The sequence below is a fragment of the Paralichthys olivaceus genome, chromosome 7 (genome assembly GCF_024713975.1).
Source record: "Paralichthys olivaceus isolate ysfri-2021 chromosome 7, ASM2471397v2, whole genome shotgun sequence".
NCBI classification, from domain to species: domain Eukaryota; kingdom Metazoa; phylum Chordata; class Actinopteri; order Pleuronectiformes; family Paralichthyidae; genus Paralichthys; species Paralichthys olivaceus.
In genome coordinates, this window is record NC_091099.1 from 17,617,703 (window position 1) to 17,826,915 (window position 209,213).

General features: G+C 40.8%; 12 protein-coding genes across 51 annotated transcripts; 8 read left to right on the top strand and 4 right to left on the bottom strand.

Annotated features, from left to right (window-relative positions):
- Window positions 1–1,362: 1,362 nt before the first annotated feature.
- Window positions 1,363–11,801, bottom strand: cnot4a (CCR4-NOT transcription complex, subunit 4a). Of its 2 annotated transcripts, none has more exons than XM_020079219.2 (13): window positions 11,536–11,801; window positions 9,108–9,330; window positions 8,594–8,791; window positions 8,221–8,307; window positions 7,837–7,938; window positions 7,542–7,667; window positions 7,328–7,452; window positions 7,035–7,241; window positions 5,861–5,918; window positions 5,500–5,755; window positions 4,034–4,531; window positions 3,563–3,796; window positions 1,363–3,343 (listed from the first exon to the last, which is right to left on the bottom strand). In XM_020079219.2, the coding sequence occupies exons 2-13, from the start codon at window positions 9,279–9,281 to the stop codon at window positions 3,015–3,017; spliced, it is 2,394 nt and encodes a 797-aa protein (XP_019934778.2). In that variant the 5' UTR covers window positions 9,282–9,330; window positions 11,536–11,801; the 3' UTR covers window positions 1,363–3,014. The 2 variants fall into 2 exon arrangements, with proteins under 2 accessions (XP_019934778.2, XP_019934777.2); XM_020079218.2 differs by having other exon boundaries at window positions 3,545–3,796.
- Window positions 11,802–12,662: 861 nt separating this feature from the next.
- On the bottom strand, window positions 12,663–20,417 carry LOC109624433 (uncharacterized). 2 transcript variants are annotated; one of them, XR_011243429.1, is made up of 19 exons: window positions 19,863–20,417; window positions 17,975–18,080; window positions 17,772–17,886; window positions 17,492–17,666; window positions 16,630–16,741; window positions 16,213–16,319; window positions 15,947–16,073; window positions 15,667–15,787; window positions 15,473–15,558; window positions 15,153–15,289; window positions 15,013–15,066; window positions 14,857–14,920; window positions 14,678–14,772; window positions 14,459–14,587; window positions 14,098–14,212; window positions 13,802–13,939; window positions 13,474–13,684; window positions 13,238–13,320; window positions 12,663–13,085 (listed from the first exon to the last, which is right to left on the bottom strand). XR_011243429.1 is itself a non-coding variant. In XM_020079084.2 (19 exons), exons 1-19 carry the CDS (start codon window positions 19,929–19,931, stop codon window positions 12,893–12,895), a joined length of 2,193 nt encoding a protein of 730 aa, XP_019934643.2. In that variant the 5' UTR covers window positions 19,932–20,417; the 3' UTR covers window positions 12,663–12,892. The 2 variants fall into 2 exon arrangements, 1 of the variants encoding a protein (XP_019934643.2); XM_020079084.2 differs by having other exon boundaries at window positions 13,474–13,640.
- A 5,053-nt stretch (window positions 20,418–25,470) lies between these two features.
- Window positions 25,471–28,513, top strand: LOC109624439 (troponin I, slow skeletal muscle-like). Its single transcript, XM_069528560.1, has 6 exons — window positions 25,471–25,596; window positions 27,101–27,142; window positions 27,366–27,497; window positions 27,582–27,671; window positions 27,773–27,943; window positions 28,026–28,513. The coding sequence occupies exons 3-6, from the start codon at window positions 27,393–27,395 to the stop codon at window positions 28,110–28,112; spliced, it is 453 nt and encodes a 150-aa protein (XP_069384661.1). The 5' UTR covers window positions 25,471–25,596; window positions 27,101–27,142; window positions 27,366–27,392; the 3' UTR covers window positions 28,113–28,513.
- Window positions 28,514–29,681: 1,168 nt separating this feature from the next.
- Window positions 29,682–31,305, top strand: LOC109624434 (troponin I, slow skeletal muscle-like). The gene is made up of 5 exons (XM_020079088.2): window positions 29,682–29,796; window positions 29,933–30,064; window positions 30,347–30,436; window positions 30,588–30,761; window positions 30,927–31,305. Exons 2-5 carry the CDS (start codon window positions 29,948–29,950, stop codon window positions 31,011–31,013), a joined length of 468 nt encoding a protein of 155 aa, XP_019934647.2. The 5' UTR covers window positions 29,682–29,796; window positions 29,933–29,947; the 3' UTR covers window positions 31,014–31,305.
- A 3,370-nt stretch (window positions 31,306–34,675) lies between these two features.
- On the top strand, window positions 34,676–37,617 carry LOC109624438 (troponin I, slow skeletal muscle-like). The gene is made up of 5 exons (XM_020079091.2): window positions 34,676–34,831; window positions 35,000–35,131; window positions 35,203–35,292; window positions 36,656–36,829; window positions 36,917–37,617. Exons 2-5 carry the CDS (start codon window positions 35,027–35,029, stop codon window positions 37,004–37,006), a joined length of 459 nt encoding a protein of 152 aa, XP_019934650.1. The 5' UTR covers window positions 34,676–34,831; window positions 35,000–35,026; the 3' UTR covers window positions 37,007–37,617.
- A 1,845-nt stretch (window positions 37,618–39,462) lies between these two features.
- LOC109624435 (troponin I, cardiac muscle-like) lies at window positions 39,463–42,211 on the top strand. The gene is made up of 5 exons (XM_020079089.2): window positions 39,463–39,619; window positions 39,766–39,897; window positions 40,386–40,475; window positions 41,023–41,196; window positions 41,544–42,211. The coding sequence occupies exons 2-5, from the start codon at window positions 39,787–39,789 to the stop codon at window positions 41,628–41,630; spliced, it is 462 nt and encodes a 153-aa protein (XP_019934648.2). The 5' UTR covers window positions 39,463–39,619; window positions 39,766–39,786; the 3' UTR covers window positions 41,631–42,211.
- Window positions 42,212–43,490: 1,279 nt separating this feature from the next.
- On the top strand, window positions 43,491–47,309 carry bpgm (2,3-bisphosphoglycerate mutase). Of its 2 annotated transcripts, none has more exons than XM_020078399.2 (3): window positions 43,491–43,629; window positions 44,317–44,939; window positions 45,433–47,309. In XM_020078399.2, exons 2-3 carry the CDS (start codon window positions 44,339–44,341, stop codon window positions 45,606–45,608), a joined length of 777 nt encoding a protein of 258 aa, XP_019933958.2. In that variant the 5' UTR covers window positions 43,491–43,629; window positions 44,317–44,338; the 3' UTR covers window positions 45,609–47,309. The 2 variants fall into 2 exon arrangements, with proteins under 2 accessions (XP_019933958.2, XP_019933959.2); XM_020078400.2 differs by having other exon boundaries at window positions 43,493–43,629; window positions 44,298–44,939.
- A 771-nt stretch (window positions 47,310–48,080) lies between these two features.
- On the top strand, window positions 48,081–83,366 carry LOC109624136 (troponin T, cardiac muscle isoforms-like). Of its 15 annotated transcripts, XR_011243363.1 has the most exons (19): window positions 61,209–61,345; window positions 61,553–61,656; window positions 64,822–64,947; window positions 66,257–66,593; window positions 66,677–66,718; window positions 66,806–67,468; window positions 67,597–67,632; window positions 67,737–67,795; window positions 68,051–68,297; window positions 68,436–68,561; window positions 70,262–70,305; window positions 70,395–70,473; window positions 71,098–71,229; window positions 71,312–71,446; window positions 72,547–72,593; window positions 73,277–73,348; window positions 73,443–73,466; window positions 74,924–74,960; window positions 76,915–78,662. XR_011243363.1 is itself a non-coding variant. In XM_069527807.1 (17 exons), exons 2-17 carry the CDS (start codon window positions 61,583–61,585, stop codon window positions 76,929–76,931), a joined length of 2,226 nt encoding a protein of 741 aa, XP_069383908.1. In that variant the 5' UTR covers window positions 48,081–48,197; window positions 61,553–61,582; the 3' UTR covers window positions 76,932–78,662. The 15 variants fall into 15 exon arrangements, 9 of the variants coding, with proteins under 9 accessions (XP_069383908.1, XP_069383910.1, XP_069383909.1 ...); XR_011243364.1 differs by lacking the exon at window positions 73,443–73,466; XR_011243365.1 differs by lacking the exon at window positions 73,443–73,466 and having other exon boundaries at window positions 76,918–78,662.
- On the bottom strand, window positions 83,001–93,723 carry dnm1l (dynamin 1-like). 4 transcript variants are annotated; one of them, XM_069527815.1, is made up of 20 exons: window positions 93,494–93,723; window positions 91,390–91,534; window positions 90,837–90,866; window positions 90,163–90,209; window positions 89,576–89,647; window positions 89,370–89,456; window positions 88,896–89,058; window positions 88,659–88,779; window positions 88,402–88,533; window positions 88,091–88,297; window positions 87,869–87,989; window positions 87,628–87,783; window positions 87,041–87,130; window positions 86,849–86,941; window positions 86,560–86,613; window positions 86,304–86,372; window positions 85,533–85,700; window positions 84,911–85,020; window positions 84,624–84,783; window positions 83,001–84,109 (listed from the first exon to the last, which is right to left on the bottom strand). In XM_069527815.1, exons 1-20 carry the CDS (start codon window positions 93,593–93,595, stop codon window positions 84,053–84,055), a joined length of 2,184 nt encoding a protein of 727 aa, XP_069383916.1. In that variant the 5' UTR covers window positions 93,596–93,723; the 3' UTR covers window positions 83,001–84,052. The 4 variants fall into 4 exon arrangements, with proteins under 4 accessions (XP_069383916.1, XP_019934656.1, XP_069383917.1 ...); XM_020079097.2 differs by lacking the exon at window positions 90,837–90,866 and having other exon boundaries at window positions 93,494–93,722; XM_069527816.1 differs by lacking the exon at window positions 86,304–86,372 and having other exon boundaries at window positions 93,494–93,722.
- A 651-nt stretch (window positions 93,724–94,374) lies between these two features.
- dnajb9a (DnaJ heat shock protein family (Hsp40) member B9a) lies at window positions 94,375–98,397 on the bottom strand. 2 transcript variants are annotated; one of them, XM_020078499.2, is made up of 3 exons: window positions 98,248–98,397; window positions 96,577–96,807; window positions 94,375–96,373 (listed from the first exon to the last, which is right to left on the bottom strand). In XM_020078499.2, the coding sequence occupies exons 2-3, from the start codon at window positions 96,791–96,793 to the stop codon at window positions 95,934–95,936; spliced, it is 657 nt and encodes a 218-aa protein (XP_019934058.1). In that variant the 5' UTR covers window positions 96,794–96,807; window positions 98,248–98,397; the 3' UTR covers window positions 94,375–95,933. The 2 variants fall into 2 exon arrangements, with proteins under 2 accessions (XP_019934058.1, XP_069383918.1); XM_069527817.1 differs by having other exon boundaries at window positions 98,196–98,375.
- A 743-nt stretch (window positions 98,398–99,140) lies between these two features.
- On the top strand, window positions 99,141–122,304 carry LOC109623955 (calcium-independent phospholipase A2-gamma-like). Of its 2 annotated transcripts, none has more exons than XM_020078415.2 (10): window positions 99,141–99,314; window positions 100,057–101,378; window positions 101,804–101,953; window positions 103,560–103,711; window positions 104,023–104,117; window positions 105,113–105,284; window positions 105,895–105,952; window positions 106,423–106,617; window positions 117,273–117,468; window positions 120,066–122,304. In XM_020078415.2, exons 2-10 carry the CDS (start codon window positions 100,125–100,127, stop codon window positions 120,341–120,343), a joined length of 2,550 nt encoding a protein of 849 aa, XP_019933974.2. In that variant the 5' UTR covers window positions 99,141–99,314; window positions 100,057–100,124; the 3' UTR covers window positions 120,344–122,304. The 2 variants fall into 2 exon arrangements, with proteins under 2 accessions (XP_019933974.2, XP_019933975.2); XM_020078416.2 differs by having other exon boundaries at window positions 100,244–101,378.
- Window positions 122,305–128,241: 5,937 nt separating this feature from the next.
- Window positions 128,242–206,218, top strand: LOC109624448 (neuronal cell adhesion molecule-like). 18 transcript variants are annotated; one of them, XM_069528297.1, is made up of 33 exons: window positions 128,242–128,496; window positions 158,901–158,984; window positions 179,487–179,694; window positions 181,510–181,615; window positions 182,170–182,363; window positions 182,494–182,526; window positions 182,752–182,874; window positions 183,658–183,828; window positions 184,345–184,401; window positions 186,014–186,125; window positions 186,234–186,418; window positions 186,561–186,695; window positions 187,374–187,517; window positions 187,607–187,718; window positions 187,803–187,969; window positions 188,698–188,845; window positions 189,608–189,732; window positions 189,996–190,025; window positions 190,814–190,915; window positions 191,859–192,056; window positions 192,172–192,242; window positions 192,743–192,968; window positions 193,125–193,240; window positions 193,331–193,535; window positions 194,499–194,621; window positions 195,064–195,240; window positions 196,841–196,876; window positions 197,329–197,388; window positions 197,624–197,743; window positions 199,118–199,279; window positions 199,946–200,077; window positions 201,066–201,144; window positions 204,121–206,218. In XM_069528297.1, exons 3-33 carry the CDS (start codon window positions 179,613–179,615, stop codon window positions 204,365–204,367), a joined length of 3,978 nt encoding a protein of 1,325 aa, XP_069384398.1. In that variant the 5' UTR covers window positions 128,242–128,496; window positions 158,901–158,984; window positions 179,487–179,612; the 3' UTR covers window positions 204,368–206,218. The 18 variants fall into 18 exon arrangements, with proteins under 18 accessions (XP_069384398.1, XP_019934665.1, XP_019934668.1 ...); XM_069528298.1 differs by lacking the exon at window positions 128,242–128,496 and adding an exon at window positions 153,597–153,708; XM_020079106.2 differs by lacking the exon at window positions 182,494–182,526 and having other exon boundaries at window positions 128,243–128,496.
- Window positions 206,219–209,213: the final 2,995 nt, after the last annotated feature.

The following is a 209,213-nucleotide window of genomic DNA, read 5'->3' on the forward strand; positions in this document are numbered from 1 at the left end:
CAGAGTTTTAAATTAAGTGTAACTTACGCTTCCCAATGATGTCGTTGTTTCCAATCTCGTCCCCCAAACACATCCAGGAATCCGTTTTGAAATCACAGAAAAAATCCGCTCCTCATAATCACAGAACTTGGTTGAGAAAAAGTCGATTTTTAACTTTTCTTCTGTATCAAATGAATCTAGTGATGATTTCCCGAACATTCATGGCAACGATGGAAACACAAACTACAAGTCGCTAATTCGGCATCATTTCAGTAGCGCCAGATTGTAAACATTAAAACTAAGAAGAAAATCAACTCAACGTGTAGCCCACATTACACTTCCTGTGTTCATGTTGTAAAAATCCGTATAAACAATTTATTTTAGATTCGTTCCCACCCAGAATACTTTAGCAAAGCCATGATGGTTTTATTGTTGCCAACTCATGTTATTATAGTTTGTATCATGATAATTTTTATCTCCAATTTAAGTGGTATTCATTATGTTATTATGAGTCCATGTTTCCCACTGATTCTAATGACATATATTTATTAATATATAATAAGTAATTTACTGTTTTACTTGCAAAATATGTTTACATATTTATATTTATATTTTATTATTTACCAGCAGAAACTTTTAAACTCAAACTATTAAATATGCCAAAAACAAAGTCATTAAAACTTTGTCTGGTTGTAAAACATCTCAATGTGTGGGAAACTAAAACATTATACTTTCTGTTTACGCTCCCAATATAATGTTCACTTTAAAAAATAAGTGGAAAAAAAAATGCTTCATATCATGTCAGTCTGGAATCTGGGATTTGTTAGCTTGAATAAATCCAGAGGCACCTGATTCAGATACAGTATCTGAGACAGTAAAGTCACTGTATTTATATCAGTTGTGCTCCTCCTTGTGTCTGTCACTAGTCCTACAGGACAAATAAAGACTGCTGCAGGAATCTGCTGCTGCATTAGCTGAAGAGCTGCAGACTGAAGCCCTGCGTTCTGCACGCCTGCTGCTATAAATCAAACATATGATCAAAACCACCTTCTGAACTTTACATTCATATAGAATGCTTAATAAATACAGTGAAATTTAGAAGTGTTAATAAGCAAAAAACCCATGATGCATCAGAGAAAAGTATCCGAGTGACATTCAGTGTAACCTTGTGTGTGCTGACCCAAAGTTTGACTGCAGAGCTTCATCAGTAGCAGAAAGTTATCTGCCCCCTAGTGGAAGACTTTGGAATAGGAAACAGGTGTGATTTACAAGATCTGTCATATGTATATGTAATATGGTGGTGGAAACTTTAGTTAAAATCGTCATGAGTGCACATGTTTGAGTCGTGGTGATGAGAACACAACATCAGACAAACACCAGCTCTGAGTTTTCAGTTTTATTTAAGGTTCATTTTTCCAGACCTGCAGAGGACAGTTGACTTCCTTTAAGCGCCTCGATTTCTTTTTTTTTTTAAACCTCGCAACATCATGTTAAAACCCATTGTATGACTCTGTGGTTGGTTTCTCCTGGATGAGTTTGTTCATTTTGTGAATACTGTTAAATACAGAACAGCAGGAGGGGGTGGGGAGGGGGGTGGTAAGAGAGAGAAAGAGAGAGACAGAGGGAACACGGATGAGAGAATTAAGACTTCCAAAAAAAAAAAAGAAAAAAAAAGGCGGTGGTCAGAGTGGCCGATCGCAAATCCTAAAGGGTGAGAGCTCCTTAAAAAAACCACTACTACAGTACTCATTATTGTCTCGCTGCACCTTCCTGTGTGACACACGCCTACGTACCATTGCTAAAGTCAAATACAATATTGCATATTTTTCAGCAATCGTTAGAGTCCTCCCTCCAATCACTCGAGCTCCTTTCTTTCATCTGTTCATTTTAAGGCCTCGTTTAAGCCCTTGTGGGTCGAACAAGGGGACCTGTTAACCCTTTCCCTATCGTCGGGGGTCATTTCCTCATCCGCCTAATCATTGTCCTGTCTGCTTGGTGGCTGTCCATGTTAGGGCTAGCTACTGCAGGTACCACACAGTGGCACTGTGAGTAAGAGTCTAACCCTAGTGCTCAGGATGTGTGCCACGATCTCCCAAAGCCCTGGCTCCCTGCGGTTAGGCAGTGCTCTATCCTCTGATACAGAGGTTCAGCAAAAATTTCCCTCCAGCAGGACAGGGCCACTGAGAGCCCTCCACTGAAGGGAATGTGGGCTAAGTGGCCTCTCAGGCAGACCATTTGTGTCCCTACCTAACAGGGAGCCCATGCATAGCCTGTGCCCTAAACTCCCATGTGTCATCTGCATTCACTCTCTTCTCACCAAATCTCAGCTTCTTTTTTGGGACATTTTATATAAAAAAAAAACACTCTCAAAAAAAGCTAAGTGCCAACCCCTTTTTTCTCTCTCTCTCTCATCTTGTTTTATCCGCAACTCAGCTGGAAGGGTTAACCGTTTCAGTCTCCTGTAAAAGTGGGGAGGATGAGGGTCTTTGGGGCAAAGCTTCAAAGAGCAGATTCACAGCTTGTTTCATTCCTCAAAAACTAATCGCAACTTTCAACTTTCAAAAAACACAAATGATGTTCATGCTTACTCATTAGTTACGTTTTTTTTTTTTAAAGACCCCACTTCAGCTGATTTGTTTCATTGCCAGTTTGTAGAGTTTGTGAACTCTTGTGTCACCGCTGGGCGCTTTGATGCTCTACTGTTTTCTTGTGCTCTCCGTAAAACGGCAAGCAACACATTGATTACCCATGTTAACGCCCAGAACTAGGTCTAAGGAGTGGTGATGGTAGCAGACAAAGGGTACTGATAACTTTTGAGCCACAAACAAAAACAAAAACAAATAGGCATTCGGAGTAGACAATAAAGGAAGCGGGAAGAGAAAAAGAAGAAAGCATGTTTGTTACTTTGTTAATAATTTCTCATACTCTGCAGATTTGTGTGTATTGCATTGGGGGGAAGGGCGGAGCAGGGTACAGGATGAGTGGGTATTAAGTGGTAGTGAGGGAATGGATGGGGTGTCTGCTGTAGTCTGTGTTCAGTGGCGGTCCACAGCGGCACTCTGTAGCAGCTCTGTGGCGGGCTGTCCTGGGGGTCTGAAGGCGGTCTGGAAGCCTGGTGGTGGGGAGTGGAACTGGCTGGCGGGGTTGGCTGTGGGTGGGGGCATGTAGGGAGCCCAGCCGGCGGCGGCTCTGAGGTGGAGTGGGAGGTGGGCGTCGAGGAGGCCACTGTGGAGGGGCTGGGGCGTGGCCATCACTGAACTTGCCGGGCCGTCCATCTCTGTGAGAGCCTGCAGGGATTTGAGCCAGTGTGGTGGGTTGTCATCCTGGAGACAGTCTAAACTGTTGCCTACCGAGGCCGGGATGCCTGAGGGGGGGGGGTCACAGGACAGATGAGTAATGACAAAAATACAGTAGGGAGACTTCTCGAAGTATTGTGTTTAATCCTTAATATTGATTAATATTTGAGTATTCTAAGCAAAAATGAAAAACAGATTTGTAAAAGCCATGATTAAACCAATTGATCAAATATCAAAATTGTTATGAATTATATTCTGAAGATAATGACCTGAGTTGTAGTTTCTACCTGTGATGATAGCCGGGTCCATCCAACTGGCTGTGCCATCCCAGCTCAGGCTGTGTGAGATGCCTACTGGCCCTGCTGGCCCACCGATGTGATTAACACTGTTGGAGGATGAGGAGGATGAAGACGAAGAGGAGTTTGGGAGACCCCCGAAGTTGATATTGATATTGGGCAGGAGAGCTCTGAGGCCGTCTTGCCACTCTTTTACATTTAAGCCGTCTATAGATCCACTGTTTTCTGCAAAAAAGGAAAAAGCACGTGTCAGTTCCTCAGGTGCTAGAATCACAGACTAGTGGTTGAATGCAGAACTGCAACTGTTTGCTCTGTAAGGTCAATAAAGGTTAATCAAAACAATAGTAAACATTGTTATAATGCTGTGTGGAAGTGGACATACACTGTGAAATTCAACAACATCATCATGTAACGCATCTGCTCAGGGTATTAACATGAACAGATGACCCATGTGTCCTGTACCTGAGATGGGGATCCCTCCCAGCCCTGTGTTGTGTTGAGGGGGCAGATTCAGGTCCAGGAAATTACTGTGTGAGGCAGCACTGGCTGAGTGGTTCAAGTGTGTGAGGTTATTTCGTGTGGGGACGCCCATCCAGGGGTGTCTGGCAGCTGGCTGCTGTTGACTGGCCTGGCTGTTCTGACTGCCGGGGAAGCTGAACGAGCTGTAGATGGCTCTGTGGTGGAGCTGGGGGAGGCGTGGCAGGCCACTGGGGAAGTGGTGGGAGACGGTGTTTGGGTTGAGGGGTGGCAGACTGGGACCATGATTGCTTCCATGGGGGAGGAGCCCCGGGGACAAGGGACTCTGATCCTGTACCGACAGCTCCTTTTCTATCAGGTCGGCCAAAGCCTTGCGAGTGACGTCAAAGGGATCGAAGCCCAAGTCGTCATCCTGTTGTTTGCTGGACGAGCCGAAGCCAAAGGCCGCCTGCCAGTCTGTGGAAGAAGACACTGGTATTGTGTCTGCGAGGAAAGAAGACAGATATAAGTTGACGTGAGAAAATCTTACATGACTGACTGCCATCGGTTTCTTCAACTTCTATTTGACTGAGTTATTTGATTTGCTGGTGCAGTTGGAGCTACATCTGTGACTTCTCATAACATTATAGAAGACACCAATTGTGTTTGACAGCTGTGAGTCTCTGGATTCTAACATCTGTGCATTTGAGGATCCCATATAACGTCAAAGTGTTTTCCACACAAAACTAAGTAAAACTACAGGCTACTATTCCCTTTTAAAAAATAAACTAAAATACCTGGATTTCTGCACTGTTTGTGCCTCTGGTGCTTTGGTTCTGTATGTCTAGTTCTTACTCTGACTTGTTGGTTGTAAAATTTATAGACTGTTCAACCATTTACTGTTCAAAGGAGACCAGAGTTATAACTATAATCAAAGGGTTGAAGAACAGTAAAAAAAAATGTCTTCAGTGCATTACATACTCGTGAACTAAAATGGCGGTGTGTCCTATGACAGGCTAAATCCCTCAAACTGTCTTAGAATGTTTTTCAAAAAACATTTTGAAAAACATGGACTACCAGGAAGCCTGAGACATCATTCAGTAATGACTAATAAATGATAGCTCATTTCCTTTAAAAAAATGATTTATTGAGAAAATGGTGACTATGTCTCTGACTACATATTGACTAATCTGTAGAGGGGACAGCCCTCTAAAGCATTCTGCTCGTTTTATTATCAAGAACAATTTACAAAGCCCGCAACAGCAGACAATGCAAAAGTAATAAGACACCACCATTACAGTCAATATTATGGTGTACAAAGCTAATGGCCACAGTATTATGAAAACAAATAGTCAGAATTAAGCAGCATCAGGTCAATTCATCATTTCAAAACTACTTCTGTGATTTTATGGCATCAGCTTTAAAAGCACAACCAGTCAGGGAGAAACATTTTCATTTAATCTCAATTATACCTGATGTGAAGAGGCTCTGTGGTTCAGGTGTCATGGGCCAGTCAGAGCTGCCGCGGGGGGAGCTGGGGAAGGGGGGCAGGCCGGCAGGGAGTGGGTTAGGGTGTCTGAAGTTGCTGTTGTCTGAGAAGAGCGACTGGGACTCAGCTGCCGCACCCTCGAAGGGGGAACGGGCTGTGAGGTCTGACACACTGATGGGCACCACCAGGCTGGGCTTGGTTAAACCCGGGGGAGGGGAGGGGGAGTCACTGGTGGGTATCTAGGAAAAAAAAGAGAAGAAAAAATGCTTGTGAGGTTGTTTATCTCAGACCTGATTTACCGTCATTTAGATGTAATTGACATAACAAAAGATTAAGTAGTTTACCGGTTGTAAAGTCTCTCCATTCACCATACCGATTGATTCTGAAGGTTTGTCACTGGGACTAAAAACAGAAAAAACATTTATTTAGATACAAATTGTACACATCTCTAGCATTGTATCTAAAGTTTTGATATCCACAAGAAGTATTTGGGGTTTTCAGAACCAAAAACCATCTCTATATAGTTTTACATATCCTCTCTCATGCTTCTCTATCGAGCTCTAGAAAATACAGGGCCTTCTGTGTTGGTCTTTGAGGATCTGCTCTGATTGGCTGAGTGTTTTCTGAGTGATGTACAGCTAACCCACCCAGAGATAACGAAGAGTAGCCTAAAGTAGCTTGGTAAAACTCCTGAGCAATATCAGTGCTTAAATTAAAAACAGACAATCAAATTTGAAATAAAATCAGTTTTGTATGGTGTTTCAGAAAAAAAACTGTATACCTTGTATACCAAGGAATGGAAATGATAAATTGTCTTCCTGAAATGTGATGAACGTGCTGTATTTCCCGATAGTTGTATTCTCGTGGCTTGTTGGCTCCGCAATATTACATTACATATCATTTAGCTGAAGCTTTTATCCAAAGCGACTTCCAATAAGTGCATTCAACCATGAGGGTAAAATCCCAGAACAGCAAGAATCATGTTAGTACATTAGCTTCAAAAAAGTCAAATTACAAAGTGCTACATGTAAGTGCAACTTAATTTTTTTAATTATTATTATTATTAGACCGTCATCTTCTATGCCAAGCTGTAGTCTGAAGAGATGTGTTTTTAGCCTGCGAGGGAAGATGTGTAGACTTTCTGCTTTCCTGATGTCAATGGGGAGCACGTTCCACCATTTGGGAGCCAGGACGGCAAACAGTCATGATTTTGGTGTACGGTTTAACCATGTCCTGGATGTAGACTGGGCCCGATCCATTTGCAGCACGGTACACAAGTACTAGTATCTTGAAGCGGATTTAGGCAAACACTGGTAACCAGTGAAGGGAGCGGAGGAGCGGTGTATCGCTTGGTTTGTGTAAAGTAAATAACAAACTAACAAAAAAATTCCTAATTGGTATTTTCACAGTAATTATACATATCCAGACATTGTTTATAACTAAATACAATACAATGAAAACTGTATCTTCTACAATGTGGAGTATACAGCAGTATTGATGAGGCGTGGTCAGTGTTACCTGTTACTGTCACAGTTTGATGAGAAGGGGGACAGAGAAGTACGCTGACCAGGACCCAGCTCGGCATCTAACCCATCTGAAGTAATAACGTCTTGGTCTAGATAGTCTAGCAGCGGAGGGGACTTGCGGTCCTCTGAAAGCCCATTGGCCAGTTTGTTATGCCCTGACAGCGTGGGCCACCCATCTTTCCCATTGCTATTGTTGGATCTGTTGCAAAGCAGGAGAAACATAAACAAGTTAGCCCAATAGTACAAGCTACTGTGGTGAGGAACAAAGAAGAAATTAAAAACCACCTCTGTGTGGAGTTGGATTTACTCTTCGACTTCTCTGTACCACATGCTGGAGGTTGTAGAAAGCTAGGGTTTATTTTATAGAGGTCTTGGAGGAGTTTTTGCTCATACTCTTGATGTTTTCCCGCCTAAAAACAAGTGACACATCATGAGACGACTGCTTTTTCAATTATTAGCTCATACAGGACCGAGCAAAGTTGTGTTCTCAGACTTTTACCTGCATCTCCTCTTTAGTAAAGCTAGCAGCTTCATCCCCCAGCTCATGTAGATACATACAGTCAGGTTTGGGACACTGCATACTTTTAAGGAAGTAACTGCAGTACTTTGTTGTGCCTAAAGAAGCCTGGAATAAAAAAAATTAAAGATACAAGCTGAGTTAAAATGACACAAGAAAATATGTGAAAAATAATGTGACCTGTGTCTAAGATTCATAGTTTATTCCTTATATACACTGCAAGCTAAATAAGTGAAAATATAAGTTCAACTGATGAGGATTGTGGGTAACCTCTCACCTTGAGTGTTCTGCCATCAACAACCACATTGTTCACACACTGTATTGCTCTTAAAGCGTCTTCAGAGCGGATGTAAGTGACATAAGCGCTAGCACTAGGCCCCTGAAAAAAACAGAAAAGCAAACATACAGGTCAAACAAATTTACTTTGGCTATTTAATAATCCAGTAATATAATCTATGAAATGTTCTATTTATTCATTTTAAAAATAAATATGCCAAGGGAAAGAAAAAAGATAACTCCAACAATACTACAAAAATATTAAGCAAAATTGTCAACAACACAGGTTTTCTGTATTTAAAGAAATGATATTGATTAACCTCTGTTAAAGTTGATAAACCTTTATGCTGCGTGTTCATCCAGTCAATATGATTTGACCTCTCACCTGTGAACCGGCATAAGATGTGCTATTGTTGATGACCACTTTATGGATTTTCCCAAACCTCCCAAAATACTCTGGTCGTTTTAGGACCTGTAGGCACAACATGAAGAAATAACAATTACCAGAGAGCTTTAATGGACTGTGACAATCTTTATGCTTGAGGCTTCTCCTACACTGAGACCTTAATATGTCCATAAAAATCCCTTCTTATCAAGATCTTTTCAATCTTCAGACTGTGGATGATCATCGAGCTCAAGATACTGTTAATCTAACTTCAGTTTGTCACAGCCACTACCTTATTCGTATCAAATTTATCATTTCCAACACAGCAGCGGCACAGGTCTCATTGGCTTGTGAGTGATCACTTTGAACTCACCTCCGGGTCGGCGAGCCGCTGCGAGAGCCCAACCACAAACACCAGATTTCTCTGGACCACTCTGACACTGGCCAGATGCTTGCGGTTTTCTGTCACCTTCTGCTTCTTTTCGTTCTGTTTCTGCTTCTTTTCATTCTTTATCCTTTGGATCTCCTCCTGTGACAGAGGCTTGTACACAGCCGGGTCCTCTGGGTACGGCTGCACAGAGAAAACACAACGATTTTGTTTGTCCATCTCAAGAAAGAAAAAAGCCCTACTCTTCTAAATGATGTGGCTTTGTGAAAGTAGTGTGTGATGGAGGCCTTTAGCTGTCAGTGTGGTTGTTTAACAGGCTTTATTTGCCAAAGTGATAATGCGATAAAATTCACTGGATGATGAACTGATAGGGGGGGTTGAATAGTTAGTTTCCACCTTGTGTTCACGAAACACATCCCCTCTGCTGTCACTACAGACAGCTGAGTCTCCAGTTGGGATTAATTTCTCTGCTTCCATGGTCATTGCAAAGTTTCCTAACCTTTCTGCAGGCAGGGCACAGGCCGTTCTCATCTGTGCGGATGCGATGCCAACAGAAGCGGCAGATCTGGTAGCCACAAGTGCAGGGGAAGAAGTTGACGTCATCAATTTCCAGTGGCTCCATGCACAGAGGGCACTCCATGGGGTCATCCTTCATTTCAGGGCTGTGGGACATCCTATGGCACGGCTAGTGTGAGTGTTGAAGTTGGTCACAGAGCACAGGGCTACGGAAACAGAGACAAGATGGTGAGTGTGAGAGTTCTCTTGTGCAAGTGAATATAATGTCAACTTACTGAGTTCTTTCTACTATTAACCCTCTTGCAAAAAGTGTGTGTTTTCATCTGCGTTTGTTTATTGAAAGTAAGCAGTATTACACAAAAATTATTTGCCCAGTTTCCATGAAACTCAGTAAAAGGATGTGAGTGGGGTCAGGGAAGAAACAGTTGCATTTTGGTGTGAATCCACTGTCTTTGCGCTTACAAAGTTTTCACCAATATGCTTGGGAATTATTCATGGTTGTTTATGGGAAAATAAACATGGCATATGTAGGGGACAGGTTTTTCTGACAGTACAATTTAGATCAGTTTGATTGAATTTGAGGAGATTGTGGGGTCTTGACGGATATATTTGCTTTTCTGAGTGCTATCGTAATTGAACTTGTTAACAAGTTAGCAGGATGGTGCTGCTTCAGCAGGAGAGAAGTGACGAAGCAGACACTGGAATATTACTATATAAATATCATCCATGCAGAGTTTTACCCAGTCAGCAGCAGATGAAACATAACACTCAGTTGCCAGTTTATTAGGTACACCTTGCTAAAAACTACTGCAGTCTAACATTTTACTTAAATGACAAATATAGTGTTGAGTCTATGAATTAACTTTTTAAAGAGGTGTGGTGGCTGTAGTTTGTGGTTGGGCTGAATCGCATTACATTTCTTTCTTATATTCTATTTCCTCATTTATACTGTCAAGGGTAGATTCAATATTTTAAAAGACTATCGTTATATTTTGGAGATTAACTAATCCTCAGAAAAATAATCTGCAGGTGGGGCCGCAACTAATGATTGTGTTCACAATTACCTGATTAATGATTTAAGTTATGAAATAACAAAAAATTGTGGAAGCCAAAGGCAGTATCTTCAAATGTTTTACTTTGTTTGAACACAAGTCACAAAAATGTTTATTTAGGGAAGACATTTGTCAAAGAAAAGGAGAAACCTGTCACATCTGAGAAGCTGAAACCCTAACATATGTGGTATCAGAATCATTTGTGATAGCTTTCTTTCAATTTATGGATTAGTTGACAAATAATTTCAGCTATATATCTGCAGACATTATGAATATTCTCGCAGAAGTGTAGACACAAACATAGTTTACTCAATCCTCTGATAGTAAAATGTATATATTTGAGTTTTCAACTCATCTTATCCACAAAAATGAACACATAGTTAAATCAAATCCCCTCAACCTTGGTGAATGTAAGATCAATAGCTAAGTCAGAAACTGGAAAATGAATGTACATCCTAACACGCAGGCTAATAACAGCACTACTGATAGCTGATGCGGATGTTGTGGTATCTTTGGGAGTATCTGGTTGACAGTAACTAACTCGACCCGGCCGTACTGGGCTTTAAAGGGGGAATTGAAAAGAAATCGGGTTTGTGTACGAATGAAGTCGTAAATTGTTAACCGGTCAGTTTGTGCGTGTGACAACACCGCTGCCATCACTGTGATATAACCACAGTGGATGATGACAGGGAATTGCCAACATTTCATGTACTGTGCCTGGCAGCTGGAGAATCCTCATGTAAACGAGGAGTCACAGCTTCACCTGCAGCCACCAGCTGGAAGCTAGAGTCGTGTGTTCAGCCTCAATACCCAGATAGAGGGGCTGGTAACTTCAGCTGCTCTGTCTTCTGGACCCTACATTATGACAGATGATATTTAACTAACGTGAGGCTAAGCTAACATTGGGCGCAAATTAGGTAAAAGAAGCCGGTCGGGCTAGCAGCGGATATCCAGGAGTGATTGGATGTGTAACCACCAAAAACAAAACACACAGAGGTGAATACCATCTGGTTCTAGGTGTTGAACGCTTGAATAAACGCATGACACACCATTACTCTTTTTCCTACATATGAAATGACAGCTTGATTCCTGCTAACCGCTAGCGTGCTACATTATCATGAAGACGTACGGCGCGGCCTACACAAGCTAGCGCTGGACTGCAGGCAGGTTATTGGCAGAATAAACAACTGACACTGCTCCCACGACTTTAACACAACACGGACGGTGGCCTCACGAGCCTCGGGAAGCTCCAGCGTCAGCGTGGGGAGTCGTGAGAGACACGGCTGTCCTGCGATGGATGAGGGAGAACGGGTGCTGGCTAGTGCGGCTAGCAGCCTGGCTAACGTTAGCGTCACTTACCCTGTCCGTATTTAGCTTAGATTCCACTCCGAGGGAGTCACACCAGATTGGGCGGAGACTGCGACCCAGTGTATGTGAAATGTCCAAATTTCTACGGACGGTCAGTTAAGACAACCGCAGGCGTGTTGGTCTGCTGTGATTCAAAGGCTGGAAAGATGTTTCTGCCCCTTTTCTTCTCTTGGTATTGTAGAGACAATTTACGCTCAAACCACCATCTTAGCTAGCATTAATGTTGGGAGGAGGGAATGGGGCAAGTATGCTGTGCCACTGAGTCTGCGCAGCGGGACCGGGGCATTGTGGGAGACGGAGTTTTCCGGGAAACATTCTCTCCCAACATGTGGAGTGTGATTTATGAGATGGAGGTAAATAAGAAAAGTGCATGAAAAGAACAGTACTTGATAATGGGAGGTTCTTTATTTTAATACTGACATTTTATGAGGAATTTCCCAAATCATTTAAATATCACATGCACTTTTCTCCATTGTGGGACTAATAAAGGACTTCTTAATATACTTCAATTTAATACCAGTTTTATGGTCATGCCGACATAAGTATGAACAGTGTGGCCTGGAATTATTAACCACGTCATTTTTTCAGTATTTTATGCTCAGTAATTGTGTTGTATTTTATCTGGACCCTGAGTCTGAATAATGAATGACATATCATAACATACTCATGTCCCAACGACCACTACTAATGTTCTATCTATCTATCTATCTATCTATCTATCTATCTATCTATCTATCTATCTATCTATCTATCTATCTATCTATCTATCTATCTATCTATCTATCTATCCATCCACCCATCCACCCATCCATCCATCCATCCATCCATCCATCTATCATTAAACTCTGAGCTTATAAATTAGCAGTACAAAATGAATGAACGGATGGAAGTATTAATCAAACCAAATAAAACCTGACTTTCTTATCTAAGATCTACAGATGCATAACATCAGATGCTTTGTATGTGATTCTACTGCTAGAATCACATACAAAGCATTTTATAAGTAAAATTGCCACTAAGAGGCTGGACACAAATGCTTATCTTCTCCATCACTGCTGTTGTATTGTAGTATATGTAGTTTTCTGCAGCATAAAAAATAGAAACACTAGAAAACCTTATAATGTGTAATCTTAGAATTTATTCACAAGGATTTGTAACCATGAGCTCAAGTTAAGGAAAGGAAAACTTTTTTGCAAGATATCAATCAGAACAATCAATAATATCGAATGCAATTTGTGTTATGTGTTATCATACGTTACATTTATTTACTTAGTGTTTCATTTTGCACAATAATCCAAGTTCATCACACTTTTTTCTATATATGTCCCAAACTACAAATATCTTCAATCTATATGCACCTGTAGCTCGGTTTGGGCCAGTTCTGAGTCTGGACTTTGTTTAGATCTACAGATTCAAAGGTGAGCTTAGGGTCGATGGGGTGCGGTGATGCCAGGGACAGCCGTGCAGCCAAGAGCCCCATCCGGACACAGCTGTCCGTGTCTCTCCGCCGGAGGATCCCTGCCATCAGAGCGCCTGCAAGACTGCAGAGAGAGTGAAGATGAGTGACTTTGGTTACTGAAATGATTATGTGAAAGAGAGAATAGAGATCATGGGGAATGAAAAGTGTCTGAAACTGTAGCTGCAGAAGAAAAAAGAATGGAAAAGAAAGAAGTTGAAGAAAAGTTTTTAGCACCTGTCTCCTGCTCCTGATACATTGATTGTGTCCTCTGCCTTCATGGTCAGCGCCGGGTAATGTACAGCACAAAGTTTTCTGCTCTGAAATTTGAAAAATTGAATTGAAGCAGTAATTGCCTCACATTTACTGTTCTGGTAACCCACGTCATCATCATCATCATCATCATCAACAACAACATCATCATCATCATCATCAACATCATCATCATCATCATGTGGTCAGTCAGTCCTCACCCTCCTCTGCTTTCTTGGCTGCAGGTTGACCGAGTCTGCCTCCTGCTCTCCACACACCAACACGCCGTAAGCCCCCAGAGTCACCACCAGACAATGAAGATGCTCCAGAAGGGGGCGTGAGAGATCCACAGCAACACCCAGCACCTCCTCAAGAGAACTTGGCATCACTGCCACCCCACAAGACAAAACCACATCCGCAGCCACTGTCACACTGTTCACATTTTTAACAAGAAACCCAACAATTGTGAGTCAACATGTGTAACATAGACACAGTGTACAGTTGAACCATTCAATACTGTTTTCTGTCTCTCAGTCAACTTCTGTTTACCTTCAGGTGTTTGGATACCCAGTGTTTTGTTCATGGTGCACAGCTCCGCCAGGTTTGGGGATGAATAGGACAGAGACTTCCAGGCGTCAGACAGGAAAGGCTTACAAGCTTTTTCTGAATCAGTTGGCTCATACCAGACTGTGACACACATCAGTGGTATTACATCAAAATTAACGAAACCTTGCGTTGACAATTTTCATTATCATTTAGTCACCTAAATGATAGGTGCATTACCAATGCTTATTTGAATTTCCCTACGGGGATTAATAAAGTACTTCTGAATCTCTGATTCTTACCATTGATGTTGTGCTTTTTGGCAACACCACAAACATAGTCAATGGTGGACACAGGGATATTCCCATCAAGACACACAAGAGTGGCTGATGAAAGCTGCTTCTCAAACTGTGACACCTAGAGGGATTAGTTAGAGAGAATAGATAATTATTTTCATTGCAGATGTATTGTTTATCTATAAATGTTACAAATAAGACAAACTGACATAATCATCTTACTTTGTTCAAAACCCAAGGCTGTTCGGTTTAAATCACCAAATATACACATCAAACACATTACAAATGACATGAATGTTTGTGGTACTGGAACATCAATGCCGGACTAGTTTAACTAAAAGTCAATTCTTTTATTAGTAAAACTTACACACTGCTCTGTGATTTGCTGGTGAATGTCCATGTCACCCAAGCCGAGGCTCAGTTCTCCACTCTCAGTGATGACAGCACAGTAAGTAGCTGTGCTTTGTTCCTCCAGCCTGGCAACACCACTCGTGTTCTTGCAGAAAAAAGAATTTAACATTGACATAATTCAGGAAGAAGAATTGTAATCCTGCTTTGTGACAGTCACCTGTTGATGTGTACATACCATATGTTTACAGTGGTTGAACACTGCATCACCGTTTGAATCAGCTCCAACAGCTGAGATGAACAGAGGCCTGTGCCCTAATCGACTCAGAGAGTCTGGAAGACAAACACCACAGACTCAGATCAGGTTTGAAAGTGTTTATGAAAACGAAAATGAACATAATAGGATAAAGAACTCACTAGCGATGTTATGTCCTACACCACCAAATGACTGACACACACTTCCTGGGTTGGTCTTTCCAAACTGAAAGAGGTAACAAGTGCTCTCAGACGTTTCAGACTACATTGTATGTTCTTATAAGACCTGTGGACAAATGTGTCGTGAATTAAACTTACTTGAATTGCTTTTCCTTTGGCAATGAAATCTATATTTATTCCTCCGATCACAACCTGTAAAATAAAAGCACTGCAGGTTCTGTATTGTGCCAATATATTACTTCTGTGGAAATAAGTCCTACATGTGTGTTTGTACTCACAATATTTGATTCTGATTCTGATGTGTGTTTTCCAGAATGATGAGTTTCATTTCTTAACTTTCTCTCATTCATTAGTTCTGACAGTGCGCAGGCGATCTGACTTCCAACTCGAGCATTGTTATGAATGAGAGCGATGTCTTGAAACATCCCAAGTTAAGGAAGGTGTATTACAGCACAAAGGTAATCAGCAGTAGACATGAAAGGTAATTGTAGTTTAACTCTGTCAGCCTTTCAGGCGTTCAACCTTTTTTTCTCAGAATTTGATATGATCATGTTTCCTGTGTTCTTTGCATGATGTTTTCAGATTTTCTGAAGGATACTGGCCTGCAGGGACTTTCCTTGAGTCAGCTCATTGACCTTCTGGAGAATAAATGGGGTAACATCTCTTCCAGTGATACCTTTAGCACTGAGGGAATCAAAAAGACAAAAAAGTGATGATTTGATGCATAAATCATTTAGTTCCCTTCACCAAATCCAGATCATAAAAACAAATATTACAACAGAGACTCTGTACCTGGCCTCTGTAACTGCAGCCTGTACGGCTTCCTCTATCTGCTGCCCAGCAGCTGCATGCTCCTCTGGGATAGGCACCGCTAACAGGACACCACTTTGAAGACCCAGGGACAAAGTGCTCGCTGAAAGACATCCAAACAAAAAAGAACAAAAAACATGACAAACCATTTGTATGATGGGTATACCAACTTCAACATATTCTGTGTCTAATATGCCTGGAGACAGAATCTGTTAAAACTGAAGGAAATGGACAATCTTCAGGAAATGAAATGTTGATATACCTATGAGTTTTGCTGCCTCAGTAGGGTTGTCAGCCTGGCACGAGGAAGTGAATCCACTTTGAGGAGAGAAGAATGCTGGGAAATTCTTTGACTTGCCATAAGTGGCTACACAGACGCCATGTGTTTCCTGATTAAAGATACACAGCGGAAGAAATATCGTATTTTAGTTGAATTCACTCATCTCAATTAATATAACACAAAGTATTGCTGATACATATTTTTCTGTATAAAAAGTGTACACTCAAATAGTATCTCCATATTCTTACAAGGAATTCCAGGGTGCGACCGATGTCCAGAATAGACTTGACCCCAGCAGAGATCACAGCGATGGGAGTTCTGCCCAGCTCTGTCAGATCTGCACTGATGTCCAGACCTGAAGGAACAATAGTCAGTGGGGACAAATGATGAAACTTTCTGTAACTGTTATGGCACCTTAAATAAACATTTTGTTATTCACATGCCCAAATTTGTTTTAAATCAAAGTCACAATCCTGAGTATTGGTGTTAATACGCATGAAGGTCTTCCTCAGAGTGAACTATCTCGGCCCTCAGCAGGCCACCGAATTCAGGTTGTATACCTGATGATGTCATTGTTTACTCTGAGAAAGACTTCTGTGTGAAAGGAAGCCAAAACCATATAGTCTGTCTATCATCCTGATTTGTTGAGAGAATGAACATCTTACTGTTCTCTCCATCTCTGTGAACTCCTCCGATACCACCCGTGACAAACACAGGGATGCCAGCATGATGGGCAGCTATCATCGTGGCTGACACTGTCGTTCCCCCAGTGAGCCCCTGAGAAAAAAACCCACAAATACACACTGACTGCACCACACCACAATGAATTATAAACTCACTTATTTCAAGTGGATGAAACCCTGTAGGTCAGCCATCGTGCTTATCAGACACAGTCTGGTATGAATTCCCAGTGGCAGCATTATTACTAAACCAGGGGTTCCCAAACCTTTCAGTGATGCTGTTGCTAATCTGTCATAATCATCTTAGGGGTCATGCAAGGACAAAGAAAATCAGTGGGCAGATGACTATTTTAAAATATTTTGACTGAGATATGCTATTTGTTATTTCTTTTCAAATTGTGTTCGATTCGAAGAAATCCTCCACTGGTGTCTCATGACCCCCCAGTGGGTCACAACCCCTGTTTGGGAACCACTGTTATAAACTACTATATTCAGCTTTTATATACTTGTACCTTACTTAATTAACTTTTGCATTTATTATATTTCTGGTATATGGTACAGATATAAAAAAGTGCTAAAGAATCTCACTTAGTAGTAAATACAGTATCTAAAACTGGCTCCATAAAGATTATGTTGCCTGTATTTGTTAGTGATACAAAAAATAAAAAAATAGAAATCTGAAAAGAGCTACTCTTAATAAAGACATTTGATCCGTACTGAATTGGGATTTTGAATTGAGGACATTTACATGAAAGGGAGATATTTTAGTGTTTCTACTGTAATTCAAACAATCAGAATGCTTCTTCCAGCACTGTTCATATCTGAGCTGAATAAGCTGCAGTCTCACTTTGCTGTTGACGTATGGCAGATCACGACGGGACACCTTCAGTGAGCTCCTGCAGTTCGCGAGGTGCTCCAGCTCCTCTGGTGACAGACCGACGTGCACTTTGCCCTCGATCACTCCAACCGTGGCTGGAGTGGCACCTCCCGCTCGTACTATGGCCTCCACCCCCTTTGCTGTGCTGTGTATGATTACACGAAGAAGGATCATTGCCAGTGAATAAAACGACTCAATAGTAGCTGCTGTTATCAGAATGTGTTGACGCTTGAAGGTCATGCAGGTGTACCTCAGGTTGTGTGGATAGGGCATGCCGTGTGTGATAATCGTACTCTCAAGGGCAACCACTGGTTTGTTTTCTGCCAACGCCTGGGATACAGATGGATGAACTCTGAAGAGGCAGTCTGAGGGGAGAGATTCACAAATCATCCTCCTCCTCATCATCGTTACACATCGAGCTGTGTGTGCAGTATATTTTAAGGATACATTTACCATTTTTGCACCATGTGCTCTGATACGTTGAGATTCCTCTTCTCAGGACGAGTGCAGGGACGCTCCTCAGCATTCTCCTCATTCTGCTCAGATTTTGAGGCAAACCCTGAAAACATTTCAGTGTGAAAGAAAGCAGAGTCAGCTGATTCTCACTGATCAATCAAGTTGAGTTGATCAACTATCTTCACTGTTGCAGCCTGATAATGTGAATCATTTAGTGACTCCCCTCTAGTATCACTCCTAATTGCATTTAGAAACCAAAACATGAGAGGCAAATTTCTATGTTTAAGATCTTCTGATGACATTTATAGTAAATAGGTGATTGTGACTAAACAAACATGATTTAACGAGAGTGTCAAGACAAAGAAGACAACATTTACTGTCTAATTCTTTGATTAGAACTAAAAGACAAATCCTGAAAAAACACAAATACTCTAAAGAGACAATATGGTTAATTTAGTGAAACAAATGTGTCCATTCTGTGTACACACATAAAAACTTTAAGTCATGTGTATGTCGAAATCAGAACAATAAACAATATTACCTCAATTTCTTGGAGGAAATATCAAATAGGCTCCCGCAAGCTGTATTACACCCGCAGTGTGTGTGTATGTGTTTGTGTGTGTGTGTGTGTTTGTTTTCTGGCGCTGGAAGGCACAAGTCCAAACCAGCTTTTGTGAGGATTTTCTTTGCTCCAGTTAGTCGGGACAAATTCCCACCACCATCCCCCCTCTTGGGGCCACTCTCAAAAACCTACACCCAAAGTCCAGAGCCAGCATCTGTGACATCATCACCTTTTTCTCCTATTTCACTGCATCTATGCACTAAAGATTGTTCGATGTAAAGTATTACACCATCAATATTGTGTTTGATGCATATAGCAAAAGAAGTTCACAGCGTACTGATCTAATTTGTACCAACACTGTTAATTTAACAGCTTTAAACTTTAATCAATATCTCTTTAATGACACAGTGAAGATCAGAGACATTGATAGACACAAACCCAAATTACATTTAGATCATCTGAACATCCATGTGCTGGGAAGAAGTCATCAACATTAACTGATTGGTTCTGTGCTATGATGGAGAACATTTCCCTGTGGTGGAAATGTTGACTACTTCAAAACAAAACAAAACATCCTTGCTCACAGATATTAAAAAGGTCAAAAACACATTGCATTCAATGAATTCATTGTTAAAAGTCTCCACCATGAGATTTAGTGCTTACCTTCTCCGATGCAACCTAAATACTGTTAACTTTGCTGGAGGGTTGAACTTTGACCTGAACACTGTTTACACAGCCCACAAGCAGCCATTCTGTGCTCTAAACTATAGTCTGGAATTGTCTCCTGGTGAACAGTGACACAAGCAAATATACACGGGCAAACATGTATATGACAAACAAAGCATGTTTGTGTATGAAATATGCACATAGATACTCTTTATAAAGTCTGCAAAGAAATGTTATATGTTCCAGTCTCGTTTTCTGCCTCGATTCGAAATATAGCAGCTAATCCCAGAAATATTACACAAAAACGACTGGACAGATCACCATGAAACTTAATGTAATGATGCGGAAGGGCTTAGTAAGGAACTGATTTTATTTTGGTATGGATCCAGGAATTTTTCCACTGATCTCCCACAATAATACATTTAGATGAAAAAAATCATGCAAATTTAGGGGACCTTTTCTACAAGTGTGTGCAATTTAATGCAGCTTGACTGAATTTGAATGGACTATTGAGCCCTGGTTTAGCCCAAACTAAAGAAGTGAAGTGCAACCCTCTGCAGTCAATCTGGCTGCGTTGCCTCAACAGTAAGATCTGAATTCAGCGGAGGATCACATTAACAGCTGCGGAATCAGTTTCTCAGGTCAGTTAGGTCTCACCAGTCTGTAACTCTGAGCTCTCCAGTAATTCTTCTTCAAACCAGTGTGGATGCTCCAGCTGATATGCATGGAAAACCTCTATGGCATCCAGCAGGGCTCTGCCCGAGGGGCACTGATGGTACACGTCCTCTGAAAGCCCTTCGATGTGGTTCACTCTGCCTGGTTCATGCTTCTCTGTGTCCAGGATCCGGAAAAACAGCTCCTCAAACTGTTTCATCAGCTTGTACCTCACTGTGATGTTGAAAGGTGAAGGAACGTCCTCCTCTGAACAAACGTCATCAAAATAAGCCACCATGTATTTTTCAAAGGATGCAGATCGGATGAAATGTGGGACCAGGAGGCAGAGGGCTGGAGTGAGCATGTCGCCTACAGGTGAGTAAACGTCCTCCCTCAGAATAAGCTGTTTGTCTCCACACATGGCTCTCCATTTGGCCTGTACCCCTGGTGAGCACAGGAGTAGTATCTTATCTGACGAGGTTTCTATTTGCTCTCTGTGCCAGTCCAACCACTGAATCCTTCCCAGTGTTCCCAGTCTGGCAGAGTCCAGCAGATCCAGCACCACTTCTGTGCCGCATTTAGTTGAAAGGAAGCCACACAGCTTGAGAACAATGTTTTTGTACAAGGGGTGGTCGAGGGAGTAAAGGACCAGGACTCGTCTTCTCTTTTGCATTTGAAAACTCTCCGGTTGGTGTTTGGCAGCAGATGAGGATGTGTTCGCAGAATCTGGGAGAAGGATGCAGTTAATCAAGTTTCAATTCATTGATTGATTAATTTAACTTAATTCAAGTTGAGTTTTATTTTCAATACTATTCATTTATAAGAGGACAAACCTCTATGATATGCTCTCCATAGGAAGTAAAAAAGAAAAAGCATAATGACAAACAGGCCCACCACCATCTTTATTATGACAGTCCGTGGTGAATAATCTGAACAAAAAACAAACATACAGATAGAGATTAGCGAAACACCTCTGTGTAAATACAAAAAATTAATTAAAACATAATGAAATCAGTGATTCCCAATCTGAGGTTGGGCACTCCTGCACTGGTATTAAAACTCAGGGGTTGGTAAGATGATTGATGGGTCATTTAAAAAAAATGTTTTGATACATAAATTTGCATCTGTTTTGGGTATTTTGTCAAATCTTTGCTTTTTATTGAGATATATTTGGGCTTAAAATAAATATTCAAATAAGTTCAGAAATGCTGCAACAAGTGAACATTCATATCAATGGGTCACGAGCAAAAAAGGTTTGGAGTCACTGATTCATGCTCAGTAACATCAGGTCAATGAGAATGTGTCAAAAATGTTACTTACAATCACAGTTACTGAACATTTTGGTGTGGCGTTGACAGTCATTTTTGCATCGGATAAAAAAGGGTTGAATCTATGAAACAACAGAGTAAAGTCAGTAAAAAGTTGATGCAATACCTCTAAAAGATTGCATTGTTAACTAGTGTGGGTGGGAGATTAAATAAAAACTGAACTCACCGATAACAACATCTGATCACAGTTTGGGTGCTGCCACAAAGGAAATTCAAATGTCACGTTCAGTGATGTTCTGTTTTCCTGTTTGTTTAATGGAAAAAGAAAATGTATTCTGGTTTAGTTACTCTACAGGATGTCCTGCAGCTTAACCAGCAATAAATCACTTAATGGTCGTAAACACCAGGTCTCACACAGTTATTCTGGTCATCACTGGTGAAATAGGAGACATATTCAGTTTTATTACTTACCTTTGAGACATTGTGTGAGTAATGGAAAGTCTGGCTCTGGATGGAGACTTGGTATCTCTCTGAATACTCTGCTGCCTCAAAACCCACAACAACAATCGACTTTTTATTTTTCTTATCTAAAGAAGTTGCTTGGGTGATGTTAGGCCTCCATAGACTACCTGAAACAAAATATGCAAAAAGTACAATGGATTTCTTGGGGTTTTGCATTTTAAACTTGAGAAGTGTAAAAAAAGTGAAATTTACCATTTTCAATGCACATTTGAGCCATTTGGATTCTGCTGTCACCACATCCTGACGATAGATAAGAAGCTAATTAGAACGTTTTTTAAGTTCCTCTTGTACCGCTTTAAGAAAAATAGCAAATAAATCAGTGAACTTTAGAAATAACATCAAAAGTGTCAATTATGAGAACATAATTTTTTCATTTCTGATACAATTATAACACAGAGTAAGTATAAAGTGTTCTGTTGCTTTAAATAGTTAACAGTGAAACTAGAAATGAGAGCTGCAGTTGTCAATAGATGCCAATTGATTTTTTTTATAACTGTGACAATATGATTTACATCATGTTCCAGCTTCTCAAATGGGACAATCTGCTGCTTTGTCTTACATGACAGCAAGTCTGTGTTTTTTTTAATAGAAAATCAAAATACCTTTGATGACTGAGACATGAAGAAAACTCACCTGGGATAATAATTTTCTTACTGATTCTGTAGTCTCTTCTCACAGGTTCTGGTAAATTAATAACTGACACTGCGTATGTAAGTTCAGGCTCGACCACAATTCCGTCCAAGGAAAATGTCCACTGACAGAGAAATGAGAATCATAAATGAATAATATAATCTGTGTGTATATGTGTATACTGGTTGGCACTGCTACAGCAGAAGTTAAACGTATATGTTTCTTACCCTCGTATAGTTTTGATTCAGCGGTTGTGTGATGATAAAAGAAAACTCCACACACACACTTTGATTACTTTTTTCATCCCGAATATTTATCTTTGACCCATGAAGTTTGAACACACCAGCTGTGAATAGAAGAGAATATTGTAGAGTATAGTACTTTTACACAAAACTGCAGAGTTTAACATTGCTTACCATCTGACTTTAATTTCCATATCACATTCATAATGGGGATGGTCCCATGTTTGTCAGTCCCGACTCCCACATGCTCAGGACCCCAGTCTGGGCCTGTGGGAGCAAGATCTACGTCCTTGTGTTCATCTGAACAGTTATCTAGCATTTAGGGAATAGTTTCAATATTATCATATTATCAACATTTCACTAACTGATATGCTGTGGTGGAAGACTTTCACACAAATATGCATTACATTTTCTTAATCACAACACAGGGTAAAAGGTAAAAATTTGTGAAACTTGTTATTTACTGGAATGTTTCCAATGAATTCTACTTATTTACATGTCATTTCACTCCTACTCTACTTTGCTCCACTGCAAAATCAGATGTGATAGTTACTAACTACTTTGCAAATTCTGATTGATAGAAAGTTGAAATGTGAGTTGAAATGTGTTCAACTGTACCGAGCAGTATGCATTCATTAAAGTAAGTCCCACCCTCACCAGCTCCAACATGATTGGAAACACATTAATGCATCAATTTTCCACCTTACTAAGAACAATTCAAAAAACGGTCATATCCAAAAGTGCTTATACTTGCACAAAATATTTCCATTCTGTTGGTTTAACTATAGGCTACAGTAAATGTTTAAACTCTATTCTTATTACATAACAATTAAGATACTCACGGATTTTGCAATGGGCAAGACCCTGGAAAAAACAGACACAGAGTGAATTTGTGAAGTTTGGACAAAACCCTCTTCAATATGTGTTTAAGTTGCTCATGGACACTTGTAGAACGTATTGAAGACTCACCGGTTGACTGCAGTCCTGATGTTCATTCAGAATCCGAAGACAAGGCGACACTGTTAGTCCAGCAATCAAACAAAAACAGAAAACAGGAAGACGGCTCATTGTGTTACTGCACAATACAGGAGAAAAAGCTTTAAAAACTACAGAGTAAATAAAGAAAACTGTCTCTTTCAGGGGAGATGGTTCAAGAGTCTGTTGAACAAACACTAAGAAGAAGGTGGCACTCTGACTTTAACAACTGCATTAGTGTCAGATTTATCAGGTGCTGACATCTAAATACACAGGAAAGACGTCCTCATCACGTGTGGTTTGTAGTTTCCATTCTTATTAAGAGAACAGCATGGGTTGTGAGAATTGCTCTCTGAATGTGTGATTTTCTATGAGATTTCTTGTTATTACCTCTTAAAAGAATTTAAAAAGACTGATGCCAACTGCAAAGTGATATGTCAATGCACCAAACATTCACTAGGTGGGAGCAGTGACCATGTTTATAGATAGTAGCTGTCCTGTTTAAAGAGTGTACATTGCATTTTGGTATTTTAAACTATATTTTATGTTATTTCTAGTATTTGGAAAGTTTAGCCTTTACATCTCAGAAACAATACTTTAACATCCAACTTTGACATCAGGTTACATCACCTAATTATACAGATAACAGGGACAGACGGCTCAGGATTTTGACCGATGAACCTTTAGTTATTAGCTGTTCAGTTACCAAGGATTATATTTTATAGGACAAAAATGTGGCTGTGGCTCTGTTTGGACTTTGATCTCAGCTGTATCAGTTTACAGACAGAGAGACCGATAGACAGACAGACAGACAGACAGACATAGACAGAACATTGGATGAATGGACAGACAAACAGACAAACAGACAGAAAGGTGAATGGACAAATAGACTGACTTTGAGCTCAGCTGTATCAGTCTACACAACTCACAGACAGACAGACAGACAGAAAGATAGACAGACATAGATATAACGTTGGATGGACAGACAGACAGACAGACAGACCGACAGACAGACCGACAGACAGACAGAAAGATAGACAGACATAGATATAACGCTGGATGGACAGACAGACAGGCAGACAGACAGACATATAACGTTGGATGGACAGACAGACATAGATATAACGTTGGATGGACAGACAGACAGACAGACAGACAGGCAGACATAGATATAATGTTGAATGGACAGACAGACATAGATATAACGTTGGATGGACAGACAGACAGACAGACAGACAGACAGACAGACAGACAGGGGTCTGGGTTGACACACAGTTCTGTGCCTCTGAAGTCTCACCAGAATAGATAGTAGCTGTTGTATTTATCCTCTGTCAGAGTGGTATCACAGCAGTGATTCAGGAGCAATGACGATACCATGATCCAAATATAAATATACACTTATATTCATCCACTCTGTGACATGCTGCGTTCAGGATTTATTTTAATATTTTATTCAACCCACCAATTTTACATATTTATATTTACATACAATTTAGTTGTGAAAATTCTTCCTATGAGGTGTAGATAACAAGTGAACTGTATCTGTGTTTTCATGTAATGGTTTTGAAACTTTTCCTCCTCTGGTTTTTTGTCCTTACATTCAGTCAGAAAGTTTGTTTTATCTTTATTTCAACCTCACAGAGAAGCTGCGGCTGACATAAACAATAACAATACTACTTTATTAAAGGATTTACAATTCGTCTTCATAAACATCCACCGATTCACTTTGGAACCCGACCTGAAAAGGCACCTTCATAACAGTTTGTCTTTGTCGTTGTCTAAGCCAGTACATCCCATGACAGGAATTTAAAAAGCAAACAGACGCTCAGGTATCTGATATCTGCAGAGAGGAGTGTGTGAGGTGTGACTGTGCGCAGAACAATCACATGAGATAAATGGGTCACGGGTTGAGGGCGAATCAAGAAGGGGATTGTGAATTGTGATGTAGCAATTGTCAGGTGTTGGTGGTTGGGGGGGGGGGATTTAGCTAGCCATTCACATGAGACTTTAAATACACGAATCTCTCACTAATAACTATAAGGTCTTCTCCTGAGTCGCTCACCACTGCTGCTGCTGCTCTGATTTCTTCTAATATTCAGGGTAAGTTATACCATAATGAAAATATCATGTGTCACAAGAGTTCCGATTTATTCAAGATCTCCTAGTCTCTATAGCCAAGTGTTAGTCTAGGTCAAATCTAGTGCAGCTTTACAGTAAGTAGTGAACACTGCAGCTGTCGCTGGTATTTCTATGAGGGAATCCCTGCTATGTCGTTACTTCTGACAAGGTCTCAAAGCAAACTTTCGAAAGTGGCTTTCAGGCTTTGACTTCTACGACATCTTGAGCTTTTTGATGGGCGCTTGATGTAACCCGAGGCCTGAACTGGCCACCATAGTATCGGTGAAGCCGCGTGCTTGACCCACGGCTACGGCTGAAAGGCTGGTGTGATAAGTGATGATGGCTCACTCTTATGGACTGGCGTGGAGGGCAAGGTCTGCAGGCTTTGCTTGTTTACCCTGACTTTTCGCTCCCTGTCATGCCAGCTTACTACAAATTGGATGTATTAGTGTGTTGTGTCAGAGGCAGTTACAGGTTTAGTTCTGCTCTAACACCTCCATCTGTTCATTAATGTGAAATGGCATGGTTGAATTGTTAAATGTCGTTGATGCAGCTCAGAGAAAGTGATTGAAAGTGTCAAGGGAGGGGATGTAATGACAAATATAACACAGCTAATTGGCTTTAAATTGTTTTCATTCTCATTTTAGCCAAAACTGTAACTTTATCTGTGGATGCCACAGGAAAACAAACAATAAACTGATTGAATTAATCCTAAAGGGTTAGGGTGGCGCAGTTCTTTTCAGTGTCCACAGGTCCCACAGGTTTTTTTTCCTCACTTGGCTGCAAACCTCTGCAGCTTATCTGTCTCTGGCATCATCATGGCAATATGATGCGAGGACACGCCAAAGCATGAGAGACATGTGTCCAAATATAGCTGCACAACACCCCTCGTCACCCCTTTATAACAATAGTACGGATTAACTGGTCCTGGAAGAATAGTGAGATGTACCTGATAGCCCCTGTGGAAAATTAGTACAACATTAGTTAACTGGGTGGATTCACCATATTCATCATGCCAACTGTAGAAATTGCTACTGGAACTTTGCTGGATACAGATAAATAATATGATAATTTGGATTACGTGAAGTTTGCATAAATTATGGAATAAAACATATGTTAAATATGCATCGAATAAAATTATTCCAAAAATTATATTTTTGCTCAAAAGGTACCAGAAGTTGTAACTATGTCTGAGGGGTGAGTATTAACTTCACCTTACAGATTCCCTCATTTTACTGTGTATTATCACTGACCTATCACTGTTTTACACTGTTTCTTGTGGATTCCTAAATAATTAAAAAAATATTCTTTTGTTCACTTTTCATGTCAAATGATGAGGAAGACCGGTGAGGAAAAAATGTTTTGTTTCATTAATAATCATCAGTATATATTCAGACGTTTTATGAATTTCATCCTTAAAATGACCTTTAAAACCTACATTTATAGTTGTATGTAAATGTATAAAGTGTGAATTTCTTTGTCACAGAGAAAGCCAAAATATACAGCAACTCGCCGACTGCATTTGAAGGTGAGTCTTGTTGCCCTTGAGGCCATATGTGAACAGTATTTAACAGCATGCTGCATGATTACCCCCGCTGAGGACATTGTGTTTTGTCCCCTGTCCATTTGTTTGTTGTTTGTATGTTTATTTGTTAGTTTGTAAACCAGATTACACAAAAACACTGAACAGATTAGGACAAACTTGGTGGATCCGGAAAGGGCTAATTACATTTTGCTTTGTTATCCTCTAGTCCAAACTGCTGAAGAATGCAGCTTCTATGCTGGTGGCTGAAAATGAAGAGAAAAAACACGAGAAAGAAAGAGTTGTGAACGAGCGTTTCCCTCCACTGAAGCTCTCAGGTCTGTCCGTCCAGGAGCTGCAGGTACTGACTCAACGAGTGAAGCTGATTTGATCATGTTACTTTATTTTCTACAGTATATTCTTCATGGTTCTTTTTTCTTTGCAGGATCTTTGTAAAGACCTACATCGTAAGATTGATGTTGTAGATGAAGTACGCTATGATATGGAGGTTAAGGTAGCCAGAAGTGAGACTGAGGTACAGTTGGTAACAAATACAATATAAATACATTTACTGACCTATCTGGATGAGTTAGTTGGATCGTTGGTTCACCAGTGAGCGTGACGTTTGTTGCACAGATCCAGACACTGAATAACAAGATTGTTGAGCTGAAGGGGGTGAAGCGGCCCAACTTGAAGAGGGTGAAGAAAACGACGGACGACATGCTGGGTGCATACACCGAAACCTCCAAACTCATGAAGGCGGATTTCAAGGTCAACCTGAAGACAGTGAAGAAAGAAGATGACAAGGTAAAGGTGTTGGTGGATAAAAAATCAAGTGGCATAATAAACTACAGAATAAAAAACAAACTATTGTATCATTACTTTCCAGAGGGAAGAAGTGACCGACTGGCGTAAGAACGTGGAGGCCATGTCTGGTATGGAGGGCAGGAAGAAGCTGTTCAATGCCGGACAATAAGAAGCTGCTCGTGTTAAACAAGACGATGTTAACAACACATTGATTCTAAAGAAAATTTTGAGTTTTCAGTGTTTAATTGCTTTTATAATTAGAAATGTAAAGTTTTTTTGTCTTTATTTAAGAATTAATGTCCACACAGAAGAAGATTGAAACAGAACTGGTTTGTTGGTGTCAACAGAACAAATATTCAACAAATGCACTTGATTGAATGTAAACCTGTATATAAAGACTGCCACTGTACGCCACTGTAATAATATGAATTTGCATTGAATACTGAAATTGTGTATTTGACTGAAGTAGGTTTGATTTTTTTTTGAAGAGCAGTATTCATATTATACAGATGATGGTGCTGTCCCCCTATCTGTAATACATGTGATGCTGATTAAACCAGCACAACGACATGTCTGTTTGAGTTCTCTGATTTGTTCAGGTTTCATTTCAATGTAGTGATCGACTTTGTTTCAATAATAGCAGAACTGATTGGGGTGTATTAGATTCACAGGCAAACAGATGTTAATTCCCAGAGTCCAGGCTGCTCTGACATCCTGTGATCTTGAGCAGTGGGAGTAAGTTAGTGGTGAACCTGCTGCTGGGGGGGGGGGGTGCAGTGATTTACAGTTCACTGGATCTCAGGACACAGGAGGAAGCATTTAAGTTTGACACTCTTAAGGAAAAAGGAGACAATCAAGACTGTGACTTGAGTTTTCTTCCTTATTTCATTCATCTCTATGTAAAGTGACTGAGAGTCTAACCCCGACAGAATATCTGAGGAGATTGAAAAAGGTATGTTGATTGATATGATGATGACTGTGAAAATGTATTAGACAGTTTTACCTGTCGTCTGGAAGGGAATGGACACACAGAGACAATGGAAAAACATACACATGCACATTTACTGTAAATGTAAGATTTATTTCTGGTCTTTTAGAAAACATTGTGTTTGGCCTTTTGTTGTAACAACGCTCTACATTTTCACTTATTTTAACAAATGCTTGGCAATAACTTATTCTGATTTAGTTTCTGATGTGGCTGCATTGAAAACAATCTGCAACACACCTGTAGTGTTTCTAATTCAAAGTCTTAAAGTTGGTGTTTTCAAAGAAATGTGAATAAAAAGTTAGTGTAGAAATAGAAAAAATGAAAAATGGTTCACAAAATGAATCACACAAAAATTAAAAGATGTTTAAATATCAGTTCATTTATGAAAGGTTGTGCTTTAAAGATATGGTTGTAAAATGCTAAAGCTATCTTGCTTGTATATATCGCTTCTATATAGGGGCTATGCTTCTATAATGCATTTTTTCAGACTTGACTTTAAAACCGTATATCATTTTTTTAGCTGACAAGAGGCATTCAACCATGTCTGAGGGGTAAGTAATAATATTTTTTGATTATTTTAAAATCAATGAATCATTAAAATTGTAAAATTGTTGTGATCCTTAACTTTTCCATGATGTCATTATTCACTCTTGTATCCTTATTTCTTTCTTTTCCATATCTCAATTTCTTCTACAGACCTGTAAGTTATTCTTATTACTCCATATCTGAGGATTTCTTTTATTATTATTTAACGTTCAAACCATGTGGGTCTTTTTATATATCTGTTGGTTCAATACGTTTTCATCTTCTGCCTCTTACGTAGAAAAAATCAAAGATCTCTGCCTCTCGCAGACTGGCTCTAAAGGTACTGTCTCTGTATTACAACATCATCTCTGTGTCCATCTGACCGATGACAATGTAGATGATTTAGCAATAAATCACACAATCCACATGTCAACAAAATGTGCCACTAAAACTGTGTCTGTCTTTCCTAATTCTAGACCAAACTGCTGAAGATGGCGACGGTGATGTTGGAGAAGGAGAAGGAGGAGAAGAAACTGGAGAAAGAAGGTGCTCTGAGTAAGAGAGTCCCTTCTCTCCAGCTGTCTGATTTGTCCCTGCAGGACCTTCAGGTATGTTCAGGTCACTGCACAGGCCGCAAATCGTACGTACCACAATGAAACAACGTGAATGAAATGCAGCCCTCTAGATGCCAGGCATACAGTATGTTCACATGCAGGAGGTGCAGAACAGGGGCTGTGATGTCTGCATTTTAACTACTCAGACAAAAGTTCAAGGAAATAGTAACCCCCACTAACACATCAAATATTACTGAGCATATTAAATATGTAACCTGACACATGCAGCAGTAACAGAAGACTTTCAATACATTTGATCCTCATCTCTGTCCATAGGCTGTGTGCAAAGACCTGCACCATAAGATCGATGTGGTAGATGATGAGCGCTACGACATTGAAGCTAAGGTGGTGAAAAATAACAAGGAGGTACGTTTTCTTTCACATTCGTTCAGTTTTGGATTGGTTTGAAGACTTTCGGAATCTTTTTTTCAGAATACCAATTTTTGAATTTATTTTAAATTGTGATCTTTTCATCCATTCATATGCTTTACCTTGCATTTCTACTTGTTAACCGCAGCTTGAGAATCTGGCTCTGAAGATCTTTGAGCTGAAGGGCAAGATGAAGCGGCCCGCTCTGAAGAGGGTGAAGATCTCAGCCGACGCCATGCTGGGAGCTCTGCTGGGCTCCAAGGTGAAAGAGTCTGTGGACTTCAAGGCCAACCTCAAGACTGTGAAGAAGGAGGAGGAGAAGGTGAGAGCGGCAAATACAGCCGAGTCATTTGCCTTGGATTATTCTGGTTTTTAAAGTTTTCCAGATGATATAAGAAGAGGTTAAAGGGATAGTTTACCCCAAAATGAAAATGTACTCATTATCTACTCCCCACTATCACTTGTAATCTTTTCTTTCTCTTCTCAGAAAGAGGAGGTGACTGACTGGCGTAAGAACGTGGAGGCCATGTCGGGTATGGAGGGCAGGAAGAAGCTGTTTAATGCAGGACAGTAGATCTGTATTTTGGGATATTTGTAATATGAATGCTCTTTTAAAATGGACAGAAATAACACGGCAAATAGTTTTTCTGCACACAATTTGCAAGCAAGTGTGAGTGTGCAATATTCACATTTAAAATTCAATTCAAGATTCAAAGGAAGTAGATTGTGTTTATTTTGCATAAAAAATCCCTCATACCCACCATGGAAATCAGCATTGTGAAATGTGCTGTGTTTGATTATCTGTACATTTGCAGTGAATCCTGGTTTATCTAATAATAATAAATACTTCTGATGAAAACACAAAACTGATGCTGTACTTTTGTCTCTAAATATCTACCTTCTCATCACCTTTGTGGTGCTTAACGCAAGACTGGGATCACAAGTCAGTTGGTAGTAAAAATTCTAGGACATGGCAGTTGACAACAATAGCAGCTGAGAACAAAGTTGTTAAATCATCTTTGCAAATAAAATCAGAACTGCGAACGTCCCAAAATAAGAGAGGTCGACGGTTCAGGGCTGCAATAAACCGCTCAGTTAAAACGTCAAGGAGCCGTCAGAACACACGGTGACAATCAGCACACCAACTCCTAAATAGAAACATTCCAGACACAATTAGAGACACACAAAACATATTGATAATAACATAATAATTATAAAACTCTTTTAAGATTCCAACCTCACTTGCAGCCCTTTTTACCTCCACCAAGGAGGCTATGTGTTCACCCGTCCGTTTTAAAGCAACGTTATACAAAAACTACCAAACGGATTTCCTGGAAATTTTGTGGAAGGAGGTTGTAGGAGTCAGGGAAGAAGCCAGTCAATTTAGGTTTGGATCCACAAATTTGTTTCATTTTATTAAACATGCTCTTTCAGTGCTGGTACAAATGTCTTTGCAATGATGATTATTAGTCAGGTCAGGCAGTCAACTCAAGAGGCTCTGCTCCGTCTCCACAATAATCAACTATATCCACTCTCAAGCTGTAAATATTCACCATCTCTCTCCGGTAATGCCTCTGCTGCTATTAGAACTGCACCTGTCTTTTCAGCCCCAGCATCCACCTGCAGGCTCCAGCAGAGAGGTTCAAATACTTGCTTATAATTTCTATGTAAATATGTTCTGCTGCGGTAATTAACATTTCAAACATGAGTTGTCTTAATAAACTAGACACTAGGTCAGGCAGCAGATGAATGAATGACTGATCTCTGCTTTGTTTTCGAGGTGAGCCTATTTAAAAACTCCAAAAGGACTGTAGTAATACCTGTATGTCTGTGACAGCACACGAACCCCAGCCTTCTGGTTAAAAGTCTGATGTACTACATGTCCACTCCAGCTTCCACACTCTCAGTTGCCACCTTGCTAAGAGACATTACATCCTGCAAATTGATTAATTATCAGGTGAGACGTTATCCAATGTAGACATAATTCTGAGGGAGGGTTTAAGAAAAAAAACTACTGGTGGTTTTATAGGAGGTAGAAGAGCCACTATTTTTGGACGTTGATCAACTGAGAATACGAGACAACTTCTGGATATCTCAGCCTCTTCTGCATCACTTCTGTCCAGTCTTTGTTCTCATCTTCTGAGAGTTCGCCAACTTCATGGAAGGTCAATGCTAAATCCTTGTGGTAGCACTTTAACGCTGTAGGTTTAAAGCAAAGCTGAGAGTCGTCTTAAGATAACATTTGTGTGAACTCCACTATTCTTCATGAGGGCCTGAGTCACAGAGTGACTGAGCATTTGACTCCTTGTTACAACAGAGGCTAGCTCAGTTTACCAACCACCAAGCCTTGACCAGCAGCTGTTCTTGTTCCTCTACTCCCCTAAATAAAAAACCTAAAAATAAAAAATAAAAATCCTTGGCTTTGTTCTTAACTACGAGGTAGTCCTGTAACGTTTTAGCAAACTGCAGGAGTCAGCGATCACACAAATGCAGTAGAATAGTTATGGACAGTCTGATGGATTGAGGATATGCTCCGATCATTATAATCCAAACCGTTTGGATGATCTGGTGATCAAGAAAATAAATCAGTTTGAAATGAGGAAATTAAATTATAGCATCAGAGAGATGTGAGACAACATGTCCCAAAATAAATTACTTGGACCATAGATGTATTTGCAAATCACTACAAATATCAATACCAACCATTTTTCATTTTCAAGCTGATGTGGCCACTTTGAACACAGTTATGTAATTTTGGTGGTGGCAGCACTTTGAGCACGTCTATACACGTCTAGGGCAGGACGTCTCGACATGATCCAGATTCACATTGGGTGCTGCTTTATATGTTCAATAAATGAAGGTGCAGTACGATGAAATGCAGATACTGAAGTTTGATACATTTCTTCAGTTTTAAGATTTGTCTGAAAATCCATCTGTCAAGACGCTGACCCAGCCTGAGTTTGGTCAGCCCTTTAAATACTCCATGCCACCTCCAACAACAGGTGTTGTTGAACCCAGGCAAGATGGCCAAAGGTTTAAGCCCATAAATGCACTTTTATTACCCCCTTTCCTGTCTGAATAATGTGGAGATGCACAACAGTAAATGTCAGAGTTGGTGGACACACAGTAGCAGTAGCACAGATAGCGAGGGGTCTATTTTCAAGAGCCATCCACATTTGGCACAGACACTATAAATCTGATTTTTCTCCTCGCTGCCCCGGCCCTTCAAACACTCTTTCCTTCAGCTCTGAGACTCGAGGAGCTTCACTAAGGTACAGAGATGATCTTCTGATTCTTGTTGATTAGAGTAGATTGAGTGAATATAAGTCATTTGAATTGGATTCTGTGATAAGGAAGTATTCTTTCAGCATGGTCAAATCTACTAGTATCTTAGTATCTGGAAAAGCTCTAACGCAGAGTAATGTCTTGTGGTTACAACTTTAACCGCAAGCTGAAAATTGTCGTCCAACATGCCTGTGGATAATCTGGCCTTTCACCTTTTTTGTCACCTTTGAAGAGAAGCTCGTCTGTCGTGTAAACACCAGACACAGAATGTGTATTTTCAGACTTAGATTTGTCTTGTGAGAATGCATAATGCAAAGTGACACAGCAACATTGTTTTTTTATTTTTTTTATTGTAATTTATCATTACTTAACTTCCATTTTTCAAGAACAAAAAAACTCATTTCAGTTGGGATCTTCTCTTGGTTGCATGTAATGTGGACGACCATGTAAAAAACACGATATATGGAACATCCTGGAGGGAATACATAACTTTGAAGATCCTCTAAGATGCAACAATTAGTGGAGTTAACTATAAATACCTCAAATAACTGTTTGGAGAGCATGAAATACTTTGACCAGGGAAGCTCATCAATCTTCAGTGTCAGTTCTCAGTTCAACTGGTGTCCACTGTGAAGGGAACTTACCCTATTTGTAATATAGATAAAGATAATATATATAAAGATACTTCTTCACATATATATTTTTCTTGATTCAAACAGAGTTGAGGATGTAAATCATGCAACTGTCTTATTTTCTGTATTTCAGTGTGAGAATTTAAGACAATCATGGCGGACGAGTGAGTATTATCTTTTCATTATGTGTGCAGTGACAGCTTCAAATTATACTTCAAACAGCGTGTTGACATTCATTGTGTAAATATGTGTTCATGTATTTTCTCCCTCTTGTTAACGCTTCAACAGATCTGTAAGTATTTGTATTTAAATCCTGTTTTCAGGCCTATGTTTCTCTTTAAAAGTAAATAAATAAATATCATATATACCAATTTAATGTGGTTCACAACATGCTGTGTATTGAGGAAATGAAATCTTCTTGAATCAATTCTAGAAAAAATCCAAGATCTCCTCCTCTCGACGGCTGGGGTTGAAGGTAAGCTTTTCATAAATCGAGATGTTTTTTTAAACTATATTTAATAGTTTCAAAATGAACTCCTGATTAAAACAATGGTTGAGGATTCCTGCATTCATTTGGACATTTAGCAGATCTTCCTGCTCCAGCAGGTCCACAGATCGATGATTGACAGATTTCTTCCTTTAGATCAGACTGTTGGCTGTTGCAGCTCAGATGCTGCAGGAGGAGACGGAGCAGAGGATGAGGGAGAGAGAAGCTGCTCTGGCAGAAAAACTTCCTCCTCTGAATCTGGCTGGTCTGTCTTTGGAAGATCTGCAGGTATTCAACTTCAGTTTAAAATGCTTTGGTCCATTTGAGTCGTTTTCTCACTCCAGTATATTCTTTTATAGGAAGTGTGCAAAGACTTGTACCATAAGATTGATGTTGTGGACGAGGAGCGCTATGACATCGGCCTGAAGGTTTCCAAAAATGGCAAGGAGGTGAGACACGTCAAGGATGAATGGGAGGAGTCAGAGCTCCTTGTGGAAGAGTTTTTAACCTTAGTGCGTACAGCGCCCTCTATGTGAGGACAAGGTCACTGCATGAAGGATCTAAAAACGATCAGACACTGCCCCCCAGTGGCAGCTCTGAGAACCCCAACACATGACAGAATCTTATTCATGAGGCCTGCTCCTCTTCTTCTAAAATAAAAAAAATGAACTAACGTGTTCGTTCCACATTATTAACAGTAAGTTTGTGACTTTACATATACTTCAAGACATTATTCAACCAGCTTATACAACGGGGCAGTAAATTAAATTACATCACTGATATTAATGAAATACAACCCCCCACAGAGTTATATTATATATTAGAGTTAAATCAAGTATACATTGGGCGAAGATTGGCAAATCACAGCTATTAATCAAACACAGAGTTGAAAAACCATTGGGTCCTAACCAGTGGTGAATACATAACGAGTGCTAATTAAATTTTTCCTTGACGTTTTATTTATTCATTTTTGCTAAATGTTATATTATGGAAATATGTTTTTGGAACATCAATGTATTCCAGACAGAGTTTCTATCACTTTAGTTCAATCAGCACTAAAGAGATATAGAGGAAGGCACCAGCATTTACAGTTGTTCCCTTCACCGTAACCTTTTAGAAGAGGTCAGAATATCCAACAGCATCTGAATTTTTTTTTTGATTTAATTAGATTTTAAAATATGTTGGGTAAATTCCATTTAAAGGCACAGTGTGTACAATTGTCATATCTAGTGGTGAAGTTGCATGTTGCAGCTGAACACCCCTCACCTCACCCTCTCCTTCCAAACATGAAAAAGAACCTGTGGTAGCTTCAGTTGTCATAAAAACTCAAAAGGTGTTTAGTTTGTTCAGTCTGGACTAATGTAAAAAACATGGCGGACTCCGTAGAGAGGGTCCCCTCCATGTAAATATAAAGTATTTAAATATAAAGGGCCTTTTCTGGGGTAAAGAAAACTACAGTTCATACAATTTAAATGAAATAATTTAGGTAAAACATCATGAGGATTATTCTACATTAAATTTCTGCCAATAGTTCTCTTTCACCTAAATCTTACACACTTGACCTTTAATGAGGGAAACTGTGTTTTTTTTTTCCAATTAAGTTTCAATGGTCAGCTCTTGATTTAGGATTACAAGCAGATGATAAACATTGATAACACATTGATAAATCTCAGTTTTATAAATCTATATATAGCTGGAGGATGGGTGAATTTATATTCATCGATCCCAGCTAGTGTCATATACAGTATAACCAACTGACTTGGTTAGAAGAGTAACAGCACAAGCCTGTATATCTCACAACCCTGTGCCTAGATTGAAAACATGAACCTGAAGATCACTGAGATCCAGAGTAAGTTTAAGAAGCCGACCCTGAAGAGGGTGAAGATCTCGGCTGAGGCCATGCTGAGCGTCCTGCTGGGCTCCAAACACAAAGAGTCCATCGACTTCAAGGCCAACCTCAAAACAGTCAAGAAAGAGGAGGAAAAGGTGAGTCTGGCTTTTGCTTTTGCTTCTCAAAAACCCAGAGTGGTTCTAATTTGACTGGTCGTCCATGATATGTTGTGTTGTCTACAGAAAGAGGAAGTGACTGACTGGCGTAAGAACGTGGAGGCCATGTCGGGTATGGAGGGCCGGAAGAAGCTGTTTAATGCCTCTGGAAACTAAAGAAACAATTATTTTCCAGTATTCAAATAATTTCCTAAGATTAGTTAAAAACATAAGATCTGATGTATATCATGTAGCTTTTATGAATTGCTGAATGAGATTATAAAACCAGGATTGTTTTGAAAAAAACAACCGACAATGGATCATTTTTAAAGGGACGGTAGAAGCTTCAAGTGGTTTTTAATTTATAAGAATAGATACAAATAATAGATGTTTTTTGACACATGATATCATACTCTTGTTTGGTGATGACTTAACTCTAATATACTTCAGTATTAACTGATGGTAATAGTGATGCAGTGGTTGTTTGCTGCAGTTCTCCACTGTAGCCTTCAGATGGCAGTATAGTTCTTTCATTGTGTTTATTGTGTCAACTAACTACTGAGGATCTGAGGACTGTGTCCCTCATAAATTAACATTATCTGTATTATCTGTTTTGATCAGTTGCCATTTAGTTTGTCGGGCATCCAATTTGGCTATTTATACTCAAATGAATACTAACATTAGAGTTTCTATTAAAGTTATTGCAGTGGGAGTATTCGTCTTCATATTTTGCTTATGTATTTGATACAAAGTTGGACTGATCCCTCAATAAAAACACAACAGCCCTGCCTTGGTTTCCTCCACTGATTCATCTGATAGTCAATATGGATTGTTCAAAGACTTTCTTTTTATTTCATACATGCTACATTGGACTAAAGCTGTGTCTTAACATCACAAGTGAAGAGTCCCAACAAGACCTTTAACACCTCATACATATGAGATGTGAGAGACGCCGCACAAGAATGGTGAGGACAGAGGGTCTATTTTAGTGAGCCACTCACATGAGCGCTGGAATCTATATATCCACCTTCTATCTGTGCTTCTCGGCTCAGAAAAAGACGCCTGTGAGTATTTGTCAACTGCTGTGTAAGGTAAGAATTCTTTTTAAAAGATATTCCTTAAAAACAAATACACTATAGGAACTGCACAACAAAAGGATGATATACGAAATTAAAAGAGCATTTATATTCATACTAGTTATAACTTCTATCAACTGAATGTATTTTAATGAAGTATATATTGAAGTATATATTGTTTCAAAATACAAGTTATTGAGGGGGAGGGTTTTATACAGTTTTAACATCTGCTGCGTCCCCCCCCCCCCCCCCCCCACCCCTCTGAGGTACAAGTTGAAGTTATAAACAACAAATTAGATTGTAAAATTAGATTTTTCTTTTTTACACCAGAGCTATTAACCATTGCTCATATTGTTTTATTTCAATGTAATAATCTGGATTCAATATTATTTTTTAAATTAGTGTACACAGACACTATGTGTACATTTCTGATTGATGACCTGTCAGATGATTCTAACTATTTTTGGCGCTGTTTAAAATAGTATTGTTTAAGTCACCGGTTTGACCTTTATTCAATGTCACAACTTCTTTATATTCACTACAATGATTTAGAAGTTTTCTAATGTAGAACTGATTAAAACTAATTTCACAAAGTAGATGAATATGTGTATTTACCTACTATTAGGTGTATCTCATTTAACTTTTCAAATTTTTTACAAATATTCTCCTATCTTTGAATTTTCGACAGAAAGGGAGCCTCACTGAACTGCAACCATGTCTGAAGCGTAAGTAGAAGAAGCCAGGTCTCATTAACTTTCTTCAATGTGCAATGTGAAATCACAAAAATGTAACTAACTCTACTTTTTCTCTCTCTCTGTGAATTATTTGCATTATCTTCCTAAATGGATAGGGCTGCGGTGAGTTGATTTCTTTTTTGCCAGATTAATTGATTGTGAGACTCAGGTAGTAAACGTGTCTTACCAACTAATAATGCAGAACTTTAAATGTGTTCATATTTTTTAACAACAAACCTAAATTAATTCATACTCCAAATAAAATAATCATCGTTTCAAAGTAAGTGGATTTGAATAATATATCATATAAGAGCACACAGGTCACATTCTTGTCAGGGTTTCAGTCAAAATGAATTGACTTTGAACTTAACAAAAACTTGCTGCTCTTAGTTTTTGTTATCATTACATCACAAACAGAACCATAACAGCTGACTTTACATAGCAATCTTGGAGAAATGTTGCAATTCAACATCACACTTCTTTACTCATCAGGAGCTGTCATTGGTGGAAAGCTATGCCAATGTTAACTCTAACTATTTTTATCACTTTATTGCCTCAGCTGAAGCCAGCATGCTAACCACCTCCCTATGACCGCTGCCGACTCACTCCATCACTTTCCAATAGCAAGTCAATGTAGCGTCCAGTCCACCTTGAAGAAGTAGCGCTGCTCGGTAGATGTGTGACAACCTCTTGGATTGCAAATGGAACAATGGCCGAAGCTCTAGGCATCACACTCTCAACAAGAAACCATATGTGTAAACTTCCATGTAAAACCATTAACTGGTGTCAGAGTAAATGAGATGAACAGAAATAACTGTCATGGAGTTTGTTTTGTCATATGTTTGTTATTTCAGCAGTTTGTCATGCTAACAGATGGAAATGTCTCAGGTTATCCACTAAATTTAAAAAACTGAACCCTACATTTTTTTTCACAGAAACCAAAGCCCAAACTCTCGGCCTCTCGGAGACTGTTCCTGAAGGTATCCTACATGCTTCTGGGTGTTCGTCTTGGATATTAATGCTGTGCAAAGTCTTGTACTAGAATTGACATGCTTTGAATACTGGAATCCATCCATTGTTTGCTTGGCTGAGGTGTAATTTTGTATGCTTGTGTGCTGTGCACCAGACCAAACTGCTGAAGAAGGCCATGACTATGCTGGAGAATGAAAAACAAGTCAGAAAAGATGAACGAGACAGAACCCTTACAGAGAGAGTCCCAGCCCTCCAGCTGTCCGGCCTGTCTCAGCAGGATCTACAGGTACACATATCACTGAAGCGTTTGAATCCACAGAAGGAATTATTTTTTGTTGTCACTCAGATTAAATCACATGATTGTGTTAACATTTTAAATCTGTCACTTCACCCAAATCACTCGTTCCCTCTATTTCAAATGGTATCTAGCCAAAAGCAATTAGGTTTAGTTTTATTGGCCGAGGTTTTTGAAATAACCACTGAGACGTTCCAAAATACAACTGACGTGAATGTAATTTTGTTTATGGGAACAAATATCAATTAAAAAACCTCAACAAGCCATATCTCTTGCCATGAACAATTAGTTGGAATTATCCAAATCAACAATTTTAATTCTGACCACAAAGTTAATCTGTGTATTGTCAAAATTATGGAGAAAAAAGCTGCCATGTGTTACATAGATTATGTTTATAACATATAAGATTTTCTCATGCACATGCCGTAGCGTCACTGTGCAAAATTTAAGTCTAATGGAGTTAAGGTTTCTGTCCACAGAATATTTGCAAAGAACTACACCAGAAAATTGACAAGGTTGATGAAGAGCGGTACGACATTTCTTCAAAAGTGACTAAAAATGACACAGAGGTAAGTAATATCATTATAACTTCATCCTTCTTCACATAATCTTAAACCTGCAGTGAAGGAGGTTTATCTCCCACACCAGCCATAATCTGTGTTTGTCCTCAGCGTAGATCGTTTTCTTTTCAGACTTCCTATGAACACCAGGTGTATTTTATACAGAGTATCACAAACTGTTTTTCTTCCCTGAGCTTTTTTTCTTAATTACTGTAGCTCACGTCATCTCTATTGAGGCTGCTCAACTCTTTGGCACTGGCAAACCAATCGTTGGTTGATATCAAGTGCATCATAAGAGGAGCACCAGTGCAGCAATGTCACAAGACACTGGATTTAAAACTATACAGAGATACTCATATAGACATACCTAGTGCTGAAAGGCTTCATCAGCACTGTCTCCTTTGGCAAGGGCTTGAATCTAACAAACGTAAAGGTCCACAACTAGAGCTTTAATCATACATTTAAGGAATGCATACTTTATGTGACCAACCTTCAATGAGAAATGTGTATTTTAGGGTAATGTTGAAAACGGTTTTGTCATTTGTGTTGGTAAAAGATTCAGGACCTGTCACAGAAGATCTTTGAGCTGAAGGGCAAGATGAAGAGACCAAACCTGAGGAGGGTACGTGTGTCTGCTGACGCCATGCTGGGAGCTCTGCTGGGCTGTAAGGTCAAGGAGTCTGTAGACTTCAAGGCCAACCTCAAGACTGTGAAGAAGGAGGAGGAGAAGGTAAGAGCTGCTGGCTCTGACCAGTTTATTGCCAAATTATAAATTGCAAAACATCATGGGTCTATTCACCTCATCCGCTTACTATCAATTCTGCTTTGGGACTCCTGAGGTTATGTTTAAATACAAGCAATCAAATAAACAATCAAAAATATCTTAAATAATTCACAATCTGCACAGTTCTGATAAGACGATTAAAATGACATAACACAACATACTGACTATACACTGCTGCTGGAGCTCAAGCAATTCATTTCATAACATTTATAAAAAAGTTGGTGGGATAATTGAAATAGATTCAGATTTGAGGATGGTTGCAAATGTTTTTTTATTTCTTTTTTCATACACAGAAAGAGGAAGTGACTGACTGGCGTAAGAACGTGGATGCCATGTCTGGTATGGAGGGCAGGAAGAAGCTGTTTAATGCTGGACAGTAGATTTGAAGTGAATATGTTCTGTAGCAGGTAGAACCAGTGAATCATGTGACTATTGTTCACTTTCTAATGACAGTGGCAGTGAAGACCAATGTTACCGATAGGTTTCATGTTGGTGTTTGAATTGTTTGTAAAAATGATGATAGTGACCATATGAATTTTATGACACTTCTTGAGGCATACATATTGTTTTTTACATAATGATGTGAATTATGAAAAAACATATGTATTTGATGTATTTGAGCAGTTCTGCTTTTATAGTTCTTAGTTCATGAATACAGCACCACTGTTTGCTGTCCTTATCTGTTATACAATAAACAGGCAATTATCAGAGGGCATGGGAATGTGTTGCCTCTCCTGACTCGTGCAAACATAGAACATGGAGAACAACATTTGCATTTATTATTGTGTTTTCCGCAAAGGACACTCTGCATGTCGGATTGGGAGACACATTCCAGAGACAGCTAATTTTGTCAGCTGTCCATGGAGTCACATCAAGGTGAGCATCTGATAGAAATGAATGTGGAGTTAATCTGATGACATTGTAATGACAAGAAGCAAATAATAAAATCCTTATGGCTGTTGCTCTGAGAAGAATGGTCGTCTCTGCCTTAAGATGGAAAACAGTTCTCTATGCAGTATTGTTAAAGTATAATTTTCATAAATAATAATAATAATAATTTTACCATACCTTTTTAGGTCAAAAGTGAGACACACCCTACCTGTTGACTTCATCTGTTAGTTTTATCTCATAATATATCAATACAATGATGTAGAATATTGTAGATTGTGATACACTCATATTTAGTCAAGGTTAGGGTCACATCAAATCTCAAGTAGGGCTGTAAATGATTATTATCAATATGGCGATATTATATCAAGTCAATATCGGAAAAATTATCACAATAAATGTCACATTATTGCTTCTGTTGAGTTGGAAGCCTGATGTTTTTGCTCACTGAAGGTTTAGGTTATAAACTTTTCTTTATGAACAGAGCATGACAAAAACATTTTTATAAATCTGAGGTAGGTTATTATTATTATTTTTATGTGCTATACATCCTCACTTTTTGCACAATGCATTAGGGTTTTATCGATTATTGAACTTCTGATACATTGCTATTGATAACTATGATTGGTTATATTTCACCCCTGGCAAAGTAACGCAAAAGTTACTGTACAGATTATGGTTTAGGGAACAAAACTAGTGAGAAATAACCACCCCAAAGTTCCTAAGCCCAAAATTGATCTGAGTACAAATACAAAGAAACTCCCAAATTGATCGAGATTTCAGAAATGACAGAAATAAAATGTAAACATTCAAATGAAAGATGGAAATAGTTATAATTAGTTGTGGACCGACGAATCAATCACCTAATTTCCCTTTGGGGATGAATAAATAAAGTAATCATTGCAGCTCTCAAATTAAAGGTTGAGGAATTGAAATGAATTTGTTGACAACGGCCTCTGTCTTCAACACATGAGCCCATTCATTCTGAACACACATTAAAAAGCGTACCTATCTTTACTGTGCTGAACAGTGTCAGAGTTCAAGTGACAGCAGTTTCTCAAACTTGAAGTTAAACCATCACGATTGCTTTAATTGAACTTAAATCCCTGTCAGATTCGATTTGATCACATCGACACTGTCACACGTCCGTGTCCAGTCTCCCTCGCACGCACAATCACAGACTGTCTGTTACAGTAAGAGCTGCGGTGTTCACAGACGCCATGAAACCTCCGTGAACTCCACAGTGAACACTGACCTCTTCATCCGTGACTGACGCGGTCCCCGCCCCCCTGCGCTCTAAACACTACTACCACTCCTAATATGGGCATAACATCTGACAAACGTACCGCCCACATGCCCGAGCCGCCACTCTGATTGGACGCCTGGAACGTCGATCACTGGCCTCCGCAGGGTTGCTGTGCATGGCCTGTCGGTGTCAACACTGTACACGGAGCCACAGACACTAAAACCCGGATTTCACTTCATCGGAGGGTAAGACGACGTTTTTGATACGCACTCTGAGGATTCTGGGACGAGGGGGTCACGGGTGTGTTTGTGTTTTACACGCAGGATGGTTTAATGGAGTAAACGCAGTGCTTACGTTTTAGGCGACATCATAGCATCACACCCATCCATTCATTCACACAGGCTGCACACTGTTACAGCATGAAATGAGATATTTGCTGATTGTTCTTTGGTGCAGTAGTTAAGCTGCTGTTGTTTTGTGTCCAGTGTGTAAACAAGTATAAGTATAAGGTGAGTGAATCATAAACACCCGATGCTGTTGTTTCTGCGTTTCCAGACGTGTTTCCCCCACGATGCCAGGATTATTTGAGAATTAAGAATCTGTGTTGAGCTGTTGACATGAAGCTGACATGTTACAGATTATCTGTAATTGTGATAAACTCTTCCTCTGCTTTAAAACCAGAGAAATTCTGGATCATCAACATAACTGTTATTTAATAAACAGATGAGGCTGTAGCTATCTGCCTTCACACCGTCACCTCTAACCTTTTGCTGGCCTTAAGTCCCCACTCCTGAACTCGGATCAGATATGCAGACCAGACACTAACTGAGGCCATCAAATTGTGCACCGCAAGCTTCTGTTTAACTTTGTTTTCACTTCTGCTATTACTGTCTGGGCTATCTTTATGTTTCAGTATTACTGAATGTGTGCAGGGTCCTGCTGCCGGTACTTCGGATGTCCAAGTACAAACTGTTTCTGCTGAGGCATGGAGAGGGGGCCTGGAACAAAGAGAACCGCTTCTGCAGCTGGGTGGACCAGAAGCTGAGCGAGGATGGGGTGAAGGAGGCCCAGGACTGTGGCAGGCTCCTGAAGGAGCAGGGCTACAAGTTCGACTTGGTGTTCACCTCCATACTGAGCCGCTCCATCCACACCGCCTGGCTGGTGCTAGAGGCTATGGGCCAGGAGTGGGTACCTGTCGTCAAGTCCTGGCGACTGAATGAGCGACACTATGGCTCCCTGATTGGCTTGAACCGAGCAGAAATGGCTTTAAAACACGGAGAGGAAAAGGTGAAGTTGTGGAGAAGGGGCTACAACATCACACCGCCTTTGATTGAGGAATCCCATCCTTACTTCCTGGAAATCTACAATGACCGCAGGTACACCACATGTGACGTGCCGAAGGAGAGCCTTCCCCGAGCAGAGAGCCTGAAGGAGGTGTTGGACAGGCTGCTGCCCTACTGGGACAGCACTGTGGTGCCAGAGATAAGGAGAGGCAGGACTGTGCTGGTTTCTGCCCATGGAAACAGCTGCAGAGCCCTGCTGAAACATCTGGAAGGTATGCAACTGAATGGATCTCTTATACACATTGTTCTCTCAGCTTTGGAACTGTGAATGCATGAACCCCTTTTTACAAGCTCTTTACAAGCTGCTGTTTCTAGTCATCAGAGTCAGTGAATTGGGTTGGACATATTTCAGTTCCAGAAATGGCCGGCTGAACTTACAAAAAGGCCAGTGAGTTTATGTTTCATTAGGCTGCAGCTATGAAATCCACGCTGACCTTTCCTCACACTCGTAAGCTGGGGGGGCTACATTTGCCCCAGGCCACTCCGTAACTTAACACATATTGACTCTTACATAATGATATGCAACACAGGATCTACACAGTCTGAAACTGTGCTATTGTGATTTGGCAATAATCTAACTGTCTGGCAGCTTTCCTAAATATAATGTCATCACATTGCACTCATGCATGAATGGAACTGTCAGCAGGCTTGGTTGTACTTACATCGCTCAGCATGATTTCAGTGTCACTGCCCTTGTTTCAACAGGAATATCAGATGCGGACATTGCTAGCGTCACTCTGCCCACAGGGATACCTGTGCTGCTGGAGCTGGATGACAACCTCAGGCCTGTGAAACCACGACAGCTCTTAGGAGACCAGGCAAAGATTCAGGCAGCCATTAAAAAGGTGGAGGACCAGGGAAAAGCCATACCATCAACATGAATGCACTTAACTGGCTGTGAGACTGAGAATCGCTCTGCAGGGTCTCTTTCAAAAAGTAGATGATACCAACAGCATCAATTTATTGTTGGTACGATTAAAAGAACAGAAGTATGTTTTAAACCCCATTAAGAACTGGTATTCATGTCTCAGGTGATTAGGTCACAAGTGGACGCTTTAAGTACAGTAGTGTACGCACCCCAGATGGAATGAGGACACATCTGATGTCCGAGGGGTAATGGCTGTGGCCAGCAGTGTGAACGCAAATGTCCTGGGCCACATTCACGAACAAGTTGAGGTCCTCTGACCTGCTACAGTATCATAATGAATCCAAAGTATTTTAGTATGATTGTTTTCCATATATTGATTGACAATGTTCCATCTGTGTACTCGGATTGGATTTGATAATAATTCGATCTCTGTCAACAGAAATAACAGATGTGAATATTTTAAGCATATGGAGCGGAAAAGTGGTAACTCGTACCTAGAACTATCCACTTGTGATCGGATCTGTTGAGACACGTGAAAATACCAGGTCTGAACAGGGCCATACTGTGAAGTTACTGTATGTGAAATAGTGTCCTGACCTGGAAACGGGATGAGGGTGACGCAGGTCAGGCTGGTTCTTCTGGCGCAGGAAGAAGTCCGGTGATGTACTGTGAATGTTTCAGCACTGTTATGTGTAAGCACTGAGCAAGCGATTGGTTCAAATGTTAGTTTTATGCTAACTGTCCCCATGCGTTACTGTATGGTGACCCTAAAGTTGTTATTTATTTACTCATTGACTTTATAGTAATGTGGTGAAGTTTAAAAATCTTGAAACAGATCATTTTCAGACAGAAGAAAATAACGCTGCGTTGCTAAATGATGCTTTTCTACACTGATAAACGTTGGGGTAATATTACTTTGAATTTTAAACATGTGCCTTTACTATTAACTTACTGCTCAAATTAAGTTATTTTTTAAAAGCTCGAACTGGTGATTTTATTTACTCTTAGCAAACTTTACCTCATAGAAACTGAAAGGCAAACTGGAGATTGGGGTAACTGGGAGCCACAGAATGCTGTGTATTTAAAAATGTCCTACTTAAAATTGTAAGTATGACAGCTGAAGTAGGGAATCTATTAGCTACTTTAAATCTTGAATTTAAAACAGTGGCTGACACATGTGGTTATGTGGAATGATAACTGCTTTGAGCTTTGCACTTCTTGGTCATATTTGAAGGATTTTTTGATTTATCCCATTGTTACATAAAAGCACTATTCTGATTTGAATTTTAAATCCTAAATTATTATCATACATGTGCAATTATATGATGTTGAAATGTGGGTGAAAATGTTACAAACTCCTTTTGAGTCTGCACATGTCTCACAGCAATATTATGTTATTGCGGTTTGTGGTACAGGCTACTGACCTGTATGTTTCATTGTGTCTATTGTTTGTAATTGCACTGTGTATTATTTGTGTCTCCTGTTGTTCGCTGTGTTTCTTTGCCACTGTTAATGTGTACACTGGTTTGTTTGGTCAACAGAGGAAGAGGGAGAAGTTAAGAACATATATGTCTGATAGTAAAGGGTAGAAAAAAACTCATATATTTGTAATTTGATGTAGGATCCATTTAATACCTTCCCCTCTGTCTGCACCATATGTATCATGAAACCATTATGATGGAATAAAGGGAATAAATATTTCCTTAAAATGTTATTTTTCATTTCTCTGTTACAGTCCAGCTTCACTCTGTCAGATAGTTCATCGTTTGGCAACCGCACAGTGTCTCAGATGTCACAGTGATATACGGTTAGCTGTAAATTCAGTGATGGAGCAATAGAAACAAATTAGAAAACAAACAACAGTGTTGTTTTGGAAGCACAGAAATGTGTGCAATTTGGTTTGTGGTTTCCTGGAGCCCACTGGAAACAATAAACAACCGAGACTGTTCAGCTGCCACAGAGGGAACCAGAGGAGTGGTTCTTAGTTTCTTAACAGTTTCTTGTCATTTGTCCAGACCAGAGGGGCTGAGCCAGGGAGAAAACCTCTAATTGGATGAAATTGCTCAAAAATAGACGCAACGATCAGCATGATTTTTGCTCCCATCTACGAGGCGACAACAATACATCTTACTGTATGGAATGTAGCAATCACATGTATGTTGTGTGGTGGATGTGCATCATCCAGTCCTCTCAGGTGTTAGTGTGACTTCATGTCTCACCATGAATGCATTCACTCCAGAGAGGGAATGAGTGGAAAAGGACTTGATCTTGTTCAAGGTTATTTAAAGGTATTTAATGTTTAAATGTCTTCTAAAGACCAAATCAACATAAAATAACCTACATCAGATTTAAATCACTATAGGAGGTAATTCATCTCATATATACTATGTGTATAAACTGGATAAATAAATGGCATAAGTGCCTGCACACACACACACACACACATATATACACGAGTACACACACATGCACATGCTGCCCAGTGTGGACATCACTGAGTTGCAGTTGGAGCAGGCGGGGCTGTTCATGCTGTTTATAAACCTCTGGGGGCACGCGCTCCCCTGACTTCGAGCAGGAACAGTCACTTCGGTCTGCAGGCCTGGTAAGTTTTATGATGCTTTATTTTAATACAGCTGAAATGAGATGTTATCATTGTTATTATTATTGTTATTTAAGAGTGAAGTGGGTGAATTTGAGGAGAATAAGTCTGGCACTGTGACCTGTGTAGTTGCAGATGCTGTCAAGACATAATTTGATGTCACCACAGGGTGTAAGCGTCATTAATAAGACTTCAACTAAACAACTGGATTCGATTGGGAAGAGCTCTATATTCAAAAGACTGTTAATAGCTTGTTGCAATAAATTGGGTTATATATGGTATAGATACCTCACTCCTTGGAAAATATATGCCATTCTATTTAGTCTGATTACACCTATCTCACATCGATGTGTTTTCAAAAGCTGATGTTTCATATCATCAATACAAATCAATTGATATTCAATGAGGAAAACAAGTCAGAAAACAGATAAAAGTCTGCACATTAATGTTACAAAAACAGGAGAGTGTATTAAAATGTCTCGCCTCAATGCACGTTTGTGCTTGAGGAGGCTCCTGAAGTCTTCAGCAACAATTCACAAAATAATATGAAATATGAGACTAAACCTTTGTGTATTTTCTTTAGTTATAAATTAAAACCAATCATTTCCTTACTGGAGATGATTTAAATTTTTATAAAGTTCTTCCACATTAGGAAAACTGGTTGTTAAGTTTGGCTGTGTATATACTTTATATTCCAAATCTTGTCTGCATTATGTAGAATAATAGCAAAATGATTTAGTGCAATGTAGTAAATGACATTTTATTTCAATTGTCACTCATTTGTTTTAAGTTGTTTAAAGTTAGAAAAATAACACTCATAAAGTTTAGAATATTTCTGCAGGGGAATCAGAAGGCTCTGTATCCATGTTGCCTTTGTGACATGATAATAGGAAGGCAGGACCTGCTCATTTCTAACAGGGTCTGACAGAGAAACTGCAAACTTGTCATTCCCCAAGCACAAAGTTATTACATGCTGAAAACATCCATTTCGGTGGTTCTGTCAAACCCCAGAGTGAATACTGTTATTTGACTAAAGAGTTGACAGGCTGTGGAGAAGCTGTTTGCAGCCTGTGGACATGCCAAGTCAGTCTACTATTCCTTAGATGGTATTGGAGATAAAGGCTGCAATCACATGTGAGTTGGATTGTGTGAGTTTACAACCACGGGCTCATCTCGTCTCTCCGGGTTTGCTGAGCATCCTCGGGATAATTTAGCATCGTCAGAGTGAAAACAGCTGTGCAGAGATACAGTAAAAAATGTTTGTGAATAAAATGTCAGTTATTTATGACATAGATTTGACTTCAAAGCTTCTATAAATCTACACAAAGAAGAGTTCACAGATTTAGTCTAATGACATGATTTAAGTTCCTCGTAAAAAGCTGCATTAAATTAGCTTGATCCAAACACCAATGACTTTGACAGGAGAGAGTGGAGCTGTCCTGTGCCTTCCTAAACAGACTTTTAAAGGCAGTCATTAAAAAGAAGACAAATTTGCCAAATGAGAAACCGATACAGGGCTGGATCACACTGCTGATGCTTTAGTCTGAGCACAAGTGGGTCCTTGTTGCTGAGAAGTGGCGTGATTTGACAGAGAGGAAGGCCGGCTGCTGTGTCCATGTACAGATGGGACGCTTTAAACGGGAGAGGAAATGGTTTTCCACATGAGCAAATTGCAGGAGAGGTAAGAGGTGAATGTTACTGGCTCTAACATAAATGAAGGCATTCATCAGTAATCAGTCTGCCATCAAATCTACTTAGTAGATGCAAGGTGGAATAACATTCCTCTGGCTCATACCCCGAACGACCGAGATGCAGGGTTTATTTGTTTAAACGTCCACCTGTTCCTGCACCATCGCTATGACGACGGGGATGATAGTTGGCCTCCCAGCAGCACTGTATGGAAAGTGGACTCATGGCGACTACAATGGAAAGAAGCTATTCTTAGATTTGTATAGCAGCAGGTATTTCCTAGAGTAAACCATGCTCTGTGTCTGTGGCCTTGCACTTTGCCAAGCTGGGACACTACAACTAACACTGGCTGTGTGCTTCCTTAAAAGGAGGCCGAGTACACTGTCTCAGCTGATGGGATGCAAAGCAGGGAGTGCACATAGCTGCATCTATTTGCTTTCAGTCCCCTGGTTGAGGAGGAAACTGTATCTCAGCTTTGGATTCACCAAGGATACTTCAGTTATGTTTCATTGATCACTAAGAGCCTATTTGTCTTGATAAAAGACAGAATGCAGCAAGTAAGCAACACTCTTTCCCTTGTTCAAGCTTCAGCTGTCAGCAGATGATGGATTCCCTGTGTCCTTTGCTTATTAAAGCAAGGCTGAGCTGCACTGAAGAGAAACGAGGAGCCCGACTGAGCACTCCCCCCCTAAAATCTTCACTTGACCACTCGATGGTTATCAGCTGCAGATCAACACGCCCTCCTTTTCGTACCAAACAAACATTTTAATGAGCTGCAGTAAAGGTCAGCACTACAGCGTGCATGTCGTGGCTGGTAGACTGAATGGAATTTGCATCCTGGTCAGGGACTTTTTCTTATGTGACCATGTTTGGTCATGTGGAGTAAGTAGCTGCGGCTTCTTGATTCATTGCAAACGCCTCTCTGGCATCTGTTTATCTCTGAGTGTGTTGAAGCCCTTTCTTTATCTTTTAACAAGTACCTCATCTCATCGGGGCTATAGAATTACATAAGGGCCTATATGTTGTGTATACTTTTTATATTTATCAGTGCAAATTACAGTGAAAGCAACAATGAGATCATTTTCAATTCTTCACAAAACACTAACCAGTATAATAAAACAAGTCAAATACTTACACAGTGAGATGAAATAAACATTCATGTACACACCTCTGCTCTCACTGTGCAGTGAGTTGAGCAAAGAACTTAATAGGTTCTTTCTCTATTCACAACCCACCCCTGCACAAATTTCATGGAAATCTTGAGGGCACATATTACATTGGTGACCCAAATCCATCAAGGACATGATAATTAAAGATTCCAAAATATCCAACCACTGCAATTTATCAATCAACGGCTCAAACTCGTCTCAGATTTCAGATTCTGGAACGTAACAACGAGGAGGCTGGTGTTGTTAGTTTGTCTGGAAGAACTCATCCATGTGAAATACGCAAAGCATCTTTACCTTTATGTTTCAGCTCTTTACCCTATTTTGCAACAGCAGGCTGATACATTATCAACAAGGCAGATGAGATGCTGTTAGAATTTGTTATTAGACTTTAAGCAATGTAGAAGCTGCTAAGAGTTTAAATGTATTGAGTTTCTAGTGGCCCAAAGGATTGTGGGCAAATTTGTGCTGAAACGTTTTGCATCCACAGAGCGACTGACTGCATTTTTGGTTTCCGTATTTGACAGAACATCCAAAGGTTCAGAATTACAAAATAAATCCCCCAATACCACTGTTCTGGACGGAGGACAAGTCAAACATCTCTCACAGGCGGAGCAGCAGGAGTTTAGAGCAGCAGGCAAACAGACTCCAGATGAAATCTCCTCCATCTTCTCATTATAACAGTTTACCTTGATTACGGCGAAACAAAGAAACGCAGTGACATGACAGTTGCATCTATAATGAGGTTCTTATTCACACCATTTTACACTCTGCCAGCTGCCAGCTGCCTTCACACAAGTCGTGTCTGTGCCACACATTTGCTGCATCCCTCACTGCGATAGATCTCAAATGTAGCTGATTGGAGGGATTATATGATGTGTTTTGCGTGTATATTTTTGAAAGTTTGATTCGTTCTTGGGCTGGTTGGGCTTATTAAAAATCAAAGTTTTAAGAAAAAACATCAGTAAATATTCTATACCAACAAATGAGTGTCATTTAAACTGAATTTTAGCATTCTATAAGCGAACAAGCGAACATTTCACTTTCACTACAAGTTGCATGTTCACTGCATTGTTCCTGGGCTTTGAAAACCTTTTTAATACATGATCTATGGCGTTGATTTTAACGGTCTGCTTAGGGCCACAGCAAATTAGTTTTCAGTATGATTGACTTGTCATTTTTATTAATTGTATTTAGCTTTGATTGTAGATTATTTGGAATTTTATTTTATAAAATTATGATGACAATCATAAAGATGACAATATTAGATTTGTTTTTTGCAGTTTGAAGTAAAGTAACTAAATTATTATACAGTAACATCAGCTGTTATAAAGAAAGAAAAATTCACAGACCTGAACATTTTTTGTAAATTATCTAAAAAAGCAAGTTGTGGTTGCTACTATAGCAACAGAATGTGCAAAGGACAATGACTGCTCCGAAGCGGATGGCGTTGTTTATAATCACATGATAGCTGCATGCAAAAAAGAAAAAAAGTTAATTTGTTATTGTCTGGCTTCCTTTTGGTCACACCCACCAGACTTACTTGATTGATTACGAGACAGAGAGACTTGTACAGACAGATATCCAGCTGCCTGCATGTTTCCTGAATGAAGATGTGAGGTCTGCTGTAAGCTGCCAAACCAAATGTAAATCAGCCATTAAAAAAATAATGCTTCCTTTTTCTGCCTTTTCTTCTGATGTGTTATTAATACACTGGAAAACTCTCCAGAAAGACGCCATCATCAGGCCAGTAATTACACAGCCAGACTATATAAAACAGCACATGGCATGTACACAATGCTGGGATGAATAGAAACACAAAGGAGGACCATGCAATTGATGTAATTATGGGTTTTTAGTGGGATTCTCTTAACTTTTGTTTTGCATGCCAAGCACTAATGTCCTAGAAGACTTATTTAACCGTCAGTGGACCACTAGAGGAATTCTCAGGCTAAATCCTCAGCTTCAGAGACAAAGTCAAACGTGGGTTCACTGTGATTCAACTTCTTTTAGTGGCACTGGCACTGGATACAAAGCAAAACAAGTTTTATTAAGAACTGTGCTCATTAATCACTCTCTATAGGTCTCCCAGTTAAATTTTGGATGTATATCAAAAGGATGAATCAAAAGTCTCTGAACTTTCTGTGTCTGCACCAGGTTAGAATAATATAGATCAACATTTAGAAGATATAACGCTCATGTTGACTGCAGGAGGCATGAAGTGATTGGACTATTGGCATAAAGACTGCTATAAAGACAAGTTGTATTTTATTATAGTTATATTATTGGGCAAACAGAGACATAAAATGTCACCTTCAGGCTTTTCCCTTTACTCTGAACCAAATGAACAAGTGTGGAGCCTCAGACCAAGGTTCAGACAAATGGACAAAGTTTGATGTGACCAAAACAGCCTGGGTTATTTGCAGTGTGAACAGGAAGAGACAGCGCTGAAAAGTAGAAGAAGATAAAAAAGCACAGGCCTTGCTGATCCGTCCAGAAACAGAGTTGTAACAAAATGGATAAAAGGAATCTGTTCAGTAATTTTCTCCTTTCAAACAGAAATTGAAATCACGCCCACGTTAGACACACGCCCATCAAACCAATCAATGTCAAGTATATGTGCGGCTCATGTAGGCGATGACAACAGGCCATACCTATGTTACACAAAATGCTTCCTGGAATTACAATGTGAAAACCAATACTAACCAGAATGTTACAAACAACTGAACCTTGGTTTGGACTTTCAGTAGTGAAAACGCCTCTAGAAGTTGCTGGGAGGTTGAGCCCCACTGTTCCCCTGCAGACTGTATGTTAAGTTTGGCTAATTGCTCAGTATGTAATGTATAGACATGACAGTGACAGTCTTTAAAACCCATATTCTCTCAGAATATAGGCCACATGTGTATATCAGCCTGCTCCAGACAGCTGTGAAATGCTTCAATGCAAATGTTGTGGAACTCATACAACCAGTGTTCACCAGTGCATGTCACAGTACATGCTCCCAGCAGAAAAGCTCCATTGTTTCCTTATCAGTGCTGTTTACCTCACGTGACTCTTGATTTGTTGCAAACATCGGTATAAATATTCATGAGAAGCATCTGCTCAGTGTTAGAGACGAGGTAAAAAAGTAAAACAAGATTAACCAGTAAGCGATGTATCATCTTTAAACTGTTGCAGGCATTTTTCTTTTGTTGTGGCAAGTTACAACAAAAAGATAAAATTGTTTAAAGAGGGGGAGCCAGAACATAATGTCCACATAAAAACCGTGGCTTTTTGCATTTTAGTTACTTCATGCAAGCAACACACTTCTAATTTATACAAATCACCTGTCTGATGACTGATGGGGCCACTGTTAGGGGGAACTCTCAACTGATTATTTTTTAAATTATCTGTATGTGTAGAAAGGTAATTCCCTCTTGCTTCCAGAGTGGTGATTTGTTAAACTTTAGAAATGCAGACCTTTGCCAGTCTGGCTGGACCAGGGCCAATAAAAACAGGGCTGGATCACAAATGTGACGTGTGTGTGTTTGTGTGTGTGTGTGTGTGTGTGTGTGTGTGTGTGTGTGTGTGTGTGCCTGCAGGTCAGTCAGTCTGCATTATAGACTCCATTACTTGGTCCCATATATGAACACCTGCAAGGAGAGTGATTGATATCACTTTGTATTATGTGACTGTCAAATGAAATAAGTCAGTAAAGATGTGAGTGTTTCACGTCCATAGAACTTTCGCAGGACTGCTTTTGTAAGAAATTGATATTAATCCTATGTTTATGTCAAAATGGTGCTGTTGATGATGGATCATGATATTATTGACAAAAACAAAATGGTAACTGCTCTTAAACCTGGATGTTCCAGTACCATGTAGTTCATCCTGCACCTACAGGGTGGTGTTAAATACTGAGACCATAATCAGCATTAAAATTAAACTGACTTCTAGTATGTTTGCTGTGGTATAATCAGTTGAAATGGTCTCTTTGTAAGTCTCAGACAGAACAAGCGCAATTTTCTTTTCAATTTATTTTGATACACATATTCTAAATTGATGAATTGTAGTCATTGGCATGAAGTGGGTATTATGATTATCTCTATATAATTACCAGTGACATGAATCTCCAGATGGCTGGATTTTATTATGTTGTTGATTCAAATTATATATGTTTTTCTTTTTGTCAACAAAACCCATGAAAAGGCCATTACCATAAATAAATTGCTCATTAAGAGACTTAGAATTTGTTAAAATGCAATATATTTGTGACCATTTAGTAAACTTTTGTATATAAAAATCTAGGATAAGTAAGGATATAAAATATACAGATATCCGTAGCTATTAACGTGTCAAAGGTTTTCTTTGTGTGTTTTGACAATATTCCATGAAGTGTATTGAATTTAGGGTCTCTTAAATGGTAAATGGACTGTACTCATATAGCACTGTCTTATCGACCACTCAAATCAAACCTGAAAACCTTGTGGTCAGTGGACGACCCTCTGTAAGTCACTCCCCAAGGAATGTGATTGTGGCGTTTGACCACGCCACCGGGTTCCCCCCACGACAGCCAGAGACGAACCAGTCCAACCATTGCGGGTTCGGAAACATCTTTTATTAAGGTCAACTGAAACTTACAACATGTAACTTAACTGTCCAGCACTTTCTGCTGGACCTTCAGCTTCACCCAGTGTTCTCCGTGTTCTTTTTGTGCCTTCTCGAGAGTTCTCTGCGTCTCAGAGCGTTTCTTGTGTTCTCTCAGTGTGTCCCCCGTGTTCCTCTGAGCTGCCTCCTTTTAACGTCTGAGGATCAATCAGCTAACAGCTCTCACCTGTGCTGATTGATCCTCAGTGGTGCAGGTGAAGGTTCTCGCCACCCCTTCACCTCCACATACCCCCACCGTCAAACTCAGGCCCGGGAGCTATCCGGCCTGAACTACTCCCCCCCCTCCCATCCGGCCAGGGGAGGAGCCCAGCCCACCGACTGAGGCGCTCCGGGGGTCGAGCAGGTGGGCGTCGCGGGACGCGGCCTCTCTCCGGCGGCCTGGAAGGTGGGCGCCGCCGCACGGGCACCTTGGACCCCGGAGCAGGTGGGCGCCGCCGCACGGGCACCTTGGACCCCGGAGCAGGTGGGCGCCGCCGCACGGGCACCTTGGACCCCGGAACAGGTGGGCGCCGCCGCACGGGCACCTTGGACCCCGGAACAGGTGGGCGCCGCCGCACGGGCACCTTGGACCCCGGAGCAGGTGGGCGCCGCCGCACGGGCACCTTGGCCCCCGGAGCAGGTGGGCGCCGCCGCACGGGCACCTTGGCCCCCGGAGCAGGTGGGCGCCGCCGCACGGGCACCTTGGCCCCCGGAGCAGGTGGGCGCCGCCGCACGGGCACCTTGGCCCCCGGAGCAGGTGGGCGCCGCCGCACGGGCACCTTGGACCCCGGAACAGGAGTGCGCCGCCCTCCGGGAGACCCCGCCGACCTCGGCACCGGGACCGGAGGCATCAGCTTCTCCGCTGACCGGGGCGCAGGAAGAGGAGCAGGACCCGGAGGTGTCGGCTTCCCCGCCGACCTCGGCACCGGGACCGGAGGCGTCAGCTTCTCCGCTGACCGGGGCGCAGGAAGAGGAGCAGGACCCGGAGGTGTCGGCTTCCCCGCCGACCTCGGCACCGGGACCGGAGGCGTCAGCTTCCCCGCTGACCCGAGAGCAGGAAGAGGAGTCGCCCCGGGAGGTGTCGGCTTCCCCGCCGACCGCGGCACCGGAACCGGAGATCTCGGCTTCCCCGCCGACCTCAGCGCTGGAACCGGAGGCGTCCGCTTCCCCGCTGAACCTGGAGCAAGAAGAGGAGTCGGCCCGGGAGGTGTCGGCTTCACCGCCGACCTAGGCACCGGGACCGGAGGCGTCAGCTTCTCCGCTGACACGGGAGCAGGAAGAGGAGTCGGCCCGGGAGGTGTCGGCTTCACCGCCGACCGAGGCACCGGAACCGGAGGTCTCGGCTTCCCCGCCGACCTCAGCGCTGGAACCGGAGGCGTCAGCTTCCCCGCTAACCCTGGAGCCGGACCCATCGGCTTCACCGCCGATCGGGGACCAGCGCTCCCCGCCCTCTCCAGCTCGGTGCCGCAGGTGAGGCGCTCACGCCTCATCCTCTCCGTCTGCCTCAGGAGCTCCTCCATCTGCCTCTGCGTCCGCCTCAGGATCTCCTCCGTTTCCTTCCCCAGCGATTGTACCCGGTCCATGTCTCTGGCTGTGTGAGGTCCCTGTTCAGGTGCCAGTGTGGCGTTTGACCACGCCACGGGGTTCCCCTCACGACAGCCAGAGACAGACCAGTCCAACCATTGCGTGTTCAACATCCTTTATTGCCTCCCAACTGAAACTTACAACATGTAACTTAACTGTCCAGCACTTTCTGCTGGACCTTCAGCTTCACCCAGTGTTCTCCGTGTTCTTTTTGTGCCTTCTCGAGAGTTCTCTGCGTCTCAGAGCGTTTCTTGTGTTCTCTCAGTGTGTCCCCCGTGTTCCTCTGAGCTGCCTCCTTTTAACGTCTGAGGATCAATCAGCTAACAGCTCTCACCTGTGCTGATTGATCCTCAGTGGTGCAGGTGAAGGTTCTCGCCACCCCTTCACCTCCACAGTGATGATACCTCCTGAGGCTGTGGATCAGGAGGTATCATCACTTTATGAGACTTAAATTACAAAGTTAAATGAGACCTTTCCGTTCCTGAACTCCACAGATCATTATGGTATTTGTGTTATTAACAACCACCTCTGACACTGTTTTGTTGAGCAGATATGTGAGTTGAAATAAATCACTTCTCTTTGTTGTTGAGAGGCACTGTTTAAACGAATGTCGTCCTTTTCTAGGAACACTCTTGTTGGAAATGTAAAGGGGGGGTTAGAGAAAGGCCTCTGTAGGCATGTTCGGTTTCTAAGCTTCTGTGACTGTATATGGTATCAGCCATTGTGAAAACCAAACTGCCTGTGTCGCACCATGATGCACTGCTCACTGTTGGTGGGCTCCTCTTCCACCCTGAACATCCAGATGCCAAAATAAAGGGACGAGACTGAAGTGGTATTTCTAATAAGAGAGTTACATTATCTCATGCAGTTGAGAATAGATTATAATGCTGCGCTACACTTAGTTTAACTGGTGGGGACATAAACACACTGCAGGTGTGTCACATCAGTGTAAGGGGAGGTAAAACACTAAGTGGTGCATGATATAAATGAAATAAAGTGTGATGTCAAGTTGACTCCGTGAGCTCATGTCACATGGACTCCCAGCACAACTTCTAATGTTGACATGAGAAGGTGGTTTTCTCCCCCTCCTTACTATTTCGATTGTTTACACACTCTCTGTGTAATTTAAAAGGAGAGTGTGTTGAATTATGAGCTCAGCTGAAAATTCACTTCATGGATGTCTATGGGTTTAGCAAAATCTGGTTTAATGATTAGTATTAAATAAAGTTCTTCAACAACATTTTTCATACAAAAATATAATTGAATTTGTGGTTCTATAATTCTATAACACATATTATAACCACATTATATTCAAAAACATACATCTGTAAAATGGCAATGTTAACTTTCTGTTTCTGCATCATTTGAGCTTCTAACTAACTTACGATGGATCATTTGCAACTGATTCCATCATAATGACTGTGAGTAAAAGTAAAGAAAGGGCAACTTTGTGTTGTACAGTGAATATTGAAATATATATGAAAAGGGTTGTCTTGTTTATTAATTTTTTAGAAGTTTATTAGTGGATTTTACAACCTTTTGTTCAACAGAACAAAAAATATGAATGCAGAGATATAGGTCTATGTTGATTACAGTAGGTCCTTAGACCACTTGATAAATATTAGACTACAATGAGTGTTCTTTTATTTTATTTAGTTATTGCTCCAATGTTGAGACAATTAGTTTTAATGTTTGATTTATTCAGAATGATTTTCTCTGTCAGACTGTTTGTCGGCTCTGCACTTTGACATGAGAGTGTTTGGCACCTGTTGGGACGGCTGTCAGACTTTCTTTTAGACTTGATGGTTGATGGCAGCTGATTATTGTGCAAATGTTCCAGGAGATGTTTTTATAAAGCTGGGTGTTAGCACATGGTGACTGGAAATGTTGTGAAGGCTGAAGGTGAATGAAGCTGCATATTGTTTGCAAGTCTATGCACTCTTCAAACATTTTATCTTTGAGCACTTGAGATTATGCATTTTAGTCTTTCGGGCAGAGGGAGTCATGCAGTTGGCGTCTTGGCACATAATCACATGGCTTTACTATATTACATAAGTGGATTAACTTTGGGAAATGACCACTAAAAGAGCAGGCCAGAACACAGATGTATTATTGTTTTATTAGAGGCTTTAGGTAGTAGATTGATTGCTGTGGATATACACTGGATTGTAGATTATATACTTTGGAAGCGTCATGCTAGAATTAGAATTCAGCATCTGTAAGGAAATATAAAGGCTCAGTGGTCTGAGGCAGTGGACTGTCAGTGGACCAAGGAGTCAACGATTATTGTGATGAATGAGGGCTGATGTTTTTTTACCACAGCGGATCTGAAAGCCCCTCATTTATATTCAGGAAATACGTTCACAAACAGCCTTATGGAATTCAGATCACCCTCAACAAAATGGTCCCACAAGACTAATTCCAAATCACTGGAGAACTGCATCCATGATTGAAGTTTGAAAAGCTGCAACTGAGAAATAGATGCCGACCAGCTCCTCCAATTCTTCATAACATTATTAGTTTTAGTAAAAGTAAAATGACAAATTCATAAATTGTTTTACTTTCAGTATAAGGAATGAGAGTAGTGTGAGCGGTTTCTCTGTTTCGAGGCTAAGCAGGGGAATACAGCTAGGCTAGGCTACGATAAAATAAGATAAGCTATTATAAACTAAGATGAGCTAAACTGAAATAAACTTAGATAGGATTAACTAAGATAAGCTATGATGAGCTAAGATAAGCTAATATAAACCAAACTGAGCTAAACTGAAATAAAATAACACAAGCTTACAAGTTGCCTGCTGTAGCATCATATTTATCAGACAAACATTAGAGGTTTATCTAACTTAGTAAGAAAGTGATTGAGCCCTGAGGCAGTCGACCATGACGCAGCAGCCAGAGACGAACCATTCGGTCTTTAACATCACTTTACTAATGCAAAACAAAACTCATGAACATTAAACTTAAAGTGCCAGCATTTTCAGCTACAGCTTTAGAGCTCAGGCTTGTCTCTGTGTGTCCTCGTCTCTCCACGTGTCCGTCTCTTTTGTACCAGAGCATCAATCAGCTAACAGCTCTGACCTGCGCTGAATGATCCGGTCCAGGTGAAGGTGCTCTCCCTCCACAAGCCCATTTTATCAAAATGATGGAAACATTGTTTTGAAAAACATAGAGCAAAGATTTTCAAAATCTTGTGCAACTATTTTGGGGGATTTGAGGTCACAAGATATCATGATTATGAACTATGAACAAGAACAAATCACATTTCCAAACCAAGATGCATCGAATCAGTTTTTTCTGTCACAGCTTTGTACTGATTCCTCTGTTAATGTAATTTCTACCAGTGAACCAGATGATGTGTAGACTTGAGTGTTTTAAGATGTACCTTCAATGGTTAGATTCTGACAAAAACTCAAATAAAATCCATTCCACACACAAATATAGACAATGTTTGTTAGAATTAGTGTAAATAGGAAACAGCATTGCTCAAACTGAGGTCAGAGCATCAACATGCTGCAGGTCAGCTTGACAGAAAACAACGTCAGAAAGTCATTAACTCCTTGAAAATAAATCTCAACCCTCTGTATGAAGATAACAACTAATATAAAATGATACATGGTAATGTTGTGAGAAGTACTGATTAATGCCAGGATGCTCGAATGCTTCAGTTTATTAAAGATTGATGAAATTCATATGAAATACCTGGCCTGAGGGAGAACAGGAGGACATCAGGGTTTCAAATAAAAAGGAATAAAGACTAAACCAGATCTACAGCACATCAGATCGAGATAAGATAAACTAAGAGAAATAATTTGAACGAGTCTGAAATCAGAGATCAGGGAGGAGAGAGGGAGACAGAGAAGGAGTCAGGATGAGGAGGAGGAGGAGGAGGAGGTGGGAGGCTGTGAGAGATCGAGAGGGGAGCACAGAGGCAGGCTTTGCCTTTTCTGGTAGTTAAACGCTACTGAAAGAACAAGCAGGAATTCTCTGTGCTGCAGAGCGGCTGGGATATAAACCAGACTGTAGAAGTAGATGTATGAAGGAGCAGAAACACTGCTGTCTATGGACTAAATTTCAGCCACTGTTCAGGTATTGTAAACCAACAGACTCTGTTTGAGTTTTTGTTACACTATTAAGCTGTCTCTAATTTGATTACTGCTTCTTCTGGAGTTTAGCATATTTACTCTGTCACACTGGGATTTTGTTACTTATTGAATATCCCAACAGTGTGTACTGAGACTGGATGGATTTATGATTGATCAGTAATTGTTCTTTAAAGAACTTCTTGTCTTTCAGTGAGAAAGTGAGGAGAATCTTTTGGGCATCATGGACGATGACTTTGACCGCCGCATGGAGCTGAGGAGGCAAAGGAGAGAGCAGATGCGTCTCGATACTGAAAAGTAAGTGAGCGCTCTCAGAACATGTAAACATGTGCAAAAGAAACATGCATAAAGATAAATATACCGTCACTGACTTGACACTTTGCCACACAGACAAACAGTTTGGAGAACGTGAGTGAAAGTCAGACAAAAAAAGCTGAATGCATATGTGAAAATCATGCAAACATTAGAAAAGGACAGGCAACATCCCACACTGCATCATCTTCAATCCAAGCCTCATAGTTTTAGCAGGGTTTGACTCATATATGTTCAGTAGACCACACTGATCATCAGGAACTAGCATTGCCACACATTTATAAACCATATCTGCTGTTGCTCCCAGTTATTAGACAGCAGGAGGAAGTCATCAGTGTTGTGTGGAGCTGTTTATTCCAGAGGAGCCACTTCTAGAGGCGTTAACAATAGTTTTCCTTGCACCTTTAAACTATGCACAGTGTGTGTGAGTGATTTTGTGAGTGCCTGTGTGACTCCACATGGAGCAGCGGATCGGAGCAGACCAGATTTGGATGGAGCTCAGATGATGACAGGTTAATGATCTTGAGTGATTTTTTCATTAGTTACAGAGTCACTCAACTGTGCTGCTGTTTGGTATTGTCCCTCGCTCTCTGTCATCTCCTCTACCTCACTCTCTGTCCTCAGATACATATTATAAAGTCGACTCTAGGAGTGAAATGTGCACTTGTGTGAGTAAAGTTGCATTTTATTTTAATCCTTGGATAATCTACATATAAATTGTGAGGAGATGGGAAGAAATTCATAGAAACTCATTGTCTAAGTTGTGAATACATTTTTATAAATAAGTACAAGCAGTTTAAGAGCCACTGAAAAACAATATGAAGCAAACAAACCATACTCTGCTGTGAAACCCCTGAAATTGTGGATAAAGTCTTGGCTTTCTTAACATGTCTACTGTTTGGTTGAGTTGCCACTCAAGCATTGGACTTCTTGTCGCTTGCTGGTGCCAATACCTGTTTAAAACAACAGTTCATCACTGAAGATCAATGAATCCTGGGATATTTTGGGCTGGGAAGGATCCACCCAATAGAGCATTTGAAGGAGCCGCAGCTCCTGAAAGCTACAGCTACAGTTTAGTTAAGTCAGAAATTATTGATAGACAACCTATAAATGTTTGGTATTTAGTTTTTTTAATGGGATTTGTTCAAAATCTAAAATACCATCATAAAGAAAGAGGTGGCAGGAGCACAACTGGTGTCCCTCAAACCACTGGTGCTCATGGAACGGAATATATGTCAAAAAAATGGTTTGATGTTTGATGTTTTATTTGAAAAATGTAAAAAGACTTTTACATACTGTAACAAATGAGTGTTCATTTGCTTTTCTACCTTTCATTCTGTTCTCCTGTTGCCCTCATCATATTTCCCCCTATTTATCATAGTTTCACATCCCTCATCTGGAAATGCAACAGTAAAACTCTTACAGCAGCCCCACAGCGGTTCTCCAGCTTGAGGTGGAGTAATATCTAATTGAATGACTTCCTCAGTGATTACTTGAGGCGACCCACTCTATTCGGCGGAACCTTTGCCCGGGGATTTGTTAGATTTCCGCCTAATTTGGGTTTTTGTTTCTGTTCTGAAGACAGAGAGGATTCTTGTGGTTCTCTTCCAACTCTTCCTCTCCCAACATCTGTAAATCATTGTGCAGCGGATTCAAGATGAGCAGAGGGAAGTAATACCCATGTACTACCAATGGGCCATTTCAAGCTCTCTCTCTGCCTCATAAAGCCTGGTAATGCTTGGGAAGACACCCAGGCTGGCACGCTCGAGAGTCTCACTGTGAATGTTCTCACAGTAGAATGAAGGTCAATGGATGGATGTGAGAGGATGGAGGGGAAAACAGGAGGGCAACATTTTTGGCAATTGCATCTCATCTATAATCTGCACATAATAGCCTATATTGTTAGTTTTCTAGAAAGATTTTTTTATTCCGTCATCTTTCCCCTTTTTCTAGCCTTTCTCTTGTGCTGCGATTAAATGTTCTTTGCAATGCTCAGTTCCAAGGGGGCAATTCTTCCGTTTCTTCAATGTGACAATTGTATCTCAGACACACAGAGAGTGTGTGTTTCTTATTATTTCATAGCCTGTTCTCATTCCGTTGTGGCTTCCAGTCTTGATTATGTCTTTTGATGTGAGCTGAAATCGTCTGGCTTGTATCAGCGGTTTACCACCTGGGGGTCGAGATACCTCAAAGGGAACAGAGATAATTTTTAAGGGTCGCTGGATACTTCTGTTACACAACATAATGATATGTCTCAATATTTCCCCCTTCCCTCTGGGGACATTTTATATTAGCTGTTCTTCTCTAAAATAGACCAGAATTATTTCTACCAATTTTGCACATTGAGCATCATTGCAGGTCTACAGAGAATTATCTCTCTTTCCTTTCATTTCCACTCTGTTCTCATGTTGGCCAATATGCCTCATCATCTTTTTCTCCATTTGTTTTGTTTCACATCCCTTGGGTTGCTCCTCTGGAAATATAACAATAACATTTAAGTAAAAAAAATTTGTAGCTCCTGAGGGAGCTGTGTTAACATGAAATCTGATTAATTGTCTCATGTAACATCTGGCAGCATCAAATAAAGCTTGTAAAAAAGGCCAAAGACTGCATTATCCATTGCTAACATAACAATTCTCTGACTGTATGGTGGTCAAGTTGCATTATAAGTATTGTGCATAACAGGTTTTGACAGGGAAGAAAAATGTGAAGAAGAAAGAAGACAATATTTACACTGTCCATTATGAGTCTCACAATGGGATAGGTGTGAAATGCACAACCAGTAGAGAACTGTTTTAAGGCCTGACATAGTCTGAAGTGATGGGCTTTAGAGGCGAATGTTATTTTATTTCAAGGGACCATAAAAAAGTTTGGAAACTGGTTTATACACATGGATGAGAATAGTGGCATGGGACTCTTTCCATGCAGGTCAACACAGGGTCAAGTGCTCTGAGAACAAAGTAAATTCCCACTGTCTTCATGTTCACTCTGGTTTACAAATGTTGTTGATGACTTGATTTCAGTAAGTTACAGGTTAATGACTGTACATGCTTTTCCCCAGTGTGTGCCTCATTATGGAGTAAAAATACAGGAATGTCTTTCATCCTTTGACCAACACATTGATGTGTTTCTGCATGTGTGATGGTTCAGGGGGGGTTGCACCAACGATGATGATGAGGAGGAAGCGCGGGAGCAAAGGAGACGTGCGAGAGAGGAGAGGAAGAAGATGAGGGACTCTGAGGAGTCTGGTACTACTGATGCTGTCAACAGTAACAGGTACAGTGAGGATGAGGGGACAAGAACTACGAAGGGTACTGTTGTGGGACAAAACAGAGGAACTTGGGTATGATAGTCACGATACAGAAAAATAGAAACCTCTAAGTTTAGCTTCTAAATCAAAGCAGAGAAAAGGACTTGAGCCTTTTTTAGTTTAGAGGTGACTGGTTTCACCTTGTTGGATATCGTCCACACCAAACAATTCATAGAGCAACATTTTACCTGGAAAACTGTTGACAGGGTCATTTTGTAAAACTCCCACAGTGAGAGCAGTTTAGTGAGTGAGTGCACAGAATCACTCAAACTGAAGCACAGGAGAGTGGACAAACAAATATGAGCAGGAGCAGATTTCCATGTAAGGAGGGGCAGTTTGAGAGAGCGCGCTGAGAGGGATGGAAATCTTTACGAAATCTGTGCACAATTTGAAGATGTAATGCTCCAACAGCACTGTAACTTTATAGAGTGAGTCAGGTACCAACAAAAAACTGAGCTGATACTTGAGTTTACATGCATTGAAAGAAAAATTGGAGTAAGAATTTGGTATTTTAGAGAAAACAACAGATAAATTTAACTCCAAATACTTTTGCAAGTACTTGGGACCAACATGGTACAGTACTGGGTAACAAAAGTTTGATAAAAATGGTAGGCCACGAATAAACCTGTCCATACTGTGATTAATCAGGAAAACTTAAAGACCAGCAAACATTATATTACATATTATTGTTTAATATCAAATATTAGCTATGTTTGAACCACCAACAGTTGGCCCAATATGTTTTATTATCTGATCACTTTATTCTCAGATAAATAATAGACACCTTTTTTTGCACTTCACGAAGATATGTTTGTTTTTTGTGTTGTTTTTTTTATCTGAAGTAGACATGATAATCAATACCTGTAGTGTAACTGAACTCTGCTCCTTCATATCGAGTTTTCTCCTTTCAACAATGTTTGTTTATGAGTGAAACAACCCAGTGCATTTTATATTACACAGTTATGATACACAGACTAATATCAAGTGTTTTTTTTTAAATTATACTGTAAAAGGTTGTTAACACCAATATCCTCACACTTCTTTATTTGTTGGCACCGAACTTGACCTGCATTTAGGTATTGATAATCACTTCTAGTATCAATATTTGGAACTGCTTCCAGTGACTGTGCCCTTCTTTGAATGATTTCCACAGCAGAACGATTCTTGACTTACAGGAAATATGACAGTAATGGGGACTTTAGAGATTCAGCTTTAACTGGACTTGAATTTCAGACTCTGCTTCTTTATGAACGTATCAATCTCACGTTTCTACAGTGTTGAAGAGACCGAATCCTTCTCCACCACCACTGACACCACCAGTGCTGGAGGTGCAGATGATGACCAGGCTTTGCTGGAGCGCCTGGCCAAGAGGGAGGAGCGCAGGCAGAAGAGAATGAAGGAGGCGATGGAGAGACAGAAGGAGTTAGACCCCACCATCGACACCGCTGAAGGCACAGATGGCACATTGGAAGAGGCGTCCTCCATAAGCAACAGCAGCAGTCAGCAGCGTACAGAGGAGGAGGAAGAGAAGGAGGAGGAGCGGGAGCAGGTGGCAGAGGCGGATACGAACTCCTGGAAGAAAGAGGAAGAAGATGAGAAGGAAGAAGAGAAGGTAAAGATGAGTTTCCAGCTTTTTTTCTTGTGAGAATATGTATTTAAAACAAAATATTCTGGAGGGTTTATTTCTCTTGGCAGGAATCTGTTGAAGACTCAGGATCATCAGCCACAAGAAATAAGGTACGATCTCTTCTTTTAGCTTCTTCCGATAACTTGATTTCTATTGATCTACATCAAGAAAATAAATAAATCTAATTTATCTCATAGGAGGAGATTGAAGAGGTTGATCAAGGAAAAGAAGAGGAAGCCGTTCCCGATGTTGACAATGAGCAAGAAGAAAGAAAGAGGAAAGAAGAGGAGGAAAGACAGCAAAAAGAAATGGAAGAAAAGCTAAGGATAGAAGAGAAGGAGAGGCAACAAAGGGAAATGGACGAAAAGCTGAAGAGAGAGGAAGAAGAGAGGCAGCAAAAGGAGGAAGAGGAGATGAAGAAGAGGAAAGAGGAGGAACAACAACAGAAACAAATGAAGGAGAGGCTGAGAGAGGAGGAAGAAGAAAAACTGAAAAAAGAGATGGAGGGGAAAAAAGAGGAGGAAACACAGAAAAGGGAGAGGGAGGAGAGACAGAAGAAAGAGGAGGAGGAGAAGCGGCAGAAGGAAACAGAAGAGCGGCTGAAAAAGGAGGAGGAGGAAAAACACAAAAAGGAGATGGAGGCACAGAAGAAGAAGGAAGAGGAAGAGATGCGGAGAAAAGAGATGGAGGAGAAGAAGAAAAAGGAAGAGGAGGAAAAGAAGAAGAAGAAGGAGCTGGAGGAAAAGAAAAAGAAGGAGGAGGAGGAAAAGCGGAAAAGGGAGGCAGAGGATAAAAAGAAAAAAGAGGAGGAGGATAAACGTAAAAAGAGAGAGATGGAGGAAAAAAAGAAGAAAGAGGAGGTATTGAACTGAAACTTTTGTTTTATGTCCCAATTTTTGAATTCACAGAACAGATCAAATCTAAAGCAAATCCATGTTTCATTCATTTCATATTGTATTAATCTTGTTCTTTTTTCTTCTGGGTTCAGGAGGAAAAGCTAAAAAGATTTGGTTTTAAGGAAAAGGTAAAGAAAAATTGTTTCATTTAAAACACCTAAAAACGTTGTCAGCTGAAGATTTACAGTTCAGTGGGGTTTTTATGTCTAAATTGTTTCTTTCTCTTTGAAAGAATGAACCAGCAAAACAGAACGGAGCCTTCATTGAGAACAAGCTCAAGAAAACGTCAAGGTAAATCTTCCCAGACACTAATGTGACACAATGTTTTTAACTTACACTTTCATGTATGATTGTCTTTGTCATTTCTGTTATTGCTCATTTATTTCATACAACTTTATAATAAGAGTTGTACAAATGGAAAATGCACTCAATGTAACCACTACTTTTATTTTTATAATTTACAGTTTAAATCATTTTAAAGTCACCTGTAGCTAAAACATGTGGATGTGTATATGTGTGTTGGTCATTAAACAACTTCCTGTGCAGGGACAATGCTCCCTCCACGAAGGCAGACGACGTGGAGCGAAAGGAGGCTGAACATAAGCTCCAGGAGCTGAAGCGCCGGCGAAACGACGCAGAGAGCGAAGAGTTTGAGAAGATGAAGCAGAAGCAGCAGGGCGCAGAAGCCGAGCTGGAGGAGCTGAAGAAGAAGAGAGAGGACAGGAGGAAGATCCTGGAGGAGGAGGAGAAGCAGAGGAAACAGGAGCTGGAGGACAAGAAAGCCAAAGAACAGGTCAGAGTGAATTCATTGTAACACACAAATATTCCACACATGTAAAACTTTCTAAGGAACGGAGATGTAAAACAACACTTTGGTTTAATTTGATTGTTGTGCCGAAGGTGTGACTGTAAATTGTGGCTTTGGTAACAGGAGGAGAGGAAGAGGATGAAGGAGGAGATAGAGAAGAGGAGGGCAGAGGCTGCAGAGAAGAAGAAACAGAAAGAGGAGGACTCCACAAAACCTGCCTTTGCTATCAGTCCCAAAGGTTCCTCCAAGGTGAGTGTTTAACCAGAGGTTCAGACACATACAGATGTTTTATAACAATGAAACATTTATTTCCATAAACAGGGTTTCGGGATTCCTATTGATAATACACAGTCAACAGTTGGAATTGAAAAATGGGGGGAAATCTTTACTTGATCATCTACCCTAAGTATTTTACATATTCCAGCACGCAAATACCCAGTGGTACAAGTTCAATATGCAGTCATTTTAAACAGCAGAATAACATTTCACTGGCAACATTAGCTTTTGTGTTTCCTGACACCCTTCAATTGACACTTTAGCACCAGACCAACTATTAATAGAGAAATAAACAGAAATATTTTGATATGTAGGTTGTCACTGAAAGACTTAATCCACTGCTATGTCACAATAAGCGGTGGGTGTTTGTGCTACCCACCCTCACATTGGATCAGATTCACAGAAACAGCTAGGAGTCAGGACAGCAAGCAGACAGATGCTCGATCATAAAGAGCAAGCAGGGAAGAACAGGTGTCTCAGTAGTTAGCTCTGGGTTTTACGATGTGTGATGGGTGCAGAGCCGGGGCTTGGTGGCAGCAGGCGGTTCTTGATTGAACGATTATTGGCAACAGTTGTAATCAGAGGAAGAGACAGGATCGACCTGCCAGCCACGTCCTGTGTATCAGACACACACTCACAGACAGAGTGAGAGACGGACAGGACACACAGGGGGAAGGGAAAGCGAGAGACGAAAAGGAGGGAGGAGAACTTCAGATTCCTACAACAAGATGTATCATAAGTTATCAGGAATAAAAAATATATACATATCATGGTATATATCATAATAAATATCCTTAAAATAATGTATAAATGTAAATGAACCTTGGTTCTTTATGTATTTAGAACCTCCACACTGTGAAGAGGATGAGGCAGGGTTCATGAGCGCTGGGTGTGCTACCCTTCTGCTGGCTTCTGGATGTTTTGACTGAAAGACTGGAATCGGGTACTTTGAGATAAATAGGGACTTTCCTGAGCAGTGCCGAGTTGTTGTGGCAGAGTCCCCAAAAAAGAAATAGACCTGAAAATGACCATAATTAGTTAAACATACTAACATGACCTCATCGAACTCGCAGCAGGAAAGACTTGCATCTCATATTAGGTCAAACAACTCCTTTTCAGCACTGTGACCATGTTTATCTCTCTGATCTGTATTTTTTTTCTACAGTTCCACAGCTACGTCCCTTTATCTTTGGTTTGGCTAATTTATTTTTTCAATGTTGATATTAGACTTATATTAATAGATAAGATAAGAATTTAAAAAAAAATGCTGTCTGCCATTTGAGCTCTACTCAAATATGGCAGTAGATGATTTACGATGCATTTTCTTGCTGGAGTATTTTTGGAGGAATGTTCAGAATTATGTGTGTATAAGGTCTGATTCATTTTTAACGGTATTCCTCATCCCACACACCATGTTGTGTGTTAGTGTGTGTGTGTGTGTGTTTGCGTGTCCTTGCTCTGTTACAACCAAACTCAATCACTCAGGCCCCAACCAGTACAATGTTCAGTAGCAGTACAGAGAGACCTTCCCAGAGACAGACTGGTCGGCCTCTCAATGAGATTGTGTTGGAGACAAGAAAAAAAAACAGAACAGCTCGGCCGAGTCCTAACTTATGAGAGCATGTCAGCTACGTTGATTTATTACTTAAAACGTGATGTTTTGTTCTGTGCAGATCGGAGAGAAGGCAGAATTCTTGAGCAAATCTGCCCAGAAAAGGTGAGAAATAAAAGTTTTTTTCCCAGGAAATTAATACACCAAGGGTTAGTGAGTCTTATTAAAGTAAACTGTGTTGGTCATCTTTGCAGCACTGCAGCAAGAGTGTCACACACTCCACTTGTCTCCAAGATAGGCAACAGACTGGACCAGTACACTTCTGCACTCCAGGTGAGATGAGACAACATTGTTCACTGTCCTCAGAGCCTGAACTCAAGTAAAGATGCCGATACTACAATGTGAAAATACTCCATTAGACAATAAAGCCTGTATTACAATTAAGTAAAAGTACAAGTATTATCTGCAAAATGTACTTCCATTATCAAAACTAGGAATAACAAGATAAGTCTCAAGGGCAGTGAAAGAAAAGTAAAATAAAAAAGTGAGTTATGTTGGACATTCTTCAAATATTGGATAGATTCACATCTTTTTGCCTAAACACAATTGAAAATAATATGAAATTGCATAAAACTAATAAACTTGAAATAAATTAACAAAATTAAATGAACTACATGGAATTATTTGAAAAGTCTAGTGGTGAAATGTTTCTTTGGTGTAACTCCTAAAAACTCAATGAACCTCAACTCTACACAGGATTGGTGAGTTAGAAAGGATTGGAACCACTGACTAATTAATAATGCATCCTATTTCAATCTGCAAAGTAACTAATAACCTTGGCTTTCAAACAAATTTGACAGAAAATGGAAACAGAAATAAAATGGAAATAGTCAAGGTAAGAACAAGCATCTTCGGAACCCTCGCTCAGTGTCGAGAAATCATCTTCTGTCTCCACAGGGTAACAAAGAAGCCAAATCCCCCAAGTCTCCTCTGGCAGATATTCCTACAGGAGGCACACGCAGCATCAAGAGCATGTGGGAGAAAGGCAACGTCGGAGGCTCCTCTGAAAGTCCAGCCCCTGCCAACAAGGTGGAGGATTGAAAAATCAAGGACTGACAGGTTCACTGATGGACTATGTTTCTGAGTGTATGAGATCTCTTCTTTCCCTCAGGATGTAGCTGGTATCAGAGGAGGCGTGGCTGGACGTGTCAACAGCTGGATGGCAAAGCCTGCAGAGCCAGAGAAGACGACACCTGCACCTGAAGCAGCAGCAGCATCACCCGCAGCAGCAGCAGCAAAGCCGGCAGTAAGGCCCGATAACCCCTTGTCCTCATCGCACAGAGGCTATTGTAAATTAGACACCAGTGTTACTTGAACACAGTAATCCCCTGATATTTCGTACACGCTAATGTTCTCTTTTGCACGTCAACATGCCAGCCTTTTGTTGGCTGTGGCCTTTATGTCCGAGCTGCAGGAGTGGACAGCGTTGATGTAGGAGTGTAGTGACACCACATGGACAGTTTGTGTAATAGCATCTATCAAAAAAAGCAATCGTCCAAAAAACACCTTAAAGCTAGATGAATGCAGTTTTTAAATATAAAACCTATTCTTTGTATTCTCTGATACAAAGAATATATTGTTCTCATTGTTGCAGACAACAAAACCACAAAGCACAGATTCAGACAGCACAATATCTACATGCACAGGTTTTCCTATACCCTTCTATACGTTAATCAAATTGACCTCTGCAAGTATTTTAGATTATATCACAGCCAGGGAACAAACAGCTCTTACAAAACGTTTGCTCAATCTTAGTGATTCTGTCTGTGCCAAGAGAACAATATGCTGTATTTTTATCTCACTGCAACTCTATTCTCCAAGTGTCCTTCAGGCAAAGGTAAAAGGTCATGTCCCTTCACATTTGTCAGAGACATTATTGTCTTGTCTCACAACACAGGCAATATAACCAACATGTCATGGAATTATTAGTTTAGTTTATTCACTAATGGTCTTGTGCCATTAAATAGATTTGGTCATTTGTACTTGGCGGACGCTGTGTCCTTGACTCAAAGTAGGACACCAGCTGCTAATCCCAGCAGGTCGTCTGGAGACATCACTCTGTGTCCATAAGCAGAACTGTTGCAGAATGAAGTGTGACATTGTTTTAACGTGGAAATTTACGAGCAAGATATCTTTAGTGTCAAACATCTTGGCCAAAGAAGCAGTTGGTTGTAACCTTGCCTCTACTTTTCTGCTGCAACGCCTCCCCCTGATGGGATGAATCTATACAGCAGTGTGGTGCATGATCATGTCTCTGAATGGTCTGTACTCCTCTCTCTGTGTGTTTACTTGTTTATTTCTTATCTGCCTTTCTTTCCACTTTGCTTATGCACCTGTTTCTTATAGCTTTCCTCACTCAAACTTTCCCTGCTCCTCTCTTCAAACTGATAAAGGTACAGACACACAATGAAAATTTATAGGCATCGTATTTGTATAAGACCAGTTATTTAAAGGAAATATATTTATGTGTATTCAAGTGATGATTTGAGGTGCATGTACTTTTACTCCATTAAAGTTTACAGGGAAATCTATGTTCTTTTTATCCATCAATTTATTTGACAGCTTTAGTTACTAGTTACTTTCCTGTTTTCGACCTCACATTACAAATATATGACAAATAGGATAAATTAAAGATTACACCGATGGTTTCCAACCTCTTTGTCCAATAAGATAAGATGAAATAGGTTGAGATGAGATAAGATAAGTTGAGATAAGATAAGATAACATCATTTGAGATGAGGTATAATAAACTGAGGTGAGATAAATTGAGATGAAATAAGATAAATTGAGATAAGTTGAGATGAGGTCAGTTTAGATGAGATGAAGTCAGATAAAATAAGATTATTTGAGATGAGATGAGACGAGATAGGATAAAATGAGATTGTCCCTGAGGAAATATGTCTGACACAAACAATATTTTCTTAAGAAGACTAGTTTTACTTTTGATACCTCGAGTATTACTTGTAATGGAGTATTTTTACATAGTTGTACTTGTACTTCTCCTCTGGTAAAGAATCCAGTTGCTTCTTCCTCCCCTGTGTGACACTAAATGGTGCATGGCTGTTGTTTGTGACAGGAAGTGAAACCAGGCGACGTTGGTAACAAGCGCGGCATGTGGGAAACCAAGAAAAGCTCTGCACCTGCCAAGGTAACACACACACGCCTCCTGTGTTAAAACACCTTGATGTTAGTGTTTCAATGGATTTTATAGTGACATGATCCTGTTTGTTTGTTTCATTCAGTCAAAATAATCAATGGTGAAAGAGGTAAAACTCAGAGCATGTTCCCACAGGCATGGTGTGACTGATCTGTGATGTTTACACGCACATGATTGGTTGTGGTTTTTCTCACTTCAGGCAATTCAAAAAGTGTTTCAATTAAAATCTGTGTGATGTTTCTGTGAGGAACTGAACTCACTTTGTAACTCTACATACTACGTCACCCGAGGTTCCACCTTTTCTTCTTAAATTCAAACGTAACTATGGTTTGTAAAGAGAAGCCCAGACTCATGTGGATGTGATACACATTCCTACAAATTCAAGATACAACAACTCTGTCGTCATATCACCATACATCAGCCGGGCAGGGCAGGTTTCACACTACTCCACTGATTAACAGGCTGCAATTGATATACCAACAAAGGTGAAAAATAAAGAAGACTACATGCAAGAAAATATGAAAATAAACAATGCTGGAATCAGAATCATTAAAAAAAGAGTTGCAAATGTTTGTGAGGAAGTAAATCTCATTTCCTTCATGCCACAGGTCAGTGTGTTTATCTGATAATAATCTGAATCTGACCATTCGTAATTTTGGTAATTCTTGGCTATGTGAGATTAACTATTTATCTATAAAATAAAACACCAATAGCATCAGTGTTCTGTTATATTGTTGTGATTTTTAGAGCCGTAGTGTTGCAATTTCCCTCTAAAAAACATTTCTCTTTCAAACTTTACTTAAAACATTATATTCCCTCTTTCCCACCAAATACTTCTCATACAAATGAACTCACACATCTGTAAACATTAATTTTCTCCTGTTAAAGGTTAAATTTGGGATTTCAAGTCTCTGGTTGAGCTGCCTGAACTGAAATGTGAATATTGATTTTGATGTGATGAGAGTGGATGTCTGTATATCTCACTCACACAAGTACTGCAGTACACACTTTATTATTCAGATACTCTGTACCCTGAGTCCTGGGGACATCAAAGGTTTTTCCTTGGCTTTGATTGTGCTGTTTATTTGGAACATGGATTATTTTTGAACATGAATGTGATTGATATGTTGTGACTGGACAGTTTGGCTGCACTGTGCACGAGCTCTTCTGAGCCAAGATACAAGCTGCATTGCAGTGAGGAGGAGGAGGATATTGTTGAGCGCATGTGGTTGTGTCTGATGTGATTTTCTTTCTGACAGGAGTGTTTTAATAAACCCTGACGTAGGATATATTGTATATTGTCACAGCATTAACCATATCTATTTGCTTTTATCACCAAGATTTTCACATGGTTTCATTTAAATGGATCCTTATTCACTCTCAGGAAGCAGAAGTTATTCTTAAACACACTTAAGATCAACATGTATCCCAGAATATTTTTGAAAAATTGTTTCAACACCATCAACTGTTTGATTGAATGACATTGAACATGTGATTTACAAAGTTTGACAGAAGTTTTCTTCTTCTTCTCATTTCATCTCTCTCTTCCTCCCTTCCTGTTCACAGGTGGCAGTTGTAGGAAAGGGCAAGTTTGTCACAAATGGTAAGTTTGTAATTTGATTGTAAATTATTACATTTACTGATGCAAGGTAGTTGAGTACAGTCAGTTTCCATTTTTACTTCATGCTTGTACTGTATAATGTGTAAAGATTTAAAAACAAGACTGTGGTGAAGGGTTTTTCCAAAATGAATGAATGAATGAAACCTTTAAAATTAACAACATTGATCAGCTACATCTAAATGATAAAAGAATCAGTGAGAATAATCCAAAAATATAATATACCACTGAAAGGGTCCAAAAAGGTATTAATATCAGGAATAAGAATTCTATGTTTGACGTAGGTATCTTCTTGAGTTACAATAATTGTATGGCTCGTTCCCTTGTTCCTCATGTTTCTCTGCAGAGCAGGTATAATCACACACAAATAAAATGTGAGCATGAACTAAAAGAGAATGAATACGACAAAATGATTCAACAAGCAAAAACTATTTCATTATTCATTTATCGGCATCTGACCATTGTTTCAAGACAGTTACTTGTGTGATGTCTTTAGAGTAGGTCTCTTTTTGAAGCCATGACCTAACTTAACTTCAATGCCACTCTGAGTGTACATACCTCTGCCAAGGCACAACAGTCCCCCTATGAAACCACATTTGAATTCTATAGATCCAGATCTTTATTTGGATCTGCACCAAATGTCACACACTCATAAATATCAGCCCCCCAGACATGTCTGATTTCATTATTCTCTGAGAAATCAATGAAATGTTGAAAAATGCTCAATGTTATAAAAAATGAAAAACAAATTCTGCACACAAATGTAACGAGTTCCCGCCTGATCCATGTCCCATCATTCCACCACGTTTAGTGGGAATCCGTCCTGTAGCTTTTGTATAATCTTGCTTACAAACAAACAAACAAATGGACAGGGGTGAAAACATAATTTCCTGGAGGGAATTAAAGAACACGAATATTGTCTCCACTACATGTTACATACTACATGTTAAACCAGGATTTGTTCAGATCAGTCCTCTGGGAAGTTTAGTTGAGTCACCTCTGTACTTCAAACCATTTTCATGGGGGGTGTGTGCATGCCATGACTGATTTATAGCCCCTGTGGACTCATAACTACTACAACCCACCAACCTTCCCTCATGTGCCAGAGTAGCTGCTCACTGTGAATCAGATCTGCTGCAGGAGATTTTTGGGCAGTAGCTTGGCTCTGTGGCACTGTGGTCTATATTTAAAAAGCCCCTCACCCTGACCTTGTTCCCCAGTATAAAGAACGTTCCAGACTCCTGGGTTGGCTGTCGTGTCTTTGCGTTGCACTGTTCACCCGGTGCCACCTGGGCTGCCCACTGTCGACGAGCTGTCAAGCATGCCGAAGTGCAGCTGCTTGATTTTCACATTACAGCCGACTGCTAGGGAGGATTACAAACTATTTTAGAAACAAATCGCAATAATCACGAGGCTTATTCAGACATTGTTAATGATAATGACCCTCCACATACTCCTACAGCCCGGGAGAGAACTTCACATTCATATTAATCATGTAAATGTGTGTTATTCTCCTTCTCCGTGATCAAATATCACATTTCCTCTGACACCTAGTCCGCTTGAACCAGAATGTGGACAATAGAAGTGGAAAAGCGTTTGTCAAGTGTCAGCTTCAACCCTAAATAACTGTAGTCCCCTCTTCTTCTTCAGAAATAGACTGAGCAATGAAGTAAAGGGCAAATGACAAAGTTACAGCTTTCAATCACACAGAAAAGTGTCCTGGCTTTGACTGCAGGGTATGTGTCAACAACAGGGGGGACTGTCTCTGACACACAAACACATGCACACACACATTACATACACACAGAGAAGCAGGGGTGTGAAAGCTCTGAGATGAATCTCATTTAACACCTTAGAAATGTGTGAAATCATTCATTTTCAAAGGCAACATGGAGGAATGCATTGAATACTTAATGTCTCTTCTTCTTCTTTCTATTAGCAGGTGTAAGACCGTAACCAGTGACCCCCCCCTCCCCATATCAATGAAACCTGACCAAACACAAGGCTACTCTGCTCCTGTATGTGCTTCCATTCCCCTTCAACACGTCTGTATTTTGAGTTCACATCCGAATGAGGGAAAGACGAGGGACCGGGATGAGTGACGTCAAAGAATTCCAGCGTAGAGGTTTTCCAGCTTTAATTTTCAGGGTGTATGAGTCAGCTCATATAAAACTAAAAATATATGAATTTGTATTGAGTAGATTGGTTTTGATATTTTTTAATGAAGAAATTCAAAGATGTCATATTAAACCACAGCTTCAAACATTGATAGCTTATTGAATTGATTTTCTTGTACTTGTCCTCATTTTTGCCCAATTTCAATTCTTTGAATTCCAGCTTTATCGAAGTTCAGATCGCAGTCAGGACACTGAAATGTTATCTTGCTGTTCGATCCACACTGACCCACCCAATTAGAAGCATTTTTTTATTGTCCTACACACTCACTGCTTTTTTGGGATGATAGTCACAGTTTTAACTCCATAGAAAGCCTGTACATATTTAATTTGTTTCAGTAGTCAGCCACTTTCTAATGAGGGACTCTTACATGAAGAAGAGTAATGCATTTTGTTGTGGCTACTACATAAATTACTGTTGCTTTATCCAGCTGCTATAAGTCATTAATAAAAACAACTGTGCTGTTTAATACTAGTGACACAGTTCTGGTGGCACCTTCTTATCAGGAATCTGTTTTTAAGGATTTATCTGTTGTATCTAAAGACTGAATAAATAATGTACGAGCGCATTATAGATCAGTTATAAGATGACTGGACATTCAGTCCCTGGTGTTTGTTATAGAGATTCTTCTCAGAATGATCCGTAACAACACTCATGATCCTCTAACTTTCCATCTGGTGTCATTATAAAGGTTAATAAAGTTAATTGTCCAAAACTTTGGTTATAAGCAAATACCTGCAAAAAGTCAAATTCCCATCATCCTCAGCTGTAACATTATTTATGTTAAAGACCTAAAATAAGATGATGAGATGCTGGGTTAATGTAAATCCCTCTATTTTTGACTCAGAAGTCTGTATGTCTTATGATCAATTGGGTTATTAATGGATTACCAATATTTATAACTTTTTATAAATAGTAACAATAAAACCAGTCAACAGGTTATTTTCAAACCTGGAAACCTAAAACCTGTTCCTTTTAACGACCTATAACTGATATATAAAGCTTTGGTAAATAGACTATTAATAAAGCTATTGGTTTCCTCACACAGGATCCTCAGAGCAGAACATAATATCAGTGACTCAATCTGCCCAGGACGACAGCCAGAGAATAACAGTTGCAACAGTTAAAACACTGACAATCATTCTGTCAACCATACCTGCTTATTTGTATTTTTGACTTGTGGGAGTTTAACAATCACATTATTGAGTCATTTAAGCGCAAGAGAAACTAAAGTAAATCATGTGCAAAAACAACCAATCAGTCATCAGTCAGACTCCATGCTTATCCATAATCAGATTACATGCCACTGTCTTTGCATGACAACTGCATTATGCTTTTGAGCTTTAATATTTCTTTAAATTAACTTTAAATTGTAGCCTGGTGTTTCTATCTGTGCACATGAGTTGACATCTGCCAAAATGTATTGTGAGTCTCATGCAGTATTGTTGGTTTGAATGTTTGAGGTTATTGTTTGTGCTTGCTTCAGCAATAAATAAAAAAAAGAAAAAAGTCTTTGTTCCCGTTCTGTCGCCTTTTTTTTAATCAGGGGAAAAATGTTGCGCTTGAGTATCTGACATTTTACCAGGTCATGGATGTACCTGCAGTCTGTGTGTGTGTGTGCGTGTGTGTGTGTGTGTGTGTGTGTGTGTGTGTGTGTGTGTGTGTGTGTGTGTGTCCAACTGTCTAACAATAAACTGGGTGGCCATAGGGTGCTACAATCACATGAGTGTGAAGGGTGGGACTATGTATCCTTGATGCTTAACCTGTTGGTGAAACACAAGGAGCTGAAGTTTGTCGCTCGTCTCTGAGCTCCTTACGTCGGGGTCACAGGTAAGGACGCTCTCATACTTTATAGTCATTAGATCTTGTAATGCATCAGTATAAAATCCTTATGATGATCCTTAAACTGGAGTTGACAGAATAAAAGAGTTAATCTAATGTCATTTTTGATAATTACCTGGATACTAAAAAAAAATGTTTCAGTCTATTCTTGCTACAAAAAGTTTGTTAAACAGTTTGAACCAAATGTGGCTGAATTACAACAATTCCATCGAGAATATTCAACTTCAATTAAATTACCTATCACATATGACAGGTTTCCAATAAAAACATGAGCCTATAGCACCCGTAAGACATTCAAATACCTTAGAGTTTGTCATATCTTATTTAGCTGCTTTAGTTTTTGAATGCAATTCTTGTAATGTTAAGTATCCATCCTGATCATGAACTTGCACCTGTTGTTGCTCTAAAGTACAATATTACTTCTTCTTCCACTGCCACAGTGGGTGCAGCCCTTTAGCTCAGTGCTGACACTCACTGCAAACTGTGGGAACTTTCTGTCATGTCGTGCTCTCTGATGTTTAATGATCAGATCTGTTTGGCTAATCTAAAAATAACTGACAGGCCGGATCCATCTTGCTGAGCTCATCCATAACAAGATGTCTGACACAGAAGAAGTCCTGGAGGAAGAAGTGCAGTACGTGAAATCATTTTTACACTCACACGCAGTATTCATCCTTTCATTTCTGCGATTTATTTATTAGTTAACAAATCATGATAAAAAGTGTAATTTTCAACTATTTCTTTTTTCTTTTGTCAACACTGCTGTTCTGTTTCTGCTGAAGGGAGGAGTATATAAAATCATTTTCACATTCACATGCACGATCTGTCCATTTATGTTAATTGTGTAAATGCATCATATTTAATAATCAAAATTGTTTTTCTCTTTTGTCAATACCACTGTTCTGTTCCCGTTGAAGGGAGGAAGAAGGTAAGGAGGCTGAAGCTCCTTTTGTTTTTATATTGCACATTTAATTTCCACACTTTTTACTTATTATTCATGCTTCTGATCAACAGCACAAGAGGAGGCAACAGGTGAGAATAATGTCTTTCAAAGCTTCTCAGTTTATTCCTTTTTTCAAGCAAGTTTATACATGACTTCTTCCACTCGTCTATTTATTCATGACTTCTACTTTCTTTCCCTTGTCCCAGATGAGTCGAAGCCGAAGCCTAAGTAAGAATCCACGCTCTCCTTGTGTCAAGAAAATAAAAACATCACTTAATGCAGATAATACAATAATCTCCTGTTCACCACTGCAGGTTTATGACAAATATATCCGCCCCAAAGATCCCTGATGGGGATAAAGTGGACTTTGATGTGAGTTGATCTTATTGAACGTCTGCTTCTTGACAGAAACGTTATCTTACAAACAAAACACACACACACACACACACACACACACACACACACACACAGTGACAGTGTCTGATCTGCGTTTGATATCAGGACATCCACAGGAAGCGTCAGGAGAAGGATCTGTCTGAGCTGCAGTCTCTTATTGAGGCTCACTTCATCCAGAGGAAGAAAGAGGAAGAGGAGCTCATCGCCCTCGTGAACAGAATCGTGAGTGTGTCACCTGTTTGGTCCAAATCACTGTGACTCTTTGGACACTGACAGTGTGTGTGTGTGTGTGTGTGTTGTAGGATAAGCGTCGTGCAGAGAGAGCAGAGCAGCAGAGGGTCAGGGCCGAGAGAGAGAAGGAGAGGCAGGCCAGAGTTGCGGTAAGATCTCAGATCCATTCATTCATGATCTCACATTCCAGATGATCCAACCACACATGATGCAATCCTCACTTTCCTCTGTGCTGGTTCACAGGAGGAGAAGGAACGTAAGGAGATGGAGGAGCAGCGTAAGAAGCTGGGTGACGACGCCAAGAAGAAGAAGGCTCTCTCTAACATGACCCAGCAGTACAGTGCTGGACAAAAGGTCATTCAGCTCTTCATGGCCTCTAGTATTCAAATGTGAAACATAATAATCCAACTCAAGTACTGGTGCTGTGGCTTGACTCAATTCATTACTTTGGACAAAGGCTGCACACGTGTCAATAGTACAAAAGTATGAATAAGTACAAAATGTTTTATTACACAGCCTCAATAATGATTGATTGATTAATTAATCATTAATGAAAGATTCCTTCCTGGGTGCAGGAGAGGAGCGATGTGATGTCTACGAACTTGAGTGTTTCCATCCAGTGCTACTTTATTACATTTGAGAGGCAAACGTTGGACTTTTTACTCCTCCAGATTTTATTAACAGCTTTCTTTATTTTGCATTTTCAATTACCCAACAGATCTTACCCAACTAAAACATTTAAATGAGGCTCACATCTTCACAACCCCCTTAAATTCAATCAAGCTGCACCACATTGCACACTCACATAAATATCAGTCCAATAAATATACCTGATTATTTTTTATTATTTTTAATATACGCTGAGGGATCAAACATAGCAAAATGTTAAAGAAATGATAAAAGGTTTTGCGGTAATCTGACCAGTAGTTTTTAAGCAAATCTGACAACTGACAGACAGACAGACTGACTGACTGACTGACTGACAAGACAGACAGAATGAAAACAATAACCTCCTTGGTGTAGGTAATAATACAGTAATAACTATGATATATTGTGTTCTAATATAACAATTACAGGGAAGATAATTGTGTCACATACAATAGCTGGTAAAATAGTTATTCATTAAAAGATCTGAATACTTCCTTTACCAACATGGTAAAATAAAAAGAAGTGTGTTACCGTTGAGCAGCACCTGTCAATAGTTTGCAGGTGATGCGTTTAAGGGACGTTGGGAAGCTACGTAACTACCAATAGCGTAAGGCGATGCATGTATGGAACAGCCGAAACTGGGTTAATTACTGAAAATATCCTGGGTTACACTATTATTATTATTCTATTGCACTGTAAGAATAGATGCGAGGCTATTGAGAGAACATTCGGAGCCTCAGGCACCAGGAGTCACACCCTAGCTCCGGCCCTGGGTTGCACCAGTTTTCATTCTGTTTCCACAGTTTTCACTCATCAATCCTGAATAGGCAAAAGATGATTAAAAACAGAACATATTGTTGTTTCATTCAGATTGATTTTTGTATCATTTTTCCATTTGACTAAAAACAGAGTGACAACAGAAGAGGAGGCAAGAAGCAAACTGAGAGGGAGAAGAAGAAGAAGATCCTGGCTGAACGCAGGAAGGGTCTCAACATTGATCATCTGAACGAAGATAAACTCAAGTAAGACAGACCTCTGCACGTACGTTTGAGATAAAGCTAAATTACAGATGAACCCAAAACATTGGATTAAATGAAATTCTCCATTTCATCATCAGGGAGAAGGCCAATGAGCTGTGGCAGTGGCTGATAGGTCTGGAGGCTGAGAAGTTTGACCTCAGTGAGAAACTCAAAAGACAGAAATATGATGTGAGTCATTCACACGCAGCAGGAACTTCTCCTTTACAATACAGTCTATATAATGAAGTCACTAAAGTCAAAACAAGGTCTTCATCATTGATTATGATAGAAATCAAACACAGAGGCTGAAAGAGCCCTTTCCATTTTTAATGTGTAAGGGATTATTGCTCCTCTGTCTTATTTGTGATGTAGTTTTCAGATTTAAGTCAGAACTATAAATGAGGGCTGGTCCTCTAAGTTACAGCCTACATTGGGTTTATTCTAGTTTCCAGAATAACGTTAGCAGCCTGTGCAGGACAGGTCAGGAGTCGTATGTATTTTTCGTCATTGCTCAACAAGGTGTGTGTGTGTCCTTCCAGATTAACCAGCTTCTTGCTCGAGTCCAGGATCATCAGAAGTAAGTACAGAAACCCCTCAATACAGTGAACTGACATTCAGACGACAGATACAGACTTGTCTGTTTTGATTTCCTTCTTGTCTTTATCAATCTCTTCTTGTTTGTGGAGAATAAATATTTAAATCAATGAATACATATTTCTACATCAACCTTTTTTTTTTAACATTTCGTTATGGTTTCAGTCATGAAATTGGTCACAGATTACAGTCCTTTATTTGAGCACACTTTAAGTATTTTTGTATTTTCTATTTGACCATAACTGGAGAACTTTCTTCACTACTACTTCACAATTTTAAGCCAAAGCACATCCTGTTCATCTGCTACTTGGTTTCACTTGCTTTTCTCTACTCACTGTCTGCTGTACCATTTCAGTGCCAAAGGTCGCGGCAAGGGTAAGATGGGCGGTCGGCTGAGGTAAAGCAGCACCAGGACGAGGACGGGGCGGACCGGGACACAAGGCGGTCGACACATGTGTCTGATGTGTATTCATTGTTCTGTTGTGTTGGATTACGTGTCACTAATCATGAAATCAAACAATAAATAAGTCATTACGTCCACTATGATGCAGATTGTTTGTTTCTGTGAAATTTTGTTGGAGATAAGTTTAGAAGGAAAACTCAATAATGCTAGAACCATTCAGCAACACCTCACTGAAACCTCAAGAAATGAAATAGATGGAAACACAGGGACTCATATGGTTCTAAAGAAGGACTGCTCCATGGCTGGATAAAAATAATATTGTTATTACCAGGAAACAAGACTGTAGAAAAAAGTGTTTTTACAGTGAGAATATTTCAAATAAGTGCATTTCTTTGGAGATAATAGCAGTGGGCACATTTTAATGAAAGAAGTAACATGATAAAGATCGTCTGCAGCATGTATGATCTTTTCTAGCTTTAATTCAAATCTACGTTCAGAGCAGTCGTTCCTCAGCGAGGCTCCACATAGTGGTGATGCACAACATTCTCTTTATAGTCATGGTTTTAATTACATAAGAAAAATATAAAACTCTGGGACAGGAGCAAGTGATGGTGTTAAGTGCCGCTGTTCTTTAAATTCCAAGTCCTTACTGTACATTAAAACTATGTTTAGATATACACATATCCACACCAGTGCATTTCCAGGTCGTTCATCTCTGCAGCCTCAAGTGATGGGAGATTCTAGGGGTTCTGGAGGGGCGGGTGGTCTGGGAGGGACGAGGGTCTGTGTGAGATGAAGCGAGGGAGCTTATGAAGAGAGGCCGTCCTCACCACATGTGGGTTTCTCGGATCTCTGCTATGACCTGGCTGGCTTTCTGCAACGCCTGCACACAGCCACAGAAAAAAGGAGGAAACAGAATTAAACATTGGTGATGTAGGCCGAGGGACTAAGCCTGTCATCGGACGTCTATTTCAGGCAGCACTCTCCTTCCATTCTACTCTCTAGAAGAAGAGAAACAACAAGTAGTAAAAATGTGGATTTTGCAATCACCCATTCGACAAGACTTCTCCTGGTTTTGTGGTGTTTTTTATGGAGAATTAGCAAATTTGAATGACTTCCTTGTCTCTCCATGTACAACTGTTCAAGCAAACAAGTTCTCACACGACATGACGCAAACAAAACCACTTTAAATGAGAACCTGAATATTGTTTTAGGACAGTTGAAAAATGGTGAACCTTTCCTTAAAGTTAAATTCTCGTAACTTTAATTTGAATTGTTTTAAAAATCTATAAAACAGACACATTCTGTCACAACAATAGTGACAAGAGCTTCTGTGTGTGAAAATGATTCTGGATATCCTCGTAGCTTTCCACACTGACAACTGACAAATGTGTTACCTTGAGCATGTCGGCCGCCTCGTTGCGTCTCTGTGCCATGTCCTCGGACTCTGTCAGCAGGTCGACCAGCAGAGTCGTCTTGTATAACTGACCCACCAGTTCACTCTGCAGGGAGTCTTTCACGTGGTTCACCAGGAAGTGCATCACTGCCTTCGGTACACTGAGGCCAAACGATGACAGCAGGAGGAGACAGTGGAACACATGAGAAGGGACGAATCGTGTGTACATTTCAAAAACAGCATCAATTGGGCGAAAAAATAAACACGCAGGGACAGTTAAACATGTACCTGTCCTGGATGTTCTTCCGTACAATGAGAAAATATGACTTGATAAGTCTCTCGATAACCTCACAGTCCCTCTGCTCTCGAGACGACAACTTCCTGGACACGGGAACAGGCTGAAAATGAAAAGGCAACCAATCCCCTTGTTAGTGCATTAAGTGGGATGTGATCGGGGAAATGTATTCATAAACAACAGTCAAAACAAGACTGAAAGTGTCGGTACCATGTCTCACTAATGCTGAGGGCTAAAAAAAATCAACAGGTAACATCTCATGTATGTTGCTGTCAGTTACCTTTGTTTCCTTTTACAGTTCGAGTAAGACAATGCACCTGGTCTGGTTTGTTCAGGGAATCACTGGAAATTATGTTATATTCAGTTTTAGGATGAAATCGATTTTCACACACTGTTGTTATTGCTATCCGGCAAGAATTTCTTAAATCAAATTTTCTAAAGCCTTTCACTATGTTTCTTATATTTGTAATAGGATAAAATACTGTAATACTATAAAATAACTTTTTTTTTAATATACAAGGATAAATATGTTGTATTATTTCAATGAATAAAACAGTATATACCAAAAAAGGTAATCTGGTAAACTGTCGGCTATTATGAGTGTGTGTGACCCACCACATCTAGGAGGTTGACAGCGTGGCCTTTCTGTGGCATTCCAGGAGGTGGATATTGGGCTGCTGCTCTATCACTAGCTGTAAACTCCTCTCCCTTCTTCAACATGCCCCTCCAGTTTCCCATTCCGCTGTCTGTCTGCTCGCTGGCACTAGCACTCTGAGAGCCGCCCTACCGGGAGGAGACACAGTATAAGTGAAGATGTCTCCTGCTCAGGGATTTAATCAGAACTGGAAACATATCATGTGAAGAGGAAGTCAGGAAACAAGGTTACATTAACAAGTTTAGAAAACTGTGCAAAAATATGAGTAAGTGCATGTTCACTTTCCAAAAAAACGTTTGAACATTAGCATGCCGTTAGCCTTTTTATCTTATTTTTAAAAAGTTTAATAATATAATAAAATGAAATTATTTTATTTAAAAAATGTTTTCTGTATCACACATAAATACAAAATGAAGAAAACATTTTCTTCATTTTTAAATAAAGCACTTCATGCTAATTGTGTCTGGGTTCATCACATTCCTTCTGTTAGAGTCACCATGCAGGATAAAGGAGGTTAAATGAGAAAATCCAAGGTTAGATCCATTAAGGTAGAAACTGCCCCTCAGACCTCAGTGTACTGCCAGGACATTAAACACTAAATAGTTCTGGAACAGGGGTTTGGTTGAATTTAAAAGGACTCTCATAAGAAATGTCTGAATCAAGAAGAGCAGTAAGGGCCTGGAGGTGGGCAGGGGTTAAATGTGGGCAGATAGTGGGTGAGCGAGACACACCTTGGGGACCTGGCCCTCAGAGAAGAACTCAGTGGGGGAGGGTGATTGCCCACCTGGGCCTTTAAGGGACTAAAGAAAGACATCAGAAAAGAGTGGACAGAGAACTGACAGGAGCTACAAGTAGAAGAAACTTAACATAATGAGATGAAAACTGTTGGTTCATTCTTCAGAGTGGACTTGATGCGTATGTGCAGAAAATCTATAAAAGCCTGTGACAAGAAAACAGTGACACAAGTCTCACAGAGACGGACTGTACCTTGTCTCTGGGGACAGCAGTGGGCAGGTCTCTCATCCTGTTGCGTCTCTGCTCCTATAAAAAAAACAAGAAAGAAAATCGTTAAGAATGTTCTTACATTCTGTAAGAGCTAATAACAGCAAATATTTAATTTCCATTAGTTGTTTATTTAACTTCTGACTACTGTTCTGTGCTGCTGCTGAAATGTACAACAGGCTCAATGCAGAGAAAGATCATTCCCAGTTAACATGATCAACCTGAGATTCTATTTGACAAAACACATTACAATCTGTAGAAGCTCAATTCTTACTTCTATGTTATTGTTCATGAGGCCACAGGCGTCAGCGAAGTCGGGGTGTTTAGTGTTGATATAGGCCAGCTCGATGGCAACAAGGTTATGAACCTGAAAAGACATTTAGAACATTGATTAAAAAACAGATATAGGTTGTGAATGAACTTCTTTTAATCTGCTCAGTGGGGTTTATGGTGAGCAGGTCCTGACCATTTCATTGGTGACAGGGAGTCTCTTCCTAAGTAATGCGGTGACCACTTCTACTATGGCATCGTGGAGCTTTGGAAACCTCAGCAACTCCTGCAAAGAAAAACACAAACACCAGAGTTTTAATGAGAGGCTGCAGTTTTGTGTATTTACACCATACAACTGTGCTTTAGGCTACATCCACTATGCTTTATGCCTCTGTTTACACCTGCTGTCCACACGGCTCTGGAGTTTTCAAGTGCCTAAAACTGTGAACTTTGTTTGAAAACTCTGGGGCTGCATTTCACTGTGGATGGGTAAAAATGGAGACCCTGATTGTCTTTGTTCAGTCATGACAAGTGGTGAATGCAAAACTTTGTTGTCATGTTCCAGCTCATCATCGGTCCAAGAAAAGAAATCTCTCATCTTTTTACCATTGCTGTTCCTCATTCCGAAGATTTCCTATAACTAAGCAACCAATAGCAGAGTTGCCCAGGGTATGTAAAAGGTCACGTGATATGTTTTCAGGTGTGTGGGTATGGACTGATACAGGCTGTTTGAAAACTAAAATGTATTAGTAATGTAGTAATGTAAAGTACATGTGAGCTCACCTGAGTGCTGTAGTTGCTGCAGTGTTGGATGATCCTCTGCATCTCCTCGTGAACCAGCTCCACGCAGCGAAGACTGGGCTCCTCCAGACGCTTGACCTGCCGCTTCACCAGCAGCTCAAATGAGACCTCAGGCACAAATAAAGCAGGCCTCGGGCCCTGCAGAAGCACAATGAACCAAGAGTCTGAAAAAAGGTGCTAATTAAAATAGAAATTATGAGCTGGAGAGGAAGCAAAAACCCACTGTAGCATTTCTGATTGCTGTGAGTACGTCGATGGTGGTCAGCCCGCCCAGAGGGTCTACTGACTCCAACGTGCGACCAAACGTCTCATGAAATATGTAACAGATTCTGGCTCCACCACATCTGAAATAAAGAGTGAAATGCTATAAACTTACAAGCAAATTTTGATCAGTCAGGAGCGAGTAATTCCTAGTAGTTCTAGGTATCTGCAGTTCAGTACTCACAGTTCAGCTGTCTCAATGTACTTGGCTGTGCCCTCTATGGTGTGACAGTACTCTGCAGCGAACTTGGTGATGAGCTGCAGCAACATGGAGCTCTCGTCATCGACGGGTTCACCGTAGCTGTTGAGTAAAGACTGGTACTGGGCTGCCAGCACATTGATCCTCGTCTTCAGCTCAGGAAGACAGTCTCTGATGTGGTGCATCAGTAACCTGTAACATTATTTTGTTAGATTAATGAGATCAATATTTGTTGATTTTACATAAAAGGTATTTCATTATAAGGTCAAATGAATACAAAAATATCTACTCCTTACCTGTTCAACGTTCTGGCCAGATATTTGGTTCCGTTTCTGTTTGTGAGGGAGGGGTACTTCTTTTGTAGAAAGGCGTATTCATCACGGATTGCATCTGCCACAGACTTCCTTTGGTTAATATCTAGCTGACTCCTAAAGCATACAACAAAAATACTCATTAAAAAGGTGTCAGACTTGCTGTGAAGAACCATTTTTGTCCTTTTAGTCACAGGTGCTTGAATTCAGGCTGATATAAGGGGGTGAATGTGACATGTTACCTGTTGACTACACCAATGATGCCCAGTTTGACAGGAATGACTCTGCCCATCAATATATCCATAGCATCTGTACCAGCATCCATCAGATCCAGCTTGGTCACCACAGCTAGTGTCCTCCTACCTAACCACACACACAGACACACCCGGTTTCAAAAACACTGCTGTGACGAGGCACAAAAGCTGTGACTAAAGGAAATAAAATAAAATGAATAGAGAAAGAAAAAACAAGGCACATACCATCAGGGTCAACATCACGGGCCACTTTAAGAGCCTCTGACGTCGCCATGTCTGTGTTGGCAGCTGTCACAGCCAGGATGATGGAGTTGGGGTTTGAAATGTACTTGATAATCAATTCTTTGATCTGCATCTCGATGTCTTTGGGCTGGTCTCCCACAGGAACCTGTTGCAAACAAAACACACTGACTTCAAACCCCAGTCATACTGGGTAACTCATAATGCAAAACTAGCAGGGCCAAGAAGTCATAAAATGCTTTAATAGTTATAATAACAACACAAATAGCCTACTAGTGGTACTGTTACAGGTAAATAAAATATTCAAGACCATTATAAATGTAATGGAAGACTTCTTAATAGCTTCTAAAAGCCTTTTTGAGAAAACTGAAAAGATACACTGCATGAAGTTAATGTGCAGCATCATGTATAATTTAAACAGGTTTGAACATTGGGAAGCAGGAGAGATGAATATCTGACCTTTGTAATGCCAGGAAGATCCACTAATGTGAGGTTCACTACATGTGGTGAGAAGATTTTCAAGTGAATCGGTTCATCACTAATACCCTGGGGACAGAAAAAATCATCAGTTTACAGACTGATATTGCTAAGTTTAAAGATGGCAATTGATATAATCCATTTTCTCCTTGGATATAATCACTAAATAATATATGTTGTTATCTTACTTTGTTGTTCCCAGAAATTCTTTCAGTTTCTGCTTCAATTTCGTGCCTGATCTCCTCAAAATCAGTGTAGATCTGAAATGACAATTAAACTGTGAAAAGCGGGGGCTCTGACATGTCGGCAGCATCAATGTAAGCAGTAGTTTCAACTACTACTACTTTTACCTATCTTTATTAACACTAACAACAAAGAATAACAAAACAAACAAAGAATAACAAAACAAACAAAGAAACATTTACTGAGGTGTCCTGTTGATCATCATGAGGCATCACATCATAATGGTTTCTTTGTTTAAACATGAAGAACTATGTGGAGCTCAAGAGACACAGATTAACCTTGGAAGACCTTTACCCTACAGTCATGTGAATATTTTAACAGTGAGATGTTGCACAGAGTTACAGATTATATGTAAGGTTAGCTTTTGCTATTGGAGACATAACTGCAAAACACTGTAGTTCTCAACAGTAAATCAATAGAGGATACAGAATTAGGGTATTTTGTGATCAGATGCAGGTTATAAAATATTCAGATTTTGCGTTAGTCAGTACATTTGCAGTAAAATACTTCATTCCCTATTTTTTTCTCCTACCTTGTTTTTGGTGTGTAGGAATTTGCCCCATTCCTCTCCATCGATGCCTGCAGAGGACAAGGACAGATGTTTCGGTTAAAGTTGACAGATGTGGCTTTTAGATCAGTTCCTATCTTTTACTAGATCTCTGTTAAATGTCTCAAGGGAGGGATTTCTCTGGTGACAAGGAAAAGACGGGAAAACTCTTGAGTCAAAGATCCACAGCTGAAGAGTTTAGAAAACAGCTGTTGTTTTCACACAAGAGTAATGGAAGCAAATTATAGCCAAAAGCAACAGAGGATGTGCATTTTAGGAAGCAGACACCTGGAGACTGTAACAGTATTTCAAAAACAAAGTCATTTCTTCAGCTGCAATAATTAGCATTGCAACAAACACAAGGGGGGAAAAAACAACCCAGGGTGGAGTCTGTTAGTCAACGTAGAGAAAGCTGGTGTTTGAGGAAATGACATGTGCTCTTTGTAAAGAAAAAAAAACTCAGCACAAAGTATTTTCAACGAAGTCTAAATGCATGTGAGGGCATCAGCTGCATAAAGTGGAGCCACTTGGTTTGGCAGCTATGGATGAGCTGCACAAATACAAGCCAGGATGGGGAAGAATGGGCGAAAGAGAAGGAGGGAGGGTTGTTCTTATGTAATATATAAAACACAATAGGAAATAGAACAAGAAAAGGAGACCTCTGTAAAGGCGTCCATTTTTCTTGGACTCTGTGGTTAAAGAGAGACGACAGGAGACAAAAGGGTTAGCCTGACTATCTGCAGGTCCTGCATGGCTCTCTGTGGCAGTGCAGAGACACAGTGACACCATCACCGCTCCTCAAAAAGACTTTAAATGAATGCTTCCTGCTTCTTTTCAGTCAGAAGTGGAAGGTATCAGTTTTTACTTTGTAAGAGCTATTCCTTTCATAACACAATTGCTTCAATTTAAATTTTTAGAACATTAATGCATTTGATCAGTGAAGGTAAAAAATAATGCAGAACTTAGAATCTGCTTAATTTACAAAGCTACTTTGATTCATTTCATAACTGGCACATCCACATGTGTTAATTCGATTTACTGATTAATCAGTTAAATGCCCCATGTTCGGATGGGGGCTGAAATGAAATCCCCTCACTATGCAAAGTGCATATATAATACATATGCATCAAAATACTGACTATTCATCCAACTAACACCTAAAACCAAACAACACCAAAGAGACAGAAGAAGAAGAGGTCACAGTGATGATACCATTCTCTTCGTTGGTTTTCCTGCGGTCCTCTGGATCAATGTGAACCAGCTGTAGGATGAGGGGCCGGCGTGTGACGATGCCAGTGCCACGCGGAAGGATGTCCCTACCAACCAGGCTCTCTAAGACAGAACTCTTTCCACTGCTCTGTGGACGATAACAACAACAACAACAACATCATCATAAGAAAAAATAAAAGAAGAGACTGAATCACCGAGGAGAGAAATCAGTGCTCAGAATGACACTTTGTGAGATACTGCACAAAGGTTTCGAGGAGCTGACTGAGTCTGGAGTCTAAATTTAGCTCCGTTATGTGGTACTACTTTTGGACATAAGGACATTGAGAAGGTGGCTGAAGTGCTAAATGTCACATTCTTGTCAAAACAAACGTAATGGTTGCTTTAACTTACAGTATCCGTACAGTATGTAGCCACACAATCACTTGGTGCCACTAGGCGGCCATTTCTTGATCAACGTGAACAGTAACCTCTAATGAGATCTGGTGAACTTAAATAACTCGCTTAACTCACTTGGCTGGGAGAGTCCTCTTTAATGAACTGCACCTAACATTCCTCAGTAGGAGAGGAAGGCTCAAAATGTAATCTGTGACTTTCTATGTGGCTACAAATCTCATATTTTGACTGCTTTAATTTGGCAAATCACAGACACGAGAGAAACGACCAGTTACTAATACTTGACACCTGATATCAGACAGTTACAGTTCTAAACTAAAGGTCTTTGCAGATCTGGCTCCTCAGATGACTGCCAAACGGTCTGAGACAGTCACATCCGATTAGCTGACCAGTAAAAGTAAACATGTTGGACAAAACCTGCCACTCTAAACCAATTAGGGTAGTAAGGTGGTCAGGGTAAAACTGAACAAGAGAGGTCTTGATTCAAGTTTGTAGTCATTAGTGACTATACACTACTATACTATAGTATATAGTATATACTGTGAGCTGTTTGTAATTATCATATAACTACGAGTGATTAAATATCATTTAATAAAACAGTATCAACAAAACCTCAACATTTTAAGCTTTGTGGTAAGATTTACAGCAGGGCTGCTTATTAGTTATATTTAGATGTCAATCTGCAACTAACAATTTGTTTAATTATTGATGCATGTGCTGATTAATTTAAACACTAACTTTATTATAGCCAACAGTCCAAAGTTGAATGATAATGACAACAAAAAGCAGCAACTTTGAGAGGCTTAAACAAACAAACATGTTTGATGAGTCAGAAAAAATATATAGTTGTTCAATTATGAAGCTTCAATTAAAATAGCCGATAATCAATAAACGTATTGATTATTTGTTGCAGCTCTAGTTTGAGGTACTTAATATACTGGCATCTTAGTGTGAGTTATTTGATTGTGTGCATGAATGGATAAGATCTCTAAAAAATGTTTTAGATGTTTTGCAGACAGATGCTTGGTCATGTTTAATAAAATGAGGAGAGGGATGTGTTTGCTTAGAGCTAAAATTATTAATCACTTGATCAATTTAACATTATTGTCAATCTATTTGTGACATATTCATTCAATGTTTCAGTCATTTTACAAGCTAAAATTGTGTAAAAATACAGATATGTTCAGATTTCAGGGCTTAAAAGACAAACATGTGATGCTTGGTTATCAACTAAATCTTTAGTTTTGGTTGAGTTTAGTCTTTCTGAACTTTTGGTCAGATGAAACAAATAAAAATAAGACACTTGAAAAGATCACATGCATTTCAGCAAAATGTCTTCGCACTATTTTTAGGTTTGACAGATAAACTGATCACCAGATGAATTGATAGTGAAACAGTAGCTGCCCAGTTCTATATTTAAAAAAATAAATCAGACTTTCATTTCATTTCTCAGAGACCTGTGACAATCTGTGTGCTCACATGTAGCTAATGCTAACTTTGTAGCTAGTTAACGAGGAAGATTTGACGGGCGTAAACATGTTAGGTGTAAGTTGAGTCACCCTGCGGGTTAACATCTACAGTGCCTGAGTGGGACAGGCACGAAAACAGCGCTGTGAAGATGAAAGTAGCCTGAGTGAGTAAGTGACGCAGGCTAACGTGGATGCTAACCTCTGAGCAGAGTGACGTTACTCACCTGAGTTCCCACAACAACTATCTGCGGCAGTTGAATAATGTCTGCGCCCACCGTGTTGAACACATCCTGCAGTTTGTTGATGACAGGAATTAGCGCCTCCATTAGCTCCGCTGCTGACCACAGAGTGTGCTCTCTTCAGCCTGACACACACACACACACACTCGCGGACAAAGTCATTCAATGTCCCTCGGCTAAAAGCTGGCGTCTCTGGAGCTACAGACAACTGCGCACTCAGTTGCTCGGTGATGCATTCTGGGAGTTTGAGTCCGCTAGAGTCAGGCTCAACTGCTCGGTGATCAGGGTTTGAGCTTGTCTGAACTACATTTCCTATAGATGCTGTCTAACTGCTGTTGAACCAATGGAAATCAAGATATTTCTTCTTTTCCTTTACGCAAACAGTAACTATGGTGAATACCAAAATATTTATACGTTAATTCCGTGAATGAAATGTGCACGCTACAGTGACCTCATTTATTATATAGACTTTTAGATTCACACACACACACACACACACACACGAAAGAAAGAAACATAATAAACTCATCACCAGACGTAAATCGTACATATATTTACATTTTAGGCTTTTTGCTGATTACATTTAATTAAATCAAGTTAGCCTTATAGCATTTGTATGTGTTTAGTAAAGTTAAAAACATAAAATAATTAATGCAATAAGGAAATCTTTATCATTTAACACATTTTAAATGGACAGGCAATATGGCAGTTAGATAAAGATACTGTATAACAGCTGTATCGACAAATGATCAGCGGGACACACAACAAACGAGAGAATGATATATTGTAAGCCATAAGAAAGAAATCAATTCATTACAAAAAAAATCATTCTCATTCTTAGGTAACAAAAGACACAGGAAATAATATCAATTTGTTCTCTATATTTTATTCCTAGAAACACATTCTTTGAAAAACAAACATAAAACAGGACATTTAAAGTGCTATTGGACATTTTACAACAACGATATGAATATAAGAAATAAATATTGACCAGCAAAATGTCAGAGGAGCATGTTCCAGGAATGAGGTAACACGAGTGTTAGGAAATGTGAATGTATTGAGTGTTGTATCATGTAAAGAGCATCAATGCTTTTTAGGACATATACTGTATGTAATTATTTCTTCAGCTTTGCACTGCAGCGCTCTTAACACTTGATCTTAACGGCAACAGACATATTTTACACTGCAAAATACCAATTGCAATTAAAATGGACAGCTGTATTCAACACTGCACAGAATGGTTGTCTTAAACTTTTCTGATGATTATTAGAAAGAGGAGTCACAGAACCCCAGGTACATATTATGGTTTACAGTTTAAGTGGCCCAATACCTATATTTTAGGAGTCGTGGTTCAGTTTCATGAAATAAAAATTTAAATCCATAAAATATCTCAAACATCTGTGACTTTATTGTTCTAAGGGTGGCCTTAGTAAAGATATCCCTTGACACTCGGTGGCACACAAAATAAAGTATCAAGGCCACTCAGTTGATTGAGTCTGGCATTTAGCATTTTGATGTCCAAGTTGTATGAATAGTTATAAAACAACAGAGCTTAGCACCATATTATATGCGACCAATCTATAGTTCTGTCAAACAACTAAACCCTCATAATGTGAAAGAGAAGGACCTTGATAGAGGATTTATAGTGGCAAATAATTTTCTGTTTTTTCAAACGTTTTGTGATGTTTTTTTCATCCAGCACCCATCAAAAGATTTTCTTTTACTAGATGTGTATAATATTTCCATTTATTAGCAGATGGAGATGAACAAATTAACTTCAAGTCCACAAGAATTAATAACCATGCAGTATTTGCATGAAGCTCATTTTCTCAGATTATTTTAGAGCCTGCAGCATTTGTGGCTCTTTACTTGGAGCCTGTGTTACATTGAAAAGTATCGACAACGCTTTGCTATAATCCAACACTAAACACAGGAACGTGTGCAGGGTCCCGGGTTGTTGTTAACATTGCTCGCCATTTGACAACCATAAGCAAAACTCTGCTAGAAGCTATTGTCTCTGCCCTCAGCTGTGATCTGAGACTTACAATAGCAGAACCTACACAAAAGGAACCAATAACTCTACAAAAACTCAGTGGTGGGTGAACAAAACGTGAAAACAAAACAGGTTTGTGCGCCTGGACTGTTTTATGTATTAAAACAGTAAAATTAGCAATGTTTTGAAGTTCAACTATCAAAAGAAGGTGCTTGTAGTACAGGTTACTTCAACAAGAACTGGAAAAGTACTACAATCATTTCAAAGTAGACCTAAGCTTGGTGAACTGTGTAGTCAGTGCTTGTCATTCTGTGCCTGAATGTCAATTCAAATGTCACGGTTCAGATTTCACATCTGAATTAAGTGGCTTTCAGTTACCCAATCAATGCAACAGTATTGTATTCCATAAAGGCAATTTTAAGTCTTTGTATCTCAAGGTGACGTGCAGTCTGTGTACGTGGTCACCATGTTTCCTCTGCGTTGCGTCACTGTTCTGCAGTGTTGTTTTGATGCACCATTAAACCTGTTTTCAGTCTGCTTGGCGTGTCTGTCAAAAGTAAACATTCTCTCTATGTCTTCAAACATGTCATCAAAGATACCTCCTGCTCCAAAGCCTCCTTGAGATGGTCTCTTGTGTCTGCTGTGGGACTCCTTGTGGGACCTGGAGTGTTCATCAAAGTGTCTTCTGTGACGGGCGTGTCTGTTCTGGCTGTATATGTCGAAGTCTTTGAAAATGTCATCAAAGCTGAAGCTGAAAGGCTGGTGGGCTCCCTCTCTGTGTCTGGGTTGAGTCTGTCCAGTGAAGTAGGCAGAGGTGTCGCCAAACTTGTTATATTCTCTTCTTCTGGTCTCATCTGATAAAGTTTCATAAGCTGCAGGTGACAAAGGGAGAAAATGTTTTTTTGTTGTTGTCGTCTCTAGCTGTATGTCTATTTCTATGTAAGTAAACTGAAAGCAATGCAGAACTATAATACATTTTCTTGTACGTGTACATATACTTGGCCAACAAAGCAGACATTCTGATACTGATGTGGGTAAACAATGAATCTTTAAATGACGGAAAAATCAACTGTACCTTCAGCAATTTCCCTAAATCTCACTTCCGCATCCGGACTCTTGTTCTTGTCGGGGTGATACTTCATTGCAAGCCTGTGGAAGGCCTTTTTTATCTGTCTCTCAGTGGCGTCTTTGGGCACTCCCAGTATATCATAGTAGTCCTTCTTGGCAAGTATGAGCTCTGTTATCATGAGGATGCACACTGCAAATGTTATAGCAGACTGTGCAGCTGCCATGGCTCTGGTATCACCTGGAAAATGAGAACGAGAGAAAAGTTTCAATTTGTTAGAATAATTTAAGTTACAATATTGAGCGACCATTTCCAAAATTTTTTGCACCACATATTTGTGAAGGTGTTTGAACTTCAAGTTAAAACTTCAATGCTGTTTGAAACCCAGTTACAGATTAAGAGAATTTTATTTATGAAATAAATATCTTGCTGCTTTCTTCCTCCAACCAAATCCAACTTTAAATAAATTACATTTGTATTAATCAAATTAACAGAGATTCCTTTTTGTCGCAGAAATTGCAATGCTTTTGGAATGAACTTATTTTGTGTGTTCCTGTGTGGTCTGATGTGGTCTACTTTGTTTTGAACAGTTTTAGAATTATCTTGGTTAGTAAGTGTACTTCAGATTTCACAAGTTTAGGTGTAGTCTATAACTAGAGTACAAACTATATAATAAGTGTATGGCCTGTATAACTAGAGTACAGTCTATATAACTAGAGTACAGTCTATATAACGAGTGTATGGTTTATATAACTAGAGTAGTCTATATAACTAGAGTACAGTCTATGTAACTAGAGTACAGTCTATGTAACTAGAGTACAGTCTATATAACTAGAGTACAGTCTATATAACTAGTGAACAGTCTATATAACTAGAGTACAGTCTATATAACTAGTGAACAGTCTATATAACTAGAGTACAGTCTATATAACTAGAGTACAGTCTATATAACTAGTGAACAGTCTATATAACTAGAGTACAGTCTATATAACTAGTGAACAGTCTATATAACTAGAGTACAGTCTATATAACTAGAGTACAGTCTGTATAACTAGTGTACAGTCTATATAACTAGAGTACAGTCTATATAACTAGTGAACAGTCTATATAACTAGTGTACAGTCTATATAACTAGTGAACAGTCTATATAACTAGTGTACAGTCTATATAACTAGTGTACAGTCTATATAACTAGTGAACAGTCTATATAACTAGAGTACAGTCTATATAACTAGTGAACAGTCTATATAACTAGAGTACAGTCTATATAACTAGATTACAGTCTATATAACTAGAGTACAGTCTATATAACTAGTGAACAGTCTATATAACTAGAGTACAGTCTATATAACTAGAGTACAGTCTATATAACTAGATTACAGTCTATATAACTAGTGTACAGTCTATATAACTAGTGTACAGTCTATATAACTAGATTACAGTCTATATAACTAGATTACAGTCTATATAACTAGAGTACAGTCTATATAACTAGTCTATAGAGATCTATAGACTCGGGTCCCCAGAGCTCCTGTAAGTAGATGCTAACGTTATGCTCTGTCATGACATCACCTGTGACGGTGGCTAACAGCTACAGCTCAGACGCGCTCCTTCATTGTGTCACCTACCTTCGCCAGGTTTGACAGGAGAGCTGGTTGTGTTGTGTTGTGTTGCACTCACCCTGTCTGTGAGATGTTAACCGGAGTTAAACATGACGATGTGAACTTGTGTAGCTCATCGACAGATGCTAGTTAGCAGCAGCATCGTTTGCATGTATTCTTCTTCTTCGATCCTTTTCTTGTATCAGGGCATGTCGAGGCATTTCTTCCCTCTGCCGGTCAACACAGGTAATACTTCTCATCCTCCGAGTGTTTCAGCCTGTTTAACTACACACACGTAGGTTATTGGATTTATTTAGTTAAATGTCAACGAAATGAAGGTTGCAGCTGCTCTCTTTGTGAGTTCTGCCCTGAGGATTGTGATTGTTTATATTGGATCTGTCTCTCATTCAAACACAGATTTTTATTTTTCAAGCAGGTCAACAAAACTAGTTTAGTTCTCTAAAAACAAGAGGGGTTAAAATGATACATGTAATAAGTCCTTGAGCTCTGTGAAACAGATGACTCTTATTCTTGTTTCACTCTGGTTTTGTTTGTTGTTTCTCTTCTTTGTTCAATAAAATTAAATGATCTAACCATGTAGTTTTCTACATGCTTCACATTTTGTTCTCTTAGTATACACACTGTGGAATAAAGGTTCACAATAATCCTGGGATTAGAACATTTTAGTGAAGACAACAGTTTGTTTTTTAGGTGTCGCATGTCCAAGTGCACGTGTAGCGCTTCATTTGTTATTTTGAGTCCCGTCTGATGTGTGGAGGGGTGGGTATCCATTCATACTTTTTGATTCCAACACCGCCCTTCTGTGTCAGCATCGGTGTACGCCGGTTACAAATACAAGCTGCTCCTCTGCCACAGATAACGTCAGCTATCCTCAACCAATCAACAGACTCCATTTAAGGGGACAAGTGCCGGCTAGCCAATGGCAAAGCACATAGAACGTCATGTGACCATTGTTTTTCTCCTGACTGACTTGGTGATGTCACGCTTGAACTAAAGTGGCAGGTCGAGTGACACAGATTTGTTCTACGTCTTATTTGACTCCATGTTAACGTTAATGGATTTCTGCGACTCAGTGAGATGGTTACACGTTTTCCTGCTTCCATGAGACGACGACCTCAAACACAGGTATGGTTTATTTCACCCTGTGTGGCCTTTCTCAATGCTAACTCAACGAGCTGCACCACTGTGTGTGAACGAAGCTAACAGTTAGCTGCTGATGTTGAAACGTGTGGTCCTGAGTCTGTTATCTCATTGGTTCAACTCTCAGTTTGGTTCAGTTACCAAAGAGGTTTAAAAGAAACTGACTATGTGAAAGTTAAATTGATTTAACGTTTTTTATATCTCTAGTTTTATATTTTACGTTTTATTCTTGCATTGTTTTCACCTCTTTAAAAAATACAATTACATCTGCAGTGCCATCATTAATGCACAACGTTGTGTGGCTTCAGTTATTTATCTTTAACTCTGTATTTATATTTGGCTTCAATACTCTGCCTCGGTTACTGTTACTGTTACTTGTGTGTTTCAGTCACCTTACACTTAGGATATTTGTATTTCAATATCTCCTTTAGCACATACTTCTTTACAGTGACAGCTTTGCAGTAGATCTGGTGGTTAGACTTCATTTCACTGCAGTGAACTTATTCTGACCTGTTTTGACCTTTTATTATTGTTATGCTTTTGTGTTTGACTGTTTTGTGTGCTACTGGATGCCTACATTTAAAATAAAGTATCTATCTATCTATCTAAAAGCCTAGAAACCAGTTAGGAGCAGCCTTAGTGCTTTTTGTGTCACCTCATTTTCCTAATTTTTTTCCCCTTGTCCTTCTGTCATCTAAATGTCACTTTTTTTGTTGTTCATCGCCAGGTTAATGAGAAGGGAGAGCATAGACCTTATATTTCTCTGGATGTCATAAACTCTTATGACCTGACAGAATGAGTCATAGATGTACTCCAAACATCTTGGGCAAAGTAAACAGATCATATCTGTTGTGGCAAAGACATGGTGGCAAGTCAACAGCATCACTTCCATTGTTTGGTACCTCTCACTGTAGGATTCATGCACAGCAACCTGGTTGCTACAAGGCCAATCGTCTCATCTGGAAGCGCTCCCACCACCAGAGGAGCAGGGCTCGTAAAGGGTGGCCCTGTAAAGCCAACCAGGTCAGACAAAGTCTCGGACTCCACACCAGCAGCCCGTATTTGAACACGTCAGCCTCACGTTGGACGGCTGGTCTGAGCCAACACATGTCACGGGTCAGGAACACGTTGGACACAGTTTCTAAAGCTGTGAGTGGGACACACACACAACTTCTCTCCAAATTTACCAGACTAAAACCAAACTCTTTAAAGGCTTTGAACAAGGCTGAGGTCAGTGTTGAGCCAAAGCCAAAAGCTGAGGAGAGTTCAATCACAGCTACTCCTGCTCCCAACAGTGCTGCTCCTCCTTCTACAACCACTACACTCAAACCTATCATCAACTCATCCTCTGGAAGTCCCTCTGTTCCTACATCTGCTGCTGCGTGTGATACAGGTGCTACTACCTCCACTCATTCTCACAATTTCACGCCTGCGACCATTGCTGCTGCAGTTGTGACTGGGCGAGAACTTAAGGAGAGAAGAATAAAGCGTGTCGTTCCTCCTGTCAAAGCCAGTTCTTCCATTTTTAAGGCAGAGGAGCCTAAAGCTTCATTGAGCGACTTGGAGAACAACAGCACAACTCCCAAACAACCCACAGCACTTTTCCATCCCAGCACCTTTTCCGTCAGCCTGGACGAGACGTACAACTACCTGGCCAATCACATCAACACATACTTTGGCAGCAGTACAAAGACTCAGGACAAGAAAGTGGACAATGTTGACTGTCCCACTGCTTCCTCTCAGGGTCAACAAACTTTTGACCTCATGCAAGTGTCTGATAAAAGAGGCTCTGCTGCTCCGGTTACTCCTCCTTCTTCTAAGAAGGGTTTAGGACACTACCTGTCATACTCCGCTCCCACTGTACAAGCCTTCGTTGGCAGCTACATTGCTCCCCTGGTCCCCAAATTCAGGTCAGCAGAGTCCAAGGCTGCTGCAGTGGAGGAGAGGAAGATTGAGGATGCAGCAGTGAAACAGGTTGAGGCCACTGTTAGTAAGGAGCAGAAGGCCGCAGAGGAGAAAGCCAAGAAGCTTCTACTTCAAAGGGAAAAGGTACGTCTACAACAAAGCATTGATTCATAAATCATTCTCTTTGTATGAATATGAATGTGATAGTTAGCATAAATCTTTAGTAACCAGTTCTGTCAGTATCGCAAGGGTGTGGCATAGGATAATATGTAAACATTCGGTCTTTGTTTTGCAGACACAGACTCTAACTATGTGAGACATCCTCTCTGTCTATGTTGCAGGGAAAATTGATGCACTCATCATAGGTCTGCATATTATAGCAGAGTGTCTGCTGACCACGAGTTGACCAAAGCTCTTGCTTGATATATCAAATGCAGATGTGCTCCCTGAGTTCTGTTTTCCAAAATAAGACACTTGTGGAGGCAGAGATTTGTGCTTTGTGCAGGCCACGCTTTTATTTGTAACACTAAGACTTTACTTGCTATTTATTTTGTCTGCATATCTTCCAGATTATTGCCAGGGTGAGTGTGGACAATCGGACTCGGGGTCTGGTCCAGGCTCTGCACAGGGCATCAGATGTTAGGGTCTACATCAACAGGGTGGAAGACCTCAGCTACCATCTCTTGGAGTTTCCAGAGACTCGTGTTGTTGCTGTCAAGGTGAGAAATCTGAGCAGCCCTGCATTTTTTTCTCCCCTTTTTTCCCAGAATGTAAGCATCCCGAGGCTTTGTCAGCAAAATGTCTAATGCTGCATCAACTCTTACATTTGGCACAAGCTCACAGTATAAAGACAGTGTTTACTGCAGCACATTTTTTACACCTACGTACATAAGCGTGTTATATTTGGATTGAATACTAAACAGCTTTAGAATGTGAATAATGTAGATACTGGCCTTGTGCTTGTGTTTGGGAATTTTCCCACACCAGGCAAAATGTCAGTTTGTCAGCTATGGCAACATCTTATGTTATGCTCTGTTTATTGTCAGAGCCACGCAACTACAGGCAGACTGCATACTGTTGCATGTATTTATGTCTCCGCCTTATCTGTGATGGTGTGGAGAACTCTTTCCGTATTCAGCTATTTATACAAATAAGAACAAGCTGACATTTACTTGTGTGTGAGGAAGGTTAATCCTGCGTGAAAAACCAGAACAGTGTTGTGCTCAACGTATCACTGGAAGAATAATTTCCATAGCTTTTCAAATGACAACAGAAATAAAGGACATCATTGGGGTGACTGACTGACCTGAGTTTCATATATAGCACAGTCATTATGTGAGGAAAAAAAAAAGTCCTCTGACATCTCTACTATTAACTCCTGTCCCCTTATTCAGTCCATGGTAGCACCTTTAGTCAAGGTCACAGTAATATTCACCATCTCCATTCTTCTTCATGATGACTGTATCATGTGCTTTCATTTCAAGTCATTCTGATTAAATAAGAAATTTTGAAAAAATGGCCAATGTCCAGTCGGTTTGAGAGAGGCTGCAGGATCCTGAGTGTTCTGTAGGATAGAGTTGTAGCAGTGATGCTTGTGCTTTAAGCCAGCTGTCATTCATTTTTCCAATTATTAATTTTAAATTATTTTGCACTACTTGTATCATCAAACATTGTTTGAACAAGTGTTCAGTCACTTAAATATTATGATGTTTCCATTGATAAAATAACTTAGATTTATGGCATTTGGAGTCCTACCTGAATAATATGTGATGTTAACATCTCTGTGAAGGAATCTGTCAATTGTCAGATTATTTAATGTTTATTAAATCTTACATGTGAACATGTGAATTACTTGCTTCATTGTTGACATCTGCCCAGTGCTTATTTATATGCTCGACTCAAAGGTGTGTAAACTGACCTGAATAAAAATGTCCATAGCTCCAAAAAATATCCAGTTTGTAAAGTGATAAGGTAGAGCCCTCCCCTCTCCTCTCCTCCCCTCCCCTCCCCTCGTAGGTTCATGTAGATGAAAGTAGATGTGGATGTTTGTCGAACTCAAAAGAAAACTGGCAGAATATATGAGGTGCTCTATGACTGTGTGTGAAATACAAAAGAAGGTTGTTAAGACAGCAGCATGTAAAATCAATGTATACATTTTAACTGAGGACAACAACATTTAATGACTAACTAACCGAACTAGCCCTGCCATCTCACACCATGCTCTTTGCTCTTGTTATTTTTTATCTCCCACCTCCACTTTCTCTCAGTGTGCACATAATTATGATTGATTGACTGTTGTCCCTTTGCTGTGCGTGTGTTCCTCAGGAGAGGGTCATCCCTTGCCTCCTGCGTCTGAAGCAGGCCACTGACCCAGGCTTGAGGGCAGCAGTCAGAGAAGCTCTTGCTCTGGTTGGCTATCAGAAGCCTGTTAAAGGTCGAGGTATACGGATCCTTTCTATTGATGGAGGAGGTTTGAGGTACTTATTCATCTCTCTTTCTTTTATTTACTGTAAGGTTTAATTCACTGATGTCAACTCTTTTCAAAGTGGAACTAAATGGCATTTTATTCCAGCTGAGGTCATATCAGAATATAATGAAAAGCGATTCAATGCCTCTATTAGCAGTTTCAGTTATTGAAGTAGAACTGTTGAGAAACAGTAACTGTAAAAAGATAAGGATTTATGTTTATTGAGATCAGATTTCACTCTTTGAACCCAGTTCTGTTGCTCTGGTTGTTTTCCTATTATTTAGTGGCTCTGTGTGTATGTGTCTGTCTTTGTACTTTCAGGGGACTTCTCGCACTTCAGACTTTACAGAAGCTGGAAACCTTGACCGGCAAACCCATTTACAAACTGTTTGATTATATCTGTGGTGTCAGCACAGGTATGTTGTCCTCCTGCCCTAATTCTGCACGTGTGTGGATTAAAAGAGTCGCAGCACTGATCTCACACTGACCCATTTGGTGCTCTGTTCTTCTGACCTCAATTTCACCAACATACACACTCTAATGTCAACCCTGCTGCTGTGCAGTCAATGTAGGCCACGGAGGGTAACGCTGATTCAAAGTGTTTTTTATAAAAACCAACAAAGTTTATCTCTTGATTAAGTTTATCTCAGTTATCTTATTTCATTTAATAGTGTTAGGTTGGGGGGGGGGGGGTCCTTTATCTACATTTGTAGATATATATATATATATATATATGTTTTTTCCTTTGTATGCAAATGTGCCACAAGGGGGTGCTGTGGATTAGTGTCCCGTCATCTGCCACTTTTCTGTTGTCATTTCGCAGCAGATTGAGAAATGTTGATTTGGTTTCAGAGTACATTGCTCTTTAATCACCACCAGAAGTATCTGTTTGTCTCGGTTCAGTTCTCTCAGTCTTAATCGTCAACAGTTGGAGGTACTTCATTCTTAAGATTTACTGAATGCTGTCAAAGCACGATGCAATTACCCTGCTAGATCAAATCATGTCCACACATTTAAAACCCATCTGGGCCACATCTGGTCATTTTGATCACCCACATCATTCAGGTATATACCCCAGTTCTGCCCTCACAGCTCTGTGGTGCCTTGTTAATCTCATCAAAGATGCTAAACCATGGAGATGAAAGAGATGAGAAGCATTTGCCCACAGTGTTATAATCATGTTCAGGTGATGTTACTCTCAACTGTTAATAATTTAAGGAATGAGCCCTTCATCCACTCCACACCTTAAGAGCAACAGGACAATTAGCTGGATTTCAAAATATTCATTACCAAGATTACAATGTGCAGCCTTGTACATACTGAAGCTTTAAGACCTCGTGTTTCCAAAAATGTCATTTTGTATATTGGTTTATTTCTAAATCGCTGTCCCTCTTTGAACGGTTTTCCTCAGGTGCTATCCTAGGGTTCATGCTAGGTGTCTTCCAAATCCCGCTGAACGAGTGTGACGACATTTACCGGAAGTTGGGCTCAGATGTTTTTAAGCAGAACGTCATTGTCGGCACAGTGAAGATGGGCTGGAGCCACGCATTCTATGATAGTGAAGCCTGGGAGAACATCCTCAAGTCAGTTCCACTGTTGTTGTGAATGACAGCCTAAGGGGTTTATGTCTTTCTTACAATGTCAATATAGTAATGTTGTAAAGCTTTAAACCCATGATGCCTGTTTTCCAAAACATACAGTTATATAAAACTGCATAGTAGAAGTAGATAGACCTCACATGTCCTCTTTGTTTTAAAATGATTAATCTGCAAATCTGTGCTGCATGTATTTGTCAGTTATCTGTCATAGACAAGCATGAAATCAGATTATTGATATTCACTCTGATAGATGAAAAGAGAAAATTTAAACTTTCACGTGTGAAAAGTTCATTATTATAAAATATGAAAATCATTGTAGATAAGAGGCCGGTTGGAAAATTTGGATGAGTGTATTAAAATTTTGTAACCATCACTGTATGTTTAAATATGGTCAGTAGTCTTATAAAGGTCAGTAATTCTGGTAAATGGTCTAAAAGCAGAGTGGTTCGTTAAACTAATGCTGATCATAAAATGATTTCAGTTCCATTAACTCATATGCACAACTTTTGCAGAAAGGTTTCTGTAACAAGTAATCGCACTAGCCAAAATTCATAAAGCCAGAAAAAAAATCATCATCCTCTCTTCTCTTCCACAGAGAGAGAATGGGTTCTCACCTCTTGGTGGAGACTTCAAGAAACGCTGAATGCCCCAAGGTGAGCTTTGTAAGATGACCTGACTCTTTCTTCCCGCTGTTCTGGTGCTAACCTGTGAGCCTTCGCCTCATCTTGTTTACGACATAGAAAGCTCCTTTCTTGATCTCAGTTTTGTATTTTTGCTGGAAAATACACTTAAAAACTATATAAGGCAGCTGAAGAAGAGTCTGAGGTTTCATTTCTTAGCAGACTCCCCTGAGATTAAATTGATCCGTCAGCGTGTCGGTGTAGAAATTGTTCCTGCATTTTACATCTGTTGGGATTACTTTATTGTATTTTAATTTTAATTTTAATTAATCTACTTTCTATCTTATTTTAGTTTTCTACTTGTACTCTGATGCATTGTGTGTTACTGTTTCCTTGTTGTACTGTATGCCTGTGAAGCACTTTAATTGTGCTATATAAAAACAATGACATGTAAAATTTCGCCTCAACCGCATTATACTGTATGTCATTTTCGTTACCTGCAGGTGGCAGCAGTTAGCACCATTGTGAACCGGGGCACGCCACTGAAAGCTTATGTGTTCAGAAACTACAACCTGCTACCTGGGGTGCGATCACATTACCTTGGCGGCTGCCAGCACCAACTCTGGCAGGCGATCCGAGCCACGTCGGCAGCTCCTGGGTATTTTCAAGAGTTCGCCTTGGGCAATGATCTCCACCAGGTCAGTGCCATTCTCCACAATAACAGATTTCAGCTGGAGCCAGTGCCCCCTTGACCCCAACCATTTCATCTGATCTGAATTAAATCTGGAATATTGCCTGTCAGTATTTTTTACAGAAAAGGTAAAATCGTGTCAGTTGATACTCAACAGAAAGATGATACTCCATACCATGATACAGAAAAGGATGTGATGTCACACAGAATCACGATGTGAATTGTTTTACCTTGCCATGATCAATATTACCAAGAAATAGTCATGATCCTTAACTATGTGTGTTTATATAGTCACTAGTCATCAATGGAGACCCTTAAACCAGAGGTGAGGTCACTTTTTGACCTGTAACTCTGGAACCATATCACCTATCATCAAACATTCTGGACCTGGGGTCCTCAGCTAAACATCCAACTAACATAGTTTGGTCAGTTTTAGAAAATGTATTATCAGTTCTGATAAAAACACAGATTTTCTCCTGCAATGCTGTGCGAGTCCTTAGCCAATGAATGTTTAATTCAGTTACAGTGTAATGTAACTGTTAAGGCTTATTTTTTCCTTACTTATTCTCGTTTTCACACCCTCCCTCATATTCACATAGTTCTGCAGTTCTCTTCCTGAGAAATACTGGGCTTATTGTTGGTCTGCCTAATTTACATGTTGTTCAGTCTGTTGATGGTGGAGTTTGAAGGATTTTGAGAAGCCTAGTGAGAAAAATCCTTGGCACAGCGAGCAGGAGGGAGGATCTCAGTTTCCGTCTGTCAGTGTTTTTTTCCAGTCAATTACGTTTTGACAGGAAAGTGAGGGGCAGAGACACAGTGAGACACACTCAGATCTAGCTCCACTAAACAGGTATACATTAGCCATCAGTAACATAACAAACTGCTGGTCCACTCTACCATTTTACTGATCAATACGTATGGATATTTACCTTTCAAGCACACCACATCAGAGCAATAGCTGCATATTAGAAAACAAGCAGCTGGGTGGTATTTACTTCTAAACAGTTCTTTGAAAAGAGGTTAAAAGCACAAAGAATAACATCATGTAGATGCGTGCACAAGTCATAATAGATGATGGGTCACACATAGAGGAATGAATCAGTGGCAAACATTAGCCTCCTCTTCCTCTTCTGTGTGAGTGCGGACAAGAAGCAGAAAAAACATTTGCCTCTTGTGGCCTGGTACATTGCAGCACAGCTTTGCATCCCTTAGATGTCTTCTGGAACATTCAGGTGAGGGGTGCTGCCTGGGTAGAGCATGCAGGAGGCAGGACATGATCTAAATTCTGCAGTGGAAAGGACTATTTTTGTTTGCAGCACATTAAAATTGGCCAAATGCTCTCAAATTTTGTTTTTACAAGTTCATATCTTTGTCAACGTCTTCTACGTGTATGACTCCTCTTTTTCATCCGGTGATATTTGCATTCTTCCAGTTTCAAGTCTGTCAAGTGTTAGAAACGTCACAACTTACTCACTCTGAGTTTTCAGGAAATGTTCCTCCTGTGTTCTCTCTGAATTATCTGGACATTTTATTTGGTGCTTGGCTGAAAAATATCTGGAAAATGTCCAGAACAACTAACTCGAACATTTGCATTCAAATGTCAAGAAAATGACTTTAGTGCTTGTCTGAAAGCAGCTCATGTTCCTCTCCTGTTTAAGTATTCTGTTAGTGTAGCTTGTGTTTGACCTGTTGCTTCCAGATCTCAATATCACCCTGAATTTGACATTCAGAACTTAGATTTGGCGCGCAGGCACAAACACAGCGCAGATCTTGTGTGAATGAGCATGTGTTTGCTTCAAAGTCAATATCCCATGTAGACGAGCTCCCAAGCTCTTAATTGGAAGCTGTGTCGGTTGTGTTGGTGAATGGGGAAGTGCAGGAGCAGAGAATGAAAGAGACTGGTTGATGAAAAAACCCACCTGTGGTGGGAGATTCCCCCGCCTGCCATCTTGCAGGTCTCGCTCTGCTCTGAGATGCATTAATTATCCCAAATGCAGCACTTCCCTCATCTCACACACGTGTTTGACTGCTGCATCTGTGTTAGAAGGAAAAGACAGACAATCTAATTATGAGCTGCTTTTCCAACCGCTGTTAGTCAGCCGCCAGCAGGAAGCCTCATACTGCGAGAAGATGAGACGCCATCAATAGTTTAATATATTTAACACACTCGACGTGAAGTCAGTCAATGGTGTTTTATTTAAATTTATTTGAAAAGAAACTTTCACATGGAAAACAGAATGAAAATAGAAAAAACATCAGTAAGCCCTGAAGGTTGTATTTTAGCCGTGACTCGTGTTTTTCCTTGTGTGAATTTGAGCTTCAGCTCCTTTTTTTCCACTGTCTACTCTGTTATTTTTGGGACAGTTTTTACCTGTGTTCACTTTGCCTGAATATAGTCTGCTTTCAATTGTTTTGTTCTGCTTCTACAAATGATATAGCCTTCTAAAAATCAGAAACACAGATAATAGAGTATAAACATGTTCAAATAAAAGTTCAGTTAGCTTTTTTCCTATTCTTGCATGGATTTAGGATAGAATAAGATCCACATAAAGTTGGGGTGGGGGGCAATGTATGTGTTCTAGAGACAACATTTCATCAACTGCAATTTCTCAAACTCCTACTTCTTGAATTCATGATTTAACATCTTCAGAGGAAAAAAACCTTTCACAACCACATCAAAGACACAGAAACTCATAAATGTAAAATGCAATGCAGGAATTGACAAAAACTGTTTCATTTAATTAAATCAAACAGAAGTGTCTGTGATTTCAGTTTTTGCAACCAGTTTGTGAGAAATTAGATTTTTGTGAGTGATAAAGCACTTATTTGCAAATACCAATTAAAATCAGGATGAATGTCAGTTTTTAAACTTACTTAAATTTGACCCAACAGTGTAAAATCGAAGAACCCAATTAAATTACAATGAACTCTTTAATAAACCACTTCATGCAGCAATTGAACCACTTTCTCTCCGTGTGAGCTTCTGGCCAGATGCAGAGTGCCACCCAGCCTGATGACTCAATCTACTGGCTATTTGAAACCGGTCGTGAGCATAGCATGCTGTCTGTGTGATGTCAGGATTCCCTGAAGAGAGAGTCATCTCACTCTTTTGCACAAACGCCCACAGAGTTTTCCACTTAATTTAAGCTCCAAACAATCACTCTTTTGTGCTGGGAGCGCAGGAGAATCGCCGTGCCATGTGCTGAGAGAATGCTTGAGTTCTCAAGCAGCGTTTCAAGAAAGTTCTGATTGTTCGTCGATGTGTTCTGTGATTCCGCTGGAACAGAAATCTGTCTGACGGTGAACCAGAACTTTAGATTCACGCTGGGTACACTGGGGAAATTGTAACTCGGAGCAAGACCATTTGAAGCAGAGCAGCCAGGGTTTTATCAAAGCCTCGCACTTGCAACTGCAGCCATGGAGGGGATGCCTAAGCAAGGGAGGGAACAAGAGAGAAAGAGTGAAAACATAGAGATGAAGGGAGGGAGGAGGCGCATGTTCCACATTAAGCCTTTCTCAGTTATCTCTCCTCTAACGAACACAGATGTAGAGGACTTGAGGCGTTTTTACAATGGATGTCGGGGCATGCGTGGAATAGTGAGGGGGGCCCGATAATTTTTTTTTCAGCCTGGTTGCTATGGCATCTCCTGAGGCAGTGGGGAGGAATGAGCGCATGCTTCGTGCCCACTTCTGCCAACATTTGATGGGAGGCGTCGGATCAGTGGGCAATCACCCTCAGCACAACTTTTGAGAGCCACAACACGGCTTCACACTCAGCAGAAACCCTTGACACAGACAGAAATGGAGTAGGTGACAAACATCAGTCCCAAATTAATTTTATCACTAATGAATGAGAGAGGCAATGAGTCATTAATAAGTCTAGAGGTTAATGTGACAGAAAGGGCTCCAAAATATTTTGATTGTGTGTGAGAATAGAAGTAAAGGTGTCACACTAAATTAAATACCATTTCAAAAGAGCAGTTTAAGAAATCAGAACCTTTTGGGCCCCTTTCTTTCTCTCACTTATTGTAAAGGTCACTTCAGGTGAAGTTATTGGTCATATATTACACAGGTGATGGATTCAGAGAAGTGACAGAGAAGATAAAGCTGAGCTTTTAGCCACAGCCTCATTCCTGCTCTCTCTCCTCCTGAGTTAAGCCCTGAGAGCTCGGCCCTGGAGGCTGTTGGAGGACGGAGCTCAAACTTGTGAGCCATGCTGCAGACAGACTCGGGCTCTTTGTCCCCTGAGTATAAAGTCATACACATGGATTCTGTCACTGTCACATGAACTCAGTTTCCTCAACAGAGTACTCTTTTTGTTCTTTTGCTCAGAAATGTTTTCTCAGATACACTAACAGTTGCTTGGGGATTCGATCAGTCCAGTGATTATTTTGACTGGCTGCTGTAAGAAAGCTTCCCTGAATCTTCCTGTCCTGCTCACAGTGCACCACACCTCACAGACCTCTCACTCAGTGGCAGATCGAGGATTTTTCTAAATCAGGGGCCATAAAGGGGCCAGCAAGAATTTACTCATAACAATTTTAGTAATAATAATAATAACTGTATTTGTATAGCACTTATCCAAACAAAGTTACAAAGTGCTTCACAAGAAAAAAAATAAAATCCATGGCTAGAAGAAGAATAAATTATAATGAAAGGTATTCAATTCAGTTACATTTTTTGGGCCACAGAGCAGTTTAACCATCACATTTGAGCTCTGTAAGAGCTGTAATGAAAATAGTGCTGTAATGAAAATAATATCTTCAATTGTATCTTGGTGTCATCAAGTGTTTCAGCCTCTTAATCACACTAACGTTGAGAGAGGCTAAAGGTAAATCTGACGAATAAAACATTCTATTTATTTTAAACATGTCCAACATCGGTCCAGAATTCCTTGTTCAGTTAAATATACATTTTAGTCATTTTACATTGACTGTTAGCTCTAAAGCTTTAAGCAAAGCCACACATTGTTGAATATATTTTGAAAACTGTTCCTTGTAAAAGTTAATTGTGTTCTTCTAAAAAGCTTAAATTCTTAACACAACACAACACAGGGTCACTTCAGGGGCCAGTCAGCTGGGGCCAGTAGCCCCCTGGCCCTGTCCCAGGATCTGCCACTGCTGTCACTGCTGTGGCTCCAGATGAGGTTTCTTGTATTAAATCTCTTCTTTAAACCTTGCCTTACAATATATTGGTGTGTAGGTGGACGTTAAATTGCCTCTGGTGAACAGCACTGTGAACAGAGAAATTAACGTTTAAAAAAAGGTCCAGAAGAGGAATTATTATGATTGACAGAAAAAATATGCTTTCTAATATGAAGTTGTCAAATATGTAGATGAAGTCTCAAGAGAATTTAAACGGAGTAAATATGAGCGTAATGGGGTTCTGCATTAATTGCCGCAGTTTAACCTGAAGGGCTTCAGCCGTCAGAGATGACGCATTGTTTCAATAATGGCTGTACATGTGTGGTCATGAATTCTAAAAATGTGTGGGAAAAGATAACTGTGCACAGTAGATCTCAATTGCTTTGCCGGCCTGGGGGCAAAGTTGGCACTTGCACACATGGGTCCCTCGTCTATTGACAGCCTGGGAAGACGGCTTGAACCACAACGTGACCTTTGGGGCCTATAAAGGAAAAAAGGCAAAGAGGTGCAGTGGTCGTAATTGCATAATATGGCATGAAGATCTCTAACTTGACCCGGCCGCCACTTGAGAGTGACACTCAACACACTAACACCTTTGTCAGTCTCATCCTCACTGGTGACAGTCGTAGCCTTTTATGTGGATTGGACACTATTTAGGCAATTCATCTTACTCGATGAGGAGATTTATGTTTTTGATCACATAGATGGCAACTGAGGAAGCTTGTTTTTGTCTGCAAATATCATGAATAGATTTTTAAAGTATTAAGAGTGCATACAAGGTGCCTGATTATCTACTTAATGAGCGTCTCCGGAAAACATAATCAGATGTCTGTGATATATGTGCCTCCCTAATTAATCATTTGAGAGAGGGGACTCTCATTGGCAACTTCTTTTAATAAATCATGACAGAGCTCAGTGCCCCTCAGTCATGCTCTGCCAAAGTAGCCAAAGGAGAAATTGTAAAGACTACAGCTGCTCATTGGGGCTGTGATGTAAAAGCTACACCAGATGCATGTTAAGGCCTTGCCTCTTTTTAGAGTTAAGCGAGCTCTGTTCCTCTGTGCAGTGGCCACTCAAAACGACCTTCATAACAAGGCGCCGCTGAGGCTTACCCACGGGTTAGAGAGTGAGAGAGATGCGGTGGCACACAGGCTGAATGAAGAGTTGTTGAAGTTTGTTGTCCCAGCTAATGGGAGCTGACACACACTGGGGCGTGAAATGACTTTTAGTGATCACGACGATAGCACCTCGTTCCTATTCAAATCAGCACTCCTGCTTTAAGACGGCTTAAACAGGCACAATGAAGATAAGCTCCCATGAGTTAATGACAACCGCAGTGCGAGGGACCTATAAATCATGCTTGTCTTAATTTTGTTTATATTTATAACCGCTCATATAATGGAGTAGTTTATTTCAGAATATGCTGTTCGAAGTTGTTCCTTTTCAAAAATTATGTTTCAGTTTAATTGGCCATCTGAAGAAGTGAAATATGTTCCCAAAGGTGCAGGAGACCTAATTAGTAGAAAACTTGCTTTGTTTGCGAATAGAAAAAGTGGGGAGCTCATTTGTGAATCCACCATTAGACCCCGAAGGGAGAGAGCGAGGTCAGATGAGCTCTGATCCTCCAGAGTATCAACAAACAGGCTCCACCGGAATCAAGAAACGCTGTTGGAGGAAATCATAAAACCTTTCAGGAAACCTGAATTCAGATTTGCTGTTTCAAAATTGTGTTTCCTCTCAGAGTCTAGAGTTAAACTTCTGCTAGGAATGTGTCCTTTCTATGTTGTGACATTATGTTTTCCGGTTGTCTGTCCGTCCATCCTATTCTTGTGAAGATGATATCTCCAGAATGCTGAGAGAGAATCTCCTCAAATTTGGTACCAATGTTCAGTTAGATTCACAGATGAACTGTTGAGAATTTTCTGGTTACAGATAAAAAGTTAAGGTCACTGCGACCTTACAAATCACATTTATGGTCTAGTGAATGTAACAACTCAGGAACACCTTACAGGACTTTCTTCATAGGGAGTTTCATTAATCTGGCACATCCACTTGGACTCAAGGAAGACCTGATTAGAATTGTGACCTCATAAAACACATTTTTGCCTCCTGAACATGTTTTCTGATCGAGAAAGAATCTTTTCTTTTTGTTTTGTGACAAATGTTCACTTAGAATCACAGAGTAACTGATCAGACCTGGAAAAATGGAGACTGAAACTGCACTGGTTGATGCATACAAGCGCCATGCAGTATTTCTCGTTTGCACTGTGTAATTGAGTCAGTGTAAAATACAGGCAGCATTACAGCTCTAAATCCTTATAAATGGAAGTGACCTTTGCTTTGCGTCACGCTGGGTATTTGACAGATCACTTGAGTTTTTCCGTGTAGTTTGCAAAGCTCATTTGCAGTTTTTCCTAAGTAGATCAATGTTTCTAACCTCCTCATCCAAACATACAATGACCTCAAGAAACCCTTGAGTAAGACCGTGGCAGTGGACCAAATGTGGATATATTACTGAAAAAGTGTCTTTAAAGAGCCCAGGCTCTGGCATGGCAGCTTCAACATCTGCCAAACTGTTCTCACTGTATTTTTGAGAGTCTCTGACAAGAGAGCTTGTTTGGTCTTGACAGCTGTGGAAAGAGATGACGGATGCAACTTGCAGTTTCTCCTAAATAATTGATTCTTCGAAAAAGTTCTGTGCGCCACACACAAAGAAATCTCACCAGTCTTCCAGCGGCACCACAAATCTTCCTCGCTGCCACACACCAGGCTTCCCTCCAAGGGCACGACTATAATCACCGGCTCTGAATTGCTCGAGCAGGTGCACTGAAATAGAGACAAGTTATAGTATTCATCTCCCCAGCTCACAGGAGCATTGTGCAGTTGGCTTCTAATGTTACACGGCTTGGCTCTGTGCTTAAGGCCGGTCACTGTGCCTGTGAATCTTGCCCCCAGCTATCAGCACAAAGACGCCATAACTGGGCCCAGACTGCTGCCATAATTTCCACTAAGTTCAGAAAATGAAGCCACTTACGGAGCTCTGAGCGATCAGAACTGTTTCAAGCTGGGTTCATCTGTTGTTCTTTGTGGTGCAAGGCCCTCTGTGGCTCTTCTACAAGCAACTGCAATCCAGGCATTTTCTTCTCTTTTCTCTCGTTCTGGTCAGACACCCTTCTGGTGCATAATGACATGCTCAGGACAAACCTCCTCCTCAGCACTTCTTCTACTCTGCTTGGTGGCAGAGTGAAACCATCTTTGTCCACCTCAGCAGGTGAGATGGGTGCTCACACAAAAGATTCTCTGCAAAGTAAAGATTTTTAGATTATCATTTCATTACATTATCATAACAGATCTTCTTTTTTTTTTTTTTTACAAATCAAAAGAAAGTTCCTCTATCAGGCTCTTTGATTTATAGGGAATAGAGAGATTTATATTTGTAGTTTTTAGCCATTAAAGCAGTATGGATGAAATTGCAGGTTCATCATTTTTGTTCAGATTTAATATTTCAATGACTGTCCATCCAGGTTTGGTGTTAAAAGTTTGAGACATGCCTTTTACCCAGAGAATAAACTTGAGTGACTGTAGCAATTCTTAAGCCACTTTTTGACCTCAGGAACTGTCCCCTGGAACTAAGACTCCCTTCGTTTCCACCGTAAGAAACAGAGTCTCAATAGAGTTCTTGGGAAATCGTTTTACTCCGCAAAAAGTCCCTAGTCAGGAGTTATGCATTTCAGAGTACTCCAGCTTTTTTTATCAGCCACCAATTAAAAAAGCCTGTAGCTGCATATACAAGTTTTAAAATGTATGCCGTTGTCTTGCAGCCGCATTATGGAGCCACAGAGGAGAGCCTACGACTTTTGAGCGAAACCCAGGTCCCACTTTAATCTATTATTCCAAACAGTTTGGTACAGAAAATAATTTACCCCTCAGAATGAATGATAATGACTTTTAATTTTGTTGTCATCATCATGACAAAATGTGTCCATGAAAGGCCTGCAACCAACAATTATTTATATTATTGATTCATTTCCCACTCATTTAGTCAAAGTAATTTGTTTGTAAAATGTCAGAAAATGGGGAAAAATGGCATCATAAATTTCCAAAGCCCAAGGTGCATGCAAGAGTCTGGTAATGTCTGAATAATCATTCAGAACCCAAACATTCAGTTTATTGTCACAAAAGTGTAAGAAGATGTAAACTGATTAATCAGTTAAATTAGTTGCCAATTAATTTCAGTTCAATTAAGTGTAATTATTTCAGCTCTTATATCTAATATTAATACTCTTATGTCTAATATTTTAGTTTTTCACCAAATTCCTGAAAATCTGACCTTTCCATCAGCTATCAATATACTTGTGTCTATATCGGATGGATAAATGGTAAACATTATACCTTCATTCTTATACCTGCATTCTTATGCAGATGTGAGCATGCTTACTGTAGCATCTTTCCATAGCATTTCATTTTGGCTGCCTCGAAGGTATTCTTGGGTCATTACATTCAACCTTAGGAACTGAAAGAATATTTGAATGTGCCATAGTTTTCATATAGAGCTGCAATATTGCAAGTGACGAGTCATTCAAAAAGCATATGCTATTATCAGAGCTATTACTTGATGCAGTGCCTCCAGTCTAAACACAATACCCAATCTCTTTTGCAATTTATTTTCCTGGTCTTTGGGTTGATGATACAATTTTTCAGTCCATCTCCTCAGATGATTAGCAGACCTTTGCCTCTATAGGCAGCCCTTTATATTCTCCATCACGCTGTGTGCTCTCATATATTTCTATTGAATGGTTGTTAGGCTGCAACACTGCTGAAGCGCACTGTAAAGATGAAATGTTCCCTCCCCCTCTTGCCCAAAGCCTCAGTGTATATGAATCTATGTGACATACACTGCCAGAAACACAAACCCGCATTATTGTATGCCTTGACTCTAAGCAGGCATTCGCTTTCGATCAAACATGCACACTCACACTCAAATAAACAAGCACTCTTCCCCCTGGAGTGTCCCGAGACCCTTGGGGCCCCGCAACTCCAGCCCCCCAGCCTGGCCTCTTTAATGAGGACTGGCCCCTGTGTGTTTGATCCTGCTGCCAGCTCGCAGCCCTGCGGCCCCTCAGCCTCATGCCTATTCAACAATCCCCACTGCCTCAACAGTACACCCCCCCCATTGCCTTGGGTAGACTATGGATCCAAAGCAAAAGCACTCCTGGGTGGTTGTTCGATATCAAAGCCTCACTGACTGAAAATGTGAGGGGATGAAGAAAAAAACAACAATTTAGCTCGGTGCTTTGAAGACTTACCAGCAGCTCTGGAACTGCACATTGAGCTGTGCTTTTAGTTTTGTCAGATGCTCTTTAAAAATGTCATCTGTCGACTGTTAAAACCCAAGAAAGATTTGAGGTTTCGAATGCCAATTAATTGGTTTCACCAGGACTGTGGTCTTGGCATAAAGCACCATTCAAAGCCTTCTAATGTACTCTCTAACATGGCCCTTCTTCTGTTTTGTGCACAGGATGGAGGTCTGCTGATTAACAACCCCACAGCACTGGCTGTCCATGAGTGCAAGTGTTTGTGGCCTAACACGCCCTTGGAGTGTGTGGTCTCGCTTGGCACAGGTCGCTTTGAAAACCCCGGCAAGAACAACACCACCTACACGAGTCTGAAAACCAAAATCACCAATGTCATCAGCAGCGCCACCGACACTGAGGGTAAGTGACAGCTCCTGCAGAGTCTTAAAGATGCATTGTGTAATTAAGAGTTTCACAAAGCCATGTGAAACTGACCTAATTGTATCTTGAAATGTAAAGTCTAATTGTGTAAAATCTAGTTGATGTAATTTTCCTTCCTGGTTTACAAAAAAGTGTAAATACCTTGAAAAATAAACTTAAAACAGCACACTTGTGATTTTACATATAACTAGAGTGGCACTAAGTAGACCACATACCTCCACCAAGGCAACAACACACCCAATACGAAATCAAAAATTTTAATTCACTATATCCAGATTTTTATTTGGATCTGCACCGAATTCCACACACTCATAGAAATCTGTCCCCTAAACATTTTATTTCATCTAGATTCACAAATTATTCTCTGAGAAATCAAGGAAAATGTTGAATAACACCCAATCTCGCAACGTTAAAGAAAAAAAATTGAATTCCTGGATACGCCTCCTGATGTGGATCCGGACCAAAATTGAATAGGTTTTTCCCTGACCCATATTGCACTAAATTTCGTAAACTGTCCAGTTGTTTTAGATCCTGACAGACAAACAAACGCAGAAAAAACATAACCCCCATCAGTGTCAAGAGGAGAAGTAACTGTAGAAAGTAGCTGTGTGAACAGTTGTATATTGTCTTCTGTGTCTCTGAAGGACGACTTCTCACATTTGAGAAAATAATGACGAACAAGTCCTCAGGATTATCTTGCCTTGGGCTTGACGACTGTAAACTCTTAGTAGAAAGCCTGTACTAACTGGAGTTTAGCATTTCGAGAGTGTGGGTGTTTAACAAGCAGAGAGGCTCTTACAAAACCTAGTCTTGGCTGCATTATAGGAACTGCAGGATCCATTAGTGTTTTCAGCTTCGAGAGAGAATAATTCAGGATGTGTCATCTTCTGAGTCTTTCATTTTTAACTATTGATCATTCTATAAGTTCTGTCTTGTAAATCCTTAATAGATCTGCAAAAAAAGGGTCATATGTGGTTGATTTCATTTGATCAACTATACAGTAGCTCTGCCACATTATAGGTCAGTGTTCAATGAATCATAATCGTATTGTTTTTTCATTGAAATAAGTCAAAAACACTGAAACTCTACTTATTTTGTTGATGGACACAAATGTGATGTCAACAGTAATGAGCTCCACATTACATTGATGATTGGATGGCTGTAAATAGATGTTATTCAACCTAATGTCACCCTCTGGTATTGTTATACCACCACGGAGGTGACAGCCAGTGGCTGAAGGCATTATGTTTTTAGGTTGTTTGTCCGTCCATCCCTTTTTATTGTTATCTCAAGAACGCCTTGAGGGAATTTCTCTAAATCTGGGACAATTATTCACTTGGACTGAAGGATGACTTGATTTGAATTTGCAGGTCAAGGTTCAAAGTCACGTTCGACTGTTGAACATACAGTATCTCAAGTCTGCTTCTAGAGTATGACATCAAATTTTGACCAGTTGTCACTTAGACTTAAAAATGAGCACATTAGATTCTAGTGGTCAAAGGTCACAATGACCTCATCTGAGTCTGGAAAAAAAAATGTGTCTTGTTATTTTAGTTTTTCAATGTGCATTTTTTTTTCTGGTACTGAAGATTAAATCATTGCACATTTTAACCAGATAGTGATGTTTCTGCATCATTTGTTAAAGAATGAATGAGGTTCTTATGTCATTAGTGCAGAAAATGCTGTTCTGCAGCCTGACTTTGTTCCGAATACATCCCATTGTGGCCATCTACAGTGACAACCTCTTCTCACCCCTTATCACCTCTGGACACGGACACCTCTGCTATGCCTAAATTTGGCTCGGTCTCCTCCCTGTTGTTGCTGCGGTGGTACAGTGTGTGACCTAGATGCTTCTCTGTGCCGGCTTCTCCTGTATTTGGGATTAAACTCTCACCAGCCTTTTCAAAGCACTTTGTTATTTAGAAACAGCAGATTAGTAAGAATGTTTCCAAAGCTCCCGCCCTCTGCCACAGCCTCCTTCTTTGTCTCAGGTGTTTTAGTGGAGCTTTCTTTGGCAGGTTTTCCTTACTCTTGTTGAGGACAGAAGATGTCGCACCTTGTTAAGGCCTATGAGACAAATTGTGATTTGTGAATATGGGCCATTCTAATAATATTTGATTGATGATTGATGATTGATTATAAAAATCAAATAGTAAAAGTTAATAAAATACCTCCAGATGAATTACTGCCTGAGTTTCGACAGCCTCAAATGCAGCCAGTTTTAACAGAATTCTTCTGAACTGCTGTGGGAACTAACAGGACTCACAGTCAACCCAAATTCACCCCAGCTGTTTGTTTGCATTTGAACGTTGATGATATTAAACCTCTCAGATGAAAACAGCCATGACAGAGCAGCATTTCAGACATTTTCACTTGGTACAACCTCACACATTTCAGCCCCGAGCGCTTCCTCTGGAACATGTTATGCTGTCACTGCACTGACAGATAAGCTTTGACTTTACATGCCCTGTTTGCTGTTACCACAGTGTTTGAATGTTTGTGCATATTATAAAGTTAATCGTCTGTTTATAATTTTGTTTTTGTGGCCTCTCTTTCGCCTCTCTTGCTTCCCCCAGAGGTTCACGCCATGCTCGACGCCTTTCTACCTCCTGACACGTATTTCCGCTTCAATCCCTGCATGAGCCAAGAAATTTCCATGGATGAAAGCCGAGAGGAGAAGCTCAACCTGCTGCTGGACGAGGGCGTCCACTACCTGGAGAGGAACAATGAGAAGCTGAAGAAGGTAACGCGCATCCTCACCAGAGAGAAGAGCTCCGTCCAGAGGATGACGGAGTGGGCGAGGCTCAGAGCTGACATGTATAATGGTCTCTCCTTTAACTCCTCTAAGGTGTAGATCCATCGTAAGCCACCTTTACTTCACATGGAAATATGTCCTTTTATTCTAAATTGCCTAGAATAGGTCTTGTCACCATGATTAGTGTGCCAGAGTTGTTGACTCCTTGTAGCTAGACGAACATTGTGTAAACACACAAGTAGATAATGTATCGAACATGCCAACACTACCTTCCTCATCACTCACACTTTAACAGTTAGGTGAGTTTCTTTTATTTTTTTGGGGCAGAAAAAAAGCATGTTTTTACCTCTGTGGTTTGGCAGCTTTCAACTGACTGTCGCTTTCAAAGACGATGTGTCAAAGGATAGGCGGATTTGGGAAATCCCTCAGAGCCTCACAAGTAAATGCATGTTGATGATTAAAGGAAGAGTTTAACATTTTGGGGCAATGTGCGTGTTCACTACCTTGCCAAGAGTGTAGATGACGAGATCAATACCACATTCATGTCTGTACAGTGAGTATGTAGCTGTCCAAAGACTTGCAGATCGGGGATTAGGTTGATTGGAGATTTTAAATTGGCCGTAGGTGTGATTGTGAATGGTTGTTTATCTTTGTATGTTGACCCTGTGATGGACTGGCGACCGGATCAGTGTCAGCTGGGATTGGCTCCAGTTCCTCCGCGACCCTCAAAGGTTAAGCCTTATTGATACGAGATGTATGTGTGTGAGTATAAAGCTGCTAGCTTATCTTAGCACAGACTACAAATGGGGGGGGGCAGCCAGCCTGGCTCTATCCTGAGCTGTATGCACGAATCCAGTCAGGCTGAGCTAACCCAACCAGCTGTGTACAGATGTGAGACTGGTATCGACCATCGTATCTAACTTTCAGCAAAAAAACTGCATATTTAAGAAGTAAGTACATTTCCTAAATGGAAGTCAAAATTTGAATTGAATATGTGAACTAAAATGTTGATCCTCCCCTTAAAATAGCATAAAATACTGTAAGATTTTACAGTAGCATCAAAGACTGTTTTATCCCAAAGCACTTTTGAACAATTTTCTTTCCTTTGGAAAATTTGTTATGAAACCATATACATCAACCTGTGTTTGTACAGAAGAAATATGAAGATGGGATATATGTTATTTAAAAGATGTATCTGTTAAGCTTTGCCAACACATAAAAACAAGAATGTAAAGAAAGAACAAGACAGGAAAAATGAATGGTCTAATCAAGGTCAATAATTTCACAGTTGAAATGACTGAAATTTGCACATTTATTAATACGTCAACTGGTCAACTATGTGATTGCATAGTGATCGATGTAACAGCTGTACCACTTCAGTCATTACTGTATTACTCATGTTATATTTAGATTTTACGCATAAAGACAGTTTCTATGGGTGTACATTGCAAAAATTTGCTCCAATTTTGAATTCATCTGTAATTAGTGATAATAATGATGATGTATAAATAGCACATATATATATATATATATATATATATATATATAGGTATTAATACCTATCATAATGCAGTCTCCCTGTCATCATGACGTACTTGTATGTATTATTTTAGCCTGAAAAGTATTTTAGTTCAGTTGTTCCTAAAGCTTTTACCATTGTATGCTTGATTATATGGTTTTATGGATTCCCCACAGGCTATGCACATTTTCTGCTCCTTTTCAGAGTTCCCTTTGATGCCTCTTCTCAAAAGCCTCTTTCCCCCTCTCTACCTTGAAGTACTGTGTTTCTGCTGTACTATAGCGTTTATTTAAATCATACAGGTTTTAGCTGGAAGACTGACTTAAAAGAGATTTGTGCGTATTGATTTGCCATGGCTACAAATGATCCTGTTAAATTAAAAAATTTAAAAAAGCACTTTGTCTTCACAGCTAACCTGGTCAGGTACTGTTTAACTGGTCTCAGGGGACCAGGGGTGAAATGGACTCAGATATTATCCAGATTAATGTAATTCCACTGTTCTCCTGTTTGACGTTGTATGTAATTAAAACCCGTCACTGAACCTTGCTGCATCTCGCCTCGTAATTATGTGTAGATTAGCTGATTGTGATCAGCGGGAAGCTGCTGCGGATCATCTCAGGAAGGAGACATGTGCGGATATGAAGTCGGCAACTTGTTCTCACAACTGCATAATTACTCAAACAGAGATCTGCTCTGATACGCATCCTTACCTCAATTTCCGAGGTGCTTTGCTTGATTAGTGACAAATTCCGATGTATGAAATCATGACTGCAGGCCCATCTGGAACTGCCTGTGTCTATCTCCCTCTGTTGAGTGTTGTTTTGTGTGTGGCAATGTGTATATTTTTTCAGTGGAAGGTAATTTGTCCCGTCCCTGAGCTGTTCATCATAAAAGAGAGGAAGGTGAGATGAGATGACTGTGCAAGGCTGTGCTCAGGCACCTGGGTAACGGCCCCGGCTGGTGATAGATCACATTTCCCTCCAGCATAAACACTTTACACCGGCAGAGCTCTCCGACAACTGCTTACACGCATGAAAACACAGCCATGGCCGCAGAAGGTAGAGAACACAACAAACAGCATCAACAGTATGTTGTGCAGAGGAAAGAATACATAGTGTAGGTCTTTTATATATGTTGTTTTTATCAGGAATTTAACTGCAATACAAAGCAAACGGTAGAAATAGACGCTGACTAAATATATACTGAAAAGAGTATCCTACATATTTTTCAGTTGTAACTAATGAAACCTGTCACCTGAACACATCCGTTTGATTATTCAAAATTCTGATCTTTTCACAGATATGTGATTAATCCAGCAAAAAATGAGAATAACCGTCATCTCTTGATGAAGAGCCTTATCCTCTTGTAATCTACTGATTATAATATATGATACGATCATCAGTCTGTTCTGTTTTAAATCTACAAAAGCAAAGAGGCAGTAAATTGTTGAGTAATCGCACAGAACAAAAGGAAGTTGTTCAGTTATTTGTTTGCAACTTTTCTGACACCAAAGCACCAGAATAATCAACATACATTAATTTAGAAGTTCTTTTGTTCCTCTAATTAATGCGAACTATCGGCTTTAAAAGAAGATATCACATTATCTGACATCAAAAAAACAATCAACCGGTCTCCATTATGGTCCACAGTGCATCTAATTAGAAGAACTAAGCCGCAAATAAGAAATGACCAGTGTAGCATTCCTGGCTGCAGGGATTTCCAGGAGATGTGGACTTGACCTCTTCGCTGCTGCACCTTGTGACAAGATCACTATCAGAACAATTACTCTAACTGTCCACTGTGCTGTAAACACCATCTGTCTGTACGCATTTGTGGTTCTTTGTTTGATCCAGAGGAGCTCGGCCTGACGGTGAGTCTTGTCTCTGATCACATGTTGAATCTCCAGGCAGATCCACATTAAGATCAGTGGGTTGAGTGAGGAGAGGGGAGTTACTCACAGTGATGTGTAGGCAACACAATGTCTTTATTTCAATGAAGGACATTTTCTATAGATGTAAATGAGAAAACCTGTTTCAGTTTCTGTGTTTTTGTGAGAATAGAGAGTGGATCAAGATTTAATGTTGGCTCTTAAAATTAGCCTTGAACATTTTCTCCTGTTAAATGTGGTCCTGTAGTTTCTTCCTCTGACTCATAACTGTGACACAGAAGTGAGGAAAGATTAAACCCTTAGATTTGGTCATTAAAAACCGGGGAAATTATTCATTTAACACATCAATTCTTGATTTAACCAAGGGGCCAAAAGCAGAAGATTGTGGTACTTTTTTACCACTGCTATGTTTTCACCTGTGTCTCTGTGTTGGTGCATTTGATATCAAAAATTACAAAACTGAAAACCTGGGTCTGGGGAGTACCTATTATATATTGGTACATATGTGGAAAAAGGGTGAATCTATATTTTCTTTCTCACTTTCTTTAATTATGTATTATGGTGGAGGACGTTATGTTTTCATATGTTTGTTTGTCAGCACCATTACACAAAAGCTACTGAACGGAATAACATAATCAACTTGGTGGAAGAGACAGAACAAACTATTTTGGTTTGTGATACAAGCACAAATATATTAATAAAGAAAATCATCAAAAGCAGTTTGCAAACTGATCATTGTAGTTGGAACTGAAAAAAGAAATTCACAAATCACAAGGAGTCACCTGCTCCTGTTTATCCAACATGTTACTGACACACAGGTGCTCCGTAGTGTAACTACATCAGTAGACTCATGTCATGCTCCCCTGTGTGTTAACATGATTAGGCAGCCAGTAAAGGCCGCTCCTACTCAATGTGAGGAAGTTCTAATGTAATTCAACAGCAGACTGAGAGAGGAAATGCTTTCTCCACTGATGTAAACAGATCTGACTCATGAACTCGTCCCCCGGCAGTGATCACATCAAATAATAGTAATTAGATTTCTTCTGCACCTTTGGCCAAACCGCCACACTCTGAACATGTATCTGTCTCTACAGTCCATGTCACGCTGATCTCAAGGGGGTTTCAACAAGTACCTTGTTTTCCCATCTTTGTAGTTATGTAACAACAGTTTATCCTCAGGGTGGCTGCTACTCAATTAAACCTCACATTTAGCTGTAGCAAATAAACCCAGCTCATTAGCACTCAATTAGTTTTTGAGCAAGTGGCTGATGATGAGAGATGATATCAGGGGTTTAATTTAAAAATACGATTGGTACATTTAAAATAAAGTTTCAGAAACACAAGTAATAAAACCTGAGAGACCATCAACCATCGACCCCCCCCAGGCCCCAAAGTCTCTTGTAACGCCTCTGCATTTACACATGCATAATCAACCCACAACATTCTGAATATTGTGACTCATTTAGAGATATAACATCATATTGTGAACATATTGTGGCTTTAACGTCGTCTCAGGCGGCTGTGACTTGATGTAAACTCTGACTGTGAGCCTGGTGATCTGTGTTGATTCTGTGTTATTTAATCACCACTTCAGATGGGAACCAGGCCATTTCATGGTCGGCTTGCTGGTGCTGCATCTGTTATCTTCCCTGCTCTGAAACGGTTATAAAGAAAAAACAACTGAGTCAGTGAATAAAAACAGGCCAAGTGATGACTGTGTTTCTGCTGCACAATAGCCACGCCACGTTTTTTTTCATGTCAGCGAGCAGAGGATGGTGAGGATCCACCACAGTAATGGGCACAATAATTGGAGTTAGCAATGCGGCAGAGACGTGGGTTTTTACATTTCAACACAAAGCTCTGACGAGATTCACTACTTGCAGACTGCTAACTTAGTCTCCACGGTGCTGTATCCATGAACTTGTGAGAATCCCTCAGAGTATTTTGTGGATAATATGCACGGGGGAAATTAAGGGAATATTTTAATGAGATTCAAGAGGTATTCAGACATATCTGGAGGCAGTCTGAACCGAGAAGCGAGCACAATTACAGTTCCTCTCAGCTCAGTGTTGAGCTGAGGAGGAAGATGTGAGCAAGAATCCCCTTGTCCCATCATTTGATGATGAGGGAAGCTGCTGCTTTCCATGCTGGGGGATTACGTCCAGCAAATGACCTTGACCATGTGTCAGCATCTCTTTCTCTCTGTTTTTCTATACATGTTCTCTGGAGTAAAGCAGAATGCCTCAGGAAGTACGTCACATAAAAATAAGAAGGATTGAACACTGAAGAAAGCCAAACAATGTTAAGAGAGATCACAGGTTTTCCCCTTTAAAATGCAATTTGTTGTAGTTGTTAAGGCTTCTTATGATGTACTGCATTTCAACATGTCTCCTCGTGATTATTAACTGTAAACGCATTTCCATTTATCGTCAGATCTGTGCCACAGCCTAATTTTAGCTAATCTCCGTCAACCATGCAGCCTCCGGATGGCAACCCAAATCAAAAAGCCTGTCTTCTTGCCAAAACCAGGCTTATCCCAGTAATAACTGCATCACTTGCTGTCTGTGTTTGATGCTGTGGCTGCAGATGGCTACCATGGCTAAGCCTGGGATAATGCGTATGTGTGTAACATGAACTGAGGGAGGAGAGCGTGGCAGCCTGAACTTAGAGCAAACCATTGCTTTTTTAAGTCACATGACCTCATCGTGCAGAGTCTTGGTTGATACCACACAGCTATGAGTGATTATTGGTGCGAACCTGCTCTCAGAGGGAAAATGTTACCAGGCCATGCAAATGGCTTGAAGCAAGTAAAGCCCAGGACATCTGGAATTAAGTCCTGTGTCAAAAAAGTCACAGTGCTCATATTTGATGTCCTCCACCAAGGAGGTTATGTTTTCACCCCTGCCTTCTTGATTTTTGGTTTATTTGTTTTTTGCGTAATCTTGCTTAAAAACAAACCACCGGGTGGATTTCCATGAAACTTGGTGGAAGAATGTGGTAAAGGTCATGGAACAACCCACCCAAAAATTGTAATCACTTTCTTTGACATTGTGAGATAAGGTGTTTAAAAAAAAATTATACTAAGTGGTCTATATTTATCAACCATTCACACATATTCATACAGTGCATCATTGTGCAGCACTTTCCCTATGAGAAAGGGCAATTGTGGGTTTCAGTATCTTGCCTAAGGACACTTCGGCATATGGAATGTGGAAGACTGAGATCGAACCGCCGACCCTCTGGTTAAGACCCGCTCTTGAACCACAGCTGCCCTAAAGTGCCTAATTTCCATTTGGTGCAGAGCCAAATAAAAATCTAGATCTAGTGAATTAAAATGTGGTTTCATTAGGGGACTTTTGAGCTTTAGCGGAGGAATGTGCTCCACTGAGTGCCATTCTAGATGACCTTTGTGGATTTAAGCTTTTATTCCAGTTTAGTTTTTACCTTACTTAACTTTTTTTCCATTTTACAGGCCTGATTATGGAAAATGCACAATTGTTAAGCCTTTAAGGCTTGGAATTACTTCACTGATGAACGTTATTAGTGCTTATATCATTGCCATGCTTAAATGTAAAAATAACAATACAGCAGCTAAATTAAAAAGCCTCACCCTGCTGTTAAAGCACAGAGCGTTGTTCTTGGTCATATTAACAAAACAACTTTTGGCTTCATCCACAGAGTCCAGCTGTTGTCCATCTGTGGTTGTGAGCCCCTCAAGCAACATTAGCTTGTGTATATTTGGAGAACAGTTTGCTGGAATGCTTTGCTGTACTTTTACACCTTTGTTTACACATGTGTATATTTACAGGTACACTGGGGGTGGGGCAGTTTACCTTCAGTCTGTACACCAACTTGAACATGTCTTCTTTTACGTCCTCAGATAAACTACAGTAGTGATCGACAACTGAGTCGGATTCACACAGACACTCACGGGTATAGATCTCCGTCATGGCAACAATACTAAAATAATAATTTTATGTTTGGCAATTTGTCTTCAAAGTAAAAGCACATTTGTTTTGTTATTGCAATGCTTTATATCAAGCTTTTATTTTGAAGAGAGGACTTTGATCTGAAGATTGTGTCACTTACTTAACAGACCCCTGAAATGGGTTTTCACTGCCATGTATGTATGAAAAAAATACTACGAGTTCAACAAATTATTCAAGTCATTTTACTCTAAAGTCTTCACTGTAAATAAACCAGGTAGGATGAATAGGATACATTTTCCAACCTGCACCATAGACTTATAATAAAAGTTTGCACACAACATCCATCACCTAAACGACAAAAGTGACAGTATATTATAGATCTGTTTGAGGAGGACTCCCTAATGAGAGGAATAATTCTGAGCTCTGCACTGCACTACATCTCTAATTTCATATCCTATGGAACATACATGTCGTTTGTCATTCTGTATTTTTTGGATGTGAAGTTGATCGTACAGAGTCATTAAGTTTATAAAAAGTCAATCTCATCTTTCAACCGTGTAATGGAAAGGGTCGCTTTACTCGAGGCCACCACCATGCATCGGCGGCGGCGCTGCAGTGCGCGCAAAGGAGAGTGCGCACGCCCGGAGTGCTGCTGCGCGCCCCCGCCTGCGAGTGTGTGTGCGTGTGGCTCTGTGTGTGTGAGTGTGTGTGTGTGTGTGTGTGTGTGAAGTGGTGGGGGAGAGGAAGAGGAGACCAGTGACTGAGGCAGAGGAGACAAGTGCAGGAGGCTGTCGGCGCAGAGGAGACTCTCTCCGCGTAAATAAGAAGCACAGCAGACGCATCGCTCCTCCTGACGCAGGGGAGCGGAGGAGCTACACAACAACCACAGGCTCCGAGCTTCGAGGGGAAAAACAAGGTGAGCTGAGTGATATCCATTCATAACAAACACGTGTCGTGTGGTTGTGTGTACGGTTCCGCTGTCAGGAGTTTGTGGAGAGGGGGAGCAGCACTTAGGATGCTGGGAAGGCAGCCGGAGGAATCAGCCCTGTCCTCAGGAACGCAAAGGAAGACACCAGAGGTTGTGTGTGTTTTAATGCTGGCTCTGTGAGAAACCCACATTTAGGTGTTAAAATGTAGCACTGAGGAGGGAGCAGGTGCAGGGAGTCAAACCAGAGATTGACACAGAGAAAAGATGCTGAGACAAATATCTGTCACTTATCTTCCACTGAAGCATTCTGGCTTCATGATGGAGAGATAATAGATGGATAGTGATACAGATAGATGTTTGTGTCCTTCTTTGTTAATGAAATTGGTTTCCTCATTCACAAAATCCCTAATGCCTTATTATTTGCTGTCAATTACTTTGTCTGAACCTTTATGATCTGTCTTTGGCTCCACAAACGATGGATAGAGAGATAGATAGATAAATAGAAGGATAGATAGATAGATAGATAGAAAGATAGAATGATAGATGGATAGATGGATGGATAGATGTTTTTGTCCTGCTGTGTTGCTGAAATTGCTGAAATCCCTCTTGCCTTGTAAGCTGATTTGGCTCCCCGCATGTTTAATTCCCTTCATATTCATATCACACAAGTCTGCCTTGTTTTGACTGACCGCTCAGTTTGTTAAGTCTCATTCGCACAATCATCACACTCAATCTGATTATGACAGATCTCCTGAGATTCCCCACCAACATCCCATCACGCCATTTATTTTCACAAAACAACCGCTCCACTGGAAACCCACATTCCCATCAATCCCCCTCCTCCTCCTCCTCATCCTCCTCCTCCCTCTGTCTGCTCTTGGTCAAAGCTTCAGCCTCACCCCCCTCATCCCCAGAAACTCTCACTCACTCATACATACATACATACACACACACACAAACATGCCTCGGCTGCACACTTTCGCTGCCTGCCCGCTCAGATACAGCCACGTTAATACAATGCTAATGACCCCTGCTTCATTGTCTGAAGCTCTTGTTCTTGCTGCTCTCTGGACGGGCTGACACACTTTCCAACCATGTTGATTCTCTCTGGGGTAGTCCACTGTTAATCTCTTTAAGAAGATAACAATATCCCCTCTATCCCAGCCTTATGTCTGCTCTGCATTAATTCAAAACAGGCGGCAAAACGTGTGTGCGTGTGACACCACTTTACAGACGTACGTCCCCAACTTTTTGGTGGAGCCATCATTCGTGTTGTGTGACCATGGCGAGTCAGGACGTTGCTTGACTCCGGAGAGCCACTGCTCTTCGAGCTTCCACTGACTGGACATTTCTGGCTCATCTGACCGACGTGGAGAAATCAGGACTAGATAGTGACCTACATTGTGCTGCCATCTTTACTTTCACCCTCGGCACAAACGGCACCAGGCGGGCAGATTTGCATAACTAAGGGATTATCATGACACACGTTGGCTGGAGTTATTGTGAGAGCACCAGTCAGTCACACAGCTGACCCCGAAACCAGTGGCGGGCAGCTCTGCTCCGGGGGCTGTGGGAAAAGCTTGGGTGTTGGAGGGAAAATGCCACTTATTTGGCAGCGTGGGCCACACAAACACGCAGGCTATGTCGCAAGAAGCGATCAACGCTCCTTCTGTAAGTGGCCGTCTGTGGCATTGTGAACTCTGCCAACCGCAGGATGGGACAAAGTGTCTCATAGAAAGATTTGCTCTGTGTCACTTGTGATGATGCTAATGACATCATTTCTTAGAGGAACTGATGTGAACCTGAGACACTTTCACTTGATGATTAATTTTCTCCGAGGCCGCACTTTGTTTGCGTAGAGGAAAATGCCCTTTTCATGTATTCAAAGGTGGGAATTATATGAAGTCAACACATTTCTTTGAGAGTAGGAGACATTTAGAGTCAATAGAGATGAGCGTCAAGTCTAAGACTCTATCCTCTCTGCTGTGTGGCATCTAATGGATTCTAGTTGTTTCTAATTTGGTAATAAACTGTAGTTTTCACCAACGTTTCTATGAGTTATAATAGTTTGTTCTTCTAAAACTGATTGTCCCAACTGTAAAAGGACTGAATTTATTTCTTCAGTTAATTGATTGTTTGACAAGAAATATTTTGTTGTTGTGATAATTTTTTAATCGGTTTACTCAAGGAAAACATGTCACTGTAGATCTTTGCATTTTAGTTTCTCTCATGTGTTTCCAATTCGGACATTTTCCTTCTGTATTCTCACATGGGCTCACATACATTTCCTGGACATCTTACTTGGGAGCTGGCATGTCAGGAGCAACTGACTCTGACATTTGCATTCTCACTTACAGCCCCTCCTAATGTGAAGAGTTCAATGCATGTCTGAAAGCAGCTTATGTGTCTTTGTCTTCTAAAAAATGAAAAGATCTACTTTTTGGGCTGATGGTTAATTGAAACAAGCATGAGCTACAGGAAGATTTCTAGACAAAACAAGTAGTTGATTAATCAAGTTTTTCAAAATAATAACAAGTTAGGTTTTAGTTGAATTGTATAATTATTTTCCAGCTCTTGATCAGATGGTCAGACAGGACAGGACACCTAACATGTTAAAGGAAAACTGCATGTACAGCTGCAGTAGCTACAATAGGTACAATTTGAACCAGTGTTTTGGTCTGTGAGTTGCAATTAATGTTTAAAATAACCATTAGTGACTTTTTAACTCAGGAGGAGGTTTAGAACCTCCGTCTGTGCTCTCTGTCCCATGACTCCTGTTTACTATTGATGCCATGTTTCCAGTTATCTGTCCCAGGACAGTGCTGTTGCTATGGTTAGCTTTAATGACCAAGGCTATAAAACTGAGGTGCAGGTTTAAGAAAAGTGGAATCCTTGTTTAATAAAGATGCACGGCCATTTGTCTTTCATGCAGAATTGCATAAGCCCAAGTTCAATAATAAAGTGGCATCATAGGTCACTGACACCGCTGATTGACAGAATGATTGTGTGTGTGTTCAGGCGACACGTGTTCTGTTGCCCTGAGTGGGGACGATGCAGCAGCCGTCATGAATAGAAGTGCTGTGCTGCTCAGCTGTGATGAGGCTAAATCTCCGGGGACTGATGGAGGCCCCTGCCTATCCATTAGTGTCACGGCGGTCTGGGTGTTTCTTCCCAGTGAGCCCGTCGCACACAGGGGCACAGCATGCTGACACCGCCCGGTCCTCCTTGTCACAAGCATGTTCATCTCATTTTGGGGCTGATGAGCGCCTCATTAGACCACTACAGAGGGAGTGCTGCGCCCCCCCGCTTCACGGCTGCACTTCAACAAATGCATGCAGGGGCATATGAGTGCATGTAAAGAAAGACATACATGTTCATTATAGACAAACACTCACTCTCTCTCTCGCTCTCTCGCTCACTGCTAGGTGCAATTACAGTTTCACACTCAGTTAAGCAGCGGCTCTAATGGGGATTGACACGTTCCTGTGAATCCACTCCCCACAGCTGCAACTGTTGATGTTTACATGCTGGACCTGTTAATATTACCATGAGTGGATGGTGACAGATGGATATTAGGTGATTTATGTGTTGCTCACATACAAACTCTCACTGTTTACCTGAGTAATAAGATACAAAGATTCTCAGCTCAGTCGCTTCGCTGTTTTCAGTTCAATCTCCTGCGACGCTACAGCTTTAACCCTTTCAGATTTTGCTCAAACATGCTCTAGTTTTTTGGCTTTATATCATTTAAAATTTAGATTTTTTAAAAATCATCATTGGGAGGAAACAAAACATTAATAATAACGACCAAACGAAACTGTTGCAGCCCTGGTTTCGCCTTCTGTAGTTTATCTGTTTTATTGCACCGTTAATTGACTGTTTTGGGGATTTGGAAAGTATGTTGAACAAAAACAAGACGTGAAGATGTCCCCTTGGGTTTCTGGAAGTTTTTTCACTTTTGTTTGACATTTTAAAGACCAATGAATTCATCAGAACATAACTGACAAACACATTGGTAAAGAAACGTAAACAAATTGCCCCCCTGTAATGCTTCAAAGCTTAAATTACATTCATTAGAGCAGAATCTATTGATGTATTAGCAATTGATAGTAGAATATATGACACAATTTTGATGATTTCAATTATTATTCAAGTCATTTCTCAGATCAAAAATATCTTTGGATTTTAGATTACTGGAAATGTCAACTTGACCTCTGGGATATTTTGAGGGACATTTTCACTACTTCTTGACATTTCATCCCTCTATTATTTACAGCCTATCCTTTGAGGGTTGTGGGGGAGCTAGAGCCAATCCCAGCTGGCCTTGGGAGAGAGGTGGATTACACCCTGGACAGGTCGCCAGTGTATTGCAGGGCCAACATACAGAGATAACACTGACGCTCGTATGGACTTCTATGGACAATCTAGAGTCTACAATTAACCCCAATCTTGCATGTGTGGCAGGAAGCTAGAGTAATTTGGGAAAATAATGCTGTCTTCTATGAATTAATGTTCAGTTCTGTAAGATTAAGTTGGCAGTAGGTGGACAGATGGTGAAAGAGTAGCGGTCAGTGCAGGTGTCCCTGAACAACTCACTGTGACCGAATCATTACACCAGACCTCCTCACCATGACAGTCATCAAGCCCAATCAGTCAAGGTTGCCCAGGGAGTGCTGCTATCTCCCACATCAGGTTATTACAAGCCTCAGTGAGAACAAAGCATTTAAAGATGCTCTTTTCTGTTCAAACCAACTGCGCAGGGAGAAGCAGCAATAGATCCCCCTTTTGAAGTGGCAGGTTGGGATAATGGAGTGTAGTGTTGTGGGTTTAATGTTTCCTCTCTACCCCCAATAGAACACCTGACAGGTTAACTAGCTCCGTATACCATTGGATCTGGCTCCCAGTCGGCCTTGAGTTTAGGGAGCTGAAGTGAACAGATGAAGATGAGAATTGACATGTGGGCTCAGGGTATTTTTTTCTGAACTCTCATAAGATGCGTCGCTGTCTTGCCCCCCCCCCCCCTTACTGGAGGAAGCAAAGGGAGGGAAAGTAAAAGTGGGAGTGTTTTGAAGCGTTCAGGATTGCAGGGGGGAGGAGGGGTGGCTCATGTACCTCAGTCAATGCTGAGAAGGGACAGGGTGAACAAAGGGGGTCTGTTTTCTCTGTCTGTACTGGTGGGGCGGCTGTTCGAGCCTCTTTATTGCAGTGTAAGGAGGGGGGTGTTGCAGGGTTATGCCCGAAGACATCCACAATAGAATCTCTGGTGTTTGAACACTGTCTCTGCTGAAGAGGACTGAGAGAGGCCGTCCTTGTTACCGAACGCCCGCGGCCAACTTTGGATGGGCAGCAGATGTTGGGGAGCTAGTTGGTGGCCCAGTGGCAGCACATAACAAGAACCAGTGCTTCCTTTTCCTGTCCTTAAAACAACAGGAGGTGGGCATTGCTCCACCGGCATGGCATAGGCTTTGCCAAAATTACAGAGTATTCAGGAAGAGAGTGTACTTGAATGCTTTCTACCCTGTTTCAAGTCTCCATCCTCCTCCTATTTGCATAGAGCTAAAGAAAACCTCCTCGGCCGCACATCCCACTCTCGTTGGCACAGTGGTATAGCCCACTTGTGCTAATAGCTCTGCAAATATATCACCACAGCTCTTATTCTGCATGTAAGGTTTGATCTGTAAAGAATGAGCACTGCCAAGAGATCCTCCACAAGCCTCCACGCTCTTACCAGCGGGCTGTTGAATGTTATATCCTATAAAGTTGTCGACGTGGGGGTCTGCGGAGATTTAAGACGAGCGGAGGCGTAGATTATCTTTGTTGCCCCAGCACATGATGCAACAGTGGCTGAATCAACAGGAAAGTAGGGGACACTTAGCTGTCAGCTCATGAATAAAGTTGACATGGAAACACAAAGTGGCTTTGCCATGGTTCAGGAGGCTCGCTGACCTCAAGGTCTTATTTAGGCCAGGCCCTCTAATGCCCTTACCCTCTGCTCCACCCTCTCTACCCCCTCCCACACCCTGGCTGAGGGTAAGACACCATGTTAGCAGCACAGCAGCCACCACTGAAGGGCCCTTAATCCAAGTGGGATGACAGCTTGGCGCTGGATGCTGTTTCTGTGGTGCTGAGACCAATGGGCTTTTCTTTCTGTCTTTTTCATCCCTTAAACCCCCCAAACACAGCCACAGGAATCCTGGGAAAAAATTCTCCCGGGGGAGACAAAGAAATCGGATGGTAAACAAATTCAAGTGTGGATCCGAGATTCCTCCTTATTCAGCGAATGAGAAATGTGCATGTCCGATGAGATATCAAAAGCAAATAAACACAATACAGATGGCTTTGTTATTGTGTTTTTTTATATTGTGCTGGTGCCACGTGTTGTGTAAAAAACATAATCTACACTCAGATAATCTTTGTCCAGGCTTCAAAATGATTAGGGGAGATTGAGGTCAGAAAACCATTAGAATCATAAAATTTGGTGCCACTATCAAACCAAATCCCTTCTCCTTCCTTTACACCAATCCACTGAGCCATCCAGAGATCACATGAGCACAGCTCATTAAATAATACATATATGGTTTCAAGTCATTTACTATAAAATAAAATCAGTTTTTAGCTCCAGCATCTGAAATGTGGGGCTTTTCTGCTTTCCATTCTTAATTGTACATATTTGTTTTCTGGACTGTTGATCAGAAAAAAATCTACAATCATTCTGGGCTTTGGACATTTTATTAAATAATTTCTGACAGCATACAAATTAAACTAATTGGTAAAAATAATAGATTCAACAAATGAATCTATAATGAAAATGATTATTACCTGTAGCCCTAGACATCTTTGGCAGTGAGATAATACAGTAGGTTGTTTAGGTTTATTAATAGTGGAAGGAAAAGATCTACAATAAAAATAGCCATAACTGCCCTAAATATGTATTTATATTACATTCATACTTTATATGTGCCATGTGAAATCAGTCTTCCTTTGTCTTTAATTACACAAAACTGATTTAAGCATATTTTTAGGATTGCCTTTTTATCAAAGTCATAATTTTTCAATTATCATGAGAAGAGATTTGTCTGATTTATTCACAAAAACACAAGTACAACCACCATGGGGTTGACTCTGCTCAGGCCCTACATGTGCCAGAGCAATTTAGAATCGAACGCAAGCATCGGAATAGCAATAAGTATAATCTCCTTGTGGTCAGTCCTTTGCTGGTTTCCCAGCACCGGGCATCTTTAGGAGCTGGAAGAATGTAATTGTCATGAAGATAATTCCTTGCTGTGGGCTAGCAGGGCCCGGCTGCAAGGAGGGGACGACGGACAAATGGTAACTTCATTTATCAGGATCTCTTCTGAGGCTGGCTGGCCTGATTACCCAATCAAATGTCTAGTGTGGCTCAGAGCTGTCTGGGCCAACACTGGGGCTTTTTCAGCACTGCGCCCTGTCTATGTAGAAATATCAATGAATCTTTGTCAGGCTGCCATGGTTTACAGCCAAAGCCCTATGGTGTTGATGCAAAGTCTCTCAGAGAAAAGGACACTAATAATCTCTAAGTTTTTACACATTTACAGAAGCAGACATCGTCTTTTCCATATGCTTAATACTCTGTATATATTGAAACACAATTGGATCATTGTATTTTGAACTAGGAGATGAATGACATTCCTTAGATTGGTTTTAGTTTTTATTGTGCTGGCAGAGGATGAAAAGACTCTAGACTGAAGCAGACCTAATGCTCGGGTCTTCAAGGTTGGCTGGTTCTTGGGCCTCTCAGGGCAAAAGGCACAATGACCACATCTCTCCATGAGCCGAGCCACGGTGGACGTTTCACTCAAAGGGGTTACAGCATGACAGGGTATACGCCTCCACAGATCCTGTAGGAGGAAAATAGGACCGGTTCAGTCATTGGTCATTTGTGATGTGCCCTATGACACAAATGGTGAATATCTACTATACAAATAAAATTTGATTGATTGATGTGACACTGAGGTGGATTTCATACATCTCCTGTTTTTGAACTCAGTATGTTGGTTGTAGTTGACATTTCAAGGTATGTAGAGGGCTCAGTTTTGCGTCAAGGGAACTGTTATTCATGAGATTTGTGATTTGTGTGGAATAACAGATGGAATTCTTCCTGTACTGAGATGCTCCAGTTTATAGCTTGTAAATTTATATACACATCTGAGGCTTTTATATAATTGTCAAAACCTCTATCTCAGTAAAACATTTCAATTTTAAATGATACTGATTGAAATGGTTGTTTCCTTTTCCATAGGCAGACTCTGACATGATGTGCACGGCACTTATAGAATTATTCAAACCTGTTTTATAATCTCAGTTTGTAGCCATGTGATTTAGATAAGGGAGCAGTCGCTGCCTGAGAGCAGATTATAAACTGATCTCAACCCACTGTCTGTATCTCTGTATCTCTGTTCCTCTTATTATTTCCCTTTCTTTCTGACTGTCTTCCTCCATCACTCTCAGAATAAATCATATCTTTATATGCTGACCTTTGCTCTCTGCACCGGGTGTCTACTTAAGTGTGTTTGTTGGGAGCCCATGTTCATACCGATATAAGGGAGTAAAATTTTTCCAATAGCGGTATATCGGCTTATACGTATAAAAAAGGTAAATGATTCTTAAGATGTCCTTATCAAAACATCATGACAAAGATATTTTATAGTTTAACATAGCAAATAGGAAGCTAATGTTAGCTTTGTCCGGTAGCTCATTATCACTCTGTTAGTCAGTCAAGTTATTGGAGTTATATTTACCATAAAACCTCAGGCAAACTAGTAGCAATCGTTATGTCCCTGCATATATTCTGAATATATAGATTTCGCTGTTTCTAACTCTGCCTTTAAATGTCAGCGTCGTTCACAGCTATAGCGCCTAATCAGAGCAGTATAAAGGAGCTACATGGAGGTCGGACTGATTGGATTCTCCACGGTCACCAGCAGTGAAAAAAGTCTAATTAAGCCTTGAGAGTCCCGAGTCAAACTCCCCAGGATTACCCTGGCCCTGCACCCAACACCCCAACCCTGGGAGAGAGTGATAACTAGACTCTTATAATCTGAGGCAGGGGCTGAGGGGATGTGATGAAATCCGTGCCGACTGAATCTGACGTCACCACAGGATCAGTAGTATGTCCCTCACTGCTTCCTGTCATATCAGGTAAATTCCATTCAAGTCAAACGTCACAGTTTGAGATTTACGGAGTCTGCAACAACACAGCAGGACACGGTGGATGTAGCTGCCGTAATTTCAGTGTGTTTTAGTGAGATAATGATTAAAAAAAAAAAAAAACAGATTTCATGCAGACTTTCATCCGTATCCCCCAGCACTTTGAAGTCAAATTAGAAGTGTGTCTGTATGAGTGGAAACGACAGACAGATTAGAGAAGAGAATCTCCCCCTTCAGCGCCCCCCCCCCCCAAATCTCCCTTTTGAGACGAAACAAAACTCGGTAAAGTATCTTCCCCTTTTGTCCTAACTTTTAGGGCGTGGGTTGGACCTATGCTCTGAAATTTCCAGTTTGCTTTTCACCCGCTCCTTTGTTTGAGTGAAAGTACATGTTTACTGTGGTCGTTGTTCTTTAAAGAGTCCGTTTTTGAGGAGAACAACCCACAACAGGAGGCCGCTATTGATCAGGTGTTTGTCCATAGGAGGTGGGGATGAAGGGAAGAAGAGGTGAGGAGGGTGAGGGGTCAGGATAGGGTGAGAGACGGTGACCAGGACGTGCTCTGCCATTCACCAGGATGTGGCCACGACTGAAATACGGCTCCCTTCTTTTGATCTCGGAAACAATGCACCTGCTGGAGGCCTGAGGACATGTCCTCTCCTTGTGTCCTTCCCCATTTCTCTAAGGTCTCACTTGCCTGTATCCTAGTATCATTCTATGAGCAACTTTTTATTCTTGGACAATATCTTTTCTTTATCACCACAAAAGCTGAAAAAAATGCAAGAGCTCGTTGTCTCCTCTTGCCCTCTCACGGGATTCAATTGTTTGTGAGTTGTGTTTTCCACTCTAGCATCAAATGGCAGCCAGAGCGAGAGCTGAAATGCTCCTCTGGCCTCAAAACAAAAGCCCTTGAATTGGTTTCACTCGGTCTGTTTATCTAAGTTGTGATTCAGCCTGAAATGGGATTTTGTATTTTGAGTGGAAGTAGAGTTTTGGCAGCAGTGGCAGGGCTCCGTCTTTGACGGCCCTCGTGAATAAATTCCTTCCAAACGACTAGCTTCAAGAATGACTCATGATTAAAAACCTTCCAGTGACCCAATGCACTGCTATGATGGAGGCCCATTTTTTAAAGCATAAAGTCTCATGTGGAGCCGTCCTGTTTTATCCCTGTGACTCATATTGTGTGGACCTATAAAAGAGTAGGTGGCCACAGAGAAACCGCGCAGGACAGCTCGTCATTGCACTTGAGTTTGATTGACACGCCACTTCTTCTTTCACATCAGACATGGTAAAATGGTTTAAAAGTGGCTCTTTTGCATAACACTGGACAATTGCATGCCTAACCTCCATCATTCACCGCTGGGCCTCTGTGAATTCAAACTGGAGCAACCTCAACATATCTGTGTTTTGTAATGCTAAAATTAGCAGACTCTGAGGCATGTGCTTGATATGGTAATAGGGCAGGAAAACAGTGTTTCTGAGCTTGTTACCATGAATGTTTAACAAAGATGGTTTCTGACATTAGACTAAAAAATAGTTGTTTTTGGATGGAAGTTTAATATGGGAAGTATGAGTGGACAACACGATATGGATGGTGTTTTATTTTTTACAATCAGTTGAGAATCTTGGGCTTTAATTTTCATTCTTGACCTTGGAAAAATGTATTAATCTAGGAAATTCCCAAAAATACAAATCAAGGTGCTTCATCACATAAATATTCATTAATACCCTGAAGCCCTGCAACATTGTCCACAATGATAAAATATAACAAACAGTATCGCAAAAAATATGTGGTTGTAGGCTGAAGAGCTTAGGCACTAAATTGATTACTTGAGTGACAGTTAAGTACCACTGCTTTTTCCAGCTTCTTAAATCAGAGGATTTATTACAATTTCTCATAAACACTAGTTGCACTCAGTCAAGCTCATAACTCACAACAGTTCCATAAATTTGATAAACTGCACCAAATGTCACACCCTCATATATATCAGTTCCCAAACTGTGTTTTTTTCACATCAAGATCCATTAATTATTCCCTCAGAAAATGGGGATAATGTTGAAAAATCATCTGGTAAACCCTGAATCCGTCCCCTGAAACTTTTATGGGTTCCTCTGTCCAGCTGTTTTTGTGTAATCTTGCCTACAAACAATTAAACAAACAGATAAACATTCAAACAACCAACAGAAAAAGGACAAGGATGAAAACATGACCTCTTCTGTGGAGATAATAAACTGAAGATCTTTGCCCCATGGTTGGACAACACAACACATTTCAGTTTGTGACTTTCAGATGATATTCAGACACAGCACAGTTCTATCATTGTATTGTTATATCCTCCAGGCCTCATGGGAAGGGCTTTATTCAGTCTTTGCTCCAGTATCACTGTGCTGATTAGATGTTTTGAAGTGGGACACGCATGGATAGTCTCTAAGCTTTAAACATGGATCCCTATGATCAGTGTAACCACTCTGACTGTAACTATGACAGTATGGATTCAATACAACACACATGGGCTAATTCAAATAGCTTCTGTCATGGTGCCATGCGATTTTTCTCTCTTTATCTCCAACTTTAAACAAAGCTTTCTCAGAGGAAACAGAATAAAAACCTCCTACAGTGCATTGTGGTGGATGACTTAGAGTACTGTTGATTTATTTGTGGCATAAATGAACACATCTGTGACATAGAGACATTTTCCCTCATAGATCCACATAATGGCACCTCTCAGCCGCGCTGAGTGCAGGAGTGCTACTCTAAATGTTTAATGGAGGGCTAAGGGATAAGGGGCATCTTCTGTCTCTGTCTGCATAGTGTCTCATTCCCACCTGGCCGAGCTCCAGTGCTCACTGCAGCACTCTGACCCACCACACTGCTGCATTCAGACCGGATACAAGGCCTCATTGGAGTCTTTAAAGCTGTGCTAAACTTATTGACTAAGTTGTGCAGAAGCTTCAGTCTCCTGTTCTCGAACTTGGTCAGACTATAAAGTTCCACATTCACTTGACTCTTGTGCACTTCTGTTTCATTTTCTGGCTCCCCAGCCTCTTTGATGCAGTCTCACACAGGTAGTTGGACCACCACCCACCAGTCAGTGTCTCCCTCAGCATTTTCGGTGAAGCCCTGGTCGTCCCTTCAATGGCTCTTTCACTGCCGCGCAGTGACAATGCATTTTTTTCCATGCAATAAAGCAGATGCTGTATTATAGCAGCACAATACTGGGCCCATCTGAAACTGTTTTCCATGTGAATGGCACACCGGGATCAGGATGCCTACCACTGTGTGGGGCTTTTTGACTTGCCACTCCATAATGAGTGCACACTGGATGGAAAAGGAGCGGGCAGCTTCAACTGGCATTGTGATCACTGCATAGAGAGAGGAAATGCACTATAAAATGCTGATCCAGGCTTTTCTTCCAGGGCTGGGGCTCTTTATATTAACAAGAATGCAGAGATTACTGTGACATCGAATGAGCTTGTCAGCAGCTACATTCAACAACAGGCAGGAAACTTGCAATTTAAATATTTGTCCACCTAAAAATGGTGAAAGTCTACAAAAATAAAGTAAGTAGCTCTATTTTGCCTCTGAACTTACAGCTGTAGCAGGTGTCCTCTTGACTCCTCTTTTTCTAAGAGTCAACAAATCAAGAGCTAAAAATTTAAGTGAAAACAGCTTGAGAGTCTTAACCAGCAGAACAAAAAAGCCCTGCAATTAAATGATTAGCTTCCTTTGTGTGACTACCTGCCTTCTTCTTTATTGTTGTTTGGTGGACAGAGAGTTGAAGAGGCTCCCCTTGTTCGGAGATGTCTGCCCTCAGGGGCTTGTTGCATGGTGCAGTCCTCCCTTTCCTTAGAAACACTATTAAAACAGAGCTGAACCAGCACGGCCGCTTGACTGACTGAGAGCCTGTCAGCGAGACTCTTAGTTTCTAATTGAGCACTCAAGCAGAGAGGGACCTTGAAAGGCCAGAGGTACGCGGCCAGACGCGCCGGTTGGTCAGTCACCCTTCACAGACTTGATTTCAGGCTGTAGAAGGACCTGCTGCAGACAGGCACCACTCAGACCTCCCCCTGATGCTGGGGTGTCCTTGGCCCCCTCCCACCACTCAGAGGGCTTATCCTCTCTGACAAGAGCTGCTCGATGTCTCCAGTCGGTCACGTCAAGGACACACATCTGTCATGTCAAGAGCCCGGAGAAACAGCGGCAGCACCGGACACATAAAAGCCCAGACAAGGACACGTTAAAGCACATTAACCTGACTCCAGTCCTACCTCAGAAGAAGGACGTCACTATGGGAAACAGGGAAGCAGCTGTGGGTGTATAAACAAATTGTATAATTTGAATTCTGCCTGTATCGTGGGTTGATAGCATGTTGCTAGTGTAGTTGAGGAAACAATGGTGCTGGCTCCAGGTTAGAAATGTTCAACTTGTATTGTATTTAACGCCCAGTGGAACACACTGATGTAGCAGCCCACCAGCAGCTGTCTGTAGACTTGTGTTCTACAACATAGAAAGCAATGCTTTACTAGTGTCCCAATTTAGCATTTCTAAGCAGTGCACAATGTACAATGTGTTTTTTGATCTGACAACTGCATTTATGATGAATGAAAAACATTAATAATGGTTTACAGATCACATTTATTGGTTGAACATGGGTCATAAAGTTTAACCACTGACTGAGACCATGGTCCTGGCCTTCAGGATACTATGTGTGTGGAGTGGGTAGGTGTGTCTTCACCCAGCGTATTCCAATAAACACTTTGTTAATCCTATATATTTAGGGAGATTAAAACATGCGGCAGTAGTGCATTTTTCAACTCTGGCAAGAAGAAATGGTAAACTTAAAGTTTTTGTGATTCATTTCCCTTCAGTCCATTTTTAGAACAAGAATTAAAAAGGTTCCTCAGCGTCTTTGAGATGAGTTTCCTTATACCAATTTTAAATTTTTTATATCCAACCTTTTCCATCAAAGACATCTGGTGTTTGTAAGATGGAAACCATGCTGTCAGTTCAGCTTGCAGTAAATAGCTTCCTCCATTTTGAATTATAAATAGTGGTGAGCAAATAAAAACAAGCTCACAAAATCCATTACCTCTTCCCTGTGTTTATTATCTAAATTAGCAGTGAACATCTGTCCCATGTTGTTGTATCATTTCTCTGAGGAGAACAAGGTGTTGTGTCACAACTGCAGTGACATTCATCTAAATTGTTAATAACTAAACACGTAGCACAGAGAAATTGCACCACTGAGGAAATTCAGGCCTGCAAATGACGAGTCTGTGGTCTCCCCCAAAACAAGAGAGGGCCTTTCCCTGCAGCGTCTTCTTATCCAGTGTCTTTGACACGGTGCATTCAGCCAGAGCTTGTCTGTCAGCTTCATTTTGTCACTAATTTATTCATTTAAGCAGTGGCAGCCACATTCAAAGACAATGGCGCAGAAACTCTGAGTTGAATTAACCTCAATAATTATGCAGATTTGCTGGAAGAAAAGCTCAATTGTTACACACTTCTCAAAATTCCTGCCCCCTCCTGTGCTCAACATCCAAGTTGAATAAATTACCAAACCCAAGAAAATATTCCAGCGTCCCTCTTCAGGATCCACTTCATTACTTGTGTGAGAATATTACCCCACAAGGTCAACCATTCCTGTTTATGTGTGCATCACCAATGGTTTTAACATAGTCCTCAGTCTAATGGAAGCGTGTGTTCAATGTGAGTGCATCATCTTGTGCCGGCAGAGCAGTGGATCCATTTTCTCAAAACATTTTAAAGGAATCCACTTTAAGTGTTTCCAATAAAAGGCCCAGTTTAAAGTGCTAATGGGTCATTTGATCAATACATGAGCTTTTCCACTGTAAATACCAATGATGGTTGAACACTGGAGCATTGGAGTCCATTACTTGTTTACGTCAATGCCGGCGCCATTTGAGCTGCGATGGGATGTTTATGGATGTAGTTTGGACTTCAAATCATCCTGACATTCTGTAACTGTAAAATCTAATTCAGGTAAAACAATTCAATGTTGTCCTACTGTTAGTTTAACTTCTGTCCTGGCAAATATTTGGCCACTTCCATATGGGATTACATGAGATTTCTTTACATCAACAATCCAAAATATATTTAGATATGCATGGTGACACATATATAAGCCTAAAGTAAACTGTATATTTCATGTTTCTTGCATCAAAAGACTTTCTCCAAGTTTCTCAAAAGTTATGTTTGGAGACACTTTATTCTACAGAGCTCTATTTTACAGCTAATTTCCTGAAGCTCTTTGTCACAATTTCCTCAAATGACAAGGATATTTTCAATGTTATTTCTCCAAACAAAGTTATGACAAACTGCGTTTTGAAAATGTCTTACTCTCTAGTTCGCCTGCTCACTTCCATCCCATCTATAGTCAACGTTGATGCACCTTTGTCCTATTTATATACACGTTATATGAAGCCTTTAGTCAACTACTCAATCAGCTGATTGATTTTTTGTTGCCCAATTGAACTGATAAAGATAAAAAGGCAGCAAAACATCATTTTCTTCATCATTTACTTTTCTGACAGTTCCTTTATTTTGGATGTGATAATAAAGCCTGAAACCAGCCTGTTGATCTCTCATGGCCTGTGCTGCATCACCTATTCTGCTGGAAATGAAAGTTACATTAGTGATGTTTCCATGGCGTCCATGATGTTTTCAGTGAGGCTTCACAAGTGTTCATCCGTCTATAGCTTGATGCTTGTCAGTCCAAGTTATTGTCGACTATTGTAAACTTGCTAGTATAGAAACAGTCATTACATAACTTAACTGCGCATGAATGCACACACCATTGCTGCGCTGTGGTACAACAAACATCACCTCTGACCGTTGTGGAACAAAACAAGCTGTTTGCACGACCTTGATCTTACATAAATTGCATTTAAAGGTACAGTGTGTAGAATTTAGTGATATCTATCCCTTTCACCTAAATCCTACACACTGGACCTTTAATAGACACATGAAAGAGTAATTGATGATTGGAGCTGTAGTCAGTGACATTCTGACTTTTATTCAAAGCAAGCATTTTAAAACTGAGTGTAACTGCAGGTCAGAGTGATGACATCCAGTCTTAAATATAATCACACAGTTGAGATAGTAATAATGTATTTGCTGAATGTGGAAAAACAACAATAACAGAGGCCCATTTTCAACAAGGGCGGCTGAAACTCCTGCCTAATGCACAACACAGAGGAGGAGATGAAAGCCTCCCTCAGACAGTGAGGCTGGTACTCAACCTGTCTCAGATGAAGGCTGGTGATGGATCTGGAGAGTAGGGAGCCCAGCGACGTTGTTTTTAGGACTGATTCCAAAAAAAGTCTCCTCCTCATCGTCTGTGTTTACTTTTAATTGGTTTATCATGTGCTGTAATGATGCAGGATCAGTCAGTGGGGCCTGTGTGTAGCTTCTCATCATGGTTTTCCCAGCATTATGTTGTGTTTCTACTGTTAGTGACCACTGCCTCCTCTAAATGCTGTTGGTTACTCAAAGACAACATGTGCCGAGTGTGTGTTTGTGTGTGTTTAGGGATATTCCGGGTGAGGGTGAATTATTGATACAGTGTAAATCCAATCTGGCTCATGGCAGGTGCGTGGTGCACTGTTTGCTGTGTGAAAGAGTGCGTGTGTGTATGTGTGTGAGATGTCAGACTGGAAGAAGAAGCAGTGCTGTAATTAAAAGGCAGCACAGTCTGCAGTCCTGCCCACACACATTCAGCCTATATCCATATAGGTTTGAAATGTAGTTTGCATACACACATGACCACAGAAAGATTCATATATATAGTGATGCAGCACAGAAAACACTCTGCTTCTTCTTCTTTTTCCTTCAGTCTCAGTTGAGCAGTACATTGTTTTTCTCTCCCTCTGTCTCGCTCTTTGTACTCTCGGCCTCTCTCGCTCGCTCACAAACTTCACAATATGCCACACTCGAGCTGCAGCCGTCTGTTATTGTGCAGCATGCAGACAAGCTGCTCGGAGCTGAGCAGTGATATCATCCCATTGTGCCTGTGCTGTCACCTGCACCGAAGAGCACGGGGTCCAAGCAAGAGAGGAGAGGAAAAGAGAGGTCGATGGAGAAAGGAGGCAGAGGGTGGAGAGAGAGGAGTCTTGCAGGGGGAATGGAGGACATCATGGTCTCCCTCCATTGGGCCAGTTAGTAGCACAGACCTCTGCAAAGACTCCTGGGACAAACATCAGAGAAGGCCAAGCAGTTGTTAGTACCTACGTCAAGGATATAATGTTTTCATAGGTCTATATTAGAGACAGGTCCCTTTCTTTTTATTGGATTTGATCATATGTCCTCCACAGATACTTTTAGAATTGTTTGATGTATACACTCTACTGTGTCATCCAAGTTTAGAAAGAACCATCCTTCCTCTGATTTGTCCACTTTCTCGATTCCTTCTCACCACTTCCTCCATTTTTGCCACAGCAGTATTATAGGAAAGGGATACTTTCGGTCACACACACGATTCTGCTGCTCTTTCTCTATATTTTACTCTGGAATGAACTCCAGTCACGTCTGCTCTTCATTTACAGATGTAGATGTTAAAGCCTCAAACAGCTTGATTCTTGCTTTTCCTTTCAGGCCTTCAATGTTGGAGCCAGCACTTCTAATACACTTTAAAAAAAACAATATTCACCTCTGTTTTACGCTTCAGATTTTTGGGGCAACATGCTAATGAATGATCTTTAGAGGTACATGTAGACAAAAAATTGGGCCAACTTCCTTCAAAGACTGTAAACAGGGTCACGTCAAACAGCTGCACAACCTCACACTACACAAGCACAAGTACAAGCACACAACTTTGCAGATTTTCATTGGAGGAATGTACACACACAAAAAACCCACTAACAACACACTACACACACAGAGCAGCTAACTAGCCAACACCTCCACACCTTCACTGTCTTTTCACCACTGCTCCTCTCATTTGCTCTTGCCTTTGGCACATACATTCTTTCTCTCCTCTCCTGTATTTCACATCGCTCCATCTCCCCCCGCTGCATTTTTATCTCAGCACCGGCAGCAACCTTGTGTGTGTGTGTGTGATTGTGTGTGCATCGGTCTTGTGTAGATGGGCTAATTAAACCCTTCAGCGCTTTCTCCTTCACCACCGGCTCAGTCGTCTACACCTCAACATAATGTCACACCACAGACGCTCCCGCACCACTGCTTTTGGTTGGTTTCACTTATATCAAAGTTATTTTATAGGATTGTCTGTGAGCAGTATGAGTATTAAAGCAGTGAACACAAGTTGTTGTTCCTTTCCTTTTTTATTTTATTATATTTTTGCTGTTCACTCATTGAGCGCAGTATGGATTTTGGAGGAGGAGGTGAAGGATCAGAATGTACGTTTCTGGATCCACTAGAAAGACCACGACTTTGTGTTTGTGCTATTAAAAATGAAAAGCATGAGAGGCCCTCCTGTGACGCTTCAAGGTGTTTCTCCTGGCCTTCTCTCTGCCTCGTGTTTACTCTCTGTTGAGGTGTGTAGTTGTGTTTGAGGGAAAACTTTCTTTGCCTGTGGAAAGCATTCAGTTCACTGCAGGTTCTCCAGCAGTTGTACACGGCTCTACACAACTGGACTGGCCTGAGTTTCTTGAAGATGTTCTGCAGTTCTGCTTGACTGGAGAGAAGTTCCAGGTATTTAAATGCCCCACGAGCGTGTGAATATGTGTGCAGCGTGTGACTATGAGCATGCGAGTATACTGATGTCAGCATTTAGCTCAAAACACTGTGTCTCAGAGCAGCTTCACTGAGCCAGATCTCCAAGGCTCATTCAGCAACACTAGGTTTTAGTTAAAAAATGCTATTGCTGTTACTACGGTTACACCTGCCGTCCACACTAGTCTGGAGTTTTGAGCGTTGAAAACTGAAAATTTTAGAAACATTGCGAGCCACATTTTTTATTTTTGAAAACTCTAGATCTGAGTTTTGTTCTGGATGGGCCAAAACCAGATGTTTGGAAGTGATGAAAATCGTTTCTAGTTCGTAATGTTTATTTTTGTTCTTATTACTGATACTGAGATACAACTTTTGTGTGGATGAAGATTTTTTTGGTTTTTAAAATAGCATTGTTTTGCTCAAAATACTTGACGGCACCACTATTCCTTCTAAAATACTGTTTATGTTTGTGTGGCCACTATATGTGGTTGTGTGCTTCTATGGGGGATTTAGGTTGTGGAGACAGGTGGTGTGAGAGCTGGACACAGCGTGGGTGAGGATGAAGAAGAGGAGATCAGGAGAAATCTCATTCCCCTCCTGCTGCACTCCCAGGATGTCTTCTGGAGACACCAGGCTCCCTCAGCTGTTGTTATGGTTCACTAATGAAACTTAATGAATGCTAATGAAACGTATTTCAGGAATGACTGTTGAGCAGCGACCTCAACTTCAGCTCTTTTCTTCTGTAGCCGGTTGTAAAGTAACGGGTGCAAAATGCTTTTGTACAGCGTTAAATAAAACTGCAGTTGAGCCACCGGGCTGTGGATGGTGTGTAATGCGTCAGTGGGGCAAGTTGTTTGTTGCTTATGGCTGCAGTGTTGCTCACAGTAATGAACAGTCTGGATGACGCACCCCGTGCAGCATCGATCGCACACTCTCACACAGACGGCGGGTGGAAATTGGTCCTGGTGGGGAAGGGTAGGAGGTGCACACATGCCTGCACCTTCTGTGGACACATATGGAAGCAGGGATCAGCACACATATACATACTGAGTGTGTGTGTGTGTGCGTGCGTATGCGAGCGTGTGTGAGCATGTGTGACAGTGTGTGTTTATTGACGTCTGTGGGTGCTCACTGGACCGAGGATGATCTTCTTATTGGTGGCAGTATGGCGCGTATAGAGAGGTCCGTGCTCGGCAGGCCTTTCTCTCCCTTTGCTGCAGAAGTCGCTTGGATCTCTTCCATCTCGCCTCATGTCCTCAGCTGGTGCTCCCTACTGTTGGAGACAAGCCCCACACATACACTGTGTCAAACCAGGCTGTAGACTTTCCTCTCCTGCCTCATTACCACATGAATTGTTGCCATTTTGCCATATACTGTATTCCTATTGTTGGCAAGTTACTCAAAGTCACTGGCTCGTACATGGTGAGCTAACAATAGCCAAAGAAGGAGGGATTCTTCTGTCAGATTGCTTTTATTATTCACTGGTATTACTGTAGTTTTATGATTACCCTCATTGCAACATTGCTGTTGTCTTGATGGTCAGATGATCAAACATGTTTTATACAAGCCAACAGTTTTCCACCTCAGTGGGATTATCATTAATAATTCCATATTGCAGTGAGAAGCAACACGACAAACAAAGGAGCCGACAGACAATACTAACAAATCTACGGGAACTTCTGGGAACAGTCAAACAAATATAATGTGGTAAATAGACTCAATGTTGTTCTTCACAAGTGTGTTTACTTTTTAATTCTTCTGAGACAAAAGACATATGATGTCCATCCATTGTGTTTGCTGAGCCATAAAGAAAAACTGTGGTTTATTAAGACTTTTATTTCTGAAGCTCTGTCCTCTACTCTCTGCGATAGAAGTGTAGTCACTGCAGTAATGACTGAGATCTGGAAGCATAGCAACATTTCCACATAATGGTTCAACAAACATTAAGACAGTCATACATGTGGGAAACAGACCCAAGTCAGTCAAGAGAAAATGAAGAGGAAACCCAAACTGTCTGGTTTAAACATCAGTGTTTGTGAGGGGGGGCTGTGGCTCAGGGGGTTGTTGGTGAATGGAAAAACTGTTCTGTAAAGTGTTTTGATTGATTGTCAAGACTAAAGAAGAGCTATATAAATACAGACCATTTACCTTTTACCACCATTGTTTACAGATTACCCTCTTGGTCTAGATTTGTCCTGATGTTCTCGCAGTAGTCTTGTACATTCACATTTTGCCATTCGCAGGCGAATTACGTGTTATCAAAGTACCAGCTTGTTCAACACAGCTAATATCAGGGTCTCATACAAATGTCACAGTATATACACATTGCACTGTCAAACAAATACTGTAAGTCTGGCGAACTTGAGGGTTTGTTTAAAATGTATTATCGTCTTTGCTTCCTGTTGTTGCTGCATTTCCACGTTTACAGTTAACTCTGAGTGAAGTGTTACTGCTAATGAAACTATAAACTATAAATGAGAGTACAGTAGAATGATGTGTTAGCAGTGTGCATCACAGAAACAGATTTAATGTGAATATCAGGGGAAAGAAAAACGAGGCGGGTGCTGCTCTGGCTTCTGTTGAGTTGAACTATTGTCTGTTTGGAATTGTGTCGAGTTAGAATGATATACGATACATGACACCACAGGTCCTTAACCTCAGGGATGGTCTGCTGCTTGTGTGTGTGTTAAATCTTTTCTATTCTACACGTTCTTTGTTGTTGTTTTTTACTGCACTCGCTCTGCCTCTGTCTCTCTCCCTCTGTCCTTTTCGTTTTCTCTCCATCATCCTCTCTGTTGTGTGTGAGCATGTTAACACTCCAGCTATGTCACTGAGCCTCATGGCACCATGGAAACCAGTTGCAGCATTCTCTATCTGTGTCTTTGTGTGTGTGTGTGTGTGTGTGTGTGTGTGTGTGTGTTGCTGATGGGCGGGGATCAGGGTCTTGTTTAGTTTCAAAAAGCTGAGGAGAGGTCGTGGCCGTCCCTGTGGGCCTCTTGCTGTAATTCATGTAAATTCCCTTAAGACCTTGGCAGCTTTGTTTTCCACATTGTCCCCAAACCTGAATCTGATGCCTGTGTCATCAACTGAGCACGATGCAAAGTTAACGCTTTATTTTCTTCATTGTGAAATTCCTTCGCTTTCCTTTGTTACATCAAAGGAGCAACTATAGTTAAACCAGACACCGATACAGGTTATCGTGATAGTGCTGCTATGCGATGATACCAGACCCTTGTGTGTTAGTGTGTTGAGATGAGTTCAGCCGGAGTTAACAAGGATAAAATTGACACTGCGATGTGTTTGCCAGAGGACAGTGCTCGTCTGTCATATCAAAGCATTGTAAGGGTTTATTACTTAATGGAGAATCAAATTTAAACAATTACTGAATAGATGCTCCAAAGCAATATCACTCAAACAAACAAGTGTTGAAAATGACTCGTAGGAATGTGTTAGTGGCAAGCGTTAGAGAACTAAATCATCTGTATTTGTTCTTTTACTCTGTCTCTGACAGCGGTGAAGTATTTTACAAGTGTCCCTCCCACCCTTCGCCCCACCCTGCCTCGATAGCCTTGTGAACCCAGCCCCTTATTCTCTTCACGAGCCAATCATATTTCACTCCCATTCACGTCTCTGAATGGGATACTCAAAAGGGAGTCCTCATCAGGAACACCCACTGATAGGTGAACGCAGCCCCACACACACACACACACACACACACACACACACGCACACACACACACACGTAGACAGTTCTAGTTAGCTTGGTCTGGACCACAGCATGAACTTTGTTCTGTTAAAAGTTGCCATTGAAATATGCAGTTGCCATTGAAATATTGTTCTTCTATTGGTGTGGTGACAAAGAGCAGGGAGGGCGGCAGTCCCATCTCAGTGTGAGTCTGAAGGAGCAATGGGCCGGCGGGGATCACCCAGTGTCTCTGCTCAACGGAGTCAGTGTGCAGAAATAATGCCCATTAAACTTGGTCAATCACGCCCCCTCGCTCAATGAAATATGCCCCTTTCACTCATTTCATACCACAATCTATACACCTCTCCACCATCCATCATCTCTGAAAGATGTCTGCAGCTTTTATTTATGATTCATTTTTCAAATTAATGGCTTCTTATGTTGTGACGTTAGATGCTGAGAAAGCTTATTGTGCTGAGTTATGTTGTGTAGAAAATGACTGAAGTGTGTACATTAGTAAATTGAGGTGGAATTCCAGCGTAGAGGTTTCATGTCTCTTGACCACCGGTGAAGCTCTGCTGGTCTCTAGGCTCACGGTTTCATCGTGGTATGTGGGTGGAAATTATATACTCGCGGTGGGATGTAACAATGACCATGTTGTGAAGCCATTGAGCATGTCCCACTGGTGCAGACAGAAGTCATATGGCTTTGTAGGATTATTAAGTGGTGAGTCCCACAACGGCAAGGAATAGTACACCACAATGAGTAAAAGTGCCACAACCACAAAGCATAAATAATCCATTACCAGTAAAAATTGCACTCAAGCAAAATGTTCAGACATATTGTTACCTCAGCTACGGAGGACTCACTCAGGAGTATGCTTATTTGCTTTTAAGCAAGATTGCTCAAAAACAGCTGAGCAGATTTTCATGAAACTTGGTGGAATGATGGAGTACGGGTCACTGATTTTCATATTGCAATTTGGGTATTTCAACATTTTTACAATTTTCCAAGGGCACAACTCACTGATTTAATGAAAATAATCAGGTACATGTAGGAAACTGTAGTGTGTGAAACCCTCTGACTGATACATCATTAGATATGACATTATATTACACTGTTTATACTAACACAGGAGTGTGCCAGCAGCTGTTTACTATTGTAGCCACTCATTGTGGAGTTTTAACTTAAGTAGTACTTACACTATTAGGTAGTTTAGTCCAGTGGTTTCCATCCTAGGGGCCAGGGCCCCTCTGAGGAGTCAATTTGAAGAGCAAAGAAAAACAAAGTTCTACAACACAAATCAATTTCATTCATTTGTTATTTTGCTTTAGATTTAGAGGGGAAATGTCTGTTTTTGTTAACTGGTAACATCTCATAGATCATGACAAGGGCCCAGACTATGTAGATATTGACATAAGAAGTCAAAAACCAAACAGGTTAGGAATGACTGATTTACACTATATTACATTGTATCTGCTCATCATTGGCTTTTATATGAAAAATCACTGTTAAATTAGATTACGATGAAGTACGGTGGAGTGGATGCAAGTGAAATAACCCAGACTTGTACTTGTTAATGTATTAGGTTTCATTCCACCACTGTGGCCGAAGAGGGAGATAAAGTGTGAAATAAAGTTTTTAGTAGATACCGGAGTCTAAATCATTGTTCACTCTGATGGACAATGTTCATTGAGACAGATTATGTTACATTTCTGTGCTTTTGTAGTAAGCGGGGCATTATTTAGAGGAAAGGCCAGAGAATAGTGACTCTTTCAGACCATTGTTACCCTCTGCAACCATAGCTAACGGATGCCAAAAGACCTTTTTCTCTTACACCTATTCTGTTTAAACGGGTTGCAATAATACCAGTGAGGAGTCTGCAATAAATAAGCCTCCCCTCCCTGAGTCAACTAGATTAGATTGCATGGGGACAGCTGTTGAGTGTAGGTGAGCACTTTCTCTGGCTTCTCACTGTATGGGAAAGGAAGTCTTTAGGATGTGCCTCAAGGCGTTCTCCTTTTATCTGTGTTGCTGTGCTGCGTCTCCTCCACCTCCACCCTCTATTGTACATTTAGAAAGCTGCATTGACACGAGCACAATCAGTGCAGCTGACAGTTATTTTCATGTACACCGGGCCACATTTGATTTAACATGCAATCATAGTGTCAGTTTTACATTCATGCTTTGCCAAATGCACATCGCAGGATGTTATGCTCTGTCGTCTCCTCATCCCGCTGACAGTAGCATCCCTTACACAACAAATAACTTTTTCAACATTTAATGCTCGCGCTCAAATGTGAGTAAAACAATACATAAAAAAACACACCCAGTAACTTTGTAGATTCTGCTAGTTGTACATGTGATACCAGGAAATGTTTAACCCCCATTGTAGAGAGACAAAAGGTTGTGTTAATCTCACTGTGAGAGAGGAGGGAGGGTCAGGGGAGGGACGTGGGAGGAGAGGTTGTGGGTGTGGTGGGGGGGTGGTTTGTGAGAGAATGGGCTTGTCTCTCTTCGTTGTCACTCAGTCACAGCAGACACGTCGAGGAATACGCAGCTACTGGGATTAACACAACCGAGCGGCAGATGCACACGCCGAGGGGATTTATTTTAATTTACATGTGCAGAGATAAAGGTGATGTATATACTCTGTTTTGTTAACAGCAACCATGTAACCACCTGTTGTGAGGAGACTGATGCTCCCAGAGATCTGCAGGTGATGGGAACAAATCCACTGATTCTGATTCTCTACAGGATGTTTCACGCTGAACCGATGAAATGTCCTGGTTGATTTTACTACTACTAAATCGATTAGTTTGAAATTAATTATCAGAAGTTTTGATTGCTTATTTTTAAGTTCTGTATGAAGGAAAAATATTTCATATTTAATGCTATCAGCTTCTCATATGTGAGGATGTGCTGTTCTTTCTTTCGTTCTTCAAGTTAAACACTTTTTTGACTGTTCACCAGACAAAATAAGGACCTTTAGTGTTCAGCTTTTGGAAGTGTAATTGTCTAAACATCTCAATGATTCGATTAAAAATGAAGCAATAGTGGATTAGTTGACAAGCAGAAAATAAATATTGTTTTCGTGAATTTCATTTCATTTCATTCTGTCTTCAAGCAAAATTGCAAAACATCACCAAGTTCTATTGTGATGATTTGCAGCTTTTAGAAAAAGAGATCGATAGATAGTATTTTGAATATCATTCGGGTATAGACTGCTGGTTGTTTATCGTCATTTTATACACCAAACTGATTATATGCAGATTAATCAGTAAAGAATATAATGGTGAATTCTAATGGTAAATCGATTCTCAGACTTTTTGCTGAAACAGCAAATCCAATTGGTTTTGACGATAATGCGTGGATTTTTTTTTTTGTGGTAAAATTTCCTGAGCTGACTTTTTTTCACTGCAACATCAATAAAAAGCCTGTTTCCTCGGACAATCAGCCAAGCTGTTAACATTTTCATGGATAGTTTGCACTTTGCCAGCACTTTCAAATAAACACAGTTTTTCTGATTTCTAACCGATTTTCACTTTTACTGACACATCTCTGACTCTCACATGCAGCGTCCCTTAATGTAAATTCATCTTTAAGGGAAAAAAGGAATTGGTCTAGTTGGAATTATCTTTCTCGTCTTTTTTCTAGTAATGATGCTTCTACGGGAAAGTGATATCTTCTACAGCCACACTCTGCCTCTTATTAGCCAAGAGCCTACAATTATTAGGCCACTATACTTGTGCTTATATCCCCCTTCCACACACACACACACACACACACACACACACACACACACACACACACACACACACACACACACACACACACACACACACACACACACACACACACACACACACACACACACAGCCTGGAGGAGAAAAGCAAGTCTCATTAGAGAAATGTGTGACACCTTACTTCCTGGCATTATCTGCAGTGAGCAATGCTTCTTGAACCTGTGGACATCTCACTCTACTCAACATGCATCAAAATGTGGCAAATGGAAACATACCCTATGTCCTTAGACTTAATTGGAGCAGAGGTTTGGTGGTTGTGTATAGTCAGATAGTATATATACAGTATAATGTGTATGACCTATGTTATATTTTCTTATTATCTCTGCTAAGGGGGTCATGTCTTCACCCCTGTCCATTAGTTTGTGGGTTTGTTTGTGAGCGATTATGTGGAGGGGTGTTTTTTTTTTTTTTTTTAACTTTATTTTAGACATTTTCTCTGGTTTCCCAGGAAATAATTCATGGATCTTGGTGTTGTAGAGCGACTGAATTAAAAGGGACTATGAGTGCCATTTTAGTTGATGATACAATTCTGTTATTTTATTTATAGCAGCTAACATGTAGCTTTGTGCAGCTTGTACCGTGGTAGTAGTACTTACTGCGTGCATGTCTGAGCAAAATTTCCATCTATTATCAATACATATAGCTGATATGTTGGTTTATTAACACATACAGACATTAGCATTTGCTTTGTCAAGCTTTTGATCACCTGACTGATCTGAGACCAGTATTCTCTCTGTTGCTATGTTGGTGCTCCTCCACAACCTCTTGATGAAAATATCTGTGAGTTCCTCACTGGGTACGATCTCCTTCACATTTCGCCGTTTGTTCCTTCGTTAACCTAGAAGTATTGATTTGAGCAGCTTTCAGTTTTAGGATGTTTGTTAGCTCTTAGCTGTTCTTCCTTTCCTTTCAGTTGGCTGTGAAATGTTGCTGTGCTGTCTCCACATCCATCAGCTGTGGGTTTTGTTTGTCAGCACTCATGACAGGAGAGTGCTCCTTGAGGTAACGAGGGCATTGTGTGTCCCTCGCAGTGCCCACTGTCAGAATCCTGTGTCCGGCTATTTCCAGTCTCGCTCCTCCGTCCCTTTCCTCATCACCATGGCAGCAGAGTTTGGCCGAGCTGAGGCCGACTCTGTGGTGACTGAGGGCAGAAGTGGGGTGGCGGGATGGCTGGCCCGATGTCATGGGGGGGGGGTGTCTTTTGATGGGATCAGCCTTCAGGATGTAGAAAGGTCATTTCGTCGGTTTGTTTTATTCATTGATCTCAGCTGCAATCAGCTGATTTGTAGCTGTTGACACAGTGAGGAGGAAATTATGAGGTGTAAGGTTGAACTGAAGAAGACGGATCAGACTTTCTGGTGTAATATTCTATAAGTCAATAAAACAATTTACTGCACAAACTCAGTGAATTTGTAGAAAAAGCTTTTGAAGTAAATACATTTGATTTTGCAAGAGTCGTATGAAAAACATCTTGTGTACGGCTGCTGCAGAGTTGAATCTCAGGTGGTACGACAGTCTTGATCTTGAAAACAACAAAAAAAACATCTGTGATTGGGAGAAACAGAATAAATGTGAAAGTGTGTGGCTCCCGATTTTGTGTGTGCGCAGTGAAAGTAGTGTTAGAGCAGCAGCGTCTCTCAATGGGACTTCCAGACTTGTTATTTAGAGCAGCAGACTTGAGTCGATAAGCCTTTGCTGGTAAATTGGATTGGCTTCTTCTATAGTTTCGCCCATCAACTCCTGCAGGTGTGTGTGTGTGTGTGTGTCCATTGTGATGATGTTTGAGGAAAGGTTTGGACGGTAAACAAAGGAGAGAATAGAAAGGTAGAAGCAGGGAAATCCCCACACAGCTGACAAACTGAGCAAAGAGAGAGACGGGAGGAGATTCAAAGAGAGGACTGTTTTTAAAAAGAAATAAAGAAATAGACAAAAGAAAGACATGGCAATAAGCTGGCAGGCATGAGGCGGAGTGTAGGAAAGGTGACATGAGGAGAGTTTGTGATTCCAGGAGACAGAGGTTGAAGGATGGAATACACCTGAACCATGCGTGTTAGTCTTATCTAAACTTAAGGCCATGTTCAGGTTCCAAATTTTTATGATCAAGGCAAAGGGTTTTCAAAAGGTGCCATGCAAAATTATAATTTATTTCAATTAGTTTATTGGAAATATGTCATGGACATGCCTGACTGAAGAATTAAGGAAAAGACTGAAATATACACAAAAAAGTGTTTTTTTTACCTCTTTGGAGTCAAAGTCCATGATAACTGCAAACCAAGGCTGCCTGACTCCTGAATAAACATATGTATATAAGAGTTGTGACAAACCTCTTTAAACATGGTTTGACCTGTAACCCCCTTTTTTCCCCAACGTTCCATGTTTCCCCACATGGAGAATAAGAGGCAGTTTGTCAGACGTGCAGCCAAAACATCCAAAAAAGGAATCCGAAGGTTGTTGGGTTCACCATTTGTAATTTATTGCAAAATAAACAGAATAGTAATGATGGTATCTGTGTTCCCCTGCCCCTCCCCCCCTTCATTTACCATGCTCACTAAACTTCTAGATTAGCTTCTGCCCTCACCGCCTGAGGAAGGTGCAAGCTTGCAAATGCAAATAAATCAACAGTAAATAATGTGAATATAAATAAACAACACGTATCCTACACCGACCCCTACTTGTTCCCTATGGAATCGATTACTTAACAACAACAAGGAGCTGTAACATTAACAGTAGCCTTGAATTGTACATGCCTGACACCATTTGACATTAAATGCCACATCTGCACAGTGTTTTAATGTTTAAGTTGTGAAACCTGAGGAAAGATTAGGAAAAAAAATTAATGAAATGAAGAAAGACAGGTCAGTATGCAAGGGTAGGAAAGAGAAGGAACTTGAAGTGAGGATGTAAAAGACAGAATAGGTTCGGACAGGACATCAGCTTTGTCTGGATCATGACGCCACATGTACGTCCCCAATTCTCGTGATCTGAAGATCTGTCAAATTATCATGTTGGATTTGTGAGCCAAAGAGAAAAGTCTGTCATTTTCAGAAATCCTGTCTAAAGCTGTGACGGAATAATGGAGGAGGAGAGCTGGGATGAAATTGGGCAGAAAGGCAAAAACAAATACATACTGAACACATGTCAAGACAAAGGTACAAGGTAAAGGTACCGTGACTTTCTGCTGATTTCACGTCTCCGTGTGAGGTCCTGACCTGGACGGCTGGAAAAAATCTGAGAAAGAAAGGAGGAGATGAACTGAAAGAGGAGAAAAGGAGGTTGGTTGAGAGGTTACAAAAAGAAGATTTCAGAAGAACGGAGAGAAGATGAGAAAGGAAAGGAGGTGAGAGAGGACAAGGACAGAGGTGAGGAAAGCAGTAGGTAATAGAGAGGAAAGGAAGCACAGAGCAGGCGAAGATAAGAGAAGAAGAAGGAGATGAGACAAGACAAGAGGAGTGACGGGGAAGAGAAGTGTCTCTCCTCCAGCTTCCAGCCACAGGCTTTTGTGTCTATCAGTTTGGATTACACACTCCTGCCTCGGAAAATCCATGTCCGCACTCTGGTTTACACAGCTCGGGTGTTTGCTTTCTTTTCACCGCCAAAACTTGTCACAGTTGGAAGTGTTTTAAGTGCGTTTCCACCGAGTCAACACACTCACGCATGACTATGCTTTGAAAAAGAATCTCTCCTTTCCTTTCCTCACTCTCCGTTTGATAAGAGGAGGAGATTTCATGCTGGAGCTTCCTGGTGTGTAATCTTTGGCAGAGCAGGAGACTTCCTATATGAGAAGGATTTCTGCAGATTATAATAAAACCAAACATGGAGTAGTAGACCCATTGTGAAGTCAAATGTGCTGGAAATATGCATAGCGTTGCAAGTGTCCCTCCCTAGAAAGCTTATTAAGGGCGGCTGGATTCCCCTATCTTGGTTTTAAAGTCCTGGCTGTTGTACTTGAAGAGTAGAGAAGTGGAGAGAAATAAATTATGAAAACTAAAAATGTGTTTTTTCTCTTCTATTTGTGTTTGAGCAGATTGAAGAAAAGCTGAGAAGAAAAGGAACAAGGCGACTGTAACCAGGCAGGAGCAGGAGAGAGGGGGGGATTCGGGTTTCTCTGGTAAGTTGGAATCATTTTTTTCTCTGTTGGAATACATTTTTTCCTCCTCATACGATCATCTCCACCGGCAACGTCGTTTTCCAAAACAGCGTGAACTTCTTGTCCTTTCCGAATCAAACATTCTTGTTCTTCTCAAAGACATTTCCCCTCCCGTAGGATGTGGACACACACAAATGTCAGTCTGTGTGCCCGTGCCTAACAAGTGTCTGCCGTCCAAATATCTTCATCCATGACGCTGCCAGAGCCTGAATGTATTCATGCTGACGCTTTCTCTGGAACTCCTAAGTCTCGGAACATCTTTTAAACCGTTCCACCATACGACTCTTCTTCTGTGTGTCTCTGTTGTGATGCCTGTTCTTTAGTCCTGTCTGTAAAGGCAGAGGTCACCACTTGCTTCACTGGCATTTGTCCACTTTGCAAAGTGGGTTTTTGTCGCAGCCTCCATTTTGGCAGAAGGTTTGGCAAGGAATTTAAAAAAAAACAACTAAAAAACACTGGCGTTTCTAGTGTTCCAACTGTTAATTTGATGCATATGGTCGTCAAGGTAACACTCCCCCTGCTTGTTCACTGCTGCGACAATTGGACGTCAACACTTAGAAATCACAAAATAGCTCTTGGAGACTAAATCTGGCCATGTGCCGCTCTCTTATTGACACATAATGTGTCGTAATGGAGCTCGCAGGGGTAGGAGAGCTGCCTAATGGCAGTCGCACAATTAAGAGCTAAAGTATCTGTGTGCATTAGAGCCCAGAGAATTGACTCTCAGCCCTCACTCTTTTTTTTTTTTTTTTTAAATGACCCTCTGTAACCTTTGGCTCAACCCCTCATCACAGCGGTGCAGGAGAGTGTGTCTGTGATGCGGCGAGGACTTAATCTAATGCTCTGTGAGTGGAGGTGACACGGTGCGATGTGCATCCACCTCCCTGTGGAGTGTGAAGGAAGGATCCCACCCCGGCCCTTGTTGCACACCAAGCTGAGAAGGCACTTGAACGACTCTGCTGTGTGCTTGTTTTATTTTTTGGATGATTTCTCCCCCTGCTTTACCTCTGCCTGTCCGTTGGTTTGTCTCTGAATCTCTCATTCTTCTCTCCTCATGTAGTTGCCCCGTGGCAGTGGGTTGTTGTTGTGTGAATGCGCGCTGCCTGCCAGAGAGGCTGAGTCCACAGTTTTCAATGGCCGAGTCATGGAGGGCCACACGTAGGAGCTGTGCACTGAATTTGCAGTTTGAAACACAGTGAGGCGTGAAGCATCCATTGTGATCAGCGGCATTCAGGATCCCTGGCCCTTCAATGGAAGGCTGCAGAGGTTTCTGTTTACCTCCACACTGCTGCCTTTCACTGGTTGCTCTCATGAGGCTGGCAGGGAGTGTGCTATTATCACTCATGTTGGTGTGTTTGGATGCAGAGTGGGGGAGGATGGGAAAAACATATATGGAGGATCGCTTGTCCAGAAATAGCACTACATGAGTCTGGCTTTTGACTTGAAATCTTATCAGTTACATAATCATATACAGCGCAGTCAGAAAGTATGTGAGAACTATGATGTGGTTTCCTCTTTATCCCAACACCTTGGATTAGAAGTGAGAACTACGAGGTTTAAGTGCAACCTTCTAGTTTTATAGGCATTTGATTTTGTTGTCAGCATTATTCAGTGCATATTTTACACTCACCATCCTTAGAGCCAACACATGGAAAAGGCAACCAGGGTGTTTTATGGCCAAACTCTTGATTTCAATTCATTAGACCTCCTCACCTGATCACGTGTCTCTGTAGACCAGACTGACGGCAGGTGGCTGCAGTACAGGCCTGGCAGAACAACACCAGGGGACGATGCCAACCATCTACTGATGCCTGTGTCTTTTATCCAGGCACTGACTGCAGGAAGAATAGGCAACTGAATTTTTAGTATCATGAGTCATTTCTATTTTTTTATTGTTGGAGCAGCCCGGTTGCCTGGAGGCTGCAGTGTCTCCACTTGGACTCGGCTGTCTATGCATCATTGTTGTAAGACCTTCCCAGAGACTGCGTATAAAGATGGTTGACATGACTGGTCCCCAAAAGTGAAGCGTCTCAATCGCCACCTGGTGGCTAGCTCCTTTCAAGGTCATAAATCCTGCCTCCTCCATGTTAGTGGTTAGGACATGGCACAGACTAAAATGTACAGAGATAGTTATTTTAGGTTGTTCTTAATTCTTCATTTTCTCGATAAGTTTGGTTTTAATTGATTATTTGATGCTATGAAAGCGGGGTTGAAATGTCATGATTGACAGCTGAGACTGTTTCATGATTGGTCGAGCATGTGTTTTGACGGGACCTCACCACCATGGCTCCACAACCAGAACACTACTGCGAAGACTCTGGCTCCAAATGCGCAAGCTGGCAGTGGTAGAGCCTGGTATATTTTTGCTTCATTACTAGATGTTGGGAGGAAGTGGAGACACATTTTCATGTTTGTACACATGTTTGTTCATTCTCTGCCTCTCTGCTCATCTAAGATGATTAGAAATGTCCACATGACTTTAAAACACTATCATAAGTACGTACAAATGGTTTATAACACTTTGTTACATAAAGAGCAGGGAAGGGAGATCTGATCACAAGTAGTCACAGGAGACACATTCAGGATGCATTCTCATCCCAGGTGTGAACACATGTACTTAACAGGTGATCAGATCTCAGGACGAACACTAAGGTCTGAACCGGTCTTCATTAACCATAGGTGTGAAGTGTGAGAGTGAAAAGTTGTTTGTCTCTGTATATTGACCCTTTGATGGGCTGGGGACCTGCAAGTTGCACCCTGCCTCTCACCCAATGTCAGCTGGGAATTGGCTTCAGCCTCTCCACAGGTCACGACCTTAAGAAAGGAGAAGTATAGATGATGGATGAATATTTTGTCCACTGAAATCGGGACACTATAAATAAGTATGTAACTCCCACAATAAAAACTGGACTGAGCCAATGACCCCTCCTCTACATTAATACCCCTGCAACTGAACAGTGTCATCATCCACTTTGAATGAAGCAGCATTGTTTCTCACACACTGAGAAAGTAAGAATGATGTTACGCTGCTGCACTTCTGAGATCAGACCAGTTGCAGATGAATAGAGGGATTCATGCACACACACACACACACACACACACACACACACACACACACACACAGATGGCCCCTGGGCAGATCTCAGCGCACGTCGTTTCAGATGAGCACGTCAAGATATTTCTCTTTATAGGTGTCTCTTTGATACGTGCCTGACAATTCTCCATAGGTTCTCTGTGTCAACTTTCTTGTCTTTGCATGTTGTGTTCAAGAGCAGCTGTATCTGAGAGAGAAGCTGTGTGGGTGAGAGAGCGGATGTGTGTGTGTGTGTGTGTGTGTGTGTGTTAGTGTGTACGTGTGTGTGTTTAAGTTTCTCATGGTTGTATGGTTGGCAGAGACAGGGAGGTGCTGGGAGACACAGCTGAAGTGTCAGAAGGAAGGACAGGAATAAACAAATAGATGAATAGGTGGATATAAAGACGGTGAGGGAGAGAAAGAGGCTGTGTGATGTGTTAGAGGTTGTGAGGCCACCCCTGAGGGACTTCTGCTGCTCCTGCTCCATCTTCCAGGGGTTTCAGAGGAAGTGGGCTTCATGCAAATCTGACTCACAATCAGCGGACAGCCTGGAGAGTCAGAGGAGACACTGTTTTATATCTGTGGTTTTATATTATCATGTCCATCCTGGTGGATTTGTCTCCATTTGCACTGCTGAATGCAGGTTTCTTCAATTGCTTCATGTTTACCTCTCTGTTTCCCATCACAAGTAAATTCATCTTTTATTAAAGTCTTCTGCAACACAGTCAGCTTATTTCAATGTGCTCTACAAAGACAAATCACAGCCATTAAATGATGTGGTAAAGATTTAGTTAAAAACCTGACATTTGAATGACTGTTTGTATTTATTGTAGAAAATGTTAAACTGAGTACTTGATACTTTTTGAAAAGAAGTGCATGTAATAACTAGCCTTTAGCATTTTATCCTTTATTTCGCGCTCTTTCAAACCAAACACCTAACCCACACCATTTGGTCCGGAGCTTTGGAGTTTTCCTAGTTGCCTACTGGCAGTAATACCATAATGATATTTTGTGTTATTTTCTTTTTTCAGTGTAGGTGATGACGACAGGACACATGAATGTTATACAGAATTCATCTGCATTAAAATTTGAGCGCAAAACTTGACATGAACCTTGTTTTAGACTTTCAGGTGTGAAAATGGCCTCAGAGAATGAGAAAGTAAGAAATGGAGCACACAGTGGCCACTGGTGGTTTAAATCCTGATCATCTAACTTCCTTAAAGCGTAGTATGTTTTTTTAAGCATACCTGTCTATATAAAAAAAAATCCTTCACCCAGCAGAATTGTTGATTCTTCTTGTTTTTTCTACTTTTAACCTGAAACAACTGAATCCATCTCTCTGTGGATGATTACCAATCGTCTGATTCTGGGGATAAACATGGCTGCAGGACGGAAGATGGTCCTCACATCACAAGCTATGGGGGGGTTCAATCAGTTTGGAGGGGGGCCTGTAAAAAACAAAATGATTCATGTGGCTGTTAGGCGTGGGTCCTGGTCCGAGGCCAAGTCTGTCTGCTCATCAACATAAACAGCCTGCTCTGTGGGTGATGCGGTAGAATACAAATGGCAGAATTTCGATGTGAGCCCTCGCTCACCTGCGTCTCAGCCAATTCTGATGAGGAATTTCTCTCTGCACCTGCTGAGAGCGAGAATAAAGAAAAGAGTAAATAAGAAACGTGAGAGCCAGGAGTGAAGCAGGCTGTATATAGAAGTAAATAACATCCAACCTCTATCTACCAATATGTTGTCTTCTGTTCCCACTCTATAGAATTATTCTATGTATTGGCAAAATATTCATCTATCTCTATTCATGACATCATATATGGAGCTCAGAATAAAGCCACTTCTTGAATTTAAAACATTGTCCATATTAAATATATATATTTTTAGCTTGTAGTAATTCATACATACACATGTTCTACACTACCTTGTTGCACCTCCACTGCATGTGTATTCCTCCTCTCAGGAATGTGTGGGCAGGTTCAAACTGTGCTGTGTTGATTTTCTGTTGTTGCACCTGCAACCCGGAGAACTTCCACTTTTATTATTCACAAAGCCGTTTTTTTCACCACGGACATTTCATAGCAGGAAAAACACCAGCGTTATAGTTTCACTCCCATTATGTTTGTCAAGTCCAGAGCTCAGAGATTGTGTTTGCTGGATCATTGGTACGACATGTTAGGAGGCTTAAATGTAGAGTTTTAGAGCAGCTTAAACCGAGAAGTTTGCAAACGCGGTTGGCCCCGTTTTAGTTTAGTTTGAGACTGAGTCTGGGACAACGTTTCAGCCTGGACGGGCAGAAACTGAGATGTTAGGAAACGATGAGGTAGAGGCTCACAACCACTTGCTGATTGGGTCTTTTCGTTCACAACTGATTCGTCCGTTCAAACTAAAAGGTAGTAGTATGGATAGCCTTAAAGGATGATCTGAGTGCCCCTGTCGCTTGACTCTACCCTACAGATGAGTAAACATCACAAACAGTAGTGCTAAGGTATTGTATTCATTATGTACAAGTGTTTATGTTTTCCAGGGGACCAACGTTTAAAACACAATAATAATTAAAATTAGGGTTTTTTAAATTTACTTTCAAGGAACTAGACCAGAAACGATTTGCTAATTATATTCATATATTCACTGTGACTTTGTTCAAAGCTATAGAGCCAACAGAAAATGAGAAATTATCTTATTTAATGTTATAATATTGGAAGTATACTAGGCCCCTCTGTGTAAAATGTGGCCACTTTATAGCCATTGAATAAATAAAAACAAAATCTGCCATTAAAAAGGAGCCAGTGTTGATGTTAATGATAACAGATAAAACAACAAGTTTTTTCTCTCCATATTTATGGTTAAACTGCAAAATAAAGTAGACTGAAATTATGAATGGGATTATTTAGCCTTACTTTTAACCAGATACAAGAACCCAACAGTAAATAAGACTGGATATCAAATTTATACAGTTTTGTTACAGACTAAAATCTACAATATGCAAGAAAATACTGCAGCTATCAAATGCTGGCCTTAAATGAATTTAGCTCTAAGATGTTCTTCTTATTACCTATTTACTTATCAGACATTTCTTTATTTACTTCTTAAACTCGCTAGTTAAACAAGTTTTGACAATATTTAGACAAAAGGTTCTTTGTGTTCATACAACGTTTAACATTGAGGAGATTTGGTGTCTTATAAGCTCATAAAAAAGGTTTTATGTAAAAGAACTTGTATATGATAGTAAAGTAGGTAACAAAGATTTGTCGGGGTTTACAGAAAACCAGATATCTAAGAGCATTATTATCAGGGGAATTCAAATGTAACCAAGACAACATGTTTACCTACTTGACCATAAAATGCATGTATCCATTCGTCATGTGGGCAGAGGAGGGCGAGGTCATATATCTGCACAGATACTATACCACTATACCATCTGTTACAGCAGTGATTCATACCTCTGTCACGTTTGATCATGAGGGTCGCAAACAAACACCCCTGGTCGCCCTCATCGTAGACGAGTCACACACACGAACCTTGTCCAGCCGAGCGTTTCAGTGCTGACCTTTCCCGGATAGTCGTCAGGGAAAACAAAACCTCCACCACCTCCACTCCAACCCCACCCAGGCATTACCCTGCACTCAGCAGACACTTCTCCTGCATTAGCGACCAGGCCCATCCCGTCAAACACAGACATAGGACAGAGGTTGTTAGCGGAAGCCGGGCGGACTGTTAGTGTTGAATGGCAACAGCGTTTCCTCCGGAATCACCGGCTGATGGAGCGGTTCTTGACGGAGCCATTATTTCTGATGGGGCCAGTAGACGATCTGTGAGGATGGAGGACTGTTTGTCTGAACTGTGAATCCCGACGGTTAAAACCACCTAACCCACTCGAAACACACTCAAACTCTCCAAATGATGGATGGAATGAGGGAAAATCTCTTCACTGTAATACCTGGAAATGTTTTTTTTCAGTGTTGAGTCTTTGTGTGTGTTTTCACATCAGCTCAACCCGTCAGGAGTCTTTTACGGCTCGTAACTTCCTTTGTGAGAAAGCCAAGTCCTCCATTAGTATCATTAATACTCATTAGCTTACATTTCAGTCATCTTGACCCATGAGACAGACAGTAGCATGTTCACACTGAAGCCTTGATGCTGTGCCAGCAGTCACCATGAGTCAGTCTGCACCACAGGCTTTTCCTTCTTTTATAATCTTCTCCTCTTTAATTTCATAAAAACCAGCGCTTCAAATAAAACGGGGTCATCCAATTACTTCCTCACCCCCCAAAAAATATTTCCATTCACTTCAGGGTGATGTTGTGTCTTTCATTTTTGATCAAATATCAGCAATTTCAGTCTCAGAACTTAATTTCATCAAATCCCATCAAAAGTCTTAGAATGGGGAAGATTTATAATACAAATTCTCACTCTTCAATTCAAAGCCAGTCTGAGGACTTACTCAGAGCTGCGTTTGATGAATTGTTCACTTCCCCCCACGACTTGTTTGTTGAATTTAGCATATGAAAACCTGATTGGAGAAACAGACGAGCCACAGCTCGAACTCATTCAGACTGTGGCTCAAAGAGAGTTTTATCAGCCACACACACACTGAGCAACATTTCTGCTTGTGCTGTTTATTTGTTGTATTTTACTTGCTTTTGTGTCCATGTTAATTATATTATGTATGAGTCCTGACAAATTGGAGAAAAGAACGCTACTGACTCCTTGTGCAAATTTAAATTAAGGATAAAACAATTAGTTTGGGAACTGATTCGTCAAGATCAGATTATTATTTAATGACACATTTTCTAATTACCTTGACCAAGGAGAATATATTTTCCAGCTCCTATCTGATTATTGGTTGGTTGGTTTGTTTGTCAGATTAAGCACAAGCTAGTGGACAGATCAATGATTTTTTTTCCCTCTACTTTCTTGAAGATCTTTAACGTTTTTCTACATTTTCACTGTTTTCTCAGATAATTGTTCATAGATCTGGATGAAAAAATCAGGCACATTTAGATATTTAAGAGTTTTTAGAATTTGGTGCAGCTTCATTGAATTTAACCTTGATGGAGGAATGTGCTCTACTAGTTTTCTGTATGATTCAGTGCATTGACAGGTTATCATCATCAATATCATGCTAATTGTCACTTTAGTTTTACTTTTAGTTTGAAGAAGGTTTTAGTTTGTGAAGGTTGTGGCTTCATACTTAATAAGCAGCAAAACATTTTACAAATCTGAGCTGGATCAGTTTTGTGTCATACCTCCTCACTCTGCACAACGTATGAGTAATACATCGATATATATTGGACTTAAGTTATATCACTATTGCTAAAAATTATATCGTGATGATTATTGATATTGTTTTAGTGCTCTGCCATTAATAGATAATATATTATAGATAGAACATTAACTTTTAATTGATTATAATCGAAGCATCAAACGATCATTGTTTAAACCTAACTCATGGATACTTTAAGTCTTCATGGGAAAAATCTATTTTCTATTTTTCAAACTGAGTCCAGCATTTTGGAAGGGTTAACCCTTGTTTGTGCCTTGATTTGATTTTCTCCACATTTTGAAAGGACCATTGTTTGTGTCCTCTCTGTCTGAAATTGGATGGTGAGTTCTTTTGGAAAGCGGCGGAGGGGAAATGATTTGTATTCACCTGCCGTATCTGAATGGAGCTGAGGAGGGGCAGAGAGAGAGAGAGAGAGAGGGGGCGAGGGCAACTACATAGTGCTTCCTTTATGTGATAATGGATTGCTCTGACATTCACACACATTGTGGTGTGGTGTGTCTATCAGTCAATACTCACCAACCCGTGGGATGAATGGCAAATTTTAAACAGACGCCATTAAAGACGTGTCGTGCAGTGACACAACAGGTAACACAGTTCTGTGTTATGTCTCTTTGATGCCTAACCAGCGACAGAACCCACACATGTAACATATGTGTCTTCACATCCTCCACTCCTGCAAATTAATTTCTCTGTTCTCATTTTCTTTCTTTCTTTCTTTTTTACGTAACCGCACTCTCTTTTATTGGCGCGGCTAAGCAACTGGATTCTTCTGTCAGCTGCACAAAAGAGACAAAGTGGACTAGAGGACGGGCAGTAATGAGCAGCTCCTCTTACAGTGTTACATATAGAGCGGCCGCGGTGTGGGGAAGCCTTCGGGAGACAATGGAGGGTTTTGAGGGGTCTGGATCCCTCTAAAGCCCGTCTTTGATTGAGTTTCCTGGCACTGGGGCTGACTGTGGAGTGGGAGCTGCGGGTTTGCGGAGGGGGGGGTGAGGACCCTCCTCTGCGCCGACCTTTCACAGACACAGGTGGGGTGGAGTGGAAGGGCCTGGTGGAGGTGGAGGAGGGGAGTGGCAGCAGAGGCTCATTGTGGAGCTCTGTGGAGGTGGCACTCAATAACACTAGAGCTTGCGCCCTCTGTCCACAGGCTGGGGATTTTCTCACCACTACTTTCTCACTGGTAAATTACAAGTTATGGTAACACTGTGGTGACTGTGCACAGCCAGTGTTCAAGTCTTCTTCTTCAGAGTTTGCTCTTTTTTAGCCATGCTTGTGGCGTTTCTCTAAACATTCATCTGTCGACTTAGTCCACCACTTTTGTCCATATCTGAGATATATCAATCATCGTTTACATCATTAATATTTGCACTGATTAGTTTGGGTTTCACGCAATTTAAGGAGCACACTAAATTACTTTGTAGGACACTCATACCAGGTCTACCTAAACCTAACTTTACTTTAAATTGATTGATTGGTTTGCTTCTGACGTCTTTCCGTTGGAGAGAATGATCTGGTCAATTTCGCCAGTGTCGTTGCTGCTATAATATAATTACCGTATTATTGCCAGCATCATCAACTGCGGATGCAGTACTCAACTGAATGCACAAAATGAACGCCCTTGTCCTTCAACTATTATTTAATTGGAGGCAAAGTCTGAAAGATACCCGGCGAGCCGCTTCCACTTCTTTTTCTTCTTGTATTGTTTAATGATGTCTCAACTTCCTGCAGTTGGTCCAAAAGTCTGAACAATCGAAAAAGTGTTTTCATGATGTCAACAAACTGAACCACAGTTCAGTGTTATCCTGACCTAGACCGTTTCATTTGACCGTGGTCTGAAACATCTGTTATTTTGGTTCTGACTAAATTGAAAAGTCAAAAGGTCCAGACCAAACAAATAAGTTGTAGAAAACCCGAAGTTGTAACATCTACCTTTTTAAAGAGGCTGCATAGTGAAAAGGTCATTTGTTGTGTCTCTTTTACTTGTTGCCTCTGAATCCTTTCTCACTGATGAGCAGTCGGCCACTGACACGGTCTCAGGACAGAGGTGGTCCTCAGCGCCTCTGTCCACCTGCTTCTTTCTCACTGGCAAATTGCATGTTCTGGTAACACTAAGTGGTAACTGCACAGTTAGCGCTCACGCTTTGTTGTCTGATGTTGTCGGTGGATTTTGCGAGACTGAATGGTTCCATACAAAGCTCTAAATAACTTGTCGCTCCCTGCCTGCCTGCCTCTACTGTATCAGCACAATTCAAATTCCGCCAGTAGAATGTTTATTATATACTAGTGCTTTTCTAGAAAGGCGTGGTTGGATTAACTGTTGACTGGGAGCAATCACATAAACACTGTGTCTCTGTGTTGCACCGCCTGACACGGCCCACAGGAATTACACTTGCTACAAACATCACAGCTGCCAGTTTTTGTGCGTTTGAGGGGAACATTTCCCGGCAACGCCTGTCGCACCCAGACTCTCTTTGTCGCACGCATAAGCTCAAAGTAAACTCCACATATTGGCCCCATCTTGAGAGACCCTTCACATGTGCAGTAAGCCATCCGGTGTGAACATGGTGGCACACTGAGATTCTAATCATACCTCCTTTGTTGCGCTCGGAGGAGGTTCAGACGTTTTTTGGGGGCCGAGCAGATGTCAAGCGTACAGTTTCTCTCCAAGGTTACTTATGAGATGACAAATAGGTCTGGGCCTCTTTGCCCTCTTTTCTCCCCCATGTGTCTGTGTTTGATGAGAGGGTTGACATCTTTTTGTCGGCATGGAGATGTGAGAGCAGTGGGTGATTGCCATGGATACAGAGTGCCCTTTTGGAGTGCAATTTTGAGCTTCTCTACTCTGCTCTAAACTGAGTTCCTGTATTTATCTATGAAACATTTTACCACATTTGCTGAACTGTGAGGCTTATGGATTATACTATAACAGTATTTGTTTCTGATTCCACGTATGCATGGGTGTCCCCCCCCCCGCTGTCTAAAAGGATTTGCTTGTCCTCCCACAGCAGATTGGTTTTATGTTGATTACTTTCTCAAAGCTGTTATGTTTCTGTAACTAAAGTGAGTCTTGTGACGTCGTGTGCTGAGGGTTTTGAGGGTCCTTTTAGCTGTTCAGAATGCTGGTGGGCATGCATTCCTCCCACTCTCCTGAATTTGCTCATGATAATGAACCTCTGCTCAGCATATGAATGGCCTCACCCATAACACTCTCATGTGGCAGGGCGAACGCACTCAAGCTCCATCCTGAACGTCCGACATCCTGCACTGACCTGTACGCTGTGAGCACACATAAACAGGGAGGATGCTTATGGAAATGAATGTACTTGAGTATGAATTCACATACACACACATACGCATGCATAAGCAGGACTGCTGTGGGTTACTAAAACATCAGTGATTACAGTGTGGGGAACATCTATCAAGTAAAAGGTCAAGTTCAGTTCTATAGTTGCTCATTGAGCTTCCCCTCCAGATCTCATTTTAATGATTATTTTGAAATTTGCCCCTCTCTGCTCCTGTAATTCTCAAGTAATGAGCTACTGTGCAAGTCAGGTGTCAGACAAGTGTACAAATGCACTTTTGGGACTTAACTTTTTGCAACCTTGCTGACATCGCTCCTTTACTAACAAATTATTTCAAGCTTTCGTTGCATTTCTAGGAAGTGAAACGATTGAAAGATCTACACTTTGCCATCAGCAATTATCACAAGTATTAAAAAGGAGCTTCATACACCCATCCCAATCATGAGAAGCCTCACAGAGAGAGCCCTGGCATAATGTGAGGATGTGACTCACTGACAATTTTTATATTTAGCTGGCCTGCGATGATAAGATGAAAGCAAAAGCGCCTTTTGGTTCCATTCTTGTTGAACAGGCAGGGATTTCCTTTCCAACGCCATCGTCCCATCTCGGGGTGCCGCTTCCATCTGCATGCTAAAGAGGAGCCCCCCTCTCAGAAGTGCCGGCGCCGGCAGTGATTAGCATTTGGGGTAGAGAGGACAGAAAGCGAGTCCTGGAGTGTTTTATGGCGTGTACAAGGGAGGAAGCTGAATGCCAATGTGTGGCGTTCTGTGAAAGGAGGAGGACTAAACAAATTGCCAGACACGTTGCATTAGTAGCAGATGCCTATTTGCATTAAGAGTTGTGGTAGAATGATAGCTGGGGAGGAAGTAGAGGAAACAAGAGCCACAAATCTTTAAAGAAATCTGCAGAGATTTGACAAAGAAGCTTAATAAATAAACTGATGGAAGCTGGAGAAGAAAACTCAAAGCCCGAACTGGAGTTTAAGAATCAAACTGGTGTGTCTCTTTAACACATCATACATGAAGGTTTATAGATCGTAACAGTGACTGCACACTTTCAGAACAGCTCTGGTCCAGGATGTAAATTCCCCATTCATTTTCTCCATTGACGTTTCAGAAGATCTTGAGCTGAGCTTAAAGTCTGGAACCAGGTCGACCAGCCACGAGATGAATCGTGAAAATCGAAAACATTCATTACTGAGCAAGAAAATATTGGAAAAAATGCACAGGTACAAGTCAGTGTATCATTGAGAATGAAGGAACTTCACATTCCATAAACCATTGCAATCCCTTTCCAATGACTTTTTTTATTCCAAAGATTCTTTGGATTCTTCCTCATCTCTTAAAAAAAGGAGAGTATTAAAGCAGAAATCATGGTTGCTCTGTGGTAAACATAATGTTACGCTAAACCATCCGTTCAAAGCTGACTTGATTTTTGCGGTTGCTTTTAACATTTCCATGGTAACGGCAATCTGCACAAATCGACGTGTTCTTACACCTGAGGATTGTGGGTAGCGCAGTGCTTCTTCTTTTTTTTTAAACGCAGTTGATATGATACAGACTTATGGCTTCTAGAGGAGCATTAGACATCGTAGCTTGACTTTGGATGGTTTCAGTATCATGGCTGAATATTAAAATCTCTATTCAGAAAATGAATGGGATTTTTACTTCCGGAACCACGCTGTTGAGCTCTAAACAGCTTAATAAACATAATATCAAAACAACTTAAATTTTAGATGTCAGTGTTCATCCAACAAAAGAGAAAACAGTGAGAAAACAAGAGATGAATTATAGATCTTCAGCTCTTTGTTTTGTGTTGTACAGTACAGATGAAAGGGCCATGATGTGTTTTTTAGCTTCAGGGTCTCCACCATCAACAGGACCCCCAGTTCATACGTTAACCACACTAATTATTCGCATACGATCCCCCAATTATAAAAGCTAATGAGAAGATTATGGGAGACACACGGTGATGCCGGCCCATTTAATTTCCATTGTTCCTAGTTGCAGATGAAAGCCCTTTGAGCCGTAGTATTCAAAGCCAGTGAACATTCAACCTCATATAGCATAGATATAATTCAGTGCTAATGTAAATCCACTACATTAGCTGTGAATCCATTAAATAAATCAAAGATGGCTCAGCAGCCAACTGCATTCATTTTACATTTATATTCTTTATGAATGTGGCTTAATAAGCATCGGTTGAAGGACTGTCTCAGTGTCTTCTATAGCTGGGGGCTTTCAGGGAAATGTTTAATGGCAGCGAGGAATGGGCACGCAACCCCAGGCGTGGATCACATGTGGCGCAGACAGCCTTGGAAAAATAAACTCTCCCAACCGTGTCCGTTTTCTCATCACCACCTTCCTGAGTGCAGAGCCATGCTCGTCATTACACCCCACATCCAACCGTCATCAGAGGATCTCCACAGCTCCATTAAGGCCGTACACCGAGGCTGACAAACCCCTGATTGCATGAGCCATCAATAGCAACGATTATGAGAGTTAATTAGGGTGCGTGGCATGAGAGGGAGGTTTGTCTTTCATCATTACTGTACACCAGTGATGCAACAGCAGTGATTCTGTTGGTTTTGCAGTATTGCATCGCTATTGTTTTGCACAGACAATGGCTATATCTTTTCTAGTGGTTAGCATAAAGCATGTGGTGTATTATCTGTTGCTGTAAGGGAGGTCCAATAAGCCCCCCCCCCCCCGCCCCGCTGACTGCTATTCATTTACACTGTGGTGTGTTTCAAGTCCCAGAGCTCGTGCCCCTGTCAGCTCCATATGTGCTCAGACACGTCCTGACCGTCTCGTTCTGTGGCCAGTGTGCATTAATGTATCTCTGCCTCTGTGTGTGTGTGTGTGTGTGTGTGTGTGTGTGTGTGTGTGTGTGTGTCGCGGTATGTGCTACATCTCTGACATGTGCACAAAACCAATTAGTTTTGGGATGGCGAAGTAGCCGGCCATGGGAAAATGACAATGGAGTAATTGAAGAGGCTGGCTGAATGAGAGGCCAGACAGCTCAATACGGCTTCTACACAAGTGCTGAGTGTTTTCTCCACGGGTGAAATGAACAGAGTGAGAAGCAGAGTCCTGAGTGAAGGCGCTCTTGTGCTGTAGACAGTAATTAACATTACGGCCTTTTACTTTGATGGCATTTTCTGGAGAAACGCAACTAGTAAGGTTGTGTGTTGGCGTTTAAAGGTCTATAACAGTGACTTTGCTCATGTCAGCTCATTCATTTCATACATGCTATACATCATAGCTAGCCACACTGTTAGGTTTCAGGTTAGTGTTTTTGGCCTTTGACTTGCATTCATCTCTGGAGTGAATGAAAATCAGTTGAAACCTAGATACATCCATCACCATGAACCTCAAGTCTGCAATAGTTTTTGTCTCAGTCACATTATTGTTTCATGTTAATGCAGTTTGAGTATAGATTGATTAAATGTGACTGAGAAAACATCAATGCAGATTTGATGTTTACTGTGATGGATTACATGTGTCAAGCAGGTTCCTCAGAGTCCTTCGCATTTAAAGGAAATAAATGAAAAGTAACAGCTGCTTGAAACTTTCAGCAAGAGTCTAACTCCAAAAAGAATTCTCACCTTACTCTGCAGGAGCATTTTACCATCTTTCAGCTCATTGTTTAGGTTTCATGACCTGCAGCTTTAGATAGAGAGATACTGTTCACTGTAGATTCACTCTTACGAAGCAGCTGTTTCCATCATAAAAGCTCTAGTACTTACTGTTCACTACTTACTCAGCATCAACGGCAGACGAGCACAGTTAGGAACTAGCTGCTGAAAACAGTATTTAGCAGCTGTAGAGCCAGATGTTTCCCATTGTAGCTGGTAGAGACCAAAAACAGAGCTAAAAGGTGAATGCATATGGAACAAGCCACAATCATGTTTAACATATCAACTTAAAAGGTGATGAGAATTTACAGCTTGTATACGCAATTCGACATAAACAAACAGTTAATTTTGGTTTATGGAGCTAAAACTTATCAAATCAGTGGTATAGTATTTTAAGTACACTGAAGGGTGATATCCTTAGTTTGTGTTCCTCCTACCACACTGGGACAGTAAGCAAATACAGGAAAGAAGTACCTTGTTTTTAGTTGCTACTTTAAGTGAGACCTTGGTTCATTCTCCAATTAGCTATTTCGAGCTGCTCTGCCACATCCCATAATGTCAAGCAAACCTGGCTACAGGAGCAGTTTAACTGGTGGTTGGGTCAGATTGAAGCCTCTCAACATACTAGGGCTAACAAATAAAAGTTTGTTTTGAAAAATAGAAGGTTTAAAAACTCCCTTATTGAGACATCGTCTTAGTTTAACTTCCTGCCCTGATCTATTTTGAATAATAGCTTAATATCCTCAGTTGAGGTGCCCCCCACCAACCTCTGACGTTTGCCGGTGAGAGGCCATTTACTGTTCGATTCCATCTACCCTCTGACAGCTTTTGGACACAGCACTTCAAACAGTGTTGTGGTTTTTCTTTCGTCCTCAGCAGTCTGCGCTGCAATGAGCTGCGAGATTGACCTGAGTTTCCTGTTGTGTTAGCACATGATTGATGGGAAGGTTCAACAATAGTGATTTGATATTTTCTCATTATGTCTCCTGTCGAAGAATCACATTTAAAGAAATACAATAAAATGGGCTTTGAACTGTAGTTTCTTCTTTAGCATGTAGGACTCATTTTACGCCAGATTAGCAGGTATACGCAGGTTGGTACACCTGCTAAAAAAAGAGCTGCACCATTGCAATTTTTAATAATTCTTATGTTCACTATACTCAGTCAGGATGTATAGTTTGTGACGCTGTTGGTTGGCTCATCGTCCACAGAATCGTACTTGAGTTTCCAATGTCGTCCCCTTGTGAGAGGGACGTGAGGGGCTGGCCTCGTATCACTGCAGCTCACAGGGGATAATTATGGAACGCACAAACAAATGAATACAGGCGTACATATACACAGTACACACACAAAGACACACACATGCTGACCGGCTGGAGCTAAGCTGCAACACCTCATTAAATTGGGAAATGAATCCTGAATGAAGCCCGGGCTCCTTTCCAGATAACAATCACCAGGCTTCCAGGGATTCACCATAAAATCTATAATTAACACATTTATTCTCTGGCTGTCACCAGCTGTCTGCTCACTTCACCTGAGACTGTGCATCCTTAAGCTCTGCATGCCCACACTGTCATTTTATATATTTATACTTATTATCATCTCTATTCATTTGTATTTCAAAGTCAAAATCGCCAACAAATTTCACCAAATCAGGCTGAGACACAAACACACAGCAAAGACGTGGATCTCTGTCATGGCAACGACATTAAAACTTCCTTAAAAGCACGTTTGTTTTGTTTTTTAATTTTTTTTAATAAAGCTGAAGTACAGAGCTTTTATTTTGAAAAGTTGTCTCGGGTCTGAAGATCTTGTTGGTTGCGTAACGGACCTCTGAAAAAGTTGACATGCATTGTTGGAAAAAATAACAGTTCATTACATCATTCAAACTGTCATATAAAAGCCACATGTGAACAATAATAAAACTAATTCAGTTTCATTATGTGAAAACATTGTTTAAAGAAGCATGTTCTGAACATTGGATTGGAGATGAAAAATTATTTAAATACCTCATTATCATGTATCCTGCATGAATGACACCTTCTCATTGATTTCTAAAGTAGCAAGATAAAAATAAATATCGAAGGTCAGAGTCTGATGCAGATTTTCTTGCTCAGACTGAGTTCAGCGCCCCCGCCTGCAGCCTGCAAATGAGCCTGATGAAATTGACCCCCCCTCCCCTCACCGGATCAGTTTATGTCAGACCCCAGGAAGGAGCTGCCGGATGGCGTACACAGCAGCGTGATTGGGTGCCCTGGGCCAATAATACAGGCCCTTCCCCTGAGAGGTGTAGTTGAAGCTGGGGGCAGCAGACATTAGCCTTGGTCTCTTCCCTCGCTACCAGACGCCTGCTCCAGGGGCCAGTTCTGAATCATGACTTGGGGGGGGGCAGCACTGACAAATATATCAGCTCCCGGAGGACCACACCGGGGGTCTCGACTGCCTTGCTATCTTGCCTGTGGCCCCAGACACAAGCTTCCACCACAGCCTCATCTGCAGTTCTGACCTGCCCCAAGCCCAAAGGCAGGAGAGCAGTGCACGCTGCTCCCACCTTTCAAGGGGCTCCATTCCTTTCTCTCATACACTAACCAGCATTAATATCCCCAAAATTTGATAGCGCGGTTTTGCAATAACGGAGCAAATGAGTCTGGCTGAGCTCTAAATTAAGCGGTGACATTTTAATACTGTGCCAGCGGATGCCTTGGGTAAAGACAGGCAGGAGAGCGAGATAAAAAAAAGCAGGTCAGGCTGTTAAAAGACAGAAAAGACGCCTCCTGGGTTCTGTTTCCCTCAGTCTTTGTATCCATTTTATGAGCAAGCTGCGCTCACAGTTATATAAAATAATGAATTATACCGATCGTTTCCCTGTGACAGTGCTGAATTATGCAGATGAATATAAATTAAATTTTGATTCAGTAATTATATTGTTATTATTCTCTGAAGCTGATCAGAGGCTGGCTTGATGAAGCTCACAGTTATTATTTTACCTTTGCCAAGGACAATATGTTTTCACCCCCGTCCACACAAAAACAACTGTCCGCTTTACAATGAAACTTGGTGGGAGGATGGGACGTGACCTAAGAAAGAATCCATTGAATTTTGGTGCGGATTGAATTTGAGTGACTCTTCCTCTAGAATTACAACACACTCTCATGTTTGGTTTGATCATTTTGCTAAAAGGGTTATTCTGAGAGAGGGAATATCTGTGAGCGGGAATATCTGTTCCCTCTTGTTGCTTCAAAACAATGTTTTAATATCATCGTTTCTTGTTTCTATCTTGAAAATATTGATATACCCCAAGTTTCTTCAGATCTAAGGACCTTTTATTGAACATATTTGGTGGGAGAGGAATCAGTCCGAGAGCTAAACGTATTGCTGACGCTGTATTGAACTGTTTTTTGCTTTTTGCTGAATTGTATTGTGCCTGCGCCAAACCGTCGGGAGTCTGAGCTTCATTTTGGCCCTTCCTCCACATTGCTTGGTCTGGACTAAATTTCTGACTGGACTGACATGCAAATGTGTAGAGAGGTCTTCAGCAAAGGCCCTTCTCATCATTCCACAGCCCTGGCTGAGGAGAAAAGATGACTGAGTCTTTTCTGTCAGGGCTCCCACTTTGGAATAATCTCCCTAAGGAGATCCATTTGGCAAACTCCTTTTCCTCATTAAAATCTCTCTTTAAGACAATTTTTTTTTGGTATGCTTTCTCCAAGTTCGAATCTCACCATCTATTTTAATTATTTTATCGTGTTTTATCTTGTTTTTAATCTTTTCCCATCTCTAATATTTTTATTCCTGTATAAGCTCTGATTCTGTGTGATCTTCAAATTGCTCGTTGGCCTTAAATCTTTCATTTTTAACTTATAAAGCATCTTGCAACTGTGTTTTAAAAGGTACTGTAATATAGTTGATTATATTTCAGTTTAACTGGTGGTTATTCTGTTTGTCTGTTGTGTTATCTGTGTTTTGTCTTGTCTTTTTGTTTTTGTGATGTACAAAAGTAAAAATTACATGAATGAAATTTGTGTGTGAATCAAGGTAAAGGGGCAGATCCAGGAATATTCTTTAACTTACTTTAACTTTGTGAAATAGGGGATTTTTTAAACAGTTGTACTGATTTCTCAGAGAATTATTCATGGTTCTTGATGAATCAAAACATATTTATGGGACTGATATTTATGAGTGCGTGCAATTTGGTGCTAATACAAATCAGTGTCATCGGGGAACTGATTTGTATTTGAGGGATTTATGATCTCTGATTTCCTTCTTGTTGATATTTGTGCTTTCTCATTTTGACTTTTCAACATCGTGAAATAAAAAAAGATTGCACCGGTTTGATGAAGGTGTGACATGGAGGTACCTGGCAACAAGAGAAAACATTACCGCATGTGTGTTTGAGTTTCCTGCTTCCTCCCAGTGCATCCATCCAGCACCATTAGTGTTTTCAGGTGGAGGCCTAATTAGCTTACATTGTGTAACAAAAGAAAATCCCCACTTAATTAACAGTTAATCAATGGCCAATTAGCCTTTCATTGGTTTGTTAAAACCTGATAACAGGTCATCTCACTTGAACCTGAAACCCTGTTGAACTCTCAGCTCCCGTCCCCACTGAGCTGCGTCCTCTCAGATGTCAGAGTTGTAAAAATCAGCACTGTCACATGTACGTGAGGTTTCCAGTCTCACTGAAGGATGATGGTTCGGTGTCAGAAATCTGACCTCAGTGCAGATCAGTCCGTTGGTCAATCAGACAGGGAAAGCTGAGAGTGAAATGGAAAGTGAAGTGAGTGTCCCCCCCTCGCCTTGTCATCTGCCGGCTGACGTGATCGATATGGCAGAGAGGCCTAATGGCATCATGGCCGCGGCAGTGATTAGCTGAGCAAAGTGAGCCCATGTGGGCCGCGTCGGTCCCTATCGAAGTGCACTAGATCAAAAAGATAGCTTCCAGCAAACAGCACTGCATGGGAACTAACATCGATCTGTGGACGAGGCCGCTGTCTGTGTCTGTCTCTCTCCCTCTCAGCAGCTGATGAACACAGAGTAGAACAAACTCAGTATTATGATTGATCGCCTCAGTAACTGGATCTGTTATTCAACCCAATCATTTCTGCTTCTCTCCTCCTATCTCTGACGCTCTGTCTCTCCTTCTCTCTTTCTCTCCCTGCAGTTGTGTGTGGTGTGTGTTTGTGTGTGTGTGTTTGTGTGTGTGCGTAGTCGTCCTCACACAGTGTGACTGAGCAAAGAGGAGGGGCGTCGTCGTACTCAGGGGGACAGACCTTTGTGTCACACACAGATGATGGAGAGGAGGATGGACACAGCTCTGCTGGTGCTGTTAATGGGACACCTCGCCGCGGCGCTGGAGGTCCCACTAGACCGTAAGGAAACAACACACACACACACACACACACACACACACACACACACAACCACACACATTCAGTCAAAGCAGTAACACTGTCTTTATACATTTAATTGATTGATCAGCAGAAAATTAAAGGCTCAAACTTGAGGATTGGATGTTTTTCTTTCACACAACAAACTTGGGTTTTAGAGAGGCTGTGGGACATGTACAAGTTCATGTGGTTGACAGTGTGAGGGTTGTTGATCATTTCAACTCTTGGCAATCCCGGAAGCAAATGAGCGTTTTGCCAAAATGATGATACAGTAAGGTATTATTATTATTATTATAATAATTGTTGGCTACAGTCCTGGTTTTTAAATGATGGCTTTAACTTGTCGATAATCAGTTTTCCCTTTGAGTTGCTTTTTGGCAAAGAAAATGATCTTCATTTATACAGTATAGCATTTAACAGTTCAATATGGAACAATTCTTCATTAAAAATGTCTAAAAACAACTAGAAACATGTTATATATTGTGTTGACTTGTGTTCTAACACTATCTAAAATGTTTGCAACTATGTTCAAACCCAGAGAAGTCCTTCAAGGTAATGGGCTGTTCATTTTCATTGTGTCCACGTTGGCTTAGCTAGTCTCTGTTTTAACTTCTGAAGGATAAACACACTGATCACCAGTTATTAAGTTGGCTCTTTTTTCCTTCCACTGTTTGGATTAGTCACTCAGAATGGATCACAATTATTGGAGTTTCCTGCACCACATGAATAAAACGTATACATTACCTCTGTGAATATAAGTCTGCGAGTCTATGAAGATAGTCAGTTGATTATTATTATTATTACCACAAATAAACACACGAGAGAAGCTGGAACTACCGACTGTTTCATATGGTAATTAATATTGACCCAAAATTTGATCAATTAAATCAACTTATTGTTTCAACTCCACATTTATTCGACCATAAATTTAATCTACCTATTAGCATGCACACATTCCTTTTTTCAACAGTTCTTTTTTTTATTTATAAAACTATATATTGTTGCATTGGTCCCATAAAGCAAACAGTCACATTATTCCTCAATCTGGAAAAAAAAGTTTGGCCCTGCAGCCTCTTGTGGCTGTGCTGCCGCTGCTGCTGCTGGAGACCTTCTACATATTGTTGTACACTGGCCTTGTCCGTACCTTGTTCTGAAGCTGAAGATAGTTTTCCTTTCGCTAACATCTGGTTCTCTTTACTGTCACATGTGTCTTTTATTTCTTGTTTGCTGATTCTTGGGAAAAACACTAAAGTTCTGGAAGGATGTAAGTCTCTCACCAGTGTGAAGTTACTGCAGAGCATGTGCAAGCAGTGTTTTTTGTTGTCGTGCACTAAGAGTTATAATTGATCATATTGATTTTTTTATTTTAGTCTGTTTTACATTATAAGATGCTGAGTGTGGTTTGCAGTTCAGTGTTTTGCCTGCATTGATTCTTTTGTTTCTTTGTTTGCTGCTTTGAGCCTGTATGTGTCTGCAGCTGTGCAGCATTTGTCATAGAACAATATTGCAAACAGCATGAGTTCTTCTATCATTTGTTTCCTCATAGTCCATTAGTTACTCCCCCCAGCACTGACAGCAACACATTAAGCATAGGATCATTACAATAAAGTGAAATGTACCCAAGCGTTCTGCATGCCTCTCTGCTGCGCGTCGTGTTAGCGGAGGTTTGTATTTTTTAGTGTGTGTGTGGTTTGAGTCTGTGAGGTGATTCTGCATGTGATTGGTAATAACTGCTCGTGTGGTCAATATGCAGTAAAGGTCGTGATTAAATATCATCCTGTTTCTGATCACCTTTAGTGCCACAGCCACCGACCATAACTCACCAATCCCCCAAGGATTACATCATTGACCCACGGGAGAACATTATAATCCACTGTGAGGCGAAGGGGAAGCCTCATCCCAGGTAGGAATCCGTACACTGAGATTTCCAAAGCAGCTAATTTATTTATTTGACAGGGACAGTTCTCTTTAATCAATTGCTTTGTCTGGATTGCACAGCCCAGTCTGCTCCAGCCATGTTTAAAGATGAGGCAGGGATCAGCAAAACATGCAATAGATTGTATTTGGAAGCACCAGTACTCACATGTGTAGGTCACTCACTGACCATATTTTCATTTCTTAGCCGTACAACTTTACCCAAATTTAATATAAACCTAGAATCAAGTCTTATGTAAACATGTAGGGCCTGGAAAGTGTAAGAGTTTACACACTCACATCTTTGAAAATGGTCTTTTAAAATCCTTGAAAACATTAATGAATGTCTTAAGATTAATAATTTAACATTAAATGTTATTGACTAAACAAACATCCATCAAAGTAAACAGTATTATTTGTGAGGAGGTTACAGGTAAGCTGCTTCATCAGGAGACTGGATGTGGTCTGATCAGATTTGTGTGATTAAATATTTCATCACACAATTTGTTGTCAAGATTTATAACAAACATTTTATTATCTCAGTTTCTCTTGGACGAGAAATGGGACGCATTTCGACATCGACGAGGACGCCAACGTGGTCATGAGGCCCCACTCTGGGACACTGGTGGTGGACATCAGCAGAGAGAAGGCTGATCACTATGAGGGGGTGTACCAGTGCACGGCGAGAAACAAACATGGAACTGCTGTTTCCCACAACATAGTCGTACGACAGTCCAGTAAGTGCAGTGCAGTCTATCACAATATCTCTTATCTTTTCATTTTTCTCTTCTTCCAGTTTTCTCATTACCATAAATATCTCACATCATATAAAATAAATTCCTTTCTTTTCTTTTTCTAACAATTAAGTTGCATTTTCCATCTTAAGAGTGCTCCTGAAAGGTAAAGGAGCATGTGCAAAGCAGCATGTAAGGAAGTAATAGTGGATAGAGGTGAACATCCCTCTGTATTTTCCCTCTAGCACATTGTTCAGTTAGACATCGTCCCTCTCTACCTCTGTCATCATGTCAGCAACAGTCCATTAGCAACACTCCCATAATTCAACCCATATTTCACATCAAATTATGAGACGCAGCTGAGGTGCGCTCCCTTTTCCAACCAATCCAGGATCCCCCTTGTGGTCAAAGGAGAGGATCAAGCCAATCGTGGTTCAGGAGGGCGTGTCCTTGGTGCTGCCGTGTCGACCCCCTGCTGGCCTGCCCCCTCCCATCATATTCTGGATGGACAATAGTAAGTACTTCAGTCATGGAAGATTTTACTTTTAGCTTTATGAAAATAACTGCTGCTGACAAAAATGACTTAATCTCAGATTTGTGTCCTTGTGGCAAAATGATGTGTCTGCTCCCAGAAGTTCATGGTCAGTGCTGAAGGACAGTAACTTTGTATATATTCACCCCTTTACTACAAATCATACACTCTGTTCTTTTATCACAATATCACAATTCTTGAGATTTCAAGAATAATGTAATGTTTCAAGAATAAAGTCATAATATTAGGAATTCATTCTTGCCGGAGTTGCTTTCCTCCTGGATCCTAAACATTGAACCAATCTCATTGTTATTTGAGAAACCTAAGAAACCCCCTATGAGTAGCACACAGATGTAAATAGGCTCAGAGTCAACCACTACCAAATGTTTCCGCAAAAGTTTTCCCTCCAAGTCCGTGTGGTTCTTTCCTTGGAACAGATATTACATCAGCTCTTCTATAACAGCCTCATTGTGAAACCGTAACTTAAGGAGACAAAACATGCAAATACACTGATATTGTGAGGCCTGATTTATGGTGTTTGATGATCAGTGATAAAACAATTTGATTTCTAGGAAAATTGGACATTAAATATTCACTTAACTGGGCCAGTCTATCCTTAATTCTGTCTAGTGGTCCACCTCAAACTCATTCTCAGATAGTTTAGATAATAAAGTGGAGAAAATAGTTCCAGAAGTGTTTTTATTCGTGATAAAGATGAGCTGACCCAGCACATGACATCTCTAACAAACACATTCCACCCTTCAGACTTCCAGAGGCTGCCTCAGAGCAGCAGGGTGTCCCAGTCCTTGAATGGAGACCTCTACTTCTCTAACGTTCTCCGAGAGGATTCCAGGAACGACTACATCTGCTACGCCCGCTTCCCACACACACAGACCATCCAGCAGAAACAGCCCATCACCGTCAAGGTCCTCAACCGTAAGTCTGACTCTGTGTGATGAGGAGAAATCCCCCCCAAGTGCTAATGAGCCAGCATGACGCAGACGGAACAGTGTGTGTCTGTGTGTGTGTGTGCGTGTGTGTGTGAGACAGGTCCGATACAGTTGCATGACAGTGTGGGAGGGAAACAGCATTTCCTATCTGTAGCTCCATCCCTCAGAGACGCCAGTGGTAGTCGTCCCACTGAAAAGACATACTGTCTCTTGTGGCCCCCTGCAGTATCTGCCAAGCAGGCGCTTGTTTTACTTCTGCTGTGAGACGTTCTGTACACACTCTCTGCAGCGACAACAAAGACCGCTCTCTTCCAGACCAGCGTTTGTTGCTTGAAGTGACGGCAGTCTGCTCCCACTGGATTCTGATGACGATCTCTGACTTATAAATCATCTCACGTTGATCATGTTTATCTGTCCAAGCATGTTTGTTGTTTGTTCTTGTTTTCTTTTTGTTCTGATGATTTCAACTTGTGGCGTGTGTGATTTCTCTGTTGTGTTACAGTGGAAGCAATCAATGATACAATGGCAGCTTTTTACAATGACACTGATTTGTTTAGTGGTGAGTTTTGAGATCCCCGTAGTGTTTAGTCCCTCCAACCTAGTGCTCCGAACTCTGGCTCTCACCCACTAACACTAACCCTTCATCCTGACAACCCCACGGCTCTGTACAGTCACACCGATCTAACCAGGGGGTGGGATCTGGCACCCTCTTGTGCTTACCCCTGGCATAGCACTCCAAACTGCAGCTGTTACCCACTAACATCCAAGTTAATTCCGTGCCCCTCCTTCAATCCTGCTCTATCCAATCAAAACCCTTTTAATAACTTTTCCCTTCCTCCTTTAAAGTACCACTGATGATGATTCCACTGAGGTGATGTGTAACAACATCTGTATAGTCTTGCAAATCAGAAAAGACCTTTAAAATACAAACCACGTATAAATTGAAAATAATTTAATTAGATTAATAATTTGAACTAATTAAAATGTTATTGATTAATGATAAGCAATCGAACAATAACAAGAAAAAATAAATAAAGAGAGATTAAAGCCATTAACACAGAAAGTAAATGTACTTAATTTAGCACATAAAAGTTATTGACCAATAACATGAAGACCAGATGAACCAGTTGGATCATTTTAAGTCAGGCTAACTATAGGATGTCAGGTTGTCTGAAAAAGGCCCTCCTTGTTTGTGGTGGTACATTTTCCTCAGATGCAACACATTACCCAGTTCCATCATACACAACGTATTTGAAGTGTAAATATGTTTGATTCAATTTCTCCTTCTTGTTTGCTTTGCCTCTGTCATGAGGCCATCAGCAGTCTTCATATCTACAGTCACTCTTTCCCTGCTGCCCTGTCTAATGTTATCATGCTCCTAGTTGTTAATCTTCCTGTCACCAGCTGTTCTCCTCTCACTTCATTTTGTCTTTACTCAACAGATTTTGTCTAAACAAGCGCACACAGTATTTAACAAGTGAAGTCAGTAGCCGAAAGCAAATCTTAATGTCTTTAATTAGATTAATTATATAAGAAGGTATAGTGATTCAATAGGACATTTATTTGGCAATAAACATCCAGAAAAAGAAGCGCAATAAAACACAACATGGAAATTATGTTCACATCTAAACATAAAAAGAAGAGTCTGATTTGGACCTGGATCATCATTAGACATGTTTACATGGACGACAATTTCTGACATTAACACAATAGTCTAATTAAGACACCATCATGTAAGCAGCTTGTTCTGATTCTCCTAATTTAAATAAGGTCGTACTCAGAATAAGCAATAATTCAATTAAATGATTGTGTATTCGGACCTTAGTCACATTATGTCGATGTGTCTTAATCATATTATAACATCCTGTAGGAGTTTTCTCAGCATTTTGCAAACAGCCAGGGATCAAGTCCAAACAAGTAGTAATTAATAATAATAATAATAATAAACTTAATTTATATAGCTCCTTTCTTAACACAGTTAAAAGATGCATTATCAAAAATAAAAAATGTGTATGACATAATGTTGACTTGATTCATTCACACTCAATGCAAACATCATAATCCAAATAGTGTCTTGAAATATTTGGTGTCCATATAAACACAGTCACTGTGTTGTGGACTGATGCAGAAGAGATGGTGACAGATTTCTATGTCAATCTCTGCAACTACAGAAGACCCAGTGGATGACAGGAAGCCGACCTTCCTCATCCCATCTGGTTCCTCCAGCTCGAAGACGGTGTTGAGAGGACAGGTGCTGGAGATGGAGTGTATCGCAGATGGGCTGTAAGTGAAAGGATCTGCCGTTACTTCAATGATGAAAGCCTTGAGTGCCTATCTGCACCTGCTTGAGTTTCATCATTGCTCTCTCTCTCTCTTCCTCTTTGAAACCAGGCCCACCCCGGAAATCTCCTGGACCAAAGTGAGCGGCGATCTCCCGGCCCAACGCATGTCCTACCTGTACTACCAGAAGAATCTGCGCATCGTGAACGTGTCGGAATCGGACGCAGGAGATTACCGCTGCTCCGCCAGTAACCGGCTCGGCTCCGTGCACCATACCATCCACGTCTCTGTCAAAGGTGGGTCGCTTGGCGCAGTCACTCCTTCTTCCTGTCGCTTCATTCTCCCTCTATCTCTCTGCCTCATAATTGATTTATGCAGAGATGCCAACAGGCCAGTGTGTTCACTGATTAATTCTCCTGCCTTCTGTTCTATTTTCAGCGGCTCCATATTGGATCAGCAGCCCTCCCAGGAACCTTGTCCTGGCTCCGGGAGAGAACGGCGTGCTGACCTGCAGGGCCAGTGGCACGCCCAAGCCGTCCATCGCCTGGGCGATGAATGGCATCCCCATAGAGAGTGAGTGCAACCTGTTCCGCTGCTTTGAAATCAAACTTCCAGGCAATGTGGGCTTTTTCATATAAGCTGAGCGTTGTTAACTTTCATTTTCAGAGACTGGATTTTATTGTTATCTCTTTTGTGCAGGTGTGTAGTTAACTTGGGAGTGTGTAGCTTTATTTCCCTATGGGATTCACATTTGGAAGTTACAATGGCTGAGTTTGGATACTGACACTAAAGGAATTCACAAAGATGAAGACGTTTCCAGACAAGACAATTTTTTTGTCAATCACAAATCCAAACCTCTCAACTTGTTTTATCTTAAATCACAACTTCTGCTTACATTCTTTATGAATAAGACGAGTTTGCTTTTGTGACACACCGCAAACTGAATATATAGCATTTATGTGTTTAGAGCATTTACCACCATCACACCTCAATTTTTACATATTGGTGTGACAGGCATATAAGAAATTTAAAACATACGCACGTTAATAATAGAAACAACTGTATTGACCACAAAGTCTGGTGTCAGGGCTTGTGAGAGATGGAACATTTGACCAGCTCACAATAAAAGCTACCGTTCATTGAAAATCAGCCCTCAATGACGTAATAAGAGCCAAAATCAAAAGTAACTGTTTTTCACATTCATTGACTTTAGCCAGAGTTAAATATTTTCACTCTTTTACCCATGAACAGATTCTCCTAAGGATCTGAGCAGAAAGGTGGAAGACGACACCATTATCTTCACTGACATACAGATTGGATCCAGCGCCGTCTATCAGTGTAACGTCTCCAATGGCCACGGTTACCTCCTGGCCAACGCCTTTGTCAATGTCCTCTGTAAGTTCATCACACCGGATCCATTTAGTATTTCAGTTCTGTTTCACGTTGATCTCTGCAGTGTAATAACACGTCAATAACTGCTGCAGCGGAGCCACCCAGAGTGCTGACACCGGCCAACAAGGTCTACCAGGTCATCAAAAACCACCGGGCTCGGATAGACTGCACTTTCTTTGGGTCACCCATCCCTAAAATTACATGGTGAGCGAATGAACTTTTTTTATTACAGAGGTACAGAGAAGTGTTTCTTCAAAAGCTCAAAGCAGCTTTCTCTTTCTGTGTCAGGTTCAAAGACAGCCGCTCCAGCACCCTGGACGGAGATCCTTACATCCAGCATGACAACGGCACTTTAGAGATTCACACAGCTCAGGCCAGAAACAGCGGCAAATACACCTGCGCCGCCAGAAACATGCTGGGTATCTATGAGAATCATGTCTACCTGGAGGTCAAAGGTGAGAAGATAATTAATCACTATTAGTTGAAGCCCTAACCCATGGAGGTCTAGTTCCAAACTCATGGCTTATAGAATACTGATCTGGTTTATAGTTTTGATTATTTATCATTATATTATTTATTTAACTTCAGTGATTCTCAACCTGGGGGTGGCAAGATTCATTCTGGGGGTCGCCAGATCTTTTCAAAATGAAATTACATATTTGAGACTGAAAATTGCTTTAAAATGAAATCTTCTGTGCGAGTGATTGGATCTGCTTTAGGATGGATGTTATTGAGTTTGTTGTGAGAGTCTGTCTGTGTCTGTGTTGTATCCAGAGTCAGGTCAGCGGGGGAGTTCTGGCTGATCGCCAGCTGCCTGTCGGCTCAGGGGAAAAGAAAATCACAGAACGCATCATGATCTTTACCTCATTTAAGAAAACACTCATAAACACTCAAAGTTGAGCACAGTTTAATCATAAGGTTCAGAATTATGGCTGAGGCAGAGGAACACATCTTATCATCTCCCCATCTGATCAGACCGGAGCTGCATTACTCTCTCTGGATGTGGTGCCACCAGCGACCCGACCTGTCTGCCGAGCTAAATACAATGAGTCACAGGGCAAAAACAGAAATGATCACTAAAAAAAGCAGGGATGTGCACCAGTCAGATTCTTCTGGCGAAAAGGTTGAGAACCACTAATTCAATGTATTAATTCTTGACTCTCTCTTACCCCCCTCTCCTCAGAGCCCACCCGCATCCTGAAGCAGCCCGAGTACAAGGTGGTCCAGAGGGGCAGGTCGGTGGTGTTTGAGTGTAAAGTGAAACATGACCCGTCACTCGTCCCCACCATGACCTGGCTCAAAGACGACGGAGAGCTGCCTGATGATGAGAGGTCAGAGATGTCATTCACTATTGGAAATGTCTCAGTCTCATTAACCCTGTGTTTGCCCTCCCTCTGTTTCAGTGTAATGGATCTCCTCAGTATTTGTTTACCCTTATACCTCAAATCAAAGTTTGGTGTTAAATGTCTTGACCTGGTTTGAGCACAATCACAAGTGGTCAGCGCGAAGTTCAGGTCTAAATGACAACGGCAATACCTGAGATCATATCACTCGGACCACATTTGGAGGTGGTCTGAGACGCATGTGGACACATTGTGTCCCCTGAATGTGTCCTGGGCCACATATGAAGACCACCTACTACTACTAATATTTGTACACGTATATTTGTACACGTCCATATGATCACTCCCTCCCCCCTCTCTCTTTCTCTTTCTCTCTTATTTGCTCACTTGTGCCAACACATACACACACACAAAAACTAACATTCGACACATCCGTAAACTCACAAAAACAACATAATTTGGTTTTAGCAAACACAAATGACGTACGTGTTTATTTGCATATAAAGCAGGGAAGTAAGATGTGATCACATGTGGTCACAGGAGACACATTTAGGACTTATTTTAATACCAGGTGTGGACAGAAGAACCTAATGCTGCTCGCTTGTGATCAGACCCCCTAAGGATGGATGTTAATACCAGGTCTGAACTGGGCCTTTGTCACCTCGAAAGCCCGGTGGTAAAACAAACTAAATAACTTTAAGATTATATATAATCCTGCTAATCTGTCTTTATGAACTGTTTGTTTTGCAGATTAATCGTAGACGCTGACAGCCTCACCATCACTGATGTGACAGAGAGCGACGCGGGCGTGTACACCTGCATCATGAACACAACTCTGGACCACGACTCAGCCAGCGCAGAGCTCACTGTTGTTGGTACGCGCTGCTTTTCAGAAACTTGTTAAAACAAACTCAGTAATGATCAAATGTAACCTCTGCCTCACAACACACACAACAGATCGCGTTCAGCCCTTCAAAAGTAATAGCCTGAGAGTTTACTGAAGGGGATTTGGAGCGGATTGAATCAACAGAATTAATATTTAATTATCGCCCCCTTAGCGTGCCAGATAATCTCCTTTGTTTTCATACGGCTGGCTGACCAGTAACCTCCATTTTACTCCTGCCCTCCTACCTCGCAGAGGCCACACCAACTCCAGCTGTTGTCTACGGTAAACCTTCAGCACACATGAGCACCCAGATGTGCTGCTCTGCTGTCCTGGGCTTGTATTGTTCATTGGATGTTTCTGTTCAGTGAAGCATGTTGTGGTCTGACGATGCTGTTTGTCACTGAGCATTTTTTCCTTTTCGTTTTAATTCAGCTGCTTTGATTTTAAGTGTTTTTAATTTTTGGGTGATCAGTTGCATTTTTCTTTTTTACATTTTTTGTAATTTGGAATGCATCAAACCACTGAGGCAAAAATGTTACATTTAGGCAATGGGGGGGAACCATTTTCTCTCACACTTCAATGCAAAGATCATTTGTAAAGCAAACATCTCTTCCTTGCACCACTTGGGATCTGTTGCAAAGCGCCGTTTCGTCATCACTCATTTATTCAAAGCATGCATTTTCACTTTCTCAATTCATTTCCAAAACATGAGCCCTGAGCCTCTTGAGCGAGCCCCAGACTCGATTTCACGGAGACTGATTAAGGGAGATGATCAAATTGAGTGTCAGTCGTTTCATATGCATGATGCAGTGTCTGCATGTGTATCATGGGGGAAATAAGGCTGTCAAATAGTCCATGTAAAGAAAAAGAGGGGTAACGGTACAACCTAAGCATATATCATTATTGCAGTATTATGGAAGCAAGTTAAAGATATCCTGTTTTGCTTTTGCTTCATCTCATCTTGGCATGAACCCTTCATATATTTCTACATCTATAACATGAAGTCAGTGTGACTGTCATCTCAGTACGATGAGTTACAAACGTTGCTCCCTGCGATGTATCTACCCCAGAACGACCTGACCCCCCAACTGACCTGGAGCTGACGGACCAGAAAAAGAGAAGTGTGCAGCTCACATGGACCCCCGGGGATGAACATAACAGTCCAATTCAGAGTATGTATTAACTGTGTGTGTGTGTGTGTGTGTGTGTGTGTGTGTATGTGTGTGTGTGAGAGAGGCTCTACTGATTTTCAGATATGCAGCTCAGTCATGAGGATTAATGTTCAGCATGTGAAAACAGTTTTCTTATGTGCTGTAATGGTGAATTAAAGATCCGTCGTGTTCTAATAACTATCCAGGGAGTAAGTGTCAGGATGTCTCTGCACCACAGATTTCATTTGGAATAATTTCTCACAACATTATTGATCTACAAGGCTAAACTTCTTGAGTATCCTTTAATTCATTACATATGTACTATTTAGCTGACTCTCTCCAAAGCAGATAGTGAGTGGATTAGGGTGAAAGTAAAGTTTCAACTGTACAGTTAGCTTCTATATATTTTCATGTTTATATTTTTAAGTGTATATATATTCATTTCATGTTTGTATTATAAATTTATACATATTTGAGTCTATATTGTCAAATATAATAAGCTTATTTTGTATCCATCTATCTATCTATCAAAAGAAACTTGAGTGAGAATCACAATTGATCAATACAATACAATTTACTCAACTCACAGAAAAATACAAAAATAAAATCTGCTTTTTGGAGAAAAAGTAACCAAAACCAACCTCTGCAGTCTTGAATGTAGATATATAATATATAACATTTTTATTCAGAGGTAACAATGGATTTCAATGTTTAAAAAAAGAACCAAAATATTACTGGAAGAGTCTGGTGCAGAACATGTAACTCCTTCACTGTCTATTAGTATTGTCGTCTTGTTGCGAACACATCGCTTCACCATGTCAGAACACAGCTGGAGGCAGCATATTGAGACATCTTGAGAAAAACAAACCTTGAAGGCATTCATTCCGGTTTGTCCAGTATCCTGTCAGAGCAGATATGAAGCGTTCAGTTGTTCACTGTTCTTGTCTTTCTTTATTTCACACAGAATTTCTCATCCAGTATGAAGACTCGCTGCACCACCGAGGTCACTGGCACAACCTCACCGAGGTCCCTGGAACCAGGACGACTGCTCACCTCAGATTGTCTCCCTACATCCACTACACCTTCAGGGTTTTGGCTCTCAATGCCATGGGCTTCAGTCGGCCCAGCTTCCCCTCCAGGATGTTTAAGACAGAACCTGCAGGTAATTGATAATTAATTTAAGATAGTATATGAATAAGCTTTTATTAAATGCCTTATTTCAGAAGTATATTTTCTATTGGATAATGTTTGATGTCGTCATTCGGTTTATTTTTCAGCTCCAGACGAGAACCCTAAAGATGTTGAGGGATTTGGAACAGAGCATGACAATCTTGTAATCTCATGGAAGGTAATAAAGATGTATTAGGCTCTCTTTTTTAATCCTGATGCATTTACCGTTGTCCAGGGACCACCCTGAAACATATGAGCTCTCCTTTTTGTCTTCATTTTTCAAGCCACCAACATCAAACATCAATATCTATATAATAAACACAGAAAACTCTGTGTGTCAATAAAATACGATACAAATTATTAAATATGGAATAAATAGGTGACCAGTGCTCTGTAGCAGCGACAACTGGGACTCATCAACATATGTGAAGTTTTCAATCACGAGAATAGCGCATTCTGCGTACTAACTTGAGCCTCAAGAGCTCTGGATAAACAGGTGAACAGCTGTTTGTTGTGCAGCAGTGCTGCTGCTTCAGGGTTCTGTGACTCCGTCTGACGGCTGGTCTTTTCTTGCATTGACTCAATTACTGCAGGTCACTTTACAGTTTCACAGAGAAATCTGCAAAAGTTTTCTGCAAAAGTATTCTCTTGAAAATAATAAAACTTTCTCTGCTGCAGCCGCTGACAGGGCTCCAGTCTAATGGCCCAGGGCTTCGTTATCGAGTAATGTGGAGGCAGAAGGCAGTGGACAGTGATTGGACCACAGTGACTGTGTCCAACAACTCTAGGTTCGTCGTGTCTGGAACGCCCACGTTCGTACCGTACGAGCTAAAAGTTCAGGCTGTGAACGACCACGGAGTTGGACCTGAGCCTGCTATCGCCCGCGGCTACTCAGGAGAGGACTGTGAGTTCGATTGACTCTTTAGACTCATAAAAAAGACATTACTGTGTGTGGGTCTGAGCCTGGGGTGATACATTTGACTGTGTTACCAATGGCATTTACTCAGTGTGTGTTTGCTGTTGTATTTAGTTGTTGTCGTGTTCCTTATCTGTTGCACAGTGCCGGTAGCAGCTCCAGAAAACGTTCAGGCGGTGGTGCTGAACAGCACTCTGGCAGAGGTGCACTGGGATCCTGTGCCTCATAAATTAATACGTGGGCATCTCAAAGGATACAAGGTGCAGTATAATAAACACTACATGCAGCGTGACATGAACACCAATCCCACAATCCCTCAGTGCTGACTGTACACAAACCATATCTTGTAGGTGTACTACTGGAAAGAGCGCAGTCTCCACAAACACAACCCCTACCACATGGAGAAGCTGATCCTGACGTTCAGTGGGAACCACAGCCACGGCATGGTGCCTGGTCTGCACCCCTTCAGCCTGTACTCCTTCAATGTCAGAGTGTATAACGGCAAAGGAGAGGGTCCTGTGAGCCCCACCCAGCAATTTGAAACACCAGAGGGAGGTGAGAGACGGGAACGGACACCCTTTATTTCTCTTTATAGTTTTTATTTTTATTTTTAACTTTTAATCGATGCAATCTTTCGCGTTTGGTGTGCTAGTCTTAATGCTTCAGGACACATTTTCAGTGATGGTACTGGAATCATTGAGTGTTTCGGTCTCTCAGCTTCATACACCCTCCTCCATAAGACCCAGCTGAGGCAGATCAGACCCCAGCATGTGTGTCCAGGTGGCTAGCTAGCTGCTTTGTACCCCATGGTTCTCCTCCTTTGAGCCACAGCCATCTCGAGGCTCTTTGCTGGTGTCTCTTCTTCTCCTCACTCCTTCAATGCTCAAAGTTCTAAAGGCTTGCGACAGGAATCGAGCAGCAGAACCCCTGCATTCAACCTCTACTGGGAGACACCTTGCTCTCCATCTGGCTTATTGACACCCGCTGACCAGTCCCCTGTACTTTTATAACATCACAGTTACCACAGAGTCAGTTCCCGGGTGTCTGTGGATTCTGCAGGGAAAAGCTGATGGAGTCAGCCCCTTTTGAAAACACCAAAGTCGAGATTTAATATGAATCATGCAGAGTTTTTCCACTATTTTACCTGAACCACATGAAACCCACAGCAGAGTAGAGGTGTTAAAGCCAAAATCAATGATCCACAAGCAAACACAGATACCTACTGAAATTAAAACACAACACTTCATTATAATTATGGAGAACTGCCAATTGGAATAAGTATCTGGCCTAAATGTCACGTTGTGAATTAATCTATATGACGATTTTCTATCTATAGCATAAACACTGAAGCGATGGGGAACATTATATAGTCAGATGACTTAAAGCATTAACATTCGTAAACCGTCAAACCCTATTTCACATGCTGTGTATTTTCAATCATTCATTTAAAATATTATTTCAACCCTATTTATCTTTACTGTGAGGAGGTTTAATGATGTATGTTTTTTTCCCCCACAGTACCTGGAGCTCCCACTTCCCTGATAGTCACCAACTCAAACCTGGACACTCTAACCCTTGAATGGAGTCCTCCTCATGATCGTAACGGACGCATCACTGGCTACACTCTCAAATATCAGCCAGGTGAGGTTTTAAAATGACTAAATAAATCACAGCACTGGGCTTCAGAGAGTTTTTATAACTTAACCCAGTGTTTAGTGTCACCTTCCGTCATGTAGTTTGTAGTTTTCTCCTTCTTTTTCATGTCTTGTACGTTCATCCTGTTCAAACTTAGATTATGAGACTGAAATGAATGAGAAGAATCTTAGAGCATCTCAAACAAGTTATTTTGTCTAAATTATGACACAAATTAACAAATCAACTTTTGTCACCTCCCGCCTTCTTCTCCTGAACCCTGCACCTCTGTGCTTCAAACGCTGTCATTTCGACCTTTCTCATTGTTGACACTCTGACCCCACCTACAACCCGCTCCTCCTCATATTTCTATTCAATTTACCTTTACTACCTTCCAACCTCCACCCCTTCCCATCCCATTACTCTTGTCATCCACCCTCCACCCCTGTAGTCAATAACTCCAATGAGCTGGGCCCAGTGGAGGAGCTGGCCCTGCTCGCCAATGAGACCTCAGTCACTTTGCCCAACCTCAAGTACAGCACACGCTACAAGTTTTATTTGAATGCCAAAACAGTCAGGGGAGCGGGCCCAGCCATTTCTCAAGAGGCTATCACCATCATGGATGAAGGTAAGTCGACTAATGTACAAAGACATTTCAGTCAATTTAGTTGATGGTATTTGTTTCTGTAGCTGTAAATCTAGATGAATTATAAGATGAATATATAAATCATTTTTTGTTAACAATATCCAAACTTTGCATGAATCTAGATTATATATTTAATTTATAGCTTAATTAAAGCACATCACACAACTCTTCAGTACACCATGCTTTATGCAGTATTTTCAACTATCTCACCTTTAACAGGGCGAGTGATGAAAGATGGCAATTGGTGATTTCTAGTTTTTTTATAAAAGTTGGTTTTAATATGGGGTGCAGTGGTTAGAACTGTACCAGCTACACCAGCTTCCTCTCTCAGTTCAACAACATGCAGATAAGTTAACGTAGTTGGAGACTCTAAATTGACCATAGGTGTGAAAATGAGTGTGAATGCTTGTTTGTCTGTATGTCAGTCTTGTGATACGCTGGGGAGCAGTTCAGGGTGAACCCCTCCTCTTGCCCAATGTCAGCTGGGACTGGCTCCATCCCCGACCACGACAATTAAGGGATTAGGGGTATAGATGATGGATGGATTTTTTGCATGTTTTTTTAATAGTTCTCAAGGTAAACCTCGATATTCATTAGGAGTAATTATTGTCTCTGTAAAAGGTCATTTTAAAAAGATGTTTGCTAAAAAATATCTCCCTCCAAAGAAAGCCAAAACATGACCTAAATAAATCATGGTGTTATGGAGAAGAGTTGGGCCTTGTGTTTTAATTCTGGATGGACTTGGATGGAAGCTCACATGTGGTTCCACCTCTCTCCGTGAGAAAATAAACATTCCTCCAAACACTGAAATGCTGTTTATTGTAAAGCATGATTTTTTGATTTTTCTTTTGGGGAAAGCAGCATCAGCAAAAAAAAAAAAAAACACGATGAGAACAATTATTTCTTTTATCTTTCTAAAATTATTTCTTATAGTTTTGCTGGGCAGAAACATCAAGCCAAATAAAGGGGAAATGCTAATGAACATCTTTCACTATATTTATAGACTAAATGATTAACTGAATAATAAAATATAATCTTAATGTAATTAATGATGAATATAATAATTATTTATAACACTAACGTTGAGTCAGATTGTTCTTATGTATGAAACCCCCTGGTGACATTTGGAAAAATAAAAAAATTGTGGCCAATTTCTATTTTCTTATGTGTAAAACTATGTGTTTTCTTTCCAAATGTCACCAGAGCGGCTCAGTACTAATGTGACTTTTATATGTGAAATATTCTGCAGTATAATGCACATTTTGCCATAGCATTTAATTTTATTACTAGTACTTTATATGGCATGTTTTATACATATAAATGTCCATCAACCTTGTCTGTGTTAAGTGGAACATGTTTACGATCCAGTTTCATTGCTGTAAAAGTTGACCCTTGTCGTTATGAAACCTCAGATCCATCATTCTATTCAATTCACTCACACCGCACAGCATGACTTCCTGAGTGTGTCACTATAACACACAGTGACACAGATGATGATTGCATGAGAGGGTGGGGTGGGGAGGGGGGTCATCCAATAATGAATCCTGTTGTTTTTTTTCTGTGTCCTGTTTCTCTTTACAAGCTCTAATGTCACTGCTTGACGTAGATGTGGGCGAAGGTACCGGTGGTATCTAGCCTGATGCCATGTTTTACAGATACAGCTATAGCTTCAAAACCCCCGCTGCAGGCATGCACTCTGCACGATTTGAGCAATTTCCCTCTTTCCCTCTTTCAAATTCTGCTGCCCACCAAAATGTACCACTGAGTTCAAAGCTGGGGAAAGTTCAAAGCCTCAGAGATAAAGATGCTGTGCAACGTGGGCCTTTTTAATGTTGTGTGATAAAACTACACAAGTCTTTTCAAAGTGCTTGGCTGCATCTTGCCTTTGGCGACTTTGACCCCTTCTCACTTCTTCCATGGTGGCTGCTAGTGATGCTTCCCGCTGCATGGCGAGGCTTTATTGGCGTGCCAAGTGAACTGTGTTTGTGTGTATTGTGTCTTTGCATGTGGAAAGTGTTTGTGTGTCTTGTGTTTGTTGCGGTCTTCACCCCTCTTCCATGTTGTTTACAGAAGGCACCCAAACCTCTCATCCCATTGCTCAGCTTCCTCCACGCCGTCCCCCCCACAAGGGTACAGATACTGCTGTGATCGTAGTGCATTACATGTCTGATATGTTACAGGATCAGCTTTGTGTATGCTTTTGCTTGTTGGTTTTGTTGTGTATGGCTGTAATGGTATAGATTCAGTTATTCTAATAGCATTTAATGGGACTATAATTTAATCAAAGCATATTATTGTCGGTTACTGGATTGTCCTTTGATCAGCAGATCAATCTTGATGCTTGTCTTTTCTCTTGTGTGCTCAGCACCGCCAGTGAGTTCTTTCGGGAACGTTAGTTCCTCGGTTGGAGAGGATGGGGCCCTCATCAGTTGGGAGTACTGGGGCCCGGAGAAAAACGTTTATGTAGAGTACACTGTAGAAAACAGTAAGGAAAGCTTCACATCTTTATTTGTTCTACACACAAAGAGACCCCTACTTCATTATTGGCTCATGCAGGTGAATTGAAATATTGGCAGTCATTGCTGTTGGCTTCTGCCAACGTGGACCCAGATGTGGTAAACAAGGCTGTCTGATTGGATTTTTAATTACTCCATGCTGTGGAGTCACATGCATTTCCTGTGACAGTCTCTGTGGGACTTATGTAGACAAACATCATAAAAAAGCAGCACAAACATTTGTGCTGTGCCAGTTGATTTTGACTGAAGTGGTCTCCATTGTTTTTATCCACCTGCAGTGAGGATGAAAAGCAGTATGTTGCTGTAGTGTGGCTCGCTCACACCTACTCTTTAATAAATTCATTTAGGGGATGTCATGATCATAGACCCCAGTAATTTAGAAAATGTCCTTACCAAAAACATATTCCTGTGATTATCAGTCGAATGCATTTCATTTTTAACTCCTCACCCCATTTATGTCTGCAGAGGCCCTAAAAGCTTAGTGCACTGCTACTGAGAAAGAAAACACATGGAAATAGATAAATGTCATTAGTCCTGCAGGTATATGGTCACAAACCAAAGTAATGTTAACATTTAGATTTTTGTCCTGAGGTGGACTTGGTTGGTGTCCACCTCAAGTTGGCAAATACAATGCTGATGCATTGCAGGTATAATGGTTACCATGTTCACCATTATAGTTTAGCATGTTAGCACAATAACTATTGTGAATACACACCAAATGCAAAGTACAAGCCATTAAGTATTTGGTCATAAACCAAAATATTCGGGTTAATCGTTCATAAACCAACATTTTTAACAATTTTAGATTTTGACCCGATGGTGGCACTATATGAATAATCAATAAAGATATTAATTCATCCTGAGGTGAACATGAACCTGTTCAGCAAAGTTTCTTGACAACCCATCATGTAGGGATTTAGATATTTCAGCTAAAAACATCTCAGTATGAAAGTGGTGGACTGACATCCCTGTAGAGCCACGCTGTGTGGCAGGGTTGAAAACATTGCAAACTGAGAAAACAACCAGTCTCTCAGAACATTTAACAGTCGTGTGTGCACGTGCATGCATGGTAAAATTGTTTTCCTCATTTGCCTGTCTATTTGCATTTGTTTTTCTCAGTCGCAGTTCATTGAGCACTCAGGGCCTCTGTAATAGTCCATTCACAGACTAAATGAACTATTTATTAGTTTAAATCTAATACACACAGCATTACCTGTAGCGTAACCACCAGTAGATGTTTATTCTCCCCGACCAGCCAAATCTCAAAATGTCATGACCTCCATAGCCCATTTGTAGTTGTGCTTCCTCAGTCGTACCTCTATTCATGAACGTCCCTCCCGCAGGTGAAGGTGAAGAGGAATGGCAGAAAGAGCAGGTGAACGGCTCTCAGAACGTTGTGCTGAAGGGCTTAAAGGGGGGCCTCTCCTATAGGGTGCGCTTGGTGGCCAAAGGTCACAACGACCAGCCGCCCCACCACTCTGAAGAGCTGTTGGTCACGGTACCAGGTGAGGCAGTTCCTGGGCGGTTGCCTCCACCTCGGCCTGGCCTGACCTTGCACTGTGTCGTGTGTAGAATGTGTAGTAGATTGTGCCGTTGAGTTGTAATTGTAACCCAGTCGAGCATGGGTTTAGCGTGTTGTGGTGACTGTATGCTGGGCATGTCTTGTAGTAATATAGAGACACCACATAGCAGCGTGCATGATGGTTCAGTCTCAGTCAAGTAGACTCGGATATTAGAGGAAGTGGATGTTATTCTAATATAGACGTTTACTATAGGCTATGTTTATTAATGTGTGTTGTATGTGTTATAATATTCAACCTAATATCTCTCAGTCAATCGTCATATGTGTGTTTGTGTGTGTATTCGTGATTGTGTGTGTATGTTTGCACTTGTGGGAAAAAGACTTACTTACTACATTGAGTATTAATGTGGTTTCAATATATTCACGTCACCATTAGTTTAATCTAACTCGTCTAACATGACAGTTGAAATATCTGTCTGTAGGTACTACTTGATAGAAAATGCTAAAACATATTTTAACAACACGTATTACGCTTTACATGTTTGTTGTTAACACACCAGTGTGAGTCATGGTTCCCATCTCTCCCTCTCAATGGAGAAAGAAACAGTCCACCCATAATTCCTAAGTGTTCCTCTCCCTCTCTGGCCAGCTGTGGCGAGCAGACAGGTGGACATCGCCACTCAGGGATGGTTCATTGGCCTCATGTGTGCCATCGCTCTGCTCATCCTGATCCTCCTCATTATCTGCTTCATCCAGAGGAATAAAGGAGGGAAATACCCCGGTGAGTTGTCGCTCAAACACAAACCATCGACACAAACACTCGTTTGTCAACCCACACTTTAATTCTGTATTTGCCAACATTCAATTACTGGGACACGATCAGATTTTAAGGAAGTTTTGGATCTGAAAGCATATTGATCGGAGATAGATCTAAAACTGCTTTCTGCTACAGTATATTTCTATTTCCTCATTTTAGCCACATGTATACTACAATAACATGTAACATAACATATTCTTCTCTTTCTTACATGTGCAACTTTTTATTTTTTATTTTTACTGGTTCAACATACTGACTTATGTCATGACAACAAATAACTTTTCTCATTAAAACAACATATGGAAGTTTCATATAAGATTTTTGTAATAACTCTTTTTATAACAATACATTATTGATAACATATTATCTTTGTGTATTTTGTGAAGTAACATGGAAGTTTATAATTACTCCTCAGTAAAACAACACTTGACTTGAAAATAGTCTAATTTTAAGATCTTATCCTAAGATAAGAAAAAATTATATTTTACTCTGCTGCGGCCTTGAACAGCATGATAACTATAAAAAACAATTAATACTGTATTAATTGTTTTTTCTCCATTTTAAAATGTCCAAAACCAACTATTCTTATGATATTAAAGAAAGACAAAAATAATTCCTGGCTCCTTCCCCTTATCTTGATCAGGACCAAAAGGTTTTGTGCTAATTCATCCCATTGTTTTTCGTAATCAATCTTACACACAAACAAAGTCCAGGGGTGAAAACACAACCCACCTTGTTGGAAGAAAAAAGAAAAACTTCTTATGATAGGAAACAAAACTCATGTTTTTGTCATGATGGCAGAAATACTTCCATAACTTTCAGTTAAGTCCAGTCCAAACAATGAGCATGGCCACTACAAAAAACACTTTACATGCTTATCATACCATGGGTTTCTGTGCTTCATTAGCTAATTTGTGTGTATTGGTAATAATAATATCTTATATCTCACCAGTCAAAGAGAAGGAGGACGCACACACAGACCCAGAGTTCCAGCCCATGAAAGAAGACGACTGCACTTTTGGGGAATACAGGTGAGAGAAAGGGCTCCAGTCCCCAGAGCCAATTTTACCCATCAGCCCCTGCCCTGTCCCCACTGTGTGCCAAGCTCTGCTCTCTCAGGCCGGGCTGGAGTTCTGCACTCCTGCCCTCCTCTCAACCCTTACAGCTAACCAACAAATGACCCAGGATCACCAGTAACAGAAATTCAAAACCAAGAAGAAGTGCCCCCTCATTTGAACTTCTGTCACCGTGAAGCACAAGATTATTTTTTTTCTTGGGTTTTCTTGGGACGTCCTGGAATCCACTTGTGTTGGACTCTGTATTGTATGTGCTTGATATGACATCTTGGTGTCATTTGAGAAGCAGGAATCTTCAGGTTCAAGGGATTTCGGGGTTTGGGTGTTTAAAAAAGACAGGAGAAAAAAAATAAGCTACATTCATTTTCAACACAGCCCTACGCATCAAATCCCATGCAAACTGATAAGCTACTCATAATACATTGTGTTTACAGTATATTAAGTATTAACACTTTTCTTAGTGTATTGCTAGTAACATACACAACCCAGATAAGATTGAAAATTACTGAAAGTATCATTCCTGCTAACGTAGAGCAGTTACCCAGCTTTGCTTGTTAGCATCCTCTTCAAGGCTGCTTCTCCAATCGCACGCGGAATAAAGAAAAAAACGCACTTTACTTCTGTATAGCTAGCATTTTTCAATTTTGTTTTTTATAAGTCAATTTATAAGATTGTCTTGCTTTTATATTTTATATTCCTTTTTGTATTATGTATACATAAATCTATTCTATGGATTTTTTGCTGTGATAAATACATATCGATCTATATAAACAGTATGTATAATATGTGATGTGCATGGTGTGAAGATCTGATATATGAAAATTTGCTTTAGGCAATAATGTATTGAATGGAATTATTGTTTATATATAGATATACAGTGTATAGATGCATATGGATTGAGAATGAAATAAGGAGCATGTTTGAGGGAAGTGTTTATAACAGGCCAGTATCCAGTCGTCCATAATAATAATAATAATGAGGATGGTGATATTCTACTTTTCATATTGTCCAAAAAACACTATGAAAATATCAAAACCAACCGGTCCAACTGTCCGTACCTCTTAACGTGCACATTTTTACAGAATAGTCATAATATTACAAAAATAAAGTCGCTATTTTCTTTATTATTTTCTTGTTATATTATTCTTTTTTTCTCAATAAATCACGACTTCATTCTCGTAATATAATGACTTTATTCTCTAAATACCAGAAGTTTTTTTTCTTCAATATAGTCCTTTAAAATAACTGGACATCGTTTCTTTTTGTCTTTTCTTGTTTTTTTGGACAAAAAGAAAAGAAAATTATAAGACTTTATCCATTGAATCTATCAGTTTGAGAAGAATAAATCAGGGGCCTCTTTACACTGCAAGAAAACCTCTCCCATGGACGTCACAATCATTTCTATCCACGCTGTGTCTTTAGGCTCAGCTGGATTCTTACAGTATGTCAATAAAGGCATAACCTAACTCAACTCAGCTGTTCTTGTTTGACTGCAGGGGAGCAGACTGTGAGCTCAAACTGTACATGTACTCGGCGTATGTGCCTGTCAAAGTGCCACACTCATAAAGTGCGGCCATGTCTCGGAGCGACTGTTGTGTTGCATTGCGTTGTGTTGTGTTGTGTGGGATCTCAGCCAGATCTCCTCGTCCCAATCCAGGGGGTGTGGGTCTCAGGAAAGGTAAGGGTGAAGAGGGTGTGTTGGGGGGTGGGTTGGTTGAGGGCCATCATTCTGTCATGTGAGGAGGGTCAGTGGATAGTGGAGTCACTGTGGAGAAAAACTGCTCGCTGTATGTACATCCCAGGTTTTCACAGCCGCCATCGAGTTTAATATTTGGTCATGAAGCCGTCATCATGTGCAGAACATAGATTAATCTTTTCCATCATTCGTCTGCAGCGTTACTGAGCTGTCAATGCTTTTGTGTACTGATTATTACCTGTTGTATTTAATACATCAACATTTCAGCATTATGACGGCTTCATGATCTGATCTCATTGATGTTCAAGTCATAGATGTGGAATGTTTTCAACTCTCTGATATCCAAAGAAACGTTTCTTTGCAGATTTTCTCATGCATTTTGCCAATTTTGTGATATTTCTCATGCTTGCTTCAGGGGGATGTTTGGCTGAATCCTTGCTTTCCAAGTGTTACTCATTTCATTTGCCTTTTTCATCACAACCTCTGTGTTGGGGCGAGGGTGTTGCTTTTGTCTAACAACATATGTACCACTTCATTTTTTTGGTTTCAGGGGGAATTGAACAACGTATGATTGCTTGAGCTGTATTCCCCTGTTGCCTGATGGAAACCAACTAATCATTCATCCACAGTTTTTTAGACGTGGAGCCAACCAAATTCAAATCGGACATGAATGTTTATTGTTGCTGAGTTTAAACGTTTTTTTTTTTTAAAGTAAAGAAATAAATCATCATATTTTCCAAATGAAAAAAACAAACTGGAATGGCACTCAGTAGAGTTCATACCTCCGCCAAGGCCCAACATTGACTCCACAGTCACAGTTAAATTCCTGATTTTTATTTGGATCAAATTGCAGACAGAATAAATGTCAGGCCTCTAAATATCCCAGAATTTTTTTATATAGATCTCTGAACTGTTCTCTTCAAAATCAATGAAAGAAAACACCCTCTAGCATTTCTAAATTACAGAGTTCTTCCTTAGATAATGCCCCACCCTTCCACCAGATTTAATGGAAGTTGGTTGAGTAGTTTCTGTGTAATCCTGCCAACAAATAAACACAGACAAAGACCTAACCTCCTTGGCGGAGGTGATGACCTACTTATCATACAGTAATTACCTTGTGGTAAAAGTAACCATTGGCCGTCTCATGCTCCATCTAAAAAAGTGACCACTAATCTCCTTGTTGCATCTGTCACATCATCTCACCTGTAACACCTGCATGTTATTTTCTCCTCCAGTGACAATGAGGACCATAAGCCGTTAAAAGGGAGCCGCACGCCGTCTAACGGGACAGTTAAGCGGGACGACAGTGACGACAGTTTAGTTGACTACGGGGAAGGAGGAGACGGACAGTTCAACGAGGACGGCTCGTTTATCGGCCAGTATAGCGGGAAGAGCGGCAGCAGGGACACGGCTGAGGGCCATGAGAGCTCTGAGGCCCCGTCCCCCATTAACGCCATGAACTCCTTGAACTCATTTGTGTAGCCAGTCGGTCCTCGCACACCAGTATGAGGCGCTCGGCCCCCCAGGTCTCTCTTTAGAGTGCTGACCCCAACACTGCATGGCTTTATGATCACAAGTCCACACATGACTCAGCAAATACACACAACTCATCAGAGACTTTATCTCTTCACTTGGAAATCTTTATAGAGAGGCTTGGAAACTCTTATCTCAGTATATAAGAAGTAGCTCAACCAGTCGTATGATTTTAACAGTGCATGAAATAGGCCTACTTGATATCATTATCTAAATCCATATTTAAATTAACACTTTGATATTAACAAGCATTGCATTTTGTTTCTTTGTTTTTGTGGTGTACCTGGACTATGCAGTGGTCGTCTGAACTATATTTGTTTCTGTTTTTTGTTCTTATATTATCGACTATGTTCAAATAGTAATCAGTGTCCATGTATTTTGTTTTCCAACACAGAAGCTTGTACAGGAATCTGTATTTAATAATGTAATTAGCTTGTGTAATTCCATCATGCATTTATACAGTGCACACAGTAGCTCATGTACAGTGTATATATACTGTATATAAATATAAAGTGAACTAATATTGGGGGGCAGTGCACACAGCATGCATCGACACGTTTCCATCTGTCCCCGCTCTGTGGAAACATCCACCTGCACCTGTGACGGAGGGGAACTGAAATGCTGCATGGCATGTCACATGACCTTTGACCCGCATGTGACCTTGTCTGTATTGAGCTTGAGATCTGGAGGCCAGGGGGGGGGGAGTCGCTGAGGGTGCGACCGCTTTGCCTCGGCCCCTGCAATGCTCCTTCAGCAGGTAGTGCCTTTTCATCAAAAACAGTAGTTCTGAGTCTGAAGTTTCTTTCCAGAGATCAGTGATTGGAACAGAGACTGTGGTGGGACGGCTGAGGTCACGTCCAAGAAAGGAGGAGATAAGTTTAAGAGGACGACCCTACGGAGGGAGGAATTATTCATAACCTCCATCTCTTTTTTTCTTTTGAAAGACTCCTCGCTACACATTGAGACACAGGACTGGATTTGATTCCTCCAAGAAGCTAAAACATTGAAACCACTTTGGTATATTAAGTCTGCCGCCGTTATGTAAAGGACCTGATTGTATCTGCAGTGTATGAATGTATGGGTGTGTGTGTGTGTGCGTGTGTGTGTGTGCGCAGAGACATTATTCATTTCACATTTGACAAAAACTGTTGACGTGTTCTAACCACACTTGAGGGCCTTTGGATGGGATCAAGATTTCTTTTCTCTTAACTTGCATCAAGTTTTTTTTTTTAAAGACGTGTAGAGTATTTGTTGAATTTGTAAATACCTGAACTGATTGTACAGGGACAAGCAGCTTATGAGGCGGCCTGTGAAGGCAATATTGTGCATGGTATGGTTTAACTTGTCGATAGGACTGTATTAAATATAGACTACTCCCTAGAGAATATCTATATACATTTTGTTTTTCTTGCTGTGCACAGTGTACGTTGTACTGTAACTAACTGGACAGAGAAATGCATACACATTTGAATTCTGATTGTTTTTCTGGTTTGCTTGTCAGCGAGTTATGTAACTTTGACATTGTACAACAACCTCAAGGGTGAAGCGACAATATTAACTGATGCACACAATGATATTCCTCTGATTTGTATTGGTTCTATACGCAGTACCTATATATATATACTGCCAAAATGATGCTTCTTTCTGACAGTATTGCAAATGGTTTTGTATTTAAGAAACAGATTTCTACTAACAGATACTTTCTTTGTCTCTATTTAAGTTGATCCTTTTAGTGCAAGTATGGAATTCAAGCTACTGGAAATATAATGAATGAATAAATAATTATCTGCTTTTGTTTCAGCTTTCAGACTCCTCTGTCATTGGCCACTTTCAAACTTAGTCCTACTGGACTTAGATTCACTGGCTCATTAAAACCCTGTGATTTGTAGGGCTACATATTGTAACCGCAAATTATTTATTATTTAACGAAACATACCACACAATAAAACATGGGTAATTTCAATATGCTATACTGGCCATCTCTATGACTGAAAATAAAAAGAGATGCTGAGTATATTTTTGTTATTTGTTTTGTGTAATATTGCCAATAAATATATATAAATATATTCCTTGAAGTGGAAAATAGATTTACAAAAGTATTTCCATCTGAATATAACTGAGTATTTTAAAGTAAAATAATTGAAAACCGACCCCTATGTTGGACGTATTATTATACAGTGTAAGGCATGATCTAATTGTTTGCTTTTATGTTTTCTATTAAATCACTTGTGTGAGATGTCTCAGCCTCTGTAGTAATGAAGTAGGTTAATTATTACAATTATTATTATTAAACTGTTGCATAGTATTTTTCAAAACAATGGAGAGTTATACTTCTTTAAGCCACAAACAGATAATGAAATGAAACCATAAAGAATTTGAAGTCACCTAAAACAACTGGACACTGCTGATGTGTGAAAGGTCACAAAAAGGTTGAGAAACAGTGTGGCATTATCTAAACTTCTCATAGTATTTAATGTAAAATCTTTAACATTTGTAAAATACCTCAAATGAATGCAGTAGTGGGATATTGTGTGGTAGAGTATAAAAGCATATTTGGAAGAAGAACTGCAGTTGTAGTAGTAAAACCAGCCTGTTCCATGAAAAGAAGCTGGTGGACTGTGTAAATATGGATGCCTTCACTCCCCTCAGACTCTCGCAGCTAAAGAAAGGCCTCATGAAACACAACAGTTGGGCTCCATCTTTTTTTTTTTGTGCTCACTTGTGGCACTTCCACTTCCATTACAGTCATATTGTCAGGGTAATGGTGAGAGAGCAGTCCGCCATCTGCTGCATTATCACACAGCAGTGGTGTCAGGAAGTGAGGAAGTCTGCTATCTGCTGTCTTGCAAATATTCTCTCTGCTGCTGGCAAAGGACGCTGCCTTCTGTTCCTTCAGGTGCACTAATTCCTTTTTTGCAGGGTGAAATTGTTTGGGGGATCGTTCACAGAAGTGTTTGCAGTTAATAACAGCAGTGATTAAAAAGTGAATTGCCTCCCTGCATATTTATGAATCAGGGTTGATGTTTAATTTTCTCTGTAATGATGCCAGGAGAGTTTTTACCAGGCAGTGTTGAACTGCACCTGGAATATTTCTAAAAACCAATGAGTCTCACTCTGTGTGAGCAGCAGTGGTGTCAGACACCTGCCGCCCTTCAGCAACCGGATGATGATTCATCAATTTGTTTTTGATAGATTTTCCCTTTTGACTTTACTGCCACCTACTGACAGAAGACAATTGCACTGCTGACTGAATAGGCAACAGGCTTTTAAAAACACTGAATCAGAAATTTGATGCAAGGAACATGACTCAACTTGTCAACAAAACGAGCTAAGGATTATTTAACCTTGAAAAGATCCCATTCTCAAAACACAACACGTTGCCTCACATTTTAGCTGACTGCTGTAAGCCTTTGTTTAGCCCTCTGTTGACATCTCCTGTCCTCAATTACAAAGGCTTGCTATAAGAGGCTTAGCAATTTGTTTTCATGGCAACAGAATCACATTATTTGTCTGTCAATTGGTGACCATTTCCACCAAACAAGCAGCTGCCCATTTATGCCTCTGACCTCCACCTACCCACCCACCCACCCACCCTCCAGTCGCTCCGCTCTGACCGCTTCCCTCCAACCATCTCATTCCTCATCCAATCCTCGCCGGATCCATTCCGTGTCAGCCGTACGTCTGCCATAGCATCCATTAGCCATTCCCAGCTCCACTGTGTCCGGCTCTTTGATTTATTGCATGGGCTGAAAGCCTTGTTTGAATTGATCTACAGCTGATTTGTACGTCTACCTCCAGTCTGTTTTCAGCGGGGAGGGGAGGGGGGGGTAATTACATGGTCTCATTGTGACGTCCTGTTTTCCGGCAAAACCTTCAGGAGCTACAAAGGGCATGGTTTGTGCCCCGGATGCTCAAGTGCAGGACATAATCTTTCAGCTTGTACAAGATCCCCAATAAAAACATTGTGCAGAATAAAAGACCTCAGAAGCAGGTATCAGAAAGACACCAGCATTTAGTTCCTGGTATCCTGAAGTGTGTGCAGAGCTCCAGAGCGTCTGTTCCTAAGATGTAAGTGGCAGAGCCTTTGTGCCTTTATGCAAATGTGGCCTTTTCTGATGCTCTGAGAGCTGGGGAGGATAATTGTTTATGATTACTCTGTGACATTTCCATATGGCTGGTGAACAGTATGACAACACACACACACACACACACACACAAACACACGTGTCAAGACCAAGCTGTTGGAGCTGATTGGCAGGTTTGGCTTGTTTGAAACTGAAAACCCCAAATGCTTAGGGGTCAAAAGGTGTTTCTATTTTGACCGGCAGCAAATATCGTTGCGCTTCTCTTCAGTGGACACAAGATAAAATGAGATCTTTACTATGAATATCCAGCATTTTAATAGTTTTTTTTATCGTGACACCATCAACCCTCTCCTCGCCTAAAATTCCTATTCCCTACAAACACCCCCCACCCCCACCATATCCCATGTGTATTTTAACATGGATGGGTTGTGTGAGCCCCCATGGAGATCACTGGGGCTAAATCTCATTTACCCTCCCTCTCTCCTTCCCTCCCTCCTCCCTCCTCCATCTCCCTTTTCCTCTGCCTTCCCATCCCTCCTCCTCCGCCACGCAGATAGATGAGAGCCACCTATTCTTTTCTCCAGACAGCAGGGTGTTTGCTGTTCCTCTTATCCACCCCAGACACCGGCCTTGTAACTGTGTTGCTCACCAGCAGGATCTATCTCTCTTTGCATTTTTCATCCTGTGAGAGGAACAACACTGTTGAGGTT

Excerpts from the sequence above, each read along its gene's own strand:
- cnot4a (XM_020079218.2), bottom strand. The coding sequence starts at position 9,281 with ATGTCCCACAGCCCTGAAATGAAGGATGACCCCATGGAGTGCCCTCTG. Across the intron at positions 4,532-5,499 it reads ACAGAGCCTCTTCACATCAG|ACACAATACCAGTGTCTTCT; the intron begins GTATAATTGAGA and ends CTTTCCTCGCAG. Across the intron at positions 3,344-3,544 it reads AGGTAGAAACTACAACTCAG|GCATCCCGGCCTCGGTAGGC; the intron begins GTCATTATCTTC and ends CCCCCCCCTCAG.
- LOC109624433 (XM_020079084.2), bottom strand. The coding sequence starts at position 19,931 with ATGCATATCAGCTGGAGCATCCACACTGGTTTGAAGAAGAATTACTGG. Across the intron at positions 17,667-17,771 it reads CCCTATCCACACAACCTGAG|CACAGCAAAGGGGGTGGAGG; the intron begins GTACACCTGCAT and ends AATCATACACAG. Across the intron at positions 16,320-16,629 it reads TCACAGAGATGGAGAGAACA|GTCTGGACATCAGTGCAGAT; the intron begins GTAAGATGTTCA and ends TTGTTCCTTCAG.
- LOC109624439 (XM_069528560.1), top strand. The coding sequence starts at position 27,393 with ATGCTGGTGGCTGAAAATGAAGAGAAAAAACACGAGAAAGAAAGAGTT. Across the intron at positions 27,498-27,581 it reads TGTCCGTCCAGGAGCTGCAG|GATCTTTGTAAAGACCTACA; the intron begins GTACTGACTCAA and ends TTTTCTTTGCAG. Across the intron at positions 27,672-27,772 it reads TAGCCAGAAGTGAGACTGAG|ATCCAGACACTGAATAACAA; the intron begins GTACAGTTGGTA and ends TTTGTTGCACAG.
- LOC109624434 (XM_020079088.2), top strand. The coding sequence starts at position 29,948 with ATGGCGACGGTGATGTTGGAGAAGGAGAAGGAGGAGAAGAAACTGGAG. Across the intron at positions 30,437-30,587 it reads TGGTGAAAAATAACAAGGAG|CTTGAGAATCTGGCTCTGAA; the intron begins GTACGTTTTCTT and ends TGTTAACCGCAG. Across the intron at positions 30,762-30,926 it reads TGAAGAAGGAGGAGGAGAAG|AAAGAGGAGGTGACTGACTG; the intron begins GTGAGAGCGGCA and ends TTCTCTTCTCAG.
- LOC109624438 (XM_020079091.2), top strand. The coding sequence starts at position 35,027 with ATGCTGCAGGAGGAGACGGAGCAGAGGATGAGGGAGAGAGAAGCTGCT. Across the intron at positions 35,132-35,202 it reads TGTCTTTGGAAGATCTGCAG|GAAGTGTGCAAAGACTTGTA; the intron begins GTATTCAACTTC and ends ATTCTTTTATAG. Across the intron at positions 35,293-36,655 it reads TTTCCAAAAATGGCAAGGAG|ATTGAAAACATGAACCTGAA; the intron begins GTGAGACACGTC and ends CCCTGTGCCTAG.
- LOC109624435 (XM_020079089.2), top strand. The coding sequence starts at position 39,787 with ATGACTATGCTGGAGAATGAAAAACAAGTCAGAAAAGATGAACGAGAC. Across the intron at positions 39,898-40,385 it reads TGTCTCAGCAGGATCTACAG|AATATTTGCAAAGAACTACA; the intron begins GTACACATATCA and ends TTCTGTCCACAG. Across the intron at positions 40,476-41,022 it reads TGACTAAAAATGACACAGAG|ATTCAGGACCTGTCACAGAA; the intron begins GTAAGTAATATC and ends TGTTGGTAAAAG.
- bpgm (XM_020078399.2), top strand. The coding sequence starts at position 44,339 with ATGTCCAAGTACAAACTGTTTCTGCTGAGGCATGGAGAGGGGGCCTGG. Across the intron at positions 44,940-45,432 it reads CCTGCTGAAACATCTGGAAG|GAATATCAGATGCGGACATT; the intron begins GTATGCAACTGA and ends TTGTTTCAACAG.
- LOC109624136 (XM_069527807.1), top strand. The coding sequence starts at position 61,583 with ATGGACGATGACTTTGACCGCCGCATGGAGCTGAGGAGGCAAAGGAGA. Across the intron at positions 66,594-66,676 it reads ATGAGAAGGAAGAAGAGAAG|GAATCTGTTGAAGACTCAGG; the intron begins GTAAAGATGAGT and ends TTCTCTTGGCAG. Across the intron at positions 68,562-70,261 it reads GTCCCAAAGGTTCCTCCAAG|ATCGGAGAGAAGGCAGAATT; the intron begins GTGAGTGTTTAA and ends TGTTCTGTGCAG.
- dnm1l (XM_069527815.1), bottom strand. The coding sequence starts at position 93,595 with ATGGAGGCGCTAATTCCTGTCATCAACAAACTGCAGGATGTGTTCAAC. Across the intron at positions 89,059-89,369 it reads ATCTTCCTGGCATTACAAAG|GTTCCTGTGGGAGACCAGCC; the intron begins GTCAGATATTCA and ends TGTTTGCAACAG. Across the intron at positions 86,614-86,848 it reads TCATGAACAATAACATAGAA|GAGCAGAGACGCAACAGGAT; the intron begins GTAAGAATTGAG and ends TTTTTTTTATAG.
- dnajb9a (XM_020078499.2), bottom strand. The coding sequence starts at position 96,793 with ATGGCAGCTGCACAGTCTGCTATAACATTTGCAGTGTGCATCCTCATG. Across the intron at positions 96,374-96,576 it reads ATTTAGGGAAATTGCTGAAG|CTTATGAAACTTTATCAGAT; the intron begins GTACAGTTGATT and ends TGTCACCTGCAG.
- LOC109623955 (XM_020078415.2), top strand. The coding sequence starts at position 100,125 with ATGAGTCATAGATGTACTCCAAACATCTTGGGCAAAGTAAACAGATCA. Across the intron at positions 103,712-104,022 it reads ATTGATGGAGGAGGTTTGAG|GGGACTTCTCGCACTTCAGA; the intron begins GTACTTATTCAT and ends TTGTACTTTCAG. Across the intron at positions 104,118-105,112 it reads TATCTGTGGTGTCAGCACAG|GTGCTATCCTAGGGTTCATG; the intron begins GTATGTTGTCCT and ends GGTTTTCCTCAG.
- LOC109624448 (XM_069528293.1), top strand. The coding sequence starts at position 180,562 with ATGGTAATTAATATTGACCCAAAATTTGATCAATTAAATCAACTTATT. Across the intron at positions 182,364-182,751 it reads CATAGTCGTACGACAGTCCA|GATCCCCCTTGTGGTCAAAG; the intron begins GTAAGTGCAGTG and ends CAACCAATCCAG. Across the intron at positions 196,877-197,328 it reads TGACGTAGATGTGGGCGAAG|AAGGCACCCAAACCTCTCAT; the intron begins GTACCGGTGGTA and ends TGTTGTTTACAG.